Source organism: Cavia porcellus, unplaced genomic scaffold (assembly GCF_034190915.1).
Source record: "Cavia porcellus strain 051 isolate PalLab524CR breed Dunkin Hartley unplaced genomic scaffold, mCavPor4.1 scaffold_19, whole genome shotgun sequence".
Taxonomy (NCBI): domain Eukaryota; kingdom Metazoa; phylum Chordata; class Mammalia; order Rodentia; family Caviidae; genus Cavia; species Cavia porcellus.
This window is the reverse complement of record NW_026947502.1, coordinates 16,207,723-16,496,080: the sequence shown is the minus strand read 5'-3', so window position 1 is coordinate 16,496,080 and position 288,358 is coordinate 16,207,723. Positions and strand designations below refer to the sequence as shown.

General features: G+C 35.2%; 1 protein-coding gene across 4 annotated transcripts; it reads left to right on the top strand.

Annotated features, from left to right (window-relative positions):
• Window positions 1–58,231: 58,231 nt before the first annotated feature.
• Gabrb2 (gamma-aminobutyric acid type A receptor subunit beta2) lies at window positions 58,232–277,496 on the top strand. 4 transcript variants are annotated; one of them, XM_003473348.5, is made up of 11 exons: window positions 58,232–59,009; window positions 60,046–60,274; window positions 60,396–60,487; window positions 61,484–61,551; window positions 140,762–140,982; window positions 176,813–176,895; window positions 237,810–237,947; window positions 239,154–239,306; window positions 242,711–242,955; window positions 247,462–247,575; window positions 271,552–277,496. In XM_003473348.5, the coding sequence occupies exons 2-11, from the start codon at window positions 60,198–60,200 to the stop codon at window positions 271,897–271,899; spliced, it is 1,539 nt and encodes a 512-aa protein (XP_003473396.1). In that variant the 5' UTR covers window positions 58,232–59,009; window positions 60,046–60,197; the 3' UTR covers window positions 271,900–277,496. The 4 variants fall into 4 exon arrangements, with proteins under 4 accessions (XP_003473396.1, XP_003473395.1, XP_063086809.1 ...); XM_063230739.1 differs by lacking the exon at window positions 58,232–59,009 and adding an exon at window positions 59,267–59,441; XM_003473347.5 differs by lacking the exon at window positions 247,462–247,575 and having other exon boundaries at window positions 58,245–59,009.
• Window positions 277,497–288,358: the final 10,862 nt, after the last annotated feature.

The following is a 288,358-nucleotide window of genomic DNA, read 5'->3' as shown; positions in this document are numbered from 1 at the left end:
GATTGACATGTTTAATTTTAACTGGTTTTAAACAGTCTCACAGACACCACTACCTGGCAAGATGACAAGGTTGTATTCGAAGAAAGAAGTTTTAAAATTGACAGCCTGTTTAAATCTTTTTCCACTAAAACAATGAATAAGAAAAGAGGCTAGGCACTTTCCCCCTTCTGGGAGCACTTATTTTATGGCCAATGAAATAAAAATGTTATATTAAAACACCTCAGAAAAGCTCAACAGTGATTGCTTGTTTTTATTTGTTAATGACAGAAAAGACTCCTTCAGATCACTGAATTGGTAATGATTTTAGTCCGTGTTAGTAACATATGTGTTTGTGTATGAAGCCTACTTACATTTTAATTCCAGCTGCAACCTTTAAAGTGAGAATTGAAGTAAGCCTTACTTTGCAGTAGAATCTGTGACTCAATGGATACTGAGTGAACATATGACAGATAATCAAAGATAAAGTTTCTACTTTCAAGGAACTTAAAATCTAATCAGGCAAAATGACAAGTATAAATAATCACTACAAAGAAAGCGCAAAATGCTATGAAGTGGGAAGAATCATACTCAGTGGGAAATCATGGGAAATATCATAAATGTAGGTGGATTTGGGCTCTTCATTTAGTGTTTAAATTGCTATCATAGAGGGTTTATTCAGAGTTTTACATAATATAGAACAGGAGTCCTAACTTTTATTAAGTGTTTCTTCCACAAATTCTCTTGTGAGTTTTTCTTCTGTATTTTGAAAAGAGAACAGTATATTGATAGACAGGGGGGAATGTTTATATTGGGTCAGATCATGAATGAGTTTGTTGATTTTATAATCAGTGAAATAAAACAGGGTTTTTGAACAACATAAAAAACATAATTAGTGACATAATCAGGATAAATTTGGAAATATTGTTTTGAAAGAGAACTATAAGAAAGATAAATCAAAAGCAGAGAAATAAGTACAATACTTCAGGCAAAAGGCCTACAACTTAGGTAGCAGAAATATGGGCTGAACAGAGGAGCTGTCCAAGAAGTATTTCAAAGCAGAAATGACAAGAAAGACAATGAGGAGCAGAGGGAAAAAAAAAAAAAAAAAAGTAAGTCCTAGGTTTTAAGCTTCAGTGAAAGAAATTATCATTTTATATACCAAAACAAGTACAAGTGGATAAAAAGCCAAGTGTGGAGTCAAGGGGTATGTTAAAGTTTAGTGACTACATTTGACAGGCTGGTAAAAATTCCAGGTTTAATTCTAAAAAGAATGATTAAAAACTAATATTGCATGAGTAATCAAACTTAAGTCATGGATATTGAGCACTCCTGAGTGATATAATTGGTTCAGTACAAACCACTGGACTATCCACCTTGCACAGAGGGAAACATGTTTAAGCCCATCCATAGAGAAGTTTTATGGCAAAAGGTTTCAGAGAAGGCACTGGAGACATCTGCATAAGAGGCTATTAGAAATATAGCCAAGAAAGAATACAGAGAAAATGGTTGGAAGCAGATTTAAAACATAATTGCATAATTTGAGTGTTACCGTAATGTGGCATAGGTTATCATAGTGGAAAAAAAGTTCACCTTATATGTGAAGCTGTGAAGCATTATGTGCTCTTGCCAGCATCTCTGACCTAATCAGTTGAGGAGTCCAAGCCAAGCCTGTTGGCTCAGTGTTCAGTTCTCTTTGCTAAACACTTGACTGGTTTTCATTCTACTTCTGTTTTTCTGAGTACTTGGGTAATCACAATGTCCTGCATGCATCTTTAAATTTGACATCCTCATACACACTATTCTATATTTGCAGTTAACTTTGTTTGTATCCTTCCCTCTAAATATACCAAGTACAGATTACATTCTAGGAAAATATGTTTTGAGTTAATATTTTTCTTTATTGTATGTATTTTTTAATCATAGTGCACAGCAGGGGTGTTTAAACATTTTGTCCACTGGTGGATAATAACAGATAATAAATATCATCATCAAGACCAAAGAAACACTTCTTCCAGAGTACTGGAGTAATTGCTTCAGTTGGAGTATCCAAAAGGCCATTGAGAGCGAAAATTGTCCTCAAAAAACCTTTAATGAGTTTAAGCTGGAAGACAATCTTGAATGCCCAGCTCTTTACTCTGCTTAATGTGCTTGGCAAGTTTTTTCTAAAGACTATCAGAAGCATTTTGATTGATTTGCTATTAGAACCAGCACATCCCTTCCAGTTAAGGTAATGTAATGCCATACGAATCATACCTGGAAACGGATCTCACTATTAAGTCCAAGAAACTTGAAAGGAAAAAGTACACTGACACTGGACCGTTGTGCCTTTGCTATAAAATCAAAATCTCCAGTCTCCTAAGCCATTTAAGAGTTGTTTTTTGGCCAGCAATTATCTGACATGCTAGCAGAGCTTCAAAGTATACTCTCTAAAATTTTCACTCAAGCTTAGAGAATAAATATTTTAACATATTTTGCTTTCTTTGTATACCCACAGGCTTATTTGTAGGATTATAAAGCCACATACACAAATATTTACATCTAAATAGACATGTGCATGCTGTTCTTAATGTTTAATGTGCATATGTCCATAAAGCACATCACCATAAAATGGAGGTATAACACATTTGCTGAGTCAACATTTTCTATTCCCATTTGATGCCTGAATCTACTACAGAGAGCAAAATGTTTTTGATAAAACCACAGACTGGTCAACAAGAAGATCTATTTCTGAGGGCTCCTGTATGATTCACAGTAGTAGGATTTTTTTTTTTTAATTTGGGAGGCATAGAGGTCATTAATGTCATTTTACAAATGAAGAAACTGAATTCTTGAAAATAAATGTGGAGTTTGTGCCCAACACCCAAATTTCTGTAGGAGAAAAAAAAAGTGAGACTGCTTTGCATCCAATCCCATGAGAAATATTTGTCAGTGACAATTGATTTGAGAAATAGCATCATATGACTGAATCAGCCTTAAGGCCTGGAGGTCAGAATTCTGGACAACATGAGTCTATACTAAACCTTCTCAATATTATATCATTTTTATGATCATTCAAATAAATACGATTAAACATTTATTTTTGCGTCATATATCCCACTGAACATTTCAGGTAGGTTATCTCTCTCAATCTTTATCCTTTAATAATCATCTCTACCTTAAATATAGAAGAGAAGCCCAGAGAGTTTAATTTCTCAGGATCACACAGCTGGAGTTGGGGATCCAGTATTCAAATGGGCATTTATTTGTCTTTAAGTTATTCTCATTAACCACTAAATCAAACCCAAATAAACATGTGCATTTAAAATTGTAAGACTCCAGCAAACTTAAGGATTTACTCACAAAAATTGGTGTTAATACCAAAAAAAAAAATATTAAGGTAATATTAGCTATTACTTGTTAATGAAATAGCTTTTTTGTAAATATTAAAAGAGATAATTCCCTATCATGTGAGGTCTTCAGATTCACTCTTGACTACTTTCCTACCCACCACAATAAATTGTTTACTTTTTCATTACATTTAAAACCAATTATATCTTGTTTTAATAGTGTAAAGGCAACACACCAGCACATAGAAGCTTCATCTCTTGCATATAACTGGTAGAAATAGTTTGCCCCTTTGCTAGAACACTTCTCCCTCTCCCTGCCTCTTTCATCCTTATTTATCCATCCAGGCCTGTTCAAAACTCATTCTGTGAAGTCTTTTGAAACATTTCCTCCACCTATTCTAAGACCTGCCAGGCCCCAGATAGAAGAAATAATAACTTTTTGTTTTGTTTTGTTTTACATTTTTTCTTTTCATTTAGCACTCCACTTGGGTTTCTGTTTTACATAACACATAACATGCCAGTATTCATATAGGTAATGAAGTTGTGTCTCCAATAGATTATAATTCTATGTAGGTACAAAGATAACTTTGTATTCTATTTTTGGGTGTTTTTATTTTTATTTTTTTGTAGTTCTAGGGATCAAATGTTGGGCTTAGAGAATGGTAGGCAATTACTCCACTACTGATCTATAACCCTAGAGCCAGCTCTGCTTTATGTTTTATATTTTGAATACTCAGTACCTAGCACAGCATTTTGCATAGGGTATTTGTTCATTTTATTTCTTTTATATGAGTAATATAAGTTGAATTACTTTGTTTAATAGTCCAGAATTATGTCCTTATTATGAACATTCCTTGAATAACAAGACTATGTCCTCATAAACCTATTACCAAGTTGAAATCTCTGTACCTAATAAATACATTTAATACATATAATGCAGTAAACAAAATACCTTAACATGGCTTACCTTAAACATGCTCAGAACACATGATATTAGCTCATGGTTGGACAAAAATCATCTACCACAAAGTCAGATTTATAGTAAAATATTTAATACTTACTATAATTTATAGAATATTACACTGAAAATGTAAACCAACAGAGTTATCACTACAAGTTGAAAAACTTAAATCATACCACACAAATTGACATCTGTATTCTCTTGAGTTTCCTTGGTATATAATGGCTCTCCAACTTTAATTTGTGCTTCACTAAAATTTCCTGTTTGAAGCAAGATGGGCAGTGAATAAAAAGTCCTGTGATTAGTTCCCCACAGTCTTGCCAATAAGAACAGCCACTCACTCACCAGACCTTTTAACAAGATCTAAAGAAGTCAGGTAAGAGGCCAAGGTTCCTGCTTTTGCTACAACAAAATGAAAAAATGCATTAAAGAAAACAGTGTGTTACACCTTGTCCAACTCCATGCGGCACATTTGGAAGCGACATTTCTTACTGAGGTAAAAGAAAATTAAATGCAGGGCTTAAGCTTGAAACCAAATACCAGGCTCACATTGTGAAAGCCCAGGCTGGGCAAAGTCCTCAAGTCTACCACCAGGGCAATACAATATTCACAGTAAGGAATTCTGTTCTTCAAGGCTGCTCACTGCAACCACCACCCCTTACAAAATCTTGAGCAACAGAGCGGAGAGATAGATTCTTCTGTTGACTAATAAGGTCCACAAGCTAGCACAAGTCTTTATTAAAGTTGCCAAATAGTGCCATATAGATAAAACATCCAATAGAAATTTAGGATGTGTGCAGCCAGAGCTCATGAAATCCAGAAAATGTAGAAAACTCAGGACCATTGATGAGACAGATCTGAGTGTTGGTCTGCATCTTTTCTGCTATGAGGTAAGCCCAGTGCATACCCACTATCTCTGGAGACTATAAGACCCTGTGGCCATGACACTCAAGTACAACCCAGCTTAACATCCACCTTAGAGGACAAGGAACTAGCTTGACTATATGTCCTCCAGTCTCAGACAGCACAGCTAGCTCCAGGTTATTGCTCAGAGATGGGACGTAAAATCTGTCTTGGCACCAGGCAGATACATGTGGTGCAGTTGGATGGACTCACTCCTGCATCACTGTGAATCAGCCAGCTCCTTCTTGAGCTATAGTATACCTGTGATTTTTGCACAAGTTCTTGCACGCACAAGATTCAATATAAGTATAAGTAGCCAAGGAATGGCTTTGATCTGTACTACTACATCAACCTTATAGAGTATATGTGATAAAAAACCCATTTACAGAGTTAACCTCAGCTAGTAAGTATAGCACTTTTCCCCAGGACTTAGTGCTGGGCTGGTGAAACCTAACATACTAATCAGATCTGAAAAATCAAAACTATATGCTTGCCTCTGAAGGATGCCTCTGGAACAACACCAGGAAAACACACACAACTCTAATATATAGAACTTTAATCAAGTAAACATCACCTGTAGCTGATTTTGTTTGTCTTGAGCTACAAGTTGCCTCAGCAATAGGCAGCAGAGCATTGTATGTCATGTCCATTTCTCAGTGTTGTTTTGGTCTTGGAAGGCTGTGAGAAAAGGGTATGACACAGCCTGATGGCATTGATGCTCACAGATGTCACATAGGAATGTGAGACTGTTCCAGTGATGGTTTCTCTGCTCAGAGTTTGGCAGAATGCTATATTGCTTTACTACAGGGTACTAACTGGATGAGGAATCTGGTCTATCCTAATACTAGGAGGAGATTTGTGGGTACATACTTCCTGTTCTGGATACTCTCCTGAATCTTTCTGAAGAACACACCATCAGTGTATTTGGGGTGAACTTGAGCTTGGATTACCCTCTAGTACTAAAACAGTGACAAAAAAAGCCAACAGCAGCCTTCTAGCATATTTAGACTCAGAGTCCATTCAGTGACAAAATACTGGGCAAGACTGTAGGTTCAACAGAGAGAGACAAAGACAAAGATAGCAACAGAAACAGAGAGAGAGAAACAGAGAGAGAAGTTGTGGAAAGACCAAGACTGGCACAAAAACAGGATAAGGAAACCTGAATTAAAAACTTAAACCTTTAATGTCAAGGTGACATTTTATACCAATAAACACTAAGAGCTTTTAGGAAATTATTTCAGCTAGAAATATGCAAGAAACTGACATGAGAATAATTATTATGGGAATCTAAAACAGCTGTTTTAAGGAAACTTAATGAGCTTGAAAAAAACAAAAACAAAACTTTATTATTTCTATAAATATATAGGGATGGAAGGAATTGAAAAATCAAATTATTGAGCTAAAATATATTCAGTGAGATTAAAATGTAATGACATTTAACAAAAGGAATCAAATGGAAATATGAATTAGTAAAAAGAAAAGTTACTTAAACTCCCGAAGAAGAAAAAAGGAAAAAGTGAAGAAGAATTCACAATGCTTCCAGATACGTTGTGACCTATAATGCACCACATCCACAGAAAACTGTATGGTCATTTTAACAGACTTTTCTCTAAATCCTAGAATAAGACAAGAATGCTCACTTTTACTCAATATAGTTCTGACATGAGCCAGAGCAATCAAGCAAGAGAAAAAATTATGAGCATGCAAAATAGAAAGGGGTTAAAATATATCTCTCTCTATATATATATATCTATTGACATCTATATATTTATGTCTGTCATCCATCTATTTATATCTTCTACAATGCCCACAAAGTATGACATGAAAACTAATAAATTAATTTAGTAAACATACAGAATACAAAACCAACATACAAAATCATAGCAATTATATACAGAGAAAGTAAATTAAATAGAAATTAAGAAAGCAATCCCATTTATAATAACTACAAAGAAAGTAGGAATACATTTAACCACAGAGGTAAAAGATCACTACTATGAAACTTATTAAGGAAATTGGAGAAGTTCCACAAATGTGAAACAGCATCTCTGTCCGTTGCTTGACAGATTTGTTAAAATTTCCCTATTATTCAAAGGAATTTACACATTCATGAAATTTCTACCAAAATATCAATGCTATTCATCACAAAACCAAAAAAAAAAAAAAAACAACTCTAAAACTTTTATGAAACCACAAACAACTTCAACAGCCAAAGCATTCATGAGCAAGAAAGAATAAACAGGAGTCTATCTGATTTCAAAATGTACTACAGTACTGTAGTGATAAAAACAGCATGGCATTGACATAAAAACAGACAAGCAGGCCAATGGAACAGAGTAAAGCCTATAAGCATCACTCAACATCACAGCTAACTGATTTTCAATAAAAATGTTAAAAACTCAATGGACAAATGACAGCTGTTTCAATAAACGGTGCTAGCAAAATTGAATACTTACAACAAAAGGTGCTAGCAAAATTGGATACTTACAGAGAGAAGAATGAAACCAGATTCCTGTGATACAGTAACAAAAGCCAAATCAAAAGTAGTAGATTATAGCGGTAAATGTGAAGCCTGACACTGTGAAGCCTCTAAAAACAATGTTTGGCAGGAAAGCTTCAGGATATAGAAACGGCAAGATTATTTCCACAGCACAGGAAAATAAAAGGACATGTGAAACAAAAGCAAAAGTAGTAAAATAGGATTGAATCTATCTAAAATTTTCTTCACAGCAAAGAAAATAATCACTACAGTGTAGAGACAACCTGCAGAGTAGAAGTATTTATATTCATCAGAAAAGAGGATGATATCCAGCACATAAAACAAACTCAAAAATCCAACACATGACAATTGATTCAAAACTAGGCAATAAATCTAAAGAGACATTTCTTAAATGAATACATACAAATAGATACCAAGTACATAAAAAGAGGGCACTAAGCATCAGGGAAAAGAAAATCAAAACCACAACAAAGTATCATCTCGCCACAGTGAGACTGGCTGCTAACAAAAACACTAAAGGGCTAGCAAGGATACAGAGGAAAAGGAACGCTTGTAAACCGTTAGTGGTACAGCAAATTAATGCAATCATATGCAAAAAGTGTGGAGGTTTCTTTTATTTTTGTTCCAGGGATCAAACTCATGACCTCACACTTGCCAGGCAGGGGTTTATACAGCTGAGCTAAGTATCCGGCCCTGTGAAGGTTTCTTAAAACCCTATAATCTATATTCTACTTACTGGTTATTCAAAGAAAGTGAAATCAGCATGTGGAAGAGACATCTGCACTCTCATGTTCATTGCTGCATTATTCAAAATAGTTAAGAAATGGGAACAAACTGAGAGTGGACTGGTTAATGGACAAAGTCATTGTTGTACACATACACAATGAAATACCAGTCAAGCACAAGCACAAATGAGATCTGACCACTTGCAGCAATATGGATGGAATTGGAGGTCACTATGCTAAGTGAAATAAGCCAGAAACAGATAGAAAAGTACCACATGGCCTCATTTGTGTGTAACCTAAAAAAGGTGATTTCATAGATGTTCAGAGTAGAATAGTGTTTATTTAAAAAAGTGTTTACTAGAGAATAGAAAAAGAAGGGTGGGTGGAAGATGGGAAATATTGATCAATGGGCATTAAGTTACAGTGAGTTAGAAAAAAACAAGTTCTCATATGCACTGCAACTAACTATAGATAACAATAATATACTGTATATTTTGAATGGCTAGAAGAAAGTATTTGAAAAATTTTTACCACAAAGTAATAATAAATCAGATAAATTCCTAACCTTTTAAAACGTGTTTAATCATTATACTATAGATGATACACATATAGATATTACATGGTAGCCAATTAATATAAAAATTAAAGAAAATATTTTTTCTGAATTTTAATTTTTTATTTAAAAAAGTAAATAGAAGAAAATAGAAATGATACAGAATTTCAGAAAAGAAAAGAAAAAAGTAGGGAATTAACACTAGTTAATATATTACACATTGCTATCGCCGAACTGTTTGTTCAGGTTACAGAATCTGGACACAAAAGTGATCAATCAAACAATGACAGCACAGACTTTTCTTTTTGATGAACTAAGAGAGATTAGTAGTATAGTTATCTATCTAATGTACATTTACATACATAAATTTGTATGTGTACCAACATACATATAATATTTTCTTTCTTTCTTTTTTTTCATTTTCCCTGTATTATTCAGCTATAAAAAGGATGACCTTGAGGCTTTTATAGGTAAATGGAGGCAACTTGAGACTATACTTGTAAATGAAATAAATCAGAGTCACATTTGTAAATATTGTATTGGCTCCCTAGTGTAAAACATAATTAATAATAATAATAATGATAATCTTAAAGAGTAATAAGATCCAAAATGTACAATAGAAATTGTAACAAAGGGAAGGAAAGTGCTCAAAAGGAAAGAAAATATTTATTAAAATCTCAGACATTTATATACAATGTAGACCCCAGGCACTGAGTAATTTGTATAGCAATTGGTGCAAAATGGGTATGTGACCCAACATGGTTGAATCAGAATGAGGAGCTACCAAAATAAGGAAAGATTTTCTAATATACTTCTCAAATACTTTAAAAATTTCAAACAAGAGAGGGTAGAGTTGAGAGAAGAAACAATTTTATGTCATTGTCACTTAAGTTCCTATACTTAGTAATTTTCATCATAACCCTGGACTTTTGAAATAAAAATTCATTTTACCTTAAGTTAAAGTTGGCTTTCCAAGACAAAAATCAGACAACCTAAATTCCATATAATGTTATTAATTTATTGAAACTAGTTCAAGTTCATGTAGGTTTAAAAAATCAATTCTAAAAAGAAAGAGGGAAATAAAATAGTACAGTTTCTTCTTGTGGAGACAGTCCCAAATTTCCTACTACAAACACTAAGTCGCCAACAACCTTGCCAGTATTTCTGAGTTTCATTGCTTTCCAGGGAGTCCTCTGCAATCATGAATTTAAATTTGGAAGAATGTTGTTTTGGTAGAAGATTGCCAAGTATTAAAAGAGAAAGAATGAGAGAGAGAGAGAGACAGAGAGAGACAGAGAGAGAGAGAGAGAGAGAGAGAGAGAGAGAGAGAGAGAGAGAGGATGAGAATGAGTCTTAAAAGAGGAGACCACCCTCACAGATCTGCCCATGAGATATTTGCCATTTGTGAAGTGATCTATCACCTCAGTTGAGGACAAACTCAGCAAGAATAAGCCATTGTTTTTTTCTTTGTGTAACTTCTCCTATATACTGGTCTCTCTTTGTGTCCTTTTATTTCTGTTTATATTTGCTTACTAGTATTACTGTGTTAAAAAAGCTCCACAAACTAACTGTTTATAATCATAAAATTTTATTGACTTAAAGTTAAGTGGTAAGAAGTTCTCCTAGTTTCCTGGCTATCTTTGGTGTCTCCTTTTTGCCTTTTGTAGTCAGTGTGTGTGTGTGTGTGTGTGTGTGTGTGTGTGTGTGTGTGTGTGTATGCGACAGAGACAGGGAAAGAGAGACAAAGAGAAAGTTTGAGACTGCCTTTTTAATAAGGATATTATGCATATGATTTCACCTTACCTGATTATATCCGCAACTATCCATTTCCACATTCTGAGATACTGGATTGATAGGGGATGTGTAATTCATCCCATTAACACTGATACCCAATGTCCTCTTCATCAAGACATGTGTTTGTGGACCATTATAATGAATGCAGTACAGCTAAAGAATAAGAACTTTAGTGAAACTAGTCTAAGAAGGTGACTAGGGTTGAAACAACGTTCATTTTGGAAAAGAAAAATGTAAAAGAAGAAAGCCAAATTGGTCCAATGACAAGCGAAGTAGTTTGAAGGTTACAGCTGAGTCATCTTGATTACAATAAGATGTGCATGCTTGTGTATACATCCACACAATTTCAGGAACCTTAAAATTAGAATCTACCGCCTCAGCTAACACTGTTTGATTTTGTTTCACCTGTGGAAATTTTCTAGACCTGATTTGATTTTAATTTGCAATTTGGAAGTGCTGAATCTGAGGCATGAAAAAAAGCCTTATTTCTCTATTTCTAAATAAAACTGAAAATAGAGTGACCTTCAATCATGATTTGTGGGCATAGGAATAGGAACAAAGTTTAATGCACATAATGTAGGGGATTCTAGAAGGTCACACATTGAAGGTTTTACACTTAACAGATGATATATTTGGAGACAAAATATCAGTAAGTATATGACAACACACTAGATCCTATGCCTTAAATTACTATAAATTTGAGTGTAAGAACAAATTAATATTTGAAGTGAAGATATACAGCCTTGTGTTTTATATTTCTTTAAATTCATTTTTTGAAGGTTTGAAAACAAACAGGAAAATTGTGCTCTGACTCTAATACCTTTTATTATCTATTTTAATTAATGCCATATATATTTGCCATATAAGTATGCTATACATACTTATCTAAATATGGTATTGAGATACATATGCATATTTTGTAATTTTCAAATCAGAGTAAACATATCTATGTTGTCAAACATTTATAATTTCTTTATGATCAAAACATTACAAGTCCTTTTGAAAACATTTAAGTTTTTTAAAACATAAATGCAGTAAAATAAAAATTATATGAATACCTGGAGTATCATGTGATGTTTTGATATACATATATACTTAGTCTCATTTCAATCAGGATAAACATATATTTCTCCAAACATCTATGCCTTTGTTGTGGTACAAACAATCAAAATCCTTTCTTCTAGATTTTTGGAATCTGCAGTACATTATTATTCCTTACTGTGTAATAGAAGAGCAGAAGTCATTCCTTTGTCCTAACTATAAGTTAGAATACCTCCAGTTCGCTCAGTCTTTCCTCAGTCTTTTGTTATAACCACTTTATTCTAAATTCTTATATGGTCAGCTTATATTTCTTTCTTTCTTTCTTTCTTTCTTTCTTTCTTTCTTTTTCTTCCTTTCTTTCTTTTTCTTTTTCTCTCTTTTTCATTCTTTCCTTTGTCCTTTCTTTCTTTCATTCATCTTTTCTTTTGTCCTTTCTTCTATCTCTCTCTGTGTATCTCTTTTTCTGTCTCTGTCTCTCTCTCTGTCTCACCAGAGATTGATCCAAGGGTTCTCTCCCACTGAACAACATCTTCCACCCTTTTGTTTTCTTGTCTTAAGACATGTTCTTACTAAATTCTTCAGGATGGTCTTGAACTTCACATTCTTCTCCTTTAGACTCCCATGTATACCTGACATTACCAGCATAGACCATCATGCCCAGCTATGAGATCAGTATTATTTCAGTTCCACATAAGAGTGAGATTATATGATATTTGTTTTTTTCTACCTTGCTTATTTCACTAATCATAACAACTTCCAGTTTTATCGGTTTTACTCTTTCCCATGGCTGACAGAATTCCATTTTGTAAACTACATTGATTTTCTTCATCTATTCATCAGACAATGGCCTTTTAGGTTATTTACGTTTCTTAGCTATTGTGTATGGTGCAGCAGTGAACATGGAAATGCAGGTTTCACTTAGGCACGCTTGCATTGATCATCTTTCTGAAATGTAAGAAATAACCTGAGGTACTCAATTTATAAACATGAAAGTTTTGTATTGGCTCATAGTTTTACAGGTTCCTGCCCATGCTGAATGCTCTGCATCTCTTTGAAGGCTGTAAAGAGGCAGCTCTTCCCAACTGTCCAAAGCAGGAAGTGAAAAAGAGGAACGAGAAGGAGCCAGGATCCCATTATCATCTCCAAGGGCATATTGCCAGTCACCTAAAGACCCCTGGCTATGTTCTGTCTCTTAAGGGTTCCACCTACCAGTGCAGGCCATGTCTGTAACAGCTGGGCCTCCGAGGTACATTCCTGATCCAGCTACAACAGCAATTTTATTTCCTTTATTGAAGACAAGGCATGTCGTAGTAGCACTGTTGTATTATATAGTAACTTCTATTTTTTATATTTTAAGGAACCCCCACAGTGTTTTCCATAATGGCTTCAGTAATTTCCACACTCTTCAACAATATGCGGGTTCCCTCTTCACATCCTCACCATTACTTGCCAAATATCTTTCTAGATGAGGACCTAGAATGACTTATCATCTTTCCTGGACAACTTCCCAAAGAAGAGGACTTCAGTCAGAGGAATTCAAAATAAAACGCTGAATCAGGAGTTTTTTTTTTTTTTTTTTCTGCATTCTACAAGCTTCTGTTACGATGATTAGGCTTTCTGATAGATGTTTCTGTCTCCAACTCATTGACTTTTAGGATGTTGCTACAAGAAACAACAGAAATCACATTCCTTTACAAAACTACTTGGATTTATGTAGCTAATAAAAGTGGTGATTTGTGGAAGACTGGACTGAAATGGTTTTCCTTAATAGGTAGAAATTACAAAAAAGAAACCTTCAGAAATTTAACTGAAACAACATGCTTCCTTACCACAATTCTTGAGCAGGTAGAGAGTGTAAATATTGACTTCATCTTCTATAAGCTATGCATTTGTGAAAATATTTTGAAAATTAAAATATGTGCCTGAGTAAATATAGGAGAGTGGTGTTAATGAGTTCAACTTTAATTGCAATTTATAAAAATGTTTAAGAAAATATAAAGAAGAGTATCACAGAAACAGATCAATTTAAGTAACAATTGTCAAGGGAATTTATCTGAGACCATTTTGCCTGTAGGAATGCTGCATAGAAATGAGACAAACTTATTCCTTTCTGCCCTGGTATTAAAATGAGGGCTTCCTCCTGAAATATGCTAATCCCAAATGTAATCGCAATCCTAGCAAAACATGTGGTATTAATATATCAGCACATTGCTTAATCATTTTTCCTACTCAGTCCTATTCCTGTTGCCCTTGGAGGAAACCCCTTTTCTGATCATATTTCATTACTATTATTTCTGCTTTTGAATTTTACATAAATGAAATTACACAGTATATATACTTTCAGGAGGATTTCTCTTATTCGGCATGTTGTTTTATTGTTTTAGTTTATTAATACATATGTGAAGTACTGCTCTGCCATAAAGAAAAACAAACTTGAGTCATTCATTAGAAAATGGATGTACCTTGAGACCATAGTGCTAAGTGAAATAAATAAAACACATAAGGTTAAACATCAGATTGTTTCTCTTATATGGAGAAGCTGGAGTAAAAATAATCAGTATGTTTTATTTGAGCTTTATCTACATATTCATGTGTATCATTTGCCCGTCTTTTTACTGCCAAATAACATTTTATTACACATCTATGGCAGTTTGCCTCGTGTGTGTGTGTGTGTGTGTGTGTGTGTGTGTGTGTGTGTGTGTGTGTTTGAATCATTCTTCTGTTGAGTCATACCTAACTTGTTTCAGTTTTTGGTTATTGTGAATAAAAGTGTTACGTGAAATGACCAGATTGTTTCCCTAAAGGTGATTGTCACCTTTTTATCTCACACCAGAGTATACAACAGAGGATCAAAATATATGGTGAATAAAGTTTTAAAAACTGATTGCACCAAAAACGCACTGCTATTAATTTCTTTCTAGTCTCCCATGCGTTGAAAACACTTGTCCAATGTTCTTGCCACTTTCTGAAGGAGTTCTGTCAGTCTGCCTTCATGTCTTTACAAAGTGTGATCACAAATAAGAAAGCTGCTTCTAAGTGCCATCCAATGGAAAAGCAGGTCCCTAAATACTTTGTAGAGTGTCCGTATCCTCTTTCTTCAGCAATGTGGCACCGTGTGACTTCTGACTCTTCCTCAAATGCAAACTAATCATAAAAGGTGATCATTCATAACTGATTCATGACATTAAGGGAGTCACAAGACATGCATGAAAATGGACCTCCAGAACTGGCTCAAAAATTTCAGCAATGGTGGGAAATTTGTGTTCAAAGTGAGAAGGAGTACTTTGAGGGTGATTAATGGCAATGTGTTTTTCACTGTAATAAATTTTTCAATTCAAATATTTATCATATTTTCTGATCACCATTCCATTGTTCCGTGTTGTCACCATTTATAGAGTTTTCAGTGCTCTTTAATTTTGGTCATGTTAGTGGGTTTGTAGTACTACCTCTATCATGTTGTAGCTTAATTTACCATAAATGATAACTAATACTATTCAGCAGTTCTCCAGTGCTTATCAGCAGTTTTTATGTTCCCACATTTTAGCTTTAATTGAATTTATCTTTTTAGGAGTTCTTACACTCAGGATAAGTGTTTGACTAATTTTCTATTTGAATAACAATATTTTATGTTGCTGCATCTTCAGGTATATGGAGATTGCATCAATGTTTTTTTTTTAATTTTATTTAAAAGGAAAAAGAGAAAAAAACAAAACAAAACAAAGCAGTGTAAGGGTACAAGTAATACAGAACTACAAAAAAAAAAAAACCAGTAAGAAATCACAGGTTGTGCTCAGCATCAATGTTTTATTATCAGTGATTTCTATTTTAATTTCCCAGTGTTAGACATTACAGTCATTAGGACTCTCATTGTTTGCATTTGAAAAGAATGTATTTTCTATAACGCTAGGATGCAGTATCCTACACATATCAGCTAAGTCAGGATGGTTCATTATGTTGTTCAGATGCCTGTGCCTTTACAGATAATTGTTTGATGATCTTTTATTTATTAAATGAGATATAAAATAATCATTTGTTTTTGTGCCTTTTAATTTTGTTAAGTTTACTGTGTGCATTTTGGGACTCTGTCATGATGTGATGTGCACATATTGAATTATTACATCTTGCCATTGAATTGACATTTTGGTTATCTTAATGTATCTTGCTTCCACAGGAATAATACTTTTTTGTTATGTAGTCTGTATGATATTAATATAGTTTGGTTAAATTCCTTATAATTAGTTTTTGCATCAAATATCTTTTGCGTTTTTTACTTATAACTGTTTTATGTTTTCACACAATGTGAAATACTTGTAGAAAGCATAGTGTTTTCTTGTTTTTGTCTATTGAACTTTTGCCTTTAATAGAACTGTTTAGTCCATCTACATTTAGTGCAATTATCAGTATGTGTGGATTTAAGTCTGTTATATTGTTATTTCTTTCTGCTGATAGCATCGTTTACTTGTCTCTATATTCCACTTTACTTTTGGTTTGAATAATTTTTATATTTTCCCTTGGCTTTTTAGGTATTTTTATCTTTACCAATTTCAGTATTTTCTCTAGAGATCACAATATACATCTTTCAATTTCACTAAACTTAGTGTTGTACTAATGTATGCAAAATCTAAGTTCCATGCATATATAGTTTTATTTGACTCATATATGTTCTGTATGTTAGATAAACACATGCTACAAATCTTACAATGTAATACATTTAAATTTAAATAGTTATCTGCATTATAAATAGGAAAACATAATATTCCATGCATATTTGTCTTCCACAGTAATCTTATTGTTTTTTGGCAGATTTAAATTTTTCATAGAATCATTTCTCTTAAGCTATAACTCCCTTTAACATTTCTTCTTATTCATGACTGCAAGTAAGAAACACAGTTCATACTTATTTCTTCTTTATTCTGGAGTGGTATTTTTCATCATGTAAATTCCTCAGAAGTAAGTTTTTCTTTCCCTCTGTCTTTAAATATTTTGTTCCTCTTTTTCCTCCATCTTTCTGATGAGACTACTAATAATTTGTGTATCATTGTTCTGTTGGATAGTTGGAGTGATGATTGATGACTTGTTTTTAGGATGGAAAGGAACAGAAGTAATGCACATTTGATGGATACCATAGTTTGAAATTTGTATTTTGATTTTTTCCAGGCAAGAAGTATGCAGTAAAATGATCTCCTGCAATGCTGTGCAGGGGGCCACAGTCTCCAGTTAGCTGTGCAGTCATGAGGGGAAAAGAAAGATTACCTACCTAGTGCATAGTGTCTGTAAACTAGAAAGGATGTCAACAAATTATGTGTATCAAATGTACCTTCAACTTTTGTTAGGTTTATTTTTTTGTGACTCCTGTCAAAGGCAAAAAGTTTAATGTATCATTCTTTTTTTAACCACTTTAAAGATTTTTCTGTTTAATTTGTTTTCCATAATTTATGTTTTACCAAGATAAGTTATTTATTCTTTGTATTTATATTTCTTGTGGTTTTCTGAGTTGTTTGAAACATTTGCATTCTGGCTTTCATTAAATTTGGGAAGTGTTTTTGTTATTCCTGCCCACCCCATAGGGACTGAATGATATATAATTTAGACATTTTGGCACTCTACCACAAATCTCTGTCTCCTTTCTCATCATTTTTCAATCTTGAGGTCTGGGGATTTAGCTAACGGGCATAAGAGCTTGCCTGGCAGGCACAAGATCATGAGTTTGACCCTGGTACCAAAAAAAAAAAAAAAAAAAAAAAAGTCTAAACTAGGCTTCAATATTTTTCCACTTGTTTTTAGCCTGAGTAATGTCTATTGATCTATTTTCACTAGCTCTTTTTCTGTTACTTCTAATCTGCTTTATGTATATCCAGTGAAATTTGTACTTTAGACATTGTATTTTTAGTTCTCAAATTTCTATTTGATTCATTTTCTAGTTTTTAATTTTTGTGCTAAAATTTGCGATCTGTTTGTCTTATATTATTCTTATTTGCATCTACGGGAATAGCTACTTTAAAAATATTTACTATTTTTAGATTCTCCGTCATCTCAAGTCAATCTCCATTGATTACCTTTTGTCCTGAGGAGCATGTTATCTATTTTATATGTTGTAAATAGGATTATATACAAATATTGTTAATAATTTACTAGTAAATCTTTATGTTCATTCTTATCAAGACGGTTTAATTTTCTCAGATGACTGAATTTAAACTCCAAACACTATTACCTATGTCTGAAAACTATTTGGTGATTTCAGCCTGGTTAGTACATAAGTTGGTATGTTTGGATTCTTAACCACATATACATGGTTAGCTGGAAAGTTGGTTAAAGGTTATATGCAGATTAGGAGACATCCCTACGTAACTTTTCTTTCTGAGATTTTTTTTACTTTATTTTTTTAGCTGCCAAGCACAATCCAAATTAATGATCTTTAATCAAGACTTGAGTTTCTGACTTTCTGTTTATGCAACAGGTAACATGAGATGCCCTTGTGTTGGCTTCCTGCTTTAGCATAGGCTGTTTTAACATAGGCTGCAGACATATATCTCTTACCATTGAAGCATCAATCCACCACACTGCCTGGAGCGTTATACAGCCTACCAGAAGCTAAATAACCATTGTGCAATTAATAAAAAAATAGAAGTAAAACACAGATTAACTGTTGGAACCAGGTAGGCTTCAGTTTAAATTCCTCATCTGTATTTTGTTTGTTTGTTTGCTTTTTGCCAAGTTATTCAACCTTTCTGTCTTAACTTTTCTCCTTTCTAAAATGATATTAATAACTATTTCTCAATTTAGCTTAAAGCTTGAGTTGATTAGTGGCATTTGGAACGTCTAAAATGTGTGGGCTCTCATTATTACTTCAAGTTTGAAAAGTTACATGATAATTTCATTTTTAAAGAGATTCAGAGAAGCCAACAACAATTATCGTTAGGAGGGGAGATTTTGTGAAACAATTTAGTATTTGTGGTGAGTTTTGAAGAATGAAAGTTATTTCATATAAAACAGTTTTGTTTCCAGTGTTTTATATCTACTTATATCCTTAATTATCTCTGTAAGTACGTAGTTAAGTTATAGGTGTTTATGTCTATATTTTATAAGTCAACATCTAGGTATCTGTATTTATATATGTACAGCTTTATATAGCATAAATATGTAGAGTTTTTATGTATGTATATACATATATGTATATAGATCCATATTCCTAGATATAGATACTGGTGAAGTTATAAATTAGATATGTCTATAGATGTATTATAATAGATAAATATGTGTACATGTTAAAATATAAATGAAGACCCAAAATGTCATTTAAAAATGGGCCAAGAATAAGGTCAACATTTTCAAAAGCCTTTTCTGCATCTGTTGAGATGATCATGTGACTTTTGTCTTTGGCTCCGTTAATATGGTTATTACTTTTATTCATTAGCACCTATTGAACCAACCCTGAATTCCTTAGATGAATCCCATTTGATCATGATGTATAATATTCTTGATGATTTGCTGCATTCTGTATGCTTGAATCTTACTGAGGATTTTTGCATCTATGTTTGTTAGGGAGATTGGTTGATAGTTCTGTTTTTTGATTGAGTCTTTCTCTGGTTGTGGTATTAGGGTAATATTTGCCTACTGAATACTAAGATTTTTGCAAATTTAAAGATGCCAAGGAAAGCCATGTGAGATGCCAAGGAAACATATGAGCTCAACGTATCAGTAACTTACTGGAATTTAACACTTCCTCTGTGACAGATATGTTTACATCAGAACTAGCAATATATCTGACAAAATTCAGGTACAAATTTCTGCATTCACTAAAATTACTAAATATATGCCTCAAAGCTAGATTATGGCTTCAGATGAGATTTGAAATTCAACTTGGAGTTCTGGATGCCAGCCTTAGCTTAATACTAGCTAGGAAAACTTACTCTAGTGAGACAATATTCCCTGGTCATTTCTTCCTGGTTAAAACTAGGAATGTAGCTCAGTGGCTTCAGCACTTGCCTGGAAAATGCAGGGTCATGAGTTCAATTCCTAGTACAAAAAAAAAAAAAAATCAGAAATAATTGAACCCCTCAAATTAAAACATGCATTTCTTTGCATGTCACATTTGCATAAACAACTCTGTGAACATTCTACCCAAGTGTAAGAATGGTTATACAAAAATTAAACTATACTTATGACACTTTCTGAGATTTTGTTATACCTCTTATAATAATTGAATTTTAACAGCTTACTTATAGCCGTGTAAAATAAAAATAATAGTAAATTATGAAAAGAAACATTTAATGAGCCATATTTTTAGTTACTAATCTATAGCTTTCTATTGAAAAAAATTTTTAAGTTATGAATAGGGAGCAAATGCCCTTTTTAATACATCTAAATCGTTCAGAAAGGTGATTTCAGTGCTGAATTCCTGTTGTGTTTGCATTTAAACACTGAGTCACGAAGTTTTCTTTACAATTTTAAATTGTTTTTTTCTGGATCATCTGTCTCTCTTAAAAAGTTAATATGATAGTTAAAGAGATCATATATAAGCTTGATTGTAAAATATTTCCATTGGCATTATCTTGAACATACATCAACTAACTTAATTACTCTATCCCTGGATTCTCTTCACCTGTAATGATACAATAATAATACCTATCCTCCCCAATTCACAGCCTTATTGTGAGGTTAGAATCATTAGTTTTTGGTATAGGTTACTTTCCTAACCATCCTCACTTTGCAGTTAGTCTAAACTTGACTTGTTCTCCTTTTTTATGAGAATATTAATCAGTTTTATTTTTAGAACTGATTGCAATAGAGTGATGAACATGGTATCAGTGATCCTGATTGCAAAATAAAATTGCAAATTGTTTGCAGAGCTTATTTCAGCAGCAGACTTCTCTTTATTGTGCTAGGACTCATGCCCTCTGCAAACCTCCACCATTATTACTGACATGGGACAATGCAAAGTTCTTGTAATTGAGGTGTTAATTCCACCCTTCCTATTGCCTGGCAATGTAATCTTAAATATGTCAACTAATTATAATTTTATTGTGCCTAGATTTTCCTTACCTATAAACAATGAGATAATATTTCCTATTTAGCCTAAATCATAGGCTTTTTATGAAGGTATAGGGAATTACTGTTTGTTCAAGTGATTTGTAGATCATAAAGTGCTCTGGAAGATATCCTATTATCTTAGTTTACTTTTTAAGCTACTTTAAAGTGAGATGTTGTGGTCTAAACCCTGTCCTAGTATTTGAATAGCGAGGCAGAACTGTGAGTGTGAGCCTTCCCTGGGCTGCATACTGAGTGTGAGCCCAGCTTGGACTACATAGAAACCCTCCATCTCTAAACACAGACAAGGAAAAAGAAAGAAAAAGATTTCAAGGAGCGCTATTATCAAAAATAAATCTAAAGAATATCATATAAATATAAACTTATTCTAACCAATAAAGTCAGTAAAATAAATTCCGTGGTAAAAAGTTTGGCTCTGATGTCAGAAGGAATTTAGTTAAGATCACAGTTGTGTCTTTTATTGACTCTGGTCTTAAACAAATTAGAGAATTTATCAAAGTCTTCAACTTCTCATATGTAAAATTCAGATTACATCCATTAGGCTTTTTGGCACAATTGAGAGACAAAGGGAGGGACTGAGAGATAAACAGACCTTCATTGTGGCCACAGGAGGGTTGCAAATGAGTGCAAGATTTCCTCAGAAAAGGGGAAGCTGAGAAACAGCTTTCATGGAGTTGGGCTGGGAGTGGAGTCCTTGGGTTTGTGAAGTCTTGGGATTGAAGAGGGCTGGATGCAGAGCAAAAGGAAAGTGGGAGGTTTATTTCTGAAACTAGAAGAAAAGCCCACAAGTTACTTTTGAGGAGATACGCTGCAGTTTTACAGGCTGATAAAAATTGGGCAGATGTCATGTTAGAGATAACTCACTAAGCCCCAGACTGCCAGAACCCTCAATATCTACTTGATAATCTTATCAATTAGGGTAGGCTAGGATAGATTATGCTGCAGTAATAAATTACTCCAATATTCTAGGAGAGTGTACTAAAATGTTTTGTTTTCCCTCTCACTTATGGTTTGTTCTAGTCTTTCTGTCTCTGAGCGCAAGAGAAAGTGAGAATAATTAATTGTGCGCTGCTTTGGCTTTGACTATTTATAATCCAGAGACAAAGAATATGGCTTCACCAAATTCAGAGAGACAAAAAAATATAATCTTATCATATGCCTTGGAGAAGATTTAGAAATAATGTAAGCTATTCCTAGTAAGAGTCTTGTAAAAGTATCTCTCTCTCTCTTTCTCTCTCTCTCTTTCTCTCTCTCTCTTTCTCTCTCTCTCTCTCTCTCTCTCTCTCTCTCTCTCTATATATATATATATATATATATATATATAGACTGTTATGGTTTGTATTTGAATGCCCTCCCTGAGCCTTATGCAATCATGGATGTGGCTGAATCTAGCGTTTGTGATTGGTTTGTTGCATGGGGCGGGGAAGAGTGGTGTCAGTGCTGCACCCATCCAGGGACTGGTAGCCTGACATACAATGTGAAGGAGGGAAGGAGGCGTGCTTTCCCCTCATTTGCCCTTAGTGCTCTTCCTGTTTGTGGCCTCTATGAACAGTTGCTTCTTACCAACACCACCCTGCCTTGGAGCCAGCTGAATATGGACTGACACCTCCAAAAATTGTAAGCTAAATAAACCTTCCCTTCCCTAATTCTGGGCATCAGGTATTTTGTCTCAACAACAAGAGAAAAGTAACCAAAACATGAACTTACAGTATCTTGACTGATGAAACAAAAAGTTGGATGAGCTTACAGCAATTGAATATCTAGCTCAGTGTTCATGAACATTTTACAGATGAGTACCCAAACTGTAACCCAAAACCCAATTATTTATCACAAAGTGCCAACACCGCAATTGAACTGAATGCTGAGGTTTTACTTTAGAAAAAATACTTCATATATTGACATCTTTTGTCTTAAAAACAGTGCAAATGCCATAAGTTCACTACCACTGGTCTAAATTGTTCTGTGATAGTAAATAAAATTTTTCTTTCCATTAAACATTTGCCTTATCCCCTCAAATAATAATTTAAAAATAAATATTGAGGCTCTGTAAACATATATATCATATTACAAAGCATGCTGAGTTTCTGAGAAGTACATATATGCCCCATTTTGGACATATTTCTTGAGAATTACTCTGGATCTGTCATACATGATGCTTCAAAGCAGGAATAAAATTTGAAAATGCACATTGAAATGACTTTGCATTCCTTCTCTGGAAGTCTACTAACTGGTCTTCCATTCCTCAGGGAAAATGTGAATTGGAGTGAATCTGAGATTCCTGAAATATCAAAGTTTCTAGTCTAGATGACAATTACAGGTAAGCAAGTCAAAGGGAGGAAAACAAAGCCTCTTACAGAGTAACTAGCATGGTGTACTTTTTAGATGGTTTGAATATTCTGTATTCATTAGTCCTTCAGTATTCCATTTTTCTCTAACCTGATGTTAGGCATTCAGGCTTTCTTCAATCATGTAAGAGCAAACATCTGAGCTCTATATTTTACCTGTCCAATATAAATGTATGAGATATAAGTAAATTAATAAAAATAATAAACAACTATACTAAAATAGGAACAGATCGTATTTATTTGGTAGGTGTTCATTCCTTCATCCGACCCCCACAGCCCTAGCACAAGCTTAACGTGTTCCTTTAAAAAACAATTTTGATGTTAAATGTCAAACCTGTTAGGGGATTGGTTGTGTATTGAAAACCTAGGCAATCATTGAGATACTGTGGTCCCGAGTCGGGTATCAAAAGGTAGATATTCTCAACCGGCCGAGAATTGGGAGTTAGAAAAAAGGCAGTATTTTATCCAGCCTCCAAAAAGCAGCTTCATATTTCCTATCCTGCCAGCTCCATGACCAGATGTGTTTCACTAGGAGCCCATTTAGACACGTCCGCTGGTTCTGAGACATCAACACTCAGTTGCTTTGGAAAGCACTATTTCGGGGATGTGCACATAATTAGATATTCAGCTTTAGGCAGGTGTCATCTGTGACAGCCTTTTCTTTTCTTTTTTTTTTTTTTTTTAACTTCCCCCTTACTTACTTTCTCTTTTATGTGGTAAATGTATTTTTTGGAATAGAATTCTAGAATTCTGGCCCCAAAAGTCGCAGCATTTGTCAGTGGGAGAGGGTGTGGGAGGGAACAAATATATTTTTTGAGTCACTGCCTCTCTCAGCATTCAGAGCACAACTCCTACAGCTGGGATGGATACCTGTAAATATTTTTTTTCCTCAGGGGACGTTCCAGTACTTAATTTATGGATGTGTTCAGCCTGACTCTAGAAAATACTCAATGATGAAAGAAAGAATCAAGGAAAAAGATCAGCTTCTCCCTGTAGCTGCTTGCTAATTAATCCCTGTGATTAACCACCTGAGAGAATCATCTAAGAATAGCTGTGTTGGGCAGTGTTTCTTTCTGTCTCCACCTCCCTCTGTTTTTGGTTACACACAAACAAGAGAAAATAAAAGATATTAGAAATTGAATATTTTGACAGTTTGAAGACAATTATCACTGCTGGAATTACTTTAGTGAATTTTGCTTTGGGGATCTATACTTGGAAGAGAAGCAGGCAAGCCTTTTTTTTTTTTTATATTCAACATTGTTATTCTTTTCAAACTCTTCAGCTTGGAATATCTCCAGATGTATGCATATGGCCATATGAAATATTGAAAATTTTTCATGAAACCAAAAACTCTAGAGGCAACATGATCAATTTTAGATAACATAATCGTTCTGACTATAAAATACCAAGAGAAACTACAACAAATGTTTTCACCACACAGATAAAATCTGACCTAGTCCATTTTACACTGTCTGTAGTATATAATTCATTGTTCATATAATCTTAAAGATTTCACTGCAACTATGATTTTATATGCATAAATTACATATAAAGCATTGAAAATAAATTGACTATCTTTATATGCCAGGGTCTGTATTCGTAAACTAATGCAAACATCTCTATGCATGAGATTATATATTAATATATTTAACTTAGCTATTAATAAATGTGCTGCTGAAAATAGCAAGTCGACTTTATTGTAGTAATTATATGATGACCCATAATTCTACTACCTAGCAGTCTGATAGCATTTCATTTTAGATCACACTTGATATTTTTATCACATATCTATATATAGAAAACTTTCAAATATGGAATCAAAATAATTTGGAAATAGAGTATACTTTAAAATTATGAGGGTTTTTCAGTTTTATTATTATTTTGTAGAAGTTTACTTTTAGTGATCCATATATGTCCTTGTAAAGGGGCTATGTTTAATTTTCAAAAAATATCCACCCTTCTCCATTAATTCCTTATAGGTTCATTATGATATAACAGAAATTTCATATAAGCGTCTATAGTTTCCAACTAGACATGATTTACAGCACATATTGCCTATTCCTGGCGTTCATTATTGATATATCTTCAGTAAGAGAACTATGATAATGATTCTGGAATCTTCCAGGGAGGTCAGGTTTCCCATCCCCTACCCTTCCTCCATCCTCATGGCCTGTCAAATTACAGAAAAAGGGCATGAAGCAGCCTACCTTCATTCTATCATTCAACAAATTTACTTACAAGTAGCTTCTATGTTAAGCATTCGAGATGGGAAGTAAATAAGAAAAGATGCTAGTCCACTGACACATTTTATATTTTGAATATAAACAATATATTTCTTACTCAGTTTTCCTCTAGATTTGAATGTAACTCAGCCTGATTTTAGCAGTTCTAGAGAATCATGTGTAATGTCCCGGGTTTTGAGATCACAAAGGTTGGGTTTACAGTTCAGGCCTCACTCATAATAAGGAAGATGCACGTGCCTAGCGCTTTTGTGTGTATCACCCAGTTTCTAGTCCATGAGTATTGCAGTGGATGCTGATGAGATTGCATGCAAGGATAAACAAATCCTGAGTCTGATACACAATAACATAGATCCTTCCAGCAATAAGTCTGTCATATTTGGCCAGGCTCAGTCCACAAAAATATTTAGATATTATTGTTTGTTCAAAGTAAATTAGGACACGAGTCACTTTTTTCCAGCACCTGGAACATAACAAATATTTAGTCAGTATTGGTTAAAAAAATTAGTTCCTCAAATTCATCTCTTCTTAAAAGTTTAATATGCATCCAGGATACAAATTTGGAGGGAAAGGACTGGTTTTATCAACTTAAATATTACTTAATATATACTGATTGCATCATAGATATGCAGATGGTGGAGGTATATTAGAAAAGGGAAAAGCACTTTTTATGATTTTTGCCTTTTTATGGGTGATAATTGATGATCACATCACTGAGGTGATATGCTTTGAGTTGAGGACAGGATAGGCACATTATGGAATGAGGATGTTCAATGACATTTTTCTATAGATAAAATCAGTTTTATCGAACACCTTCTGTGTCATGGGCATGTTCGGTGTTGTGAAAATGCTTTTCAGTGTCTGCCCAGTCAATTTGCTGTGCACAATTAATTTAAGCAGATCTTAGTTCAGAGCAAGGACAAATCAAGGATAGTATCCTAAAGATATTTTCTAAAAAGATAAACAGTGTTTTCAAATTACCTCTGTGTTTGTAACTTTGTTTCAGAAAACAGTAGTATTCAAAGATTTTAAGAAAGGTGTCCAGGTACTCTAGCTGGGTAGTACCTAGTAAAGGTACTCTAGCTCACTGCTATGCTGATCCTTACTGTCTGTTTTTCCAAAATGGGTCATTAAAATATAAATGTAGGAGGGAGAGACACACTTCACCTACTTAGATTTAACTAATACATACTGATGCCCTGCCACATATGGTCACAAGGGAGGGAAATTTAAAAAAGAAAAACAGCAAGAAATACTGTACTTTTGCCTTCTAAAACTGATTCTTGTTGATTATACATATTTTATTTTTGGAAAGAGTGTAAGTTAGGTGAAATTTCTGCAGCATTTTTTTTCCTCAGCTGTGTGCAATCTCTTTCTCTAACTGTGTGTCAATTGCCCAGAAAACTTTACTAAAGTAACATTTGATTGACTGTCATCTTGGACTTACCGTTAAAGTTTTTTTTTTTTTTAATTTTATTTAAGGAGAAAAGAAAAAAAAAAGAAACAGTGAAAGGGTACAAGTTATACAGATTTACAGAAGAAAAAAATGAACAGTAGGAAATCACTAGTTAATGGATTACATATTGCCATCTTAGAAATAATTGTTCAAGTCACAAGATTAAAGCTTGTAAAGTGGACATTCCAACAATGATACTGCAAACAGTTCTGTTCAATGATCCAATAAAACTCTGTGATATCATTTTCTATCTTATACACTTAAATATACATGCAGTTATATAGTTTAGAGCACTTTCTTTTCCTCTCTTTTGTACAATGACTAGTGCACATTTTGGGTTTCATTGCTCCCACGGTTCTTATTGCTTTTTTGGAAGAGAGTAAAACCAAATGTGACATAACAGAACAGAATCAGTCAAGTCAAAAGGGTGGACATAATAGATAATATAAAAGCATAATACAAGGTGATCAACAATGGTTACCATAATGCCTCCCGCTATCTCTAATAGAATTGCCAATATCATTAGTTATAATACAATTGAACCGTTAAAGTTTTGAGCACAGTGCATGAGTGTCATCACCCTAGTAAATTGTTCTAAAGATAAAACAGTGCTCTCTGAGCTTATAGGCAAGCAGATGCAAATTGAATTGAGTTTAAGGTGCCACCATGTTACAGTAAGATCTGAAGGTGAAATTTTGAAGACCCTCCTACAGGGCATTATACAAAGAGATTTTATCAATACTCTTTTTTTTTTTTTTTTTTTTTTGGTGCTGGGGATCAAACTCACAACCTTGCACTTGCCAGGCAGGTGCCTAGGCTACTGAGCTAAATCCCTGGCCCTCAGTAGTGCATACTTTTTCTCTTGCCATACAGTCAAACTTTATTTTCTGTCCTTGCCTCACATTTATAATTTAAGGTCCATATTTGAGACCCTTAGTTACGATTTTTGCAGAGGATTAAAACTTTTTATGAAGATAGAATACTTTATTTGCTTGTGTTTAGTGGTTAAAGAGTCCATTATATAATTTTCAGAACACATTCTTTACATGCATATTTAATAATACATTTAGTGTACGTGATGCATGAAAATTAAGAACTGTTTCTGTATATAATATCTCATTCAGTTTTTTGGGTAATTTGTTAGCCAGATATGACAAATCTAATTATCTCACTTACAAGATAAAGTATTAAAAACCTAGCTAGATTAAGCTGTTTACATATGATAGCACAATTGTAAAGCAGCAAACCTGGAACTCACATCTGGTTCAGCTGATTAAATTCATGCTTTCCATAAGAAATTCTAATTTCTATACCTAAAAAAAAAAAAAACCAGCATACCTTGGTTGCTTCTAGCTACAAAATATGTCCAAGAAAGTATATTTCCTTCAGTCTCTGTTGTATCACTTATTTGAAGCCACCACCATTTATACTTTTAACTTCTGCAGTATCTAATATGTCTCTTGAATAGTCCTCTTGCTTTCTAAAATTTATTCTCCCTACAAAGCTAAGTATTTTTTAACATTTTTATTATAGACATTTTGCAAGTAAAATATAAAGCACAGATTACAAAATTATAATTCAATAAACTTTACTAAATATACACTTCAACTATTACCAGAACTAAGATACAGACCATTTTCCACACTCCAGAAAGTTTTCTTGAGCCTTTTTCCAATTCCCACCATTCAGAAACAACCTCTGTTTTTATTTCCTTCACTTGAATTTGTTTTGCTTCGTCCTGATTTTATATAAGTGAACCTATGCAGGATACATTCTTTGGACTCTGGCCTCTTGCCTCAAAAAAGAAAAAAAAAAGTTTTCTAAATTCATCCATATGGTTGCATACATAAGAAGTTCTTTTCTTTTAGTGTGATGCAGTATTCCACCATAAGCAAAGACCTAAATTTCACTTTTGATAGGTCTTTTATTTATTTCCTATTTTTTGATTGTGGTAGTACAGTTGCTGTTTTAGAGTTTTAGTTTTAAAAATGTGTTAGATTTGCAGAAATGTTGTGAGTATGGCAACAAGAATTAACAAGTGCCTCATGCAGTTTCCTCTATTATTAAATCTCATGCTAATATGTAGTGTTAGTATACTTGTCTTAGCTAATAAACCATTGTTCATAACTAATCATTATTATGACAATCATATGTGTCTTTAATTTTACAGTGTCATTTTTCTATTCTAGGATCTTATCTAGGATGCCTCATTATAAATGATATGTAGGCCTCAAATATTTCTCATTTTTGACACCTCTGGAAGTTTTGAGGAATTTTGGAAAGGACTTTTGTAGAATAAATCTGGATTCATACTTTTTATTTCTTCTTGTGATTGACTTGTAGTTACTGACTGTCAGGAAAAAGACTACAGGTGCAAGAGATCACTGTCATCACATCGCAGCAAAGATTCATTCTGCCAACGTGACAGCACTGAGGCATAAACCATGGTCAGCTGGCTGAGGCTGTGTTTGTCAGTGTACACCTTTTCCTCCTTTTCTTATGTGTATTTTGAAAGGAAGTCACTGTACGCAGCCAATACTTAAGGGGTCCAGCACATGAGCCCCTCTAGTCTTGGAAGGACCAGTATTTATGTAAGATTTGGAATTTATCTTCAGAGGAAATTTGCCTTTTCTTCTTATTATTACCACTTGTTTATGTAAGTGTGGATTCATTTACATTAATTTTTGTATTATAGTCTAATAATATGTTCTGCTCTTGCTCCTCAGGTCATTTCAGCTTTGGCCATTCAAAGTTCTTTAGGGTGGCTTTTGTGACCTGTGTCATGCTTTATAGCTGGGTGGGCATTTTCATTTCATTCTGTTATGTTTTGAGTACTTCTTTACTTTGTGGTACAATGTGCTTCGGGGTTGTCATGCCCCAGCCCTATATTGAGCATTTACTTAAAAAGTCTGTATTCTTTCATTAGAAAATAACATTAAAAGCTGAAAGTTTCTGTAAGCAGCTCTGAGTGATTTGCTGAGGGAAATCTTTTAATCTTAATGAAATCCAATTTGTTACCTTTTTTCCCCATCATAAATAGTGCATTTAGAGTTGTACATGAAATGTCATCACCTTGTCCAGAGTCACTTAGATTTTTCTCCTGTGTTTTCTTATAGCTTTATAGTTATTCATTTTATATTTATTTCTTTAGTTCACATCAAATTAATTATGTATAGTTTCAGAATCTATGATTAAGTCATAATTTCTGTAGGGGTGTCCATTTGTTCCAGGAAAATTTGTTAGAAAGATGTTCATTGAATTTCCTTCTTACTTTCAAAAACACACAGCAGCTAAATTTGTGTGAGTCTATTTCTGAGCTATGCATTCTGTTATATTGTTTAATATCTATTCTTTCACCGATTCTGAATTGGTATAATTGTTGTAGCTTTATTGTAAGTCTTAAAGAAAGTAGAGTTACATTAGTCCTCCAATTTTGCTTTGCTTCTTCTGTGTTCTGTACTGTGTTGTTCCTTCCATGTGGTTTACATTTGAATATAAGCTTTAGAATCACTTCGTATCTGTAGAATAGCTCAAGAATTTTAACTGAGATAATACTGAATGCATTGATCATCTTGGAAAACTGATATTTTAAATATATCGAGTCTTCTAATCTATGAACCCAGGATATCTCTCAATGTATTAAGATCCTTGATTCGTTGATCAGTATTTTTTTGTTTTCTGCATAAGTCTTTTGCATGTTTTCTTAGATGTATACATAACTACTTTTGTTGGTAACATAAATATTATTTTTGAATTTCATATCCCAAATTTGTAGCAGTGGTACACACAGTACATTTGAAAACATAACTAATGTCAAGTTTAATCACTACATTCAAAATTTAGACTCCTTACTCTGGCCTAAAAAATCCTGCCAGTCCCTCTAAACAAATCTTACATCAAGTTGACCACGCATTCTTTTCATTTTTTTATTAGCACATATTTGCATTACATAAAGATTCCATTCACTGTGGGGAATTGGTACATGTATATGACACATCTTTATTCTTTTTATGTCTGCTTTCACCACTCCATCTGTTAGTCCCTTTCCCATTTGGAAAAAGATGTATCTCTCCGTTTCCTATCATCTTTTATTTTGCTCTTTATCTTACTTTCACTTTGGTTTTCTCACGTAAGGGAAACTATGCAATAGTTAAGCGTGTGTGTCTGATTTATTTCACTTAACATGATGGTTTCTAGGTGCATTCATTTTTTCCTACAAATGACTCAAATTTTAGCTTTCTTTGTAGCAAAGTTTACTCAGTTTTGTATAAGTGTGCATATTCTTTGAAGTGCAAACTCCTGGTCTTTTTTACTTCGTCACGTATTTCAAAATTGTTTATGTCTCAGGGCCTTTGTAATTGTCTGCCATTTTGTCTGTTTCTCTTTTCGTAAGTCCTTTTGTCTCCGGTTTTTGCTTCTTTTATTTTTTTTTTTAATTTAAAAAAAGCAAAACATAAAAAAGATAGAAATGATGCAAAATAAAAAATAACATTAAGAAAAAATAACATTAAGAAATCATCACTAGTTTATATATCACATATTCCTATATCAGAAGTAATTATTCAAGTTACATCAAAGCCTAAAAATGAACAATCGAACAATGACAGCAAAAACTATTGTTTGATGAGCTAACAAAAACGTAATAGTATAGTTATCTATCTTGCCCAGAAACATATATTTAGTTATATATGTACACCTGCAGGTTGTTCTTTCTTTTCGAGTACTTTCTTTCCCTTTCATTGTTACAATATCTGGGCTACTTTTATTCTTTAAGTCTCAGTTCAGATTTCAAATGTCAGAGTGGCCTTCCCTCCAATCATTCTACCCAACATGGATTCAACTTTTCTTTTTTTTACTTTTCATTTACCCTTATTTTGTGGTCTTCATTGTAATTCTCACTGATTGGTATTACTGTATGTATTTATTATTCTCATTTATCATTAATCTTTACTCAAAATATAAATTAGATGACAGCAGAAATTCTTCCTTTTTCATTTGCTTTTATATTCTTAATACTTATCACCACATCTAGAAAAATAGATAATAGAATACAGTAAAAACTTATTTATCTCTAAATGAGTGAATCCGTCTGCTTTTGAGATAAAAAATGCTCAGAGGCTCATTATTCTAACTTCAGTGAAATGTTTCATTAGTCCCTAGATTTAAAATGATTTTTTCTTCTTTGAATATATCTCAAAGTTAATTCTTCCTTATGTGATTGATTACCCTGCATTTTGTTGGCATATGTCTTTTGTCCATTACTATACTATAGAATTACTGCGAACAGGTGTTATAATGTATTGATCTATTGCTGCTTATATTTTCTATTCCTCTTGGGAGAAAATCTTACATTTTACATATTTACTTTTTGAATTAAAAGATAGCTTGCTAATCAAAGACTATATCCCATTCAAATAAATTTCATCAATTAATTGCATACTTGTATTGTTCCAATCTGTGAAAGTATGGAATGGAAAACATGAATTCATAATTATTAAACTTTTTTGAAAGGATCTGTAGCAAATGCTGTGAGTGCTCCACCCGTAAGTCCTTGATCCTTTTATCAATGCCATGATCATGAGATTTCCAATAGCTGGAATCTGCCTCCACTCTTGAAGGACTCTCCCCAGACATCCTGAGAGAGATCTGTCTGCAAATGGAGAGAAAGGGAATTGTACCCTGGCCTCCTCTAGTGAAACTGTGAGCCCATGATGAATAGTCTAGGAGTGCAAATGTTCTAGCTTCTGAAGTCATTGATATTCATAGCTGTGAGTGAGGTTTATGCAACCATCAGACCAACCCTGAAAGACTTGGTTTGTTGTCTAGTTTGGACCCTTCTCTTCCCAATTTTATTGTATAATCAACAGTTTGTTTTTCGTGGAAACACTTCTTAAAACATCACATTAGTTTGATTCTCATCTCAGAACCACTTCTATGGAGCCTACCTCAATACTTGTGTTACAGACAGCTGAGCTAGTTAGAAATATTATAGGCAGTCAGAGAGGGCATAGCCCTCCAAGAAAGAAGCCAGCACAGAGGACCAGATGTCTAATGACCTTGGAGGAGACACACACCTCTTATTGTGAGCCAGATCTCTGGACAGAAGGCAAAATAAATGCAACCACACCCTTGAGTATAATCCTTAAGGATTAAGTATGGATCACCTTGAGAAACTAGGAGTTACCATCCCAAATCATTATATAAAGAGTCACTGCTGCATAAAGAATGCTTGCTTGCTACGACTCACTTCCCATTTGTCTCTGATTTGGTCAGTTTTACCTGAACAATTAAATTTACTGGTTGACCATAGCTCTGACCCACCTCATGCTTATCTGCCTTGTGAGTTCCCAGATTTACCCAACTTGAGACCAAACTCACTTCGTGATTTTACTCTATAAAAATTCCAAGTAAATGCAGAATCTTTGCAACCCACTCAGGATCCCTTCTGTCTCTCTCTCTCTCTCTCTCTCTCTCTCTCTCTCTCTCAAACAGAAGCTTTGTTTCTCTCAATAAATATTTCTGCTGGTAACCTCGGTTGTTCCTAAAATTCATTCTTTGATTTTAGAGAACACGAATTTGTTCTGGACATATAGTAGGTTGGAAGTTTCATTTCACTACATCACTTGGAACAGTGAGGGAGAGAATACTTTGAAAATCTGCTGAAAATCATAGCCTCTTTTCAAGAAAAAGAAAGTGTTATTTATATGAAGAACTTTGTGAAATCAATGGATTTTAATTTAAGAATCTCTAAGGAAACCTCTTATTCATATGTCCATTCTTTCATTTTCTCAAAAACAAATTCAATAAGTATGCACAATATGCCAGGACTCTCTCTAATTCCTGATGGCACTGGAGTGAATAAATCCAGCTCACCTTTTGTGCCTATGGAACTCACCTTCAGGAGAAAGGAGATAATAACAAAGTTAATCAAATACAGCATATAATGTTTGGTGTGATACAGATAATTAAAACAGAAGACTGGTAGTGATTACCTCAAGTATGGTGATGAAGTCAGGCTTCTTAGAGTATTCAACATTTAAACTGAGATTTCAATGACCAAAAGGAGTCAATCATGCAAAGATCAGGGGACTGAAACATAGTCATAAGGATCAACAGCATAGGCAGGAAGAAAAACAAGTGCAAAATCTCTGGTTAGGAACAGGCTTCATAGATATGAGAGCAAAATGTCCAAGCATCTACAATGCTTCCAAAGTAGAGAATTGTAGGAGCTGGGGATTTAGCTCAGTGGCATAACTCCTGCCTTGCAGGTGCGCAGTTCTGAGTTCAATTCCCAGTACTGATTTAAAAACAAACAAACAAACAAACAAAGTAGAGAATTGTATTAGATGATGTTGAAAAACAGAGAATTGTATTAGATGATGCTTGGATCAGATCCAAGCATCTGATCATGGGAAATAGTCCAAACATAGAGTTTGCATTTGATTGTAAGTTGTACATAGTGGTGATCACTACCAGTCTTCCTCTGGAACATTCTACTGTTAAATGTCATATCATGGAAGTAGACTAAATTTAGTTAAATTGGTGCCATTAATACTAATTATGCCTCCTCCTTTCATCACATCCTTTCATTAGTCCCTGGTTCCTCTTTTTAAAATACTCTCCTATAGGAGAAAAACATAAATAGCATGATAAGATATTGAATAAACTACAAGGTGATTTTGGAATCATCTTTATTCCATGATGAGAATTTCTATAAATATTTTCAGTGATAAAATGAAGCATGCTGATATTTAAGTGTGTTTCAGGCACCGTTTCTTTGTAAAGAATGGCACATGGAGCTGACGAACCTTATAGCATACAGAGTATATGTTACTGCTGTCTTCACTTATGTTTAATGTTGGGTGGGTGAGATTTGTATGGATGGCCATTGTTAGTATTGATTTCTCAGGGATTTCATTTCAAAGAAATAGCTAGAGAGCCTCATTTTTTGTAGTCACTTTAAAATTCAGCAGAATGTTTTCTTTTAAAAAAAAACCATAATTTATAATATCAGAATCTCAAATTTAAGGGAAAAAAGCCACATGGCTTCTGAATATTTTTTCAACTCTTTCATTGGCACCATCATGGTTATTCTACAACTCATGCCCCTAACAGGAAAAGAATCTTTCTGACAAAACATGCTTGATAAGACAGCTGGAGTTTCTTGGAGAATGTTGACCACAGTAATTACTATATTTCTGACAGCTGCTTTCCATTGCTAGGATGGATCTTAACTCCTTGCTAACTGAATTTTAGGAAATTGATTGCTTGTTATATTTTGGAAACACACATCAGGATTATTACTTGGGAAAAAAAAAACCTATGAGCTACTTCACTAAAGAAGGAGCATAATATTCTGTACCTTAATATCTAGGTTCAAAAGCATAGAGGAAATATTTATATAACAGATGAAGAAAAAGTAATTCTCATTGCTTCTCTTCTTGTCCCCACTCTGGTTTCCATAGTTGCATGTGTCTTAACATTCAGCCTACTTGATAAGCAACAAAACATAAGCTGCATTTGAATATGATTCAGCTTGAAGCTTGCTTGTTTCAGTTTGAGAGTAGTGAGGCATTTCATACAATATGGAGGTAATGCAGATTAAAATGCAGTACTCTCTTTAATCCCATGTTGCCAAGACTATATTGAAAATATTTTTGTCTCCTACCCATCTCCTAAATTATCAAAGTCATAGTTTTGCAACAGCCAGCTACCAAATATTTACTGAGAGTCTGCTATTTCTGGGATGCTAGACTAATGACTAAGTTACTGAGAAATACAAATTGTGATCTCCACCTTCAGAGTTTACGTTACTGATTTAACAGTGTGACACATGGAAAAATAAATATTAGCAGAAGGTAGTAAGTACACCGGTACCATGATGACCAAAAATACCTGGTTACTGCACAGGATTTTAAATAATATTCCAATTAATGATATAAAGAGCATTGCTGTAGGAATTCAGAGAATGTCAGACTGTGAAACACTATGTTTCCATTGAAATAAGGAGGAGGCAGCATCCCTCCTTTGGTGCCCAAGATGATCTAGTCTATGTGTCAAGCGTGGGACAGGCACTTGCCTCTCTGGTGGGTTGGCAGCCATCCTCTTAGAGTTCTCATGTCCTTGATAAAGCACGGAGACGTCTGCTAACTGGCATGGCCTCTTTAGACCTCTGACCCCATCCTATGTAGGGATTCTCCTCACTGAGGAGTACGTCTCAAAGTACCAGACTGGATTTCCTTGCCCCGGGAAACTCAGCACACCACAACTTTTATAGGAAAATGAAAAACAAGCAGGCATCACTCCTGTGATCTACTTTTCCTGTGAATTAAAAACACAAAGCTTCCTTGACACAAGGAAGAACACAAGATCATGCTATCTTTGTCAGGTAGGTAAGGAAAGAAGACATAGCACAAAGGGAAGAAATCACTGGGTCATACTAAAACAAGTAGGAATGAAATAAATAAACAGAAGATAGAGTATCCTAATACCTGAGAAATATCATTATTCTATGTGTACCCCTGTAATGTGAACACAAATATGTCATTTTCACAAGATTTCTATGTTTGGAATACATATGAAACGTTGAGAACCACTGTTACAAAGGATAAGGATACTGTGGTCAAGATATCATAAATAGATCATTTGATCAAAGCATAATTTTTCAAGAGAAAAATGTTGACATGTCTATACATGATTGCTGGTCCAGACAGGAGACTTGAAAGCTGTTTTCAAAGAGTTAGAAGTGTTCTTGTAGTTGTAGAGAGCCACTGAAGTTTTTGCACTGGAGAATGGCATAATCGAAGGACTGACTTAGGAAGATTTATCCAGTAACAGTGGGGAAAAGGGATTTATCAGCATACTTATTTGGTGTTAAATATTTATTTGAGACCATCCAAAATTTTCAAGATTTCACAAACATTTTCAGGCTGCTGTCATACATTTGGAAACTATACAAAATGAATGTATTATATTTTATGTTGCAGGTAATTCTGTTAATGATTTGAAAGAGGAATTTTAGCTCTTGGTGTCACAGGTTTCTGCAAAAAGTGAGTGGGAAAAGGAACCCTGGGATGAAATAGGTTGAATGTTCACAGTCATTAGAGGCTTTCACCAAATAGAAAATATAGAGCCAATGAGGTCCTTTGAGTACATTATGCATAGGACCATTTCAGACTCAAGACCACAGTGCGTTTGCCCTTTGGAGATTTTGTCAGTTCCTTGAATTCTTACCTAAGTTAGGTCAGGATGCAGAGTAGAATAGAAAATTGTCATCCTCCTCATATCACCTCTAGCTCAGTGATCTGCACAGCCATGGCACATTAAGATCACCTGCACAGTTATACAGCCATCCTTGTACCCATCAAGTATTATTTCTAGTACAGACATTCCTTATGCCTGGGTCAGTAAATGAGTTAGCCACTAAATGAGAAACTGCATACAGCATGTGTATTACATTATTCAGAATGCACACATATTAAAAAGAAATTCCAGCTTGATGACTTTGCTTTTACTTGCGTAATTCTTACATGCAGTACTGTAATGTATAACAGAACATAAAACCTCAGTACTGTACAATACAAGCAGCAAAATTTATGGGACTGTATAAGCAAGGTGTATTATACCAAAAAAGACATCAAGGATCTATAAATAAGATGTACAGAACTGCACAAAAAAAAAAAAAAAAAAAAGACATGGACCCAAGCAGTGGATCATAAACCCAAACAGGGTGTCTCCATTGTAAGTCCAAGCAGTTGTTAGGTAGGTCAGTTAATGAGGAATATTTGTAGTTCCATCTGTCAGATAAAAGCCAGGTGAATTGCCCCTAAACTGAAAAACCACATAAAAGAAGATATTCTTTTTTCTTCTTATATAGTAAAGTAGAACGGTTACTATTTTTAAAATCTGAATCATCTGCCAAACTCTGGGATCACTATTTCTCGTGGATTACCTATTAAACCACCCTTCTCTTCCCACCCCTGCAGGTAAACTGCGTATCAGGTAAAACTTTTGCCAATATATTCAGTTTACAAAATAATGATCTAAAGCTAAATAAAGTAACACATTTTTACACACTTCATGTCACAAGCAGTCTCTCCAGGAATCAAGTAGAAGTGAGACTTAGAGTCTGATTCTTGATCCAAATCACAAATTTTGTGAATAATTAAATTCTCATCATTCCTACCATACTGAAGGTGATTGAATATAAAGTATTTTTAATTATAGGAAAATAATGTGTTCTGAGATTAAATTTCTGTGTGCTCAAATGGTTTTGGCATGATCGATCATTTCTAGATGTTATCAGCTCATACTGTGTTGCCTTATGTATTATAAACATTAAATAATTGATTTTTAAATAATGAAAAGTGATTTCGTGAGGACTTTGTGAAAGAGTACAGAGCCAACTCTATTCGTCACCTCGCCATTGCTGGGATAAAGTATATGAGCAACATGATTTAAAGGAGCAAAGTCTTACTTTGGTTCATGGTTTTGCAGGTTTCTGTTCATGACTGGGTGGCTCCAACGCAGAAATGTCATAGCTGAAGGACATGATAGGTGAAGACTGTTTACTCAGGGAAGCCAAAAAGCAAAATAAGCAAAATGGTCAGAGGAAGGAAAGGAGTGGGGACAAGAACACATGCTCAGTCATGTCCCTAGTAACTTACCCTCTCCACTCAGGCCCAACGGCTGATAACACATTCAGCTAAGAACTCATGAGTGCACTCATTCATTCAGCTATGAATTCATGGATTAATCCTTGATGGGATTTGGAATCTATTATCCAATCACCTTCCCAAATCCCCATCTCTGAGCACAAAAGCCTTTTGATAGACATTTTTAACCTATACCAAAACTCTTCTTGATTAAGCCAAGCTTAGCACCAAAATACATTACAGTGTGTGTTTTCAAAAGCTACCATCACCAACTCTGTCTTAATTGGGTTGCTCACCAAATGTTAACAACTCCTTTTATTTTGGGTCTCATATGCTCACTTTATTCTAGTCATGTTGAAATTCCTCAGTCCAGTCGACTTTTTTCTCACCTCAGAATGGAAGGGAAATTTACTTGATGTTCTTCCCACTACATTTAACTTTCCAACTCTCTTCCTGTTCTACTTGAACACCATCGCCACTACTTTATGCCTTTGACTACTCAGCTTTCTGTCCCTTTGATAAAATACCTGAGAAAAATCCATTTGAAGGATGCAAGATTTATCTTGGCTCATGTTTTCAGTCTAGGATCACTTGGCCATGAGGGAGAAGAAAGACAAGATAGACAGAGGAAAAAGGAGGTGAAGGAAGGAAGGAAGGAAGGGAAGGAGGGAGGAAGGAAGGAAGGAACAAAGGAACGAAGGAAGGCAGGCAGAGTCCCAATATGCCTTTCAAGGGGATGACATCACTGACCTACTTTCTCCAATTAGACTTAACATCTTAAAATTTTCACTACTTCCCAGTAGTGCCATGAGCTGGCCACCAATCCTTCAACACATGTGCCTTTGGGAGACATTCCAGATTAAAACTACACCTGGGTCACAGCCTCAGATTTTAACTTAAATGTAATTATTGATGCAGCATATCCTGACCTCTCAGCATACTCCTGTATAATTTTCCCTCAGATTTTCCCCTCTTTTCTTAAAACCTTTTTCATAATTTGTTATTATATATTAACTTGCAACTTTATTTATTCAATAATTGATTCTCCACTAATTACACATTCTTTGAACAAAGGAAGTGTCTGTCTCGCCGAATGTATTTCTGGTGCATAAAGCTGCTTGCCACACAGTATAAACTTAGTAATGGCCTTGAATTTTAATTCTTTCTCAACACAAGATGGTTTGAGTCCCAAAAATAAGCTTGTTTTTTTCATAATTCCCGGTCTGCTTACTAAATAATCTAGCATAAATTACTGGGGTTTTTTCTCACTTTAGTGTTCTCAATGAATGCTTAAACAACCAACTCAGTATGTAGGGCTTCCAATCTAAAGCTACTCATTTTTCAGAAAGCTATTAACAGGAAGTCACAAAGAATCAATATGAATTTGAGAAAATTCCCCAGAAACAGAAAGTAACCTGAGGATAAGGGTTGATTTGAGATGAATTCAATGATATGACTTGTTGCTCTATGGGGAAAATGTTTTACTTAAAGTAGATTTTCTTGAGTAAATTTTGCATAGTCTGATTTATTCTTATAAGTAAGTCTACTGTTCTCCACTCGTATTCCCACTTAAGAAACCTTTAACAATGACTCCTAAACAATGTTTATTGTCATGGTAGACTCTAATCAAGTATCAGTATGTACTCTCAAGAGTTTACTTTTCTTAATTGTGCATTATTGCCATCTATCCATTTAATCAGTTCACTTTAACAAGCACTGCAAACACGTGTAGTGCTTCTTACAGGATTCTTCCTTGCTGTTGGAATGAAAGAATAGCAAAATATTAGAACTCCCAACTATAGCCAGATTTTAAAGATTAATAATGTGGGTAGTATGGTGTGGATAACAGGCAGAAAGACAAACAAGACAACACAGACAAGGACTTTACTAATACTCAGAGAGTGACTATTTGTATGGTTTCCTGATATGACAATTGTGTTTGAAATCATCTGACCTTTGCAAATTGTGTTCTGATATTTATTAGCATTCTATGAGCACCTCACTGAGTTGTCATAAGGAATAAAGTATATAATGTACTTAATGCGATGTGCCTAATAATCTCAAAAATGTGCAAAACTTATAGCTGATTAAAGGAAGCAAAATGCAATGTCAAGTCAAAGAATAAAGGTTTGTGGAGAGATTTGAAATTCAGTTACTCATATAAATTTTATTTTAGAATTTATTATGTGTTCTTTATTTTGGATTCTGCGCTAAAGAAAATAGAATGATTTCTTAAATTTTACCTCTTACTGGGTGAAGACAAACAATCAACTAGTTTTAAAAATACAGTTGACATAAGCAGACCCTGAATGACACTAATGAAAGTGAGTGAGGCTGCCTGGTATCAGGGGGCTGGCCACTGTGAGCAGGTGGTCTGTGGTTTGAAAAGTGTAGCAGGTGTGGAGTGAAAGAGAGAGTGAATGAGTGAACAGAGGCTATAGAAGTCATTCTGGACCTTGGCAAAGAGCTCTTGAAAAGCCAGGGAGCATACGTATTTGATTACATGCCTTCAGCACCTGCAAAAGTTGTGCAGGAAGATAGCATAAGTAAAAATACCATTGTGGAAGAAATAACCTGAATCTAAGACAAGAGATAAAGAAATGTGAATCTGATTGTAAATATACAAACACCATTTGTAGAAAGGTCTCCAAATAGTGCTTGAGATTTAGGCAAAGGAAATCCAATGAAATAGTCAGCAGTTTTTATTCAAATAAATCTACAGACTGTCAATAGAAGGTCGTCACCAAGTCTAATCCCTCTAGGTCTTGCTTCTTCATTTTTGACTGTTTTCTTATGATGAAATCCCAGTGATAAACTTTAGACAAATCAAGTTCTCATACTCTAAATATGATATTCTTCATGAAAAGTCCTCATAAAGTAAAATATTAAAGGGCGCAATTTATATTTTTAAACAGACTGTTTTTAATTACTTATTTTGCTTATGAATGGCTATTAGAAGTTTCTCTCTTATTTTCCTTCCTGTTTTTATGGTCTGAGGCAGATTTAGTGGTTTACATATCTGTAATTAAAGACATGTAGCACTGAAATGTGACTGAAGGATAATATATATTTCTTTCAAAGTGAGTAAATATTATGTAAGTCATAAATGGAAGTTTTTACCCAAAATTGTAGTATTCCCTTTCCCTGCTTTTTTTTGATCAATTTGTCATCAAAAGTGAAACTCAAACTTTGTAATTTACCCGAAGTACTTTTGGATTATGAGCTTATAGTAGCATCATCCTATAATGTATTGTTATTTGTGTTCACAGTGAAGTGTCATCAAACATCCTGATGACACTCATTTCCATATCCTTCTTGGATATCTGTGGATTTGTAGATAAAATAATTGTCCTCTTGAGTCTCTGTTCCTTCATTTGTGAAAAGTAATGAGATTATGAGTAACTACCATGCAGAGTGTGCAAGACAGAGTAGGTGCTTGGAAAGTGCTGGTGCCCTTTCACAGGTTCCACAAAACTCTGCTTCAGAATCATTTTCCCTTACATCTTTTTTTTATAATCTTCTTTTTTTTAAATTTTATTTAAGGAGAAAAAGAAAAAAAACAGAAAAAGGGTACAAGTTATACAGAATTTCAGAAAAAATAAACAGTAGGAAATAACTAGGTAATAGATTACATATTGTCATCTTAGAAATCATTCAAGTTACAAAATTAAAGCATATAAAGTGGACTTTCAAACAGTGAGACTGCAAACAGTTCTGTTCAATGATCCAATAAAACTCAGTAATATGGTTATCTATCTTATAAACTTAAGTATACATGCAGTTATACCCTTTAGAGCACTTTCTTTTCCTCCCTTTTGTACAATGACAATTACACATTTTCGGTTTTATTACTCCCACAGTTCTTATTACTTTTTTTTTGAAGAGAGTAAAACCAAATGTGACATAGCAGAATAGAGTCAGTCAAATCAAAAGGATGGACATGATACATAATGTAAAAACAAAATACAAGGTGATCAACAATGCTTACCATAATGCCTCTTGCTATCTTAAAAAGAATCAGTTATAGATCATCAGTTATAATAAAATTGAACAAAACAGTTAAGAACAAAACCAATAAAACCAGAACATTCAAGACATTACAGGACTTCATAAGAAGATAATAGTCAACCAGAATGGGCATCATAATGAATCTTATTCTCTTCACAGTTGTTGCCTATACTTTCGAACTTGGTACTATCAAAAAAAACAAAATAGAGAAAAATCAGTCAAAACAAGATGGTGAGAGCAATACAGGGTTTCAAATCAAGTTAATAGGAAATCAAAGTGGGTTACTATAATATATCCTGCTTTTTAATTTATTTTTCCCTTAATTAAAAAGATAAAAAAGTAAATAATAAAAAAGGAGATTGAGATAAAAGAGCCCCGAAGTTATAGATAAAATCTATAACTTCGTATACTGTAGCATCAAACCTATCAAGACAGTGTAAAACCATTCAAGAGAATGACAGTATTACAGGGTATTTAGAATCAACTAACAGAAAATGAACAATGGTTTCTGTATAATCTCCTTGTCTATAAAAGTTTTTGTTTGTATTATCACATATAATAAAATCCAATAAGATACAACATGTTAAGACCATTGGAGACAGAAGAGCAAAAGCTTGGTGGGACTTCAAAACAAGATGATATTAAAATCAGCACTAGCTATTATGATGTCTTGTTTTCTTCAAAATAGCTGTTCCTACCATCCAGCCTTCTCTGCTTCATTTCTGTTGAGCTCTTTTTCTGTCATTAGCTGTCAGTTTGTCTTCTTCATTTTGATTTCTGCTCCATTCATTTGTGGCCTCTCTGCCACTGTTTCTGGAATCTTGGTATTTTTCTTTTTTAGAATATCCTGCAGTATTCTCTGTAGAGTTGAATTGGTGGTTTCAAATTCTCCTAGTTCCTCTTTATCCTAGAAGCACCATGTTTTTCCATCAATTTCTAGGGATAGTTGTGCAAGATATATCAATCTTGGCTGGAGGTTATTACCTTTCAAAGCTTGAATTATTTCCCCCCACGCTCTTCGTGATTTGATAGTTTGTGCTTAGAAGTTTGCTGTAATTCTGATGAGTGTTCCCTTGTAAGTGATCTGTTTCTTGTCTCTGACAGCTTTTAATATTCTATTCTTATATTGGATTTCTGGAATTTTGATTATTATATGCTTGGGTGTAGCTCTGTTTGGGTTGTAGGTGGCTGGGTCCTGTATGCCTCATACATCTGAGTAACTTTACCTTTTGCTAAATTAGGGAAATTCTCCTGGATTATTTCTGTGATTAGCTTTTGTAGTTCATTTGTTTGTGTCCCTACTTCTTCTTTTATGTTCTTAATTCTTAAGTTATAGATCCTCTTATCATCTTCTAGCCTTTGTATTATTGCTGTTTGTTTTCTTGTTATTTTTAAGAAGTTTTTCATGCTTCCACATTACAAATCTGCCCTCCAGTTCAGATAATCTATCCTTAGTTTCTTTCAAGCTGTTATGCCAGCTTTCAATAGAGTTTTAGTTTCTTGATAATATCTTTGAACCTGCTTTACATATTCTATGTTTTCTCTATTTTCTCCATCAAACAATTCTCCCCCTTTTTTCTGTTCTTCCATTCCACCATCTGTTTTTTCTTGGGTGGTGCTTAGCTTTTCTCTAACTATTCTATTTATATCTTGCTTTATTTTGTTAAATACTTCACTTTTGAACTCGTCTATGAGACTCCAGAGATATCGCTTTATGTCTATTGGTGCCGTGTCTGATATTGCATGTTTTCTGTCCTCATTCTCCTTTGCATTTACCTTTCCTGCCTCAGTGTTCTTAGGATTGGGGACAGAGGACCCTTTCTTGTTGCTCCCTCTTCTCATACTTTTTGTTCCTTCCATGCAATCGTATATAGGAGGCCCATTTTTTTTTTTTTTTCTTTGTTGGTTACAGTTTGTTTGAATCTGCCAGCTAGGTGTTCCCGCCCACTGCAGTGTACTAGGGAGACACAAACTTGGGCAGCCTCTGCTGGGCCCGCCCTTCCAGGTCAGCCTAGTGAAGGCTTCATTGCTAAGATGCACCACCAGGCACTGGGACCTAGTTTGGGTTAGCTTACTGGGTCTTATCAGCAGCATCACCCAGGCCAAGCACACCATACCAATCCCACTTGAGAGGGGAATGTGTGACTAAGGTCACTGCAGTGTGCTATTCAGGCTAGTCTGCCCAGACCCAGAATGTCCTCTTTTGGAGCCTCCTAGTCTATGGAAGGGTCCCCGTTGCTCTCACTCACCACAGGTCGATGCAGGGCTCCCTGCCAGTCCTGCTCTCAACTCCGTTAGCTGATTCCCACTCTCAGAGCTTTCGCATCTCTCTGCCAGCTGTGCTGATTGGGAAGCAGCAGCGGCGGCAGGAAATTCAAATCACAATTTCTACAGGCACAGATTCCAGCTTCCGCACTGAGATTTTATCTGTTCTGGTTATAGCACTGGGATTGCATTTCCAGTTGGTTTCTCTCAGCTTAGTTCATTCCTGGGTTGGCAGGGTAAATCTCTCTTTGCTTAGGACTCCTCACACCACACCATTCCTGGATTCTAAGCTGGGTATCTCAGAGAGCCTCTGTTGCTGCTGTTATCTATCCGCCATGTTCTCCTTGAACTTTTCCCTTACATCTTAAGAGCTAATGAAAGTTGCTGGAGGAAACATGTCTTTTGTCCCTGCTTCCTAGACCAGGTGCTCTTTTGGGAGTCAGTTATCTTTCTTTATCCCCTAGGTTTTATAAAAATTCTTGCCAGGTTAATTATTTCTGTAACTGAATGAATGACTGATAACATCAGTCTGTATTTTAGCTCTATACTCATCATCACTGCTTGGTCTCCACATAGCAATAAATATGTTCTTGACTACTATTAACAGGTAAGGATTTCTGTATCTTTGCTGTTTGGATTTGTGTACAGTATTCCATGTTACCACCTGAAGTTCAACCAGCCTGACTTGGCCTCTTAAGTATATTCTTGCACTATTGTAATTTATTATTGTTGCTTTTGTGTAACCTTGGGCAAGATCTTTAATCTTAACTATAGTTTCCTCATCTGAAAAGTGTAGATGGCAAACCAGAGTATAAAGACTAATGTGGAGATTTAATTAAGGAAAACATATTAGGTACTTAACACAGTGGCTAACAATTAAAATGTCAGGCAATCAGGTGATAATGACAACATACTACAGGGAAAGTAAGGGAGGGAGGGAAGGAGGGAAAAGGGGAAAGAGACACAGAGAGAAAGAGGGAGGGAAAGAGAAACAGAGAGAGAAAAAGGAAGGGAGTAGTAGGAGAGAGACAGAGAGAGAGACAGAGAGAGAGACAGAGAGAGAGACAGAGAGAGAGAGAGAGAGAGAGAGAGTGCAACCTTATTATAACCTAAACATTGATAAGATGGTAATGTTAGGAAGTTCTCACCTGGGCAGAATAAGAAATTTATCAGCCACTTTACATGCATTAGGAAACATTAGCAAGGGAGTTAAATTACAGCTATAATGATCAAAACCAAGTTATTTGAGCCAAGTGCACATGGTGTATGATGGCTAAAATACTGTGAGTGACAAAATGTTTACCAGTAGAAAAAATTAAAGGAGGAAAGAAAGAAAAGGAAAAAAAAAATAATCCCAGGAATGTACATTCATTAAGGGAAGGTACACTGGAAAATCATTTTTAGTTATTCCTTTTTTGAGATGTTTCCTTCTTCTTCAATTTACATCCAAAGGGAGTCTTTACCTAAGAGAAAAGAACATGAATCTCTTATTTTGAAAGGATGAATGTCAGTGGATCTAAAACAGGAAAAACATTACAAAACAAAGTGTGCTAATGCAGTGTAACACTGTGAATTGTCAAAAAGGAAGTTGTCTCCCCTTAACATTGTCATTCATGACATTACTCAAGCAGAATGGCATTCGCAAAGGAAGTGGGAAGGCGATGAGAAGCCAGAAGTGACATAAAATGATTGCTTCTGCTCCAGAGTCACAGGATGCTGGCTGCTGAGGACCTAGTCATGCATCTTAGCTGTGAATTTGTTTGTGAATGTCTGTGATTTGCACCATAAGGTAAAATGAAGAGAACATGAGACCACATTTTAGGATTGCATGTGACAGTGCAAAAATAATCAGGGTGTAATTTGTTTTTGGTGTTATTTTCTTCCTTTGTGGAGCTTGCAGACTCTGCCTCTTCTTTCTCCATTGACATTTCCACATGAGCCGCTATTGATGTTAACTCCACTACTAAAAACAAACAGCACATTTAGCATGAGTCAGAGGTTTTAACATCCATTTTCGCCAAGATCTTCCCATATTAAGGCAGTTTAGCATTGTAGTTAGAACTCTAAAGGCAGACTTTTTAAATGTGAAGATGAACTTTTCCATTAATTTTCCTGTAGAGCTGGCCAGGTTGTATAACGTTACTTTGCTTTGAACTTCCTCACTTGTTTAAAAAATGTTTAGGATAACAGAAATAAATATATCATAAGGCTGTAGACTATAGGGCAGGCTGTTCAGTTCTGCAGAGATAACATGGAAACAGGCAGAGACAATACTGAAAGTAATAGTTAGGGCTATGTTCCAGCTCCAGTACAACTTTATAAAAGAACAAATAGTTTGTCAACTCCTGGTTCATGTCATAGAAACTCTTGTATGATTGCAACTTTAGACACAACTAGTTTGACACTCATTTTATATATGGTACAACTGGGAGTCCAGAATAGATTATGCCTTGTCTGTTCCCCAGCTCTGTTCAAAAAACATATAACTAGTGTTATAGGCAGCTGAGTTAGTTAGAAGCACTATAGACCATGAGACTGGTTAGATCCTTGAAGGAGCCAGTGCAGAAGCCTAGATACCTTGCAACTATGGGAGAAGACAGGCACCTCCTGCTGTAGGCCAAGCCTCAAGACAAAAGATCAAGCAAATACATCATATCCTAAGGACTGATATTCTAAATAGGTCCCTATCACCCTGAGGAAGCCAGAAATCACCATTCCAACCCCTTAAGGGGGAAGAGTCTAGTCATCCTCTCTAAGAATGCCTGCTTTCTAGTGACTCGCTTTCCATTTGTCCCTAAAGTAATCAATTTTACCTGAACTATTAATCTTATTGATTAACCATAGTTCTGTCCCACCTTAAACCCATCTGCCTTGAGTTCCTGGTTTTCCTCATCTTAAACCCATCTCACCCCATGAATTTACTGTATAAAATCCCTGGAAAAGAGGAGTCCTTGGCAATCCACTGGGGACTCTTTCTGTCTCTCTCTCAAACAAAAGCTTTCTTTGGCTCAAAAACTATATTCTGCTCTTAACCTCCATTGTTCCTAAAATTCACTCTTTGATTTTAGAGAACACAAACTTATACATAGTAAGTTAGTTATTTCATTCCCGTATATTGCTAGCATTACAACAACAAAAACAATGAAAACCAGACAGCTATGTTCTTACATATTCATGATAATGTTCTTATTTGTAGAGTCACAGGAATGATGTCTAATCTTCCAGAAATGAAAGTTTCTCCAATAACGCATCTGCCTTTCCACTGATGTTAGATTCAGTTCTTTGAAAGCATCCCCTGAGAGAAAGATTCTTCTGTAAATAAGAAGCAAAAGTGGGTGGGGAAAAAGGGAGAAACTAAACAAGGTTGAGATCAGAAGCAAAACCATGCAGAGGGTAGATCAGGGGCTGATCCCACAGTGAAGCTGGTGTCCAGGGAGTCTATGGTAACATCGTCTTCCACATGCTCTAATAACAGAGGAAAATATGTAAATTAACCTATTTGAAGGTAAAATCCAGAGCTTCCTGCTCCAATCTTGATATCTATATGTTTAATTTTCATAGATAAAAATTAGTATGGTTTATCTTATATCAATGGTCACTGGTAGTCTTTTCAAATCAATTTCTTTGATTTGCTATATGCAAGAGACATTTGAATTGATATCTGACATTTTAATCTTAAAAATAGAGATTTTTAAAAATCATCATTCTCCCAGGGATAAATAGAATCCCAGTTTTAGCTGAAATAACATTTTCTCTCATGTCCAATTTATACTTCCATCCCCATGTGGAAGAACGGAAGGGAGCAGCCAGGTTCTCACATATTACATCTGTGCAGGTCTTAAGAAAAAAAAAAAACTTAATAAACATCTATTTTATTTTTCTGGTTTCTTCAATAATTTCTTAAGCTTTTGCTGTCTAATTTTAAAAGAATCTGTGATCTCAGGTTCCTTCTTCCAGTCAATGCAACCAAGATCAGAATGTCCTGTCCATGCCAGAAGTTGAATATAGGCATGACAAAAAGACTTTTTGAAAATACTAGTGCTATTTAGATGATAGAAGAAGTGATTCGCATATTTGCTTGTTTGTGTTCTTTCCTAGTGTTTTATGTATTTTCTAATAATGTTATCTTTTTTTGTATCTATTGCGCCTTGAACCATGACTCGTATTTATTGCTTACATTTGTTTATAATTGCTTTTCTGATACTACTGTAGAGTGGAATCGGCTGACAAGCTTAAAATATTTATTATAATAAAATATAATGATCCTTGATCAAAATGATACAGCAACTGTAGCATGTCTGATGGTTGAGAGAAGGAGAGTTAGGTCCCAGGTACATCTGCTACATAATTTGAAATTCTCAAGACTTCTACAACTTGGCTTCTGTGTAGCTGTTTATTTTAAGCAGACATTACATTTATTCAATAACTTTTCCCAAAGTTTCCTGTCACCCACTAATAACAGTAATAATATCCAACCTTCATCGTCTATTTTCATGAGCTAATTTTTAGTATATGTTTTCCCATTTATTCCCAATCAGCTGATATTTTTCTTACAAACTGTATGAATATGCTCTTATTTTATGTTTTTATTATAACATCAGCATCCTGTTGCTTATAATTATCATAGCTCTTCCTCCTACTACCGTTGTGCTTCTTGAGGGGAGGAAAAATGTACAGTTCAACTTTTTCTTCCATGTGAGATAAAGACTCACTATAGTCATTGAATTGTTGAATTAAATTTTGATACTCTCTCTCACAAAGGTGATTTTATTACATGATATTCAAGCTCATCTCACATCTCAACATGTATCAACTATTTATACTCATGACTTTTGATAATCACAGGTATTTGAGAGAATCTCACTTCAGCAGAAATTACAAGAATTTCTCTTAGAACTTTGGCAAATAATTTCTACCTGAATTGGTTTATTCAAAGGTTCCCAAATGTTTGCATACCATGTACATTGTTTTTCCTCCCATTGAAGTACCACCTGCTGTTACTTTATATATTTCACTCAAAAATACTCACCTTTAACTTAAATATTATTTTAAAAATTTTATTAGTACATTTTTGAAGCTCATAATATTTACATCCCTTGTTTGTGTTTCAAGGTAAGCGGTATTATAAAGTTCAGAGAATCCCAGTATTACTGGCTCTAAATCAAATATAACCAATATGATACAAATATTTTGAAGACCTAATAACCTTCAGTGAAATAGGCATATAAGTCTTAAGAAATGTCGATGGTATTTTGATACTAAAATGAGACTTTCTTAGTATTTTTAATCAGAAAGGATAGGAAGTTAAGTTTCTAAGTTTGCAATCTTATTCAATTTAAATGAATGTCTATATAATATCTAAATTGTCTATTAAAACCATCAGTGGTCTACATTTGGCATAAAGCACATGATGAAAGATACTGAGTCCAGAGCTCCAAAAGTTAATCACTTAATCCTAAAGAATCATAAGAGAAATTATATTTTTAAATATATAATTTGGTAAAAATTGGTGGTTGAGTATTTGTAAGAGACAATTTGAGTGACTCCCCTTGAATGTGGAACAATTGCTGCAACACTGATTATATTGAGACTTTTTTCCATTACTGAAATGTACAGAGCTGACCATAGCATTTCCTTCTGCCTTTGATTGGCTCTAAGCATTGCAAATAAGAATAGCTTTGGTACTAGTATGTAATCTCTAAAGCCACCAACAGTCTCCTGTTTCCTTGCATAGTGCTCTCTATAAAAGATACGAACACAACTGGATGACAGAGCAGTCAGCTCCAGGAATGCCACCTGGGTATGAGCTTCAAAATAAAGAGGCTATGAGTTCCCAGGGCACAAAAGTTTATGTATCAGAAACTGAAGCAACAACCTCCAAAAACAATTCAATTGCTACCGTTGAATTATGAGGATTGATACTTTTACATGTCATTCTCCCTGCATTCTACAAAGATGCTTTTCTCCCTACCTGGTTAGCCAGCTCAAGTTACTCACGTAGTTCTCACCATCCTCAGTGTCACTTATCCTCGAGCCATGCCCTTCTTTACAAGATAATAAATTCTGCTTAGCAGCCTAGGATCAGGGCTGTTGTCCGTACATCCTCCAGGGATTAGATTTAGGACCCCTTGGCTGCTCTTAACTTTGAACATGTCATAGTGTCTTACTCCTGCCATGGGTTGCATTGGAGGTGATTGATTGGGTTTAAGTTGCTGAGATTCCAGTAACATATCAATTTGATTATAAATATAGCTTTTTGGATTGTGAGGAAGACAGTGAGATTATAATAGTTGGATTATCATACTCAATATTTGGTAATAAGATAGATTCTCTTGTCTGATAGGAACTTTATCATCTAGAAAAATGATTTTCCTCTATACCACTACACACTGGTAGAAATACTTTTGCTCATTGCTCTTAATAATTTATTTAACCCCAAACCAAATTGGTCTTCTCAGGAAATAGAAACAAAGCACCATCATATCCTATCTCTGATGAAAGGACTATGGTTAAAAGAATAGAAAAAAATAGTGTGTATTATCATCAAGGTTTCTAATCATTAGGTTTCTAATTAAAGAAAGTCTTTAGTCTGGCAAACTGACTGATTATTCCTCCTCTTTTCGAGAAGAATGATCCCTTAATTATAAAAGTGTTAATACTTTGACACTTTCAGGGTATTGTGAAGTGAAAATAACAATAGAATTTGCCTCATAGTATTTCATAAGAATTAAATGAATTATAGAGATGCTAAAATATAATTATCAGCAAAGATAATTTAATGTTAACAATGTCTTATATCCCATAGTTAAATGTTAAGTGTAAAGGAATACTTCTGTTATTAAAAAAGCTGTATGTTAAAAAAATTAAGCAACTATGCTCTAAATACAAATATTGAATAAAGTTTATATAAATGCCTATAGAGCAAAAGAGTTATTTATGGGTTTGTTTATTTCAAAGTCATCTCTTCTACAAATATTGACAATGCAGAACTAGAGTCAGTGTACTCATTCAACATTAACAAGATATTTTTCACTAATAGTTCTCAGTTTCTCAGATATCAGTTATTGTGACTTTCCATCTCTAGTTAGCCTCTTAAAAATTTTTGTATATATTCCTTCATGTATTTATTTATATTTATTCAACTGTATCAGGGCTATTTTCAAACAACTTTCAGGGTGACAATGACTGTGTGAATTGATAAAATGTAAGTAGCAATCACTCACATTTGATATGAGTATGACAATCTCTGATGTCCTACATTGGTGTATTCATTCACCCTTCCTTGCTAGACAGTTCTAAGGTAATTTGTGTAAGATGAATATGATAAGTTTGGATCCCTATGTCACAGTGGTTTTATCAGAAAGATGTTTTTAATGACACCTGTCCTATCCATAATAGACATTTGTGGCTTTTACTGGATCAGCATCCATTTCTCTTCTCTCTTGGAAGAGAATGATAATGATCTTTTTGGGGGTAATCATTCACCAGCCACTCAGAGTTCACATAGCTCACATGTGGTTTACCACAGCTTCCACCCCAGAGGTAAGCACAAGCCCACAAAAGAGAAAGTGAAGTGGATGATAAGACCATGCATGATCCAAGCCCCACAGGGTAGGTTAATTTCTAACTTTGGAATTACAAAGTTTTTAATCCTCTCAGGGTTGCCAAACAGAACCTCAGACAGATTCTGCCTAGGAATGAAGCCAAATTTCATAAAACAGAATTGGAAGCTGAAACAGTTTGATTCACCTGTATGCAAAGCTGAACATTTCCAAGCTTTTCAGTCACTTGATCAAAGTTTCCCTTGCCTTTGGTGGTTTGAGTTCAGTTTCTCTCACTTACAGCATCAGTTGCTTCGAATAACACACTGCACAGAAGCCTTGAGAATTAAATGTGTAATGAATTGTTGATGCCATCACAGACCAAGCATGCCAGTAAGCAAAGAATTAACTATGATTAATAAGTGCAATTAGAACCATTACTGTTTAATATAAATAAAGTGAATGCACTGAATAATAAAAGCAAGAATATAATAAAATGAGGAGTTTTGCTTGTATAATTAACAGTGGTGAGCTGGGCATGGTGGCACATACCTGTAGTCCTAGCACTCGGGAGGCTAAGGCAGCTGCTGCATGTTTGAGGCCAACCTGGACCTCAGACATGCAGCAACTAGTGAGTTCAAGGTCAGTCCAAACGATATAGTGAGACACTGTCTCAAAAAAACCAACTCCCTCCCACAAAAAATTGACATTTATGTTTTCAAATGAAATTTAAAGAAAACACAAATAAGAAAAAAACAACCTAGGATACTGCAGTTCTCTTTAGATATATGGAAGTAGGAAGAGATTAATTTTGTCTGAGACGAGGGACACCTGGGGCTTTAGCCCATCCTATCCCCCAACTCTAACTTTTGGAGGCCCCTTAACATATGCCATAAAGCATATTAAATGCATCCTTTCAAATTAAATTTCATTTTGCATGATAAGCATAGCCTTACATTATATTGTGATTTAATTAAACATTCAATTTCAGCATTACTTTTAAAATTTAGAGCCAATATTGTACATTTTTTAGAATTGTTGGTAGGCCCTCAAAAGGTTTATAAATCCTAGACTCATGAGCCATGGTAGCTAAGTGGATGAACAGTTTTACTGAAGGAAGTTCAGAAAAGAATCCGGAGAAGTATGACCTATATTCTAGAAAAGCCCACCTTACAATTTAGATTGTTTATCTTTAGACATGTTTTTGTGACTATCCTAAGAAGGCAAACTGAGCAGAAACTTAGGGAGTTATTCCATCCACCCTTTACTGTTGATACGTTAGCTTTAAAGCTGCACTTGCATGATACCAGGTCCATCTCTTCTCCAGTTAAGGCTTTGGGAAGTAGCTGACCTAACAAGATATTTTTTTCCCATTTTATGTTTTCATAGCACAAGGGATATGGTGTTTAATTATGGCCAATACTGTATGTGAATGTAATCACCAGTCCTGTAGTGTCAGAGATGAGCTAATTTCTTGATAGAACAATTTTACCTCTGCTTCAAGCATCACTAATCTCATTTTTTTTTTTTACTTCAAGTCCCATTTTTCTTTCTATAGTCTTGAAGATCCATTAATCTAGGTGGTGCTAAAAGGTACTTTCCCTGTCAGATAATTCAGGTCTCACAATCTCTTATTGATCATGTGATTGTTAAAGTACAGAGATTTGCTGCTGGGTTAAGATTTATTGCTGTTATGTTAACCCAAGGGGTGAGAAAAGTTAAGAAATTTTAGAATAGACTAATCTACAGGAGTTTCGTTTGTAAAGTCACATAGTTACTAGGAAAATCCTAAGTCCTTTCATATTTTCTCATAAACTATGTGACCTTACAGCCACTTAATATCTGTTTTTATTTCCTTATGTATAAAATTTGATGAAAAATAATTCATTTTTGTAGCCATGTTGTAAGGATTACATATATTACTTTATATAAAGCATTTAGAACAATAATCTAATCATTTAGTATTAGTTCTACTAATACTTTTACATAATAACTTTAAGTTATTCCTGTTGTGTAAGGCTTACTGTGGACCATAGTTATATAGGAACTCAGGGATAACTGTTAGTGTGTTACTGTAAGCTACTGAAGGGGACATAGGATGCAGTGGATATGGAATTCTCATGTCTAATTCAGTGGAGTAAAAATCTTCTTGAGCGATGTGCTCCCAATAAATAATTTATGGCAATTTAGGAAAGATTCCATTTCCAGTTTCTATGAAAGTAAGGTTTTCCAGAAAATTAAGATATTTTTGACTAGCATAAAATTATTTGTTAAGTTTTAAATGACTCTAAGCATATCCTGAAGCACATGAAAAAAAAAGTACATCCATGTATGAAATATGTGATAAGGTTGTTTAAAATGCATTCATGTATAAGATTTGTGATAAGGTTAACACAGTTCTTATTTTTACATTACAATAGACTTGGGGAGCATATATTTAGTAACACTTTATTAGGAGGTAGCAAGTTTATAGTATTGTACTTACTGCAAATAATAGGCAAATACTTATACTGTGTTTTTATCTGCATGTCATTTCTGAATTTTTCCATCCTAACAAAATTCTAATCAATGTTCAAAGCTAAGAGAACCATTATTCATTTTGGAAATAATAAAAAATTCAAATGTTCCAATGATTCAATGAAACACAGGTCCCCATTCCATGAGAACCAAATCTGTACAGGTCGGGAGGGACTCCTTGAAGCTGAGGAAAAGACACTTTCCATACTTGTTCAGCAATAGGTGACAGACTCTTAGAATATCTACCCACAAAATATTCCCTGAAATATGTAGATATCCACAGACAGAATCATGATAGCAGATACACAAGGTGGCTTATATTTTGGAATTTATATCATGAGTATGTGATAACTATTCAAAAATTTAAAAACTTTTTAAAGGATTTAATAAAGGTAACTGATTCATCTCTTCCCAACTATTATTTATCCTTGGCTTTGGTAACACGGCAATGGTTCTCTTAAATTTGGGTTCCATCCTAACTTGAGCCTCCTGATGACTTTGACTTCCTTTACCAGAAGTTTCTTGCAAAGAGCCTCTGGACTTTAGAATCATAAAATACATACTCACTTATTAAAAAACACAGGTCTTTATATCATTGTATTCTGGAATACAGCAATAAGTAAAGAAAGAGCACATTTTTAAAACTAAATTTCTGTGGGAGAATAAAATATGTAAAAATTTAAAGCAGACAAAGGAAATACTGTGTCAGGGTGGAATATCCACATTCTGTTGGCTCCAGCCCAGCTCTCAATTCTTAGCTTCAGGTACATACAGCAAAATGCCCAGGTACCTTGTATTCCTAGCACGCATTCAACATGACCAAACTCTATGTGTCATCTCTATCAATTTTCCTCTACCACCACCACTGAGCTACTGAAACTCGAAATATGTGAGTCATCCTTGAATCCTTTTCAAACCTCTTTCTCTGTATTCCATCTGTCACAAAGGTTAGCTAGTTCTCCCATATGACTGTAGTCACTTCACTGTCACTGTGATAATTTGGGACAACATCATCTCCCCCTTGGAGGCTTGCAGTTGCTTCCTTACAGATCCCCCACAGACATGACTATCTTCACTGACTGGTAGGACTGAAACTCATTTCTCATACTCCTGCTTCAACCCATCCATAGTCCCCAGCTGCTTCTGTCCAGCTCTTCCCCCTGCATTAATAGATTCCCTTACTCTGGTCTTCCAGTCTTATCACACTGTTCCTTAATTCTTTATACCCAGAACAGTTTCAGATTAGAAATACTTGGAACACTTCTTTACCAAGTGTTGTTATCAGAGTAGTTGATCTTTCGCATTCCATCTGAAGCATGATTTCTTCAGGTGAGTTTTACTTACATGGTCAGACTGAGTTACCTGCACCATTTATGGGTTCCAAAATGTTCAGTTTTTTAAATTTGTATCTACAGTTGGCTCTATAATAGCTTTCTTCCAAAGTACAATGTAGATTCTGAGAAGACAAGGATAATGTATGCCATTTCACTGTATCATCACTAGTGCTTGTCAAAAAGTGTTTGGCAGAGAGGAGGTGCTCATTACAGATACATATGAAATAATGAATGAGCATTATACAGGAGACTCATGGCAGATGGCTGATAGCTGTTTTTCTTTTGCTACATAATCAGCTATGACTTTGAAGTATGATCTCCTAAGAGTACTTACACTTTGCCTATTCACTGTACATTGGCTATCTTGGAGCATATTCTCTAACAACTGATACTTCTCCAGAATGCCACAAGATTGTTCCAACTTTTCAGTTTTCTAGGCTTATCAGCAAAATTTTCTTGAGAGATGTCCAGAGGTGATTTGGCTTATAATAAAGGCCCATTTTAGGCATAACTCCATTTCAGATGTTTTAACCAGAAAGAATACAAGTTAGAGTTACTAGTAAGAGATATCCTTAAGATGTTACTGCATAGAAAAATAATATTCTTTCATCTTTTCTCATTTTAATTTTAATTTTCTCTGTCTTTAGTAATTCTTTCAATTTTGCGTTGATTTTTTAAAAAAATGTGTGCTTCTTTATTCTCTGTCAACTCTAACGTAATTGTACCAAACTCACATCCATTTAGTCTGTTTAGATGAATACCACTAAACCTTTTCACTTTCCTACCCATTTGTGCTGTCTTGCTCACTTAAAAGACTGCTAATATTTATTAATCACATGCCAGCGATAAGCATACTTGTATCATTCAACAACATCTTGTGCAGAAGTACTATTTTTTTCTTATTTCCTCCCTCCAAAAGAAAACCGATATTCACAGCAGTTAAATGGCTCTTCCCAGTTAAAACTCATCAAGTATTTGGGGTGGACTTTGGATGCAACTGTTCACTTTCAGTTCCTTTATGCTCTTAATTTGCCCCATGCTATTTTACTTGCTGGGTTGCAAAGTATTTTTTACTTAATTATGCTTTCCTTGCCAATATTCTTCGCATAGTAGATATGCAATATACAGTTCAATATTTACTGGGTCTTTGCTATGATTCTAGATAAAGTGAAAGAAGTTTGTTCAATCAACCCAAACTAAAATGGGCCTAAGTAGAAGATGCTGATAGTGCAGAAGATAAAGCATGAGTAGCTAACAGATGGCAAGCCCTGATTTGAAATATTTTAGGGGTAAGGGGTAAGAGATATTTAGGGGTAAGGAAATTTCCTAAGTCTTCATTTGTGTACTAAAGACTCTGCTTTTGTAAATTCTCTAGCTACACTTTTGATAATTAACCCTCTCCACTTCATCATAGTCAACTTGCATAAGGGATTTCCCTTGTGTCTAAGAGTAAAGAAAAAGAGAAGAAAATAGCAATTTGCCTTGGCCACCGATCTGTAACTCAAGCCCTGTGCCTATGGCTAGTGTAGATAGACAGGGACACCCCTGTGCCCTGCGTGTTTATATTGGGGTAGGTTCCTACAAGTGCCAAGCCTGGAACAGCGCCACGCTGTAGAGGTGCACTGTGTTTCTGGGGCTGTTTACCTGTCTCTAGAAGCGGGAGATTCCCTTAGCCAAAGCAGGCAACTCTCCCTACTCATCTTCTGTCCTAGGAAGCTTTCAGATTCCAACCCTCCTGCTCTCACACTGCCCTTGGGATCATCTTCCTAAACTGCTCGCAAGTGCTCCCCCCCCCCATCAAGGCGTGGGAGGTGAGAGGTTATCGCGAGGTGCCTGGAGCCTGAGCAGCCCCAGGTGCTGCAGAGACCCCCAGGCCAACCACCAAGCCGACCCGACCCACGGCCCCTCCTCTTCACAGAGAACCGCGGGACCAAGCCCGTGCGGTCCGCGCGCTGCTCTGTTCCCAAGCCTAGGCGGGCGGTAGCGTGGAGCTGGCTGCTGTCAGTGACTCTCGGAGTCGCGGTGGTCCCGCTTCTGGTTAGGAACGCTGCCTGTCGAGTGAAGTCCTGGTTTCCCCTCTCTCCACCTGGTGACCTTCAGCAAGCTCCCCAGCTTTGATAGGGATACGCCAGTTTCTAGACCCTAAAAAATTGGGCCACTGAGCGGATTGTTAAAAGCAAGGGCTGTTGTAAGAATTAATGAACGTATCACCCGGGAAGATAGAGGAGCTCAGTTACTGTGGCAGCGATTAAGGACAGTAGCAGGAGGCCAGCATGGAAGACTGGCTCAGGCTTTTCCTGTGCTTCTCTGGGGCGGGGCGGGGCGGGGGTGTTGAGACGGGGACACTTGTCCCCTTTGCCCTTTGTTAAATCCCCTCGGTCAGGCTTGGTCAGCCCCAGTCCCGGTGGTCTCTGGCGCCTCCCGCCAGCCCCTCCCGAGACTTCTTTCAGCGGAGAGGGAAACGTTTCTTTTGTGATTTGAGTCTCAATTTTTCTTTTCCCTTTCCTCATCCCAAGCCTGTCGCCTTCCCACCCGTTTGCCCTAGTGAGCCGGGTCTCACAGGAGGGAAAGGGCCAGTCTCCCAACCCCGGGCTCTGGAAGGCAAGCCAGGACCAGGTGGCAGGAGACCCCGGGAGATCGGGGGCCTCGGGCAGTCGTGGGGCTCCATCTTCCTCGCGCCTCCTTCTAGGACCGCCTGGGGCTGGTCATCCATAGGCACAGCCCGAAGCGCAGGGCGCCCTGCTCTCCAGGACCCGGCACCCGGCACCCCAGCGCCTGGCGAGCTCGGCTGGAGTTGGTGGCCGGCGCGGGCCCGCGAGGTAAGAGGGCTGCGGCGGGGCCGGTCCTGCAGGTGTGCGCGCGGGGCGCGCGCGTCCGGGGGTCGCGGGGCGGGCTAGGGCGCGCCCCACCCCCGCCACCTGCGCTGACCGCAGGGGGCCGCTGCCCACGCCCTCGCGGAGCCCGCACCTGTGCTGGGGCGCCCGTCAGCTGCAGCCCTCACGCCTCCGCGTCCCATCGCCCCCTCAGCCCAACCCCACCCTGCCCACAGATAATTTCCAATGCAGAATCGGAGCAGGACCTGGAGAGGCAGCCTCGCCTTTCTGCTCCCCTCGCCCCCTCCCCCGCCTGCTATAAATAACCGGGACTAGCGGGTCAGGCACGTCACACAGCCAGAAACCAGGACCCTGAGGTGTGCTTCTCTGGGAATAGGGGGCAAAGGGCGAGGAGGAGGAGGAGAGAGGAAATCGCTCGTGAGTAAAGAAAAACTTGCTCCTCGACTCCTAGAAAAGACCTGGCATCATTTTATCTTTTTTCTATCCCTTTCTTCCTTTACTCTGCTTTTCTTTCTTATTCCCCGCGCCCTGTCCCGAATCCACCGGGCTGCTCAGCTCTGTACCCCTCGCCGTCCTCGTTTCCCCCTCTTCCGCCCGGCCCCCGCCCCTCGCACCCCCATCCTCCCTCCCCCGCGTCGCCCCAGGCAGGGGATGCTGTTGGCCAAGAAAATAAAGTTCACACTCCTCGCCCAGTCAGCCTGCCTGGACTATCGGCGGGCTTGCAGGCGCTCATGTTCTGCACCTTACACCTGCTCGCCCCAAAATTCTTAATCTGGTTTTGCATATTTAGGAGGACGCACACACACACACCCAAAAAACCACAACTCGTGAGGTGCAAAACTGCCTCCTGCAACTACCAAAACTTAGCAGATGCTGTAATTGTTTTTGTCTTAAGGAAAGGACAACACAGATTTTACTCTGAATGCTCTTGTGGGTGTATCTTTTTATATTCTTTAAAAATGCATATATTATACCTATCTGCTTTTCCCTTTTCCCCTTTAATTTTCTTTTTTTAAACAAGGAAATCTACTTGGTCCCCGGCAGCCGCCGCTGCCCCTTTGATGTTTTGGTACGCCGTGCGCATGCGCCTCACAGTAGAATTACTGCACTGGGAAGACTAAGTTGGATCTCGTTTCTTCAGCGAAACCCTCAACCCCAGGAAAAACTAAAGGGATGTGGAGAGTCCGGAAAAGGGGTTACTTTGGGATTTGGTCATTTCCCTTAATAATCGCCGCTGTCTGCGCACAAAGGTAAGTGTCTTTTCCCTTTTTCACTTGAGCTGTCTGCATACCTCTGTGAGCAGAGAGGCTGAAGATGCCCTGTGTGCTCGCTTCCTTATTGATGCCTGTTTATTGTCATTTCTTTCTTCAGTGTCAATGACCCTAGTAATATGTCGCTGGTTAAAGAGACGGTGGATAGACTACTGAAAGGCTATGACATTCGTCTGAGACCAGATTTTGGAGGTAATGGGATTGCCTTGCAAATAAGAAACAGCCCAGTTCTGGCTGATGCTCAGCTTTCTCTGGGGCTTTGTGTGCGCTCTCTTCCCTCTCCCTGGTTGTGGGTGCATGTGGTGTGCTGAATATCTCCCTGTTTTTCCACACTGAGAAACTGATCCAAACTTAAGCTGGCTTGTTACTGTTGGACTCTTTAAAGGTTGTTCAGAGACCATCAAATTAGGTTATTACTCTCGTTGGCTTTACTGTGGCAAATCCTTTGCTTCACTGTCTTTGTTGAGATGCGAACCCATTAAGTTTAGTGAGTGGTGTGCCTAGAGAATGTGTCTCATAGAAGACCGTGGTGAATATTTTGGAGGACAAAATGTGCAGGCAATTGGTTGAAAGGTGGCATTAACCCCCAGTACCCGCCTACTTTGGAATAGTTGCTCTGGCCATGGTTTAAAGTGGCTGATGTCTGGATACTGTCTTGTCCTTCAAGCCTCAGCATGGGGTGAAAAGACAGGAGGACTGGGGGGGGGATGGGCGGGAGATGGCTGAGGAAAATGCACATCTTTGCAGCTCTGCTAAACATGCAAATGTGCCTATTTAATTTTTCTTCAGACTCTTAGGGAACACAAAGAGTTAAAACTTTCCCATAGGAGGGGGTTGGGAAGGAATGAGGCTGAAGGCTTTTTTGAGAATACTTATAAAAATCCCTTGGGGTGGAAAAATTCTTGTGATACTGAGAGGTGTGTGTGTGTGTGTGTGTATGTATGTATGTATTCACACGCTGAGACTTCTCACACGTGTGGACGGAGCCTGACTCCCTTGCCACCACCACATGTGTGGGCATACTCAATAGAGCAGTTCCTAGAAGAGTGATCACCCAAAGGATCAGGGAAGGGAAGCATTTGAGGATTAGTAATGGAGAGAAGTTTGGGGAGTCCCATGCCTGGGGACAACTCTTGTTAGAGTGCCTAACTTCTGAGAAGTCACATGGCTGACCATCTTGGCTTGCAGGTCCTCCTGTGGCTGTGGGAATGAACATTGACATTGCCAGCATCGATATGGTTTCTGAAGTCAATATGGTGAGTTACAGAGGTCTCTGCTGTTTCTCAAAGACCTGAGTTTGGGGACTGAGCGGAGGAGGGACCCAACTAGCTGGGGTGGAGTATGCATAAATATATATATGAAGTGGGGGAAAGGGCAGGGAATTCTGCTTTGGAATTTCGTATTCCAGGTTGCAGAGTTGGCTTTTGTTCTTCAAAATTATCCAACTGGTTCTGTTGCTTGTGTCTTGGTGTAGAGTGAGTAAAATGTGTCACGTGATCACGTGTAAAATGGAGCCACATGGTGGAGACCCTCTGTAGAAGCACCTTGCCTTTAAGACTAGAAAATTCACTTCATCAAGTGATTTCTCTGGCTTGAGGTTAGGTCAGGGATATGAGACAATTTTATTTAAGAAAAAATTTGTTTAACAGAGATTATAACCTTTGAAATAAATGTTAAGGAGATTAAATAAATGACCCAGGAATACCTGTGTCCACTTGTTGCTTTTTGGAAATCACCACTTTGTAGTTAATGACAAACTTCCTCAGCCCCATTGATGTAAAACTCCTTTAACCCCTTTTGCTTACCAATATAATTAAACCTGCCCCCGAATTCCAGAAAGCAAGCTCAGTCTCATGTGTCATCTCTGTTTATTTTTGCAGTGATATTCATTATGTGTCCTAAGCCTGCATAGTTTATTGATGACTGCCCTCCTAATAGCTACCTCCTTAGACTCAGGGCAAATACTAGTAGAATAAACCTGTGTTCCTCATCTGGGAAGCACTTGTGGGGGGTTTGCTTCATGCAGGAGCGCCCCCTGCTGCCCATGTTGGATCACTGCAGACGTGTATCTCAATGACAAGTGTCCTGGATTCCCCACTTGGAGCGTTTCTCCAGTGACTTTAATATTCTTTTTGTTGTTAGTTTTCTATTTGGAAAAGTCCCTGAAATTAAATCACAGCTTAGTGTCAGTGTCAAGTGTTGTTTTCAATTCTGATAGCTTACATCACTTTTCAGAATAGTGTGTTATGATATTATTCTACCTAAAAAATGGGTGATAAATTAAAGAAGGCAGTGTATATGAGCTTCTCTGAAAATGCTTCCAAGTCATCCATTAAAACTTAAAACTTAGGACACGTATTAATTAACTTAAGAGGCCCATGGCACTAGATTTAGGGTGTGCTGTTACCATCACTTAAGTTTTCATGTTCCTACACTTCAAAAAAGAAGGAAACTCAAATAACCAGTGTACCCCTCAGATCAGTAGATAATCTGGAGGTATCTTAAGATTCTTAAGCATTTTCTGAAAATTCAAATATTTCATTAATGTTTAATGATATAACTCTTCTTGTATTCTTAGTATCTGGAAAAATTATGATTGTATAGGATGTAAATATAGACTATAGACCATGATTTAACCTGTGTATAGGATAATTCAGGACAACATGTTATGAGACTCCCCTATGTGGATAATGTTCCTTTTTAATAAGTTACTTTCCCAGATAAACAAGCATTTGCTCTTGTGGGGTTTGAGAGGTCTTTACCAGTTTATATTTGAATTCTACATAAATATAGAAAATGTCCTAATGTATGTGCCTCCAAAGCCCTAAGTACTTCTATTTAAAATGTGTTGGTAAAAGCAAAGTTATATTGAAACCATGTGTGGTTCTTCATTTCTCACATGTACTAGAATCAGAATTTATTCCCTTTCTGTTTTTCTTTATTTACATTCTTTCTTTTCTCTCAATTTCATTTCAAGTTTTACTACTTACAAGTATTCAGACTGTCACCACAGTGGTATTTTCTCGAAATAAATTAAGACAAAGTTGGAATTCAGAAAGGCAATCAAGAGGTGACTAGAGTTTACTGTAGTAGGTTATCCAAGAACTTAGATGTATTATATCAAACAATATTTCTGGGGCTAGAGTTTTTGTTGTTCTGAAGTCTGTTCATTTTTCCCAGCATGTGACATTTTTGAAGAGGTATTTGTGGTGGATACAAATGCCAAGAGCTGCTAGTCAAAATATAGATCAAGCTAAGGCAAGGTGTCATTATTTAAAGCTATTTACTGTGGCTGAAAAATCATGGGATGTTGAAAGTGCAAAAATAAATGTCAGTTTGTAAGTGGGACAGCATTACAGCATTAATTATTAGAACCAAGTGTTAAAAATTCCAAGCCAGTTTCCTTTCTTATCCTCATGCTAATTCATGGATTTGTCCAACCACAGTTTAACTTGTTGAAAAACTAACTTTTATTTAATCTAGAAATGGGAATGATCATGAGTTGTTGGCACAAAGCCAGTTTTCCTAGGTGTGTTAGCTTGTTTTTCAATATAGTATTTGTTTTGAAGCAACAGAAGAATAATTAGTACCTACATAAAAGAAGATATTCCTGTATATTATCCATTGTATTCATGTCTTAAAGTGTTAGGATCATTTGGTTAGATTTATTTTCTAAAAATGGTGGATTGGATATTTAAGGGAAATCTTGAAGTTGATTAATGTATACATTTCTCCCTCATTGTACTGGGTGGACTGAATAATTGTAACTTTTGCTTATTACAGCACATCTTCCTTTGGAGAATTGTAGGAAATAGACCATTTAAATTATCTTTGACTAATTTGTACTGAAAGAATAAATGTCCCTGTCAATGTGATGCTCCTTATAAATGGCAATGACAGAAAGATCCCAACAGAATCAAGAGTCTTGGATGCCAGTTTTACTTCTGATGCTTAGTCATGCTGTGATATTCACATGGAGAGTGGGCTCCATCTTCTCAGCTGCTGCTGAACAGTAGTCTAATTTACCTATGTTAGTGGTGACCAGTACTAGTAAAGTGATATATGTAAACATCTTGGTGCTCTGTGAACATTAATGGCCAGGCTAGCACTTCAGAAATCCACTGTCTGCTCCCACTGATGCCTTAGTGTGCTTGGGTTGGTAATGTACCGCTAAGTCTCAGTGTCCTCATGCTTGAAAAGCGAAGGGAGAGGTTGATTTAAAGTTACCTGGGTCTCCCTTGTGGCTTGTAATGTAGCTCTTTTAGTTATAAAGAACTTTCAGGAGAACATGAGCCTTAAGGAAAACAGGAGGAAAATGGCATAGAGTTGTGAGTCCTTAGGAAAGCAGTGATGATATCTAAGTGTTGGTGATGATATCCAGGTACTGTCACTCAGCGGAGACTCAGTGAAAATGCTCTTGAGCAGTAGTTTGTCTTTGGAATGAAATATATTTAGATGCCTTGATTAAATTGGCAGGAATCTTTTTGTTAAAATTCTTTGATGAGAAGTGCATTTTAAGATTCAAATTTGGCTCTGAGGATTAAGGACCAAAATAGCTTTCTCTTCATTTAAAGCAGATTCTTCTCTATCTTGAAACAACGTATTTGCCAACCAAAGAGTGAAGCAATATTTCACTTTTGAGGAAAGAATTCTAGTAAACACATACACAAATTACCTTTTTTACGAAATGGCAAATGGAGAAAAGTACTGCCATTTTTTTTTTTAAAAAAACAGATGTTTCTTGCATCACCAGCTGCACAGTTTAAAATTCCAGTCAACAGATACTTAGCAGGCTCTGTGAGCCAGGATGTGTAAGGTCTCCTAGATCGCAGTGAATGAGACCAGCCTTTCCCCAACCTCATGAAACATAAAATCTAGATGCCCTTACTATTCTGAATTCCACCCTACCTCTTATTATTCTTCTGTTTAGCTTAAGTCTCGTGGTTTCCCTAAAACCATTTCTGAGCAGCCCAGTAGGTGTGGAGTCTCTCACCTACCCATTCCTTTGTCACTTATTTGGTACTTGGTGTTTCAAGATGCTTTGTATGTTACAGCAATTGCATCTTTTAACCTGTTTGCTGATTACATCTAGACAAGTCAAAGCATCTCCTCCAGTGTGGGAATGCCACAGATATTTAATGAAAATCTCATTTCATAGCTGTAATCTGTCTCTTTTTGTCATACACTATGTATGTGGGGAAACGGAGCATGGAATCATTGTGCTTGATTTCAACACATTCAATATTTAAAACAACAATGTAACGTCAGAAGTGCTTTGAAGAGGACATACATATATGGAGGATAGCAGGATAAGCTATTAATGCATCACAAAGAAATTGAATTGGTGACGAAGAAGGTTATGGCTTTGTGGATAAATGTTCCAAGAAGAGAAAAGTGGTGTACAGGAAGATACAGCTCTGGAAAAAAATGACATTGGGAGTTTGTAAGTAGTTTCTTGAAGTGGGAGTGAGGAGCTGAAAGAATTAGAGTTCAAATCCTAGTGATCAAACTTTGAAGACCAATTGTATAACTTACTCAGGAGTTTTAACTTTTTCTACCAAAGACAGTAGGGACTTATGAAAGGATGTCAATGCACAGGTTCACACTTCTGGAAGATGTTTCAGTGGTGTAGTAGGTGTACTGAAATGAAGGGCAACCTAAGGTTGGGAGATAAGTCGAAATCTACAGAGAGATCAGGCAGACCAGACAAACTGCCTACAGTAGACCATACAAGGTCAGGGTATTTACGAAGTGGAAGTGACAGGACTGAGTGGATCCTGACTTTCTCATTTTGTCATTGATTAACACAGCATGGAGGGTAAAGCTATCATTTTAGATGCTTAGTTCAGTTTGGGAAATGTTGATTTTTCTATGCACATGGAACCACCCAGTGGAGATAACCAACCAGTTAATAATGGGAAAATCTAGGTCCACAGCCAAGGAGGAGATCATGAAGAGAGGGGTGGACCTGCGCATTGTCAGCATCTAAGTGGTGCTTAGAACTATATATAGAATTCTCAAGTTTTAAAGAGTCAAAAGATCAAATAGAAATGAAATGAATAAAAGAAAAAAAGGAAAAGACAGCTAAGGATGGAGACCTTGTGAGCAAGTGTAATCTAAGTGGAAAATTGAAAAGGAAGCCACAAAAGAGATTCTAAGTATCTTGGTAGCAGGCAGAGTTATCGTGAGGGCTTCCAGACAATCTTAGAGGTTGATGCACGTAGAGTTAGAAAGGGGAAGAAATGGCCAGCAGCCCAGATGCTATGGGAATCACTTCAAATAAGTAGTGAGAGCAAAATAAAAGATAGAAAAAAAAGGAACTAGGAAAGTATTTCTTTCACAACTGGGAAGGGAAACAAGTGAGGTGTAGAGCTGGGGAGGGGAAAGCAGGAGAGCGTACCAAAAGAATTAACATATGTTATACACATGTACCAATCTTGCACAAAAAACGTGAACATATATTACACGTGTACTAACGATACAACTTTTGAATGTAAGTTCAAGAGGAGGATTAGTACTGGGAGACTACATTTTTGAACAGTTTAGATCTGGAAATATATGGAGAAGGGGGAATTGTGGAAAGGAGGAATATGTAATTTTGGAGGAGAAACAGCCTTTACAGGGAACGAGTTAAACATTTCAGGTGAGCAGTAGCAGGGCAGGAAGCTATTTCTTGTTCGAAGACCAGCCTGCTTTCTATGACACAGGAGACATTTTCTGTTGAGTTAGAGGACATTACAACTGGCTGTTGTGGAGAATAGGTAAGTGAGGTCCCCGAGCAAGCCTGAAGAGGGTGAAGATCTGTGAACACGCAGAGACCACAGGCAGGCTTCTTTATAAACAAATGACACTTCTCAGCACTCCTTCGCACTGCTGCCAAGCTCTCTCTTCGTTTTCTTCTTCTGTTCCTCTACTCTATCTCCTGTTCCTCTTCCACTTGTAAATTGTTCAGTAATCTTCATCATGATGATCATCATCTTCATCATCATCAGTTACCTAAATAAAATACAATAATTTTAGCTGATTATTGAGTCCTCAGCTTTATACTATATTAATGCCATCCTCTCAGTTGAAATTCCTGTAATAATTGAAGTTGCTACAATCAACTTATTAAACATGAAACCTTGGGGCCCAGGAGGCTAAGTGACTTTTTCAAGGTCACACGAGTAGCGAGTAACTGCCTTCACATCCCTAGTTCTCAGCATTTGGTTATGCTGTACTTTTAAATATAGCACAGCTTCATTTTTTTTATCATTTTCATTCTATGAGGATTCTGTTTGATTGTAACTTTTGCTTTATCCTCAAGTTTTAAAGAGTGAAAAGGTCAAATAAAAGCAAACCTTCGTTTCTAGTGCCTCTTCTTCTCTATAAAACATCCTAATTTTATTCAAATGATTCTTTCAAGTAGGTGCCTTATTCAGTGCATATTAAATACAAGATGTGGTCTCCATCCTGAGGAACTTACATTTCATATGTATTGAGCACAGTTTGAACTAAGCAATAAAGGAAGATTTATGTAAGATTTTACAAAGCTGAGGCTATTGCTTTTGTCATAATTTCTTTCATTCATCGTAAATGGGTGCCATTTGTTAACTTGTCTAATAATTTTTCTACTGCTTTAGCAAAATCTGTCAGATAATCATCAAGATCCATAATTTATGGTAAATAACTGCCATAAAATGGTGCCTGCTGTGTTCTCAAGAACTTTAGCTTTGTGGTTTAAACAGGTACTTTGTGAAAAGATTGCTTTCATTCGTTTCTTCTAGTATTGAGACCTCTTTTTCATCTCAAGATTTTGGAGTGTTTTTGTTGTTGTTGTTGTTTTGTTTTGTTTTGTTTTTTGTTTTCTTTGGTTGAGAGTAAGTGTGCTTTCTGAGCTTTTTTGCTGCAAATAATTCTCTAAAGGTCCCTGCTTGCTCCTCTTTCCCAATACTTTCTGTATCTTGCTTATCTAATAAAAATGTAGTAAAGTTTACATCTCTAGCAAACTTATTTCATCTACTTTTAAACAATTAGGTCATTTCCCTGTGTGGAAAGCTGCCTTGTGTACTGTGAGGGTAACATTTTTGTTTCTACTCACTAGACGCTGTGGTGCCCCCAGAATTTTGAATATCAGAAATCTCTCTAGAAATTGTTAGGTATCAACCTTGAGAATCTTTGGAGTTAAGAGTACTGTTATGCTTTTGTTCCCAAAGAAGTAAACAGAAAGCGATGTTTTTACTGAGTAGTAGTTTTATGCTTAATCTTTGGTTTCATTTATATTTTGGTTGTAAGAAAAACAAAGAATATATGAATAACCACATTCTCATCATTTTATTAAAATTGTTTTAATTCTTCTACATTACATGCAGGCTCATGTGTATTTTCTTATTTAAATTTTGCAGTGTACTGTTATTATATCAATAAAATATTATACTATCCATTTTAATTCAACTGATGAGACATTTTTACAATTGTATTATTTAAAAATGCATAGCACTAGTACTGCCATTGTAGACTTCTATGTAGTTTTTATGTTTTTTTCTATGATCTCCTATAACTCTGAAAACATATAAATGTATTGGCAATTTCATTTTTATTCATTATTTATATTTTCAAAAAAGGAATCTATTAGTCATTTTTTACTTTATTAGTCATAATTCTAGCCACAGATTATTTGCAGATAAGAATCCCAATATTTACTATTACTTATGCACCTTAATAATATACAAAATACAAATGATACACAAAATAGTGCTGAAGTAGCATATAAGTACAAATTTGTGTTTTAGCCTTTATATGTTATTTGACTCATACCTACATAGCTACTTTTCACCCTGTTTCTATCCTGATTTTAATCAGTTTTTCCATAATAATTACATTTGTATGACATAAAAATGTATTGAAGTAAATCACTGAAAAGTAGCAGAATTAGATGGTTATGAGTTTTAAAAGATATAAACAAAAGATTTATGTGTTACATGTATTCATTCATTTTGTTTGGAAAATCGGTATTAAACAAAGAGAAATGAATTTATGTTAGCCTTGCTGTCCCAATTTATACGGGAAAATATGGAGGATGTGTTTGGCCCGCTGGCTTTTGCTGGTGTTCTTTTTGTTAACATTCTATCTGCATCTCCACTGCCAAGTCTCATTTCCTTACTCTATAATTTGGCACCTACTGCCCATTTTCCTGCCAAAAGGTCTTAACTTAGAAGTAATTCGTTGGGCAATGTAATAAATTCTCTTCTAACACAATTGCAACAATTAAATTAATGAAGATTTTAAGGTGAATCTTAGAAACTTACACATATCTTAGAAAAGTAATGTGTGTGTGAGTCATAGAGGAAGATCAGAGATTTTAATGACATCGTTTCCATGCATCCCTGGTGCTAAACACATGCGTGTATGCTCTACAAATGTGAACTGGATTTGCAGGAATAGGTGAGGCGCTGTCATAGGTCAGACTAGCAGGAACTATTATGTGTTAGCTACACTGGCACTGTGCCAATCCAGCCAATTTCAGGTGGTTTTGAAGTAATTCTTACAGGGAGAGGAAGTTTCTTTATGCGATCTGGAAGAAATGATCTTAATTGCCTATGGGAGGAAGGGAAGCTGGAGGCAAGGATTTTCTGGATAGTGGAACAGGAAAATGGTATGTTTCTTAGGTAAAGAACTTAAAATGTTAAGAGTTATATTTTTAGTGTTAATTCTCAAGCTTTTCTGTGGAGGAGAGACAGCTGAGTGTAGTTGGTATTCATATTCTTGAATCTATGCTTAGAATGTGACTTAGTATGTCAAGCACGGGCTTCAAATTTTTGTATTTTAAGAGCTCTGTGGATACTTCTGGTATAGGCGCTTTTGTGTAGGGGGATCACAATTTTAAGAACCCTAATTTACACTGAAATTAGAAGCAAGTATTATCACTAGTAATGAATGGACAACAAATGATCAACGTCTAGTTGTACTAAGTGCTTTTCCAGTGGTAAAGATCTAAGAATACTGACTGAGTGTGCTTTGTAGACAAGATTTCATGGAAGAGAAACAGCTTAAACTGACCAAGAAAGACCTGTCTGTACAGTATGAATAGGGGGAAATAGGGAGAATAGCTGTAGGAGCGTTCATAGATGATATGAAGAAAGCCATTGCATGCTAGCAATGATATATTATATGGATGACATAAAGAAAGCTATTGCAAACTAGCAACAATATATTGCAAAGACAAAAATTTATTACTAAGTCACCTGATGCTACAAATGTGCTATGACCAAGGAAACAGTATTCCCATTTGGGAATCTGGAAGTTGAAGATGAGAAAGGTCATATACTTTCACAGCTGATAAATGCATAAGAATGGTAGGCTGCATATATAGGTAAAACTCACAGAGAAGTGTGCAGAACACATTTGAGTGCTTTGATAGATGTTATGACATGAAAAGTGTGAGGCCTCCTCCTCACAATGAATAAAGATGAAATTAGAAGACATTAAAGGTGAGCATGTAGAAGACAAAACTCATTTTCAGTTCTGATTTTTATTAAGAATGCCACTTAGAATATTCACACTAAATCTATTGGTATATGATGAAAAGACTCATCATTCCATATTTAGGAATTTTGAATAAAGACTCTGTAATGGAGGAAAGGGGAGTTCCTAACATGTTTGTGCTATGAGTAAATAGGTAGTAACTACACCAGTTAGTTAATTTAAGATGTTTGAAAACTATACGGAAATATTGACATTTTAGTAGACGCTTTAGGATAATACCATTTGCCTGTGTTAAAGATGGTAACCTGGCTTCATATCCATCACAGTACTTTTTCATATTTTTAATGCCAGGAAATTGCTACAGGATTGCCTTCTTGTATAGTACTTGTGTCTGCCTTAAGATAGTGCTTGAAGCACATGCTTCAACAGAAGACCTGACTTGCTGAGCATCTGGGGCTTGCTTAGTTCAAGACTAGTAATTGAGGAATAGATGTAAAATCATTGCATAAAAAAGTTTAAATCTTTACCTATTGACTTTTACTTGACTCTTGTGAGTCATTTTTTTATTTCTGTGACAAAATATCTGAGATACTCAACTTATAAAGAAGGAAGACTTCTTTCGGCTTACAGATTCAGGCCCTGGTCACTTGGCCCTGTTGCTTTGGTGGCACAGAATGACATGCTGGAAGCCGGTGGAAGATGAGGCCTGTCTCCCTCATAGCAGAGGACAAGCAAAGGAGAGAGGAAGAATCAGGTGCCTGTATCCTGGAGGTCTCTTCAGGAGCACAGCCTAGTGATCTAACTTCCTCCTGCCCACCCTTCAGTAGTGCCAGAGGCTGGGGACCAAGCCTTTTTGCGTGGGCCTTTAAGAGACATTTTAGAGCCAAACTATACAAACTCTCTTATAATGAAATAACTAGTCTCTAAAAAGCCAGAAATGACTCTGCTATTTTATTTTGAATTTAGATAAAAATGATGTTTACTTCCCCTTCCCTGTGTCTTGCTCTGCCTTTTCTCCATGGCTTGCTCCCCTTCCATTTGCAAATAAAATGACTTTGTCTTATTTTACCCCTGGCTCACAGCACTAATACTTGGTATTCCAGTTAGATTTAAATTTGTTGTTTAATAGAGCTTCATTTCTTTGATTCAGTAGCTTTTGTCAGTTTGTCAAATGTTATATATAATCTTGCTTTCAGAATTTGAAGATTACAACAAAAATGTCTCTTACTTGCTTATATTTTCATTTTAAAATCTAGCTGCATTCCTTGAGCTGTGGTTTTCCATTTAGTTGGAGTAGTGCAGTCCACTGAAGGAAAGAGCAGACTCTGCTTACTGCTAATGTTCTTAGACTTTAATAAGAGACTCATATGAGAGCTGCGGAAGGAGATAGCAAGAGAGGCTGGGCACAGTGGACACATGTAGTGCTTACTTTGGAGGAATGTGTAACATGTTCAATATGCAAATGAGAAAATCATCTTTTGGTGGGAGGCAGGTTTTGAAAAACAGGCTGTCGCTATATAGGACTTGAATTCACTATGTACTCCTGGCTGAATTTGAATTTAGGGTGATCTTCCTGCCTCAGAATGAATGCAGCATCTCTAGACTTCATGGAAATTCATATGCATATACACAAAAAAGAATAGGATAGTGCTTTGAAACAAAATTTTTGCACTTAATATTTTGTGAACATCTTTTGATTCTATCTGTAGTTTTTCTAAGGGTTGTAAAGCTTTTTTTATTGTATGTATTCATTGTACTTTTAAAACTAATCATCCATTGATGGACATTATAATTACTTGGAGAACCTTGCTAGTATGAATTCAACTGTGTTTGCTAATATGAACTCAATAGGTTTTTTTTTTTTTTTTTTTGTCTTTTTCTTTTTTATCGGTACCAGGGATCGAACTCATGACCACATACTTGCAAGGCAGGTGCTTATGCCACTGTGCTAAATCCCCAGCCCCAAACTCAATAATTTTATGTACTCACATTTAATGCCCTTATAAAATTATTTTTCCTCATAAATCCTTAGGATTTGGATTTCTTGCTCCCAGATTATTTATATTTTAAATATAGATATGAACAAAGCTGTGATTCCTTAAAAATGTGCTAATATATATTTGCATCATCAGGCTTCCATATGCATTGACTTTTAGAGTAGCCCTGAATACCTCTCTCCATATACACATTCTTTCTACTTTTGATAATATGGTAGTTAAAATTGGTTATTTCTTTAATTAAATAATTATCGTCAATTAACTCCAATACTTCATTTCCTGTTTCTCAATTCTTTTTCATTCACTGATATTTTGGAAGAATTTTTTTTCCAAAATTTGTTAGAATTTATATATTAAGGTTCTTGATCTTTGCTGTAAATTGAAGATATATTATCTTGTGTAGTAACTTTGTGAATAATCTATTTATTGTCTATAAACTTTATATTTTATGTATTAAAATGTGTTGATTCATTTTTACTCAGTACTTTTTGATCACAGTTTTTAGATTTTAAAAAGATTTATCTGTACCAAGATATTCAATAAACATGCATTCAAATGTTCTTTCAATTTTTCACAGAACTTTCCACATAAAAAATTAATCCATTTGAAACATCTTTGGGTATAAATTCTCACTAATATTTCTCCAGATTTTATGGCATTATCATGTGCTTTGAACTGCTGTCAAGTTAGGTATATGATAAATCTCTCATGTTTATATTTGCTCATACCACAATTTTATCAACATGAAATACTTATGCATCTATAACATCCTTAAATTTTATTAAGTTAAAAATGATCATGAGTTCTTTTAAAAGCACTAAATTGTTTCAAAATGTGTTGAGGAACTTACAGTGGAAGGAAACTGGCTTCGGAGCAGTGTTGGTTCTTTCTAGTGAGGACTATAGCTCCCATTTACACATATCCTTCTGTGTTCTTCTGTAAAATTTTATAGTTTTCCTCATCTAGAACTGTCAAATTTCTCATTCATTTTATTCCCATAGACTTTTTATAATTCTTGTTAAACTTATTCTTTGGCACTTTGCAGGTTTTATGATTATTGTGAGTGGAATTTTTATATTCAGTGATTTTTTATTCTTAGCCAAATGAACAAATATCAACTATCTATCTGAGAACATTTATCTTTGTACCTTTACATTTCTATCATTTCCATTACAGAATAAATATGAGGTTGCATGACTGTAAGTATCATACATAAAGGTAACTGTAGAGACATTGTGCATTTCTTCTAAGTTTATTTTAGTCTTATTCATTTTAAACAAAATAAAAATAACTTTTAATTTCAGTCATCCTCAGCCTGATTCATTTGCTTCAAGGAACCAACATGAATTACTACTAACTATGTAACCTTAAAGCTCTCTTCTATTTCTTTAATTTTATCCAGTATAATTTAGATTTAAAAGCAATACTTATACCTAAGTTACCCCATTCTTATCCTGCAGATTACAAACCTTGTTAAAATAAGAATATTGTTTTGAGTATTTTGAAGGTAGTAAGCACAATCGTTAATTACTACATCTATATTTATGGTCCATTATTGGAAGTACTGCTAATTGCATTAGACTGTGAAGCAGAGATACTTCATGTTGAACAGAGTTACTGTCAGAGAATAAAACGGTGCAATTCACAAGTTGTGTATTGCCTCTCAGGGCTGTTTCAGAAAGATGGGGCAGCCGTATTCAATTGCCAATCAGAGCTGACTTACATTTAGAGACTTGATCACTTTCAAATTGAGCAGCATGAAAGCTCTCCCAATATACTATTCTGAGATGATAATTGGTTTAACCATGTTAGATATATTGATTAGCAATCTCCTTGATCAATTTTATTTAGCGTTTTGATCTATTCAGCTAAGAATGGCTCAATGGTACATGAAGATTCAGAGTTCTAGAAAAATGTGTACTAAGATTGAGAGAAAAATATATACATTTCAAGAGATGTAAGGTCTTCAGGTAAATTGTAACTTTTGTCGTAGTTAAGTCAACTGTATCTTTTAGAGAAAGGCAGAAGGCCCGAAATTACTGGATAAAAGCATGTGGGTAAATGAACCCAGAACAGTCACAGAGCACACACTGTTTGTCTTGCCCTCTCCCCTTCTCTCTGTCCCTCTCTCACCCCTCCCCCTGCTCCCTCCCTTCCATCCTTTTTCCTCCCCTCCCTGTTCCCTCTCCTTCCCTTTCTCTTTCTCCTTCCCCTCCCTCTCTTCTTTCTCTCCATCCCTCCTTGTTTCTCTCTCTTCCACACCCAATGCACACAGTTGAATATTAAATGGTTAATTGTATTTACAACTCTTAGCATTTCCATCACTATGGTGTTGCATATCTAATTACTGGCAAACTTAGGTTAGATCCAATGGCAGCATGTGATGTAACAGAAGTAACAGTGCCACACGTATGTACTATTGTGCATGAGTTTTCTGACTATTGTTTTTCCCTGAAAAATGCTCTGTCTATACTGAATGGATGCTTATAGTACAACTATGCTCTATTTTTATGATTTCAGACTTGTGATTTTGTATGTCAGGGACGGCTTAGCCATTTGACAGCCACGTCTGGATTCTGCATATTTTCTTTAAAAAACATAGATATAGTACACTTCTGTGTAGTATCCACACTACATCAAAATTGAGACAGTTTACTTTTAATGGCTTATATGTCTTATTTCTCCTTCTGAAAGACAAGTATGACATTTTATCTCCAAATTTGGGCATTATCATATTTTATTTTTTAAAACTAGATTTTAATGTAACATGACTATGCTTGTCTCTATTTGGCTAATGTTGGTCAAACATTAGTGAAGTTTTAGAGCAGAGCAGTCCGCTAAATATAGCAGAGTGTCTCTTCTGAGAAATAAAGTTTTACTGGAACACACTTAGGCCATTTGATTACATATTGTTTGTGTCTGCTTCTCCAGTACCAAGGCAGAATGGATAACTGGTTCCACTGAGAGATCTTGTGGCCTGAATAGTCCAAATTATTTATTGTCTGGTTACTACAGAAAAATGTTCCCTTATGCTTGTTTTAGAGCAATAACTATAACAGATAATACAAACTACATTACATAAACAAAGACAAAACCTGTACGTTAAATTGTTTATTGTCATTTGATTTTTGTTGTTATATTTTGCTTATATATTTGCTTTGACTTTTTGAATGAGAGATGGCCAAAATTAAGAAATTTAGTTGAGGATGTAATTTCATAGTGAAATATATTTTTTAGTGCATTAACATTATGAAAAATACAAAAAAATGTTTAGTATTAAAATCTGAAGATAGAAAATAGTATGTAAATACAGTTCAACCAGTGGGAAGACATTCAGTTTTAATAAAGATATTCAAAGATTTCGGTAAAAACTTGGCTTTTGACTCAATTCTTTAAAATTTTATCCCTCTGGATAAATCATCCAATAGCCTGTTAGATTACACTTCAGGAAGTCAGAACCATTTCTGCTTTTCGGTTATTCAAACCACAGGAATAGCTTGAAAAGAATCTGACTCATTGTGGTTACATAAGATATCAGTTTAATTAATGTTAGGATAACCTGTAATCCTTTTTATTAGAGTTTCTTACTCTTAAGATGTTATGGCACAACCAAATTATAGTTTTATACAGAAGTTTTCATTGCTTGCATTCAACCAGAAATTTTACTCGAGAATATTTCAGTTGATTTTTTGGAATTTGTCTTGGAAGCCTTTGTGTACTGCATGACCACAGTAGTCTTCCACAGTTATGTAAGAATCTGCATATTAATAGATGTGACAGAAATATATGTAGAACTGTTAAAGAATGCATTTTATTTGTTAACCAGCAGATCCAACTTGGCATTCATAGGCAGACAGTGTTTATTTCTGAGGTTTGCACACTGAAATTATGGCTAGGATTAAAAACTAAATCAAAGAGCAGAGGTCAGTACAGGTAGCAGATTGTAAATAAAATGTAGTATGATTGTTATGACTTAACAGTAAGTAAATATGCTGTAATATTTCAGATCTAAGACCTAAGAGAGTCAGCAGTGAACTAATGTAATCTTTTGCATAAATAAAATTTTACATGTAGTCCTTAAAAGTCTTTAAATATTTGAACACTTTGAAATTGATTGGGTTTTATTTAAGGAATAGAATGCAATACAGTCTGGTTTTAATTGTGAGGTCACAACTGTTTGTGATTGTTACTTCTCCAAATAAGAGAAATTTAATTTTGTTCTAACTGATAAAGCCAAATTTATGCCTTTTATGTTTGTAAAAATTTGTGAAGTGTACACTTTCCCTTTGATGTTTTTATAATCACTGGTAGCATTTCATAGCAGATAAAGATCTGGACCCAGGAATCTTGACTCTGCCACTGACTATGTAATGTGGTATAAATTAACTAGTTTATTAAGTAGTTACTTTTCTCACCAATATAATATGAATATAATCAACCTCAAAAATTATTGCTTAAATTAAATGTTTTAATATATGTGGAAGGCTTAATAAATTTTTCTGAATATTATAAATTTATTCATTATATCTACTGGTAATACCACACACACAAATTTAATTTTGCATCTAAGCCTGACACACTCGGGCTTCAGAATGGTCACCAAATCAAGATAGTTATATCCTGAAAAGCATAGGAAAATTTAACAGTTGAAGTAGGTGTTGAACACAGAGACATTAGAATAGGATTCAGGAAACCTAAATTCTAAATCTTTCTATGACTCACCATATCTCATATATTTCCTCTCTCTGTCTCTGTCTCTCTCTGTCTCTGTCTCACTTGCTCCCTCCCTCTGTTAGTTCTGGTTCTGTGGATAGAAAAAAAAAAATATTAGGTTAATACATCTTACGAGTTCAGACATGCCAAAAAATACATAAACATCTAAAGGCAAAGCACTAAATTCTTTTTTTTTTTTTTTGCTACATTTACAAATAGAAAGGAGCTAGAAAATTCCTTTCTGTAGTTGTGTTGTTTGTGTAATTCCTTTCCAATAGAATGTTTTGCATTACTCTGCAGAATAAGTACTTTGGTAATTCTGAGAGCTTTAGCGTTATAATCCTCCCAGTGCTTTCTGTCTGTAGGAGTCTGCAGTAGAACTGTTAGAAGCTAACCTATCTGTGTGGTGATGCCTGTTCCTATGCATGAGAGCAATTTCATTGAAAAGCTAAAACGCCAAACAAAAACGAGCCTACTCTATGCTCTTTCAATGGTAGTGTGTTTCAGAATCATATGTGTCTCATCTTAAATATGTGCTAATTCCTCAGGAACAATAAAGTGTACATCAGGCTAACAAGATCTTTATTTCTAATAAAATCCAAAGATCTGAAGTTCACGCAGAGAAATGACACTTTTTTTTTTCTTTTTTTACTGGAAATAGTATAGTAGTTCACCAGGGAATTGTCAATGGTCCAGTGCATAGTTATATAGCTTCTATTTGACTTCAGTGATAGAGGAATCATAAAAGAGCTGTTTGGGGAGCTTCCCAGTGCTAGAAATATAACTCAGTCTTCTCAGACTCACTGGGAAATAGTTGCCAAGGTCATTCTCAGATTGTGCAAAATAGTAAAAGGAAAAATACATATTTAGAAGGCATAGCCCATTCTATCTTCAGTGTTTGATTTGCGTGTTTTGCTAAGGCAACAATTTATGAGTTTGATATTACAAAATTGCTCAGATCTGAGTCTTACAATCTGGTTTAGATGTGTTCTTTCAGCATGCATTTAGACGTATCAGTCTTTGAATTTCATTATTATTATTAGGCTTTACTAATGTTATTTCCTGAAGAGTATATATAAATCCAGTGATGATAATGGCAATGTTAATATTTTCATCACATTTCATGATTTTGAATGTACCTTCATGTATATCTTATTGGATTCTCCCACTGTTTTGGGGAGGTGGATATAATACTTGTTTTTCAACTCTGTCTATCTGTTTCTCCCCTCTTCTTTCCTCCTTCCCTCCTCCTTATATTCCTTGCATCCTTTCTGCAGTTTTTTAAAGGGAAAAAGAAAAATCCCAATACAATAAAACAGAATCTCAAATTAGGATAATAGGAAAGTAACAATAATTAATACATTGTGCATTGTTGTGTTCATAGTAGTTACTTAGAGTACAATAGATAGGCATGAAATAATGTCCAGAGAGGATTACCGTAGGTTTTTTCTTTTCAATGAACAAGAGAAGCTAGCTGTTTAACTATTTTAACTATCTTGTCTGTGTGTGTGTGTGTGTATATATGTATATTTCCTTTTTCTCTTCCTTCTTTTCCCTTTCCTTCAGTTTCTCTTTTCTTTTGAACAGTTCTACATATCAATTTGACTCACTAGTGTAAGAAGCTGAACAGGTAAATAAGATCCAAAATGTATAAAAGATATTGTAAATTCGGAAGAATCTGCATCTTTTTTAAATATAAATTCTAGGGCCAGGGATATAGCTCAGTGGTACAGCGTCTGCCTGGCAAACGCAAGGTTCTGAGTTCGATTCCTCAGAATCGAAAAAAAAAAAAATCAGTCAACCAATAAATAAATTCTAAAGATCATAAATCTCTTATAAAAGTTACATTGTCATCAAGTACATAGTAGAATTTGAACTAGAATTCTGATCCTACAGATTCAGATCCAGTGTTCTACTTAATAATTCTTAAAGCAGGTCATTGGAAGTGACATAAATGAAAAAAAAATTTTTAAAAGGTATTCAGAATCATTGATGAGGGACTCAAAACAGGCATCACATACACTATCTTAGAGCCAGTAAACCCAATGGTTAATTCTGAAAGGGCAGCTAGAACTTGGTGAGAATTATTTCATTTTAATGCCTTTGAAGAGTTGTTGAAACCAGCAAAACCAGTGCTCCTCCAGCTTGTTTATCCACAGGATATTTGTCTAAGTTTGAACTGACACACTCAACCAAGCATCATAAATTATGGATGTTCTTAGTCACAGCCAACAAGGTGGACCTCCTGCAGACAAGCCTAAAAATCAGTAACTATGATTTGTTATACCTGTTCCCTGAGGCAACGCATTACAGCAGTTATTGATTGCTTGGCAAAGGTTATTGATCTTTGAGGTCTAATGCAGCAAGCTATGATGAGAAGCTTAGCCATGCTTCTTCTTCATTCACTTCATGAAGGCAAATTAGATTCTATCCATATTCCTGGAGCCCACACTAAACCCACAGGGCTTCTTCTCCAGGGTTAGAGCACAAATTGTATAGGGTATATGTGTTTTGCTAAACCAGATTACAACACATGCTCTGTACTCAGACAACACCATTTATATCAGAAGGACTCTTAAATTTACACAAGTTATGAGCCTCAGCTTCCTAAGCTAAGAAACAAGGTTCTTGGAGTTGACTGAGAATTAAAATTCTCAATTCCCTTGGAATCTTGGAATTGATTGACAATTAAAAATAATGTCTGTGTTTTAAACTATTTTCTCTATATAGAAAACATTCATTAAAATTGGCTTTGATATTTAGTATGTTGCTAATCCATCATTTCATATGTAACCTTATTCCTAAAGAAGTTCTGGAAAAAAGGGACGATCTACTGTGCAGCCAGTAACTAGACACTAAGAATGTGACAGACTAAAGAAGTGTTAGAATGCTTTTATTCTGTGACTATGTAGTTTCATGAAGATTAATGCATATAAATGAAAATTAACAAAGCCCTGGCTGTGGAATTCTTGCCTAGCACATGAGACCCTGGCTTGATCCCCAGCATCTCACACACACAAACACACACGCACACACACAAAAGCAAAATAGAAGACAGTGTCCTGCCTTGCCAAGTGCGAATCCCATTATTCATGATGAAGGAGCTGAGTCTCACATAGGGTAAATGCTGGATAATATCAGAGACCAAGGTATTTGACAACCACCAGCTCTTATAAGCCATCCTTTCAACTTACTGTTAGAGGCAGCTGCAGAAATCCTTTCTTATTACTCAGCTCATATAATCACACGACCAATTGGAAACCTTCCACATTAAAGATTTCCTTCTTTGTGGTACTGGAATGTGGGTCTACGGTCTTCATATTAAGGCACAGCCCAACCCTATTTTATTTGATTTTGAAATAGGGTCTTGCTAAGTTTCCCATATTGGGCTTAAACTTGAAATCCTTTGGCCTCAGCATTTATTTCGAGATTAAATTATTCCAAAAAAGGCTTATTTTCCTGTATTTTAATGTAAAATCTAGTATTAATATTGGATAAAAAGGCAAAAGAAGCACTGGAAGAGAAAACAGTAAAAATAGAACACATGATGTTAGATGTCATTTAACAAAAAAATCAAAATGTATTTTATCTCATTGTGACCATGCATTGTTTGTTGGAATATTAGATTATAATAATTTTTAAATCCTAAAACATGTGGCTTCAAAGACAAACTGCAGAGCTAGGGATGTAGTCAAGGCAGAACACTTGTCCAGCATGAGCAGACTCTTGAATCCATCCCCAGCACTATGCAAAGATCAAAATTCTACAAAATGACTTGCTAAGTTTTATCTTCCCTAACTTTTGCTCACCTTAAATCAATTTCTCTCCCTTTCCCTTAAATTGGGATGTTAGCAGTATTTTAGTTTCCCCTACAAAGGTCTGAATGTATTTTTATTTCTTTCATGTGCATTTCCTTTAGCAATTAAGAGCCATTTTAATAGTCTTTATGGTTTAGTCACTGCCCCAATCTTTAATGATATTTACATGCAACAAAATTATTTAAAAGCGATGAGTTTTTAACGTGTGAAATCAGTAAGTTACACTTGCTGATGGCTCGTGGCTTTAGTGTGAAGGGTCAGCCCTCTGCCCCTCATTGGAGACAGTGTGATCATCTTTCTTTCAGAAAGATTCTTAGAGGGTAGAGGAAAGCTCCACTGCCCTTTCTGTATAAACTCAGAAGTGTGTCTCTGGAAAACATGCCACTTTTCAAAGAAGACATGATGGCTTAGTGCAGGTGAATACAATCACTTTCTAACCACAGCAGCTTTGAATTGCAAGACAGCTGAAAGGAACCTAAGCCATCTGTGCTCAGTGTCCTCTTTGCATCTACCTGTGTACATGGATGGACTTCTTTCCTCCTTCCCCAGTGTTATCAGTTCAGCCATGTCTCAACGGTCTCCAGAAGGGAAGCTCTGGCCTGCCTGTCCATCTCTTTTCTAGTATGTGCTAAAGGGCACCGCGGCTTGCGGAGCAGTGACATCCACAGGTAACCTTTCTCTGCAGCCTCTGAAATGGCCACCAGCACATGTTCATTATCACCTCATAAATTCTGCCCTGAAGCAGCTTACTGCTCTTTGTTAACCTTACAAAACTCAGAGGCAGCAATTGTCATTCCGATGCTTCGGAAGGTCCTATCACTGCTTCCCATAACAGTGTGTTTTGAGTTAATAAATTCTACTTTGAACTGGAGTGGACTTTTTCTATTCAGTCAGTAGTTCCTGTTACAGTTACAATACAAAGTTCTGATTTGATTTATACATTGCTATTTGTAATATGTTTTTTTACCCTATTTTAAAAAGCAAAACATAAAAAAGGATAGAAATGATACAGAATTTCAAAGAAAGTAAGAAATTAACACTAATCAATATATTGCATATTGTTATCTTAGAACCAGTTGTTTAGGTTTTGCAAATAATCAAGCTTTAAAATGTCTTCTCAATATACCGGTTGATGCTGTCAGGGTCTCTTTTCTATCATCCTGCATGAATCAAAGCATTTCTTTTTTGTGAACACATTTAGAGTAGCTTTTAGAAGTCTCACACTTAAGCAAGATAAAATGTTCTTTTGCATATGCTCTTAATGTTCAAAAATAATTGATCAACTAGCCTCAGTTCTAAAAGACAGTTTTATGATGGAGCCATAGATAGTAATGGATACATTTCCTATTTTGACAATCAAATACATGTTACATTATAAATTACATATTGTAAAACTCAAGGAAATTAAGAATATTGTAGTTTACCATGTGAAGTAGGAAAACTCAATTCTAGCAACTGTTGTTCAGTTAAATGATGACCACAGTGGACGGTGATGTCCATAACTACAGAAGTTTCTAGGAAGACCTGAATTTAGAGTTGGATTAAAACTGAGTCTTAAAACACAGAAGCACAGGCTTGTGATCCTAGCATTCTGGGATGCTCAGCCAGGGGGATCACAGGTTTGAATCCATCCTGGGCAATTTAACAACTTAGCAAAGCCTTGTCTAAAAATAAAGCATTTTTTAAAAGGACTGGAAATATCAATCACTATAAAGGACCTGGGTTCAATCCCTGATTCCAGAATACAAAATGAAATGAAAACCAAGTCAATTTTTATTATAAATCATTGTTTTCAATCATAGATTTTGTTTCTCCTAGCTCAAGAATTATGAAAAATAAGGGATTTAGCTAAGCAGCATTAACACCTACTTGGCAAGTACGAGGTCATGAGTTTGATTCCTGGTACCAAAAAAGAAAAAAAAAAAAAAAAAAAAAAGGAATTCTGAAAAATGGATAATTGTGCATGTTCTCCAAGGGATTCTTTCTGTTCATACATTGTATTTTGTGCAAAATATAAAGAAAGTAATACTCTTTGTTCCACTAAAATTCTTTTCCAAATCAGAAATTTTTAGTTTCACTTCATCAGATGCGAGTCAGACTTTCTATTTTTTTTATGGAAGAATTTAGGTAGAATGTGTGTGTTAGACTTGGTTGTCTAGATTGATTTTTGTGGTTTGCACAGCACAGTTCCATGATTTACTGTGACACTGTTTTGGGCATCCTAAGTACCCAGAGTGGTGGAGGCAATTGCTGCAGTGCCCAGCTTTTTTACACTGGCTCCAGGAGAGGGAGTTACCAACGGGCCCCTTCATTTTTCTTCCAGACCACACTGAGAAGGGGGAACAACATTTAAAAAAATTGAATATGCAACTACATGTCCCTTCAGCTGTCAGCAAGAAATCGCCGGTAAAGCTGTAGCTATCCACCATACTCAAACCCACAGTGCATCTTTTTTTATCTTAGCTCACATTCTTTCTGAAATGACCTCATTCTCTTTCGGCTGCATGCATTTATTTCCAGAGAAACACTCAAATCTGAGTTAACCATAACTCTAAGAAGGTAGAATACTCTGTCAGATGAAGTCTTCTATGTTGGCACAAACGACCATATTCCTTCTCCAAGGGTGATGTGAGAACTTCTCACAGCACTGCCGATATAATCCCAGGAAGGATGCAAGAGGGAAGCGTTCATGTCTTCCAAAAATATTATAAATATAATCACATGTAACATGCCTAATTTCGCTTCCATCACTGCTGTCATTGTGAAAGGTTTGGGATCTAAACACCTCATAAGTATTCTCTGTAATGTCCTTCATCGTGTCACTTTTTATCCTGGTACTTCAGGTATTCACATCAGAGGAGCTGCCTGAAGCATCAAAATTTAGTCACAGAGCAAAGCAGGGCATAAAAGCCTAACTGACAAATTGGTGCTGCATTAGGCACATGAAAGAAGAGAGGCATTCATTAGTTCTCCTCAGGCAAGCAGCATTATGGTGAGAAACAAAAGCAGAGAAATCTGAAAGACTGGGGGCTAATTGACACAGGAACCAACATGCATATATATATGTGTATATATATATATATATATATATATATATATTATGTGTGTATATATATATATATATATATATATTTTTTTTTTTTTTTTTAACTTCCCTGAGTCTTTTTTTTCTTGCCATTTCTATCCTTGTCCTTGTCACCTGGGCTGCTGAAGCACTCCACTGTACCCTCCCCACTCTACCTTCTCATGTGATCATTTTTGAGTATGGGTGGAGCAGAGCGATTTTTGACAATATAAATTTTCATTTTCTCAGCATGGGCATTTGGCGAAATGGGCAGGACAGTGGCGTTTAGTAGAATAAGTATTTTACTTTGAAACTTTATAAAAGACAAGAAACATGTCTTTACTTTCTTGTAAGAACAGCAGCACAGTTATGTAGGAAAGTGTAGCTTTGCAGGAACAGCATTGTTCTTGAGTTTATAAAATGGTAGAGTTTGGCCCTTTCTTAAATATTGTATGTCTCTTTAGGGAAGTTTAATTTCTCAATTCTTTGGAGCTGACAGCTGAAGTGTTGGAAGTTAATCACAGGCTTTGCACAGGTTAGTCAAGCACCTACCACTTTATCTATATGCCTTCAAACATTTTGAAATATTATTCATGAGAGAGGTTGTGAATAAGTTTTGCAGGGTTGCCCCAAACCTTGGGGTTCTCCTACCTTATCCTCCCAAGTAGCAGCCATTCCTGCCTTCATTGCCTTTTTTATGTCTTCTTTCTTCCAAATGAGCAGAGGAATGATTGCATCTAGTTACTGTTGCAAACTTAAGTGTTCTTTACTCAAGCTATGTACCTCATGGACTGGACTTGAGCAGTATTTGGAATTCAAGTAATCACTTACTAAGTCTAAAAACTAGACTAATTCACATACTTTCTTATTCTAAAGAGCAGGAATGATATTAATGTATCAGTTCATGGGGTTATGGTGAGTATAAAAGGAAAGAATTCCTATAAAACCATGAGCACAGTTTCAGGTACATGCAAAATACATAATAAATATTACTGTAGCTAAAACTTTGCTCTTCTAGATCCATAACTAAAGGAATTCAGATGATCCTTCACAACAGTATTAAAAAATCTTTCCTGAAGTCCTACTATATGCAAATCTGTTAGTGGTATTGTTTTGTTTTTTCCTCAAAGAAAAATGGGGGCTAGCACTATAAAGTCAAATACTCATGCCCACTGGAAGCCATAGAGGTGGAATTCATAAATGTCAGAGTCAAGATGCAAAGGCTCGCGGCAACACTTCCACATCTGTAACATTTTCTACAGAGCTAGGGCTTGACAGACCTCCATAAAGGGGGACGGCGAAGAGCTGTCTTGGGATCCAGGTGACTTGAACTTGCAGGGTTGGTCACGCCTCATACTTTGTCACGTGTCTGTGTGGCTCTGCTGCTGCTTGTCGTTTTAGTCTGTATGTGTCCTCTTTGTCTGTTTATAGTATGTGTTGCTTAGTTTGTTGATGGAAATGGAACACAGTTTCTTACCTATTAAATAAATACGGGATTGTCTCCTGATGAAGATACCTGAGAAGCATGTTTTCACCTTTATTGGAAATAATCTTAAAGCCATAGAAGTAGAATTCATAACATTTGTTCTTATTTTAAGAGGGAGCCATTCTTTTTAAGTCCTTCTACATGTGCTTCTAACTTTACCTGTAAGAAGCTTAGTTAATCCATTTGCATAGTAATTAAAAATCAGTGACATTTAGAGGAACTTAAATCCACTTTGGAATTAATGAAATAAACATCTTTTCTTTCTTTTTAGCTAATTAAAATGCACAGGCAAAAATAAAAACAGAAAAATCTCTAGTAAAGTGGAATTTTTCACAGCTATTTTTGTATGAAAAAATATTCTCACTCATTTTCCAAATTAAAAATAATCTGTTTTTGCAAAATATCATATTTTCTTTTTCTCTTTCCTTTTTTTTTTTTTTTTTTTTTTTTTTTGTACTGTGAATCAAACTCAGCACTTTGCAGTTTCCTTGCAGGCACTGTGCCATTGAACTGTATCACAGGCTCTTCTTCTATCTTTAAACTGTAAATAGAATTTCAATTTTCTTTTGAATCATAGTCAGACTATTAGATAAAACTTCAGAGCAAACTGTTGAAGATTTTTTTGAAATAGTTCAAGGGAGATTTCAGAGAAAAAATCTTGTCACACACAAAAAAATCACGTTAGCAACTGTTTTTTTTTTTTTTTGCACAATATGATAATTTTCCCTACATATTAAAGAATTGTTTCAAGTGAACTCAATAGCAAATTGAATGAACTGACCTAAATTAGTAAGTCTTATTATGTATGGTTATCTCAATATATATGTTGATAAATGGTATTACAATTAGTCCTTAGTGTTGCACTCTAGTAAGGTCTTGGGTTCACACATATTTAAAAGTCTTAACAACTCCAAGAGTAAGTTACATTTAATGTGATGAAAGTGGAGATTATAAAGACTATAAAGTGGAGATTATGAAGAATAAATGGTCTCCTAAAGTCCAGTTGGTTTGATTCCGAATTCATGCCAGGATTTGAGACGACTGAGATTCAGAGAGTTTTGTGTGAATATTAACATTGGCTGAAGAATGTGAGGAATTTCAGAGCCCTGCAGAGTTGCCTAAAGGCCAAGTTTCTACTGTCACTGGATCCACTGTACCGTTTTTATAATTGGTGCATATCATTTTGATGTACAAGGAGGACATTTGGGGAAAGTATACTTAAAAGAATAACCTGATTAAAAATTAACATGCATATACACACACACATATCTATATGTGTGTGTGTATGTGTGTGTGTGTGTGTGTGTGTGTGTGTGTGTGTGTGTATGACTAGAGGAAAGGAAGTTTCATTCTTTCATTTATTTAATAGAAGTCTGTTTTCAACAGATACTCATTATGCATTGCTCTAGGGCAAACACTGTATGTATGAGATAAAAAGTTGAAAAAGTCAGACCAGATGTTGCTCTTATGATGCTTATTCTAGTGGAAAAGATAAACAATAATCAAGAGAACATTCAAATAAGAAAATTACACGGTGTTCTCTGCAGAATCTGAACAGGTGGATAAATGCTAGGCATAAGGGTAGAGGGACTATTTTAGAACGCAGGGTTGACATTTCAAAGAGGTTGCATTTCAGATGCGATGTGAAGGAGAGAGGCGCCTACCCTTGGGAGGAGGTGAGGGATGAATGTCTGCACTCTGCTCTGATAACCAGAAAACACATTTGTAATCATTTAAGCAAAAGTGTCAGGTGGTGCGCACATCACTGTGTTCCCTGGGGCTTCCATCGTGAAGTTCTGGAATGAAATCACATTTAGCTGATATTTTTGGCATGAGAAGAGTACAACCATATAGAAAACATCTGCTTTCAAGCCTCAAATGAAATGTAGCCAGAAATGCCCAACTTTGAAATCAATTTGCTTTTGAAAAGCAGCAAAATCGTGCAGAACCCCAAATTTGGTAATATTATAGATCACACCCAGCTTTCTGTCACTGGCATTTCCAGTGTGTGTGATTTCTGTTGGAAGTTTGATTGATTGCAAGTTTTAACTGAGCGTTATGGATACTTAGTTACAGAGATGCAAAGCTTTATCTAAACCTAAGTATGTTATTATAAAATGCTTTTTTAAGAATGGAATTAGATTGTCTTAGTGATACTCACCATTTTGATATTTACAGAATTGTTTTGCTCAGGGTATTTAGGTGCAAGTTTTCCTAGTAGTTTAAAATGTGATCTTATTTAGAAGTATTAGTTGTACTTTACATAGTACAGCTAATAAAATAAAAATGAGTTTAGAAGCTTAGGTCATAATACAGTCTGACCAATGTTCATACAAGAAGGAGAAATTTGGGCACATGATATGGGGAGACCTAAGAGAAGATAGCATAGAAAGAGTAGAAGAAAACAACCTCCCTTCAGCCTTGAGAAGGAACCAATGATGCCAGTGCTCTTTGATTTTGAACTTCCAGCCTCAGACATATGGATGATAAATTTCTGTTTCTTAAACACTCAGCTTGTGACATTTGGTTAAATTAGCATTATCAAGTTTTTACACCTGTCAATTTATCAAATAAGAATTACATAATTCATCTATGCAAAAATAGTATTTGGGTGTATTTCTTATTAAATACTATTTTGCATCTTTAACTTAATGATCAGGTGTTATTTTGTTTTTCTTTAATCAGTTTAATCAGAATAGTTTGTATGTGATACAGTTAGAGAAATATTTTATTATTATTTAAATTTCAAATTCTTTCACATTTCAACTGATTTCTCTAAAGACTATATTATTTTTTAGTTTTAAAGTAACATAAGTATAAATTTTGGATGTAAAAGTAAAATCAGCCTGTACAGTTCATAGAAAAAAAGAAAGAGTCATTGTTTTGATATTTATTTTTAACATTTTGATCTTTGAGATAGGACAGGACTGTTACTTTTGCTATCAAACTAAATGCATATATAAGAAATCATACCTATAATGATGTATTTTTTATTTATGTATTATTATTTTCCCAATTATTATAGGTACAGTTTACTATAAAATGATGGGGTGGTCAATTATCCATACGGATACAAATGCGAATTCTCACATCATGATGTTACCATAAAATGGTGATCATTGTATTGACTAGTATTTATAAATAGTGTAAATTGTGAATGTAATGTAAAAGGACAAAAGAGTTAAAAGATGCAAAAACGTAAGAATATTCAAACCATCTTGAAAAATGTACTTTCCTTTCCCTTTAACTTCTTTCCAGAAAAAATAATTTTTTAAAGTGATGTCTAAATGACAGATATAATACTAGGTTATTTGAGTACATTTCTAGATATGCTGATAAACAGGCTCATCCATTGTTGTCCAAGCTTACATATTAACATTCACCTATGTTATGTAGAAAACTAGAAATTTGAAAAGTTGTAGCGAGAAAATATTTTTCTTTTCATTTGTTAATGATGAATTTTCTCACAAGACAAAACTCAGTTTTAATATCAGTATAGCCATTGATTAACTTCACAGAAATATCATGTCACTTACAAGGTGAAGAGGAATCTGAAAGAGTTGAAAAAGGAGTAGAAGGCTCTTGGGAAATAATAAAAAAAGTAAAGAGGAGATGATACCCCCTCTCCCCAGCCAGCCAGCATGGAGGAAAAGTTTATGTTTTATCCAGGGAAGCTATATTAGGTCTATGAGGCCAGTGACTGTTCTGATTAGTTTGCATAGCATACTGCATATTAACTCTTAGAAGAAAGTGATGCTGAGAATTGAAAAATATTTAGGAAGCAAAATCAGAAGGATGTGCATGAAAGTAAATAAATGACATACTACCATGCTGTGAATGTACAGTCAGCATCAGTGTGTGTAAGGCAGAGCTGATTGCAAGAGGACAGCAATTAACTTTGAAGATGTCAGAGAAGATTTTCAGAGAACATGGTACCTACACTGATTCTCCTCATGTGAAAATTGGGGCAAGTCCTTTTCCAGGCAAAATAAACAGCATGTGCCTGTTGGCTGTTTAGTTGGCAAAGTATAAAATCTGCATGTGATATGCACGGGTCTGCACGTTGATTGATTTGCTAGACTATATTGTGTAAAATGTGAAAGGGTGGTAAAGATACTGCTTGAAAGCTACCTTGCATTGCAAGATAATGAAGTAGTTGTAAATTCATGGATATATACTTGTTGGCTGTATTTACACTTTTAATTTAAATTCTATAATTTTTATTTATTTGGTGGTGTGGATTGAAGCCAGATCTTACACAGGCTAAGTAGGTGTCTTCAGCTGAGCTGTACTCTCAATCTTCATATTTAATATATAACTTTGTATTTGATATTCTATTGGTTGTCCTGGTACTTTACTCACAAAGTAAATTTTAAATTGTGTGTGCTACATCTGTTAGTTTGAGGTTAATTCAAAGTGAATGAAATGAGAGAGACCTAGTACTCCATTTAGGTAGCATAGGCTCCTTTCTTTATATAGCTGTCCATAGTGGAACTAAGTATTGCTGGTTTTAAAAGTGGTGACAAAGCCTCTTCAAAGAGAATAACTTAAAGACAATTGGATTGTTCTGGCAAATTCTTTCTTACTTATCCAGTGATAGTTTGGGTTTTTCATCCCTTATATTTATAATATTAGCAGAATGCCTCATGTCTCTGAGATCATGAACAAAGATGACCAAATTATCAAAGAATTACAGTACAACATAAGAAACTAAGAACACAGAATAAAAATAGACACACTTTTTAGAATTGTTGTCAAAGAAAAATGAAATATATTCATCTTTTTGTCTAGCTAGCGGAATCCTTCAGATCTCTGTGTAATTGTCACTTCTTCATAGTGTCCGTAGACCCTTCCTTATATTCCATTTAGAAACTTCAGCAGTTTATTTTTCTTTTTATATATTTAATTAAGAATTAGTTATATAGTTTTGTAAAACATCCATCTACTTCTTAAAGCGACAGCTTGAGAGGAGAGGCACGATACTGAGAGACAGGCCAGAGATTTTCTGGGTGTGGTAGTGTGGTGTAGGATCAGAGAAATCTGATTCAACTCCATCTTCTACCTCTCAAGCCTCCTTTGTAAAACAAGGACACTTCAACCCCAGCTAATGTTATTTTAATTTATTACCTTTCTTCCCACCCGATATGCAATTTCATGAGAAAAGAACTTGCTATCTACACTGAGACATTCCCAGTCTGAAACATTACTTGCCACAACCTAAATTACTAGCAGACTTTTATGGAATAAGTTAATTAACACACAACATATGTATCTATGTGAAGTTTTAATAAGGGGTAAATAGGCCTAGAATCCCCTTAAGCATAATGCCCATAATAGAAAAGGTAATTTTTTGTGTTAAGTGAACATTTCATTTTACAATTTCACCAGTTCGTATCAAAATTTGGATCATTCTACATTTTTTGTTAAGGGTTGTTATGCTTTGTATAAATTTAGCCATTGCACTGGGGGTTAGTGATACTTCATTGTGAAATCTCTCTGATGACTCATGCCGTTATGTAATTTTTCAGCACTTATTGGCCAGTTTGCATATCTTCTTTTGTGAAATATTTTTGGCTTTTTTCTTTACCATTTTAATTGGGTTGTGTGTGAGTTTATTATTGAATTGATGGAATTATGAGACAAACACTATACACACATATGAAAGCATTTTCTTTGGATTTATAACTTGTCTACTCACTTTCATAACAACCTTTTTTTCCCCTTTTGTATTTTGATTCTAGAACAATTTTGCATTTACAGGAGCTGCAAAGATAGTAGGAAGAATTCCTAAAACCCTTCCACTGAGTTTCCTCTAATAGTAAACATCTTTTCTAACCATGGTGTATTTATTAGAATTTGGATATTAAAATGTTCAGCACAGTGAAATCAGACGAGTGATTTTAATTCCAATTTTCCCAGTTTTATCTTTTTCTATTCCAGGATCCAGTCCAGGTTGTATTGCATTTGGTATTCAAGTCTCTTTTTACTCCTTCAGTCTACACAGGTTCTCCGGTTTTTCCTGTCTTTCATGACCTTAATTATTTTGAAGAGTTCTGGACACAAGGTGCCTTGATTTGGGATTTGGAGACTTCTGTTGAGCTTAACTTTAAAACATGTTAATGAAGTTAAATTTATCAATGTTATCCTACTCAGTTAATGCTAATATCCTGTCAAAAAGTCATTTCCTATCCAAAAGTTATCGAAATAATCTCCTGTGTATCCTCCAAGAAGTTCTATAATTGTAGCTTCTAATTTTAGGTTTCTGATCCAGTTTGAATTAATCTTACTCTGTGAATTGAGGTGGGGAATTAAGGTTTGCCCTTTTCTACATGAAACTCTTTTTCCAACATCATTTGTTTATAATAATGACCTTTCGTCATTATATTTTCTTGGTGCTTTTCTTAAATTGAAAATACCTTTCAGGGCGGGTCTATTTCTGGAATTTTTATTCCATTTATGTCACTACTTCTGTCTTCATTACTGTAGTTTTAGAATAATGGGCAATGGACACTTACCAGAGTAATAAATAGTAAGCACTGTAGGTTTGCAGGCCATAAGCTCTTACTCATAATTACTCAACTCTGCCTTTATAGTATTAAACAGGGATACTATATAAGTAAGAGTGAATTTATGTTTATTTAAAATTTGCTTTACAAAAACAAGCAACTTGTGGACAATATTTTCTCAAGAAACACTTTAGATTAAGACTTGCCATTCAGTAATGTAATGCCTTCAACTTGGTTCAACATCTTCATTGTCTTTGATATTTTGGTCCACTTTATCTGTCAACTGCTGACAGGGTTGTTACAATTTATGCTACAGTTGTGAGATTTTGGTATGTTCTTTTGATCTTTCAGGTTTTGCTTATATATTTCAAAGCTCTATATTTTGATGAGTGTATATTTATGTCTTTTATATATTGATGCTTTTATTCTTGGGACATTCCATCTTTAGATTTAGTGATATTCATTCCCTCACAAGGTATTTTGACAGTTTTTAACATGACCAATCTAATTTCTCATATAACTAGGATTAAAGTGGTATTTTTTCTTTCATTTTCTTTGTCTTTATGGAAACTGAATTTCAAAATATCTCCCTTGGATATTTGGTCCTGCAATCAGGTGTTCACAACATATTCATTTTGACCTCTCTGTCCCAGAAGTGCAATGTCTTGTGCATTTGCATTTTACATGTAATATAATTATTAATGTGCTTAGGGTATTTCAAGCAGATATAGTATAATTTTTGTGTCATGTGTTGTATTTGGTTTTTGTTCCTTTTTCATTCTTTCCTTTTGCATTTACTAAAGTTTTTTTTTTTTTTAATTACTGTTTTACTTCTCTTTCTCAATTTTAGGAATTCTACTTGAGTTTTTAAAAAATAATTTTCTATTTCAGTGGAGACTTCCCATATTTTTCCTTATTTTATATGTCTTTTTTTGGATTCATTAATCTCAGATGAGATTTCCCATCTTTTTCCTTAATAATATACATATATGTATAATATATTATATGTATGATATATATATATATATACTGTATATATGTGTCAAAGATATATATCTTTTTTAGATATATTAAAATATTTACAAAAGCTGTTTTAAAGTCCTAGTGGAAACAACGCAAAACTCACTTCCTTTCCTATTTTCCAGTCACACGTTTTTCTGCTTCTAGTACAGGAGTTCCTTTGATACTATCCTCTGGCTCTTTGATGTATTGCTTATTATTCAGCCAAGTCTCAACACAAAATCCCACGGAGAGCCCTAGTGTTTATTTTCTGTGTACTGTTTTCCTCTACAACCCTGTCTAGTGCTTTGTTCCACAGATTCTAGCTACCTCATCGGCCTCAAGTCTTGCTCTCTATTTCTCCTGCTCATCTAGGCTTTGTCTCCTATGTAAGGTTTGTTTTGTTGTGAATAACTTTGAACTGAACCCACAGGTAGTGGGGTATGATGCTTGTGTGTTGCACTTCCTGGGCTTCCATTCCTCTGAGAATCAGTCCTGTGCCTTCCAATGCCCAATACTTGAACATAGTTGATTCATGTATTTATCCACTTTTGTCATTCTCTATCATTAGGCCAGCAGCTAGGCTACATTAGAAATATGTTTTTATCTCATGTTGTGTGTCCAGGGTAACTTCTGGTTTGTAGATTTGGTCCAAACATGTACATACACGTGTGCATGTTCCATGGGTATTCTAATAAGCAAGTAAACTATTTTATGATGACCATATTGAATGACAAAACAATGTTCATATTTGTAATTATTTATTATCACTTACATTGGAGTATACATAAACCTATAATGAGGTTCACTATACCAGAACAACTTTTATTTTTCCCTTGTCTTGAATTCATATTTGGATATTTACTCTATCAATATCAATATAAAGAAGTTGCATTGGGTTTCCATAAAGTAATGAAAATATATAATTATCTTTATGCATTGTATAATATTTAAACTATATGGTACAAAGTAATACACTTTGTATTAACATATAAATATTTATATAAGTATAAAATGCAAAATATAATTATAATACATAATTATTTAAGATGTATAAATTTGTTTATTTCATGATTTATATTAATTTATATATTGGTATATAAGTAATATTAACAAATATTTCTTGTACGATTTTATAATTTTTAATTAATGTATCATTTTAGCTTTCTTTTTCATGTAGGGAGAATTAAATGTGTACATTTAAAAAGTTATAGACACAGTACACCTAAAATAAAATCAAGTTTAATGTCAAGATTCAGCAATTATTCTTGAAAATTATGTTAGAATAGGTTGTGAAATTTTAAAAAATGTAGCAGTAAATTAAGATAAAAGACTTACACTAGTAGATCTCTAAAACTGAGTTAACTTTGAAAAATAAATGCATACCTAGGTCAGTATCTTAAACTGCCAAAAAAGAAAGTAACATAGTTAACAGTTTCAAAAATAGAGAGTTCAAAAGCCTCCTGCAATTTTCAGTGGGTAATGGAGAAATCACAACTGTCTGTTTAAAGAAGTGTGGTTGAAAGGCAATTAATTCCACCTTGCTAGAGGCAAATTATTTTCTCATCCTTTGAATACTACTCACAGCACTTTTTTTTTAAAACAAAGACTTGGCACACAATAGACTTTTTAAAAAGAAATATAGGCCTTTTCTTGAAAACAGATCTCATAAATGTGTGTGGGTCGTTATGTTTTCTTCTTGACTTCAAGGTAATTTTACCATTAATTTACCATGAATTTATAATATACATGTTTTATATAAGATCATTTATTCCAGTCCTTTTCAGGGATTTTACTAAGGCTCCAAACATTTTTGTTTCAAAACATTCTATTAACTAGATGATACATACCCTTTAACAAACATGAATAAAGATTTGATTAGATGTAATAATTTGAGCTTATAAGATTTGTGAGAACCTTGTTTGATATGATTGGACACATCTTTTCAAGGCATGAAACCTTGAAATGGAAATCCCATATGAACAATCTTCCTTTAATTAATGGGATTTTTACTTCACAATGAAATTAGTATGTGCCTGCATCTATAATCATTGAGACCCAAGGGAGACCCAGGCTAATGGGCTAGACATTACATGAAAAGGGTTATAAAGTCAGTAAGGGAAGGGAAAACAAAACAAAAAGAGCAAAAATAACAGCAAAAACCAAACAGATAAAAGTCTATTAAACAGTGTCCTAAAATAATGTGCACTTTCTACGCTTTTTACCAATTCATCTCTACGACAGTCACATAACACAAATGGAATTCCATTTACCAGATTCTAAAACTGAGATTCTTCCGGTTGTTCCATATCAACTTTAAAGTTATCCTCCCCAGCCCCTTTAATTTATATATATATATATATATATATATATATATATATATATATGTGTGTGTGTGTGTGTGTGTGTGTGTGTGTGTGTATGTATGTATGTATGAATTATATATATGCATTATATATGTATATATGTATATATAATGTGAGATATATATATATATATATATATCACAAGGAAAGCAAAGAAACAGTCAACCGATGAAACATCTAAAAATCAAACTGAGTCCCAGAAAGATAGCTATTTCCTTTACTGAATGAAGGGCACGCAGTTAGTAGTGACATTCAGTTCCAGACTTTACCAGCATTGTCCCATGTGGTTGACAGAGGGATGCAAGACATGGGGAATGAGCTCAGGGAGTTGCGGTTTTTAACTTTGGTTTTTTTTTGTTTTAACCTTTGTTTTTCTGCTTTTGAGCAACTTTTTTTTAGTCATTCTCCTAGCCAGTAGGCTTAGTATTTGAACCACAAAATCATTTTTCCTCATCACAGTATATAAAGGACTACAGAATATAATATTTTCTCTGAATAAGATGAGCAAGGCAATTAGCAAGCACTGATGCTCACTAAGGTTTATCCTTTTTCTCCCAAACCTCACAGAATGGATACAAAATGCATGGCCTTTCCATGGCTTGCTTTTGTCCTTTCCAGTATGCATGGTGACAGATAACGTATTTCTGTGGATGATTCTCACACTATTAGAATAATTACTTTTGTTAATTTTTTTTGGTTGATTGTTTTCAAAATACCTCATAGTCACTCCTTAATAGTCATGGTCTTAGTCCTATCTGGAGAAAGACCAATAATTCAATTATTTAGCAAGTCTATGTATTTTACTAATTTCATGTATCTTCTAGTATCTTAAAGTCTTCAGTGTTTAAGAGAAGACTCATGACTTTCATAGCTGATGAGAACCCACCAAAGATTTGTCTAGATTTTTTATAGAACAAATGAAACCCAATGAGCAGGAGTTCCTCAAGGTCATATTGATTCCCAGTTTGTTCTCTCCATATTTGTCATCTATTGTTCATATTTTTGGCCTTAGGAAGTACTATTTGCTTTCTCTCTAAGAAAGGAAACTGATTCTTGTTTCCTATTTTGTTTTATTTGATGGATTGTTTGATTGATTGTCTTTAGAGGCAGGGTGTCATTATGCAGTTCTGTCTAGCCTTGAATTTACTTTATAGTCCAGTCTGGGCTCGCATTTGCAGTAACTCTCCTTTCTCAGCCTCTGGAATTGGGATCACAGGCATGTGTCACCATGCCCAGTTTATTTTTGAAATATGTTGATTGATAAATTAGTTTTGGTGAAAAAGTTAAAGGCATAGTCTTTGAAAAAGGGTGCCAGTAAGAAGAATTAAGTGGATTACTGTGCTTGATTGGATGAGTGGAACTTTGTAGATTTTTAAAATTTAAAGTATGAGGTCATTTTAGCTCTATGGTGACAGAGCCAGTAATGATATAGAGAACAGTCCCTAATTACTTTTAGAAGGCAGCAGCATTGGCGATGTTCTAAGGGAAGCTTGAAGAAATAAAACTAAAGAAGATGAATTGATTTTTAATTCTGGATTATAGGCAAAGGGACAATTCTTCAGAATTACCCAAGAGGGTTAATACAGGTACATGATACATACTTTTTACTATTTTAAATGCTTCATAAATCAGTTTTGATGTGTTTAAAGGATTCATTGTAATCACCTGTCTTATTCTGTATTTGTGTCATTTAGGTCTGACACATGAAAAACATACTAAAAGACTCATGCAAATCTTTAGCAATTCCACCCAATAAAATATTTTCATTACCATACTACATGGTGATAGCTTTTCAGTGAAAATTATAGGTGAAGCTATGCTTCTATCCTTTAATTTCTAAAGTGAGTTATTTCCAAATGATTCTCTTAAGACGTATCCTAACACCTTCTTCTGAAAACAGTCAAGTAAATTTCAATGATACTGAACTTGACCAAGAAACTGAAGAAGATGCCTGATGTGCTGGCCCATGTTTATCATGTCATCACTCAGGCGTATCTTGCTGAGGCAGGAGGATTGCTGTGAGTTCGAGACCATCCTTGGCTACATAGTGTGTCCAAATCAGCTTGAACTATGTAACAAGACTCTGGAAAAAGAAAATAAATAAAAGAAATCCAAGAAAAGCACAGTTTTACCCAAAATGATGTTGGGAGAAGATGGCTACACTTAAAGAACGGGACCAGAATCAGGAGATCTTTTGAGCCAAATCAAGTTTGAGGACAGGAGATGAAATTGAATGCTAGTGGCTTTCTATGAGCTCTGTGTCCAACCAGGTAACTTGAAAGGGTGCAATAAAGCAGAGCTTAGCGTCTGTGAAGTGTCTAGAGAGTGTTGAGCTGTGCACGGGCACAGGAATTTTGTAAAGAGAACATCATGTAGGCTTTATTGCCTTGATTATGTCATTTCATATTTCAGGCTTCACAGATCGACATCAGCATCATAGACTGACTTTGTGTTCAGCCCTAGTTTTCTGGGAAATTCGAGTTGATTTTTGTTTTGTTTTGTGTTTTCTTTTCTTGTTTTGTTTTAAAAAGCATGGTATTTAAATCCAAATCTCTGTAAGAGTTCATGATTCTGTCCGGCTGAGTTCCGATTAGATTGCATCTATTAGACAGAACACTTCAGAAAACCTAATGCCTTGCGTCTTGGCAGCATTTTCTTTTTGTGTTATGTTAATGACCATCACTACATCTGGGACTGTGTCCTTCAGTACTGTAGCAAGTCTTAAAGATTAGGATTTGAGAATATTTATTAAACATTTCTAAGAGGCTCTGCTGCCTTGTGCATTTAAAGAAAGGATATAATCAGCTTGAAATTACCTCTAAGGATGAAGCAAGTTGGTTTTGATCTAAAAGATAAATCCATAGACTTACTGAGTCAGTAAAACTCATCTTGAAGGATGCCATGTCTTTGAAGTTAGTATCTAAGCAGTTCACATTTAAGATACAAAAGCTCTCACATGGGAGGTGTCTCTCCTTAATGTTGGATGTTTCTGAGCTATACATTGTTAACAGAAAAATGGCTGAGAGTAAGCTGAGGGACAGGGGTCTAATAGTAATTATTATGTAACAGGTTAATCAAAAATAATAGTATGATCAAACTATTAGCTAAAAAATTGTCAAATAGTCTCGTTCCCAAAGTCCTTGGAACTTTGTTGCTGTATCCACATTGCCTCCCTGAAGGCATTTGGGTGGCCTGTGGACAGTAGCCAACCAGCTTCTGCTTTTGTGTATGGGTTTTATCAGTGTTTCTGGCACTTCCTATGTTCAGGGAGGGATGGAATGTGAAGTCCTCTTTGATTACAGCAAATGCCGTGAGCGATTTTGTGATAGGCAGTGAATCAGAGGACGCATGCCCAACTACCTGCTTCAATTTATTTATTTTTTTTTCTGGCCATAGAATTGTGAAATCTCTTTGTTGTATGCTGCCAGCTCATAAGGAGACCTCTCACAGCTTCTTTCAGACTAGTGTATTTCCCTTTGAGGTTGACTTTGATTTTCATTTAGTTAATAGCATGATTGAAAGTTCACAAGTACTCTTAAAGAAAGTGTTCATTTATGATCACAATTTTGATCATTAAATTTGAATACCATTCAGTGTCTGTAGTGTAGAATTTTAAGATGTTGACATTTAATTTCACAATGTTTCCTTGCTAACAAGGAAATGCAGAATGATTCAGGGCAACTATCTTTAATTTTTACTAAAGATAATTTAAAAATCATTAACGTGAATGAAACAAAAATCCTTTTAAACAGCATTAAACCATTATTTTATTTTCAAATTATTTTACTTTCACAATCATTTTTGTCCTTTCTTCAAATTTTTTGTTGAAGATAATAATTAGTGTTTTCCTATATTTTTTATTTTTATACAATAATTGGAATAACTGTGACTATTGTGAGTAATACATGGTTCTCATGAGTAGATGAGGTAGGGTTTATTCAAGAAAAATTCACCTAAACTGACAGTGTTCAAGTAATCTACCATTGACACAGAAATACAACAGGACTTTTGAATTAAATTATACAACATTGGAAAAATGAAGATTATGGCTTTGGTAATTGCACATATTATTATTTGTGGTGAATTTCTCATTGCTGGACACAATGTCTACACTCACATTTTAAAAGGAATTTAATTTGGCTCATATTTTGGGGGGGTGCAGTTCCATGGTCAGCTGACTCCAAGTCATGCACATCATGGTCAAAGGCATGGTAGTGGAAAGTTGCTCACATCATGGTAACCAGGAAGCAGAAAGAGCATGAAAAACCAAAAAGCAAGATATGTACTCTCCAAAGCACATCTTCATTAATACACCTCTTGAAGCCAGGTCCCATTAAGCACATTTAGCTGTGAACTCATCAGTGAATCAATACACTGATGAATGTAGTACTTTAATTCAGTCACCTTGAAGAAAGCTCCGCCTCTGGACCCTGAGACCTCTAGGGACAAATCCATCTGAAACATAACAAATATATGACTTAGTACCATTTGATTTGTTTAAACTAAAACTAACATAAAAATAGCCTCTCTAAACAAGTTTCCTTACTGGTTTATACTTTCTTTAAAGTACAATTAAAAAAAAAACACATAAATGAAAATGTAAACTGTTGCCATAATTCTGAACATTATATGTTGTCTGGAAAGAATACCAAGTAGACTAGATAGAGAAAATTTGGGTTAACATAGAAAAGTATTCACATCTCATGGTTCTCCGTAGAGAAAAGTAAATTCACTCGCTACTTCTCAAGAAATGCTGGAAATACTTTCCTTTATCTTGTACACACACACAAATGCATACACACAGAGATATGAGTAAATATATCCTCATTACCTTTTAATTTAAACATAGGAAAATACCAAAATTTTACATTCCATATTAAAACTAGGATTATAGAGAAGAAATTAATTTTTACAATGTTTCCTCATCTGTAATATAATAGTATTCCTAAATATGTATCTTTGTGCCATCAAATATAGATAGTTTTACAGTCTCAATGGGGCATGGAATAATCTTATAATTCATATGATGTTTGTTTTGTTTCAATTCTGTCACCACTATAGTACCCAAAATGTTTAGGCTCTACCAGCATTTGAGTTTGACATCTCATTAAAGATCATTTCTTCTTAGAATTATAAATGTATATTTGGCAGAGTTTTTAAAGAAGGAGATACTATGTCAAGTAAAGTTGTATAAATCGAGTTCTTCAATATTAGCAAATATGTTACTGGAATTCACTGTTTTAATATATTAAAGATAAAAATATCCCTTTTTTTTCAGTGCTAAAAGACCACTACTAAATTGGTCAGATGCCATATTAGTATACAGAAGTGATAACTTTCCCCTATACCAGAAGAAATCCATTGAAATGTAGTGAAAATATTCTTTGACATTACATAGTTATTTGTGGAAAGAGACACATTTGCAAACACACATTTTTGGTTTTTTCTTGAAACAAATGTTTTAAAGTCTTCATTTCTTCCAAGTTGATCTGAAAGTACAATGTAACTATCAACAGAATGTCAATGAGATTTTTAAAGGGATAAGCTGGGAGTATTTTACTCAAGAATTAATTTACTAATAAAGTACATAATGAGTTAGTTCATGCAAAGTTGAAATTTAATATCAATAAAGAAAATATTAAAAACTAAAATGATTAGCAGATATATGGCAAATCTTATAATTAATAAATTAGAAGATTTTTTTTTCTTTTCCAGAATTTCTTTCCCAGAATCAGAAGGGGAAGTTTCTATTATTTATAATATGGAAGCATCTCATTTATATCAATAATGAAAAGATAGAAAAATGAAAAGCTATATTATGAAAATGTAATAAAAGTTTTACATGAAGAAAATGAATGATAAAAACATTTTCTTAAAGGATACTTATTACAAGTCATCATTCATTGATTTAAATCCCAGCGAAAGGTGTCTTAGCCTTTTAACTTTTTTCAGTTTTCATCTGTATTTATATACATGCATATGTTCCTTTTATTAATTGTATCAAAAATTTTTGCAAACTCATTGTATAACATCCATCATGTAAGGCTTTGAGACTGTCCTTATGTTACTCAGCTTGTTGATTTTTGATCCATGTATTTCCTTCTGTAAAACTGATATGTTTCATTTGTATAAAGTTTAGGAGTTCACCAGACAGATACAATTCTGGGTACCTCTTGAACACTTAGTATTGTGCTGAGAGTATTCTATATTCTTAAAAGACTTATCAGCAGAGTTGATCATATCTCTTTTAAAATTCATGATAGTGGTTTAGGAGGTCCCTAAGTGACTTACCAAGGTTCAAATTGCTGATAAATTTGTGAAATATGTCAGCCTCTAAAATACACTGTTTCTGTAGGTAAGTTCTTTGGACAATTTTTATTAATTGTGGAGATTTGTTTATTATTTTCCTCATGGTGGACATACAGTGTATATTTTAATAACTGCTTTTGGACATAGCATGTGAAATAGAAGATAAAATAGATAGGTCTGCAGAGGAGGAGCTGGGCAGATCTGGGGTGCCCTCACTGGCCTCTCTGCGTGCCTGGAGGACTCTGGATTTCTGCGCCCAGACTGCTGGAGTTCCCTCAGGCTTCCAGGTGCAGTGAAGGAGAGAGGTGGGTTTGAGGCTTCCACATCAGCCTCCCCATTCCCGGCTTCATTTGGAGACCTGTTGAGCTCCCGATAGGTGGGCTGGCCCACACTACCAGCCTAGCCCAGCCTGTTTAGCTGCCGCGCCTGGCCATAGGTCTGCAGAGGAGGAGCTGGGCAGATCTGGGGTGCCCTCACTGGCCTCTCTGCGTGTCTGGAGGACTCTGGATTTCTGCGCCCAGACTGCTGGAGTTCCCTCAGGCTTCCAGGTGCAGTGAAGGAGAGAGGTGGGTTTGAGGCTTCCACATCAGCCTCCCCATTCCCGGCTTCATTTGGAGACCTGCTGAGCTCCCGATAGGTGGGCTGGCCCACACTACCAGCCTAGCCCAGCCTGTTTAGCTGCCGCGCCTGGCCATAAGTCTGCAGAGGAGGAGCTGGGCAGATCTGGGGTGCCCTCACTGGCCTCTCTGCGTGCCTGGAGGACTCTGGATTTCTGCGCCCAGACTGCTGGAGTTCCCTCAGGCTTCCAGGTGCAGTGAAGGAGAGAGGTGGGTTTGAGGCTTCCACATCAGCCTCCCCATTCCCAGCCTCATTTGGAGACCTGCTGAGCTCCCGATAGGTGGGCTGGCCCACACTACCAGCCTAGCCCAGCCTGTTTAGCTGCCACGCCTGGCCATAGGTCTGCAGAGGAGGAGCTGGGCAGATCTGGGGTGCCCTCACTGGCCTCTCTGCGTGTCTGGAGGACTCTGGATATCTGCGCCCAGTCTGCTGGAGTTCCCTCAGGCTTCCAGGTGCAGTGAAGGGGAGAGGTGGGTTTGAGGCTTCCACATCAGCCTCCCCATTCCCGGCTTCATTTGGAGACCTGCTGAGCTCCCGATAGGTGGGCTGGCCCACACTACCAGCCTAGCCCAGCCTGTTTAGCTGCCGCGCCTGGCCATAGGTCTGCAGAGGAGGAGCTGGGCAGATCTGGGGTGCCCTCACCGGCCTCTCTGCGTGTCTGGAGGACTGTGGATATCTCTGCAACCAGGGAGGGTCCACAGGTTCCTGAAGCACTGCGGCCTGTGGTGAGTACCCTAACCCGGCTGCGATTGAAGAACTGTGGAGCTTCCAAGGGGCAGGTGGGCGCACAGTGTCCCTGAGGCCCAGCTTGTCTGGAACTGCGGAGTTCTGAGCAGGCAGAGGAGGGCCACTGGTTCTGTAGGCCTAATGGCTTGGAGTAGCGCGGCGCCAGAGTCCCAGTAGCTCCAAACATAGAAGGGGATTTTCAACAGATCCTGAGGAAGCTTTCAAATAACACTTGAAACACAGAAATATAGGAAAATGACAAAACGAAAGACCAAATTACAACCTCAAACCTCCAGCCCATCTCAAGAAACCCTAGGAGCGATGTATATAGAAGAAAATATATCCCATTCACCTCATATATCGGACACAATAGCCACTGAAATTGACAAGCAACTCCAGGAAGCTTTAAAGAAATTCAAACTCGAAATAATCTCCCAGATAAAAGAAGAAATGATAAAAGAAATGAAAGAGATTCTAAATATATCTAAAGAAAACACAGATAAAAAATTGGAGGAACTAAACAAAAAGATAGAATCCCTAGACGAGCAATATAAGAAACAAACAGAATACATAATGCAGATGCACAGAGATATACAGGAAATAAAAAACTCCACTGAAAGTTGTAAAAACCGCCTTAATGAAAGTGAAGATAGAATTTCAGACCTTGAAGACAGGATTGCAGCTAGTGAACAGGAAAGGAAAGATCTTTTGAAAATAACAAGGAACCAGGAAACAACAATTCAACAACTGCAAGACGATGCAAAGAAGAATAACATAAGAATGATAGGGATTAATGAAAGAGAGGGAGACAACATGAAGGATGTCAGGAGGATATTTAGAGAAGTAATAGCTGAAAATTTCCCAAGCATGAGATCAGAAACTGACATCAGGATCAGTGAAGCATATAGAACTCCAAACAGTCATAACCAAAATAAAACTACACCCAGACATATAATAGTCACCTACCCAGAAATGCAACACAAGAATAGATTATTAAAAGCTGTCAGAGAGAAAAGAAAAATCACTTATAAAGGAAAACCTATCAGAATCACAGCAGACTTCTCAGCACAAACGATAAAGTCAAGAAGAGCATGGAGTGAAGTATTCCAGATCCTAAAGCAAAATGATTTCCAACCAAGACTGATATATCCTGCAAAACTATCATTCAAAATAGATGGTGCAATACGATACTTCCATGACAAAGAACAGCTGAAGAATTTCATAAACACCAAACCAACCCTGCAAAAAATATTGAAAGACAGTTTAGATACACAAAGGAAAAAAGCACTAAGCAAAGCAAATAATTAAACAGAACAGAAAGATAAAGATGCAACAGCAGAGAGATAACATTCCTACAATTAACCAGCATTTAACAGTAATAACCATTAATGTAAATGGTCTCAATGCACCAATCAAAAGAAACAGACTAGCAGAATGGATCAAGAAACAAAATCCAACCATATGCTGTTTACAGGAAACCCATCTAACCCAGAAAGATACTCACAGACTGAAAGTCAAAGGATGGAAAACAATTCTTCATGCAGCAGGAATCCAAAAAAAGGCAGGAGTAGCCATTCTGTTTGCAGACAACGTGAACTTTAAACCAACAATGACCATAAAGGACAAAGAAGGTCACTACATACTCGTAAGGGGAAAACTCCAAGAGGAAGAGATAACTATCTTAAATATATACGCACCAAACTCCAGAGCACCCAGTTATATAAAACAATTATTAACAGAAATGAAAACTCAAATTATCAGTAACACCATTGTAACAGGAGACCTTAATACACCACTGACACCAAGGGACAGATCAACCAGACAGAAAATGAGCAAAGAAATAACAGAACTGAATCACACCTGTGAACAAATGGGTTTGATAGACATATACAGAATGTTCCACCCAGCAACATCAGAATACACATTCTTCTCAGCAGTACATGGATCATTTTCTAAAATAGACCATATATTAGCTCACAGAACATATTTAAGCAAATGCAAAAGAGTTGAAATCATCCCTTGCATATTATCGGATCATAGCGCTCTGAAATTAGAAATTAATGACAAAGGATACTGCAAAAATTCCGCAAACACATGGAAACTAAATAACACACTCTTGAGTAATCAGTGGGTCACAGAAGAAATTAAAGAAGAAATTAAACAATACCTAAAAGAAAATGAAAATGCAGATACAACTTACCGGAATCTGTGGGATGCAATGAAAGCCGTTCTGAGAGGAAAATTTATTGCACTGAGTTCCCACATCAGGAAAACAGAACGAATACAAATAAATAACTTGATGCTACACCTCAAACAGCTAGAAAAAGAAGAGCAAGTCAAGCCCAAAGCCAAAAGAAGAGAGGAAATTATAAGAATCAGAGCAGAAATCAATGCAATAGAGACTAAGAAAACAATCCAAAGAATCAACGAATCAAAGAGTTGGTTCTTTGAAAGAATAAATAAAATCGATAAGCCCCTAGCCAACCTTATTAAAAAAAGGAAAGAAAAAGCTCAAATTCATGCAATAAGAAATGAAAAAGGAGAAATCACTACAGACCCAATAGAAATACAGAGGATCATCAACACCTATTTCGAAAACCTCTACTCTCAAAAGTTTGATAACACAGAAGAAATAGACAGATTCTTAGAAGCATATGAAGTACCAAAGCTAGATCAAGAGGATATAAAACTGTTGAATAACCCAATCTCTGCTAATGAAATTGAGAATGTAATTGGGTCCTTGCCCACCAAGAAGAGCCCAGGCCCAGATGGATTCACTGCAGAATTCTACAAGAAATATAAAGAAGACGTAATGCCGACACTCCTCAAACTATTCAATGAAATTGAAAGGGAAGCAATCCTTCCTAAGTCATTCCTGGAAGCAAATATTACTCTAGTACCAAAACCTGAGAAAGACCCAACTATAAAAGAGAACTATAGACCGATCTCCCTAATGAACACAGATGCAAAAATCCTCAATAAAATATTGGCAAATAGGATCCAGCAAATCATCAAGAAGATTATACACCATGACCAGGTGGGATTCATCCCAGGAATGCAAGGATGGTTCAACATACGCAAATCAATAAATGTAATCCACCATATCAATAAAGCCAAAAATAAGAATCACATGATCATCTCTATAGATGCAGAAAAAGCCTTCGATAAGGTCCAACACTTATTCATGATAAGAACTCTACAGAAAATTGGAATAAATGGTCTTTACCTCAATATAATAAAGGCCATTTATGACAAACCAACAGCCAGCATCATACTAAATGGCCAAAAATTGAAAGCCTTTACTTTAAAATCGGGTACAAGACAAGGATGTCCTTTATCACCACTCCTATTTAATATAGTACTGGAAGTACTAGCCAGAGCAATTAGGCAAGAAAGAGAAATAAAAGGGGTAAAGATAGGAAAAGAAGAAGTTAAATTATCATTGTTTGCAGATGACATGATACTCTACATAGAAGACCCCCTAAATTCCATTGAAATACTCTTAGATACAATAAATAAATTCAGTAATGTGGCTGGATACAAAATCAATACTCAGAAATCAATAGCATTCCTATACACGAACAACAAAATTACAGAGAGGGAAATAAGAGAAACTGGACTATTCACATTAGCAAGCAAAAAAATGAAATATTTAGGAATTACTCTTACGAAAGAAGTGAAAGACTTATACAGTGAAAATTATAATACACTGAAAAAGGAAATTGAAGATGATCTCAGAAAATGGAAAGACATCCCTTGCTCATGGATAGGAAGAACAAACATTGTGAAAATGGCCATTCTCCCAAAACTGTTATACAGATTCAATGCAATCCCAATAGAAATACCATCAACATACCTTATAGATCTAGAGATATCACTCCTAAATTTCATCTGGAACCAGAAGAGACCTAGAATAGCAAAGGCAATTCTAAGCAGCAAAGACAAAGCAGGAGGCATCACAATCCCTGACTTGAAGTTATACTACAAAGCAACAGTAGTAAAATCAACATGGTATTGGAATCAAAACAGAGCTGAAGATCAGTGGAATAGATTAGAAGATACAACCACAACTACGAACACACTCAACCACCTTATTTTTGATAAAGGAGCCAAGCAGGTTCACTGGAAGAACGACAGTCTCTTTAATAAATGGTGCTGGAAAAACTGGCTCTCCATTTGCCGAAAACTAAAGCTAGACCCATGTCTATCACCATGTACTAAATTAAAATCTAAATGGGTCAAAGATCTGAATATTAAAACAGAAACACTAAATCTATTGGAAGACAAAATAGGTAGAAACCTTGGAGACATAGGAGTAGGTAAAGAATTCATGAACAGGACTCAAACCGCACGGGAAATACTTCCCAGAATCAATAACTGGGACCACTTCTTATTAAAAAGTTTCTGCATGTCAAAAGAAATCTCCAGCATAGTGAAAAGAAAACCCACAAACTGGGAAAAGATTTTAGTGAACTCTCTCTCAGACAAGGGCCTCTTGTCTAAAACATACAAAGAATTAAAGAAACTCAGACCTCCGAAATTCAAAGATCCAATCCAAAAATGGGCATCTGAGATGAATATGCAATTCTCAGATGAAGAAATGCAAATGGCAAATAAATACATGAAAAAATGCTCATCATCATTGGTCATTAGAGAAATGCAAATTAAAACCACACTGAGATACCATCTCACTCCTGAAAGAATGGCCAGGATCAAGAAAACCGACAACAAATGCTGGAGAGGCTGTGGGGAAAAAGGAACTCTCCTGCACTGCTGGTGGGAGTGTAGACTGGTACAGCCTTTGTGGAGATCTGTTTGGAGATTTCTCAAAAAGTTGGGACTGGAAATCCCATTTATTCCAGCTATTCCACTTCTAGGCATATTCCCAGAAGAACTGAAAGCATCATACCACAGTGATATATGTGCACCTATGTTTATAGCAGCACAATTTGTAATCGCCAGATCTTGGAAACAACCCAAGTGCCCATCAACTGAGGAATGGATAAAAAAGTTATGGTATTTCTATACAATGGAGTATTATTCAGCTATAAAGAAGGATCACATTGAGATATTTATCAATAAATGGGCGCAGCTTGAGACCATACTCATAAGTGAAATAAATCAATCTCGCATGTGTGAATACCGAATAGTTTCCCTAATGTAAGTAATGATTCAAATATATAAAAATATGTGGTAATCATGATTCCCCATTAGGTGGCCTTGAAGCCTTATAAAGTTTTCACTCATTAATTAGAAAGGCTTTATTCTGGGCTTCTTGATATGAAAATATTTGAAGCTAGAGTATATGAAGTTTTACCCAAATATTTCAAGGAAAAAGACACTATGGTAACTACTATTAAGTCAGGTTATAAGGTGGTGAAGTACTAGGTTATTGAAACAGTCATGCTGTGACCTCTATTGTTATATTGTTATGTCCTGTTTTATCTCAATCTCCCCCTTATTGTTTCAAAAAAAATTATTTAGTCATTTCTTATGTTTGTCTTAATTAAAGAAAAAATTCAAAAAAAAATAGGATATATAAATAGTAACTCTTTTCGATTTCCTATTAACTTGTTTTGAAGTCCTGTAGTACTCCCACGATCTTGTTTTGACTGATTAGACTCTGTTCCATTCTATATGATAGTATCAAGTTTGAAGACATAGGCAACTACTTTGAAGACAATAAGATTCACTAAGATACCCATTCTGGTTTGACTATTGTCTTCTTTGGAAGTCCTGTAATGTTTACAATGCCTAAGTTTTATTGGTCTTGTTCTCTACTGTTTTGTCCAACTTTATAATATCTAATAAGATAGACAATTCTTTTTAAGGAAACAAGGGACAACGTTGATAACCATTGTTGATAAACTTGTACTCTGTTCTACACCATGTGCTATGTCTATCCTTGGTATTGACTGACAGCTTTGTTTTGCCACATTTGACTGTATTCTTCCCCCCCCAAAGAAAGTAATAAGCACTAAGGAGTAATAAAATCCAAGATGTGTAAATTTTGTTGTAAAAAAGAGAGGGAAAAAAAAAAGAAAAAAAAAGAAAAGAAAAAGAGCTCTAACGGATATAACAGCAAGTGTGTTTGGGGGTGTTAAATAGCTGACTTTATCAATGTTTTTGGAACATTGAACACAGCTGTTTGCAGTCTCCCTGTTTGAATGTCCACCTTGTGTTCTTTGATACTGTGATTTGAGGAACTGTTTTCAAGAAAATAGTGTGTAATCTACTAGCAGGTAATTTCTTACTGTTATGGTTTTTTGTTTTGTTTTGTTTTATTTTGTTTTGTTTTGTAGTTCTGTATTGCGTGTACCCTTACGCCGCTTTGATTTGTTTTGTGTATTTCTCTTTTTCCTCTTAAATAAAAAAAAAAAAAAAAGAAGATAAAATAATTTGTTGTGAAATCGACAGATGACTCCTAGGTACAGTGAGCATAGGTAAATGTGTTAAATGATTATATAACTAAGCATATCTGTACCTGAGAGAATGTTCTATCCCTAAAAATTCAGAGAGCTTTGAATTGTTCAGCAAAGTGGATTTTTTGAGTTACCTCCAAACCATTTGATTAATCCCCTGAGAACCATGGTGTTTGACTTATTATGTGCTTTAAGAAAATGTTTAAGTTAATTTAGGACTTACATCTGTAAGAACAATACAATCTCACAACATAAAAAAGCTTGCATTCTTCTAGTCATCACATAGATTATAGGTACTAGGCTTCATAGTGACTTTTATAAAGGCTAAAGCTAAACACTTTGAAGTAGGTTTTCTTTATGAAGAAGAGATATTTGACTATATATATATATATAATCTTTAACTTGGTGTCTATATGCAACTCAACTACTGACCCAACATATGAGCTGATGCATTCTCTCAGTGAGACCGGTCATTTCACTAATATTCTGTGCCCATAAAGCTCCTTAATTACATCATCTGGGCGTGAGTTCATAGCCTCTTGTTTTCTACCTGTAGGATCATGACCAACTAGCATACTCTGCGCCTTGATTTTTTTTTACATATGCAGAAAGGAAGGTGATAATAACATACAATTCCTGAGTCTATTAATGAAGTTTGTCAAAAAACAAATACATAATAAATACTATTATTATATACTTCATTTGTATTGCCTGCCTCTTCCATGAGTTCCTGGAAAAAAAGAAACACTTTACACATAATTTTGAAGCTCATGCTATGTTTTCCTATACTCATATCACTACATGATAAATCGTTTAAGTCAAAGCTGGGCTGCTCATCTCTGCAGGACAGAAACTGTAATTAGAAAGTCTATTACTTACAGCTTTCTTGCTCACAGCCATCTATCCTAAGCACTAATCATCTATTTGTTTCAATAATAGTGGCTATTTTATTACAGTCTGTGTTTCTGACCATGATAATCAGGTTGAATTTAAAATGGCCTGTGTCTCTTTAGAAGGTATTTCTGCCTTCTAATATGTTTACCTCTTGACACAAAATTGAAGTACAGGCATTTAAAATAATAAAACAAAATAATTATCCTCATGCCACATCAGGAACATAATTTTGATTCAGGAGTTTGGTAAATACTTTCTCCCCAGCTGGAATAACATTACTTACTGTATAGCCATGATAGCAGTCTATAACTTTTGTAAACATTTTGTTCAGGAACTACACAAAACTAGTAACAAAGAAACAGATAAATATGTTTTGCTTTAGGCTTGAAGGAGCATTTTTGGTGCTTTGAAGTAGAGAAGAATTTAGAAGAAAATTAATTGTAGCATTTAGGTATAATAAGATAACTATAATGTGCAAAATTTAGCCAATTTTACTACTGGGAGGTTTCCTTACAGCATTCTGAAATCTGAAGTCAATAACCATAAAATAGTAAGAGGCAGTAAATTTTCCCCCACCTAAAAGCTTAATAAATATTTTTCCAGGAATAATAAAATGTTTGTAGTCATTTATCACCAAATTTATATAAATATAATGAAAGAATGAGCCATCCATAAAAAGAATAAAGACCACAGTGGGAAAAGCAGAGGGGTTGCCTAAAATCCACTCTGAGGCCAGAACCTAAGTGCTGTGTCAGTAGGTAGTTTACAGGGTCTTTTGAAGTTGTTAGAATTTTTAAGATCTAAAGGTCCTAAGAAGAAAATGAACAAAGACAATGAAAACGCAAAAGTCCAGGTCACCTGAGTCAGGCCATGGTTTTTGGTCTGCTCTCCAGGTTCTTGAAGCAATAGTTGTACTAAAAGGAAAAAGTCATGGAGGATTCTTTTTAACTACTTATAATTTCTGTAATTGCAGGTGCAGTTGTTGTTGCTACTAAAAAAGGTCTTTTTAAAAAACATATTTTATATAATGTTCATAGCTACTTTGTAAATCAGACATTGATATTACTATTTTACTCATGAGGAAATTGACAGAAACAACAAATTACCAGTCAGAATTCATAGAAATACAAAAGAACAGAAACTAGGCCTGAACCCTAATCCAAAAAACGTGTTTAATCTTCTGCTCCATTTGCTGCAGAGCTTCTTACAGTCAAGCAACAGGGAGCACTTATCTCACGTTTAAGACTGTTCCCAAAGCCTTTCTATTTGCTTTCGTATGCCAAAACTTTACTTTTATTTTTCCTTTTTAATCTTTTAAGTATAGCAGTTTTCAACCCAAATACTAATACGTATTTGCAATTTAGCGTGTAAGCCATTTTTTCATTACATATAATTAATAATGATATAATTAATGGGGAATAAGTGACTCCCCCTAGCTCTTTCTTATTACATGCTCCAGTCCAAATTGTACTTGTTTCCTACTATATATATATATATATATATATATATATATATATAATACATACTATATATGTAGTTTATATATGTATATGTATATTTATAGTATAGTTTATACATATGTGTATGTATGCAAATATACATGCACATGTTTTTATAGGGAGCTTAGAACACCACACCTTGAATTAATTTTCCACATTAATTTGTTACTTAGTTGAAGCTTAAGGGGTAAAGAAAGAATAAGTTTTACCAGAAATATTAGAGGTGAAATTTTCAGAATCTGTGACATCAGCAAGACAGGCAGGCTTCAAAAGAATGTCAGTTCCTTGACTTTGGGACAGTACGAAAGATAGCAAAGGGCTGATAATCTACTTGAATTTTCCTTAAGAACTATTGAGTCTTGTTGCTGAATTGAAAACCTAATTTCTGCTTTCTTCTTCAGAGATTTGGTAAAGATTCTTTCTCTACTGAGAATTTAAAGCATACAGAAAAGTTAGTGGTACCTGACAGTGTGAGATGTTTTCACTGGGACTCAAAATTATTTCTATGAAGTCGTTCATTACAATGACCTTTCAGGCAATTTGGAAGACAGCAGAGTGACAATGTTGAGCTCACAGCTCTCTGAAATGAGTATTTATTATCTCCAGTTGCAGAGAAGGAGACTTAGAAAAGTAGGACTGAATGGGAGGAAAAGTGTATCTGTGTATTATTCTTAAGGGTTGTATAATGATAACCACTAAGTTGATTATAAACTTATGTATTACTCAGCTGGCTTCACCTGTCACGAACTGATGCACATCAAGTCAGGTCGCCATCCTTCTGATAAGGGTATTGAGTTGTGCCTGTGTGAGCTGGGCTGAAACACAACATAGATGGGATCAGAACCTATTCCAGTGATGCGTGTAGGTCATTAAAATGCCATCCATCATTGCTGACAAAGTGCCTTCAGATGTGTGGTTTCCAGGAATTTAGTAAGTGGACAGTAATGCTTAACTCTGGAGACTGTGCAGTTGTGGTAGATGGGTGGCGCAGACCAAACTCTAAGAACTATGAAGACAGAAATGATGGCTTTCTTCTTTTATAATGCCTGCTTCCAAGCAAAATGTCTGGTATTGTTTCCTTTCTCTTCTTCTTCACTAGTCCTGTCTATTCTTGGGAGTTCATTGTGATTCTGTGTGAGCATAATGATCCTAATCACCGGTCTGTACCCCACATACAAGTCACAGTGTGTACTTCCATGGCCAATGACAGAAAAAGAAAACAAAGGGGTAATATATTGACTCACTAATTAAAATGACTAGGAATTATTTTGATCTGAAGAATAGTGGGGTCTAGGTGCCGAAACACTACTATCAGCAATCACACATTTCTCATCTCTTGGCTGTGTTCTCCTTTCTCTTGCCTTTATTCTCAAGCAGGTGCTTTCCAAATGGTATCTCATACTCTGGTCTCCTCCCTAAATAGTAAGTTTAAAAGCACAAAGGTAAATAGACTCTTTTCATATCCCTATCACAAATAGTAGAAATGAGTCTTTTTTTTTTTTTACTTGAGTTGCATGTATCTCTGAATGAGGAAAATGAAATCATTTAGAGAGATCTGTCTCATGTGAACCTTAGCCATGAAAAGCTAACACTGCCAGAATGACATGAGCACACTCATGTTGGGGTGGAACAGTGGTGGGACAGGGGTAATTTTCCAAGGGGGACACTGGTGTGCTATTATCAGAAGTGGGAGGTAGGTAAGTAGAATGAGCATGGCCACTAGCTCTCTCTCCAAACTCCAGTACAGGTTGACCATACCTAATCCAAAAATCTGAAATTTGAAGTGCTACCAAGTCTGAAAGTTTTTGATCTCGGTAATGATACTGCACAAGAAGAAATACCATGCCTGACCTTGTGATGGTCATAGGTGAAATACAGATGTACCAAAAATTTTTGTATAATTATCTTCAGGCTGTGTGTAATATATGAAACATAAATGAATTTCATGTTTAAATTTGTTTATCCTGTGTTTTGTGTTTATTATCCTGACTACACTCATAATGAAATATCTATTTAATTTGTCTTTATCTGATATTTATACTTTTTAGATCACTGAAATTTACAGTGATTTTAACATGAGTTGTTGTCCTGTGTCTATGTGCTCCCCTTGTCTTCCAAGCATTCTCTTTCCTCTAGAGCAGAGTTTCCATTTTAATAGCTTTTTTGTTTGTTTGTTTCTTTGTTTGTTAGAGAAAACATGTCTTCCATTGGGTGCAACTTCACTTCTTATGTAATTAATACTAGGCATGGTTGTAAATCCAGAATAATTAGTGACTTATTCCTTTTTCCCATATCTTTTAATATATGACCAAATGAATCTTTCTATATTATGGTTTGTGTTTAAGTATTCCCTCAAAGCCTCATGCAGTGATAGGGGGGTGAGGTGGGCTTTTTTTAGAGGTGACTGAATCTAGAGCATGTGATTGACTTGTAGCACAATGCTGGGATAAAGCCTGCTAGGAATAAGGGTGATGATTGCTGGATCAACCGACTGATTAAATTAGCACTGCCCCAACAGTGGTAGACTGGATACAATATAAGGAACAGAAAGAGGCTTGTCTCGCTCTCTCTTGTTTCTTTTGCTGTCTCATGCCATCCTGTCTTGCAGCCAGCCCACTAGAGGACTGAAACCTCTACAAACTGTGAGCTAAATAAACCTTTCCTCCTTTCACTTAGCTGTTGAACATTTTGTCTCAGCAATGAGAAAACTAAAACACCATGGATTTTATTTCTTTTCCTTCATGATAGCTTCAAATGTCTATTCCTGGTGTGTTTAACTATGTCACCTTTTTGTTGATGTGTGTAACATCCAGCACCCCCACTTATTCAAAATATTTGTAAAGGACTAATGTACGCCAGTTTTGATGGTGCTAAGATACAACAGTGACCACAGTAACAAAGACAGTGATATGTTCTCCACCCTTATAGATATGAAAATGTAGCAATAGAAAGATGTATACCACCCAGTGGAAAGATATATCAGACATATTCCAGTGAGTACTATAAAGTGACTCTAAGAGTGATTATGTTATATAAAAGAAGAATCTGTTTAACCACTAAAAGTTGCAGCAGACCTCAGAGAAGTGATATGTCATTGGAAATCTAAAGAAGTTCCATGTATGGAAGAGTTATATGTGAGCAAACAAAGGCAAGAGTGATAGTCTCTTTCTTTTATATCAGCGTGTTCCCGACCACTGTTATTACCTCCTCTGTACCATTGGTAACCACTGGGAATGCAGATTAAATATGGCAAACATAATCCCTACCTTAATGTGATTTAAAATTTGTTTCAAGTAACAAATGAGAAATTACAATACAATAAGATAAACACAGTTCTGTTATGAATACACAATGCTTAGGGCTCTCATAGCAAATTTAAAGGCATCCAGATGTGGATGCAGTGGTGGTGAAAGTGAAGCTCAGTCAGGACACAGCACTTCCTTCAGCAGTACCTATTACCAGAATTTAAGTTGCTTAAATGAAGAGGAGAAGAGTGATGCAGATTGAGGAGTTTGAGTGAAGGTTAGCTATCTGGGAACTTAGGAGATGAAGGAAATTAAAAGCAGTTCAGTGTTCAGAACATATACTATGAGCTTGTACAAGTCCTAAACTGCATTAAGAATCCTGAAAATCTTAGAAAAAGGGTAATGAAATGAGCAGAAGTGCATTCTGGAACGCTGGAAAATGATTGAGGGATAACAAGGCTGGATGAATAAGCTGTAATAACCCAAGTGAGACATATGGTGTCTTAAACTTGCTTCTGGCTAAGGACTAAGGACAGGGGAATACACAGACCTTACATATTCTCCTGGCCATGATATTTGGATGCTCTTTAATATATCTCTGTGATATGTAGCCTGGTATGTAGCCTAGAACTAAATATTAAAAATAATGAGCAATAGTTTTTAGTTTCCTGTGGAAGGAGAAATTTTTGCATAGACCAACACTGATTCCTTGGGAGGCTTTTATACCCCAAAACTCTCCTCTGTGATGCTCTAATATTTGTTTTTCTAGTGTATTTGAAAAGTTGGTCATTTTTCAGTGGAGAAGTGTCCATGTACTTATGCCCTTTTGATGGTATGTCTAGGGCAAGCCAGAGATGGGAATTTAGTAAGATAGATGTACCTAAAGAGGAGTAATGAACACAAGTTGATGATTTCTTTTTAGTTTAAGAGTGTATTATATGGATGTATATGGAAGATAAATGTATCATTTAAGAAAATTTCATACCAATGTTTTTGCTCTGAGTGGTTGCAAAGTATCTATGATAGTTCTTTCAAAGCTGTTTATAAAAAATAATGAAAGATTGAATCGATTGAGATAGGCATGCTTACAATCTAATGGTCATAGAATATATTCAAATTGAAATTATTTCTTCTTTTTTGTTCCTTTTATTTGTCTCTGTATCTTAATTCACAGTAGATTTCTCAAGGAATGTACAAAGTACCTTTTAAAAAAGGCAGCATCAGTGTTCATCATACCAATGGGTGGAAACCTCAAAGAACCATATTTCTTAAAATTGTAACCATGCAACAGTCCAAAGCTAGCTTTGCCAGGTAGAGAATTTTGTTACTCGAAGTATCCAAATAGAATTTGGGTTACCATCTGTCAGGGATTTGCAAAAGAGAATTCTTTCATTAAAGAGGCAGGTCAAAAAAGAAAACAAGTTCACAATAATCCCACTGCTTTTAACATTTCATCTAGATTACTTTCTACTCAAAACTATGAATGTATGAATTTTATGATGGCTTTAAACCAGCAATTGTTTCTGTTGCAATGTTTTCTTACAAAAAATGCCTTATTAACAATTTCCTGAAGTTTTTCTTAGTAAGGGGTTTCTCTGAATCAGAATTCTGAATCCAGTATTATTGAAAGTTTTTCTTTTAAGTTTGTTTTACTTGTTACATTTCTTTTTTTTTTTTTTTGACACAATTCAATAACTAACTTTGGGTGTCAGATATTTTGTCCCAGCAACAAGTGTCATTGGTTTCATACAAGAAAAATAATAGCTGTCTTAATAGAAATAATTGTGTTATTTGCAATAACCACCTATGTCGAACAAGTAGTTTATATGAAGAACAGAAACACTTACATGTGCTTTCTAATTCTTGCAATAATGTCACACTGCAACATCATAATTCCAGCGCTCTGGGAAGTTGAGGTGGGAGGGTCACAAGTTCTATCCCAACCTGTGAAATGATAAGACTTTGTCTCAAAAACTAAAAGAGGATGGGGATGTAGCTTACCAAGAAGGCCCTGGGTTATCACCAGTCCTGAAAAAAACAATGAAACACCTCATTCTGTCATGATCTGTGTATTTACTATGGTGAACATCTATTAAACTCATTCAGCTTCCAGGTATTAGGGAAATTCCCGCTTGTGTAATTGACGACAACAACATTTAAGTGATTTAACACAATCAGAAGTTTGTTTCTCAATCATAAAGAAACCCATGAAGTTGTTCCTTCTAGCAGGCATCTTTATTCTATGCTATGACTGACATGGACTCCTATTTGCTACTTGCAGGGTCGTGGTAAGTAAAAGAAAGGCTCACCATGTTCTGAAATTAACATACCGTAATGGCAGCCTTTGATAGAGAGGTGGGACTTGGTGTGGAGCAAGCCCAGGAAAAACAGACCCCAGCAAGGTCATCTCATAAATGCAAAAGTGTGTGTGTGTGTGTGTGTGTGTGTGTGTGTGTGTGTGTGTGTGTTCCTTTCACATTTTTAAAGATTTTAAATGGATAGTAATGAGAGCACTACAATAAAAAATGTTATCTAAAGGAAAAGTTAAATATGTCCATGGTTAATATGATATTTTCATATTTTTCAAAGTATTAATTTTTTTAGAATGATTTCACAGTAGTGAAAGCCTCAAACCCTTCTTTCGAATAGCTATCTGTAGTAATATCTTTAGCTCATACAGAAATACACTGGAATGAGGCAATTAGGGCACATAGTTTATAAAGGATTATATAAACACTGATCTGGAACTGGCAGAAAGTAAAGAATATGGTGGGGTGGCCGTGGTCACAAAGGAACAGGATGTTACTGCTTCCCCAGGGTCCTGGCCTGTAAGAGTGTTTAGAGTATATAAAGAATATTTGATGCAGGCAGATTGATAAAACTCTGGGCCCAATGTCACTTTGGTCTCATTTTAAACAAAAATTGGCTTTGCCTTCAAAAGCAGTTATAATGCTTTTATGTTTTATCTTGGCACATCATGTATTCTTTTAGAATCATTGACTAAGCATATTTCCTTTGCTCCAACCTGGGTCTTCAAATTGGCCTTCTTTTCAGCTTCTACAAGTTTGTCAAGGTATAAAAACAGTGATGTATTTTTATTTTAAAGTCTTTTGCTTTTAGTACTGTCACACCTCTTCAGAGGCAACTGCTTCAGAGAGAATGAGCCTAGCTCATGCTGCTGAGCAGAATGAAAATAAGCATTTAAAATACTGAAGAGTCTACATAGCACATCTTGTCTTCGCAGTCAGTTTCCTCAGAGTTTTTTTTTTTCACATTTCTTATAAAATCACTGCTTAGAATTAGAAGAAAAAGTAGTCAATCAGGTGGACTCTGACCAGTCATCCCAAATATGCATAAATCAGGTAAGGCATTTCTTTGAAATAGAAGTGCATAGTATCATACCGAGGCACTGCAGCCAACCATGGTGAATGCTCATGGAGATCTATGTGAGATATCCATTTGCCTCCCTCATATCTTCTGCAATGTTATTATTTTATAACCAGCAAATTAATGAACCAGTGTAGAAAGCTCCATGGGGAATCAAAAAAGTGAAAAAAAAAAACATGTTGCAAGTAATTTTCTTTTGATTTGCTTAATCATAATGTCCACAACTGGCCAGTGTACTGCAAGCAGAAAATGACTTCCTCAAGCTTGATGGCCCAGATTTAAAATATCACTTTCGAGACCCCTCTTAGATGTCCCACATCTGGTCAAAGAACCAGTTTATATCAGTGATCATTAAATGAGTGCTTTTGGTTTAAAAATAGAATGGTGATCTGTAAACAAACCCTGCTGTTCAAGGTGAGGTTTTGAAAGTAACTTAATGAGGTCATGTAATAGAGTCATAAAGGTCAATTTTCATGTACTCTCTCTTTGTAAAATATATGCATTCATAGTTAGTATTTTCTATCACCTTTATAAAGGAAATCTTTGTGCAAACAGATGCTTAGTAATATTAAGGTTTGTTCAATTTTTCTCAGTGCATTTGTGCAAGAGATGTAAAGTATATAGTAGTTCTTGCTTTTCTTGCATTTTTATGACTATATCCTGTAAAGACTTTACTAGGAATCCAAACACTTGTTAAAAAGTGGTTAATGATTTGCAAAATACTCTTTATTTACCATATACAGACACTTAGGTAGCCAGTGTCCCTAATAAGCATTTAAATTGAGTATTTCATTAGTGTTGATACATTCATATTGCTGTACCACTCACATTCAGAACTCTTCTCATCTTGCATCTTGATATTCTGTCCCTGTTAAACAACAAATCCCGTTTTCTTCTCTCCCTAGGTCCTCAAAACCACTCTTTTATTTTCTGTCTCTATCAATCTGATTATTGTCAATGCTTATATAAATGGAGTAGTACAGTATTTGACTTACTGTCATTGGCTTATTTCATACAAGATGTTCTCAAGATTCATCTGACAGCAAATGCATATATATTAAACATTTATATGTAAAATGTTTATCATAGCATGTAATATACAAGAAATGTTATATCATAAAAAATTCATTATACTATATATTTGGATATTTTAAAATATGCGTATAGAATATGAATACTTTGTATAAACATAAAAATATATTTGTTAATACAGTATTAATGTATATTTACACACTTAAGTTATGTATATAACATTTTTTATCCTTTTACCCAATAATGAACATTTAGCTTGGTCATATCTTTTGGCTGTGATTAATACTGAAGATTTTACTTTGAATTTAATTAAATAATTAATTAATTTATTTATTATTAAATAATCAATGAGGATTAAACCTCATTGGAGGATTAAACCCAGGCTGGTGCATGCTAGGCTAGTCGCATACCACTGAGCTAAATTCCTACTCCCTTTATTTTAATTATTTGGATGTATATTCAGAAGTGAGTTTTCAGGGTGATGTAATAATTCTATTTCTGTTCTTTTAAAGAAAAGCCACAGTGTATTCCATAGCAACCATATCATTTCACATTTTCATTAATGATAAAAACTTTCCAGTTTTCTCCATGTGCTTTTTTTTCCCTTTTTGGTAATTTGTTTGCTTATAGTAGCTATTAGTATTTGTGAAGTGATACTACCATTGTTATTATGACTTATTTCTGTAATGATTACTAATGTTTATCACCATTTTATTTGCTGACCACTTGTGTATTAACTTTGGAAAAGTGTTTTCAACTTTTTGGCAATGTTTAAAGTCAGGTTATTTGAGGTTTTGTTGCTGAATTGTAGTTCTTTATGTATTATGGATGTTAATACATTATCAGATTGTGATTCATAAATGTTTCTCCCATTTCATACTTTCCATTCTTGATTGTTTCCTTTGATCCACAGAACTTTTCACATTTCATGTCCCACATGTCTACTGTGGCATTTTTTGAGTGTGGTATTGTTCCTAAGAAATCATTGCTAAATCCAAAGCCATGAAACTTTTCCCCTATGTTTTCTTGTAGGAGTTTTATACTTGGAGGTCTTTACTTTGTTTAGTTGTTGTGTATTATGTAAGAAAAGAGCCTGACTTTATTCTTCTACATGCATGCAGATTATCTGCTTTTCTCAATAACGTTTTTGAGTGATGGCAGTACTTTTGGCACCCTTGATTAAAATAAATCTGCATGGATGCAAAGGCTGATTTCTGGGATCTACATGATATTCCATTAGCTGTATATGTATTTATTCACTGAACTCACTGTTTTGTAATAAATTTAAAATAAAGGACTTCATACATTGTTGCTTTTTTCCAATTTTATTTTGGCTATTTGGAGACTATTGAAATCTGTATTTTAAAATAGCTATTTCAATTTCTGCAAAAAAAGCCACTGAAATTTTGAGAATGATTATATTAAAACCTTAGATTGTTAAGTATTAATATTCTGACAATATTAAGCTTTGCAATTCATGAATATACAGTGTATTTCTACTTTTTAAAATCTTCTTTGTTTTTAGGACAGTAGAGTAAAAATCTTTTGCTACTGGTTAAATGTAATACTGGAGTAATTGTTTTTGAAGGTGTTATAAATGAAAATGTTTTCTTGATTTGTTTTTCATATTGTTCATTTTTAATAAATAGAAATGCATATGGTTTTTGAGTACTCACTTTGGTTTGCAACATTTCTGTATTGACTTACTAGTTTTAAGAGTGTTTTGTGGACTTTTAGAATTTTTTGCATGTATAATTATATCATCTGTAAACAGACTTGAATGCCTTTTCTTTATTCTTGTCTGATTAGCTGTGTAGAGCTTGCTGTACTATGTTGAAATACAGTATCAAGAACAAACAGCATTGTTTTGTTCCTATCAGGAATATAACTGAGTATGATGTTAGTTAGTTGTGAACCTTACTTTTATTATGATATAGTTTCTTTCTTTATTCAGTGTTTTTATCAGGAAAGGTTAAGTTTTGTTAAATGCATTTTCTGCATCACTGGAAATGACCATGTGTTTTAACCTTCATTATGTTAATGTGTATTGTATTGTTTTTCATGTCAACCCATCCTACATTTTCATGGCATATAATCCTTATAACACGCAGAGTTCTGTTTTATGCAGAGTTCTGTTTTCTAGGAATTTTTCATCATTATTCATCATGAATATTTGTTTTTAGTTATCCTTTTCTTGTAGTGTCTTTGTCTGACTTTGGGCCTCATAACATGAGTTCACAAGTGTGCCTTCTCTTTTGAAAGAAATTGAGAAAAATTAATGTTATTAGTAAGGTCATTTGTCTTGAATTTTTCCTTACTTATATCCTTCTATTTATGTGTTAAAGTTTTAATGTAATATACTTATGTAGTTTTTATTTTCAAGTAAAAAAGAAAAACATTACATTTTTGTCTTTACAAGCAAAATTAAAAATGCAATCATTATTTTTCTGTTGTTTTCTTTACTGATTTTAGACAGTTAATGAAAATACATCACAGATAAACTAATGCTTCAGTGATATCCATAGCCACCTTTCCTGTTTATTGAGTACCATTATCATCAACTTTTAGCTTTGCATTGCTTTATTTATATCTGCTATCGCTCAACGTAGTAGAAAGGAAAGAACAACACTCACTTAGAGTTTCTTAAGTTAATTAAGTTCTAAAATATCTCTCATCAAAATATCCCAACTGATGGGTGAAGTCCTGTAATGCTCCCACGATCTTGTTTTGACTGATTAGACTCTGTTCCATTCCGTGGGATAGTATCAGGTCCGAGGGTATAGGCAACTACTTTGAAGGCAGTAAGATTCACTAAGATGCCCATTCTGGTTTGACTATTGTCTCCTTTGGAAGTCCTGTAATGTTTACAATGTCTAAGTTTTATTGGTCTTGTTCTCTACTGTTTTGTCCAACTTTATAATATCTAATGAGATAGACAAATCTTTTTAAGGAAACAAGAGACAACGTTGATAACTATTGTTAATAACCGTATACTCTGTTCTACATCATGTGCTAAGTCTATCCTTGGTTTTCACTGACAGCTTTGTTCTGCCATATTTGACTTTATTCTCCCCCCCCCAAAAGTAATAAGAACTAAGGAGTAATAAAATCTAAAATGTGTAAATTTTGTTGTAAAAAGAGAGGAAGGGGAAAAAAGAGCTCTAACGGATATAACAGCAAGTGTGTATAGGGATGTTGAATAGCTGACTATATTAATGTTTTTGGATCATTGAACACAGCTGTTTGTAGTCTCTCTGTTTGAATGTCTACTTTGTATTCTTTGATACTGTGATTTGAGCAACTATTTCCAAGATGATAATATGTAATCTATTAACAGGTGATTTCTTACTGTTATGCTTTTTTTTGTAGTTCTGTATTATATGTAACCTTACACTGCTTTGTTTTGTTTTGTGTTTTTCTCTTTTTCCTCTTAAATAAAAAAAAAAATATCCCAACTGAAAGAATGATCATGGCTAAATTTCTTATATCCTCATGGTAGGAGGATGAGAGTGAAAACGTCCAATATTCTTCAGAAGTCTTGTCTGACAAATGATGTGTGTTCATATTTAGGTCTTTGCCAGTGTCAGATAAGGCAGAAAAGTTGTGGCATCACGGCTTTATAGGTGGCTTAGAGCTTGTGTGTTCTTCAGCCTATTGCTTGCTCAGTATTTGCTCGTTTTAGGGCTCTAAATCTGTTTCTTTAGATCTTTGCATGGCTGAGAATTTTTCTATTCATTCATCTCTGTTCAACTGTTACCTACTCAAAGACTGATTCCTTGTTTACTCTTTTTAATGAGACTGCTACCAATTATATTTTTTTATTCCACTAGATAAGAATGGTGAAAGCAGCCTGGTTCTATTTAACTATGCCCTTACAGCCCTTGACATAGTAACTGGTCCATAATGAATATACAGTAAATTTTAATTGATTCACATCCTAACATTGTCAGTGAATACTGACGTGTTACCTGGGTACTTCTCCATGCTGGCGTACGTTAGGATCTAACAGCGTTTGTATTATTTTTCTATCATTGATACAAACATATTAATAAAACTTGGAAAAGGACAGCAAGAGAAACGCAGATCATAATTTTTTATAAGTACTTGTCATATTAAGCAGCAAAATTAAGCTTCATTTTTAAGGTCAGGTTTTTCTTCAAATGTTTCTTTTCTTTGAATCAATATTGCTTCCAACTTCTTGCATATGAAATATTTAATCATTATTTCTATGATATCAGCAAGAAAACTTTTGTGTTTCTTATTTGTGAAAGTTAAACACTGTTTTCTGTACTTTGTCCAGAGCTTGAATTATGGCAGAGTGCCTGAGTTTTTGACATTGTAAGTTGGTTATACAAATAGCTATCAATATTAAAGTCGTGATTCTCTTAACGTTGGAGATGCATCTACAAAATGCATTCATAGGTGATTTCTTCATTGTTTGAACATTAGAGATTATATTTATAGAACGTGAGATGGCATGATCATGTTACAATAAGTTTCTTTTTAAGATAGTTGCATTCAAAGGAAATATAGCCCACCTAACATTAAATTTATTACTTTTGTCAAGACAAAACATGTTACAGAGAATATGACAATTCTTTTAAGTGTTAGAAGGTCATAAAGGTTTCTTTCTTATTCAGACTCAAATTATAAAGTCGCTTTAAATACTGCATTAATGAACTCATCGTTTTGCTTTTCCATATAATTCTGTGTGAATGTGTTACTAATTATTTAGATCTTAAAATTATTAATTACACTCAAAATTTAATATCTACTTTTCCTAGCCATTGTACATGAGCAATATCCTATGAAATTGATAAAATTAAAATATTTTCAACTGCAGATAAAAGTCAGTTCCTTGTGAGTAAACTTCAGAGTTAAGTCATGATTTTGCTGAAGAAACTCTTGAAGTGATATGAATCTAGGATGAGCATGCTTTAGTGGTTGAGGATATTTTTTCATTGAAGTATCTATGACTAAGTGGATTTTTACAGGCAGCATGCTGCATCACTCTGGTGATTGTAGGGCTGTGTGGTAAGGTATACACTCTGTCAGAGCATTCTACACCAAGTCAGCTGATATAATCACCTTTTATACAGATGGGGTCTCTACATTTGTTCAAAAGCACTTGCATGTGTATGCCACTTCAGGTTGCAAATCACAGAAAATGCACAGGAATCAATATTCTTCTTTTTTGGTCTCCAAGACATAACTTATATATGTTCAAAATTCTTTTTGTTTTTTTATTACTGTACACAAAAGAGAGAATTGTGAGTGTATTTAAGTTTGTGTGAATATACATTTTCCTAAATTTTGGAAGGAAAAGGAGGATAAAAGCAGTTATAGGAAGAGATAGAGTCAAAATAACATTGGTAGTGAAGAGAATGTTCAAGTACTAAAAACATGAGTTAAATGACCAGGAAATGCATAGCCAAGTCATAGTTTGGAAAAATTACCCATCGTGCTTACATATATCACATGGAAAACGGAAATAATGAGAACAAGATTAATAACAGTGGAAAATCTTGTGGAGCACTAATCACAGTCATACTTTACACTAATCTTTTTCCCTGAGTAAGTAAGAACTGGTAGTTCCCCTGTTTTATGCAACATGGTGTCTCAAGGAAGTTAACAGTATGCTGAAAGTCTCACAGTAGTTAGCTAGTAATAAATCCCAAAAATAACTTATAGTGCTTCTGGTGTGATTAATAAAATCATACATATGAAAGAATGAACCTAGGGCCCATGTTCAATATTAAAATTGGGTTCAGATTAATTAGAGAACAAAATAATCTGAAATGATTTGAGATAAATTTACAGAGTAATAAAAAATAAAATAAATTGATAGGGAATAGGTCATACATAAAAGTATATTTTTAATGCTGAGTATCTGAAGGGGAGTAAAGTCCACTGCAGGACATATTATATATTGAGGTGAAGGAGACAGTTGACCATTTAAACTGACTGGATTTTTTTAACCTTTAAATTAGTCCCAAGAATATAGAAAAGGTAAGTCTGTAATAAAATGTAAGATGAACTAAGCACAAACTCCTGGATAAGCTTGTTGGCTTGGCTATATGCTTTTAGTTTTACATACAAGAAAGCAATTAGTCACTTCTGAACTTGGATCTCCATGATGGGTGATCTTATTTGCAGGTCCTGTGTCCCAAAAGTGTGTCTAACAATTAGTCAGGGCTGCTACCATGTGCTTCTTCCCGAATACTGCAATTGAACATCTGCTGTAATGGCTTCCATTAGGGGGAAGCTGAGTTTTCCTCCATTCTGTTCTAGTTTAGGAGGTTGAGAATGTGGAATTATTCCCATGACCTGTAATTGGATCAGCAATTTGTGGACTTAGATGCAAAAGTTGGAACATTTTCAAGAGTCAGGATTCTGGAAACAGCTTTGTGGAATATTTGCCCTCAGAGTTGCCTTGCTTTAAATAGATGCACGTCCTTTGGATATGATTATCTCTGGTCCTAAGACCTTTGCAGACAGAATTAGAGCAGCTGTGAAGAACCCTCAGAACACCAGTAATTCTGAGGTTCAAAACATGTGGAAAAAGAAAAATATGAACACTAAATCAAAATTCATTGGGGATTTGAGTATAATTATTAACTAAGGAATTTAGGTAATCAAGGTTTGAAATTCATGCAGGAAGAAAGAAGTGAAAAAATCCTTAGTTTGTTTATGAACAAATATTCATGAAAAGTCAGCTGTGTTTAAGATAATGTTTCTGGATCATTTCATAAAGAAATGATGACATGATGGGCTGGGGATTCAGCTCAGTGGTGTGTATGAGCACCTGCTTGGCACATGCAAGGTCATGAGTTTGATTCTTAGTACAAAAAAACCAAAAAGAAGTGATAACATGTTTTCTGAGAATAATGGCAGATTAACAGTAAGAATTAATAATCAGTTGATATTTCACCACAGAGGACTATTGCTGTCAATATTTAGTTATGTAATTAGAGTTTTTAATCAATATAGTCTATATTTCTAAATTATATTGTGACTATTTTTTAATCTCTGTAAAAATAACAATAATTTAATAATTCATATTTAATAGTATATTAAAGACAACTATTCATATTAATAAATAACTTTTACATTCTTGTATACATTTTGTTATACATTTGTACTATATTAAATTTTATATTTTAGAAGATTTAATCTTTATTTTAATTTTATTGCTAATATAACAATAAGTATTTTGAGATTATATCTGTATGTTGTATTTTATTAACTTTGTTCTTTAAAAAATTTCTAGTTTGTGATAAGCTTTCATAGATTGAGGGTATAATGGTGAATAAATGAGAATACAATCATGAATAAAGTTCCTTATTTTTGTATAATTTTCCTTCCAATTGCAGATATAAAAATATGCACAAATAGTCCCATAAATGAACATAGTTTTTTTTGTTTGTTTGTTTGTTTTGTTTTTTAAGGAGTAGGTAATGTGAATGTAGTAAAAATGAGAGAAGGGGTAGAGACTGCCTGGCTTGGGAATAAAAAATAGCCCACTACTTAAGTTTGGTCTTTGAATTGAGTGCTGAATCTTAGGGAAGAACTAACCACACATGAGAATGTAACTTCATCAATTAAGTCAAAGTTTGCAAAGTCTGAAACACTGAAAAGGCCCATGTGGTTTGGCTTAGTGATTTGATGTGATAGAAAAGAAGGGAGAGCAGGGGTGAATTAAATAAATAGGCAGGGTGTGAGCTGGGGTAGGAGTTAGGGTTTTATTCTAAGTGCAATGAAAAGCTTCCGGGTTATAGAAATCAAGCAAGATGTGATCTGTCTGATTTATGTTACTACTACCTAGTAGAGGGCAAGGGTAAGTCACAAGAAAACAGTAATAATGGAATTACAATAATTCACATACAGTAGTTTCTTAAAATAGACTGTTAGTGCTGGAGACAGATGTGAGATATTTGTGACAATATTTGGAGGGAAAACTGTGAAATGTTATTTCTTAATTATTTGCTAAAACATCTCTGAGAAGATAATATTGGAACACACATTTTAAAGACCTGTGTACCTGTTCCTAAATGTACACAAAAATGTATACCATTTAACAGGTAATTATAATTCCATTTACCAGAAAAGTTATTAAATATTGGCTGTTATATATAAATAATATCAGTTTTTTCTCTGAAGGTCATGACCTATGATACTGAAAATATATTTACTATATAAACTTCAGTTTGATTATAGTGTTAATTGCTAATTTACATACCTGATCTAAGGCCTTTCTCCTACAAAGTGAGAAAAACGTAAGATTTTAACTGTGAAAATAGTTTGGCATTCCAGTTCTTGGGATTCTAGTACTTTTGGGTCACATTTTTCAAGTGGACATACCAAACAGAAAATATTAAGTCTTTTCCTAACTTTCCCCTAATTAACATGCTACATCCAGGATGACAGTAAAAGCTACAAACGTGCATGTAAATTTTATTACATGAAATTCATGTTTAATTTACTGAATATGTTTGGAGTTCATAAATCTCAGGGTTTTACTACCTTAAAAATATTAGTCTCTCTTACAAGAGCCAGAAGTTCAGATTCTCAGCTGAAAACCTCAATGTTGACAAACCACACACTAAGAGAAGGCAATAAATGATATATATTAGACACGATTCTTTTTTCAGCAAGGGGTAATTAAGAGGAAGTCAACATTTTTTTCAAAATTACAGAAACTTGATAGCAGAATGGGATTGCTTCTGAAAACATGTAATTTTGGACACAATGCTATTGTCTAGAACTCAATGCAAAGCTCAAGATTTTAGCACAGTAACAGTAATTTTTCAAAGTTTAGAAAACGTAGCCACAACAAACAGAGCTAATTACACATCCCACACCTTCTTACTGATTAAAACACACTTTAAAATATGAACGTTGCAAGGCAGTTGGGTGTCTTAATACTCAAATGAAAAACCAAGCAAAAGGTAATGATATTGATAACTTCCCCTATACATATGGCTGTGGTTTGAAAGAAGAAAAAAGAAAGATGAGACAATCTGAGGTCCACAGCAAACAAAGAAAAATCTCTTAGAAAATCACAGAAGTAAAAGAATGTTGAGAGAAAGTGGAAGCTTTATAGTTAAGTAGTGATTCAGGCCAGTTGAGAATATTGGGCACGCACATGTAGCCTGCCAACTTGAGACTGCAGGGACTTTGTTTAGCATGGACATCAATAGCTGCAAGTGCCCAGAAAAATGCTGCAAGTCTTGGAAATAATTAGATGTGATGGGAAGTGTCCCTTGAGGGGTGCTTCTTACTATTTAATGATAAAAGACCTTCAGTGGCATATGTTGGTATTTATATCTTTCTTTCTCTCTAATAGTTACACAGTCAGCTAAGTGAATAGACTGATTCAGATTCAGGTGAATGAAGGGAATGAGAAACTTGGGGAGATGCACAAAACCAAAAGCAGGTGATTTTAGGTAACAGCCTATCAATAGTATTGCTTTCTATAATCCTAAAAGACCTATACCAGGTACTGTATTCATTAATTACCAAGGAAAATAGTAAGTTGACATTGAGGAAGGCTGACAGTATTAGCTTAGCCATTTATTCAAGGTTAAGATCACCAGGAATAAGACATACTGACATTTTGTGGCCTCTTATGTAATGGGTACAACATTGCCTAGTTGACATTCTGGTCCAAACTGTATGATCTGATCACAAGTACACAGAATTAAATGGAAAGACATTCAGCAAAGTAGGAAGCTGGTGTTATTCAAACTCACTGACATCAGAAACAAGGAACAAATGAGAAGCTGTCACAGGGCAAGAGACTAAGAGAGTAAGAATTGCATGCAATGTGGGACCTTCAATGGGTCCCGGAAGAGAAAAAGGTCATTAGTGAATAAATAAGTGGGTATAATAAGGACTGTTGTAATTAAGTGCTGGTTTTGTACTAATAAAAAAATAAATAATATATGAATGTTAATTTTTAATTGTCTGCATAACTTTTGGAAGTTATGCAGAAGTACTTCACAGAAATTTTGTTTCATATTTTTCAAATTATATAAATAAGTAGAGAAATTTAAAAGACAGCAATAAAGTGGAGAACTACTACCAGATACATGTTTAAGTGTGTTTATCTATCAACCATCATTGATCCACCTACCGCCTTCTTTCCTATCTCCAAATACACAAACTTCTGGTAACAGGAGTATATATGTTAGATTAAAAAAAAGGAAAAACCATGCAAATCAAGTCACAAAATTAAAATTAAAAATGTACATATTATTTCACTATATTTTTCTACAAAACTGAGCCAAAGACATGTGAAAAGTTTGGCTTCTAATATAAGAAAAAATTACAAAGGCAGAAAAGCCAAGAATATTTTAGAATATGTAAGATTTTTACATTTTAACATGCATTTGAAGGTAAAGTCAGAAGAGCACTTCCTAGAATGGAATGATTGTATTCTTACAGCCATTGGCTTGGAAGCGACCAAATGCAAATTCCTCATTGTACAGCATGGGATTTGAGAGCCCGTAACAATTTCGGGTGGTCTCATTGGTCTGTCTCTCTTAGGGAGAATATTCTTATGTCCTCTATACACACAGACAAAATACAATTTGTGGCACAATTTTACTTCCTTCAGCCCTACATTAATTTCCATGATGATTATCTACAATTTGTTTAAATTAAAAATAAGCTTAGAAACTGAAAGAATTATCTCAGTGTCACTCCAAAGGGTTATTTAAACTACTGGAATTTGAAGCTGGGTATGTTTAAACCCTGAGACCATGTATTTTACAGGTAGTTTTAAATTTTATTTTTATTTGTGTAGAGAAAAATGTACTTATTTTGGTATAGAGTTCTGAGTTTTGACAAATGCAGTTATATAAGTACTGTTGCTAGTAAGATGTAAAATAGTGCTCTCACTAAACATCCTCTCCTCTACTAGATTTTTGGAGTTAGCCTCCCTGAATTTTGACCATCAGAGACCTATCTTCTATGCCCCTAAGTTTTATCTTTTCAGGAGTATTGTGTAAACAAAGCAAAGTAACCACATGTTCTTTCGCAGCTGGCTGTCCTTCAGTTAAATATCAGTTTTTGAAAACTATTGATGAGGTTACATTTATCCATAATTTTTTTTCTTTTTGATTGCTGAGTATTATTCTATTGTATTTAATTACCAGAGTGTATCTATTTATCTGCTGAAAATTATTTCACACAACTTCTAGACTGGACCAGAAAAATGGTTCAGTTATACACAGAAATCATATTGCTAGATCATAGGGAAAATGTGTGTCAGCATTATAAAGAACTATCAATACATTGCCAAGTAGCTGGTAGTTTAGAATTTCTCCTTGAAGTGTATGAACCGTTCAGATGGTGTTAATCTTCTCCAATGTTTAAAATTTTCAGGTGTTTTTCGGTGTTTTATCTAGTAACTGTGTAATAGAATCGACCCATAGTTTTTTTAAAAACTTTTTTTCCATGATTGCTAAAATATTGAACATAATTTCATTTGTTTATTTATCAATAGTGTATTTTTGGTTAAATGTCTGCTTACATGTTTTCCTTATTTTCTTAATTGCATATGTTTGCATTTATCTATTTCATCTATCTTTAATTTGCTCTTCAATTTATTTATATTTTGAGTTTCTCATATAAGAGACACCATTTAATATTTAAGCTTCTGTGTCAGATTTATGTCACTTAACCTTATGTTCTCAAGGTGCATCCATTGTCCTACAAATGACTCAATTCTATTATTTTTTATAACAGAGTAATATTTCACTATGTACAAATGCATTTGTTTGTCCATTGATCTGTTAATGTATATATAGACCACTTCCCCATAGTCCACTTCACATAGCCCTCGAGTGGCTGCCATTTTATTCTTTTGAGAATTTTGAGTTGTACTGGTAGAACTAATCTGTTGTGGACTTACTCCAATTTGTTTAACACTACAAATCAAGGGACTTAATTTTGATTATCTAAATCCTTGTGTGGTGATGGTATGAATCGTGATGCACCTAGAAGTGAATTATTTGCAGGTTTTCAGTGGAATAAACAAATTGATTGAGCTTCTTAAAGGTGGAAGATATGTAAAGGATATGTCAATATGAAGTTCAAAGCATTTATCTCAGATTCGTTGAGAGAGGGGACCAGAAAAACATTGCTCGCTCTTTCTTTTTATGTCCAATAACATTTACTTTGATTCGACAGTGTCTTCCTTTCTCGACAGTGTCATGGTATATAATTTAAAAATAAATGAAATGAAAATTGATGTGACAGTTTGCAGAGCATAACTGCAAGCATTTCTTAGCAAGCAGTGTCTTGCTGATAAATAACAAGCATTAGCATGTAATACAGAATCTTACAGCATTACCACTTATTTATTTAAAAAAGAATATAATTTCATGTGTCTAAACACATCTCAGATGAGTAATAGACTTCCAAACTGCCAAGTAGTAGTGTCTCTTCTAATCTCAAGGAGGCTTATTATAAAGAAGTATAAGCAACTCCATCTTCTATTATGGATAATAATCGAATTTTGCTTTTTATTTCCAAGAAATGGAAATCACTAAACATATCTTAATCACAGCAGACATGCAAAATATGAACAAAGACAAAAATATAGCTGGTAAATCTGCTGTTTTCTACTTAGATAATTCATGTCTTCAAGGTTATTGGTTTTTATTATAAATCAATATGCTTTCCTAAGGACTCCTGACTAATTCTTTACTAAAGCAGAATGCTACAGAAAAGTTCCAAGCATTAGTTAAAGTGAAACATTGTAGTGAATTTCACTTACAATTACTTGTTATGCCTTTAGCGTAGTAATATTTATTTTATTAGAAATTGGCTTGTAAACTTACAACCTCCTGTTTTCTGAATGAGATAAAGATGCGTAGGTTTGGAAAAGCAAGAAAAATACTGCAATTTTTTGCCAATGATTTTACTTTTCTTATGAAAGCTATTTAATGTTTATAGTATAAATCCTTAAAAGTCATTCTTTTAAAATGACATAAATAAATTAAACTATATAAATACCAGCAAAATTTGAGAAAATTCAAGACTTCATGGAGATTAAAAGTGCATATTTTATATCTAAAATTACCCAGCTATACACAGAAATACAGTAAATGTACCTATGGGACATCCATTCATTCATTATTTGTGCCCTGTGCACTATGCTAACCTCTAACACTGCATGGATGATTAATACATGATTCTATTATTTTAAAAACCTCAAGTAGCACATTGTGAGTTAACTTTAAAATAGAACTTTTGAGTGTTGGGAAGATGACAAAGTGAGAAGCAGCACAGAAATAGCCTCTCTGAGATTAGCTGTGTAGACCCTGGAAAATAGCAACATGACTAGAGGAAGTGGGGAAGTGGATCCCCGGGACCCAGGAAGGATTTGAAGCAAGAATCGAAGCCCATGGGGAGAGTGAAGAGAGAGACCTCACTGCAAGAGAAAGAGGTAGCGAGTGATGCTTTCTCCTTGAGCCCCGGCTCATTCTGTGGGAGGGTGACTGGAAGCTGCAAATGCATTGTGACTACTGGTGACCCCAGAAGCTTCCTAGAGAAATACACCAGTGACACAGAGCAGTGCTCTCAATGGGCTGCAGTGGCTAATGATGTATTCAGGTATAGACATCCTCCAGAAGAGGTCAATTGGACAGTAGCCCTTTTGGAGAGAGGCCAGTTTACCTCAGGACTCAGAGCAACTTCTGGCTCCCAATATCAGGGTGAGGCTGCTGAGTGTAAATCAGTAGATAGAGGAGCCACATGCAAACCGACAGGAGCCACATGGAGCATTACAAGCAGAACAGATCTGTTTCCTGCCCCACATCCAGATGCCAGCCTGAACTTCAATGAAACCAGAGGTGCAGGCTTGCTGAGATTACTCTCTACTGTGCTATAAAGCTACTGATGGCTTGCTGGTATAAATCAACATGGATGTGCACCCTGCCCACTTTGTCTACCAGAGACAGCAGAGACATGCCTTGAAGTAAACTTTGTGCTTTGTCCTACAATCTTGATTTTAATCTCTTCCTCTTCTTCTATTTTTGTGTTTTTCCTTATAACCCTTTTCAATTCTCTGTCCCAGGGTAAAAATCACCATGCTGAGGGATTATTTACTATATACAATTTTCTGATTTGTTTCAGATTTTATTATATAACCATAAATCTAGTTCATATAAAGTGTTAAATTAATCTGTACCATTGTTTGTCATTTTCTAAGCTTTGCTTTGATGCTATAATTGTTATTCATTTTACTACTTTAGCTAAGATAACATAATTGGTCTAATCAGTTGTACTTCCTGGTTAGTCAAGACTGAGATTGCCCAAGGGTCATCAACAATACTATAGGTCAGTTTTAAAGAACCCTGGTGGGACCAAATAAGCAGCAACTTCTCATCCTCAATGCATTGAAAAGATAGGATCTTGTAAAAGAATCAAAACCCAAAAGCCAGCTATACCTGGAATACATATTTGAGAAGTAGTCAGGGTCTAAATCCTAGCAATAAATCTACTCAACAATATGTAGTTTACAAGCATCAATGCAGGAATTAAAGAACAAAACAGAGAATGAGAAGACAGTTAAGCAAGATGCATCCCAAACTTTCAGCTTGTCAAAGGCAAATCCAGAGTGTAATGATATGGAACAAGTCAAAAACCACTCACCTGGAATCTCTGAAGCGCTCACAGTGAAAGTAACAAAGCAGGTGAATGAGGCTCTAGAAAATAATCAAACCAAAATCTTTTTCTTAGATAACTGCAGAAGTGGTGACCCTGATGAAATATGTCCTTAGAGAATCTAGAACAGATACAGATTTTTAAAAATAAGGATTTTAGGAAAATGATGGAAAATTGAATACCTAACATACAAAAGATATGTAATCCATAAAACAGATTCACAGATACCCAGTAATTTAAAAATTCTGTTGAAATTATGTGCAGCAGAATTAGCTAGTGTGATGATAGAATATTGAAAATAGAAAGCAAGATAATGTGGTTAGTGATCACAAAAAGAAGGATTACTTAAAAATAGCAAGGGAATCCCAACAGCTGCTACATGATGCAAAGAAGAATGACATAGTATGGACCGAGTCAATGAAGAAGCAGGAGATAATGCAAACATCATTAAAACTTGTGCAGAAAAGTAATGGTAGATAACTTCCCAAGCAGAAAAAAGGAATTTGACACACGGATAATTGAGGCATGTGGAATTCTTATTAACCATGATCAAAGAAAAGCTATACCAAGGCATATAGCAGTCAAGATTTCAGAAATGCAACCTAAGTACAGAATATTAAAAACTGTTAGAAAAATGAATTGTCTATACAGGGAAGCTCATTAAAATCACAACAAACTTCTCAGCACAAACCTTCAAATCAAGGAAAACTTGGAGTGCAGTATTTCAAGCCCTGAAAGAAAACAATCTCCAATCCAGAATGTTCTACCCTGCAAAAATATCAAAATCAATGTAGAAATAGATACTTCCATGACAAAAAATACATCAGGAAATTCATGACCACCAAACCAGCACTCCAAAATTTTCTGAAGGACATTCTAGAGAGAGATAATGAAGACTCCAATTCCATGAACCCCAATAGAATAAATCCACCAGGCAAGGGAAATAATTAAACAGAAAGGGAAAAAAAAGAACCATCAGCAACAAAATAACATCACAAGGATAAATGAATACATGAGTTATAATCATCAATGTTAATAGTCTCAGTCCACTAACCAAAAGAAACAGATTGGCAGAAAGAATCAAGATTCAAGATCCAACAACATGCTGCATATAGGAAACACATTTAATTAAAAAAGAAATTCATAGACTGAAAGTCAGAGGTTGGAAATCAATATTGCATGCAACAGAAATCCAGATAAAAGTAGGAGTAGGTATTATATTTGCAGAAAATTATATTTCAAGCCGACTAAGAGAGACACAGAAGGTTACTACATCCTTGCAAAGAAAACAATCCAGAAGAAAGAGATAACAATAAATATATATGCACCAAATACCTGTGTTCCTGACTATATAAAACAAATTTTAAAAGGCATGAAAAATCAAATAAGGACTAATAAAATTGTAATGGGGCATCTCCATTGTCACAAATAAATGTGTACTAAAAATCAATGATGAAATATCAGCACTGAACCAAACTTTAGAGCAAATTGATTTAGTAAGTGTCTATAAGAGTGTTCCATACTCCACTACAACAAAATACACATTCTTCTCAGAAGCCCATGGGACATTCTCCAAAATAGACCACATGCTGGCTCATAGAACGTACTTAAGGAAACACAAAGGAATTGAAATTATCTTGTGCATATTATCAGATCACAGTGCAATAAAATTGGAAATCAGTGGCAAAACAAACCACAAGAACTTCAAAAGCACAAGGAAATTAAATTATACTCTCCTCAACAATGACTGGGTCACAGATGAAGGTAAAGAAGAAATTAGACAGTTTCTATAATTAAACAGTAATTCCAGTACAACATACCAAAACTCATAGGACACAAAGAAAGTAGTCCTATGAGAGGTATTTTTAACAGTGAATTCCCATATCAGAAAAACAGAGTGAGTTCAAATAAGCACACTAATGTTGAACCTTAGTCTTCTATAAAAAGCAGAGTGAAGCAAGTTGAAAGCTCTTATGAGGTAGGAGGATTAAAGCAGAAATGAATGCAGTGGGAACAAAGAAAACAATCCAAAGCATTGATAAATCAGAGTTAATTATTTGAAAGTAAATAAAATTGACAAACCCTTAACCAACCTTATCCAAAAAAAGAAAAAAAAAAAGGAAAGAAAAGATTCAATTGTATACAATTAGGAATGAAAAAGGTAAAATCACAGCAGATCCTGCAGAAATCCAGAAGATTTTCAATGCTATTTTCAGAATCTGTAGTCTAATGAAATGAAAAAAATGCAGAAGAAATGGTCAGATTCCTAGATACATATAAAGTACCAAATCTGAATCAAGAAAATAAAAATTCTAAATAAACCAGTATCAGTCAATGAAATTGAAGTTACAGTTAAAAACCTACCACCTAAGAAAAGTCCAGGCTCTTCAATAAGCACAGTATACCATATTAACAGAGCCAAGAACAAAAGCAATATGATCATCTAAATAGATATAGAAAAAATATTTGAGAAAGTCCAACACACATCCATGATAAGAACCCTACCTAAAATTGGAATAGATCGTCTTTATCTCAACCTGGTAAGATCAATCTATGACAAACCAATAGCCAACACCATACTAAATGAACAGAAACTAAAAGCTTTCATTCTAAAATTAGGAACAAGGCAAGGATGGTCACTGTCACAGCTCGTCTTCAATATTGTTCTGGAAAAATTAACCAAAGCAATTAAACAAAAGAAAGAATAAAAGAATTAAGGATAGGAAAAGAAAAGTTAAATTATAATTATTTGCAGATGATATAATACTTTACATAGAAGACCTCAAATACTTTGCCAAAAAACTTCTAGATCTAATAACCAAATTCAGTAGTGTAGCTAGATAAAAAGTCAACACTCCAAAAATAATATCATTTTTGTATACAAATAATAAACTCAGGGAGAAATTAAGAAAATACCTTTCATAATAGTACCCCCCAAAGTGAAATACTTACGAATCAATCTAATGACGTGAAAGACCTTTACTATGAAAATGACAGTACTTTACAGAAGGAGATTGAAGAAAATATCAGAAAATGAAAATATATCTCTTGTCTTGAATAGTAAGAAGCCATACAGTGACACTAGCCATACTTCTAAAATTTCTATTCAGATTTAATGCAATCCCAAATGAAATACCAAGAGCATAACTTATAGAATTAGAAAAACAATTATAAAATTCATTTAGAATCAGAAGAAATATAGAATAGCAGAAGCAATTCTGAACAAGAAAGACAAGACCAGAGACATTACAATGCCTGACTTGAAAGTCCACTACATAGCTACTGTGATGTAAAGAGAATTATATGGGCAATAAAACAGACCTGAGAATCAATGGGGCAGATTAGAAGCAGCATAAACAATTCCAGATATACTCAACCACAATGTCTTTCAGAAAGGTGCCAAACACCTTCATCTGAAGAAAGATGGCCTCTTTAATGAATAGTACTGCAAAAACTGGCTTTCCACATGCCAAACATTAAAACTAGACCTATATCTTTCACAATTCACTAACCTAAAAAGAAAGTTGATCAAAGATCTAAGTATTAAAACAGAGATACTCTAAATCGGTTGGAAGACAGAATAGATAAAATTCTTGAAGACATTGGTGTATAAAGACTTGATGCTGATTGCATAGAAAATATTACAAAAAATCAACAACTGGGATCTCATCAAGCTAAAAAGCTTTGGCACAGCAAAAGAAGCCACCAGTAGAATGAAGAGATAACCCACAGAGTGAAAAAATTTTTCTAACTGTTCCTTACATCACTAATATCTAGAATATATAAAGAACTAAAAAAAAAAAATCCAGACCCTCCAAATTTAAAGAACCAATCCAAAAACTCACATTTAAAATTTATAGATACTTCTCACATGAAGAAATATAAATGGCAAATAAATATATGAAAAAACGTTCAATCTGATTAATCATTGGAGAGATGCAAATTAAAATAATGTTGAGATTCCATCTCACTCCATAAAGAATGCCTATCAACTAGAAAACAACCAATAAATAGGGGCAGGGCTGTGGGGGAAAAGGATCTCTTCTCCACCACTGCTGGGAGTATATTTGCTGCACTGTGGAAACCCATGTGGAGCTTCGTAAAAAATCTAGGACTAGATATCCCATAAACCCAGCTGTTCCCCTCCCTGGTATTGTCCCAAAAGAATTAAAAGCATCACACGACAATGTTTTATGAGTAGCCATGTTTATAAGGCACAGTTTGTTAAAGCTAAATCTTGGAAACAGCCTAAATGCCCATCAGCCAATGAATGGATAATGAAGATGTGATTGTTTTGGACAATGGATTACTATCCTGCTATAAAGAAGGATAAACTTAAGACATTTCTAGCCAAACAGAAATACCTTTAGGACATATTCTTAAATGAAATAAATTGGGCACACATGTAAAAGCTGTTGTTTCTCTGATGTGAGAAAGTGCAAATAAGGACCAAAATATATAATAGATACTGGGAAATAAGAACAAATTTTTCAGAAGAAAAGGGGAACAAGGGTGGGGAGATAAGAAAAGAAAGGATACAATAAAAAATGGAAACAAACTTTTTAAGTAACTAGAGGAAGAGAGGTTAAAGGTAGAGAATGAGAACAAAAGAAGTATGATTTGTTATGTACAAATTTCCTGTGATGAATGTTGTCATTATGTGTATGAAAACTGTACCAATAAAATAAAAGAATTCAAGCAAAATAAAAATGATACTATTTTAAAATAAATAGAAATTTGATTATCTTTTTCAAATAGATATTTGGTACTTAGTCATTTCAAATAAAGATAAGAACAATTACATTGTACCCATAGGTCTATAACAGATAAAATATTACAATGTCTATGTAATTTATTTATTCATAATATATTAAGCTTGTAGTTTACATGTTTCACTTGTGTTGTATGTTTATTTTCCATAATAATTGACCTGTTAAATCAGGCTTGTATTGAAAGCCCCATTTATATTTATTCAAACGGAAGCAGAAGAGTCTTGCAAACACATAGCCAGAGTAGAATAGAGCTCAGACTCCAAGACAATGGAGTAACTCACTGTTTCTAAAATCCAAGAGCACTGAGTGCTGATCAATGATGCTGGGATGAAAGTTCTCATGACATGTTGCCAGTGCTAATATTGTTTAGAGAACTAGGAATCTACACATGTCTCTGAAGTGACATCTTCCCTGGGAGACCCACTTTGATTAAACTGATTAAGATTCTCATTTGCAAGCTTTTGTGATTATTATGATAGTAAATTAACCACTTTGTAAGAAGTTATTTTAAATTGCATCCTCCACTGCAGTGTAAATTTCCTAAGGCCAATTTTCTTTCCTGCTCCAATAGCACTCTCCCTGTGCAAAGGCCCTGGGAGCAGTCTCTTTTGTGTTTTCCTTACATGCCAGGCCGAGGCTCAGCAGGGCCTTCGCAGACTCTCCTGAGTTTGGGATGCTCTCCCAGGCACCCGTGGTGTGAGGTCTTTATGTACTATGTACTTATGTACGATGTCAACTCTTTACAGTTAATTTTCTTTACATTTGCAGCTAAATAACTTTGTACACTGCTTTACTTCACTTGTGAAATATAGCATTATTTAACTCTATGCTGCTCCTGTGACTGTGATATATTAAATTTTCTCAGAGCATTTAATTTGTGTTTTTTACCATCTTTACGCCAACTCTGCAGCAATGCCCATCACATACTAGATATAAATTAAGCATTTGTTGAATGAATGTTGTGTAGAATTTTAGGCTTGCTGTGCTCTTTTAGTAAAAATAAAAATGATTATGTGACTATATTTAAATTGCATTTATAGCCCATCTAAAATAATCTTGAACATTCTGCTTTGAAAACACAAATTATTAATGGTTTAATTCTTTATACTCTTCTTCCTGGGAAATATATAATAAATTTCACATAGATGTATTTTCTTGATTCTGTTTTCATAGTGGATACCATGGCACATATATGTATATATGTATATTATAGGTGCTTATAATATTGGATTTAATAAATTAATGTCTGTCCACATAAATAGTATATACTAAGAGTGTGTACATTTTTTATTTATAGAAATATATATATATTTATACATTATTATATTACATATATACAATATATAATATAATATATAATATATAATACAATATGTTATATATATATATATATATATTTCTTATTAATACTAAGTGTTTGTCCTACAAGCCTGCTATTGCATCAAGTAACTATGTTTCTTCTCACATTCACAGGATTATACCTTGACAATGTACTTCCAACAAGCCTGGAGAGATAAGAGGCTATCCTATAATGTAATACCTTTAAACTTGACTTTGGACAACAGAGTGGCAGACCAGCTCTGGGTGCCCGATACCTACTTCCTGAATGATAAGAAGTCATTTGTGCATGGAGTGACTGTCAAAAACCGCATGATCCGCCTGCACCCAGATGGCACAGTGCTTTATGGCCTCAGGTCAGTAGTCCTCAATTTAAAATTTAACTTTTTCTGAACAAAACAGTTGTTGCTTCTTATTGGAAGGGAATATTTTGTTCTTCTCCTTATTCCTCCTGCAGTTTTGCTGATAAACAGTTAAGCCTCCTATGCTGCAGAAATCCTGGAGCTTAGGGTAGCCTGTTTACAGAGGGACTTAACCTCAGCTAAGATTCAGTTTTTTCCAAATTATCTTCCAGTATCAGCTGCTGACCCTGAAAGCTGCTTTCTTCAAGGAATACAGATAAACAACATGAAAATAGCTGAGAAACGTGGTTTCTTTAAAATGGAAAAAAATATTTACAAATGGCAGATGATTGTTTGAAAACGGCAGATGCTGTTTATAAATTGCTCCTCAGCGGCCTGAAGTGGGTCACAGTACTCTGATGACAGGAAAGCTTATCGTGCTCTCCCACCGTCCCAGGAGCAGTCTGACTTGCAGATAAAGTAGTCACCTCATATTTATTAACACAGAATTTAAATCTTAAATGTATATCCACATCAATAAAATCTGTGATGCACTGATATTTCTGATGATGGTAATTTTTAAAATACGGTCATTTTTTCCTAATTTTTACCAAAAGCAATAGATAGTATCTAGGAAAAACAGATACATATTTTATTCTGAAAATAGTTCAGCATAGAGAACATCTGCATACAGAAGAAGCAGTTTTGACAATTTCAGTTGTCTCTGATATATTCTATTTTACAAAAATACAGGTTTGCCTTACGATAATAATGACAATGACAATAGCATTATTCATTGATGAACACTTGCTAGGCGTTAGACACTGAGATAAATTCTTTGAATGTGTTAGTATGCAACCTGCCCAACACCCAACACCCACCCCCTGACCTTACTATCTACACTTTGATTTTCAGCTACCCAGGTTAACTCTGGTCTAAGTGTTACATGGAAAATTCTAGAAATAAACAATGGTTTTTCAGTTGTGCCCTATTCTGAGTTGCATGATCAAATTTTAGCTGCTCTCTTATTTTGTTTCACCTGTGTGATCCTGTGTGATCCTGTTCAGTGGATCATCCTGTTCAGTGTATCCATGTAGTTTACACTACTCAGATATTCGTCACTCAGTTAACCCCCTAGGGCTTTTGGGTAGGCCAATACTGTACACTGAGTTGAAACTTTGTACTCGATCTAAAGCAGTGCAGAATATTAAAAGAAAGGAGGCAACTAGATAAGAAAGAATTTAAGAAAGAATTTAATGTGGGCATGGAGGGAGTCACCACAAAGAAGGCTGTGGTGGCTCTCTGCAGACAAAGGATGGCTCCTGCCTTATATAGGCTCTGATGGGGGAAGGGCTTTGGGACTGATGTAAGGTAATTTATTTTGTGAGAGTGCCAGGGTTTGGGTAAACCTTTATACTTGTGAACTTTGGCAAAGACTTTTGGGAGGAAGGAGCCTTAGGGGCTTCTGGGAAGAAGGAGCTAAGAACCATGATGCAGTATTATGCTGCTGCCATGATGAGTGGGCAAATCTCGGGCAGCACCCTATCATTCCCACTTCTTCGGTGTTAAAGGGTGCCGTTGTCTCCCTGGCTACTTTCTGCTGAGCGGGGGTGACGTGGGACCTAGAGAAAGGGGGTGTGGGTCTGAGGGCCCATTTTATCCGAGTTTGTGAGGTAGTAATGTCACTCAGGAGAATTTCTTTTGTGATGAATGCCTGTATCCTGGCTTAGGTGAACTCTGAGAGTCTGAAGGCACAGGGAGCAAGAAGCAAAAGAATTATTACATTACACACTGCTTGCATTGATGTAATCTAATTGTTATTATGTTAATAATGGCCCAGGAATACAAAGTAGTAATGCTGGCAATTCAGATATGCCAGAGAAACTGCAGTGGGTTTACTTCAAGTGAAAAGGTAAATGTTTTTCATTTAGTAAAGGAAGAAAAAGCATTGTATGTTAAGGTTGCTAAGATCTATAGTAAGAATGAAACTTTTAACCATGAAATTATGAAGGACAGAGAAATCTATGCTAGTTTTACTGTCACATCTCAAACTGCAAAATTTGCATCGATAGTATGTAAAAAATGTTTTATTAACATAGAAAAGGCATTAAATTGGAGGTAGATTTGGTTCCTTCTTGAATTAAAGTCATCATAGGAGAGTTATATATAATACCCATGTTTATAGCACCCCAGTTCATTATAATTATAAGCCAGTTGGAAGTGGCTTATGGATCCATCCACAGATGAATAGGTAAAGGAGTAAAGAAAGTGTGGTAGTTGTACACAATCGTGTACTACTATACTATAAAAAGAATAAATTTGAGTCGTGTAGAAAATTGGATGCAGTTTGAAACCATAATGTTAAATAAAATAAGTCAAACATACAAACTTAAATATTATATAGTTTGTCTTGTTAGAGTGAACTCAAATATAAACAAGTAAAAGAGCAGCATATAAGGTTAATAAAGAAAGAGGTAATAGATGTTTTGCTAAAGAGGAGACCGAGAGGTAGAGGGGAAACAGAACAACATTTCAGTGACAAAGTCAGGTGTCATGTCCAGAATGAAGAATGCACTTGTTCTCAATAAAAAAGCTGTGTTCTAGAGGCATAATCAGAAAGCATGGGTAACAGTAATCTTGGTTATAGAATGGTTGCATTAATATTTCAATTCAGAATTGAAAAATATGTATGTATATATTTGGAAGAGTAAGGGTTGAAATGTAAAGATCTATAATAAAAAGAAGTATCTGGATATTCTGAATCTACTTAATATAAAAATCAGAATGTCCAGTTTGTATTTTGACCTCAAAATAAAATCTCATTGCTTCAGCCCTTTGGGTAGATCCTTACTCCATATTTCAAGGCCATACAAGGTCATGTGATATTTAATTGCATTTGATCAGCATCAGACCTTCAGCGGGACATAATGTGGTAATGGAAATAATTCACTATTCCTGATAAAATAACATTAATCAAAGACCCAGTTAATGAATTAACATAAGAAACTATACAGGCCTTTTGAAATAATTTAGGAAATGAAATCATAAATTATTTCAAAGGCCTCTGAAGGACTGATGGAGAAGTTAGGAAAATCATTCACAAGGCAAGGCAAATTAGTTGAGGAATCGTTTTCAACATGCTGGGTGAAGACATGGAATGACATTTTTTAGACTATAAAGAAATGTTAACGAATGAAGAATTAGAAAAACTTCAGTCATCTGCAGAGGAAAGGAAAGACAGAGACATCAACTTCTGTTATGATGTTTTTCTAAGAGTTTTTGACAAATAAAAACCTTTGAATGTCAAGGATCACAAAGCACTATCTCTGCCTGACTTCCATTCATTGCCATCGTGATGCCCTGATGATTGATCTAGAAAAATCTCAGCAGAGGGTCAATAATTGTGTAATGTGATGTCACAATGCCTATGCCACTCACCTCATTTCATCCCTTATGTAAACTTTCTGTCATCTGATATCATCATCAGAAAGATGAATGCAACATATCTTAAAAACGACTATGTTACCTTAATTGCAGCACCTTGTTGTAATTTTTTATTATCGTTGTCATTAATTTCTTAGTATGCCCTAATTTATTAATAAAGCTTTACCATAGATATGTTTTATATAAGAAAAATACAATCTCCTTAATATTTGGCATTATCCATGTACAGGAATGCAAGATGTTTCTTTTCACTGCCCCACATTGTTCTTCACACAGTGGAAAGTTGGTTATAGAAAATAGTAGGATATACCCAAGAGACCCTAGAAAGAAAGAAGGCTAAGTGGAAACAGATCTTATTGGATTCACAGATACAGACTTCATTCTTCAGTGATAAAATAAGACAGACGAGACTTCCACGGAAGATGCAGCCTTAAGTCCTGCAGTTCACATCACTTCCAGTTTACTGGCAGATGACTTTTCTTGTGCAGGTTCCTTGCACACAGGTTGAGTCATTGGAAATAACTCAGTAGTGACAAAGTTCACCAGTCTGAGTGATGAAAATTGAGAAGCAGTGATCCAGAGATAGTTGTGGAAGGCTAGGACAAGAAAAACTTTAAATATCAAGTCAGTGACCAAGAAACTTGGGTAGGGTGAGACCTTTGAAATCCATGTCTTGTGAATTCAAAGTAGACGCTAAGGCTCTCACCTCCTATCCCATTGTCCCACAGAGTCCTACGAAGTTTGAAGGGAAAGGAGGAGGTAGACACAGTCATTCACAGGATCTGAGTACACTTCTTTCAACAAGTCTTGTCAATGAAATTTTCAAGTATTAAGACACAATAAAGATAGAAAAAACCATGATGGTGAAATATTAATGCTTGGTGAATTTGATGATGAGTATGGGGTGGATCATTGTGCTGTTCTTTCAAATTGTCTGAATGTTTGAAAATGTTGTTATAAAATTTAGAAAAGAAAAAATGTTGTTTCATAAGCCTACAAACTTCTGGCTCTATTACCTAGGAAATATAACTCAAGATTTTAGATGTCAGTAGCCAGTGAATGATGCTGGAATGTCTCATATGTGGGGGGTTCTCTTTACATTACATCTCCTTTGAATGGGTGTGTCTGAGCAAGGAGAGATTGCATTGCAGGGGGTACGTTGCATACTGGGTGCTATCCATGACCAAAGCTACCAGGCTATGCCATAACCCAGAGAAGCATAGTCAACACCCTTTAGCTAATACCTTCCTAACTTCTTTGCAAAATTTTCCTTCTCCCAGAGCATAAGCATTGCTTATCATTGTACACAACCATGCTAGGTCTGCTTATGATGATATACTGCTTTTGGCTAGAGGAATTTTAAATGAAAAACACACTAATAGATCAGCATAAAATTTACATTAAAGGACAGTGACTTTGAAGAGTTCAGAGGAGCTCAGAGATTGAGATTTAAATACATAAAATATTTTAGGCCCTACCACTTACTGTCTAACAGTTTTCATCCTGATTAGATCTGTTTCTTATCTCCAAAAACTCAGGTTTGAACTTTCTCTTTTTCTTTTGTTCAACTTGATACACATTTTAAATGCGCAGGTTACAGACTTCTAATGCTGTACAGATAAGAAAATGAATATGCTTTGCCAATGCAGCCAATTTCATTAAAGAATAAAAGCACTGGAATTTGGTTTTCAGTTTGGAACTTCTTTTTGAACCTTCATCATATTCTACAGGGGTGAATTAGATGATTTGTGTTTTGTTATAACACAGTTATCTCCGCATCAGTGATTTCTGAAAGTAAAATGACACACAATCAAACACCAGACTAGGGAGTGAAATATGTATTTGAAGTGACATATTAATTAGTGGCAGTAGTGATCGATGTTACTTAACACCGAAAAGTGCATGCCTGGATGGGTGTAGTATATTTAAGTGTTATTTGTTCCTTATTCCATGAAATAAAACCTCGTCTAGAACAAGAAGCATGATTAAAGAGAATAAGAAAAGTCTAGGGATGTAAGGCTGGAATGAAATGGAAACCACTAAAGAAAGCTCAAAGGAGTCTCCGTGTTGAGGATGCAGGTGTAGAGAGGAGCCAGCTGTCTGCAGCCATTATAGCTGGCAACTGCAGCTCAAACAGGAGACAGGGATGCCTGGCTTCAGGCCCAGGTGGCCATGAGTGCCTTTAAAAGCTGCCTTATGGCCCCATGTTGGCTGGCTTCTCATAAACTGAGTCTTTTTTTTTTCTTTTCATCATATCTTTTCACTCTTGTACTTTCTCAACTTCATTTGATGAGTCATTAAAAAATAAGTAAACTCCCTGCAGGCCTGTAATCCCAGCACTAGGGAGGCCGAGGCAGGAGGATCCCTGTGAGTTTGGGGCCAGCCTGGGCTACAAAGTGAGTTCAAGGCCAGTTTGAAATGCAAAACCCTGTTTCAAAAAAAAGACAAAAAATGGTAAGGGATGAATAATGATTTTTCATTGTTAATATTATAATGTATAGCTGAAGACTAAGGAAAGCCTCAAATACAGAGCCTCAGTGTCTCACTCTGCTGAGGCTTCTGTAACAAAAGTCTATGTCATAGTAGGTGGTGATAAACTGCAGAAATGCATTTCTCACAGTTCTAGAGGCTTTGAAGGCTAAGAGGAAGGCATCAGTGTATTGTGTCTGATGAAGGACAATTCATGATTCATAAAGACAGCTTCCTGCTTTGTCTTCTCCAAGTAAGGATAAAAGGCAATGGCCTGGAGATTCTTTGACAAGATCACTGAACCCATTCAGACCTCTTCATGGTCTAATCACCTTCCCCAAATCTCCTAAGTTATTTACTTAAAACAGCTTGTTTGTTTACTTTTTTTGAGAGAGAGGGTCTCACTATGTAGCTCAGGCTGTCCTTGAACTCATCATGGAGCCCAGGGCTCAAACTCCTAGCAAACCTCCTGCTTCAGCCTTCCTAGTGCTGGCAGTACAGGTGTGCATTATCATGTTTGTTATTAAATTTTAGAAACTAATAAGTATTTATCTCTTTGAAAGAAAATATTCTGTTTCATTAGGATAGCAAAAACAATATCATTACACTCAGGTATTTAAAAAAAGCAATCAACCTAAATTATCAATTAATTGCCTCTTTTTATAGTCCTAACACTTTACATTTTTATAAAAGTTTAGAATCAAAATCAAAATTAGACATTATTTATGCCAAGTCATTAATATTTGACAGTATAATTTCTCATGTTAAATGCCGTGCAATAAACACAATGAAACTCTCATCCAGTTACGCGTGATACATATTTTTCTTAAAAACTTAGAAAACATAATTGCTATGAAAATTTTATTATGGATATAAAATCATCCTTAATCCCACCAGCCAGAAGTGACCATTCCCTGAATTTTGTTTTATATTCTTTTATATGTATATTTCTTATATTAATAAAAGTATTGGATATATTATTTTTGAAATCATGTTCTTTTGACAGATATATGATAAACCTAGTAGCCATGTCAGTACAACACTTCTCAAATTCATTCTTTATTGTAGCACATATTTAGGATATATATTTTATTCAATATGCCTATATTTTACTATATAAAACTTGGCTTATAATTTTAATAGAAGATGAAAATTATGGTTATAGCTATAAATGCAGAATTATTGCTTAAAAGCGAAAAAATTCATGAGAAATAGGCAAAGCTATTTGGTAGAATTTATTAATGTTAGCATTTTTTTGTAATATGTAGTGTCATTGTTTAAAGAAATAGCTCAGAAGTTGTTCCGATGCTGGTTTTGCTGGGACGATTCTGGAAGGAACAGTTCTCTTGCTGTTGTTGTAGCTGCCCCGTGTCAAAATACCTATTTGTCTTCTTGTGCTAGAAGCAAGGCTTGGACTTCGTATGTCTGAATACCTCCCCTATGTAACGTTAGGTCAGAAACTTGTTACTTCTCATTAAAGGCATACATTTGTAAGGCAAGATTCGGCAGGAAGCAGAAAGCAGTCAGCCACCTCCTGATATGTATGTTCTATCTTTGAAAAAATGGCAAATGTTAGCTTATAATTAATTTAGACAAGAAGTTTTATGAAAGGTATGTTTTTCTGTACTCTGAAAGTTTTACCACAGGATAACTGAATAGCCAACTCCACACTGCTTTGTAGTCTATTAAACATTAATGTATCAATTTTTAATTTGGTTTTCCTAATTTCTGTAATTCATTTTCATAGTAATATTGAGTGAATGTATTTTGTCAAGCAGAACAAAAAAGATTTTATTAGCGGTCTACCTGGCTAGAATGCAAAAGCCTATTCTCTTGATTTTCCCAGTGTTCAGAGCAAGGGAAAAAGAGCACGGGAAAAAGAGCACCTTCTGTGTCTTACCGCCACCTGTGTGGGAAAGTGGCATACAATGCAGTGTTATAAAATGCATTCTTTTCCAGAGCAGCAATTAATTTTTAAAGGATGTTTCTTTCCTGTCATTATTTAGTGCAAGATAAAATTATTTAGATGAAAATAAATGTATTTAAAGTCAATTTCTGACATCTTCAAGTAATTTTTGTGTGTGTGTGTGTGTGTTTCCTTTTTATCAGTACCAGGGATTGAACTCACGACTGCCTGCTTGCAAAGCAGGCGCTTATGCCGCTGAGCTAAATCCCCAGCCCAATTTCTGACATCTTAATGTCATCATTTTTTTAAAGGGAGATTCAGAGCAGAGAGCAATTGTACCTAACATCTGATAGACAATACGTATAGAAACCAAAATTCTAACTTCCAATCCAGAGATTGTGCTTGATTTTACTGATGTGTTACTTCTCAGTGTTATTTGGAGTTAATATTACCTGGCCAACATTATTCAAATCTCAATCAACAGCAGTAGGATCAGAAATACACCATCCCTCATACCTTAGAATGCGTAAGCTGTATGCATTTAGCAATCCCAGAAAATAACCCATGCTCTTTTTATTGTAACATTTTGCTGGCTTTTTCAATGAAAAAAGTAAAGAGGAAAAGAAGTCTGAGAACCTTATGTTTTTCAAGCTCTTGTTGATTCATCATCTTACAATAGTCATTGACTCCTTTACTGCAACCTAGATGCATCGCTAGTTGTCTTCATATTCTCTGATTTCAGTAGAAGACAAGTTGGCTGTGACCATTTTCAGAGTTTTAAAAAAATACTGATAAATGGAAAAAGCTAGATTGATCATACTCTACATATTTTCAAGCTGAGGAGAAAATACATGCTCTCCTAAGAAAGCTGGGGAACTTGTATTGCAAACCTGAAGAATATCATTGATGTAGCAGAGAAGAGAAGGATTGAAATTCATTGGCAATATATATATTTACATGTGATACACATAAAAATCAACATTAAATATACATATCAACAACATATTCCTTTTTCTTACATGAAATATAAATAACCATAAAATTATCTATCAAATCTTGAAACAATACAGAAAATTCTCAGCATTGAAGAATTAGTATTCTCTAATCACATTTGGAGAAATGTTTGTATCACACTCCAGTGTTATAAGGTTAGTGAATTATTTTGGCAGGTCTTGTTAGCATCTTGCTTGGAAAATAGGCAAAATACAGAGTTAGTCTTGTAATGAGTTCAATTATAACAGACTTTTAATTAGGGAATTACCTATTCAGACCAAGTGAAAGTGTGTGCTCCTTTAAGTGGGATAATTGCAGTACTGGTATTAGCCGCAGCAGCAGCATAGTAACATTATGGAGTTCTTTGTATACTTTGAACATTGAATTTTCTTATTTACATTAAACACTTCTGTGGGGCTGGCAATTATGATCTCTCCGCTTTACAGTCAAGTAAATTGAATTTTTAGGGGAATAAATACCTTGTTAATGAGCTTTCCTGCTCAGAATTCCACTCAAAGCCCACAATCTCAGCCCAACAATATGAAACGATATGGTATCTTTCTACATAAATAATCAAGACTCTTGAAAAATCACGTATGGAAATTGTAGATGCAGGAAAATATGGAGAGCCATTCTCATGGCTCCTGAAAGGAAATTTGAATAGTCATTCATCTCCTGCCTCAAGAGAGGTCATATTCATCACTGAGAAGGGGATGACGCTGCCTCTTCCAGTTTTAAACAAGACTCTACTATAGGGACCTATGTATGAGCTGTTCTAGGCTGATCCACACCTATTTTCATAAATAAATAAATGCAGTGTATTTGTCATGTGTAGCCAGTGTGGCCACTCCTTTCATCTTTTTTACTTGAGGAATTTCTCTTATTCAACTACTTCAATAGGACAGGTCATTATGGCTTCATACTGAACACCCAAGTTTGAGATAAAGCTACATCCACTATTATTTGGGGTATTAGAATTTTGGAACTGTTTTATTTCAAAATTATATGACCATATTTTGTTGTGCTGAGACAGGTACAACCTAGGGAAAGTGACCACTGTAGCACTGGATTATCTCTTTTAACCAAAGATACAGGGCTCCTCATCTAGAAGAGTCCATGGGGAGTAGGCTGTTCTGTAACTTTTCAGAAAGACTACTAAAGCCCCTGAAAATACTGACTGTCATCACATAGCTACCTTGATCATAAGGTAATTTTTTCTGGACTGAATAATCTAATTTTTATTTTGTGAACTAGGAAAAAATTTACCCAAATAATTTGTAGATTTGTATTTGTGATGATCAAATATGGTCCCTTTGAGATTCTGGACCTTAACACTAGCATCAGTACTCTTCTTTAAGGGGAAAGCAGGGGAGCACTGAGCAGTTGGAAAGTACTTTTGTCTACCAAAGGATTGGGCAAGATCCCGAAGTGCAAAGAAAATATTCTGTACTTTTTTTTTTTTTTCTTTTGGACAAAATCTTGCTGTGTAACCCAGATTGACTTTGAACAGTGATCCTCATGCCTCAGCCTCCCGAGTGCTGGGATTACAGGCTTGCACCACCATGCCCAGATAAAAATCTGTATTCTGTGGAAGTGGTTGTCATATTTATTTTAGCCTTATCCCTCATGAGGAAGAAAAAGTAGAGGATAAAAATTTTCCTCAGATTCTATTTTAATTAGGTCCAAAGGCTTTGATAAAAATCTTTGGTGAATATTTAGTTATTTTCTTTGCTACATGAGCAGTAGGGGAAGGTTTCCAGCCTGCCTCTACCTCTTTACAAATACAGCAAGCTTTCCCTTTGGAAAGTGAACCACTGTGATAGGTTAATGGCTCAAATCACATTCACCATGATGTGTAATGCTCAAGTCATTTTACTTCTCAGAAGCAGCCCATTATCTGCACTCTTATGGACAGAATAAAAAGCAACAAAATGCTAAATGACTGTAAATCCTTAGAGTAAGATACTAATTCTGTGTTGGATTGTTCTCACTAGCCATAATGGGGAAAATAATTAGGACTTCACGTTTTAGCACCTGTAATAGACTGACAACTAAGAAAAGCTTTGAAAGACCAGGATAAAGAATAAAGATTCTTCTGGCTGCAGAACACCAGCAGCATCTGTGGATTTTACATCACTGTATAAGGAGGCAGGCTAAAGAACACAAGCCCAGTGGTGTAGCAGTGCTTCAGAGAATCAGGAGCATGGCCTTGCGATTTGATCACCATGTTTTAAGGCCTCTGTTGCAAACTAGCAGCTTCCCAACTTTCTGAGCTCCAGCTGTCCTATCAGTAAAATAATGCTTCACAATACTTACTTTGTGGGATTATTGGGGAAATTAAGTGAAAAAATGCTTATGAAGCATTCGGTAAAGACTTGGTACATGTTAAATTATTGGTGAAGAATTGCGCATAAAGGCTTGTTGCTATTATTAGCACCATTAAATGTACCAAACCTGCTTTGCTGTCACTCATTATGATAAATGAGGAATGATTTGTGGTGAGAGGGAGTGAGCCTAGGAATCTTATTATGTACCAGAACCGTGTCAGGTGTTGAAGACACCAAGCATCAGGCATCCAATCTTCTGGGGCTTGATTGCTCGGATAGACACAAAATTAGCATAGATCTGCATTGGCAATAATGCTATTGATCATATAGAAATTTGTTCAAAAGCAGACAAGTAACACTTGTATTGACTTGCTAGTGGAAGGACAGAGAACTATGGAATTTTTAGAGACTCACTGCTGAATGTAACTGTTCCTTTTGACTACCTACTAGGAATACCACCTAGTATTCTAAAATGAAGGTGGAGAATCTATTAGTAACACTGTGTTTAATGAAACAGACTTCTTGTAGTTAAGTGAATCACTGAACTTTAATTAGCGTGTGCATCAATGCATCCCATCAGCCCCCAAGTCAGCTGCTCTTATTACTATAAAAGGGGGCTGGGAAGTGTAGAAAAGAAGAAGACAAACACAGTGCCTGCCTCTAGATGCTGGTAGTACTGATGAAAATGTGTAAACCAGCAGCAAAAAAATAAGACTTTTAAATTGTGCTGAATCAAATGAAGAAAATTAAATGGGTTGATTCAACAGAATGACTGGGAAAGAGATGTGGAGTCTGACTTTGGGAGGTAACATGCGATCAGAGATGCTAAAGTTGAAGACCAGACAGCAGAAGCTCTGACAATGAGTGCTCCTCACAGAAACAACATACACACAGCAGTGCTCGTGGCAGAACAAATTAATGTGCTCACTGGAAGATAAAGTGATGTTACTTTTGCAGGACTTCCCAATCTCTCACTTTCACATCATTGTGCCTTAAGTTCCTTAAACGCATTATCTATTTATGCTTTTCCTTGAGCTCTCATCATTATAGTATCAGCTCCTTGAGAGCAGGGACTTTGGTTTCCTTTCCCATTGATTGTATCCCAGCATCTTGAAGAGTCTTAGTCACATAGGAGTCGTTTAAAATATGTTTGTTGAATGAATGTAAGAATTAATAGTTCCCTTTTTGCCGCAACACTTTCTATGTTGTCTTTCTAACTACCTGACTCAGTCTAAGGGAATCTGTGGTCTCCACAGAGTTGGTGTTTTTCAAATTAAGGCAATTCATGTAAAATAGTGCCTCATAATGGATTCACATAAGAGGTAAATTATGCAGAGTACAAAAGGAAGCATAAAATCAAATTGGCATCATTTAGAATCCACTTATTAAAGATTATTGTGTTTAATAAGATTAAAAAAAATGTAACCAGCCTATCTAGCAGGTGGTGTATGGTATTTCTCTTTATTTTTGAGGGAAAAAAAACTACATGAGACATGAGATTATATTTTAAGTAATATCAACTTTGACAGAGGACATTTTAAAATAAAGAACAAATTATATATTGTTATGAATTCGCTTCCCCATATTGTGACTTAAAGCAAATATGAGTTGACTACATGGACATTTCCATTTGCATAATAATGTCTATGTTGTCTTGATATTTGCCATCGGTGAGTATTTTTAATGATGTGCAGATATGTCAAGGTATAGAGCTGTACTTGGGTGAGACTTAGGTGACCCTCATTGGCCTCAGACTACAGAATGAGTAGTGAGAAAATATTTTCTATTGGAAACTACACCTTTTATAATGGCTAAGTTTAAAGGGATGCTCTCTTATAGTCACGTTAGTCAGATATTATGTGACTAGGCTTGCAGAGCTATTGTATTCTTCATCTAGCATAGGCATATTTGTATTTTTTTTAGATTATCCTGAGTATACGCTGGAGCCTGTGTGTGTGTGTGTGTGTGTGTGTGTGTGTGTGTGCAAATATCTGTTCTTGTCTGAGTGATAGGAGGCAAAACAAGCAATGGGAACAGTAAAGAGAGACTACCATGTGGGGAAAAGAAACACATTTTGCAAAATCATTGTTTTTTTCTAAATCTAAAGTATTTGAAGTCAAGTAGCTGGGCTCATAGCTTGATTTTTTTTTTTCTCTTGGCACATTAGCCATAAGGAAGTAAGCTATAAGAAAGATCCTTATGCCATAGTGTTATAATGAGAAGTACTGGGCCCCTTCCAAAGTGTCTCTTCCTTAGCTTATTTAGCGTGTGAGGGAATCATATTTTTCACTAGCACTCCAATATGGTTCATTAAACGTTAGTTCATGGAATCTTAAATTCCTGGAAGTTGATTCAGTGAGTTATCACCCCTGAGGATGGGTTGGGTCAAGTCGTGCGCTTGGTCTTCCTGCGATGATGAGTACAGTTATCCTGGAGGAAGAAAACCGTGTCTCCTGCATGGAGGGCCACAGATGAGTGGAGATGCACATGGGAAGAACGGATGGGAAGTTGATACAGATGTGAGATGAACTTACCCTGCACTCCAGCCAGAAGGGAGACCAAGTTCCAAATAATATGAAGCTACAGGCATTCTGCTTTAGAGAACTTCAAGTTCTAGAAGGGCCAAAGTGTCTGAATTAAAATCTTGGTCCGTGATTAAGTTCAGTGTTAGTGTTTATTTTATCAAGACAATCTCAGAAATGATAGATAAGACAGAAGCTGCAGCTCTGGGCTGCTTTTCCATTCTTGTAATTGTGATGTTTTAGTTAGATGCTTGGACTTCAGTTATTTTTTTTTCTTGTTTACTTGCTTATTGGTTTTGTTTTCAATGTCATAAATAGGATGCTTATCTCAATTTAACCCTTTTTAGTATTTTAAAATTCTGAATAATCAACGTTCAGTGACAATCTTCTTTATTTACAAAGAGCTATTTATGCTCCCTAAAGTTTCACTTTTTGAAAATGAAGTGAAGAGCAGTGTAAACATACCTAACCAAGTTCACAGGTGTTTACAGTAGCTGCTGACTGCAGAGATCGAATGTGCGAAGTAGGGTGTGATTCTGTATTTAAGGTGCTGTCAGTTCAGGAGAACATCAGGGTAAACAGTGACCCGTGTAGACAGCATTTACTTGCACCATGTACTGAATCCGGGTCCACTTTTTATATGAGCCGTGGCCTCTCTGTGCTTCAAAATGTGGTTTTTACTTCCGTGTTTATTTTTCCCACTGTTCTGTGGTAAAAAGAACCAAGTGAATCAAGAGGGATTTGGGGACACTAGACTTCTTGACTTCTCTGGATAGCACCATCTGCGTGAACAGATGGGAAACATGTCACAGGACTATAGGGAGACTCCGAGATCAGAAACGAGGGGAGAAATGAAAAGAGAATGCAGCAGAAGGGAAGAAGAAGGAGTGTGGTGGTGGGGAATTCTTCACCCTCTGACTCAGGTGACAGAGACTGACTGGCTGCCATCCGTGGAATTCCGGGGTCCCTAGGACGGTGATCCCCTGCATGCGATGCCGGCAGATTGCTCAGCACTGGGAGTGGGCACAGCGGGGTTCCTTGGTGCTGTTAGTTATCCTCCCTATGGAGGACAGTGTGGTTTAGTTTCCATAAAGCTTTCCATGTGGCCATTGGCCAGCAAGAGAGTGGACAGTGTGGTACAGAAGAGTGAGGCTTTCGTTATAAATTCATTCCCAAAGCATGCATGGTTGCTCATGATATTTTATTTACTTTTATGTTCATTTTTCCATTCACTTATTGAGTAGTTATTTTGTGTCAGGCACTATCATGTTTTACATGCTTCATTTCAAGAAATCTGTACTTTTACACTAAAGGAAAATGAATCCCAGAAGGGTTAAGTGGGGTGCCTAAGGTAATAATAGAACCAAATATTGAATCTGAGACTGTTTGACTCCCAAAATTACAACAATTACAATGAAGTGTCCCTGGTATTCTAGGAAAACATACCATTATAAAATGTTACACTTTGTATTTGAAGATACATAATGTGTGACTGGTTTTCTTTGTTAACTATAGCTCCTATGTTGTCAGAAAAAAATTCATTAAATTTAAATTCAGGAGGATAATTTGTAGGAAGAAACTTTGTCCATATATTTATTTAGTTTGTCACTGCTGCATGTCTATCATGTCCCTAGGCTAATTGCACTGGTGATATTTGTAGCAGTTGGCATTGTAAAATACTTGTTTGTAAAATTATGAGCTATTAAGTGCCTGGAAAAAATATTTGGAATCTGAACTCTCAATCCTCCTCCAAGAATTTATTCGGGGAATTTTCTCCCCATTTTTCTCCCATATATCTTTTCCCACCTTTTTCTTTTTTTTTTCTTTTTTTTTTTTTTTTTTTTTTTTTTATTTTCTGGTTCTCTGAGTATTACACGATCATCATGGAAAATCTGGAGAGAAAAGGATTTAAAATATTAAATTTTACACTGGGCATGATGGTGCATACCTGTAATCCCAGCACATGGGAGGCCGAGGCAGGGGGATTGCTGTGAGTTTGAGGCCAGCCTGGCTACAAAATGGATTGAAGGCCAACCTGAACTGCGAGGTGAGGCCTGTCTCAAAAAAAGAGGAAAAAAGAAAGAAAGAAAAAGAGAAAGAGTTTTACATAAAAATAACCTAATAATTATACCTTCAGAAGTACTCACAATTTATATAACAATTTATATAACATTTCTTTCCATATTATTTGATATTTTCTAAAAGTATTTATATTTAGAATCAATTGTTAAAATTTCTTTGTTCATTCTGTGACAAGAATATTCCTTAACTTTTTTGTGATATTTTTAAGGCCACGTGATCTATCTTATTTTTGTGTGATACTCTATTTTGCCAAGTCTCTACCATTGAATATTTAAGTGCATTTCAACTTTTTAGTATTTCTTTGCTTTCATTGCTGAATTTTATGTTGATTTCCCACTTAAAGTTATAATATTTGTGAAGTTTGCAAAAGGAAAATAAAGTGCTTTTATTCCATATTCTTTCATTTTTTCTTTTTTCCATTTTTGTTTTGCTTTTGATGGTGGAGAATAAATTGAGAAGTTCATACCTTCTAGCACACATTCTGCTACTGAGATACATCCTCATCACTCCTATTTATAAAGAGAAAATTAGAAAAGTTTAACTATGCCAGCTATAATTAGATTAGCCTGTATAAACACTGTAGGGCTCCTGATTTGGAACCATTAAAAAAAAAAACAAAACACTGCTTATAATAGTGATAATAAACTGACTTCTCGTCTAGTGAGTAAATGAACATGCTTGTTGAACAACACAGAGAACTAAGATGGAGAGAACTCTGCACTGCTCTGCATTTAATGAGCTCAAATTTGATTTCTAATTTCCACTTACAGTTATCTGATTTCATCAGATTACTGTTGTCTCATTTGTAAAACACTTATAATACCATATCTTATTGGCTTCCAGGATACACGATTACCTGGAACATCTAGTACCTGCCAAATGAAGGATTAAAAGCATGTTTTTCAAGTAGTCTTCCTGGTATGTGTGTTTTTCTGAGGGGGAGCAGTTGGAGAGGAGAAGTAAACTTGCTAATGGAAGATGTAGATCTATGCAGATTAAATAGAGTGTGAAGGATAGAGCCAAAGGGCTTCAGATGGGAAGAAGACAGATAAGTACAATCTTAGAATGGCTGGAACATTCTATAGGAAACTGTGAGAAAGGAGCTAAGTTAGTGAGGGTGGAAGAACATTGGGTCGGTAATATTTAGAATTTCAGACTTAATCTTTAGTCCAAGAGAAGACACTGAGAATTTTAATCAGAAGAATACATGATGAGGTTTGCATTTCCCTACCTTTGTGTTACTCAGGAAATATTTGGTGTAAGTACAGGTAGCATTTATTATCATGCTGAAAATTTCTGAAATGTAAGGTACAGAGTGCATTGGTAAGTTAATAAATATTAAGCAAAATTTTATGATCTGATATTAATTTTCTTCAGTTCATCAGCTGAGTTTATTCCTACAACTTATATCAGAGGAAAATGGTGCTCTTTTACCTAAATCCAAATGCAGTTTCCTACTAATAGGAAATTCTTTTGCAGAGCACTTTCTTTTAACCCACCATCCTAAAATTTAAATATGCTAGAAAATATAACCAATATGATGCACTATTATTTAAATTATAATAAACAAATATCAAACATTTGAACAGACTCACCAGGAATACTTAAAATCATATTAACTAGTGTTGATTTCTTACTGTTTCTTTTTTTAAATTCTATATCATTTCTATCTTTTTTCTGTTTTGCTTTTTAAAATTAAAAACATAAAGTAGGCCAAGTCAGGGGGGAAAAAACCATATACCCTTTTATAGATTTGGTGACATAAGCTCCAGATCAGCCTTAAAGTGTATCCATACAGCTCTCAGAACATCAGATGCATGTGTGCTATCTCCTTGAAATCTCTGGAAAGCACTGCCACTTACCTTAGGTTGGTTGTTCAATGCCTCCATAATGCATAGATTTCTCCACTTGAATTGCACATTAGTTATTTTATTGTAAATATAATAAGCTAGAATTGTAAATTGCGTTAGTCTAATTCCAATATACTATTATATTTCTATGAAAAGGAATAATGATCAAGTCAATATATTAAATCTTGTTTTCATTCTTCTCTTGGACTCCTAATGTCTTCCTTTGAGTAAATCAACTGTCCATAAGCTGTTCAATGTTAGAACACTGAGGGAAGATACTCTGGAATGGTATAGTGAAAAATAGCTTAGACAAAGAAACTGGATAACCTATATTCCGGGTAATCTACGTTATTCTGAAAAGGATTTGGACTTATAATTTTGACGTATGCTGAGAACTGATAATTTTTTTTGTTAAATTTAGCCGGTTTTTCAAAAGTCTGGGCCTTATAGTGTATATACATACATACAGATCTATTATAAATACATACATATCTGTTATAGATATGCATATATTATACCTATATGTATATGTTTGTGTATATATTACAACTTGTTGTGAAGCATATGGTATTTTTCTTCAAACAGATAAATAAAAGATAAAGCAGCAATTTTGTTTCGAGTGCTAGTGATCAAATCCAATGCTTTGTGCGTATTGAGGAAGTGCTTTACCACTGAACTACACCTCTAGCTTGAAGATAAAGCAATATTGTTTTTGAAAGTTTTATAATTAATAAGTACTAATCATATAGATCATGCCAGTTCAATATCAGGTTAAATATATGCTTATTATGCACTTTAAATATAAAATCATGTTTTATAGGATCAAAAATAATTGAATTCCTTAGAAACATGCTAATTTCAGATGAATTACTTTTCAGTTTGTATTGTCTCTCTTCTTAAAAATTAATAGAATTAAATATATAAAACCTGTTCAGGGGATGGATACCTAGTAATTACTTTGTATTATTAAGTAATTTACCTACATGATTTTGCCAGTTATGTAAAAGGAAGAAATGAATTTGCTATTGTAGACTATAAAGTGTAAACTTTAATATAAAAGATTGCCTTGTTTTAGGTGTGAATAGTTTTTACCACTAGATTCTACTGTTCCATTCTTTCTTTTATTTAATTTTAAAACTTCTACCATTGTCCCTTCATTTCAGTCAAAATTTGAAAACAATGTGAAATGATGTGAAGATTATTTGCCATATATTGAACCCTCAGAAATTGCAAGTGATTATTTTAAATGCTTCATGAGATCTTTAATTTTCATATGCACTGATATAAATTAAGTGCTTTCCTCACTTTACAGAAAAGGAATCAGATTAAGTGAAATGTATAATATCCACAGTATCACAGATCTGGAAATGCTAGGTCCAGGTTTAAATCCAATACGGACTCCCAGCTCCATCACACCCCTTTTCTATAATGCTAATTCTTCTTTGGAAGCACAACTGTCATAGGAGAACACCTCCTCCCCCAGTTGCATTACAAATTTGCTTCTTTGCCCAAGTCATCACTCTTCTAGAACATTTATAATAACTTGACTCCTTTCCTTTAACTGTGAAAATTGATGTTAACTCTAACTCCTCTATTCTGTAGTGTATTAGAAAAGCAATTCATCTTAATAATTCCAGATATAACCTGTCTTTGCTCATTTATGGTTTAACATGGTCTACATTTTTCACAGTCCTATTTTATGTGAATGAAAAAGTGTCTATTAGTAATTTGATTTGCCATGATCATCACTGGGCTTCACATTACAATTCCCAAAGAACTTAACCTTAAATGTTCGTATCAAAAACACACTTACAATTCTTACATCAATTTTCCTCTCTTGACTTTCTTATGTCAGTGACTTTAAACCAAATTTTATTACTGTAGCCCAAAATGGTAGAGATAGCATGCCATCCAGCTGCCCAGTTCCACATCATTTTCACAGTGAGAATGTATGTGAGGTTTTATGATTTGCATGTTAAAGATAAATGACCTCCGGAAGTCATGCAGCTGAGGAATGAGGAACACTGATGTTTGTACTCAAGTCTAAGTGACTGGCTGATTCCCAGGACTTGTTCGTTCTTCTGCAATGAGCTAATTTCAAAAAAGAAGGCTAAATCACTTGCTTTGTAAAAATAATAATTTTAAAAATATATTTCATTTGATGTACTGTTTACTTTGAAGCTACAATAAAAAACAATGTAAAATTTGCAGACATGTATTAGGAAGATGAAGATTACACTGAAAGCTCACAGATGTCCCAGCTGCAGGAATGTGCTTACACCATTCTATACTGATTGGAAAAAGCTAGTGAATTTTAATTTGGTCTTGGATAGAGATATCTTTGGTCACCTCTAACTGACTCCCTGGTTTTGTTCAGTCATAAATTGCAAATAATTTCAAGTCCTACTGAACATCAGACCTCAGAATAGACCCAAGTCATATTTCATTTAATCAGCATACAAGTTTTTGAAGTTGAAATATTTCATTTTCAAAATCACTAAAAGTTTTAAAGATCAGGACATTGACTTTTGGCTGATTTTCTTCATGGCAACAATAAGCTAATAATCCTTGTCGTATCACTCTATTTTCTATTGCCAATTACACAACACCATAGAATGGGCAGCTATAATGGGAAGATGTTTAGTTTGGCTCAGAATTCTGGTGCAAGGATGAACACCGTGCCTGGTGATAGGTTTTTATATTTTGCCTTGTTATGGTTTTGGCAGGGTTGTGAAGTGCAGGATATTGAATGACAAGACGCTGTGTGTGTAGTGTGTGTGGGGGGGGTCTGTTTTTCCTGCCTTAGAAAGCCACTAGTATTCAACCTCAATGAGCCCACTCTGATATTGTTTTTTTAATTCTAATCACCTCCAAAGCCACACCTCTGAGCACTGGCATTGGATTAAGTTCCCACCTACCTGACCTCACAGTGGGAATCAAACTTGAAAACATGAACCCCTTGGGGATGCACTCCACACAGTGCTTGTGGAGAAAAGTATGTTTTATCTCACTCATACAGCCTCTTTGTTTCCTCTTGTCCTATGCTAAGGCTATTTCTCATACTACAAAGAATATGCACCTGATCCTCTAGGCATCTGAGTTTGTGACTTTTGTATTAAATCATCTTACAATTATAGCATTCTTTGCTGTGTATTATGTCATAACAAGACTCTAAAAGTTTTAATGGAGAACATATAAACCAGCTTGCCTAAAATTTAAAGTCAACCATTGTTTACCCTCAGCTATCTTTTAGGAGGTTTAAATCTTGACAAACTTACTTTCCTCTCAAGATGTTCTATCTGGTTCACCAGTCCCTGCTCCTGACAGTGTTCACTATGCATTCTGCTGTCTGGAGAAACCTCTCAGCTCCGCAGTTCCATATTTCCCCCAAAATAAGACGAAGGTGAAAACCAATCAGCTTTGAAAACTAGAAATCAAAAACGCCAGCCTCAGGCAACCTATCTTTGCCTTAAAAATAGCTGCCAAGCAAGAGAACAGTGATGGCAGGTGAGGCAAGGATATGCCAATTGGAGGGGCTGTATCTGGCTTGGTCTTATTTTTGGGGAAAGAGGATATGTAGGAAAGTCTTACTCACCCATCATCACCTTCTGTCTGCAATGACTGCTTCATCATCCACCTTCCTTACTGGAGATCTTGTGCAAACTGTGTATGCTTAACATGCTATCTGGTAGTAAATATAAGGAAAAATAACTAACGTTTACAAAAAAGAATGCCTATTCCAGGCTAATAGTATGCCATTCAATTACACTGTTTCCTGTCCAATTGTATATGCCCTCCTTTTCTCACGCTGTTAGAGACACAGAGAGGTTAATGTATCTAATGATACAAAGCCAGTGTGTCAGTCTTCCACCACTGTGATAAAATATTTGAGATAAACAGCCTCTAAAGAGGAAAAGTTTATTTTGACTCATGGTTTCAATCCTGGGCTGCTTGGCCATGTGGCTCTGGGTCTGTGGTGGCATGTACATCATGGTGGGAGCAGAGGAGGTTCATTCATCTTGTAGCAGGCAAACAGTAAATAAAGGAGGGACTGGGGTTCCAGTATCCTTTCAAGACCTCCAGTGGCCTAACTTTTCTACTAGGCCCCGACCCCTAAACATTTCACCACCTCCCAGCAGCTTCACAGGGTGGTGACGAAGCCTTTAACACGTGGGCCTTTGTGAAGCATACAAGATTCTAACAGTAGCAGCTGTTATCTCCCTATTTTGGGTTATCATATCTGCTCTTTGATATTAAAGTACTTAAAATCAATGTACACATCTTAATGATTTCACAAAATACTTTGCGCAGGGCTTTGTAAGCACCACGCGCACAAAGGCTGTCTATGACTAGGTTAATATATGGTCACTCAGCTATAATGTAGTACTGGAGATCAATATGACTAGATTAATAAATGGGCATTCAGCTATAGTACAGTACTGGAGCTTAACATTTTTCTGCAATCCATTCAACAAATTATGACAAACTTTCAAAACCCAAGTTTTAAATGTGTACATTATCCAGTTTATGCTCAGTTTAGCTGCCTAACACTAAAGAACAAAACAGTGGGAAAGGAGGGAAAGGAACTACAAAGTAGAAGAAAGGATGAACAAGACGAGACTTTTAGTATTACAATATGATAACTATGGCAAACAAAATTTTGATTAGGCATTTTTGCAAACTAAGTAGATTTAGTCATTTTTCACACATACACAAAGAGTAACTGTGCAAGATTATAGGCTTATTAATTTCCTTCACCATAGTAACCATTTTACTGTCTATGTGCATTCCATATCATCATTTTGTAAATCTCAAATATTCACAAAAATTAACAAATAAAAACACAGAAAGACTTAGCAGCCATTCTCTCTATTGCCTTCTTTCACACCGGGATGTTAAGCATTTGATAATTGCTATTATTTTATTTTATTTTATTTTATTTGGTATTAGGGATTGAACTCACAACCTCATGCTTCCCAGGCAGGCGCTTATGCCATTGAGCTAAATCCCCAGCCTGATAATTGTATTCTTATTTCATCTCTGGTAAACGCGATCTGATATGCTTAGGAGTGGAGTATCAGAACGACAGGGAGGCTATTGAGAGAACAAATATAAAATCAGCTATGGCACAGTGGTACAATGCATCTTAATCACTTAAAAATAATTACCCTAGAAATAAATACTCATTAGCAACATTTTGGTGTTGTACCATCATAAATTCCTTAACTAATGCGACACTTCAGCATGAAAATTACAACCAACTTGTAATGTTGCATCCAGGGTTTGGAGAATACAGACTTCTAAACCATTTAGTTAATAATGACATGATAGAAATAAATCCTTACCTAGCCCTTGTTGGCATTAATCATGTGTTGAAAAACTTTAATGTTTGTAGGCTGTATTAAAGCGCTTTAGACGTGTAATTACATTTAGCAACCTCTAAAGTTATTGTTTGTTTTATTAAGCTAAAATCCATTACAAGTCAAATTAGCAAAGGTAGAGCAAGGTTGCAGAGTGTTTAAAGCATTTGCTTTGCTTCTGGAAATTAAAGATAGAAGCTGTTGTAGTGAACCAGAAAGTGCGGTCCGCCTCTGAGACAATCCTTGTGCCATGAGTGGGCCCCGCCACATCAGCATGACAGATGAGCCTGTTCTTTACACATCATCTCTGGGAAGGGAAATCTGCCATCTGCCCTGGAGAGCCATTGCACTATTTTACAGCTTTCAATATCAGCCGAGTCATCTTTCTATTTAACCTAAATCCCCATGTCCTTCAAGTTAGAATTTATGACCAGAACTTCCTGCTTGGTCCACGGCAGCAAATGTGAACAGCCGATCATCACTCCCCTGAGCCCTTCACATAAATGGAGGCTATTATTACACCTATCAGTCTTCCTTAGCTTCTCCAGTTAGATCAGCAGAGCTCATTCTGCTCTGTGTGAAACAATGAATCCTCAGGTTTTAATGCCTCATAACATTTCACAGAGTTACAAAACCATTTTGTCATTTTTATCTTTTATTTTAAAAGAAAAAGAGACATAGAAAACAGAGACAAGGATGAGGAGTTGGTACTCATTATATTTCCTTTAAAATTTAGATTATTACAAGTGATCTAAGTGGACCACATTTGAAAAACACTTTATATTCAAATTTCTCTTTGTAAAATTATGACCAGGTTATGTTACTATGAACAATGAAAGTGCAGCTCCCTTAACCTGGTAGCCCATGCTCTCATCCTTCTGGCCCGGTTCCTGTGTCCCGTGCTGCATGGAATGAGGTTGCTCACGTGGAAACAGTGTCACATATACCTTCTCTTCTGAGGACATTTGTTATCTATTTTCCTTTGGCTTCTAGCCATCAGGGGAGAATTTTTCCTCCCTGTCTTTTTGCTAATGTTTTATAATATTTTTGTGACCCGTGTTGTAAATTACATTCATTTGCAACGTATTTTTCTTTTTATGAGCTCTTTCTGTTTCTTTGAAGTCCCTCTTTTCATTGAGGACCAGTTTCTTTTTATGATGATTCATTTTGTTCCACCTTAATTCATCACTTAGTCAGATATGCTTCTTACTAATTCAGGACAAGGCAATTTTGTTTTCTATGTGTGTTTTCAATCTTATAGACTTGTGTTTGAATTAAAATTCAGCCAATCACATTTTTTTTCTGACTTAACATTCACTTGAATGTTTTGTTTTAGCCTGTCTTCAGTAGGTTCTGCTGATAATTTTAGATTCTCAGTCTCCCAGCCCTCTTGCCTACCTACTTCAAAAGTCTCCCCACATAAGTGATTAAAACTGAAGAAATGATTTCCATAAATCAAAAGAAAGTTATTTTCATTGCTTTATGGTAAAAGTCTTATGACCATCCACAGAATTCTGAATAAATTGTTATCCAGGATTTCCAAGGACTTCTTCCAATATTAGCAACTTTCTTTTATGTATGTTAGCTCAACATCACAAGGCAAGAGCCAAAATCAAAATGCAAACCAGAGCTGCTCAATTCTAAGGCTTCTCTCTGTTCTTGACCTCTGTCTGTGAGATGAGTTTATGCTAGATCACCAAAACTGCTCACCATTTCTCGCTGTCATGAGTCATGCAGTGATGAGCAGCCTTCCATTTGCTCCGATGATGTCCTATTCTCTTAGTATTTCCCTTTTAATTGGATTCCCTTTAAAGATTACTAAAAGTGAACCAACTGAACCAACATTTGAAAAATACTTTGTATTCAAATTTATCTTTATAAAATTATGACCAGCTTATATTCTTATGAGCAATTATGAGAATCCAAATTTATCCATGTCCTTACCAGTTACTATATTAGGAGAAAAATATCTGACAGTTTGTTAAGAGAAAATTGATACCACATTGATTCCATGAAAAATACAGGCAACATCTGTACTCAGCACTTATAATATGTCAATATCAATTCCAGAAGTCATGGAACAAAAACATAAAAAATGTTTATCCAATCTCAGCACAGAGTAGAGTATATTCTCCAATATAAAAGAAGGATGAAAAGCAGTGTAAACAGTTGACACTTTAATGAGAACAAAATATCCAAGACACTAATTAATATTAAATAAAAAGCGAAACACAGTCTAGACAAAAAAATCCCATGAATACATCATCTATAGTTAAATAAATTGAAATTTCTATTAAGTATGGGGGCAATCTTCTGGTAATGATACCTTTCCAAAGATGGTGTTGGTTTCTCCCAAAAAGAGTGAGTTCCAAAACACTGAATAGAGTCTTTAAAGCAAAAATTACAGGAATCTATCAGAAAGATATTTGTATAGGTAAGATTTAATAACCCTTTTACTTTAATGATATTTCTACTAACATTTTAATGACAAGTACAATTTAATGAGTTGCTTGTGTTTCCATATATACTCATCAGTAATATTTCCAACCCACATGTGGTCTGACACAAAGAACAAACACTCCTGCAATGGAATACATTAGTATCAAGGAGATGCACTGATGGAAGCAAGTAGACAGAAAATAATGTTTCCATAACATTTCTCAGGGAATAAAATAGTGTACGTTGATCTTAGAAGCAATGAAACTACAGAAAATCTAAGAAAATAAATATCAATCCTATTTCCACATTTTTTTCTTTAGTCAATTAACCCTACACATAGTGTACCTTTTTGATATTTGTGAACTTCTATTGTGCAAATGGTGCTCTGATAGATTTTTATTCTCTTAAATACATTTTAATTAAACTTCTCTTAATTTTTAATTTTGTATATATATTTAATTTCAGATATATATATATATATATATATATATATATATATCCTCAGTTGTAAATAAAGTTGGGCTAGCATCCTTGTTATAATTGAATCTGTGATGTCTCTCAACGGCTCATGGGCTACAGTCTTGTGACCAGCCTCTTTCACTGCTGGCGGTAGTGAAATCTCTAGAAGGTGTAGTATAGTAAAAGCTAGGTCATGGATGGCATACACTTGAAAGGACTGTTGGAACCCTAACCATTTCTTCTTACTTTCTATGTGTTTCCTTGGTACTATGAGATAAACAAACTTTCTCTACCACTTGCTTACAGGACTGCAAGAGCCCCAAAGCAACAGGAGCAAGTGACCATGGTCAGCTCCTCTGAAATCATGAACCAAATTAAATCACTTCCTCCTTTTAAGTTGTTTGTCTCAGATATCTCAGGTGGAAAGCAGGCAAACACAATTCTCATATAATTTTTGTGTTTTTTCACATTAATTTCATAAAGTTGACTTTCAAGAACGAAGGTCTGTACATTTAGTGGATTTGCTTAATGTTTTAAAATTACCAGAAAGTTTGTACCAATTTATAGGACTACTAGCAGCATGTGAAAAAAAGTTTGTACCAATTTATAGGACTACTAGTAGCATGTGAAAATTTCCCTGTAGCATTTATAATACTGCATAATGCCTTTTATTTATTACTAACTAGATATGCAATAATTGTCATGATTTAATTTGTATTTTTAAAACATACTTGTGGTTTTTAATGATGTAAACATTTCCCCTTATATTTACTATCTATTTTATAGAAATATTTCTCTCTTAAGTAATAAAAACATATCATTTAGATGGAAGTACTTTTCCATTTGATATGAGAGTGGCAAAAAAGCCTGAGACGATGCCATCTAAGTAGTTTGTTTCAGTCAGAAATATTCCATGAATTGCTAGTATGTGATGGGTGACATCCCTGAGTAATTTGTTTCTTGTGTTTAAAAATGAACAGCATTAATAACATCTATAAACCTGTTTTACTTCAGTAATTAGGGTTATCACTGGAGAAAATTATGTAGAAGAGCATGATAGAGATTGGACTAACCTGAAAATATGTAGCTTACTGCATTCAGCAAACATTCTACACACACAAACACACAGAGACAGACACAGAGAGAGAAAGAATGAATTAGTTGATTGTATATTTTGCACTATCACTAGGTGCAGCCTTCCAGGTAATGTATGAGTAGATGCTGATGGGAAACAGGTGGTTTAATGATCTTGTCTAGCAGTCACTCTGAAGCAGGACTCCTGGAAGAATTTCTATGCTGAAATGGGTGAGGACCCCTCAGCCTGCATCTCTTGTGGAATGCCATTCAAGGCTTTCTCTTGTTCAATATTCATCTCTTTTGTTCTCTCAGGTGATGCTCCTTAACAAATATCCTTTAGGGTCTTCTTCTGGAGACCACCTTTAGATACAGTGTTTACTAAGAGAGACATAAAATAACAATAAGAAATACATATCCAAGGTAATTTCAAATAGTCATAGATATTCTAAAGAAAGAACAATGGAGATGGGATAGTGACCAGTTGTAGAGGCTCCATTAGCTAGGGCTGCAGGAGAAGGTGTTTTAGGGGACTGTGATGATTGAGAATGAGAATAATAGAAAGGAGATGTTTCATATAAGGCAGAGTGAATATTCATTCCATTATCTCCAAATTCCCAGGATTGATGACCCTGGAATGCTATGTTCTAGTTGTTTTGACAACTAACTGGAAGAAGGTGCACTTTTAAATACATTTTTATAATGCATTTGATAAGTCAGGGACTCGAAATAAAGCAAACACTAAACTGACAATGGATAATCTAAGGAGGGTTCTCACAGAAATAGGACCAGTAAGTTCCCATTGGTTCTCCAGAAACCCAGTCCTAAAGGGGAAGAAGAGGGAATAGATGAGGAAAACTCGGTCCAAATTCAACAAGAAGGTATCTTGGGAGCTACCCCTAAACTGTACTTTCCTCCTGTCCCCAAGTCCTGCTGTAGTCCCCACTGGTGAAATCCACCTAAAGCCAGAATACCTGGGAGCTGGGCATAGAATTCCAAAAAATTTAGTCTTGAGAGCCAGAAGGCTGCTTGGTTAGGGGTAGAAACTGGAGCTAGAGGAATAAAGGAAGGTAACTGTTCCTATGTAATTTCTATTTTAAAATAATATTTAGAAGGGATTTGGAATAAATGAAAAACCCCATCTGATGTTATAACTTTATCACTGGCTAGCTGCAAATTGATGTCTGTCTGTCACTTCATTTTGGATTAAGAAAAAAATGAAAAGACTTCAACAAAAACCAGTGAACTTGTTCTAATCTGGTATTCTCCAATGAGACATACTGTATATCAAAATAAAATACAATAGATGTTTCAATGAATGTTGTTATAAGTTGAAACACTTGTTGCTCTTGTTCATGTCTTTCTGGTCTGGTTTGATTACATATTTTGTCGTGGCATGAAATCAGATTTTACTTGTTGGGATATGAATTAAAAATATAGTGTTTACTTTTTCTGAGGGGCTTATAATTCCTTTAAATCATAATTTAGAGAGAAGAGAGATTATTCTTAACACTTGAGATAAGCATATGATTTGTAAATCATGCCGTTAGAAAAGCAATATGGGAAAGATGAATAAACTAGACACTGACTACAAAGGAAAATAGAGAGACATGGACTGGTGTGTCTATACACATTAATATTAAGTCAGATTTCTATATTCACAAAATGAGACTTTGTTAGCTACTGCTCTTTGAATTCCACAGGCATGCTATTTGAGGAAATGTTTTCACAATATTGCCTGCATTTGTGGCAGAAGCCTGTGTATGTAGCCCTTTAATGGTCACGGTATTTTGGTAGAGAATAAGATTCCAGAAAATCAAAGAGTCACAGAAGGCCAGACAGCTGCGAAAGAGTACAAATAGCTCTAATCTGAAATGCATCATTTATCAAATGGGAACATGATTGCTAGCAATCTTACTTTTTTTGGTGATTACAAAGTTGAGCGTAGTAGTGCATGTGACTCTATAGGAGGACTTTTAAAGAGCCTTTAAAAACAATTACGTATGAGTCTTAGATATTTTAATTTAGGCAAAAAGCCCCCATAGGGGTAAATCAAGAGGATAGAATGGAAAATAAATGCTGAGGGAGACCTTTAATCAGGGAGAATATTAAGTGAAGTTCCTTGGGGAGAGGCTTGTATTTGCTTGTCTGGGGTGGGCTAATCTACATAATTGCTAAAACAGAATGAACAGCTGTGAAATACAGCATTTGGATGTGTGGGTAAAACAAAATTACCAATGTACAAGGTCACAGAACATATAATGTATTTTCGCAGTATTATAGAATTTCTGAACTCATTTGGCATACATGAAATTGACCAGTTTTCCAGAAATGGTAACTTTCATTCCCAAGTCATCTAGCAAGTTAGTCATAGAATACTAGTTAAATATGTAGACTCTGGAGTGAAATGTCGTACACTCAAATCCCAGCTCTAGCGCTCACACTGTGAATAAAATAAAATGAGAATGACAATTGTGCTTAAATGGGATGACACTTTCAGCAACACTAGTTAGTGTCTGAAACGTATTAGCAAGCGATCGGTTAATCTTAGGCATATTTGTGACAGGTGAGCGTGCCAAAGCCAATTACTAACCTCTTACAGTAGTGCTCTACCTATTCTACAGAAAAATGAGAACTTATTGTGTAAGAGGTTTATAAGTGAGAAAATAATTTTATGACAAAAATGGCTTCAAGACACAGAATAATGGAAAGGCCTTTGTTTTGTTTTGTTTTGACTTTTATTTCTTTGAGACAAAGTCTTGCTATAAATTGCTAGCTATACATGAACTCTCATGGTTCTCCTCCCTCAGCCTCCTGAGTACTGTGATTATAGGCATACGCCATCATACAGGGCTCACGGGAAATTTTCATATAGAATAGTAAAGCAAAAATGTATTTAATTTTGTTTTATTATTAGTTCCCATTAGCTTTTCAAAATATTGATTTGACTATGTATATTTTCTTCCCATGTGTGTACATTTTCTTTCCTTATACCTCGTCTTCCCTTCCTCTTTTCTAAAAATAGGTTTCCTTATACTTTCATGTCATACTTTTTACATGACATGTATCAGGGAGAACATGCAGTATTTGTCTATCTGAGTCTTATTTATGTTCTTAGCATGATGATGTCCAGATTTTTCCATTTTCCTGCGACAAATTTCACTTATTTTTAAAGCTGAATATTACTTTACTATGTATATATACCTCATTTTCTTTATCCCTTCATCTCTTGATGGGCACATAGAAAATTCCATATCTTGACTGTTATGAATTTTACCACGATACAGAGGGGCATCCTGGTGTTCTTACAGTGGGCCAACAACTTCCTTAACAACTGATGCTGGGAAAACAAGATATTTATTTGTTGAAGATTGAAAATAGATGCTTATCTCTCACTCTGTACAAAACCCAATTCACAGTGGATTTAAAAACCTAGGAATTAGACATGAAACTTTGAAACTGCTAAAAGGAACATGTGAAGGCATAGGCACAGCCCAAGACTTCCTGAATAGGATCCTGTGAATCCTGGAAATAACAGCAAGAATCAACAGATTAGACTACATCAGATTAAAGTTTCTGCACAGCAATGGTAACAACTAACAGTAATAGCTCACATAATGGGAGAAAAGTCTTTCTAGCTACTCTTCAACATACGTAGATTTATAAAGAACTCAATCTTGCACTGAATATCATTTTAATGAAATACCCCAATCCACAAATGGGCAAGTGAACTGAAGACATTCCTTAAAAAACTATAAATGGCCAAAAAGTATATTAAGGAAATGTTCTATGTCTTTAGATATCTATATTGAATCCATTTTGATAGTCCAGTCCATCTCACATGAGTTAGAATGGGCATCATCGAGAATACAATAAATAAATAATGGTACAGTTGTGATAAAAAAAAGAACCCTTGCATATGACTGATAGAATGTAAATTTGTAGAGCCGCTGTGGAAATCAGTATACAGGTTCCTCAAAAACTAAAATGAGAACTACCGTTGGAAATAAAAATTGCTTCAAGCACATATGAGGGAAGAGACTCACTGAGATTTTCACAACTTTTTGAAATTTCTATTCATACTCTATTGTTTAAATTAGTATTTGGGTAATTTTTTCCTCTTATCTGTAATTCAGAACATTGTTTGAAAGCTTTCAAAAACATGTATTCGTGTGTTTTTGATAATTTACCTTCTGAAATACTTCTCCCTATAGAAGCCGATTAATATTTGACAATGTTATTATCATTTTTAATTAGAATATTATATGATTTTAAATGTATATTTTGAGCAAAGTAAAAACATGTGCATTAGAACAATATATTTTGAATATAACTGAGAGTAACATATCTGATTTTCCTAAACATGCAAAAATACTGATTTTTTTTCTTGTGGAATAATTGTGCAGTTGTCAAGTTAGAAAAATCAATGTAAAACTTCAGAACGCTTTATCACATTCCTGGTGGTTCTTGATTGAAGTCTTATAAAGTCCTCATATGCTAACCACGTTATTTTACCTTGTAGTCCAACACTCGATGTCTCGCATAAGGAGACTGCTGAAAGCTTAAGATATTACCTTGACTGAGTTTTCCCATAGTTATGCAATGTTAGAGCTATCTCTTATAACTTAATTGCTATCTTTTGTCATCAGCAAGCTTGAATCCTAATGTCATCTAAAAGTTGCATCAATACAGTTAACAACATCAAGCTTCAGGCCATGACACTAAAATATCTTATTATGGCTTTGGCATAAATCTTAAATATTGGGTTTCTTGATTTTATAGATGTCTTTAGTGAGCTTTAGGCTCTGTGGTATATTCAATTTTCTTATTCTATTAGTACACAAGTCTTACTCTATTTTAGAAAACAAATTATTTGGGGAAGACAGTGGCCAATGGCTAAATAACAAATTTTATCCAAACATCTCTTAGGTCAAGCAGAATATCTTCAAAGGATAGCCTTCATCGTGTAATGTAATTCATTCCTGAAAAAATGTGTCTCACTTTTAACCAAAGACGATTTCCCAAAGATAAATATGTCACATTCTGGAGATGTCATTGAGAGATAGAAGACAGAGTTGACTTCGTGTATTTTGTAGTCGTTTTAAAATTTAACTTGTACAATGGGTTACTGACCTCAGTTTAAAGACTCTGAGCAGTGGTGTTAAGCTATTTACAGGTCATTAAGTGTGTTTATTAGGAACCAGAAAGGCATGTTTCTAAAAAACATTGTTAATTGTGTTAATTGTATTAACTCATTTCTGTAGGATCACAGCCTTGTTGTGAATAAAAAATATTCCACAGAACAGATTCAGATGCTTCTCATTTGGATTTTTCGGAATAAGATTTGTTTCAGGTTAAAAATAGAATTACTGCTTTGAAAAGTCATTTTCTATATAATATAATTTTGACTTTCTAATTTATTTTGAGTTTTTTTTATATGACTTAAAATAGACACTTAAGAGAACTGCCCTAATATCATGAGTTTGAGAATTCTTATAGTTTTTCCCCTTTATTTTATTTAGTAAAATTTTATTGTTTTACTATTGAGTTGTTGACATGTACCAAGAGTATGTGCTTGAAATACAAAAATCAAAGAGCAAATATGATTTCTGATCTCACAAAGCACTTTGAAAAGATGCCAATTTGTTATACATCTGCACTTTATCTTACAGTGTTCCCTATTCACATAAAGAGCAATTGTTTTGCACAGTTATGTTGGGAAAATGTTTACATTCATATTTTTATCTCTGCTTGTATTATAAAAGTATAATCATTTTACTTTTTTTAAATTATACAAACTGTTACACTATCAACCCCTGGTGAAATATCTTATGATAGTGAGAACTGTAACAAAAGTTGCAGGACATTTTATGAATTATAAATCCCTTCCAACTTTTGTAATCCTGTGACAAATGAGCAAGACAAATATTTATTTGCGAAATAGAGCAACCAAGCATTAGAGAATACAAGTGATTTGTATAAGGTCGCTCATCTTTATAGGATCGGGGTTCCAAATGAAAGATTTATTGCCAGAGTTTCTGGTCTAATGCAACAGCAGATATTTATAAATATTTTGTAAATATTGACTAGAATACATTTATAACATCTGCTAGTTTTATGAAGTACATTAGACTACACAAAACAACAAGACACTGGTGTAAATATGAATATTGTGAGAAAAGCACTTTCTTCCAGTTCAGTTCAAAAACATAAATAGAACTCATTGCTCTTGTGGTAGCATTAATTAATTCATTTCACAGTGCTGGTTCACAGATGTTAAGTGTTATGACTGTGTATCAGCAGTCTAAACACAAATTGCAAAATATCTTGTTTATAATTGAGCATTGTTTCTTTGTGTTTCTCCTTTTCTGTCTCTATCTGTGTCCCTGTCTCTCTCTGTATCTCCTGTGTGAGGAGGTACTGAGGATTTAGCTTGGGGCCCTCTAGGCAAATCCTCTACCATGGAGACATACCCAATAGACCTTTTACTATTTCTGGAATGTGTCCTTGTAACAATCTTGTTTTTCTTGTATTCAGTTTAAACTTGTTTATCAGGTAAACTTGTTTTCCTCTAGTTTCTGGTAGAAATTAATTCTACCATTTTATATAAATAACACTGATGTTTGGTATGCCCACTACATACCTAGTTTCGTTTCCTTTAAACACTTCTACTCTGTATTGTATGAGTCTTTGTATCTTAGCAAAAATTCAGGTTATAGCTAGCTGTAAGCACACATACATAAAAAAAATCAGAGAGTCAATATGAAACCCATCCAGGTATCACATAGCCAAAATGAACTACTATTTTAAAGCTGCAAATGAGGAATGAAATATGAATGTTAATTTCAGTAGAAGTTATAAACTTAAGAATTGTGTAAATCCCATAGGAAACAGCAATAGGATAACACTGCACTGCTTATGTAATGTTACTTGGATAGATTAAAAGTTATCTATTGTTAAAAAATAAGAATTTCTGTAAATTTAGACATTCTATAATTAGAAGTTAAAAACAAGTGAAGTAATCCTCAAAGAACAGGCAGGTACATAGCTCAGTGGTACAAGTACCTGCCTGTCAAGCACAAGGTCCTGAGTTTGATTCCATGTGCCAAAAATAATAATAGCAATAATAATCTTCAAAGTGCAAATACTAACAATGAGCCAAATTAACTGCTTGTATCATTATAAACTATTGTGTTTTATTCACTCAAAAGATATTCATTGAGTGTCTTAGTGCTGAATAGAATGGAATTTGTGTTCTTAACTAGCTTTAATTTATTGGAAGAAATACACAGTACATAGATAAACAAATGAGCAAAATACTTTCAGATTATGGGAAAACCTTAAAGGAAATGAACAGAAAGCTAAGGTGGCAACCACTTTGGGAGTGCTGGTTGGGAAGGATTTTTCAGAAGAAGTGGTATTGTTTCAAAAATTCAGTAGAGAGTGCTTTGTGAAAAGCAAGAAGACACGTTCTAGGCAGGGAGAACAAAAGCCAAGGCTGAAAGATAATGAGTGAGAATATGGGATGAGATGATACTGGGAAGGAAGAACAGGATAGACTGTTCCGTGCAGAGCAGGCCATACAGACAGGCCCTTAGACTTCCTTGCATAAGCCAATAAAATTTTAATCAGAGCATGAGTAGCATCTAGTTATTTACATGGGAGGCAGTTGGATAGGCTGAGAGATGAAACTACTATGCCAACTTCGATAAGAAGCCATAGGGACCCACTTCTGAGGGAAGAAGTGGAGATGGAAGGATTTGAGATAGAGGAACCAACAAGACTTGCTGAAATTAAAGAAAGAATCAGGATAAACATTAGCCGTAGGATACTTACTTCTTATTAAAAAATAATAGCAAAGTATAAGTTTAATGCAGAAGAAATCAACCCAAAAAAGCAGGAATTACTTACATCAAATTGTTCACATACCTCCAGTCTACACATGAACAGTGAGACTCCCACACTTAACTAAATAATGGACTCAGTTCACTTGGATTTCTGGTTTATATAAATTAGATTTCAGCAGATACAAAATTTCCTATGTGCCAAGCACTGTGATAGGTTCTTTACATGAAGTTTAAATTGGTGATTGAAATTTGTACCTATGTCTCGTTTTTGAGGACTCTACATTCTTTTATACCCTTACATTGCCTTATTGGTCAGAAAATACATCCTGGTAAATCATTTAAAACTGTATATGTTTGACTCCTAATAGAAATGTTAGTGAAAAATGATGACAGAGAATGTAGTGACAAAATGAAGGGACACATTTGTTTATTTCTGATTAAATAATAGAAGTAGTAGGTATTCTGAATAAATACCTCTTCCAGCCCATAGGAGGAAACTTTGTAAGGTGTCAGGATAAAATTGGATTACTCAGGATGGGTCAAATCAGCTGACAGATAAACGGTTGATGGTGTGTTGCATTAATTTTCTTGGTAATAGTACACTTGATAGAGAAAGATGAAAATGAGCGATTAAATATAAAGTTGGATTAGATTTCAGAATCTTAAGAAAGAAGAAAACATGTGAAAGAAGAGAACTGTTCTTTGTCACTACCTCATTTATCTGTGATGCCCATGATCATCTGTGATTGCCAGGCTCCTGGGACGCCCCAGGTGAAGACATTCTGAAAGCAGGTAACTGCCTGCCCAGCACTTTCAGGTGATTTTGACATAGAAGAGTCAGTGAACCATGCTTTGAAACCTTCTGAGTTAGTCCAACCTTTTTAATTTACAAATTGGCATGAGACTTGTAAAGAAAACTGATTATTAAAAGTTATATCACTGCTTTTCCTTAGAGCTTAGTCTATATTGCAGTCACTAACAGGGCCAGTACGGTCCGCATCAATACTAGGATGTGTTTGTCCAGCTCCAGCCGTGGGCCTGCTAACAAGACATGTTCCCGCTTTCTCTTCTAGAATCACAACCACAGCTGCCTGCATGATGGACCTACGAAGGTACCCGCTGGATGAACAAAACTGCACGTTAGAAATCGAAAGCTGTAAGTCTTGCTGAGAAACCAGTTAGGCAGAACTCTGCTTTCATGCTATCCTTAGGCAGAGGCTTCCTTCTCTGATTCATGTCCAAAGGTCTTGCAAATCTTCTCTTAGTTTGCAAAGTTTATGGAGCGGGCGCTGACAGCATCTTCCATCAATAATGCTGTTGCCTTTTTACTCTTGTCCCTAGGTACTTAGGGCAGAAGTTTACAGATGAAATAGTCTGGCAATGAAAGAGCTATTCCAGGCATTTGAAGTGTGCAATTGGTGCCAATGCTTGCAGTAGGCTTGAGAAAAATCAGTGGAGGTAGAAGTATATCACAAAATACCCTAATTGTTTCTGCCTCTCCCAAATTTTTTAATTGTAAACTAAATATGGCCTCATAAATTAAGGCATTCAAACAGTATGGATTACTGGACTATTTTGTTATTGTGGTTTTTATTTGAGACACTGTTTTCAGTATCTAAAGTTTATACTCTTGATCAAGAGTGGAGTGGGTGCCATTGTGCGTGCGCACGGATGCGTGTCTGCACACGTGGGTATGTTCTGCTTCTTGTTCTGACTTGTTTCGCACTGTAGTTTAATTTTCTAGGTTATAATTTTATTTTCTGTGTGGATTTCATTTGTCGCCCTGTTGGATAGACTCAATTGCTGATTTCATAACCTGTCAGAAGCAATAGAAGGCAGTGGTTTGGAGTCAGCAGGGGGTGCAGTTTAAATCTCTTCTTCTCCATCAGTTCTTTGGGATGTGTTTAGACCTTATCTCACCAAATAGTTGGAAGCTGACAATTTGTATCCAGTACTCTAGATAATAAGTAGCTGGACTGCTAGAAGAATACTCACAGGCTTTGTGAGGATTTTAGCTGTGGCAAGCATTGTGACTTTGAATCTCTGCTCTGAGCAAATATTGGATATTTGGATATTTTTGCCCATTTGAAAAGATAGCTTCCAGGGATAATTAAATTGATATGTATTTTAAAGAAACCAATTGTATGCTTATATTCCAGATCAGCATTATTTTCAAATTAATCTTAGCTTTACAAAGCTAATGAAACTTGTTAAAGACATCTGTCTATAAGATTTAAATGATTAAATGTATGTAACATTCTTTAGAACAACATTGTATGCTGCATTGTCTTGATTTATGATACACTTTATAGAACAGTGTTCTTCAAAGTCCAAATGCTTTGGCAGGTTCAAATTGCTGGTGTAAGGGTATTTTGAAAATATGTGTTTTGTACCACTCGTGGATTTTTGTCACAAGAATAGCATGGAAGGTACCGTTTTACTGAAATTCCAAATAGCTGGACATGGAAGAAGTCATTGCATTTTATTGGAGGTCTTCATCTATCTCAAAGGGAAGTAAACCAGGACTTTTTATTTTAAGGACCTGAAGCCTAAGGAAATGGGCAACACCAAAATATTTCACAATGTTATTACATTGTAACTTTGACAAAATTATTTAAAAATAAACATGATAGCCCATTCTACTTTACATATCTCATTTCAGTCTATGGTTACTTGTGAAATGCATACACATTAATTTATTCTTCTCTTTATGAGTAGGGAAGCAGATGCAAAAGGTAATGTGACTTGTCCAGTATCATGCAGCCTTTGTTCAAGAGTAGGTCTGTGCTGATGTGGTAATTGACAGTTAAATTATTTTAAGAAAGATGCTGATATTAGAGACCAGATTGACAAACGCATATTCCTAAGGAACCTATTCTGAATATTAAGAATGTAGCCTGTCTTGAAGGGAAATTTGGAATTACATTTAGCCAGAAATCAAATCATTGTTATAGAGAATGAAACATGGTGTTGCATTAATAATAAATATGATTGCCAGACTTGGTTATATAATGTAAAGTTTACTAAGTGTATTAAAATAAGCATGATTGCCTGTCTCTTCACTAGTTCCCAGGTGATGCCTGACATTCTAGCAGTTCGTTTACTCTTTTCCTTTAAGCAAACATAAGCATTCATTCTCTATTTCTCCCTCCCCTCCTGCTCTTTTTTCTTTGTCTTCTCTGCTCTGCTTTCTCTTATTTTCTCCTTTCTTCCTTCTCTCTCTCAATTGGAATTGACCCTAATAATAGCTTTGCTAAATCTTTAGCACCTTGTAAAAAATATTAGCAGTATTGGTTCACTTTCAGAGACAATAACATAACCTGATTCTAAGAGGATTGAAGAGAACAGTAGAAATGAGTTAATTGCTTTTATTGATTCATTTAGTTAAGAATTTACTCATTAAATATTTTAGTGCTATTTACGTATTGTAATATGATTTAGAGATATGGTGAGAAGAATGATAGACAATATTCTTGCTGTTTTTTATGTCAAAGCAGATATAATTTAAATAAATACACATCTGAATATAAAATTGCACTGGTGATGAATTTGCCAAAATAAATATTTTATCTTAAAGAAAGGTTATTTAGAGTGTGCCTGGATATAAAGGTACGGACAATTCTAAGTGATCAGCATAGATTATATTTATCTTATTACTTTTTTAAACAAGGCTACAGAAGTTCTATACAATTAGTGGGATTTGCAGAATTACATGGGTCCAATGAGGTTTATCTCTATGCATTCTATGAAAAATGAATTGCTAAAATATGAAAGGGAATCTATCCTAAGATTTCCCAATCCTGTTTCTTAATGCTGCCTTTAATCTATAGGTTCCATTTTATTTTATATTCAGAGTCAACTCATCATATTTTGTGCACATAACACAATAGATATATATCATGTCATAGAAAGATGGATAGATAGGCTTTTCTATATATTACTCTAAACCTTTCAATATAGATTGGGAAAAAGATTAGAATACTTTCACATCTTTCTAGGGTAATGTAATGTCATCGAAATAGCACCAAATACCAACTAGCCTATAAAACAAAGTTCTTTTGAATGTTCTTATTTTAATGAATGAATTCTGGAATTGTTCCAGGCTTGCCAATGCTTCACAACTCCAGGGATGTCAAATATAATTTATGACTGTTAGTACATATCAAAGATTTCCGTTTAAACAGAGTGTTGATTGCACTGTCATAAGGACACAGCATGATATTGTACTGTGAGTATGTTCCACTCAAGAAACATAAAACAGTGAAAACCAGACAGATTACATATCTTTGAAATGCATACAGGCCTGGGGTTATACTGTCATGTTCTATACCAACTCAACTTTCCAATACCAGTGTCAGCTACATGACCATAGCACACCCTGCTGCCTGTCTCAGGAGAATATGGCTGCCTTATGCAGTCTCTAATCGTGGAGAACATGTAGACTGCTGGGCTGGAAGGAAATACAGAATTCCTTTAACTGGACCTCCTCATAGACTGCTCAAATTCCTAAAAACTCAACATTTTTTTATTCTTTTTATGTGCCTTTATCTCATGCTTTATCTGGCCGGATGTTAGGCTGGCCAGATTCATGTCTTAGAGAATGCAGTTTAGTACACTAAATTGAATTTGGTATACTCGCGCTCATTATTGCTGGGTTTTTCCATCAGTTCCAGCCTTTGTGAGATCTATGATGAGTTCCCAATGTGTAGAAATTTCTCAGCAACTCTTTTGAAGGCAACTTCACTGAGCTATGTCAAAGTTAACTCAGACTGTCCTCTTTTAAGATCTTAAAAAATATCCCACAACTTGCCTTTTGTGACAATATCAGACACCAGTTTTTGCTGGCTTTCAAATTCACTGTTTATGTAATTGACATTGAGAAAGTCATCCTATTTAGCTTCAATTTCCTCCTGGGTAAAATGGAGACACTGATATCTACCACATAAGATTATTATAAGAGTCAAATGAAATAATATTTTACAAATCTGTATTGCTTAGAATGTGGCAGACATCTGATAAGTATAAAGTTCAGTGATTAATATTATTACAGTAAGAATACTGGTTGTCATTAGTTTAGCACGGCGTTGCCTTTCTCTACCTCTGTGGAATTTATTCTGCCCTTTCAGCGACACTGCAAGTAGGTCTCATTGTCTGTAGTTCTCTCTGCCTCCGCAAAGAATCTCCCACCAACTGTGTCTCAGTAGAGAATGCAGATTAACTTCTGCTGCAGAAAGCAGAATTAAATATTAGCTTTAAACCCAAATGTAGATACATAAATATACTGTGGTATCTATGCTTGAACAAAGTGAAAGAATAGTCCATTTGTGAGTATAATCTTATGAGATTTCATTTAGATTTAAACAGTCTATGAAAGCAGTCTTGATCTGCTGGCCATCAAACTGCAAGAGTATGAGAGATCCTTCATACACAAACCCCTTCTTCACAGAGATGTTCATCATGCTTTTGAAAGCAGAAAATAAATTATGCCTTTTGTTGTATTGAGTTCCAATTTTGACATCATAAAACAACTTGCTGCCAAGTTGTTGATGGAACAAAAGCTCTATTTTCTTTATTCAAGAATTTCATTCCATAGCATTCTGTTAAAGAAGTCGGTATAGATTTATATATTTAAGCATTTGAGGCATTGAATATGAATTTACTATAGTGAAAGGTTAATATATGTACGAACCAGGTTACCTGTCTAATAGCTATTATAGCTATAATAATTTTAAGGAATTTATAGAAAGAAGAGTGCATTGTGTTCTTCTGCCTCAAAGTGAAAATCAGCGGCATTTTGGAGTCAGACCTCTCACAAAAGAAGCAGTGAACAGATGGAACTCTGTGTTAATGTGGGGTTATGGTATTTTTGTGAACATTGATAGACCTAGTAAGAATGGGGTTCCTCGGGATAACAAAACATGTCATTGGCTTCAAGATAATGCAGTATTGTGATCCTTGTAAGTGATGAGATACACCAGGTATAGGTTTTCCTGCAATACTCAGTACTGGCATTCCATAAGTAGCAGCTCTCATTCTTCTAGCATCATCCATATTGCTCCTGGAATATTACACTCAAACAGCATGGCATTTTAAGAGGAATATTTAGCAATCAGAACAACCAAAATGTAAATGATTTATAAACCTGGAATTTGAAGAACCAGGGAAAGAAACTGGAATTAGTGATTGGTAAGTGCATTTACCAGAAGTAGGGGAATTTGGACAACTGGGTGCTGCAGTGTTTGCACAGGATATTTTCAGATAGCTACAGAATATCCTCCTAAGGAAGCAAATTCTGTCTGCCTTAAGGACAAAACTAGATGACTGGCAATAGATGTCAAACGGGAAATTCGGGGATAAAATTTAAGAAAAAAAAAAAACAGCTCATAGCTATTATACATGGTGAAAAATCAAATATATTCTGCAAGACCATTTCTTATGAGTGAAGGGCAACTGTTGAGTTTAGACACGCTTTAAATAGCTGTGGATTGAGTTACTTGGCACCAGCAAAAACTGGACTTACTTTAATAAAGGACAATTAGGCAAAAACTGGTTTATGTTAGACTGCAGATCCCACTTACGTTATATCTCCGGGAGCAGTGCTACCAGGAAAAGATGAAAAGCACATTGCTGCTAAGGTAGATTTCAAGTAGAACTGTTTTCTCTCTATCTCTTTTTGTGCTCCTCTCTGTGTCTCTGTCTTTAGGTCTCTGTCTCTCTGTCTCTCTCTGTCTCTCTCTCTGTCTCTCTCTGTCTCTCTCTCTGTCTCTCTCTCTGTATGTCTCTGTCTCTCTTTGTCTCTCTCTCTCTCTCGCTCGCTCGCTCGCTCGCTCGCTGATTGTTATTGCTATGTAACCTAACAATCTTTTCTCAGTTTTTCCTCACAGGAATATATCTCACAGTTATAATTGTATAGAATAAGTCTGAGAACCTACACTTTTTCAGCCTTCTAAATAATTTAAACCCATTGTATGTTCGCTCTTCTCAAGGTTCAACAGAAGAGAAGGTGCCTGCGCTTGCATGTGTCCTGGCATGCACTGCATGGAGGGCAAGGATGAAGTGTTAAATAACAAAAGCTATTCATAGTTTTAGGTGATCCTTGAGTTATTTTAAATTAAACAGGACCGAGTATGTATTTAGAATTTCTGGCATCTCATCACACATTATGTCTGACCTCGATGTATGACTGGACTTAAAGATTTTTGTCCTTTAAATTCTTCTGCTATTTGAAAGTGCTAACTCAGATAAAAAGGATGTGTCTTCCTATTGAGTGTTGGTCCTTTGTATGGTTGATAGATTGTGTCATCTTGAGAAGTCTAGGAGCTCAACGAAGCAACTCAGCAGCTCTTCATCCTAGGGTGCAGAGGACATGCTTCTACCCTGTAGGATGCGGTTCATCATGACAGTTTGAGCAGTTTAGAAATTTTATTGAGTGCCTCTGTTGAGGGCCAGGGTTGTCACTATGTAAGCATCCTGAGCTTGTGCAAGAGGAGTGCCCCGAGATGGTGTGGGTAACCCACCTGAGGGCAGATAACCTGCGTACCACAGAAGGGGAGAAGAGGGCATGTGCTCCCCCACTTTGCTCTTCTTGCTCTTGCTGCTTTCTGCCACCTTGAAGCCGTTGCCATGTGCCACGCTGCCCTGCCTCAAAGCCAGCCAGTTAGGGACTGAAGTCTCCACAGACTGCGAGCTACAGAAACTTTTTCTTTCTTAACATTGGAGTTGGGTATTTTGAGAGAAAAGTAACCAAGGGATCTTTCAATCTCAAGTGAGGTTTTTACCCAGTAATGTGAAATCTTGCATTTTAGTCATGTTTTTCATTTCTTCTTTTTTATATTTTCTTTCTGAAGCTTCCATGAGATAGATTCCTGGGTCTTCTACCTCTGTTTTCCAGGGATTTGAATTAAAGTTTACAGACTTATCTTCCATATTACTAATAGTTATTTTAAAGAAATCATGAAATTATTAGTGCGTGTGTATATATATATATATATATATATATATATATATATATATATACATACCTTAAGCAGTCATGGTGTCAGTTTCTAAGATCTCTTCCTTATTATCCTGTTGCTTAATTTCCACAGTCACTTGTTCCACAGAATGTCCTTTTTAAGAATATCTGTTTAAGTTATTTTACAAATTCTCTCATGTTCTCTCTGTTTTCTTTTTGGTGATGCTGTATAAAATTTTGCTCTTTTTGTGTGCTGATGGCTTTCCTTACACGTCTGCTGATTGTGGTAGTCATTTCATGTTTGCAAGTAAAGTCCTAAGTGGATCAGAACAAGAAACCAATGTGGGTTTTCTAAATGGACTTGGATTTCCTCAGTGCTTTTCTATGGTTGTTGTCACAGCAAGCCTCCAACTGAGCATGAACCAGCTTGTCTCTTTAGGAGACAGGGCTAGGCCTTTTCACAGATAATCAAGTCTATCATCTGAGGCTTCACGTTATTTCACTCTTACATTGTTCAATAGATCTGATGCAGTTGAATTTCATTTTTCTACATTTTAGGGGTGTCCAAGGCTATGTGGCTACTCTGTTCTGAGGTTGATTTATTTCACTATAATCTTTAAATTAAAAAACTAAACAGCCCTGATTTTTAATTAGAAATCCACTCAGTCCTATTTTTTATATTCATTCATTCACTCATTCATTCATTCATTCATTCATTCATTCATTCATTTGTTTTCTGAGACAGACTCTTACTAAGTTGCCCAGCCAGGACTTGAACTTGCCATCCTCCTGTCTCAGCCTCCCAGAGTGCTAAGATGGTACACATTTTGTTTAAGATGCTTTCTTACAGCATATTACTGGGAACAGCCACCAAAACCAGTTACATGATGGGAATTCATCTTTGATGGTTCTGCTCAATACCTACTGACTAAGTATGCATGAGGCAGAGGATCTCAGGCCTGTTACTTGAGAGAGAATATTTGTCTGTTTATTTTTTAGTTTTTGATAGAAATTATCAGATCATACCACAGGCCTACTGAATTAGTAATTTTGGTGATTACAATGAACAGCAATGGGTATGAATGCTTAGGGGTAGGGTCCTCATGGCCCAGTGAACAGGTCAGTCTCTTGTACAGCTTGTTAAAACACTGATTGTTGGGTTTGCAACCCTAAGGTGTCTAACACAGGAGTCTCCAGAAGGCTTCCAGAAATTGCATTTCTACCAAATTCTGGGTCGTGTTACTGCTGCTGGTTTGGGAACCACATTGGGAAAAAGAGTGCCGTAGAACACTGGGGAGATTGGTCCTGTCCTTTGCACTGCCCATCCAAACCCAGTTTTAAGGAGAGAGCTTGTATTTAGTTTTTTTTTTTTTTTTTTTAAATAATGTAACCTTATTTACATTCCAACTTCAGACATCTTTTGGCGCTGTATCTTAGTCACTTCCTTTGCTGCTGGCACAAAATATTTGACAATCACATTTGTGGAGGTTTTAGCTGATAGCTGGCTGGCTCCAAGGCAGGGTGGCAGGGCAGATCATGGTAGAGGAAAGCTGTTTATGGCACTGCAGGAGGGAAAGGAGAGAGAGAGAAAAAGCAAAGGGACTGGAGGAAGAGGAACAGATCCTGCCTTCCTTCCAGGGAGCAAGGTCCTCCAGCCACACTCCATCTCACATATTTAGCTAAATTATGCCTCAATGATTCAGTTACTCACAAAAGACCCATCTAGGAGTACAGGAGCCTCTGGAGAGACATCTAGACATAAACTGTAAACCCAACAATACCATTCTTTGGTGTTTTATAGTGCTGGTATGCACTTACTGACGGTACATTTTACAGCTGTTTCTGTGAGATTGAAGAGACAGGAGAGATAAATAATGTCATAATACACTGAAACTTTTATTTATTCATAAATGTATTGATATTTAATTATATGGATAATATTTAAGCTTACTCCCACAATTTAAGAGCAAAGCACACATAGTTCATTTTCTAATTTTTTTTTTTTTTTTTTTTTTTTTTTTTTTTTATAATTTGTACTGCCTGCAAGATGTTCTGTATTTGGACAAACCATAATTTATTTTAGCAATTATCTGTTGTGCAATATAAATTATTCCAATGGAGTTGTTAAATAGCCTGCTATTCTTATAGGGTCAAGCCTGTAAATTAAATAAAATCATGATCTTAAGTGTATATGTGTGTGAGTATAAATATGTATATATACAGATACATAACTATTCCATCCAACACATACAAAGTCAAATTTAAATTAATTAAAATTAAAGCTATAAATGTACTTCCTCTGTAATGATAGTCACTTTTTATATATCCAGGAACTACCTGTAGTTAGTGACTGTCATATACGACAGTACATATATGCAGAATTTTGTGTCATTTCAGAAAAGTGTAAACTGAGTAACACTAATGTGTAAGATGAATAAAGAGAAGTTGAAGTACTACATCATAGAAAACATGTATAATGAAAAGTATTTTAGTATTATTTTACGAAAAAAGGCCTACTTAAACACCCAGGACTAGACTTTTCAGTGGTCTCATTGCTTCATACTTGATTAACATTTATAATGACTATGATGAAACTTGTAAGATACATGGACAATATTTTCCTAATATAAAATGAACAGATAAAAGCAGAAATAATTTAATCTCAAAGGGGCTTTAGAATTATGCATACTGTCATCATTGAACAGATGTTAGAGTAGCACAAGACACTTGTTTAGAAAAGTGTCAATCTCTATCAAATAGTTCCATTATTAAATAACATCATTTACAAAGTTTGCCATTATATTAGAAATATAGCTCTACACTGACTATATTTATCTCTTGTATTGCTATATTCTAATTTCAAAATTAATCAAATGGAGAAGAAACCAAAAATACACTATAATTAAAGCACAGTTATTTTTATATGTGCAAAAGAAATAATTATTTTATTAATTGTAAGTGGATGAACCAAAAATAAACACAGTTAATAGTACTATCAAAGAAGTATCTGTCATGCTTACAAGTGAAAATTCAGTTGCCTTGTTCATGTCTCCCAGACTATTTTTTAGGTGATGTGCAAACGTGTGTCATGGTCCTAGGTGGCTCAAAGGGTATGTTATCTTGGCAGTAGTCATGACTTGCATATGAATCAAGAAGCACATTTTGAATTTTAGAGATTACAATGAAGTTTTCTAGCTATAAATATAATCTCTTATCATATTCTTACCCCGTAACATGGAAAGAACATCAATATAAATATTGTAAAACCTAGTAGGTAGCAGCCACTACCTTCTGTCCCTCCATGTGTTAAGTCCTCTTGGTAATGGAATGAGCCCATAGCCAAAAGCAACTCACCCCTCTGATCATGACTAACACAGCTATGAAGTTTTGGAATGAATACGTTAGGAAAATTCTCAGCTCTCAACTTAAAGCATAGCAAAGAGCAATTACAAAGATATTGGCTCGCACCATGGGTCCTTGAAAGTAAAGTATTTTCTTAAGGACTAAATGTGCTCCTAGGTCTCTCAGGACACATGGTGTTTGATGAAGCTCTGCTCCAAAGCCCATATTATACGTATATTTACCTTCTGAAGGTAATAGCCACGTTCTTTTAAATTCACAGCAAAATGTTCTCCCTCTTTGAAATTACCCATTAGATCAAAAATGCAGCTTAAGTCCTCACTGAACATTACAAATCTCTCCATAGAAATTTCATGGGGAGCTGGGAGTGGGAGTGTACAAACTTGTTCGTTTTGTTTTCTTTGGGCTCAGGAAAGGTGCCAGCAATGCTGTCCTCCTGCAAAGACTGTCTCTCTGGCTGGACTTCATTTTGTACTTGATCCTAATTGGGGTAAAAATGCCACATTTGTGGATTTCTTAGCATTTTTACCTAAGGCTGGAGAGCAATCTGTGAGGCCTGATGTGAACTTCATAAGCCACAGGCATAAATACACCCACAAAGCTTCCCTGGAGAACTGCAGGAACCTCCTGCTCGCGCTAGATAGTTGCAACTCACTGAACTGCAGCTCAGTTTGACTTCTCTCAGATTCTGAACTTGGCTCCCTGCATTACAGCTCAGAGATATCTTCTCTCCCATGGGCCTTCAATAACACTGACTAGTTTTTATAAATCAAATACCTCTTTCTTCACCACAGCCTGCAGAGTCTTTTATCTACCCCTGGGCCAACCTCCATTAAAGTCAACCTCAAAACTATTATTAGCATCATAATAATCCTTCTCATCTTCAGTAGGAACTACTGTTTCTAAAGGTGCCTGTGCAGGCGTTGTCTGTATACAGACTTGTTCTCACTTAATCCTTTCAGGTGTCAGCTACTATTAATATTTTCTCTTTATAATGAAAATCTGGGATCTTAGAAAATTTGGGTAATGTACCAAAGGCCATGCAAGTCAGCAGGGAAATGTACGGATTTAGGTTAAGTTGAAGAAAATAGAATACAGTGTGACTAGTTTAAACAGAAGGACACTTATTTGTCTTACACAGTTCTTGAGCAGAATTGTGTAGTTGACTCCAGACTGAGCTTTTAGATACAACTTCCAGAATCACAGCACACATTTCTACTGCCAAGGCAGTGGCAGATCCTGCTGGGATGTCGTGGCCACCTGCTGAATACAGTAGCCACTACTTTGGTACTGGCCACCTCTGAGGCAGTCTGTACTAATAGCATAGATGCAGTGCACTGTTCATCTTTCCTGAATCTTTACAGTTATGAATTCAGATGCGTCTGACTGGCAGATCCTTGACCACAGTGACAACTATAGATAAAATAGTGAGCTTGTAGGATGTAGAGTTTAGTGAATCTTAAATCGCTATCAGTCACTTTGTTTCTCTAATTGTCTCTGATAAACAGGATATAAAAAGATTTATTTCTGACTAAAGTCAAGCTACTGTCATTGTTAGATTAATTGAGTTCAAAGGACCCCTTTTATTATCTTGAGGGATAAATATTTATTATCATTATAAATTCTGAGGCATTTTGTTCGTACTTAAAATTCTGACATAAAGTACTACTTGAGTATACATTTAATCAAATTTACTGCCAAATGATAAAGATTAGTGGACCGAAATGGAAAAAATACATTAAGAATGAACTGGCCTTGAGTTGAATAACTGGCTGCTTTGAATTATAATTGAATCAGCATCACTTAATATATAAGAAGAAGACAAAGAGTACTATTAATTGATTAAATATGCAGCAAAGTTATTAAACTATGTCTTTTCAATTTTGCTCTTCTTTCTTTAGTACTTTAAGTAAATATCATGCTAAGCAGGTACAATATTTTTGACTTGGAAGATATATGAATAATTCCTTAAAGTTTACCAGAAAACTCAAACGAAGTTTTGCAGACATATTTGATGCAGTACTAACGGGAGCTACCTTTTGGAATGTCACTTTGTGCATTCATTTTAACTAAACTCTTTACACTGATGTTTTCATTTCATTCATACAGCAGCATTTTAGGAAGGTAGAATGATATTCCTTGTTTATAGATGGGGGATCTGAGGATTAAACAATTTAAAAAACATCAAGGAGTATTGACATTGGAATTAATATATTCTTAAAAGTCCAGTTACAAAGTCCAGTGGCTTTAAAAACTTTCTTCTTAGCTTTGTCTACAATTGGCAAATACAGATTGAAGATAGATTCTGTGTACAATATGATATTTTGGCTACACTGTAAAATGACTGTCCAAATCCAGAGCCTCATAACCATGCTACTCATTTTCATTAATTTAGTTAATGAAAACAATACAGGTTTAGAACTGGCTGATACTCAATTTAGTACATACTTAGCAATAGCAGACTTGAGAAATAATGGGAAAAATGAGAAGAAATGCATGTAGAAATAAACCTAACAATAACAAAATACCATTTCAAGAGCCAAGGAAGACATTTATTTTATTTTAAGCAAACTGGGCTTTTTTATGTCCATTTTAACCATCTCTATAGGAGAGTTAAGACAATGAGAATTCTTTCAGAAAAAGTTGATCTTCACCATTCTCCCTTGGCAAGTAGGAGGTGAGTAATAGTCCTAGAGCAGTGAAGGAGCATCAGTTGTAATCATTCTTCCATGGCATTTTGATGTCCCAGGTCCATGACCCAACTTCTACCTGGGAGAACCATTTGAAATGTCCTTGGACTAGGTATGAGTTCTTACAAGGATTTTGACTTGGCTGTGTATTTCAGGAAGATATAACAAAAGAAATATACCTTCCTCTTGACATAGTTTCATTGCCAGTAAAGTTACACTGTGTTCTAAATGACAGATATCCCAGTGAAAGCATGGTAATGCTCACCATATATATACTTGCCAGCCACACTGAGCCTCAGAACTGGCACTTGAATCTAAGCAGAGGAAGTATGTGACTGCTCCTCACTCTAACCCAGTCTTCCTTTAGCTAAGATCAAGAGAGGGAAGCATTGCCCTAGGGAAGCGTTTAATTTATTTACGATTCTCTTTGCCTACAGTATATTTCCTTTCATTCTTTCCTTAACCACCTCCTGCTCACTATCAGATCTGTAGTCAGAATTCATTCCTTAGCAAAGCCATACTTAATGTCTTTCTCAAGGTACCCACACATGTTCTTCATAATTTTCCTACTTGTAATAGTTTCTTGTGTTGTTTTGTGATCAGTACCTTTTTTTATTGACAGTAAGGTGAGTACCACACACATTATAGCCAACGTAATGAATTTACAGCACTGTACAGCCCAGAAGTACGTATTTGCTTAGTAATGTAGGGATGGATAAGAAACTATCAATCCAAACTATATTATTTGCTACATTCAGAGAGCTCTGTTCTGTTTTACTCCGTGAACTTGAGTCATCACTTCTTCCTCCAAAAGAAGTGAGGAAAAGAAAGTGGGACTGATTTTTTTTATAAAGCTAGAAACTCTATAAAGTATATCTTTTCAGATGGAAATTGCTTACAAACTATTAGCTGCCTTCCAAAGATGAAAATGAAATTGCGCATTGGATAACCAAGCATCTTTTCTTCATTATGTTAACATGGAAAATAATATAATCTGAATTTTAAAAATACGCAAACCACATATTTCTAGGGTAAATCTTACTTAGTTATAATTTCTGTGATTTTTATGTGTTATTGGACGGCATAATGTGTTAGTAAAGAATTTTTGCACCATGTTTGATACTAGACTAAATTTTTTATTAAAAAAAAAACACTTTTCAGGACTTGGTTTTGGAGTTATGCTAGCCTCAAAAGTATATTGATACAGTGGCACTCCTCTGTTTTCTGCAAATGTTTGTATAAACTTTGTGCTTCTTTCTTTCTTCAACAAAATCCACAAATAAAGTCAGCTATATCAAGCATTTTCTTTTGAGGTAGTTTTTGATAAATTCAATCTTTAGTAGAGGTGAGCCTTTCACAGATTAAGTACTCTGTTTCTTGTCTCATTTTTGTTGAACATTTCCCTTTAGGAAATTTTGATGTTTCTTCTAAAATGTTGAAATTTGCATAAAGTTATTCCCTTATTATTGTTCTCATGTCTGTGGCACCTGTGATGATAATCTCTTTCATTCTTGATATTGGTGATTTATGTTTTTGGTTTTTTTTGTTGTTGTTGTTGTTGTTTTTTTTTTTTTTTTTTTTTTGCTGAAGTTTTGCTAGATGTTTGGCAATTTTTTAGTATTTTGAAAGAATCATCTTTGGTTTTATTAGTTTTCACTATTTTCTAGCTTTTATTTTCTTGAATATTTTCTTTCTATAAATCTTTTATATCTATTTTATCTGTTCCTAGACTTTTTGAATGAAATCTTGAGTCACAGATTTGAAATCTCTGTCTTCTTTTCTAACATATTACCTTGAAAAAAAAAATATATATATAAGTTTTTCTCTAAGTTGTGGATTCTTTCCTTTCCCAAAAACGTTAATATATTTTGATGGTTATTCTTTTCAAAATATTTTCCTGTTTGTCTTATGTTTTCATTTTTATCTTATGATTTATTTGGTCTTATCTTGTTTACTCCAGTTGGTTGGCTGTTTCCTGCATTAATTAAGTGCTAATTCAGTTATTTTTCATCAGATAAAATGTTTTATAGTTTATGTACAAGAATTTATGGAGACTTAAGCATTTTGTGTTATATATTGTGTACACTTGATATGTATTCTGTAGCTAAAGCATATACCTTTACCAAACATGGCAGTTAGGCCAAGATGGTTAGTGTTGTTCATGTCTTCTATGTTTTTATTATTATTTGATCACTCTCAAGTTCTGAAGGAGGGGTGTAAAAATTTCTACTACTTCATTGTTATTTTTCTCTTTAATTCTGTAGATATTCCTGAGTTTATTATGTCTACCATACATCTGGACAATCATTATGTCTTCGTGATGAATTTTTTCCTTCTATGTTTGTGAAATACCCTGTTTTATCTTTAGAACTAGTCATGTCTTAAAATGTATTTTTGCCTCATTAAAAGCACTGCTTTGGCATTATCATGCACACCTTTTCCATAATAATTATTTTTCTGCCCACATATTTTCAGTGTGTCTGTGTCATACTACAGCAGGTTTTAGTAGCTTCACATCATAGTCTTTGTACAAGGTTTTACAGCCTTGCTTTTTAATTGGACAAGAGTGCTTAAACCTGAGGTTGTTGAGCTGTATCCTGCAAGCCAACTCTAGCCATATCCTTTTTTTTATGGCCCACATTCTAAAAATATTTTTTACATTTTTAAGTCTTGTAACTGGCAATATACTGGAAAACTATCAACCTGAACTTTTAGTGTTAGTACTGCCATAAAATGACACTTCCGTTTGCTTGGTTTTTACCTGTTCCTTCACTGGATACTCCATTGAAGCACCTTAAGTTAAAACATTGTTTTTAGGTCAACATCACTGCCTACCAGTTTGCTTCATAGATGTGGGACCAGAGAAGGCAGATGAGATTTCATATTTGTATAATGACCTGCTGGAACTATCCTAAAATTCTTAAATACTCATGAGTAAGGAATCCCACCTTTTAATTTACTGTCCATAAATTATGACCCCAGTGCTGCATCCTGTCCTCCTAGCATAGTCTTCAGTTGCTGTGCAGGTAGTAGAAGGTTTCTTATAGGAACGAGGACTAGACGATGCTCCAAATATAGACACACACTTCGATCTGTCCCCTTCTTGGAGACAACTATGAACCAATGGTGTGGCTTGATTTGATAGTTTATTCTCTTTATATCTTGCCTTTTACATTCTAGAAAATAAGACTTTTCCTTTACATCTTGTTGATATCTGAACCCAAACTCCGTGGGTCGTTACCTGTTATTCTTCCAGTTGAAGGAAGAAACACTTCCTGAGATCTTGTACATAGAAAAAGAAAGAGAATCCAATTCACAATGTTATATTTAGTTGAAATGGTTGTTAGGCTCCTCTAGCATGTGAGTTTCTCCATCTTTCATTTTTTGTTATAACCTTGACACTGTAGAAGAGTACTGATGGAGAGCTTGTTGGTACTTTTTAGAATATTCCTCAGTTTTGATATTTATTAATGCATTGTCCTCATTTGCTCTCTGGCATGATTCCTAATGATAACATCATATATTCTTTGTTGGCAGTGATACTATGTTTGCTAAGCCATATGAGAATTCCTAGTTTTATTTCAAGTAGAACAAAGTCTGATTTCACTTTGTGAAACTTCCATATTCAACTTAATCTCATTCCTACCCCTTCACTCTAGAAGAGTATCTCAGTGATTAAAGAAATTTAATTTGTTGTTTTGCAAACAGTATAGCCTACTAATTCTTCTTTGATATTAGGGGTGTTTAAAAATACCTTCAGTTCAGTTGACCCACCATTTTCACAGAAAGAGAGGGATAGGCGGTCATTTTAAAACATATGTTTCTGCTTGACAAAGTTAGTTCAAGCGAACATGTCAAATGCCAAAACATGGAGTATTAAAATTTCAACAAAATGTCAGGAGAAATAGCAAAACCAATGAATTTAAGAAAATCTGTCATAAGATTACATTTCATGTTTCATTCTGCCTAAGTTTGGGTGACATATGGAAGTTTAAAAATATAAGCTAATGATGTATCTTTTTAGTAAGAAGTTTGTATAAGCTAATTGCCATAAAGTTGTCATTGCTGGTGAATTTATTAGGCTAGTAAAAGATGTATCCTTAGTACTTTAACAGGCATGAGTTTGTCCACAACACCAACAGCCCTTGAATCATAAATATTTTATTTATGCCTGTAATTTGAATCTAACAAAGATGCACATGGTTAAATATAGGCATTGTATTTTAAACCATTGTGCTCAGCATTATAGTGTGGATGCGAGAACTTAAGTAAGTTTGAGACAGTGCAGGAAGCATCCTCTCAAGGAAGGAGCACATAGAAAGCCTGATTATTTGTAGCAACTCTCAGATTCCAATTCTTTTGCTTTTTTTTTTTTTTTTTTTTGGTTTTAAAATAACTTTAGGTCTGCAAAACAATGCAAATGAAGTCCAGAGTTCCCTCATGCTCTTTGCTCAATATATCACGTAGCCATGCTAAATGTGTCAAAACTAAGGAATTAACATTGGTAAAATCCTATTAATTGAATTATTCTTAATTCAGATTTCACCAAGTTTTCCACTAATGGCCTCTTTCTATTTGAGAATCCAATTAATAATATCATATTTAGTTGAAATGATTGTTAGGCTCCTTGAGCATGTGAGTTTCTCAGTCTGTCATTTTGTTTTATAAACTTGACGCTATAGAACAGTATTGATTGAGTACTGGTTGGTACTTTTTAGAATACGTCTCAGTTTTGATTTGGCCTAACATTGTTTCATGATTAGGCTGGTCCTAATCAAGGTTTATTTCTGTGAGAAAGTACAAGAAATCCAGCAGAGATGACTCAAGAGCAGCTGAAAACCAGGGCTATCCTGAGATACATTTGATTATGGGAGGGCCAATGTAATTAAACGTTATAATTAAAACATTATAATTTTTATTAGTTTAGTTTTTAATGTTTTAAAAATTTTTACTAACACATGCTTGCAACACATAATGATTACATTAATTGTAAGGAATTGGTACATAACACATTTCAGTTTTTTCCTCTCCTCCTCCATTCCCTTTTTCTTTGAACGTCTGTAAATTTGTCATATGCAAACTTATTTCACAATTTCTTAAATGGAAAATAAATGCCAGTGACATGTGCCAGGTTCCAGACTTTATGTAAATTTCTTAATTTTATTGTCAAACTGCTCTGTGAAATGGTTATTATCATTATTATCTAATCTTGGACATGAAATTTAAACTCAGGAAATTTTAGTGAAGTTAAAATATCCTTTAGCCTAATTCTGACTCCAAGTCCCAAACTATTTATGCATTAACAATACTAATTTAGCTCTTTTGTAATTTATTCATCCTTATTTGATAGGAGTCCATGAAAAGTATCATAAAAGGTATATTCTAGAAGTTGTTGAGTTATCCTACATATTCATATTAAATTGGTAAAAACTTCTTTGAATGAATATTCTGCTATTCAAAACTGATAAAAATGTACTACAAAAACGTCTTTAATATTCTTTGTCTTCATTCTGTATGTTTCTTTGCCCTTTCTCCAACTCTCTCCACATAATACAGAAGATGCAAACTATGAAGGATCATGTTTATAAAAAAAAGTCAATAATTGTTTAAATTTCTTATGCTTCAGTACCAAGTCCAATTTTTTCACACATTTAACATGACTCAGCAGAAACAAAGAATTTTGGGATATATATATATATATATTGGTGGTACCGGGGATCAAACTCACAACCTTGCATTTGTCAGGCAGATGCTTAAGCCGCTGAGCTACATAGAGATATAAATTTTGAGCTTTAATTATTTATACTTTTGATATGGCAAGCAAGTTGATATAAAATCTGATTCACCAGCTAAACTGGACCATCTGGATGTTTACAAACCATTAAAACTCTTAACTTCTAATGATTTAAACCTAACTTGAATGCAAAAAATTCTGGAACTACTCTATTGTCTGTTGTTGAGAGAAAGTGTGCCAAATTAAAAGTTACATGTTCTCTAGTTTAGTTATCCAGTTTTACAGATAAGTAATCAATATTTTCCATATCATTGATTTGATTAATAACAGATTCAGGGTGAGAACCTTTATGTTATAAATAATTTTCTGTTTGATATCTTATGATTCTAAAAAAAGTAAGATATTAGTTAAAAGAAAGAATTAAGTTGTATTTATTTTCCTCATAGGTGTTATATATAAGTATTGTATCTGATATTTTCATTTCAACCAAAGATAAAGTCAAATTGTCATATTTTTGGATATAGCAATTAATCAAAATGCTGCCATTACTAAAGTATGAGGATAGTGAAGATATGGAGATACAGTAATCTGCATGCTATTTTATTGGCAGTAAAAATCTTATAAAAATCTAAAATGTTAATCTAATTCTATGGAAGATGTTGCATGGCAACAGAATTTTAAATGCATAATATCCAATACATCTTATGTTATCCATCTTCAAATGTTTAAATTAATCAAGAATGTTATGTATTGCCATAAAATAACTTTTGGGCCCACAAAATGTGGTTTTTATATTTTAAGTAAAAGCCATCATCTCAAGCAAATTGAGTGTCTCAGCTTGAAAAATTTGGGTTGGTTATAAATAATAAATTTGTGAAATATTAAACCTTTAAATTGTTATTTTTAACACATCAGCACTACTTTTATCATTCTGTTGACAGTTTGGATGAGCCGTTTTGAACATATTTTCTGATGAATCAGAAGTATTTTCACAATTAAGAATCAAAAAAGATCATTCATGTAATACCCATACATAATTTATGTATTTAATAAAATTCCTTTAGAGGAAGATTTATGAAAACAATTTTTACTATCTGAAATCTTTGTACAGATTTTTTAAGAATTTTATATAAAGAGAAAAAAAGCAAAACAGAAAAAAAGGGTAGAAGTAATACAGAATTTCAAATAGTAAGAAGTCACTAGTTGATAGATTACATATTGTCATCTTATAAGTCCCTGTTTCAGTTACAAAATTAAAGCATACAAAGTGGACATTAAAACAGTGAGACTGCAAACAGTTCTGTTCAACGATCCAACAAAAACTTAGTAATATGTTTATCTATCTTACACACTTAAATATACATGCAGTTATATCCTTTAGAGCACTTTCTTTTCCTCTCTTTTTTTATAATAACAATTACACATTTTAGGTTTTATTACTCCTACAGTTCTTATTACTTTGTTTGAAGAGAGTAAAACCAAATGTGACAAAATAAAATGGAATCAGTTAAAGCAAGAATAGACATAGTATATGATGTAAAAACAAAATACATAGGCACAAGTTTACTTCAGGTAGACAAAGGAAAGCATGATTTCTACTGAGTCCTTAAGCTCAAATCATAGTTTTACTTTCTGCATTCTAACCAGCTTGTAACTGTTTTTTAAGACTTACATTTGGCTTTGTGTAAGAATTTTATAAGGTTTAGTTAAAATTTGATTTCTACATTGTGATTTATACATTAAGGTTGCATAACGTTTATAGATTTCTCTAGGTGTGTCTGTTGGTAGTTCAACTGCTAAACTAGTACTTTATTGTGTTATCTTGCATGTGATTTTACAACTTCTTGTTTTCAAAATAAAGGTTTAATTATATAGTTCCTTCCTTAAGAAAATAGATTAACACAACAGACAGTCTTAGATCACTACATTAGGTGTATGCCTCGAGGCATACACAAGATCTAGGCGTACACCTAGGAATATGTGCACATGCAACATTCCATTCCACTTGTACAGACATGCAAATACATGCACATTTACACACTCACACATATATACACCGTGACTTTTCACAGTCAAACAGGAAGTTTCTTATATTAGGTAGTAGATAGACTCCATGCAATTTAGAAAATACATATTCTTTGTACTTGCCTTGATAATTTTAGTGTACACTCACACTGATGCTGTGAAATCCAGAGGACTGACTTTCAGAAAAAATTAAAATTTAAATATACACCTCAGAAAAGCTTGCTATTATTTTGTTGCCTGAAAGAATACTTTTTTTTTTTTTTTTTTTAAAACCGGGGATCCAACTCACGACTTCGTGTTTGCCAAGCAGGCACCTACATCACTGACCTAAACCCCCAGCAAAATAATACATTCTTAATGGAACAAATTTTCCTTGCAAGTCAAATTCCTCAACTGAATCTTCCCTTGAACAATTTTTCTCTTCTTATATGTTATCAGCCCTCATGGGTCAAATTCAAACTTTAAATTTTTAATGTATTTATTTCTGAGAAAATGTCTATATCACCTTTCCTAACACATAAACATTTATTTCAAGATATACTGTGGTGTGTTATTATTAATGCAAATCAATTATATAATTTGACCCCAGAGACAAATTCTTCAGTTAAATTGTCAGTCAATTCAGCTGAGAATGAGAAGTGCTTCAGTAATACAGTGTTTAGGTCCCCAAGGAACATTTGGTTGGTATTAGTAGTTGGCTGAGAGCCTGCCCAGACTCATGAAATCCAGTGCAAGGATGAACAAGCCTTTTACACCAACAGCTTCAACCTATTAAAGCTGCATCGTGAGGGTGATCAGTCTGCAAGCTTAAACACTGGGAAATTCACAAGGCCACAAAGAACACGGTTAGCAGACCCTGTTAGTGCTTGCCACAGGATTAGAAAACAGACTATTTATTCTCATGAAAAAATATTATATTTGAATTGGAGTACTATTAATGAATTTTAAAAATAAGATGTTATATTCCTCTGTTGTTCCTACTTCCCATTACTGAGTATAACCGTAAGGCATAGCTGGCATGCCCTTTAGATCTGTATTCTCCATATGCTCTCCACACCTCTTCTTCATGTGGTGAGCTTCCATTGCAGTTAGTAGTAATACGTAGCACCTGCTGTTTTCAGCATTGACCTAGTGTTGCATCATGTGGATATATGCATGCATTGTTTCATCGTTATTCTGTTAAGGAACTTTTAGGTTGCCTTTAAGTTTTTATAGTCATAGATATTGTAATAATGAAGTGCACTATAAACCTGTGTTTGCACTTGTGTTTTGTAAGATATTTGATTTAAAGAATTTGAAATGATGATACAGTATGAAATGGTGATTCAGTAGGGTGTTTCTATTAAAAACTTGTAGATACTACCAACTTGCTAACAAATTCCATAAATTGAAAATTGAGTGTGTTTTATCAATACTTAGACAGAGTAATAGAAATGCTTTTCTCTATTTAACTTTCAGTTTCCACTAATCAGGTGAATATGAGCATCTTTTGATATACTTATCAGATAAAATTTGCCTTGATCAAATTTGATCACAGTTATATTAAACTTTCTTCTTTTTAAATTTCTCATTCTCATGTAATCTTACATTTCTCCTAAAATATTAGTATATCTCAGTATTTCCATTAACAAGTTGAGCTCTTTAAGGACTTGGACAGGGTTCTAGTGCACTAGTCAGTTTCCTAGGAATAAGGCTTGTGTTTTCTTAATCAGAGGCATATAAATTCACAGTCTAAATTTAGTAAAACTATAGACCTACCAAGGTAATTTCACACGATGGCTTCTAAACTGACTTTACTATAGAGGATAATGAACAGCATTGAAAAGCATGTAAGTGGTTCCTGTAGCACTAAATCACAATAGTGTCTTTTAGACTGGGTAACTTTGGGAGAAATTATGCTACTTGTTAAAATGCTGGAAGAGATGACAATCTGACATTGATTTATGAGGGTCACTTAGGTCAAGTGAAAACCTTAGAGGGGTGAGTGATGATTGAGTCTGTGGTGTCGGACCACGAATTTGTGAAGGTTTTCTAATGGTCATTTGAGTTGGAAGTGCTTTACAAATATGTAGTGAAAAATCTGGGAATATATGCACATGCTACATTCCACTCCACTTGTATGCACATACAAATACATGCACATTTGCTCACTCACACATGTATACACAGTTGTTAAAGGCTAGTGTGTGACAGGCACTGACTCACTTCACTGTAGTAATGGGTTCATAAAATATGAAATGTGTTTTTCTCGCTCCTGGTCTTCTCCCTCTCCCTTCTCTGCACTGAACATTAAATCCAGGGCTTTTGCACTGAGCTACATCTTTACACTTTCGTACTTGTCTTCTGGAGACAAGATCTTGCTAAATATCTCAAGTGCTTCTGCTAGATTCAGACTTACACTCCTCCTACCTCAGTCTAAGAAGCTGCTACTGTGCCCAGCTTCTTTTTTTTTTTTTTTTTTTTTTTTTTTTTTTTTTTTTTTTTTTTTTTTTTTTTTTTTTTGGTGAAAAAACCGAGGCATATACAAAATAAATAACTTACCAAAGCTGGCATAGGATGAAGTGAGGGAGGCAATTTGCTCAGTCATACTTTTGAGAGTCGAAGTGCATAACAAAAGCACCAACCACAAGCATCTGCTAACAACCGCCACTGGGTAAAAAAAAATGTCATAAGGAAACTTTGTTAAATACCTGAGAGTTTTCAAGATAGTTTTTCCATCTTCACTGTGTTTAGTTATTTCAGACATCTGCTAATTTTCCAAGGATAACTTTTACAACCTGGTTTTATAAACAGGGAAATTGAAACACAAATAGCAAATATAAGATTAGATTGACTATTTCTAGAGCATTTCACTAAAGGTGAGATAATATCGAAATAGTGCTAAAATATTACTACATTCAATCTGTACACTGGACTCATGAAATATATATTATACTCATTTTATAGGTGTGAAAATTAATGTGAAAAAGTTGTGCAGCTAAAAAATAACAGAGTCTGGGTTTTAACTGATTTTTCATACTCCAGAGAATATGTTCTTAATCATTTTAGTATAATTTATTATTTCATCTTCCTCTTGGAGACTTATACAGCATAGTTCCCTATCTGAATTCTGTCCTACTTTCAAGTGGCAGAGGACACTTTTACTTTTATAAAGAGTACCCTAAATATCCACTAATTTACTTCAGAAAAAAAAAACCATAATTCCATAGGTGTGTGGCTTCATTCTAAGGCTTCAGGGGCTATCTTCTGAATACTTCTTTACAGATAACAAATAAATTATTCATATAAATAGGTATAAAAGGTGTTCCTGTCTTCTAATCCTCTTTTGCTTTATCTGCAGGGGAAGCACAAGTTAACTTCGTATCCCAGATGATAATGGCTGTTTGGCAATGGGGCTACTGGAGGGGTTTGATTATATTTATTGAACATTTCATAATTCCAAGGAGCTGTACTCTATGCTTTGCATACTTTTTTAAAATCCCCAAAAGTAGATACTATGATCTCCACATCCCAAATAAAGAAACCAGTGCTCACAGGAAAATTTAAATGACTTTCCCAAAGTCATTCAGCCTGGTGATACAAATGTTTGGATTTGAACTCTGAACTATATGGTTCTAAAACTCATGCTTCCTCTACTGCAATCATTCCATCAGGAAATGAGTATATGTACAGGGATGACTTAGGGTCCTTCTAAATCTGCCATTCAGATATAGACATATAAACATCTTTCTTTCTGCATCTTTTCTTGTACTTAACCTTTATTATATACCCTAATCAGGTATCTGTTATTTAGAGCTGATGACATTTTCCTCTCATTCCCTTGATCCCTGTGCTACTTATCTCCACGATCAGTGAAGCCCCTTGTGAAATTTTCAGAACAACTGACCTCCTACCCAAATTGCTTCATCCAAAATACAGGCACGTCATTTCCACTTCACTGTACGATCATTCACTCTAGCTCCAGATGATGTTTGGTATCACCCTACAAATATTTGCATTATCTGTGTTACCAAAAATGTCTGACATTCATTCTCATTCCTTCTCCTCTTTCTCTTCTCTTCCCCTCCTTTTCCCTCTGTTTCCCAAGTTTTGTACATGCTGGGCATGAGATCTACAACTGAGTTACACCCCTAGCCTACTCTTTACTTTGGAAGTTTGAAAAAGTCATATCTATTTTTTTTTTTTTTACAAAAATATTGCATGTCATGAATCGAAAGTTAAAATGACTCAGCATGGTCCCTGAAACTTCATAGAGGAAGTTAATTCCCCTTGACAGTTACAATGCAGATCAAGTCTCAGCTCCTAAAATCAGTCCTTGTTACTGCTTGCAAATGCAATTGAGTACAAAGTTGATGCAGTTGGTTTTTAAATAGAGATTTAAGAATCCCATTATGAAAAAGAAATAGAAAGAGATTTGTAAAGGCCAGAATTTTGCTAAGCCATAATGAAGGTGACCTGATTTTCATAAAGTATTAAAGTTGCTTTCCACTGTCTAGGTACCAGTTCATGCCTTCAATGGTAAATTACATTGCCAAAGAGGTAAAAATTTTGTGGAAGGAATATTATTATCGCAGAATTGTGTAATAAGGAACACTTGATTCTAATAATAATAGATTCTATTTCATTACCTATTTTATGTATGTTTATTGATGTGTGATCCTTGGTTCACTTGCAAAAAATGCCCTGGGATATCTCTTTAAAAGGTAGACTTTTGGACTCTATTTCAAGTTTAATGAAACAAATTTTTATAGAACTAGGACCCCAGGCATATTCAAGGACAGAAAGATAAGTCACTTGTAAGACAGTTTTAAGAGATAAACTTTATAAAGCTAGCAAGTTTTAGGCACTCAGTCTCACCCCACTCCAACACACACACACACACACACACACACACACACACACACACACACTATAGCCTCTGTCATTTTGTGATTCACGTTAGTGACGTGTGTGTTTAAAGTTCACTATAATCTCCATAAGCAAGAAATGAGTATCAACTCTCATGTGTCTGCCATTTTCATTTCACTTTTATTTTTATTTAGAGTTTATAATGTATTACATTGTTTAAACAACTATGATGGACTTTTTTTTTTAAATAACTCCACCCTCAGCACTGGCTCCTGAAAATATTGTCTTTCTATGTTAGTCACTGTCTGGGTCCCCAGCACCCAACCTAATGTGGATGTGTGGAGAAAGCCAAATACACGATTCATGAAGGATTAAAGTCTGTTTTATGTTTTGTTTAAAATGATGACCATCATTTCTTAAGCACTTTCAACCAGTAAGAGAAGGTGGGTAGGTGAAGACTGTGAGAATGAAGACATCAGAGTTGTCTAGTTGAGTTACTTCAGATGCCACCTGGATTGCCTTAAAGTGAACGGCTCTGACCTGCTGTCCCAAACTCATGCAGACATGCACCTTGCATCTGTATATTCAAAAATCCAGGAAGCCAGACAGCTTGCTTTAAACTAAACTGCTTCCCTTGTGATAATTCTCACTTTTTCTTGAAAACTTTAAGATATGCCTTTCAAATATGCTATTCATTATCACTGAGACATTTTTGGCATGCAAAGGAATACTATTAATAGATATTCCTTTAAGACAGAGTAATTGTAATCTACTTATATCAGTATTATTTTTAGCAAATTAGGATTAATTTAGGGAAAGGACTTTTATTTTGTCTCAGAAGTTTTTCTCTTTATTTTCAGCTTTTCACTTGTGTATCATGATAAACCCATAACTAGGTTTGCTATTACTATCACCATATTTTGAAACCAGAAATTATCAATTATGGAATACATGTGTACACTCCCAGAACTTTACCAAATCTGACTACCCTGCCATTAGATCATTTTATAACTAGAATAGGTTCATTGAGAGTGTCTAACTGTGGTAGGAAATTAATATTGATACAGAAATAATGGTTTCTTCCCTCTGGCAGGTCACATTTCTGCATACTTAACTGAAAAATTTTACTTTCATGATTAGTACTAACGTTATATACTAAACATGTACTAAGTCTTACCCAGTTAATTAACCCACACAGCAATCTCCCATAAAGAGTCATAGCCCATTAGGATATGAGTATCCTAATTTACAAATACTGAAACACAATTTCAAAAAGTTTAAATAAATTGACAAAAATTGGTAAGTCTGCTGTATTTAGTTTTCAGTTTCATATTGCCTAGAGTTCTCAACCCTGAACACATAGGAAATACTAAAATTTAAAACTAAAAATTCTGAATGGACTTCCAATTAAATAACATCAGACATTTTAATTGAGTAATCATAATTTTAATGCTCTATGCAGATAAGCTATAAATAAAAAAGCACTTTATGGGTGAATCTGCAAACATGATATGTACTTTGCATTGCAAAGTAAATTTCACTTTCCAAACAATCGGTTTATGAATTTAATAAAGGGTTTTTTTAAAGACGAAAAATTAGTATAGAATTTTCTGGACTCTCACACTAAAGACAATTTAGCTAAACCAAATGATTCAATAACAATTTTAGCACTTATCCAGAACATTTTTAAAATTCCTTTCCAGTTTAAAGTGGCCCCAGCCATCAAAGATCGTTCAGTCTAGGATAATTCTTTCATTTCTCTTCAGGATGAATCAGCAGCTCTATTTTGTTTTCTCTTTTTGTTTGGTTTTGTTTTTATAAAGAGTTTAATAGCTAAATAGCAGAAAATTTTTCAGATGTGTCAGGTATAATGATTTCAATTATGTTTACTGCTGAGAAGACTCTTTGCTCAGTGATACGGGTTTAATCACTCAGCAGTGGCATCATGCATTGTAGTTTTCCCTCTGTAAACATTCTGTGTATATGAAAAGTTTACTCCAGAGAGTTAAGAACAATTTGTGAAAGTGATCAGTGATTATTACGTTATAGGTAGCAAATCCAGTACTTTTATTGGAGTTTTAGAGGTTGCTGCTAGGCTGACAAGGGTTATTCCATAGAATTGCTCACCCACAAACACAATAACCCTTTCCACATTAACCTTTTACATTGACAGGTGTATTTAAATGACCTGTCTTTACTGCTGTAGGTTCAGTACCTAATTTTTATTCCTCTTTCTGTTTTATATTTCTCTCCCATGCTCCTCATGCTAATATATAAAGTTGTGCTAATATATAAAGTTGTACATATCAAGGCTATTTTTCAAAGCATTTTGGGATACCCAATTTTATTTACTCAAGTATCTCCCTTTTCTATCATATGATCCATTTATTTTTCACCTCCAATGGAACTGACCATGATTACAGCAGTAATTAAAATGTATTACAGGAGTTGCAGCATTTTATACATTTTTGTGACTGTCAGGATATTGATAATATTCTTGACATTATCTAGTGTTAGGATGGAGAATATTATCTTTTTCTGCATATATTTATATTTATTTACAAACATGTGCAGTTAACTCATGGACTAATGCTCTATAAAATCCAAAACTACTATAAATTTACTTAAATAAACAACACATAACACTGCAAACATAAGAATAACTACCACTTTTTTTCTCAAAACACTTTTTGCCTGTTTTCTTTTATTCTGGTTCTAAATTATACTGGACTTGTGAAAGAAGCTTTCTTTCCCGTTCATTATGTGTCTTGATGTCCCCCCAGTCTTCATGCAGTTATAGGGGGACAGGCTTTTCAGTGGTGGCTGAATCTCGAGTGCATGATTAGTTCACCAAATGGTTTGACACTGCTTTCATCCCAGCAGCCTGCATGGAATATAAAAGAGATAAAAAGCTGCTATTAAAATTGATTCAGTTGCTGATTTTGCTGTCTTCTGCCGACCATGATCTGTTCTCTGTGAATTGATCCTGCCCTGAAATCAGTGAATTATGGATTGAAACCTCTACAAAGTGTGAGCTATAAACCTTTCCTTCCTGAATGTTGGATCTTGGGAATAGCATGCTTCTTTAGCATGCAGGAGGTCTTGGATTCACCCCTCGTCCTGCAAAAGAAAGAAAGCAAAGAAAACCAAAGCAAATATAAGTGCAGATCGTCTTAATTTTTTAGTATATAAACTTTAGCCTGTCCAAATGACTAAATGCATCGATTTAATGAAAGAAAGTGAGGAAAAGTTTTCAATCAACGTACACAGTTTTATCCAAGATGTTTTTTTTTTTTTTTTTTTTTTTTTTTTTTTTTTTTTTTTTTTTTTTTTTTCCCAACAGTGGACTAAATAGAAGCAGCAACAGAAGAGTAATGTCACTCCTTATTTTGGTCATGTTAAGGCAAAATTAGAATTGTTTTTTTTTTTAAACTTAAGAAAAGAATTATATCAATATCATCTTTTTCATTATGATTATCGACCCATTACCTATGTAGTTTTTTTTTTTTTAAATTCCAGGCTGTTTAAATGCATTATTGCATTTAAATCTACTTGTGTTACTCTTTTTTCATAGCAGAAAAATTAAATCAGAGAAATCATTAAAAGTTGTTCTAGCTTCATAGTTATTGAAATGGCTAATACGGAAAAACAAACCTGTTTGGCTCAAACCCTCCCCCTTATCCTCACGCAATATATTGTTGTTTCTTTTCAGAAGCCATTTTAAGTATGGAGTGATGGGGATTGTCATTTGTGCAAATACAAGTCAAAGAGGTAAAATCCCTTTAAGAATCAGGTGACACCATCTGTAAGAGTAACAGGAAGGGTAGAAATGGCGTCACAGGCTGTTTCAGCTCTACTTGGTGCCTTCCCCTTTACTAAATTTCTAACCTTTCAGGAAAAACTAGATACCTGAATTTTTGAATGAAATTATACTTAAGCAACATTTTTCTAATGTCATATTTAGCGCCTTAGCCAGAGCTTTGTAAATTCTATCGTAAGCCCTCAACTTCCCACTTTGTATTTTGAGGTGATTCCTTTGATAAATAGCATTGCATACTTTCTTTAGGATGTGACTTATGCAAGTGCCCAAAAACTGGGGACAGCCTGGGACCCAGTTCATGAACTCAAGTATCTTCCTGCATAGGTGCAGGATGGGGAAAACAGAATCAATGTTTAAGTCTCCTTCTGTGCCTCACTCTAAGCTAGACACTTAAAGAAAGCATAAATGATAAGATCTACAACTTTGTGCCCACCAGGAGTATTTATCCTTGTGTTTATGCAACAGATAGATATTTACTGAAGTCCTCCTACATCCCAGCTGCTGTCTCCAATGCTGGATATGAGCAATTAAATAAATTCTGTATTGCATTTGAGAAAGCACACATTAAAAAGCCCCAGTACATATGTTATAGGCTAAGATCTGTATACGATACTATGACGATCAGTAAAGAAACATAGGGAATAAACACTAATGAGGGAGAGATTGTTAATCTATATAGTAATCATGGAAGATGAATACAATGAGATTCAAACACAGATCTTTAAGGATGTAGGAGTTATATGACTATTGGGGGGAAAATCATTTCCAGGAAGGAACTAAGATAAGTGCAGTTGATGACTCACACAGAGTAGAGTTGGTAAGAAGTGATTAGATCTTAGGTATATTCAGAAGGAAATTCCAGGAATGAATGCTTATCGGGAGTGTAAAAGAAATGAGGAATCAAGGATAAAGGGTTGAAAGAATGAAAGTATTATTTGTGGAGATAGAGACCCTTAAGTGAAGAACCAGCTTGTCATAGAAATCAAGATTTCCATGCCTAGCTTGTTCAGTTTGACGAGCCCTATCTAGACATTCAAGTGTAGATAGAATGTAAGGAAAGCACTCAGGTGCAAAAAGGACAGAGCTCAGAAGAAAGGACTGAAGCAAAGATGACAATGGGAAAGAGAGAATAAAAGAGTTTAAGTATGTGGCACAGAACTTTAAATGCCATGGTTGGCAGAATGAAGGTATTGTCATGATCTGAAAGAGATAGGGAGTACCTAGTGATGAAATGGTCATAGAGGAGAAGCTAGACCAAAATCAATTTGATACAGCAAAGCCCTGGCTCAGAGGATAAAGATTTAAAAAAAAAAAAAAAAAGAAAAATAAACTTGAAATTCCCATCTTGTTTCTCCAGTATAATCCCAAATACTTCTGACACGCAAGAATTTATATTCCAAAAAGTGTTCTGTGGAGACAAGGAGAGAGACCTTGCAGAATGAAAGGAGAGTTAATTTATTTTTACAGTGCCTGATAAAACATGTTGCATCAATGGAACAGTGGGGGAAACATATATTTTCTAAAGGAGGTTTTGGATGTGCCAGAGCTCAGTGCCAGAAGTAATATAAGTACCATTTTTCCTAATTTTTAAAAACTTTTCTTATTTTTATAAGTACAGTGAGGTTGATTCCATGGAAATACATTATCTATTTGAAATGCTTCTGTAAGTCACAGGATCAGTGGAAGCCTGTGGGGACACTAAGCTCAGAAAGGTTGATTTCTATGCCTGTGACTGATGCTGTCTTGTGTACGAATTGTGGAAGGGTGTCTCTTAGTTTAGTACTTTTCAGTGATTACTTTCCCATTGTTACTAAACTTGGATGCCAAAAGGATATCTTTGTACAACACAGATTCACATATAGCTAGGAATTTCCAAGAAGGAAAATTGTGTGTGTGTGTGTGTGTGTGTGTGTGTGTGTGTGTGTGTGTGTGAGTGTTTGTACCTGTGTGAGAGGCGAGAAAGCAGCAAAGATGTTGGTTTGTCATATTTGGTTCCCCAGCAGTTCCTCCATAAACAAGTGTCCTGTCTTGGTGTTTTCTGTGTGACCAGCTAGGAGCCTCTCATTCTCTCAGTGGAAAAATCAGGGACTTCCGTGCAATGGAGCTTAATGCCAGTTGCACAGCAGAGTGGCGGGTAGGCACTGAGGCCACACTGGCCAGGTACACAAATTGACTCTGCCATTGCTTTCATATGAGACCCTTCATTTGCTTCTTTTAAAAAAAAGAGGTTAAAAATTCAATTTTAATTGACATAAATTTACAGTGAATTAAAGTGTATAATATGTTTACAAAAAGTAAACAGAATAAACCTCCAATAAATACTTGTGGCTTTATTATTATTTAATATTAACTAAAGAGTGCTAATGTAAGGAGCATGAGTGTTTTTTTTTTTTTTCTTTTACAATGCAGAAGTGTCTAAGAGCCATGAAGATCAGTATGCTTGAACGGATGTGTGGGTCTTAGGGAAAGTAAGTAAGTGTTACGTCAGGTAAAAGGATACATTTTGGAAATCGCCCCAAATAAAGATCACAGTCTCATGTGCATGTGGACATTAGAGAGATAAGGAAAAGAAGCAAAGCTGACCAAATACAACAAAACAGGGACCTGGGGACTACAAGGAATTAGGAATGTCCCATCCCTTCCTTAAAGAAGATCAGCAGCATCAGCCTCAGGCCGCCATGTTCATGCAGGAGCACTTTATACAGGGATATGGTCTAGTGGTGCCAAGACCCCTTAAATCTTCAGAATAAACATCTAAATTTAAATATATCAAACAAAGCCACAAACATTGTACAAGAATTGTAGATGTAAAGTTTATGTCACAGTCCTGGATCAAAATAACACTTTTTTTTGCCAGCTCTGAATAAAAGTGGCAATACCAAAAATTGAATGTAAAAGAATGAATTTGATCAAAAACTAATGATTGAATTCATCACATTAAAAAGCTGTGTGAGCCATAGATTTTGCTCTCCTGAAGATCCAACAGTAGCACTGTGGGAACTCCTTCTCCTTAGACTTATAGCCTTACGTTCCGTCTTGTAGAGCCTGAATGTAGTTCCAGGTCAGATCATCCCAACAGTGTTTTCTTTTCATAGAAATTAAAATTAATAAGATTTTCTATGTCTGATTCACAGAATGCATTAAGGACTATTAAAAGGGGCTGTACTGTGTGTGTCCTGGCTTCTCTTTACATAAATATTTTAGAAATAACCCCAAACAGATGACGAGAGATGGACAATAGGTAGTGTTTCAGTGTTATAGAGGGTACTGGAGGTAAGACTGTGTCTTAAGGTTCCCTTGGTGCCCATTCTGATGAACTATCAGAGCTAAAAGGAAGAAGAGGTGGAAAAAGTATAGGAACAGTAGCCTCAGAACTTTTAAATGCAGCATGGTGCTACATGACATTTCTGGCAGGAGGCTAGGAGCATTACTTCCCAAATTTCCAAATTTGGAAATTTGAAATGAAGTGAGTTCTGAGTTTTCCTAGACTGATGCACAGGGTTTCTTGTGTATATCATTGCCTCTTCCACCAACCTAGTCATCACATTGTTAATGACCACTTGGCTCCTCTTCCAGTTAGATTTTCCAGTGAAGTATAGAAGTAGCTATTGCCTATTTACTTCAGTCTTTTTGCCAGAGCCATGGCAGAAGGATTTTGGAAGTGTGTAGACCACTAAATTATTTTATTTGCAAGTGGTAGAAGATTTAATTCCTTGGTCATCAGATACCAAGTACCCACGCTTGCCAAACGCCTAATTGAATGCTTTAAAAATACAGAGAAAGCAGATATTTTGGACAATCCATAGCCAGTGGAAAATTATAAGGCAGAATTTCATCTTGGTGGAATGACAGATTTACAGAGCTTGGTCACAAAGCCTCTGGCACACACTGACAAACAGAATGGATAAATCTGCTCACATTCCTCTTTCTAGTAGTCATGTACCTCTCCTAAAGTTACTTTCACTCTACTCCATACAAGCTAAAGTCCCTCAATATTGGAACCACATTTAGATTTATCAGCACTCGGTTGAGGTAAACATACTTCCTGTATAGAAATAAAAAGCACTGGAGATTGAATGACACTTGCTGTAATCACAGTATTTCTATTTGTAGTAAGTCATTCTATTGTTTTCCTATTGCAATCTTTGTTTTTCTCTACTTTACTTTTAAAGAATAAAAAGGAAATATATGATCAAAAAGACAATGTCTGAATGCCATATGACACTGAACTAATATCTTACTTTTGTTTTTCCGTACAAATTGGTCTTAATAGTTTTAGATTTTAGACCTTTTAGTCTTTTTCAAAGTTCATTATACTGAACTGTAGCCATCCTTGAGCTGATAGATAAAATTACAGGAATGTTCTAGTCAAAGCTGGTCATCAGCAGATTGGAAGGAAGAGACTGGCTATTCAAACTAGCTAAATTAATTAAGAAAATAAATATCTGAAGAAGATAGAGAAGTTTTCTTGACATCATCACTGATTACCTTCTTAAGTTACATGCACAATAAGAAAGTCACAGTATTAAACTTCAACAAAAGACAAATATATTGAAGAATATTTTTATGGTTTTAAATCAGTTTAATATGGTTAAATTCTAGTCATTGGCAAATAAAGCCAACAGCCTGTAATGAAAATTCTATATATAGTATGACAAATGCATCTGCAAGAACAAAAAGAAACTTCCCTCATCAATTATTTGTTTTTTTTACTAGTATCTTGATGAGTTTATTACTGTATCCCAAAGATTGTAGTTCCACTGCCCACCACCCCAAACCCCCCATACATTTAGTCATTTAAGTAGTATGCAAATAAACCTAATTTCTGATGACAGAAACTTAGATCTCTTTCTCAGACCCTCTCTGTCTTCCTCTCCCTCTTCCTCTTCCTCTTCCTCTTCCTCTTCCTCTTCCTTTTCTTTTCTTCTTCTTCTTCTTCTTCTTCTTCTTCTTCTTCTTCTTCTTCTTCTTCTTCTTCTTCTTCTTCTTCTTCTTCTTCCTCCTCTTCCTCTTCTTCTCCTCCTCCTCCTCCTTCTTTTTCTTCTTCTTCTTTCTTCTTGCTGCCTCCATCCCTCCCTTTCTCTTTAAGGAATCATTTTTTAAGTTGGTAAAAAATTTCAAGCTCATCTCATATAAATTTTATCATTAAAAATTAAAAGATGGTGTTCACTCATGTATGTGACAAATCTGTTTTATATATACATATTAAATGCATATTCTTATCCACGGAGTAAAGTAGAGCTGCCTGCCATTTAAAATATGATTTTAAGGGAAAAAGTTTGTCTTCAAACTCCTTAATTGAGAACAATTCAGAGGTCTCACAGCAAGAACTATAGGCTTCCCTATTTCAAACTATAGATTTGGGCATACTAATCTTTTACAGCCATATGAAAGTGATCAACAACTTTGTCAGAGTGTTTAAATCAAATTGTTCTAAATAATGAAGCCTACATAAAGAAATCTAAATATAGAAAGCCTCATGTTTAGAGGTAAACCGATGTAGACCCATTGTAGACTCAACACAACCCATAGGCTTTTCTTAGTTTTCAACATGTATAATTGAATCAGTACATAGCTTCTCTTTAAAAATGCAGGATCTGAGACCCATGAATCTGTCATAAAAATAAATTTTGTGCAGGAGTCAACATTCTACTATCACATTCCTTTTCAATTGACCTCAAGTAGAGACTCAACAGCCTGCAGTCTGTCATTCCAGAAACAGAGAAGAAAGTTAAATAAAATTATACCTTATTCTTTCTAACAAATTCTAAGAAGTTCTATAAGTCCTCATTTAGAATACCTTTTAGCTTCTTTTTTCATCTAACTCAATGAAAATTCGTTTACTCTAAGAATTTATTAGTTCTCATTTAGGCTTCTTAAATTGGCAGTGAAATATGAATACCAGTAAACACTAAACAGACTGGATGTGCAATGTGGTATCTATAGCAAGCAGCAACTACTCAACCTCAGATTATTGCTCTCATATCTAGACTTGGTCCCAATAGAAAATGAACTCCTCCAATTGTTTTGTGTTGGTTGTGAGCCATATCTGCAGGCTAAATGGACCTAGAGGCCCATACTTGGCAGTTACTTACTACAGCTCCCGACTTTTAGATTTCTTACCTCGCAGTCTCTAAATCTTCCTAAAACCTTGCTTTCTATTATACTTTACTGCTTAAAAACCTAAGATCATTTTCATGGCTTATAGACAACATCAAACCAGATAAGCTGTTCCAGTACTCAAGATATGTGTCCAGTTTTGATTTTCAAATAACTTACTACGTATCCAGTAAGTGATGGAAAACTCCTGAAAGATGCAGGTCACATGGTCATTTTTGCTTTTCAGTAGCTGACCTGTAAACTGAGAGGATAGCATTTAGATACTAGCTAGGTCATAGGATTGAGCATTGGCTTTATAGGTACAACCAGTGCATTTTCTGGTTTGTTTAAGGAACAACTGAATGGAAAATCAGTATAATTCAGGATGGATAGAATACCTAGTATATTTAGAAAAGTAGTACTGAACTTTGGGAACTAAAATCACTACGGTGTATAATACATTATAGTCCTAACCACTTTCTTTGAAACCTGCCAATTTCTTTAAAAGACAAGTAATTTTATTTTGCATAAAAACATTGTGGTATTAATGCTTTCCTATTTCATGTGCATTTTCTCATTGAATGATGGCAGTAACTTATAAATTAGAATATTATTATAACTCCTATTTTCTTTATGAGCAAGGTATATCTAAGACAAGACTATGACTCGCCTCAAAACACAGTGTTAATCAGTGCTTGAATCTGAACCGATACACTTGTTTCCTAAATCCTAGTCTGGTAGGAATTTTACTTCTCCAATTCCATGAAGATTGACAGCATAGGCATCATAGACATATGGTGGGTTTCTCATCCTCTCTCTTAACCTGTAGTATTTAAAAGAGTGACAGAAAAGTCTCTTATTAAATCGTGGTCCTATGTTTGGCAGTTCATTGTCACATTCATTGATCCGATTTTTCAATAGTTAATTCCAAAAGAGTTGATACATTGTAGATAGCATTGTCGTCCATTACAAATACTCTTAATTTTTTCACTTCTCCTGGTATTGTTTTTACCTCTTTTGTTTTTCAAATATTTCTGGAAAATGAAGAGAGAGAAAAAAAAAGAGTGAGGGAGAGGGGGAAGAAAGAGAGAGGGAGAGAGACAATTGGGTCATAAACAATATATTTGTGTGAAACGAAGTCACAAAGTTTAGTCATAATTTTGGAGGAAACTTCGATTTACCTGTGCATATTAAACAGTGGATTTGGGATTTGTGAGTTCAGAGCTGTGCTATGTTGCCTGACTGCAGATGGATATTTGAAATTTCATTCCAGAAGAATCATTAAAATCTCCCAGTGAATACCTCCTTATCTTTGGGGGAGATACTTCATGCTGTTAAATGCTGTTGTCTGTTTCCAGGTGTTAGTATTTTGAAACTAAACTTGGTCCCTGTATGTATGTGATTCTTACTGAACAATAAAACGTGATATTTTCTGACACTTAAAGTGACATTTCTTGAGTATTTAAGATAGAGAAAAATGAGAATTTAATACAATTAAAGAGGATGCAATTTGTAACAAATTGTACTATTAGTAGGAAATGAGGAAAGATATTGAATTAAATATGAAAACCAAACCAGGAATAATAAAACAATATTGATCAAGACTGTGGTGCACTAAGCCTCATCTATTTTTCCATGGATTATCTTCACTATAATTCCATGTGCTTGAAACAAGTTGTAGCATATTAACAGGCCTTTTTAAAAAATCACAGAAAAATTGCATTCGTATATATCACTTAGTTTTATGTAATTGTAAAATTATGATTTTAAAAACTGAAAATAGAACTTGAAATTTGGTATGAACTACATATATCAAGAGATCCTAAAAAAGATTTTTGGTAATTGTTTATTGTCTCTCGCAGAGTTTTTCCTTATCAAAGACATGTATCTTAGAACAGATTCTGAATTTCTCAAAGGAAAAATTTCTTTTAAACACTATTTTGATAATTTTCGTTCAACAGATCGAATAAGGACAGTCTGCATTAACCATTAAAGAAATGACACCTTGGCTTTTGTACTGAAAATAGAGAGCAATTCATGGATTCTTTCAGTGAAGAGTTAAATGGAGCACTCACCACGTGCTCACTGGGACAGCAGTGATGTACTTCCTGCTGTCAAGGTACCCAGATGACTAGCACTCAGATAAAAGGAAAGAAAATTTCTTAACTTAGAACTCTGCTCATTTTGTTCAGATAATGTCAAATGATTGGTTCTAAATTTATAATCCTTTGTACACATTTACTTGAGTGAGATTCAAGTATCCAAATGTGGAGGATAATCACTTGCCTATTTGATAGCGAAGAGCAGTGGAAACAGGGAAGCCAATAGACGATGGAGAGATAATAGGTATTCTTTGGTCACTGCTTCATCAGCAGCATTCTACCTTGAAGCTAGCTGTGCCAGTCATGCTTTTCATTTCAGATGCAGTTTTGAAAGAGATACCCTTTCTATGACTGTCATTTCCTTTCGAAATGGTTTGTTATATTCTTTGGAATCTAGGTTACCTTTTATAACATTGAATCTAGGAAATTGAGCAGAATAAAATGCTCCCTAACACAAAAGTGCCAACTTTGCTGACTTCACTGAATCTTACCAGATGAGCTGAGAACTTTTAATGCAACCTTCTTGTGCACTTGAAGAACATACCCTCTTCCCCAAAAATAAATGCTTACCAAAAATTAATCAGTCTTGAAAACTAGAGATCAAATCACCAGCCCCATCAGCCTGTCCTATCCCTATTCCCTTGCTGGGTGTCTATCTGGTAAGACAGGTAAAGCATGCACAGGCTGACTGGGGCTGGTATTTTGATCTGTAGTTTTTAAAGCTGATTATTCTCCAGCTAGGTCTTATTTTCACAGAAACACCTATATCTGCCAGGTGCAAGTAAGTGGTTAACCTTAACCCTGTCCTAGAGAAGTATCTCAGATAGTGTACTATAGATAGATTTCAGAGATGGGAAGAAAAGCTTTACAACATGAATTAAAATAAAATGACATCAGTAGCTACCAGCCTGTTCATCATAGCATGTGGGAAGCCTTGTGCCTCTCACTTGAACAAACCAGTTAACAGGGAAGCAGCAAAGCACAGAGAATAAGAAACACTATGGGGCTAATCAGGCAGTGGAGAGGATCATGGTTCTGCTACTCACTAGCTGATTTGAGCAACTCTTCAAGTTTCTAATTCTTTACCTGAAAAGTGGTGAGATAACATTTTTCTACGGAGGTCACCCAATGATTATGTTATTAAAATTGTGCTGGTGGTGATGATAGCAGTAGAGAACTATAGCCAGTGTGATCGTATTATAAATATCTTGAGTGATTAGACATATAATATTGATGTGTTAAAATATATTTAGGATATAAGGCAAATAATCATGAAAGACACTGTCAAACAAATTCAAATATTTTAGAAATACATCAAGTTTTATTTTACTTAACATAGGCTGATTTGAATATGGGCTGGAGATATCAAATCCTCCTAAAAAAACCCATTTAATCTGGGCCTCGGAAGTTTCATGTGTAAGAAAAGACCTTTATTGATGCTGACATCTTTTCTTTTTTTGTACAAGTGGAGTTTATCTCAAAGTCAGATAATGCCAATGTCTAAGCCTGGGTCATGTAATCAGAAGGCTGGATTTAAGAGCATTCATTAACTTGCTCTCCTTAACAGCTTTCTACTCACTATGACTTGAGGCTCCCTTGGTATCAGTAATTTTCTTCCCATGTCCCAAGTCTTCATCTAAAAAAGCCTGTGTTTGGAATAATAACCAGAGGTGTTCCTTGGGAGTGTCATTCGGTTATGAAAGTATTTTCTAATAAAATGTAGAAAATCTTTCCTGATGAATGCTTTTTAAAAAGCACTTACCAAATGGTTCTTTTTGGCAGGTTATTTTATCATACAACTGAAGGCTCCTTTAAATAATTAAGAGTTAGTCTATAATTTAAATTCTATAATTTAAAAATACTATTTACATATCTTCAAAGGTAGAAATCAAATTAGGAAAAAAAACTAAAAAGTAAGCTGTTACTTACTTTTAGATTAAATAGATAAATACCCTATCATCAGTCAGCTTATAGGATTTAATATATGTATTTGAGATAAGATTGTATAATAAATTTTATTTATCATGTAAAGAATACATAGGTACAATAAATTATGAAATGGGTAAATGAGTGTTTACCCATAGTTGTATTTTAAGGTCCCCTAAATCCAAATTTTTATACTTAAGTGATTGTGATACCTGTGAATTTCTGGAATGCCATCATTTTGAAATTAAACATAGAAATTCCACATAGATCTCATTCCTATCTTGAGATTTATCAATAACTAGTATGTGTTATACACTAATCCTGGCAATGGATATAATACTTTGTGCAAAACAGAGGGAAAAAATGAAATTTATGCCATAAAGTCTTCCCATTTAGTTATCACAGTATCCAAATGAGTTTAACATATAAACCTTAAGGAAAACTCTACAGAATATAAAAGGGTAAAATCATTACCAAATGGTACAATTATTTTTCCTGAAATACATTTACATACATTATCCTACGTAAATATGTTAATATAATGAATCATACTTTGTATATTTCCCACTCAGTATACACAGATGAAAACTGAAATAGTGTAGAATATAGAATAAAAATACCACTAGAAAAATGTTATTCCAGGAGGACACATTTACAAAGTGAATATTTAATGGATTATTTTTTAAATGCCATGCATGTCTTATCGCTTAAGAACTGTGAGTAAATGAAAAGCAGAGAAAAAGTTTTACAAAAACATAAATTGAGGGTAAGACTGTAGCTCAAGGGTGGAAGACTTTGTTTGCACATACTCTAGCACACAGAAAAAGTAAGTTTTCTTTTCTTATTTTTTTTAGAGTACACGTTTGCAATACTTAATGAGTATATTCATTGTGGGAAGTTGGTACATGTACATGGCACATCTTAATTCTTTGTATATCTTCATTTCCCTTCCCCCAAGGTCTCTTGGGCCCTTCCTCTTTGGAAAAGACCTACCTCAGTATTTTACTATTGTCCATCATTTATTTTGCTCTTTATTGATTCTTTCCCTTTAACCTGTTAAAATTACAACCACATATGAAATATTTAAACCCACTTTTATAATCTTCTTGGATTATAATTATATCACATCTGGAGCAGTACTGGATTTTCTAATTGTTCAGATTTACCAGCTGCTTGTATTGCAAAACCTACTTTCGCTAACAATCTATTGTCCTTATTGTCAATATAATCTGTGCATCCCAATAAAAATAAAGGAAGGTTATTTTATAACTCAAATGATCCTTATTCCAACAAAAGAGGGAGTAGAGGAAAAGAAGTTATGTCTAATGAAAATTAAGAAGGCTACATGGCACAGGTCTGCAGTTCAGCATTCTGGGAGGCTGAGGCATGGGAGTCAGAAATTCGAGCCCATCCTGGTCAAGTTAGTAAAACCCTGTCTCCAAATAAAAGATAAAAAAGGTGCTGGAGATGTAGCTCTGTTTGAAGGCCTTGAGTTCAACCCCAGAACCAAAAGCAAACAAACAAATGCAAGAAAGCAAGTGATAAAAAAAGCCGTAAACCTGAGACTAAATCTATTTGTGTTTTCTTGCCATGTTGTTGTTTGGTGGAAAACACAAACTGTCCTTTTCTTTTTTCATTTCTCATTTTTTTATACTAGAAAATTTCAAATGTTACAAAGAAAACAGAAAGAAATTAAAGATACAAATTTGTAATAAACTTTCATGGATCCCATAGCTGACTTTAATAGTTATGCTAAATTGTTTCTCTTAATATGCCCCACTGTGGATTTTATCTCTGACACCAGGTCTTTGTTTTAATAAGCAGGCCTGTTGAAAGATCAAAAAAGGAAGTACTGGCTTTAAAGTATGTAAAAGCCAATTAAGCTTAAAATTTTGGATTAAACCCTTCAAAATGTGAATGTTCATATATATTTAGTCATCTCACATTTTGACAATTTGGTTGTTCAATTAACATCCAAATGAAATCTATGTAGTTTTAGTTCTCTTAATTTCTAATATATAATTTGTCTTCTTATCTTGCTTTTTTCTGATAATCTTTTCAGTTGAAAAGTATCATATTTTCATCTAGAGTTTCCCATATATGAAAGAATTCTGATTGTATTATTGTAGTGTAATATTTCTCAGGAATTTTATCTTTTTTAAGGTGGTTCCTTCCTTATCAATTCCTCTTGCTTTATTTCAGGGCTTTTTTTTTTTTTTTTTTTTTTTTTTGTCCTCATACTTGGTGTTTGACCTAAAAGCTTAATAAGATTCCAGTTATAGTTTTTGGCAAAAGTACTTCATAGTGAGAATATTTTTGTGTCAGGATGTTCATAACATTGAGTTGTCTCTTTTTTTACAGTATTAGCTGCCTAGATATATTATTTCATTATAGCTTGTGTAATACACTATTCTTTCTTAATTAGTAAGCTACAATATTCCTGCAGAAAAACAATTCTCTCATATCACCAATTTCATAATCTTACAAGTAGGTAAGACTCTCCCTTCTGCTCTCTTTGCAAATTTTCAAAATAAATTGGTTTCCTAATATCTTCCAGCTTGATCATCTGAAAATGTGTGTGTGTGTGTGTGTGTGCATGTGTGTGTGTGTGTGTGTGAGACAGAGAGAAAGAGACAGAGACATACAAAGATTTACTTGTATTATTTTGATGTATTGCATATTCTATTTTATTATTTATCCAAATATATTCTTATTTTTCCAATGGGAAATTCTTTAAGTTAATACATGCACATTTTTATAAACCCTAGTATTCTCTGGTTTCTTCTTGTTTTCTCATATGGTAAGATATTCCAGGCTTATCTTGTGCTTTTCTTGTTTCAGACTAGGTATCAGCCCTTTCTCTAAATATCTGTAGTGGGAAGTAATAGATAAAGCTTAAGGGTAGCCAATAAGTTTTCCACAGCCATAGGTTCAATCTCTGAGGCTTCTCAATCGATCACTCAAAAAAATAATATTTTTCATTTCTTAAAGTTGAAATATAGGTTCAGGTTTTTTTCTAACAGATTGGCTTACCCTTTGATCCTTCATTGGTTTCCTATCATAATGTAAATCCCAGTTCTTAACATTTTTGACGTTCTGTAAGTCAAAGAAAGAATAATTCATTCATAGAGTTGTTCAATCAGGGGGTCATTTAAGGCATTGTCTACACTGCACAGAAATAGTTGTAAAATGACGTAAGCAAAGCAAAATAGCAAATATTTCAAAACCATGTTTCTAAGTTTGAATACATTTTCACAGTACATCATATACATGAATATGTAATTGTTTAGATTAAGTATGCTTAGATGCATGAAGAAGAATTAGGGTTTTCCCCCTTTCCAGTGCAAATAAAACTCAGATACATAATGCTGTCCTAAATCATCACTATCAGGTCAAAACATAAAGTTGCCACCCACAGATTTCCCAGGAAGTAGAGCTATTTCCATGGGTTTCTATATTCTGCTCAAGGTACTCTGGATACAATAAAAAAAAAAAAAAAGTCTGCTTAAATTAGCTCAAGTGATGACACTGTGTGGTGCTACTTTCAAGCCATGACCATAACCTCAAATAAGCCTTGATGCCATTGGACTATAGAATACACCTTCCTGGTCCAGTTAGTTTCTTTGTTTCCTAAAGAGCTATTCCATACCTTCTCTCCTCTCCCTACCTTCACAGCTTCTCTTCCTCTTTTCTCAGTCTCAGCTAATGAATGTGTTTTCCACCTCATTATAAAAAAAAAAAAAAAAAAAAAAAGTGAATCACCGTAAGAGGACAGAATACTCCCACATGACACCTGCAGACTGCCGAGTACCCACACTCACGCCCCTTGGTTCCCCGTCCTCATGCTTCTCTGCTTGTATGATCCCTTCCACCTGCCCACTCAAGGGAAACACTCCAGGCGTTCAGCTTCCTTCCTACATCATCTAGTTTTCTTCTGTTGCATTTCACCTTGTTTTTAGACAGGGTATTGGTGTGTAGTTCATGCTGGCCTTGAACTCACTATGTGACCCAGGCTGCCCTTGAACTCACATTGATCCAGCTACTTCTGTTTCCCAAGTGCTGGGGTTACAGGCATGCGCCCCCCCCATAACCTGTTCATCATCAAGTTTTACTTCTCTGCTGACAATATTACAAGAAGGTTGTTATTTCTTCTAACTTAAATTAAAAAACTTATTTTTTTAATCCAACAAGTTAGTTCTTCTAAAGAAAAACTTAATTTTTTGACCCAACACACACTACTACTAGCTGTGCCACTTCTTTATTCGTTTTTGTAATGAAATTTCTTTGGTCACCTATTCCTGTATTATCATAAAGCTGTTCCAGGGTGCCTTTCACTTCTGCCATGACTGCTAACTGTGTTCCTAATGGTTGCTAAATGGCTACCACTTTGCCAACTCAAGTGGACACCCTTCAGATCTCAGCTTGTGTAACCTGTTTGACAATGTTGCTGGCTCTCTTGTTACATTTTCCTCACTTGATTTCATTGAGGAGCACTTTATCTGGGCTTCTTTCTTATATTATAATATCTCTCAGTCTTCTTGTGGTTAGCTTTCCCTCATGCTAAAGTCTTAATACAAGAGTCCATCAAGGTTGAGCAATTAGACTTCAAATCTGCATTCAAATTATATGGCTTTAAATATCAATAATCATTGATCTAAATCCAGACTTTTCTCAAAACTGTTTTTTTTTTTTCCTGTCTTTTAGAAATAGGGTCTTGCTATGCAGTTCATGCTGGCCTTGAGCTTACTTTGTAGCCCAGGCTGGTCTCGAACTTGTAAGGATACTCCTGTCTCAGTCTCCCAAGTGCTAGGATTACAGGCATGTGCCACTATGCCTGCCTTTTCCTAAAAGTTTAGATGTCTAAAACTGAATTCCTTACCTTCCTCTAAAGCCTCTATTACATGTTCTGCTTTTGTACTTCATGCTAGCTTCTGCTCCCATTTTCTCTGGACAGTAATGTTGGAGTTATATTTGCCCACTCATTTCTTTCACATCCTACATTCACCCTGATTTGCCAGAATTTTTAAGCATTTCTAGTTCCATTACCCATCATTATATCTTATGTTCCCAAGTGCTTTAAGGCTCTAAGCCTTGAAGGTGCTTTCAGTTACCTCTCACTTGGATTACTGCAAGAGTCTTCTGCCTGGTCCCCCCTCTGCTAACCTCCAGGTAGAAAACTATCAACATAATACAGTAATAAAAGTGAATAATCCTCTCAACACACATTTGCTCAAGGCTGTCACTCAGAGTAGAAGTCAAATTTCAAACAGCAGCGTGTAAGATTCTGTATGTCCTCTTTCCCCAGAACCTGTAACATCCATCTCCTTCCAGTTCTGTTCCACCGTGCTGGATTTCTCATGTCCTTGCAGTGCACCACACATGGATTGGCTTCTGTCCTTTTCTCCTAGCTTCAAACCCTTGCTCCAGTCATTCTCTTTATCTGGAGACTCTACAGATAGACTTACACCTGTCATCAGTTGTCTTGGTTCATATTTCAGCTTTCTAATGAGTCCTTACCAAATAGGCTACCAAATTTAAAAGTTCAACTTCACTGCCTGTCTTCACCTTGCTCTGGTTCTCCATTTTTTCATTTTTCCATTTTCGTTTCATTTACCTATTTGGTTCCTTTTATTTTAAAGAGAGAAAAACAAAACAAAAATACAAGAAAAACAAGAAACAAGAGACAAAGAACAATAAAAAATAATTTACATATTTGTTATGCCTATTGTAGTCTGCAGGCCCCTGGTAAATGTATGCTCAGTGAGGAATTTACCCTTGTGTCATAAGTGCCAAAACAGGGCCTAGTTTTTAGTAGTCACTCAAGAAATATTTGCTGAAAAGGAACACAGCAACCGGCTCTCTCTGGAAATAGCCCAGAAAAGCATGTCCAGGGTTCTTTGGGGATGTCTGATTTGCTAGAATAACTGGGAATCTTTGGGTGCTGGGCCCTGAACCAGGATTCAGGAATCAGGCTTCTTTGCTGCCTGTGTCTCTCTTGGCCTCCTGATTTTCTCAAAATCACACACACACATGTGATTTTCTGTGCCATCTTTACATCACTGTTTCTTCTTTACTGACCTCCACTATTCCATGGCCAGTTTGGTGGTCTCTGTCCCTATACTCTTTCCAAAGCACACCTTTTCATATTTCACTGGTAAATGAACTAACTCCCCCTCTCAGTATTTTGGGTCCAGATCATTAGCCAGGGACTATGATTGATGCAAGCTATGTCAGGCATCCACCCAAATATAACCAGCCATGGCAGGGCTGAGAGAGTGGTCATTCAGTCATGATAGCCATGCTCTTTAATATGCCATACCGTTAGCATAAATTGAAAAACAGAAGCCAGATGCAGACCCTAAAGGACCCTGTGGAACTTATGGCTATTTTCAAAAGATGCAAATTATTTTAATGGTTCTTTTATTACAACTAGGCTTCAAATGTTACCTGATTAGCATTTTGAAATAGTTATTTGCTTAAATTTGAGTAAATTTGCAAATATAAACCAATGTAGTAAACCATAAATCCACCTTTACCTTCACTTGATTTCATTTGTATAAATGTGGCTGAATCTAAAGCCTGGTTTGAAATTTAATTTACTTGATCTCTTTTTGTATGTTAAAGACTTGCTATTGTAATGTTGGAGACAGTTGAGGTTTACAATAGAATAAGGACAGGAGAATAGAACTAAAAGTGGTGTGTAAGAAAAATTATTAATGTTGACTTCCGAGTAGGTGTTTTTGTGACATATATAAGGCATTATGTAAAAGTATCATCTCTCTGTTGTATAATAAGTGGAGAGAATCTATTCCTTTGTGCTATAAATGCTGAACAATACTGACACACTGTACATATTATAAAATGATAAATCATTCATTTAAATAAAGAACAATCAAGATATCTTTCTATCTATGTGTATAAACATATTTGGTGTGACTTTTGCCAATATTTTAAAATAGTTTAGTAATTCATCTGAGAGGCTTTGAACTGCATGTATACTGAAGATGATTTGGGCTTATTTTGAACATGTGGCATGTTAAAAGTTTTACCTAATCCACAAAGTTCTGTATCAGCCTATGTTTTACCTAATCCACAAAGTTATGCACAGCCTATGTTCATTCAGAAACATTTATGGAGGGCACTCTGTGTACCAAGCAGAGTCACAGATCTGGAAAGAACCCATGACTGCCCTATAGGAACATATATCCTCGGGCAGGGAAACTATAGTATAAACAAGTCTGTTCCTAAATAGTTAACTATAAATAAAATTAAACAAGGTGGTATTATGAAAAGAATAATTAGATAGAAGTCAGGCTGCAGGGGGCAGTTTTAGAAGGAAATCTGGATGAGCAGTAAGCATTCAACTGAAGAATGCTATCAAGTAAAGATCGAGAGACAGTAATGGACTCTTTGCACCTAAAGAGCAAAGAGAAGTCCAAATTAGTGTGGACTACTGCTAAAATAGTAGGAGGAGATGATTTTAAAGAGGCAGCCAGGAGAAAAGTCAGATTATGAAAAAAAGTTTGTTTTATTTATTTGATAAATAAGAAGCTATTGGGAAGTTTCAGGCAGAACAACACGATCATTGTTATTCTCTTAAAACTCACTGCTTACCACAGATTGTGGAGGAATAAAAGTGGAAACAGGGAAACCAGTGCAGCATCTGCGGCATTCTGTCAGGCACGAGGTGATGTGGTCGAGTGCGTGATTCTAGTAGTGGGAGATGGACAGAATTAGGGGGACACATTTTGAGATGGGATCCAAACATATATATATTCTCTTAGATCTCAAGATTACAGAATCTTATAGTCTCAGGATTGCCACATATTTAAGAAAATGAATATGTTTGAGTTTTCTTGAGTTTTTAAAAAATTATTCCAAACTCTAGAACAGAGTTTTTTCTTTTTCTTTTTCTTTTTCTTTTTTGCATAAAATGTTGTCCAGTATGTATTATCAAACTCAGACCTCCACAGTTAGAGTCTTTAAAGGTAGAACCCAAAATAAGACAAAGCAAATCCTGGTAGGCAAATCCTGAAGGTGATTTCTTGGGCCAATAAATGTTGAGGGCAAAACAAAGTTGATTCATTCTTCAAATCCTGTGGCTACTGTTTTAAATATGTTTAATGTGTTAGCAGACCTTTTCCCCCTTTCCTCATCTAACATTTGTATGTAAAACTAAGTTACTTAAAGATAACATGTTTTGGAGAAAGCCACACTTGATTTTAAGTTTGTCAGGAAAACAAATTACCCACAAGGAGATCCTACTGCAGACCTGTTGGAAAAGCTTCAATACAAACATCAAAACACAATTTTTAGTTTTTTGCACATGATCATTTTTTGTTCTACATTGAGTTTTAAGATTTTTTTCATATTTCAATTAAATGTATGTCAGAAATTTGATGTACATTGCATTGACTCTGTAAATTGCTTTGAGCAGTATTGGTTTTCTAACAATATTATTTCTGTTCACAAGCGTAGATATTTATTCTTTATATTTATCATCTTCATTTTTTTCAACAGTTCTTTCAATTTTCAACATGCAGATCACTTCATAGGCTAAGTTTGAATCATTTTTGTAGCTAATATAAATAGGATTATTTCTTTGATTTCTTTTTCAGATTGTTCATTGTTAATGTATAGAATGGTACTTATTTTTATGTTGATTTTGTGTGCCAATCATTTATTAAATCTGCTTGTTCTAGTAGTTGTTTTTTGGTGATATGTTTAGCATTTTTTCTCTATATAAGTTTCTTGTCTGTAAGTAGGAATAATTTAAATTCTTTTTTCAATTCTATTCCTTTTATTTCTTTCTCTTTCCTAATTTCTCTGATGAGGATTTAAGTGCCAGGCTGAATAGAAGTGGTGAGAGTAGACATAATTTCTTGTTCCTGTTCAGAAAGGAAAGACTTGCCACTTTCCACCATTAAAGATGACATTAACTGTAGCTTATCACTCATTGTGTGAGATGTATTCCTTCTCCGCCTATATCATGAAATGAGTAACTGGCTATTTATTTCTGCTAACAAATTATATTTAAGCCACATATTTAAACAGCAGGGACTTATTATTTCATAGTTTCTGAGATTGCAGAATAAGAAGTACCTTCGCTAGCCGACTTTGGTCCTAAGTCTCTCAGGAGGGTGTGCTCGAGCTGTTGGATGGGGCTGCAATCTCACTAGATGGCTCAAATACCCAAGAATCCACTTTCTAGCCACTCACAGGATTGTGACAAACCTCAGACCTTTGCCACTGTTGGGCTAAGGATTTTGGCTCCTTTGGCTGTTGGCTTTAGGTCCCCCTCACTTCCCATTGTATGGATCTCCCATGAGGCAGTTCAGTATTGGGGAGCAAGGACTCCAAAAACTGAGACATGTAAGCATATCCAAATAGAGCTTCAGTCTTTTTATAATGTCATCTCAGAACTGGCATCCCATCATTTCAGCTGTATTGTTGGAAGTATGTCACTTATCCCAACCTGATCTCCAGGAGAAGGAGAACAAGCTCCACCATTTGTATGTGTATCTTTAAAATCACCAATGTATGCTGGGACTTCTCTGTTCAACCTGAATTAAAAAACAATGAAGACATAAGGTTGATGCACTTAACTTGGTTGAATTTGAGTCTTATCTTGATAATTATCTTATGTTTTTATATATTTCTATATTCTGTGTTTCATCTTTGCCATTAAATTTTTTAAACCTAAAGAATGTTTCCATTCAAGGCAGGAACATAATCAATAGTTCAGGGAAGAAAAAAACTTATTTGTGGCAATATTGATCAAGTCTTTATGCACCATTTAAGCTGTTTTCTATGTTACTTTTAAAATGAAGTGGTGTATTTCATGTTAGAGCTCAGCATTAACTCATTGCCTGCATTAATGAAGTCATAAAGTGAGGCCTTGTTTATGTGAATTGATACACATAGCTACTAAGGGCAGTACCAAGGGAGCTGGTGTTCACTTATGTTTACTTCCCCTAGAATGAGAGCCAGATATGTGTCAATAGTTTTGATTACACATAAACACATTAATTTCCTTTTTCAAATATACAAGTTCCACTTCTTGAAGAACCACCAAGTGATTTACATTAAAATTTAAATATTTCAAATACATATTATTTTACCTTAACTTTAGACACACCCATGATCTTTAAATCTTCAGCTCTTTAAAAGTAAATTATTTTTATATCTACTAAATAAGGAAAACAAGATTGCAGTTTGAGACAATTTTAATAATATAAAATTTAATGAATTACTTATAATTGTACTTAAAGTCACACAATTTCAGATTACAGGTGTCCTGGAACAGTGATTTTCAAATATGATCTAGAGACCCCTGAGGATCCCTGAGTCTTTTCATTATCCTCTCAATGTCCGAACTGTTCACAAGAATACTAAGACTTTACTTGTCCTACTTGCTGTAATTCTTTAACAGTGTACAGTCAGATTTCTAGAGGCTACATCAAATGAGTATTACTACAAATGGATGCAGAAACAAATATGAAAATACAGCTATTTGCTAAAAAGTCCTTAACATGAAATACATTGACAGAATTTAAAACAATGTTTATACTCCTATGTGTATAAAAAGGGGAGATGATTTAGAAAATATGACTGTATGTATTTGTTTTGGAAAATATTGTTATCTTTAATAAGAATGGCATTTATATTAGCAGATAATGGCATCACTTTTGGCTTTGATTGTAATTATTTTACAGTGATAAATATTTTAATATTTTAATATTTAATTTTTATATTTATATTTAATTCTATTTTTAATTTTAATATTTCAAATATTTTAAAAATTTTAATATTTTATTTCTAGCATGGTAAATATCAAAAATTATAATCTATATAAACAATAACTTTTTGGAATATCTAGTAATTTTCAATACAAAAGAGTACTGATACAAAAATTTGAGGAGTCCTATTTTAGAACAATGTTGTTATTTCTCAGATATAGAAACTGAGCCCTGAGTGTATAATTTACTCAAAATTCTCCAGCTCATTTATAGAAAGACAGGAACAGGAATCTAGGTAGATCTTTCTTTTGTGCCTATGGTTCAACTTTTTTCAATGTTATATTGAAAATTTTTCAATATATTTTTTCAATGTTATATTGGAAGTCAAAGTGTATACACTGTATTACTCAGTGAGGGAAAGAGAGGTTTGTTTTCTGTTTTAAACAAGACCTAGTGTTCTTCGTTAGCTGTTTCTACTTAACAATCTAACCCCAAACTAGTAAATTAAAACAAAGACCCTCTATCATGGTTCAGAAAGCTTCAGGGCAGCTGTGAGGTCCTTTGAGTCTAATCCAGCTCAGCTGATATTAGCTGGGTGCATACCTGCAGCTCTTTTCCTCACACAGGTGGCGTGGGTACTTGCTGTCTGACTGCCACAAGAAAAATAACGTGTCCCACATCACCCAGACTCTGCAGAGCTGTGTTTGCAGCAGCAATCCCCTGAGAGCCAGGGAAAATCCTGCAGCCTGAGCTCAGGTCGAGCTCAGCATGACTACTTTTGATTGAAATAAGCAGCAAGAACAGTTTGGTTTCAAGGCATCGAGAAATTTTCGGCTTGGTCATAGGAGTTGCAAACTTACATTGCAAAGAGATGTGGATGCATTTGGGAATAACTACCAAAATATTTCTATAGTGTCATGGAATAATTAAAAACATGGCTGTGAACAATAGTGTATGTTGATCAACATAATGATAAAAGGATTAGACTCTAGTGTTAAAGAGGATTAAGTTTAATTCTCATTTCTTTCCTTACTGCAAGTGACTTAACCTCTTTAAGTTGTTGATTCTTCCTCTGTAAAATGAGGAAAATAGTTTTGACACAAGAGCTGTAGGGAGGACTAGATGAAATTATACTTATGAGTCACTTGACTTCACACAGGAAATGCTTTAAAAACCCCAGCTAGTGACCATTGGATTGAGCTTTTGCTGTACTTCAGCTCAGTGAATTCTTCCTGACTCGTCCAGAGGAAACAGCAGCACCACCTTTAAAAATGCCTGTCTGTGTGTGTGTCAGCCACCAGCCTCCCTCCTGCTGCTCACAGGAGCCCTCTCACCATGCATAGTTTCAGTCCCTCTCAGCAAGAACCTACTGAATATCTGATATTTGCCACCTTTCCGCATTGTCATGGTTACGAATTTAAACATGTGTGTTCTCTGTTTAAATAAGAACCCACTGTTGAGTAAATGAAACCAATTCCTTACCAGATAATTCAAATTAAGTGCATTGAGGAAATTATGAAAGAGCCAATAGGGGCTTATATTTTGGAGTCAGAGGTAGGATGAAAAATCTTATTAGTCAGGGTATATACTGGCAATCTCTAGAACAAGCCAACTCTTTTAGACCAAAACTTCCTCTGCAAAATAATCTTGCATGCCTTGCTTAAATAAACAAGACCTTAGCTGACCCTACATCCCAGTGAAGAGGTGCAAAAGAATACAGAGTCCCAGTCAGTCTCTGTGTCAATCACCTAGGCCTTTACTTCCTCTGCCATCCCTTATTAGGAAACAGATGGGCTGATGTCACAGTTGATGGCATTTTATTACACAGCTGTGTGTATCTCCTTGGTCATTCAATTGGCCTTGTTAATTTAAGCATCTTCAATTATCACTCCAGTTAACAAATGTTTCTGTGTAACTATATCTACTTTTCACTAGGGAACATTATTACATCTGAGCAGTAGATATTGGCTCCCTTTGGAGACTATTGTGGCAGATTGGTTCCAAAATACATATGCCCAGAGAAGGTCATTACCAGAAGTGTGGCCATTCATAGGGTTCTTTTGTTCACCTCAGGAATGACAATATGTATTCAAAATCAGCAGTCTCAGGAAGTTTGCTTCAATACAGAAGCCCTTGCTACCACTTGATAGCTCCCTTTTAGAGACTGGTTCCAGCAGAACTGTCTTTCTTTGAATGACTTTGAGGCTGGGGCATAGGACTTCCATCTCCCAAGCCTCTAGTGATGCACAGGCTTCCTGTCTACCATACTGCAATTCCGCAAATGATGTCTGCTCATGACTGCACTCTCAGAGGGGCGTCTAATTAACTGCATGTAAAGGGATCGCATGTTAACAGTTCAATTTAGCAAACTAGTATAAGTGCCGCCCTGAATTAAAGCCTGCACAAAGGGAGAAAGAAGCCAGAAGAAGAGGCAGAAAGTTTCTTGATAGTCTAGTAGCCAAAGACAGCACAACCGCACGTTCTCTAAAGGAAAACTGACTGTGAGAGGTATAATAGAGGTCAACCAGAATGCTGTGGAAGCATCAGGGAGGAACAAGAGGACCTAGCTGGAGGAAATTGAAGCAGTGTCTCAGGGAAGATGAAGCTGATAGTCCCTCAAAGGGTGTGGCCCTGTGAGAGGGAACCCTGTTTCACATTTCCAGGACCTGAAACAAATGGAACTAGGGCCTGAAATTCAAGGTGTTATTGAGGATTACTGAAAAGCGTGAGCACAAAATGAGACCTTTGAAAAAGAAGAGGAATACAGAAAATCAGGCTGCAGCCATATGATAGAATTGTGAATACCTGAGTTAAAAATGTTTATTTGATTCAAGGCCAATGAGGAAGGCCATGAAGCAGTTTCTGTATTTTTGCTTTTCATCTTGCTTTAGTTCTTTGAAAGCATAGAAGTACCATCATCAAACTGTTCTAGAACAGTAATAATAGTTTGTATAGGAAGAGTCAGTATGAGTTAGAGGGTGACCACTTAAAAAGCTGCCATCTGGTATATAGAAGTGTGTTAGTAAAAGATGTGGAAGTCTAATGCTGGAGTGCAGAACTCTAAGTCTTAACGAGGCTGAATATTTAAATACACTAGCGTGAATATTCATGCAAAAACTTTGGACTTCGTTTTATTCCCTGCTTATGTGTGACTGTACATCACTGGCTGTAAAGGAAACCAGGCCCCTGGATAGACACAGAAGCTTTTCCTCTTGTTCCTATAAGAAAGAAATAGAAAGATATCTTGAATTTTTAACTAACAAAATTTTTCTTCTGAAGAAACTTTGATCTCTGAATCAGGCTAGATTTCTTAGCAAGATTCTTTGCCTGACTCCAATGGCATGGTAAATAACTGTTACTCTGTAAAATTTTTTAATTCCTTGCTATATTTAGAATGGCTCATGAACAAATAGCACAACTCACCTGGGTTTGGTTATAACTGAGGAATGCAATCTTCACCAACTAAATTAGAATCTGCATTTTAACAAGATCTGTGCACATTATGTTTGAGAAGCATTGAGTTATTTTTAAGCCTACTGTTTTCAAGCTTTTCTGTATTATTTTAGGATTTACAACACATGCTATGGACTAACCCAAGTTAGTCCAAGTATGAAGGGGAAGAATCCTGATATTCATAATCCATCCCAGTTCCTTGTAGACAGAGGAACATTCCAAAAGCTTACGGCAATGCCCAGGGCCTTGGACTCTACAGTTAATAATTTGTATATTGTTTGTTGTGATCATTCTTCTTTATTACTTTTTATTTTTTAACCTAGGCCATTACAGTTACTGCTTAATCTCTCCAAACACAACAAAAACATTTTAAGAAGCAGATGACAGAGCTAAACTTGCAGAAATGATCACCAAGCAGTCTTTCTCCTATACAGAGACAATAAATTCAGAGTTTTCCATTAGAACCTGCGGGAAGAAACTGTCTTTAAATCTCACAATTTGACATTTTACTTGGGATAGTTTTTTTATTCTCTTACATCTTAAGATTTGAACTTTAAAAATGATAATTGAGCACAAAAAAAATAGGTTATTCTTGTCATAGGATGAATCCTCAGATGATGCGGTGGTGGCCTTCCGAAGACAGCACTAAGCAATCAAGCCTGATATATCCTGAGCCAATTATTTTGAACTTCTTGAAGTCTAGAAATGATTTGACAGCAGAACATTCGTATCTGTCGGTCCATCTGAAGAGCAGAGTGAAGAATAAGATGCAATTAAGCAGTCAGAGCAGTCACTCGTGGTGTCTTTGGAACACTTTCCGTGCTGAATTTAAAGAGTTAAGGGGACTAAAAACCTAGGTGACTTTGGCACTGACTGTACACAGTCCTGTACTTTGTACAACATATGGGCCTGTGGTGGACTGGAGTCCATGCTAACTGTGAACTAAGAGACTTCTAATGATAGTCACTTCATTTAGGCATGAGAATATTTGCCTTTTTGCTGTATATTTAACTGTGCTCTTATGATACAAGGGAGTGAAACTTCCAACCTACTGTATGTCTGGTACAAGTTCATGTTCTCTAAAATTGAAGAATGAATTTTAGAAACAATGGAGTTTAAGAACACGATATATTTATTGAGAGAAAGAAAGCTTCTATCTGAGAAAGAGACAGAAGGGATCTCAGTGGGTTGCCAAAGACTCTGTCTTTCTGAGGGAATAATATAGAACAAAACCAGAAAGTGAGGGTTAAGGTGGGGAAAACAGGGGAACTCCAAAGGTAGGCATGAGGTGGGACAGAACTATGGCCAACCAGTAAGATCAATTGCTCAGGCAAAACTGATTAAGTCAGGGACAAATGAGGAAGCAAGTCATGTAACAAGAGGGCATGCTCAGAGCAGTGACTTCCTGTAGGGAGTTGAGATGATGACTCCTGGCTTCCTCAGTGTGACAGAGACCAATTTAAGTATCAATTTCCAGTGCTTAGCCTTAGGATGTATGTGGATGCATTTGACTGACCTTTTGTCTTGAGATCTGGCCTACAGTGGAGGTATCTGTTTCCCCAACAGTTGCAAGGTGTCTTACCGTCTGCACTGTTTGCTTCAAAGCTCAGCCCTGTCTAACTGTCTGTAATATTTCTATCTAACTCAGTTGTCTGTAACACTCTATCCTGAAATGTTTATCTGCATTGCTGTGTTAAAAGGCAATTCCGTCTCTATGTTACTGAAAATGTTTAGTTTTGACCTGGGAATTTTTTTGGAAAAAACCAGTGTTTAATCTACTAATGGAGCATGATTTGGTTCTAAGGAACTTTGGACCTTCTTGAATTCTTACCTGGCTTTTGGGAGTTGGGGGTTAAAACTAAAAAGCACTCTGAATGGTTTCCATAAAATATGCAAATTATTACAGAAGAATACTTAATGAAATGATTACAGCTGGTACATCATTTTTATATATTAAAATTTTTTCTGATCAAATAGGTTTGCTTATGACAGGATGCAGTAAAATTAGATGGATATTTTATTGCAGAATTTTCCATTATTTACTATGTTAGTGTTAAATGTTTTGTGACTTTATAAGAAAGGGGCCCAGATGTGATTTTACTCTCAGAGATATTAATTATACAATTATTTTCCATGAAGTAAATTACAGGATTAATATCGTTTTGAACATGAATCAGGATTTATTAATAGTTTCTTATTGACTAATAACAGTGACCTATAAAATTTTAAATGCTAATAGGTGTCTGCATACAGTTCTTAAAGCAATCATTTGCTGTATTCAACACATTTTTAAAGTGCCATGATACAAACATAGAAAGTAGAAAATGTAAGAGCCATCCTTAGTTCTTAAAAAATTGAAATCACACATGTCTATTGTGAAACTACTCAATAGTACTGATTCATTATTTTCATTCACTGCCAAACAGCTGTGATAATTGAGAATTAACAGGTTAAATGAACTGCTAAGTGACTATTATGTTGGCGACAGTGGGAGGTACAAAATACATAATTATCTTAGAACATTTACTAATTCAATTGAGGAACAAGGTTTAAATAAGTAAGAGAATAGTAACTGTCTTTCATTTCCCATTAGAAAATTAAATGATGGCATTGGTGATTCACTTTCTCCTGAAAATGTTTGTATTGGTCCTCATGATTTAATGTCTTGATATAGTTTCATATTTTTGGCACAATGAGATTATTCTAAAATGGAATGTTCACTTAATAAAAGACAAAATATACATGTTGGCTGACAATAAAAAGGAAAAACCTATAAAAAATACCATCTTATCTAATAAACTAATGTCACACTTGCAATAATATGTAGTCATTATGTGAATGTGTTTAAAGTGGTATTTCTGTTCCTTAGATCTTGTATAGTACATATTTTTATAATATTTGAAAGAGAATATCATTTTTATTTTACAAATTTATAAATGCACATATTTTTCCTTCCTGATCACAAATTTTAACATTTATATAGCTTTTATTCCTACAAGTGTATGACAATGAATTTATATTTTGGTTTATTGATAGGCCATCTGAATTTATTTTGTGGATTATATTTTTAATAATATCAATACAAAGTCATTTAATGACTCAGTTTCTGGAATTCATGAATAAAATATAAAAGTTTAATTTGTAATACATTAATGAAGAACTTCAGAGCATCCCCCTTTGATATCTTATAAAAGGAATCTAATTATTTTCCCTCGTTATTTCTATGACAGCAATGAAAGCCAGGTCGTGGCTTGCATATGCTTGCATATGCTTTCTTTCAGTTATTAAACTCTGTGTGTAGCACAATTGAGAGATTGCTATATATTCTCCAGAGAAGACTCAAGGCTTGAAGAACCTAGGTCTGCTCATTTTCCGCAGTACACTGAGTGGGTGTTTGAGCCTGACTCCTATGGCTGGTCATGGAGTGTTAGTATTGCATCTTCAGAAGCCTGATGATGTGAAGCACACACACATTTAGTTCCTGCCTGCAAGTTCCTGTATATGGTTAGCTAAAATGATGTCAGAAAGATTTACCTTTTTGAGGCTACAGTAGCCAAGAAATATATGCTGTACTCTGCTCCACTGTTTCCAAAATGTGGCACACTGAAATAAACCTTAAATGTTCTATTATCAGTTTCCAAAAACTTCAAAAAGGTCTATAAGTATGGTCAAACAGCTGTTTTCATTGTGTAGATACTTGTATGAGTTCATAAAATAGCAAGAAAAATGGTATGTAACTGTTTATATGTTTTAGTAATTCCCATTTTTAGGAACACTAATAGCTAAATTTTGTGACCATTATATCCAAATTATATTCTGAGCGTTATAACATTTTTCTTTCTATAATACAACTCCGTGAAGTACACACCATTTTTGTTATTCCAATAGATAGTTAAGAAAATAAAGACTCAAGAAATGTGATGTAATTTAGGAAGAGCTACTGTGTAGGCGGAAACACTTACTGAAAAACATCTGAATTGTTCCTAAAGCTTTTCAATAGCTTTTTTTCCTGTTTATTATGACAATGTCTATTCGGTGCAAACCGTATGCCAAGCACCATCCTAAGATCAAGAGACATAGCTATGAGAAGATTATATATCTTCATAATGGATAAATACCTGATAAAGCACCGCATACATTGCCCAAGTTACCTGACTAAATCCACATATGTATTAAATAATTACTTTATTTATTCAATAGTACTTGTTGAGTATCCGTTCCTTGAAAGTTATTGCCTAGTTAACACTATCAACTATCTAGCACTTTGACAAAAGTTTGTATTTTAACTCATGTTTCTGACAGCTAACGAACTATTGGCTTGCATCTTTTATACTATGTGGTTGAGCTGCCATAGGTATTCTCATTCCTTTGCTTACAGACAGCTGCTGTTTTAAGATTTATGGTGATGGATAAATGAAGGAAATACTAAGAAAGGTAAAGAAGATAGGAAGCTAAAGGAGCAAATATAGTCTGCATTGGTTGAGATTTAGTCTTTTTGGATTGTACTGAGACATGGTCTTTTTCTCCTTCTCATTTGTATAAAATGAACATTGAACTTTTTGAACATAGTATATGTTTTCTAGGAAGAGGAATGTAGTGGATACCTTATCCCCTTGGGTCAATCACATGCGTAGTGTGAATCAGTGACCCAGGTGGGTGATTTTTTAAAATGTTGTTTAATGTCTACATTTTTTCAACCATGAAATTAAGATTAAAAATAATCAACTTATAGTCTGGGGACTCAGTATTTAAAATAATAATGTAATTACTACCCACCTGTAAAACAACTGTGAAGATTAAATGAGATAATCAAAGTAAGGCACTTAATAAAGTTCCTAGTAAAGGAAAATGGTAATACTCAGTTTATTTACTCATTTTAATCACTATTACCATCATCTTCATCCACTAGACAAGTGGTTCTTAATTTTTCATGTGCTGCTTCACCATAGAATTATCTGTGATGCTTATTTTAAAAACTCAAAACTTTAAGCTAGTCCCTGAGTGGTTATTGAGTGTCCATAATGAATTATTAAATATATGAAATAATAACATCAAATATCCTGAGTTTTGAGTTGTTAATTCTCCGTAAAAGAAATGGTATATGGTTAGCAAGGCCTATTGACTGAACCAATAAGTGGCAGTTGCTGTTGATAATAAGTTACATAAAATTATTGTGGAAACCAAGAGAACCTCGTGGTTAGGTCTGTTTTAATGTGAAATAACTACCTTATTTCATAAATAACCTTTTATGTGTGTATATATATATATATATATATATATATATAATTCAATATTCACATGCATTTGTAACTACCTAGTTTGATTCTAGGATTCATTGCCCTTTTTATGATATACTTTCATCAAAAGTAGGATTGGCAATATATACTATTGTTAATTTCCTGTTATCTTAATGTGAAATTCTGTATCATTTTCATTACTCTCTTTAAAATGAACAAAAGGTAGAATTGTCCTGGGCACTAAACTATTAAATAACCATGCAATCTATTTAATCAATGAAAAATTGGACTGCATTTATCATATCGGCATAAAATGACACTTTTGTTACCATATCAGGAAAAGTGAAATCTTAAAAAAAAAATCCAACTGTCCTTAGAGACACATACCTCATAGTTTAGCACTGGATCATAATTTTAATAAAGCGAGTTCTTTGCTGAAAATCTGCTTATTATGTCATTAATTTATTACTTGGCAGACACAATCATGAGCTGAAATTTACTTGTATATCAAAATTATATGAAAGAGTCTCTATTAAAGCAAAGTATTCTAGATTAGATCACACTGCTAAAAACATTGATGGTGTATAAGTAATTAACATTTCATAATTCTGACTCATACGTATAGTTCATGCCCTTGCAAGTAAGCTGTGTTTCAAAAAATTCATTAACTATTATCCAAAATCCTATAGTTGTGTTACTAGGGCCTCACATGCTTAGGAACTATTACCAAAAAAACCCTTTCTGTGTCAAATAAAAATGATTATCCTTGTAAATAAATAGATGCTACCAATTTATGGAAAAAACAATCATTGCCTGAACTATACTGGAGGTGATACAGTTTCTCAAAGTGAAGGCTATCATGGTCCTGTGAAAAAATAATTTGCTTCCATTTATCTCTGAAGGAGATTTAACTCTCTTTTATGGAGGAATTAGAAGCAATATATTGAATATAATCTAGAATTAAGTCCAGGTGTTGACTTTCTGGTCATCCATGTTACACTAACTGCCCACATGTCAAAGGGCAAAGATTTATCCAACATACGTCATTTGTTTTGTTTTAGTTTTTTAAATTGAGAGAGTAGCATTGACTCCTGCCTACTTCTTAAACTGTTTTAACTATCCAGACTTGAGAGTTCTTTGACAAAACCAATACTGTATCTTTTCACGTGCATTGTAATGTATACATTCTGCTAGGGAGTGTGTGAGTTCTAAAATATTTCTAATATACATTGGATTCTATTCCAGACTTCATTTTTTAGCATGAGTTAGAGTCAAATATGTGATGCCTATCATAGCTCGATATTACTTACTAAGATGATATCTGTGTCCATTTGTTAAAATTCTACTCCAGCCCAAGGACGGAAAGTAGAATTGAAACACAGATCATCTCTTCATTAATAGAATCCTTTCCCCAGAGACTATAGTAGGTGTCTATCAGAGAACTGTTGAATGAATGTTTAACTATTAACTGTACCCTCATATAAAATCAACACTATGTATTTATACTTATTCCTGTAGAAATTAACATTATATCAAGTTTCTTAAGAGCACATATTTTATAAAATTAACTTTGCAGATCACATTTATGAATATTGCAAAAATACTATTTTTTGTAATCACTTCTGATGTAAAAGGCATATATACTGTAATTCAAATATTTTATATTAGGAAGGATTTGATAACATTCAGTACTAAACTGACAATTTCAATGATTTTTCTTTTATGGTACATTTTAGAAAAGTGTGATGATGAAATATGGTTGTCTGATCACATTTTATAGAATAAGCATTATAACCAAATAAACCTTTGTGCAAGCCTCAACCACACCCCTCTCTCTGCAGGAGGATGTTTGCTGTTAATTTCTCTAAACCTGTTACTCCATGTGAGTCTAATTATACTTGCCTCATGAAACACTGAATGAGATTTAAAAGTGGTAGTAGACTTCAGATGCTCAGTGTAGCACTGACCGTAATAGCCATTTGTAGCTTTTATTATGCTTGCAGTTCATCTTCTTAACAGGTGCTCTGCTTTGTGCCTGTTTCTTCTGTGTGAACTGGTGTGTATGTTTTGTTTCGTTTCACAGATGGATATACAACTGATGACATTGAGTTTTACTGGCGTGGGGATGACAATGCGGTGACAGGAGTAACAAAGATCGAGCTTCCACAGTTCTCCATTGTGGATTACAAACTTATCACCAAGAAGGTTGTTTTTTCTACAGGTTAGTATGTAGAAAATGATTCAAAAGAGAGAATCTTCATCATCTTTTGCAATAAGAGCTCACTTCCCTTAGGGTTGTGTCCTGGAAAGGCCAACAACTCTAGAAGATAGTTCTGGTGAAAATCCTGTTTCCTGCCCAGCTTAGTGATCCATTTTTCTCTAGAAGACATCACCAGCAAAACTGAGAAAGTCATATCTATGTTGCTTATTTGCAGAAAATGCACTAGTTTTTAGGGACAAAATATATAAGGTAAAATATAGACCTGGGTCACAATTGCCCCTCAACTTTATGCAACTTTATTCACTCCCATAGAGTGAATTATAATTCTTTGAAATACACTGAGAATTGCCAAGCAGGAATTCAACCTAGACTGATCACAGTGAAATTCTCTAAAGACCGCCAAGTAGGAGGATTTCACATTTTCTTCAATCTTATATTTCCTCCCAATTTTACCCAGATTTGAGCTATCACTCTTTCCAGATGTTGACATTTTCATCTCTTCTATATATTATTATGAAATTTATATTGTAAGATTATGATCTCTTATGTATCTGCTCTAAAGAATAATTTCCCAGATCATATAATCAAAGAATTCAAATTTAATAAATTGATTAATTAGTCATATTTCTCAGAAATACTGCTGAAACCAGTCATTTTCCACCTTTGGGTTGGGAAAGGGATCCCTTTAGCACTCTGATGCAGGCAGTTAAATTATTAATAAAAATATACATACATAATGAAAATCTTTACAATTCGCACTCCTTAAATATTTTCCACTGATCACAGAACTACACACTTCATAAGAGACTGCTTTTTCTCCCCATCATCACAGCACACTGCATTTTTTCTTGTATAAGGGAAAACTTGTATGATGGACTTACTGAAGAACAATTAAGCAAGTGAACAAAGGGAATGTACCATTTATCATGACAGTGGCAAAGAATGAGTGTGCTTAATGTGGCATACAAGGCTGAACAGGGACAGCAGGAGTTATTTTAACTCCTTGTGAGTACAGAATGTATTCTCTACTGAGTAACTCCTGAGAATTAAAAAGACCTGCACTCACAGACTACTTTTGCTGAGAAAAGTTCCTTTTACCCAGAGCTAAAATTGGATTTGGGGAAGATGTACAAATGGAGTCTGGACCTTTAATGGGAAGTATCCAATGCATATTAATAATAGTGATGTTTAAAATTGTCTTTTCAGGTTCTTATCCCAGATTGTCCCTCAGCTTTAAGCTTAAGAGAAACATTGGCTACTTCATCTTGCAAACATATATGCCCTCCATCTTGATTACTATCCTCTCCTGGGTCTCCTTCTGGATTAATTATGATGCTTCAGCTGCAAGAGTGGCATTAGGTAGGAAATTTTTCAACTGCATATGGACCTTGGCTCTGTGTTTGTGTGCACATGTGCTTTAATTACTCAGGCATTTGTGATGCATGACCAGAGTGGACCTTGTGCTTTGCAAGTGTTTAGCTATTAGACTTCGGGCACTCTGATTCAGCATTAAATCAATTAAACACGAATTAAAGCACTTCCATGTCAAAATTAGTTAACCGTATAGTTGTTGGTAATGAAATTAGTTTCATCAGTTTGATATTTTTATTGCAACATATTTCATGTAATATTGCTTGCATAATTGTTCAATTTGTATCTGGGCTTGTTTACTTGAGAAGGGCTCCCTTCTATCTTTTCATTATTTCTGAGTGTCAGACAAGGAAATTAGTGTGCAGCAAAGGAATAAGCAAAAGATTCTGAAGTTTCTTTGTTTTCTAGCAGCATGCAGTGTGCAGGAGACAATAGAGTAAGAACATCAGGAAATCACCCGAGGCATCACTTGTTATATGCTTGATTTTTAAACTTTAACAGAAGAAGAGGAGCATAAATTATATTTCTTTAATGTTTTTGTTATCTTCAGATAAAGAGAATTCATGCCTATTTATATGATCTTCAGTTTTGACTGTTCCCTTTAAGATACTGCATTGTTAACTTCTTCACTGTGAGATCCCAATTCAGTCATTACTTCCTTAGGAAAGTTATTCATTTATTCATTCAAAAAATATTTGTTAAAACTAGGCATGGTGGTGTAGGTCTACATTCCAGTACTCTGAAGCTGAGGCAAGAGGATCTAAGTTCAAGAGGAGCTTGGGCAACTTGATGACTTAGGGAGATAAGTGTCTCAAAATAAAATTTAAGATAAGGTCGGGGAGGTAATTCAGTGTAAAGACTCTGCCTTCAGACCTAGTACCATATACGTAAAGAATTCTGAGCCCTTAAAATGCACATACAGCAGTCCTCTTCTGAAAGTTGCATTTTAGTAGCAAAAGATAGACAATATATTAAATAATCATAAATATTTTATCACAGAATGAGTCTACAGAGGGAAATGAACAAGGTAAAAAAGCTTTAGTATACCAGGGAGTGTTTCCCTCTTAGAATAATCACGCAAGTCTTTACTCAGAAGTTACTGCTAGAATATAGACTTTCAGAAGATGAAAAGCCATGAAGATATCTGCATGACAGTCTTCCAGGCTATTCACAGACTTTTAGTAGGAACAAGCCAAATAACTGAGCAGGAGACAAGTGAAGCCAATGAAGAGTGAGTTCAGGGCTATAGGAAAAAGAATGTTTAAGAGAAAAGACTAAAAGATGACAAAGAGCTTCGTTGGCTATACTAAAAGCTTTGCTTTTATTCCAAGTGACATAGAAAGCCACTGAGTAAAGAAGTGATGTAATTTAATTTTAGATTTAATGGTGCCATTTGGCTGTTGTTAAGATTAGATTGTGATGGCTCAAGAATAGAGAGTAAGTCTTCCCTGGACCAAATCAAGATTCTGTGAGTCATACCCTTAGAAAGCCATAGAACTGCCTGTGTAGATGACCTTGATTATAATTTATGTTTATTTAGTGTCTTCCATAGGAGAATGTGCTCAGTAAATAATTGTTAAATGAAAAAATGAGTAAAAGCTAAGAATACTCTATTTTTAAAAAGTTAAAATCAATTGCCCATTTTGCTTGTATTATAGAAAGCAATGGATAATTTACTCACATTTTAGAAACTATCTTTTGACGTGAGCAGTTTGCTTCTAGGTTCAAAAATACCTTGAAATGAGATTTAGATAAATGGCAAAACCAACCTTGTCTGTTTGAATACATTCATGTAATACAGGATAAACTGAGGTTGAAAAATAAAGAGCAAAGTGAAATTGGAAAATGTTTTAAAGTTACTAATGTAGAGAAGATCTAAGAACTACAAGACTCTTTTTTTTTTTTTTTTTTTTTTTTGTCTTTTTCATTTTTATCGGTACCAGGGATCGAACTCACGACTGCCTGCTCGCAAGGCCGGTGCTTATGCCGCTGAGCTAAATCCCCAGCCCCTTATAAGACTCTTTAAAGCAAATGAAAGCTCAACTTTATATTTTCTGTAGCATTTAATAAGAATAATAAAAACAAAATAAATACTATGATGTTATTATTAGATAAAACTAAATAAGGAAACTATGCTCTCCCAAACATCAGAGTATTGAAATTTAGCTTTGGAGATATTCTATTAAATAGTGTTTAAAGTAGGTTTCCAGAGTTAGAAAGATCCTGGTTCAAATGATGACTTTACTGCTTCCTGTCTGTGATTTTGAACTCTAAGCTTTCTCTGTTTTCACATCACTATTTTGCTACCCACCTGGACATTTCTCAGGAACCTGGACTCCCCATGCTTTTGTCTTCCAGTTACAGTTTGGAGCCAAACTACTTTCCACAGTTAGAACTATCCGTTTAACTAGCCCAGCAATTACAGCCTGACTCACTGTGGCATTTCCCATAAAGAATCTACAGTGTATTATTTATCTGGGCCTTGTGTGCCTAACGGTCTAATCCAAAATCAGCAGAGCAATGAATCCTGCTTCCTTTTGCCCTCCACTTCTAGTTTCTGAATGTTGACAATCATCTCCATCATCTGTGTAACGTGGTCATTGATACCAGAAGTGTTGCTAGTATTTTCATTTTTTTGCTCTCCTTTATTCACACATTAGTCTGACAGCCTTGTAGCTGGTATTCTTTGTTCTCTTGCATGCTTCTCTCCCATTTTTGACACTGCTATTAATTGTCCTAAATTTAGTTTGTCCATGTGCCTCCCAGCTTGGAGCTGGCTAGTGCTGCACATTGCCTTTAAGTTTAAATTCTTCCTGGGGTTCCCCATTGTGCACTCCTTTCTTAACCTCCGTCCTTCCCACCATTCTTCCCATCCTGCCCCGTAGTGTACCCAGGATGATTTTCTCAAAATCCTTTGATGGGCTGTGAACATCCCTCAAACCCAACCTTTATATAATGTCCTCTTTACTGCGAATGCCCTAAATCCGTCTTTTGATTTCTGGTTCTTGGTCTCCTCAGTAACATTAACTTATTTTTCAGTTAACCAACTCTAAAGTGTTGATTTCCTAATCTCTTCCCTATGTGATTCATGGTCTTCTCAATTCTAATTCTTATCTTACGTATATGTCTAATGAAACATTTAATTCACATTCACAACCTTAATCCTCACTACCTACATAAATACAGGTTAAAAACACGACTAAAGGAAACCTTCCCAAATGATTCATGTTCACATTAAATTAACTGACACGTAACTCCAAGGCCTACCTACCACGGGCTGATATTCAACTGTTGTTTAAACATATTTTGGCATAGATTAACATTTTCAAATAGTTTGAGAACAAAGAGGAAGTAGAAATGTCATTTCTCTTAAGTCTGTTGTTTCTTTGCAGGAATTACAACCGTCCTTACCATGACCACAATCAACACCCACCTTAGAGAAACTCTCCCTAAAATCCCCTATGTGAAGGCCATTGACATGTACCTCATGGGGTGTTTTGTCTTCGTTTTCATGGCCCTTCTGGAATATGCATTGGTCAACTACATCTTCTTCGGGAGGGGACCCCAGCGCCAGAAGAAGGCAGCTGAGAAGGCTGCCAGTGCCAACAATGAGAAGATGCGTCTGGATGTCAACAAGGTACATTCAGAGGGCAAGCACTCCTTGCTCCTTTAACTCATAGAGCAATGCTAGCCTTGGAGATTGATGACCTTGCTCAACACAGGTAAAAACCAAGGCCCAGGGCAGAGAATGAGTAATTTATTTCCAATTTATAGTGAGGAAGACATGGTTAGTGTTTTGACTGAATGCCCAAATTTGGTTCCCCTGTCAGTTAATGTCACAGTCGCCCAAACTTTCATCATGTCAGAACCACCTATATGATTTTCCCACATTTGAAAATGTCTTTATTTATATTTTTTCTTCAAAGTTTCTCACCTTGTCTAAATTGAAAGGGGAAGTTTGTGTCATTCTAATTGGTTAAACTTGCTAAAGATAACTTTAGATAAATAACACAAAATATGTTAAACTCTGCTACACAAAGACTCTGGACTTCATCTCTTCATTCCTTTTTGTTTAAAAAGGAAATAAGGAAGGACAGAGATGTGTTGAAGACTCAAAAATAACAAGCTGAGATTTTGTCCTGGAAGTAATCATGATGGAAGGGTAACTTCTCCCTAAGTGACACAGTATTACTTAGTGCCTGGCACATACACCGCTAGATAGAAGAAAGCCCATGCAGTGTGAGGCCACAGTCTTGCTGCAGTCTGGTCTGCTCAAAGACTTGCTACACAATTTTTAACCCTTTTAATCTTTTAGGTCAGTAGTTCTCAACTCTAGTTTCCCATGTGAAATGTCTTGGAGGGAATAAAACATAATACTGAAGCCTGGATCCCTTGCCCCAAGGTTTTTATTTGATTGTCTTGAGTACATGTAGGCAACATAGTTCTTAAATGGTCACCAGGTTATTCTAGTTTGCAACCAAGAGTCTCCACTTAGTTGTGACAGCATTCTTCATGGAGTTAGTCCTGTTTTATCCCAAAATATAACCCCATCTGGCTTGCTATTAGGCAATTTTCTACACTAAATGGAATAATTGTGTATATGTTTACCTTTAGTCAAAATTTATACCCTATAAAATAAAATACACAAGCTCTTAATATTTACTATTTTAAAAACACATGATTTAATATTTCTCTAAGTAGTTTTTATAAAGTAGTGTATAGCATTGGATTCAATAAATAACTCATAGTGATAGGACTGGAGAAGAAGCAATACTTTTAAGCCATATGAAATTATTTACTATAACAATAGTTTTTTCATTGACATTTTAATACTTCCAATTGTACCTTAACTTCAAGGATAGCACAAATAAATGATCTCTACCAGTGAGATTTATTTGGAGAAAATGTGGAAATGTATGTTTTGCTTAGCTTTCCCACATACTTATCTATAGGTCTAATATGTGATTTTGGACTGTTTTTTAATCCAGAACATGATATTTACATTGATGCAGATTTTCAGTGTAGTCCCTTAAAAGCCCATAAACTATAGGGCATAAGAAATCATTAGTTTCCAAAGCCTAGTGTCTCACTCGTTGAAATCCGTAGGTGGGTTGGTAACAACAGCCAGTCTCAAATTATGGCTAGCTGAGCCTATCAAATGAGAGAATGCTTTCTAAGCCAATTTTATTACTTTTCTGATATTGTAGTCTTAGTAAAGAAAAGAAAATGAATAAATAAACCTATCTCCTAGGACTGCAGTTTGAAATGAGTCTAAATCTATCCCCTAATACAAGGCTGACTTAATAAGATAACATCTGATCTCTTTTTCCTTTCATCTATCCTATTTTCATACTAATTTGCATTTAAATGATAAATTTAAGATCTGGGCAGTGGAGATTTTATATAAACTGAACTTGAAAAGCTTTAGATAGCTGTAAATTCAATTGTACTGAGACAGAAGTGGAGAAAGATTCCCTGGGCAGCTACCTCATAATGGAGAAATGTCCTCCTGGCTGAGTATGGACCCGTGATTTGAGTAATAGGATATAAGAGAATAAGAAAGATACTTAGAAATCTTTCAGTGCAGTGGTTCTCAAAGCAGGGACAAATTCATCTCCTAGGGCACGCTTGTCACTGCCTGGAGATATTTTCTGTTATCAAAATCAGGAGATGGTAGTTGCTGCTGACATCTAGTGTGTGGAAGCCAGGGGTAGACCCTGCGAAACATCCTGCAGTGTCCAAGTCAGATTCCCCTAACAGCATTGTCCAGCAAAGCACTGAACTCTTCAGCCTCAAGCATGCATACTCTTTGTGTGTTAGCATTATGTAAAACCACCATTTTCTTTAGTCAACACAATACAGCAAGATACTAGGAGCTGTGATTTAACCCAAAATGACTTAATACATATTTTGAAGACATCGTTGACATTGCCTTTCCATTCGTGACTATGGGACAACAGATAAAATCAGCTTACCTGATACCTCAAGTTTCTCATCTGTCAAATGGGGTTAATTGTTCTCACATTATAGTATTTATAAAGATTATTTGGATAATGTGTAAAGAAGACAACATACTTGTTAGTACACAGTGAGCATTCAGTAATTAATAAATATTAATAAAATATTAGTACTAGTAAATATTAGTATTAGTAACAGTATTAGTATTGTTAGTTTTAAAATAGAACATATCATCTTAAGACATATGGATGACCCTAGCTTACATATCTTATGTGGTCTAGAATGTAGAAGTCAGATCCCTAAAAAGGAATATTATCTTAAAAAGAATGTTGCATGACAGAAATTTTAATATTAAAGCAACACTATCATTTCTTTCAATAGTTATTGTCTGAAGAATGCACAGCAAAACCACTTATGTCAAACTTTATCAGTTATTTCTTAGGACAGAATACCTGTGATTAGATTAAACAAAAGGATGCCCATCTAACATTCCACATTCCCATGGTTCCCATGCAAAGCAGCACAATAAGTTAGAAAGGTACCTACATTGGATCCTGACTGTACAGTGGTTTCTTTTGTGCTGATTTTAGGAATAACACCATCACTGCTCATCTGAATTGTTCCTTCATTTCACCTGTAGTTTAACCCAAAATGACTTAATCCATTCTTTTGAACTGTAGTTCTAAGCTTATTTTTCCTTCAAAATTGGGCACATATAATCATCCAAGTATTGCTGTCTGTTCAAACCAAATCAGCCTCTAGGAGAAGAAATGAAGTTTTTATCTTTGATAATTTCCTAGAGAAGAAGTGATGTACCTGATCACCTAAACCAGTGACTGTGAACCTCTTAGAGCTTTCAGTGATAACATACAGCTCGCTGCCTCACACGTGCCATAGGTTCGCCATCACTGACTTTTTAAAACTCCTTTGTCCTGAGGTCAGGGAAAGATGAAAATGGGGAGCTGATGCATGTGGCAACTCATTGCTACTTCAACAAATACTTCCACATTTTTTCTGTATCTTTCTGTGTAATTTCTTTTAACTCTTACGTGAAGAAGAAAATGTTCAGCTCTTAAAGCAATTCCTGTCTTTTTGTATTACTAACGCAAAAACTTTCTTTAAGAAAGTTCAGTAGGCAAGGTTGCATAGCACAGTTAGTGAATGTTCTGAGTCCTGGGGTTTTTCCTATTTATATTTAGTAACAATCCCACTGTGTTAACAAAACAAAAATGAAGTGAAATAATAAAGCTCCTCCCACATTAGGACATGTTTAGCTCTGTTGACTTCACCTCAAATAAGATCTCACCTACCTGCACATGAGGTCCATAAATAAATCTCCTCCATAGCTGTCCTCCTGTGAAATTGGAAAATATTAATATTTTGAAAATAAGCTTTATGCCAATATGAGATCTATGAATATTTTCCCAAGTGTCTTCTTCAGCACTTCAAAGAATATAATCCCTGCCTAAAGCATAAAAATAACAAAATGAAGCAATATAAAATTCCTATCCAGGGGTTAGGATAATCCTTCCTGTTGTACCTCAAATGTGTGTGTGTGTGTGTGTGTGTGTGTGTGTATGTGTGTGTGTGTGCATCTGCATTCCAATAGCATTTACTTTTGATTGATTTCCCTCACTGTTTTTGCTCATACAGACAAATTTTCAACTCTCCTTTTTAAAAGTAAAGTTTTGTGTTGTTTCCTAGTTTGTTTTGTGCCAATCAGTAAGTGTAGGCGTGTTTGAGATTGTAGTTATTCTTGCCTTTTCAACACCTTTATAATTGCACGTTTGAACTTCCTGCAATGTCCTTTTGTATTGAGAATCCCATAACCAGCAATTCTATAAATAAAGCTACACTGGGAAGATCTCCATTTTAGGACGTTCTTTATTCCACATTCATGGGTGTTATGACTCTGTATTGTCTTTATCTATTGTGCATCATCCTTTGTAATGCAAAATTGCTAATATCTTTGATCTAGTTCTATTACTTGGAATTAAATTTAAAAATAATAATACATTTTTAAAAACATTACTAATCAGCATTTCCCATTGTCTGTTAGCACTGGTCTTTCTTTATGCTTTGCAAAGACCAGTAGCATTTATCTATATCCAACTTACTTTAAGCACAGTCCCAATCTACTGGCATCAGTCTACTTAATTAGTACATTCTCTACTTTGTCTTCCAGATTTTTTATAAAGATATTAAACAAAATGGGACCCAATATCGATCCTTGTGGGACCCTACTGGAAGCCTCTCCCCAACTAGACGGACTACCAATTACGATTTCTCTCTGTATACGGTTAGATAGCCAGTTTTTAATCCATTTATTTGTATTTCTGTTGGGACCAATTTGTTTAGCTGTTCCCTTTAAAATAATGTTTGGGATCTTTATAGGTAATTTATGCTCATGTGTCCATAGAGATTTGGGGATAAGTTAAATGTTCTCATAAAACCCTAGTAGAATTTACCTGGGTTTATTTTTCACTGTAACTATGGTGGACCTAAATTTCAGTATTCCACTGAAAAAGTATTGTTGTCCTAAAGAAAGAAATGGAAACTATTTTGAAATTTCTTTTCATTTGTATTGATAGGTTAAACTGCTATTACATATGATGGTGTTTCTTGTTTTGTGGGTTGTTGTTGTTGTTGTTGTTGTTAGTTGGACAAGTGATTAAGAACTCTTACAATTGATTGGCTCAGAACAGGAATAGATATTTTCTGTTCTAGATCATTTATTTGTTTCTAAGAATGTTTCACTTGCATCAAGTCTTTGTTGCTGTAGTGTTTTTTATTTTAAAATAAGTATTACCTTGGCAGGACTGGCACTTTCATAATAATTAAGCAACAGTAATCAAAATTATTCTCAGTCAAAACTTGTGATTCAAATGAACTTTAAAGACAGTTTTTAAATTTTTTTGTAAGTACCTTGAGTTTGATTTCTGAATCCTTGTGTGTTTTCCATCTTCATTGGCAAATAGTGATTTGTTGGACAAACTGGAAGAAGAGGATTTTGATGGGAAATTTTTCCTCAGTTTATCTTTCCAGTCATTACCTGTGCAATACGAGTTTCCTTTCATCTTAATTTCTATCTCTTGGCAAGGCAATGATTAATATTGAATATTTATAAATGGTTATATAAGGACTTGATGTCAGCTCAGTTTGCATTATTGTGCCTTCTGTATCTTATGCTCTTCCTTAATTTTATTTCTTTGACTTCAAAATCTTTTATACTCTCCTTGTAGTACCTTTGGGTTGGCCAAGAGTTATGGTTAATCTAGTAAATTGCTGCTTTGTTTTGATAATCTGTCATTTTTTAATTTTATTACCTTTTATGAGATTATTTGGATTATTTGGAAAATAGTAATTTATTCCAGAAAAAGAGATGTTTAAAGAATTGTTAATCAGCTCCGACTTACCACATCTGAGCTGTTTCATTTATGTTCTTGCTGATGTTACTATTTTTTCTTTAGTAACTTTTGTTAAAATTCAGGTAGATTGATTTAATTGGATACTATTCTTGTAGAATATTTATAATATGGAAGAAAATATGAATGAAAGTTGGAATTTGGATTTATGATAAAAATGATCAAAAAATGGTTTATTTTTCAAAATGCAAAACACATCCCACTATATGATTGTCTAATGCTTTGGTAAAGCCACATGAAAATTCAGAATATCTTCATGTCATAAATATCTTGAAGAATATTTATTCCTTTTGTGTATTAAATTGTTTAGTTGGTGACTTCAGAGAGTTAATACTCTATAGTAATTTAACAGCCTTTTTTATTTAAAGAAAAAAAGCAAAACAGTAAAAGAGTACAAGTAATACAGAATTTCAAAAAAAAAAACCCAGTCAGAAATCACTAGTTAATAGATTACATATTGTCATCTTAGAATTAATTGATCAAGTTACAAAATTAAGCATACAAAGTGGACATTCAAACAGTGAGACTGCAAACAGTTCTGTTCAATGATCCAACAAAAAGGAATATGGTTACCTAGCTTATACATTTAAATATACATGCAGTTATATCCTTTAGAGCACTTTCTTTTCCTCTCTTTTGTACAATGACAATTACACATTTTGGGTTTTATTACTCCTACAGTTCTTATTGCTTAACAGCCTTTCTTCTATTTGGTAAAATACTATGTTGAAAAGGTACTCAGTGATTTACGTGGAAGTCTGAACTTTAATATCTGATGTGTTATCCTTTTATTCTTTGGATGTTTTTATGTCCCTTGAGTCTTCTTTTAAACTCATATTCAGAGTGTAAAATAAGGATTAACAGTTCACATGTGGGCTTTTCCCTAACAGTTCAAATGTGAGGTTACTTTAAAATTATACCTGTAATGTGGAGAAGCATCAAGACGTATGTGACAGTCCTGAGAGGTACCAGAAGATTGTGGGATTTTAGAGTCAGACTGAACTCGGTTCACATTCAGGCATGTCTTTTATAAGCCAGGTGACTTTTGATGTTTTTAACTTTTCAAGTTTCCCAACTGCAAATTGAAAACACTGATTTTAGCTTTATGATGCTGCTGAGAGAATGACCTGAGATAATTGTGTTAAGGATTTTATACATTACTAGATAAAGAGCACTCAATTGATAGTTGCTGCTGTTCTGGAGATGGTAGCTGGGACTGTGTGTCTTTCTTGTTTTTTTTTTATTTCATTTCTGTTTTTCTGATTTTACAACTAATTCATAATTGTTCTTAAACATATTTATAAAAGGCAGTGACAGCTAATTGTAGCAATGCTCACACAGGTGTGATCATTGTGAACCCTGCCTATTATTCACAGTTAGTGGCATTCTTTTATGTAAATAATCATATTCTATGATTTTATAAATAATCATGATTATTATTTTATACTTGCCTTTTAGTATATTTAACATACATAAGCATCATTTCCAATAGTGTGATTTACTGAATGTGCACAATTCATTTAACATTGATTAAATGAGCACCTAATATTAGATGTTTGCACCATTTCCAAGTGATTTTCTATTATAAACAGCTCTAAAATAAGCATCAGTTACTGGCTCTAAAATAATATTTTTAAAATGAAATGCTGATATATATTTTTGAGTTATTCCCTAAAACGATTTTATAAAATTTACATGGTTACTGACATCATAGAGGAACACAGTAATACATGTGTATGTACACAAACACCTATACACACATGAATACAATCACTCTCTCCTAAAATGAGAAGAAACTCAGAAAACATGCTTCACTGGGCCAAATGTGAAAAATATTAAAGTGGGTATATACAAGAATAAAACCCAAGTATAGTTTCTCATCTCTCCATCTGAAAGCACCAAAGAATAAAATAGCAATGGGGGAAAAAATGAAATAAAAGCTAGCAACACTCAAGTCAAATGGAAAGTCTGCTAAGAGATGCACAGGCAGGGCCAGGATTAGTACAAACCAGATATGGAGAAATCCACGCAAGCTACAGTTCAGCAAGTGAGAAAACCCAGGAGCAACATCTTTATCACAGTGAAGAATCTGGACAAAGAAGCAGCATGACAGCTGTGAGAGGAATCTACCAAATGGGGCAGGGAAGGTGCTCTGCATGCAAAGCCAGGTGACAGCTCTTTATTGAAAACAAAAAGGTGTATGGCACGATACACCAAAATACTGCATAGGAAATATGTCTTACCTAAAACCAGGTGAGAATAGGAAAAAAAAGTCAAGAATGAAACCGTGAATGTTAGGAAACTAAATGAGAAAAGCTGAAAAAAAAATCAGTTGTTTTGAAAATTAGTAAATCCACATACTTAAGAATATTATATAGTAGTTGCACCATCTAAAGCTAAAAAAAAAAAAAAAAAAAATACTCCAAAAGAGTACATAGCCCAAAGGACTCAAAGTTAGGTCATTTCAGTGGTGTCAAACTCCTTGTAGATCATAGCAAGTACAAGAAAACTTTCAAATAAACTGCATTAAGTATGGTAACATATTTTAAAACAGAAATTTGGCAGGGACGTATGGGTACTACACTAATGAATTGTAGTGGGGAGAAAAACCCTAAATGAATTTCTCAATTTAAATCCAGAGAATACTAATAGCACACTAAATCCTAGCCACATATTATTTAAAATTACATAGATAATATAATTACTTATATATGTAAGTTGAAAGAATAAAAGCAATTCCCCCTTCAAACAGATATCAAAAGTACTACTAATAAAAAGTGAATTGATTCTTGGCTGTATGTTTAAAGCCCTTAAGAAATTAAATGTTAGTATTTTCTTACAGTGAGTATCTTTATTTGCCTTAATTTACCTGTCTAGCCAAAAACTTTGTCTCTTGCCTTTTACCTTAGGATAGGAAAATGAAAGATACAACAAAAATGCGTGTTCTTCATCACCACAATTGTTTATTTTTTATTATTCTCATGTGAAATCACATGAGAAATACAAGGAATGCAGAAAGAAGAAATGAATAAATCAAGCAATAACTCAAATTAAAAATAAAAGCAAACAATTTATTATTTTACTCAAGTAAAGTCCAAGAGAACTGACTGTGGAAAACTTTCAGAACTCATATGACAAGTTAGACTAGTTCCCTTGATTTTCTTGCTTTGTTTTTTTAATACAAAATAAAATGATTTACTGAAATAGCAAGAATTAAAATACTTTGGACCCAATTCCTGTCCTGAAAATGACTCATCTAAAGAGATACGCTACTTATACTGGATGAATTAGTCTGTAATTTAAGTGGTTGAAAGCTATAAAATAGTAAACAATGGAGAATTGGTTGATAATAATTATTGGGTGCTGGGACAGTATTTATACTTTTTCAAGGTGATTTCTGTGGTACTTCATTTAGTTATCCGAATTTCAACAGATACATGGGGGGCCAATCATAATCCATGTTTTATAGATGAGAAAAAGAAAATAGACTCCTAAGAGGACACTGGTAACACGGAGCCAAAGGTCCTTGACCTTCCTTGCATGTCCTCTTCCATGACATGGTCAGTTTCTTTCCAAGTCTGTCTGATCAAGGAAACTACCTTGTCAGCTGTTCCTCGAGATGAAGCAAAAACCATGGGCTATTTACTTTCAGTTACTTTTCTCTCCTAAAGGGAGAAACAACCAAAGAGTTAACTTTTGTAAACACCTTTATTCTGTGAGGATCGAGTTGCCACTAAACAAAATTAAATTAACCACAGTAAAGTTCATAGGTAACACGGTGGCTTTGTAGAATACAAGCTAAATTCCTTTCTAAAATTTCAAACACAGCACTCTTGACATACCTCTCGTTTCTAGATTACCATGAGAAGTCAATCCAGCTGCAATGGTTATTATCATGGTCTTAGTAAATACATGCAATTGTTTTTAATTTTAAGACAAAAATTTAACTTTCTCATCTTCTTGAAGTTAGTAGAGGATACGTGTGTTAGGATGAGTTAAATTTTCTCTCCTTTCTTCTATGTTTACCTGTATTTTACAGTATTTATTTTCCACTTGATAAAATCTCAGATTCTAGGAAATGTGGTAGCAGTTCTATCCATAATTCTGGCTGAGAAAAATCTAGAAAGATTTAAAAACTCTTTATTAAAAAAGAAAACTGTGCTCCATGGGCAGCTCTGGGAATCAAAAGCTAGCATCAAAATTTTATTAACCATCTTTCTATTAATATTAAATTATTTTATAAAAAATGCAGTACCTTCAGGAAGTACCTTCCCGTGTTTCTAAAGAAATTACGAATTTTTTATGGGCTCTGCTGCAAAGAGGTTTGCAGGGTTGCTTGTTGCTTATTTAATTTCAACATAGAGACAACCTAGAGAGACATAATAGAAATGGACACTGACAGAATTTTGAAATCTCCCTCCATAATAAACAAGTTGTCTCTTTTTTTTTATTTAAAGAGAAAAAAGAAAGGACATAAAAAACAAAGCAGTAAAAGGATACAAGTAATACAGAATTTCAAGAAAAAAATATACAGTAAGAAATCACTAGTTAATAGGTTACAGATTGTCTTCCTAGAAACAGTTGTCCAAATTATAAAATTAAAGCATATAAAGTGGACATTCATACAGTGATATTAGAGACAGCTCCGTTCAATGATCCAACAAAAGCTCAGTAATATGGTTTTCCATCCTACACACTCAAACATACCTGCAGTTATATCCCTTAGTTCACCTTCCTTTCTGCTCTGTTTTACAGTAACAATTACACTTTTTGGGTTTTATTACTCCCACTGTTCTTATTACTTTTATTGAAGAGAATAAAACCAAATGTGACTAAGCAAAACAGAGTCAGAACAGAAGGGTGGGCATAGTTCATGATGCAAAAATAGAATGCCAGGTGATCAAAAGTGGTTACCATTGTGCCTCTTGCTATTTTTAAATTGAGTTGCCTATATCATCAGGTATTAATAGAATTGATCAAAACAGTACAGAACAAGACCAATAAAACCTACACTGAGGACCTTACAGGACTTCAAAAAAAGATAATAGTCAAACCATAATGGGCATCATAGTATATCTAATTGCCTTCAAAGAGGTTGCCTATACCCTCAAACTTGATACTATCAAACAAAATAGAACATAGAGTAATCAGACAGAACAAGATGGGGAGAGCAATACTGGGGTTCAAATCAGGTTAATAGGAAAACAAAAAAATTACTATAATATGTCCTGCTATTTTTTAATTTAGTTTTCCCTTAATTAAAAAAATGAGAGAAAATAGATTAATTTTTAAAAAGGGGGAGGGAGATTGAGATAAAAGAGGACATTGTAACAGAACAACATAATAAACAAGCTGTCTCTGTCTCTTTAACAGTTCTTTCTACTAGGTTCTCCTGCAGCTTATTTCTGGAGGCTGGCCCGGCTTCAAGGGCACTATAGCAAGCTTCCTCCTCTGAATCAGAGGATACCTGTCCTGGCTCCCTAGCAGAGAATTAAGGTTCTCCACCTCTGAGTCCCAGGAGAGCCAGCCAGCCTACTCCAGCTGCCCTGAGAGTACACAATAACAACGCGGGCTTACGAGGGCATACTGCTTCAGGGAGCATTTCAAGTTTCCTAGATCCTGAATCATGGACTTTCTATAGTCATCCCTGTCTGATAATATTCTTTTAATTGTAGTGCTAATCACAATATACAGTTGATGCATGCTACTGAATTTCAGAGGAAGGAGATACTACCTTTCCATATTTGCTCAGGAGAAGCTTCACAGATTAAAAGGGATATCCCATCCTCAAACAAAGTGGGAGGGAAAGTACAGAGTTGCTCGGTCCAACCGGGATATATGTGCCTCCCATAATAGAACAGCATTCTAATCGTTGAAAGAAATCTAAAAGATCTCCTTTTGTAAATACCGTGATACTCTGCGCAGGAGAGTGATTAGACTGTAGTCACACAGCAGTTAAATAACAAAGACTAGACTACACCCATTTCTGCAGTATGACCTGCCCATTGTGCAGTACAGCTATTATTCATTTGATGATACATAGTAATTTTACTTGCACTGGTCCGCAGTCTGTTCCAAGCAGGCACCTCTGAAAAATGAGTAGCTAGAAAAACAACATTCTGGAACAGTCTAAAAGGTTCTAACCCTGCTCATGCCCCCTGTGTAACATTGAGCAAGTCACTTCCATATCTAAACTACTACTGTCTATGAAAAGCTGGTATTTACCCACAGTTTAAATGAAGTTAGAATAAATAGCTCAGTGCTCTACTTGAATTGCCTCTCATCATCTTCTGCCCCAAACAGCACAGCAGAGGCCATCTTCAGACCACATAAGAATAAACAATACTATCAGAAGTAGAGTCTTTAGCCTCACTCTTAATTACTTACTCAGAATTCCTGATTGTCCAGAAGTATAAACATTAGCAACATCTCCAAAGCATTCTAGAAGTTTAAAACTTACAGATTTACAAAATATTCCTACAATCCTCTAAAACTGTACTAGTGACCAAACGTGAGGACGGGAGGGGAGTAACAAATTCACATTGAACAACTTAGAAGTGGGAAACCTGGGGTTGAGCTCATTTGTTTTTGTTTTACTTTGAGTTTTTAATATTTGACCCAGAGTCTAATTGACACTTTATTCTTCAACAAATAGACTGTCAACTGAATGTGATGTTCATTCTCTCCACCTTCCAAAGCCCTTTGTATTTTTTCCATCTCAAATTGTAGTCCGTGTTTCATAAAGCTTTTTATCATCATTGTTTTATCTCAGATCCAAGGGTAATATAGTGTTAGAATGGAACCAAACAATGCTTGCCAGGACTAAGTCAGATAAACAGTGGTTCTCCTAACCCAGAGAGTTAGGGAGCAAGGGTGGACAAATCTTCACTGGGATAATTTATTGGTCAAAGACCCAGATGCCTTCAGACTGCAGCTATGCAAGGGATCCCTGACTGAGGTGGATTTCATAGTTGCCATGTAGAGCTCATTCTCCCCTGAAAAATTAGTTGGAACTTTGTGACTAGTTCAACATCCTTAAAGGAGATCATAGAAACAGTCACCAATTAACTCCTCTGTTCTTCTCTCTATATAAAGAGGATGGAGGCTGAAAACTCCAAGTAGACTACTTGAACAGCCATCCAAGGTTCCCGAAGCAAAAAGAAAAAGTTAAATCCCATAATCATTGACTTCTGTAAGATAAAGGGACCTAAAGATTCATTTATCCCAGTGCCTTTCAACCTTTAATATATTTAATAGTGAACAGGGAACTTGTTAAACTGCAGATTCTTATTTGGTACATCTAGGACAAAGATCACAAGTCCACATTTCTCAAAAACTTTACAGTCATCCCAAAGCAGCTGATCTGTGAACTACAGTAAATAGCAAGAACCTTTTCCAGGGATGCAGATGAGTTATTGTTTAGTCCCAATTCCCACTGACTCACGGTACCACACTGAGCACTGAATATTCTGTAGCTGACTGTGGGACCAGCTGGTTGATCAGTGCCTGTCGTAGACATAGGAACACAGAATGTCATCGCAAAAATTTCATGTCAATATGCAGAAACTGAAATCCACCGATTTCTGTGACTGACTCAGGATCATACAAACTAGTAAGTGACAGAACTAGGACTAGATAGAGCTACAAGATAAAGCTGGAAGGTAAACCTAGATTTTTTCCCTTTGAATTACATATTTTAATCACAGATTACTTTAGACACTGTGTCAAAATCTCTGTTCTCAGCTCTATAATTGGAAAAATCAGTTAAAATATAAGTTGGGTTCAATCTAGGAGTTTCACCTAATTTCGCCTCTGGAAAGCTTGGCAACTTTTGTAGAGAAATTTCTTGGAGTCTAAGTTTTCTCCTGTATGAGATGAGGGAGTTCATATTTGATCTTTTTAAGCTCATTAGATCTTGTGGAAAGCAGTGAGTTAAAAGATATGAAAACACTTTGGCAAACACAAGTGATTTAAATGGAGGGAAATCTTATTAAAGTTTTGTTGGACAGTATGGAAGTTTCTTGGCAAAGTTACTAATTTTAAAAATGAACCCACACACAGTCTTACCCTGACTCGAGGTTAAATTTTACGTAAAGTCTGTCTTGATTACTTTTCTCTCGTTGCTGAGACAAAATGTCTGACAAACAAAGTTAAGAAAAAAAAAGATTTATTTAGCTCACAGTTTGTGGAAGTTTCAGTCCATAATCAACTGACTCCAAGGCAGGGTAGCATGGCAGAAGGACAACAGTTCAAGGTGGCAGAACACAGCAAAAGCAACAAGAGTACAAAAGAGCCAAAGCAAGCCGCTTTGGCTCACAGTTTTGAAGATTTAAGTTCATTACCAATTGATCTCAATTTTTTGGACCTGTGGTAGCACACCATGGGAAGCCATCCACTCTAGGGCAGGTGTGGCATTGATACCAGCTCAGTCCCCTCATCTTTCACAAGCTCAACATATTTACAAAGTGAGGATTCTTGTCCCCTGTTGAGTCTCTTACTTTAACTTCTATATTCAAGTTCATACAGTCAATCAACCATTACAACACCCTAGGACGTAAACAGCTACCCTAGAGCAGGTCATCTACACTCTAGGATGTAGAACTGCCGAGTTACTTAGTTAAGCTTCCAAACTGCTCAAGTTGACACAATGAATCCACAATGACAGAAGTTGCCTGGCAAGACTACTGATTTTCAGAATGAACCCACACGTACAATCTTGCCATGCCTCTAGGTTGAATTTTATGTGATGTGAATGTAAATTACTATCTTCAATTTTTATTCATGAAGTTTTCTGATTCTCTACCCACTTTTAATGTCTCTAGCCTGTGTAAAACATGCTTGGTCAGGAGTGGGGAGGGGTCTGGGGCGGGGAGATGAGCCATTCAGTCAAAATGTTGGTAACATTCTCTTATTCTGAGCACAACTTCCCTTAGCAACAAGCCCCTGCTTGCTCATTCCTATCCAGAAGGAGTGTTGGAGATTTCTGTTTTATTCCAAACTTCCAACAACCATTTTCTTTCTTGTGATAGACAAAGTTCACTTAGTCCTTCACATGGGATTAGTTTTACCTGTTAATATACATCAATAAGGACTTTTATCTCAGGGTCACAGCAGTTTAAAGTTTCAAGGCTCACAACCATGGTTACCTTTTGTTAAGCATTTAATGATATACCAGATGTGAAGTTAGGTTTGGGTCGGTTTTCTGTTACTATAACAAATACATAAAATATATCAATTATAAATTGAAAAGATGCAACTTGGCTCACAGTTTTGAAGATTTAAGTTCATTACCAATTGATCTCAATGTTTTGGACATGTAGTAGCACAGCATGGAAGAATACATGGCTGAGCACAGTCATTCACATGATGTCTAGAGAACAGGGTAAAGAAAAGGTGGAAAAGGGGCTGGCTCCCAGTGTTCTCTTCAAGGCTGTGCCTCCAAGGGCTAAAACATCTCCCACTAAGCACTGCATCTTAAATTTTACTTCCCAGGTAGAACCACAGGATAGGGATTAATAGATGACTTTGGGTACATTTAAGATCCAGACTATAGCATTCCTTAAATAACTTAGCTCCATCTCAAAACAGCCCTCGAAACAGTGAACCTTTATTTTAAGGATAAGTTGTTGCAACTTAATTTTAAAGATGAAGATGCTGAGTCTCGACTAAGCCAGGAATATTACCCAGGGTCACATAGCATGTAACTAGAGGAGCTGAAATTCAAGGCTGAAGCTAGAGTTCATGTCTTCAATAGTCAATTAACCATATAAGTGTTCTTATTTGTATTAGAATTTAAAATATAGCATTGTACAAAAACAATCTATAAAATGTAGTTTCATATTATCTTTATCATCATAATGAAACTCTCTCCATAGAGGCATTAAACTGGAAAGCAGAGATTTATTTCCTATAAATAAACGAAGCTGAAAATAATTGTAAAACTTAGTTTGGCTGATGAATGCAAGCTTTCCTTTCCCAACTTTGATCCTGCTGGCAGATAACAAAATAAAATATTTTTAGTTACTTTTTGCCTCTGCAATTATGAGGATAAAAACTCAAACAAGTACGTATCAGGAAAAAAAGCAATATTCAGTCTCTTTTCTTCTTACAAATAATGAGGTCTCAACTTTAGACACTTTCCTGGCAGAGTCTGAGTAAAAGATTCACACAGCCTACACCCTAGTGGAGGTTCCCTGCCAAAGAGCTATAAAGATGATAGCTAAGAGACTCCTATCCAGAGTTACACATTTATTTGCTTTTGTAAGGTGAATGAACAACAGCTATGCATCTCCTTCCCTCCAAGTCTGCAGATACTTGAGTTGGAAATTGGTTTGTTATACCAAACCTTTCCTGATTAAGACATAACTAAGTTCAGTTCCTCTGTACCCTTACTCGCATAAAAATAAAAATTATATTCCTTGTGTTTATCGTATGTGGTACTATTCTATGTGTTTTACATGAGTTATCTCATTTAATCTTTATTTTATAATTGAGAAAACTGAATTTCAGGAATGCTAGATAGTTTACCTTATACACAATTTTGTGCTAGTGTCTTTAACCCAGTCTTCTCAAGGATTTTAGAAAGTATTAAATGCATATATAAACTTCCACTCCCAGAATTCATTAGTAAATCAGTATAAGCCCATACACCCTACTTTCCCCTATCTCTGTCAAAGAGATCCACTTTTTGGCACTACCCCCAGATCCCTACCCCTCAAGAACCAACCAAACTCAGAATCTGTGGACACAACTCCAGTGGTTGTATCTCTGCATGTCTGTGGACCTGAATCCCCTCCTGCTGGGTCTGCTCTTTCTTCTGTCCACAAGAGTCCTGCCCATATGCTCTGCCTGAGGTCAGTTTTCTGGCTTCTGGGACACATTAAATAGAAAACCACAAGATAGGGAGGTTAATGTTACGTGGATAGAGTGGGTGTCTCTCATGGCTGTGAGCGAGCTGGTTATATCTAGATGGGATATTTTGAAGTCAGTGGGCTGAGAGATTCTCTTTTTGAGTGAAGATCTAGGAATAAGGAACTGTCTAAATTTCACATGGATTAAAACATCAGTGACCTGCTTAAGACAGACAAAAAAGAACCTTTGATATTTTTGCTTCTAGTTGAGAGCTTCAAATGAATTATAATTTTCCTCTGAAAGAGAAATGAGTCAACAAGTAATTTTGTGTATCCAAGCCCATCAAGATTCATTTTTAGGACAAGGTTGGAACCAGTTTCAAAACCTGTAAATGAAAGAAAATCATAAGTTCCTTATTACCTGGAAAGAATTAAATGACAACCTTTAAGTAAATCATGACTTTGTACATCTTGAAATTTAGTCTGATCAACTTCCACATTTATCTCTTACCATTGTAGCTTTGGAAGGTGATGAGGCTAGGGGAGCATGGGGGACAGTGGCCATAGTCACCCTTTTTCCCTAGCAGTGAGGGAGGCAGTCACCATCTCTAACATGGATGTGAGGCCCAGGAGAATGTAGCTCCTCTTCCACTAAAGGTTTTTAATTCATAAATGTCTTTTATGGTATTATTTTTAAAATAGATTGGGAAATTGTAAATTATTAGTTAGAAGATCTGTATAAACAGCTTTAACAAGTCATCACCCATGATGCTTTTAGGTTCCTGAACCTGGTATTGAAAAGATTAGATCAATCATCTTTCCGTTTGAGTCAGTAAGACAGATGAAAATGGAAGCAGAGCAAGCCATTGCCTCCTAGGAGGGAAGCTCTCGAGTATTAAAATTTCTGTGAACACGCAAGATTGGGTGGAGATTCACATATCTACTTCCTGGAAACTTGGCAGAAAGCTTAAAATTTAAGTTTTAAAGTAAATGTTGTGTTCCTATAGTCCTAGTTACTTGGAAGTTGAGGCACAAGAATCTCTTGAACCAGAAATTTAGGGCCAACCAGGGAAACAGATTGAGACCTTGTCTCTTAAAACAAACAAGTGAGTTTTTAGCTTAGGTAAATTCATTGTAAAGCCTGGCTCCATCCCATACCTCCTGAGGATTTCCAATAATTTGAAGCTACTTTTGACTGAAAAAAATGTTTATAAGTACAGTTTGCTTCATGTTTTTTGTCTTCGGATTTTTCAGTGTGATTCCTATCTTTTTCCCATACAATGCAGATGAAACTTTAATTAAAATAAATAGCTCTTATTTTATTAAGAAGTTGCACCCAGAAAGAAGTCTACCAACCTTCTAAAAGAAATTATTCCACTCATCATGCATTTTATTCATATTTTAAAATTATTAAATATAACTATTTGAGTATACTTTCCTCTCCCCACCTTATTATTCACTCTTCTATATCCATCTAAACATTCACTTAAAAAATTCAGTGGCCTGCAGTTTCTATATTACTCTTAATATATTTCATACAAATTAACATATAAAAAAGAAATCAATTTCATGAGGAAATTAATTTGTTTCTGTAAGTGAAAGTAATGGAAGACATTATACCACTCAAAAGCACTTAAAACTTTTCACTGAAGAGGGTCCTGCAGAATTCTCACAGCAAGGATTTACATCTGGGGAAAAGAAATGTTGACATCATACTGTACTTTGTGTTGGACCTTCTCTAAAACCACAGGATATTTTTTGCAAGAGGGATTTTCTCTATCTGTACTACTTAATGTGATATCCCACACATAAGAAAAACAGGTGATTGATAATTGCAGATTAAAGGGAACCAGAAGGATTATTTTTTTGAAAGTCAGTATCACACCCAATGGACCCTTGGCTATGATTTTGACCACCAAAATGATACCTAGAATTTTGGGCTTAAATGCCCTTCAAGTAAGCAGGTTTATATTTTCCAATCTAGTTTACCACGGAACCAATTTCTTCCATTCTCTTTTACAATGCCTTCACTGTGTGTGTGTGTGTGTGTGTGTGTGTGTGTGTGTGTGTACTTGGGATTGAACTCAAGGCCTCCGTATTGAACTACATCCTCAACATTGTTTTATTTTTTATTCTAACACACTCTCACTAAGTCACTAAGCCTCCCTAAGCTAATTTTTTTTTAATTGTTTTTTATTAATTTTTATTTAAGGAGAAAAGAAAAGAAAGAAAAAAAAAACAGTGAAGGGGTACAAGTTATACAGATTTACAGAATAAAAAAATGCGCAGTAGGAAATCACTAGTTAATGGATTACATATTGCCATCTTAGAAATAATTAAGTCACAAAATTAAAGCATTGTAGAGTGGACATTCCAACAATGATACTGCAAACAGTTCTGTTCAATGATCCAATAAAACTCTGTGCTATCATTTTCTATCTTATACATTTAAATATACATGCAGTTATATAGTTTAGAGCACTTTCTTTTCCTCTCTTTTGTACAGTGACTATTTACAAGAACCGTGGGAGCAATGAAACCCTAAGCTAATTTGAATGTGTTATCTCAGACTTAGGCAAATCCTCTCAAAAATTCAATTTAACAAGTTTTGTTTTGAATACTTACTTTACATCCATGTACTAGAGATACGCAAGCAGCCAGACGGCTCCTGTCCATCTTGTTTGCATTTCCAGGGAAACGTGTGTAGTGAGTTCATGGCAAGAGGCTGGAACCTGGAGGAGGGAATTAGCAGAGCTTCCCTTACTCTACCTGCATTTGTCTGATTTTAAAATAGAATGAGGCAAGGAGTGGTGGTGACATTGATCAGTGGTAAAGCAAGTTCTTAGCATTGGTTCATTCCCCTGCACCAACCAATCAGTTAATCACCCACTCAACCAATCAACCAACCCACTAACCAACAACAAATCAAAATTGAGGCCCTGAAGAGTGAGTGATCAGGGGTGGAAGCTGTTCTCATCTCTGAGGCAGTTGTTCTATTCTCTCTGCTCATGGGATGTGAAAGAGGCAGGAAACTGTATGGGGAGGATCAAAGGGTACCAGTTATCTGTTCATTGGAGAGCTCATACTTGTCATGGGACTCTCTTATTACTGGTTATGTATTCATTACAACTTTATCAAAGCCTTATCTCATAGTGTCCTTCAGAGAGAAAAATCTTACCCTTCTTTTTCATCTCCTGATTCCTCCTCCTTACTTTTCCTCAGAAAACTTCATTATCACTCAGAAAAATAGCCTAAAGCCTCCCCAAGCTCATTTAACTTACCTCCTTGACTAGATGGATTTTGTCAAAAGTAGAATTTTTCACCTTGTGATGACATTAGAGTAAGAATATCATGCAAGTTGTACATCAATAGAGAATGAATTTACTGATATGATTCTTTAACAAAGTATTTGGTAAGGAAACCTTGAGATATGTGCAACCATGAAAATTTAAAAGGTGAAAATCACAACAAGAGTAACTAAATGATAACATGTTTTAGAGTTACTGGTATTTATTTCACAGTATTTCTTTTTTATTTTTAAGTTAATTTTATTGGCACATCTTAGATTTACATACTGAACATATTCATCTTAGGGAATTTATATCTGTACCTAATATAACTTTTTTCTTTTGCCCCCAATCCCCTTTCCTCTCTTCAGTAACTCTTAAGAAAGTAACTATTCTCATGCGGCTATTTCAGTATTCCAGCAATATGTTCTTTTACTTAATTCCAGTTCTAAATTCCTAGTTTTGGTTGTAGTTTGTTGACTCATTTTGGTTAACGGATTTGAAGAGTCAAAGACATTAACCTTCTCTTGCTCTCTTAGAATATCCATTTCATATTCTAATCAGTGACTTTCTTTTACCTCTTCTAATAACAAGTGCATGCATGCTAGGTCTGGTTGTTTTTTGTTTTGTTTTGTTTTTCTGCTTTGTTTTTGCTTTTAGCGCAGTCCCTTTAAATGCACTTTGGATGTCCCCAGGTGGTTAGCTGTTCACTGCCTTAGCATTTTCAGTCTCACAGGTGAAAGTGTTATTTCATGAAAGATAAATTCACATCTCCTACTCACATCTAGTCACAGTCATTGGAAGTTGCACAGTTAAGATTTCTCAGACTTTTTTGCAATTTGTAACTCCTCTTGTAGTTGTTATTGTTATGAGTAGTGAACTAAAATGCATGTATGTATTATACATATGTATATATGTATTGGTGCCAAGAATTGATCTCATGACCTTGTGCTTGCCAGGCAGGTGCTGTGCTGCTAAACTATAAGCCCCACATGAACTAGGAATTAAATAGTTCTGTTCTCCCTCTAAGCCTGTGAGGTTGTTTGGTTACTAAGGGATATGATTCAGTTTTCAATCCATGACTATAAACTAGAATATGGGCATTCTCCAGAGCATAAACCTATCATAGACAAAGGTAGAAGAAAGAAGGCAACAATATTAAACCAAAATCTGAAATTAACTGAAGATTTTATAAAAGTAAAGCTTACTGTTTAATGCAATTTGTAAAGCCAAATTGTTTTTCAAATTTCAAAATGGAGTTGCATTTTTCTTCCCTAATTGTGAAAAATATCTGAGGAAAAACAAGAAGAAGGAACATACAAACCTCCCAACACACATGATTAACCCTAACATGAATTTGATCCTGTTAGAACCCTCTGTGGCACAGGTTAGTCACAGCAACACGTTAGAGAAGCTGCTCCCTCTCTACCTAGTAACACAACCAATCCAGTCAGGATGCAAACTGCCTTCATTCTCAGTGGCTAAGGGAGACTCTGGAATCCTGATGAAAATAAATCTGGAGTTGTTTGTTTGTTTGTTGCAAAGTTTAGTGCTTGATTCTTGATTGACAGTCATAGTAACTTCAGGTAAAGTGTTCTTTCAAGAACAGATTTTTGAAGAGAAACAGGAGACTTCCTTCTTTACTGGCATTGTTCTGCTTAACAGAACCTCTTCCAAAAAATCTCATGGTCAGATGGATCCAGAAAGCAAGGAGAATAGAGCTTTGTACTTAGACAAGGCTTATAGGGTAGGTTCTTGCAAAGGGCAATTTATCTACACAGTGTGACAGTTTCAGCGTGGTGGCATGGACTGTTGTCAGAGCCTTCATCTTTTTTATTACTTATCTGCTTCTTTTTCTTCATTTACAGCCATGCCCCTCTGCCCTATCCAGTAGACTTGTGGTTTTTCAAATACAAACTATAGACCAGCAGCCCAGTGTCAGCTAGGAATTGATTGAAAATGCAGCTTATTGAGATTCACTGGGCTATTTCCCCTTCATTTCCTTTCATTAGCATTCGCTTCCCTCCCTGTTGTTTTGAGCACCGTCAATAAAATTCTTACAGCTCTTTGAGCAGATGAAAATACCAAAAGAGGAAAATTTGATAAATATTTTGGCATGGTTTCAGGACAATAGAGATTGCCACACAGTCCTTCTGATAAAGGGAATTGTCTCTCATTAATGTTGCAACAAAGAAGGGACAGATTAATGATTCCTCCTGTATTTTCACTGCTCAAGTGAAGAAAAATCATGAAAGGTTTACATAGCAACTGAATTTTAATTTCGCTAAAATTCACATGATAATTGCTGTGTCTGTTTTCTAAAACTTGTCACCTTAGTATATGCTACTATAGAGAAGACCTTCCAAGATAATACCCACAGTGGAGTGAGGTTTGAGCTATGTTATTATATAATGTGATGATTAGGAGCAGGACTCTTGGAACAAACAGATGGAGCACCAGCTCCACTATTTCCTAACTATGTAAATCTGGGCAAATCACCAAATATCCCTAATCCTCCTTTCAATGTCTTTAAAATGGAAATATTAATAATACCTCTTTCATAGGTAATTATCAAAATCAAGAAGTAATGATAATTGCATAAAATTTTCAATGCCTGGCTCTAATAAATACTTCATAAATGGAAGCTTTGGATGTTCTCCATGCAGACTGTGTTTCAAGGGGGCTATGGACTGTGGTCAGCACATTCATCTTTTTCCCTATTTCTGTGGCCTCCACTCCTTATTTATTTATAGTTGTGTACACCATGGACCAATAGCTCAGTGTACCCTGGGCCCTTGTTAGAAATGCAGATTATTGATATTTGTTCTAGAATATCTGACTTGGGAATTTTGAGTAAGGACCAGAGATCTGTTTTAATAAGTTCTGTAGGGTACACTGATATACACTCAAGTTTAGAAACCACTAAAGTAGATTTTACCCACGAAGCCACTACTTGAGTCAGGTATCCCTGGTTAATTTTCAAGACAGGCTGGAGGGCGTGTTGGATATTATTGCATTAGGATCATCACCAACAGCCCGTATTGTTAGACTTTGCTAGTACTTATTAACTGAAAATTTTAAGTAATTCACTACCTTTTTTCCTGAGCTTCAGTTTCCTGCCCTATCAAATAGAAATACAGCCTGTCCTGTGTTGTAGTCAGTATGCTCAAAAATTTTTAAAAAGTCACCTAAAAAAATCACTTTATAAAATGAGGTGCTTTGAAGAAAAACAAAGGAAGAATAATGGTTATTGAGTTAATATTCAAATTTTAAAAACAATTTTCCATTAATATAAACAATAAAGAAGATTAAAAATAAACTTACAGGTAGTTTACTTCAAGTTTTTCCACTTGTAAACCACATGTAAAAGAGCCTGTTGATTTCCTCTGTTATTTTAGCAATTGAGCCTGTAAGTTGGTTCTCAGCATAATTTGTATCCTTTGAAGAGAAAAATAAACAAGATGGAGAAAAACCTCGAGGTACAGCCAGCTACTCAAGTCTAGCAGCTACATCCCAGAAAAAAATATTGAAACCTAACAATGGTTTGTATACTGAAGATTTATCACTGTAATGGATTTCCTACATTCCAATTTGGTTTATACAAAGTTCTTATTATAAGTAAATTCCTGCGATTCCTTTTCCACTTATATTTTCTTATATTATTTTCTGCTTATATTATGGAGTTATTGATACCCTTAAATGAGATAAATTACATCGTGAGATCTTTTAGGTCTCAAGTCTCATAAAATCCAACTCATTCTGGCTTAAGAAAGAGAGATAGAGAAAAGAAAGCAGGAGAAGGAAAGGCAGGAAAAATAGGAAGAGGATGGAAAGAAAAGAAAAGAGGGGAAAATGGGAGAAAGAAAGGGTATTTTTGCTTCATATCGGTAAGTTAGGTAGTCTCAGGTCATGGATTGTCTTTGTCTGTTGGCCTTTTCAAATAAAGACCGTTATGGTTAGAAGATCTTAACAGATTCCGTAGATCTAAGGCAATATCTAAGACAATATCTCTTGGTGCAAATCCAGTGATGGTGTTTGAGAACCATTATTCTTTTGTAGACATTTGAAGGCTCATGAAATAGCACTGACTCATAAAAGGTCATCTGCCTGTCACTGAGCCAGTCATGATATCAGGAGCCAATCATGATGTCACTGACTTACTTCCAGAACAAGGGTGAGAAACAGAAATTGGGGAAGTGGTGGTTTTCCAAACAGAAAGTGCAATGAGTGAAGCTGATGAGCTGTCAAAGAACAGATGTCTTCTCTACTTACTGCCACAGCAAAAGGACCTTACACCTGCTTGCACTTTTAGTGACATATTTAACTCCAGACATTCTTATGCATCCCTAAGGAAACTTCAGCAAGCCTCTCTATGATTAGCCCCACCATGAAGTCATCTGGAGCCATGCAGATGCATGGCGCCACAACAGTGAATGAACCAGACCTTGTAAGGGCCAGCCTGGAGAAGAGGGATCTGACAGGGATGACAGACATGAAACACATGATTGCAGTTTCCTGTGCTGTGTATGACAGCACAAACTCAGAGTGTCATGAGAAAAGACAAGCCAGCCTTGCCCCTGCTCCTCCACACCAACACTGGAGATATCTCTGGCCCTGGGCTCTGGCTCCACTCTTGTTCATAGTCGGGAGGATGCTGGTGAGCTCTGTGAGCATGGAACGCCCAGTAAGGCCTGTCTGCCTGCTGCTCTCTCTCCACCTGAGACATGAAACATGACTCTACCTCAACATTTAGGAATAACTCAGTCCAGATTTATTATGTGTAATAAACTTAATTATGCATGATTAAAAACCCAAGGTATAAAATAGTGCTTTAGTTATCCAAAAGCAAAGAAAATATAATATTTTCAAAGTTCTGGTTTACCTGCCAATGACATTTTAAAAAAAACTATAGTAGACTATCAAATGTCTGCATTCAGAAACTATATATTGGATTTTTATAATAAGATGAGTTTTGAAGTTCTTGCTATGTCCAGAGTGGGAATAAGTACTCTGTATATTCAGTTTATTTAATTATTTTTTAACAACTCCAGGAGATTCGTATGGGTATTTTCCCGCTATAAGAAAATTGAGCTCAGAAACATTAAATAATTTTCCCAAGGCCTCAAAGCTAGTGAGTAGTTCAGCTCAGAATCAAAACTCAGCTTGTCTGAGTCTACAGTCAAACTTAAAGCACTGTCCTAGTCCCTCCTTTCTGGCAAAAAAATAAAAAAGATGCACTTCCAGGTGCTAATTAAGGCATCCTACTAGACCTTCAAAGCACTCCCAATATTGGCAATCCCAAGAGTAAGCAAATTGTTCAGAGAAGGGATTCAGCTGTTTTTAAGGATAGAATTAAGGATGGGAAGCTTTGTAGAAAGGATGAGAAGGTAGCGAAGGAAACTGGTCCTTAAAAGGACAAGATAAGAAAATCAGTATCAGGGCCTCACTGTTTTGTGGCCCCTGCTCCATTACAACCTATTGGGAGACTCCTTCATATGTCCGTTAATTGAAAGCTAAATAACAAAGATAGGTACATTTTATCTTTTTCCACCACTTCATGATTATGGGTATCTGGGAAAAATGTTATTTTTCTTGTCCAATTTAACCTATTCCTTGAGCCTCGATCCACGGTCATAATTTAAAGTTGGATAGTATTAATGATATAGTAGCACCAAAGATTAGCATGGGCTGATGTCAGTGTTCCTCAGATACCACACCTTTCTCCTGAGGTTGGCGATATCACTGAGGGATGATATGATTAGCTTTGCCTACAAAAAAGTCAGAACCCGTATCTATTCCAGAAGATCACATCTATTCATTCAGTGAATAGCTATTACATTTTTACCACAACATCAGTTATGATTTTTCTAAGTGTTTGCTTTATACAAAGTGAGACAGCACAGCTAGGAAACCTACTCAGTTTTTTAGCCATATTCATTTGTTGTTTTTTGCCTAGTCACTGGATCCTGTGTCTATCCGCCTCATTTACAGCATGTCTTAACAACTAATTCTACATGCTGCTTTAGATTTTCAGATTCTTCTCACATGTTTTAGTTGAGTTAGTCTCCAAAAATTCTATTGTTATATCCCAGCATAGTTTAACCAACCTAGACTCAGAGACCTTGTATAACAGGCAAGGCTCAAAAATAATAAATAGAAGAGCTAAAAACTACTATTTTTGATATCAAATTCAGTTTTCTTTCTGGATCCAGCAGCAATACTGTCTTCTTTAGGAAAGTATCTGTGATACTTGGCATAGCATTGGGTCTAGAGTGGGTTTTCATTCAGTATCTTTTAAATTATGAATGAATGAATAATAAATAAATAGTAAGGCTTCAGGATTTATCTAATTCAATTCTTCAATTCCATACATAATACGATGAAAACCTATATTCAATAAATTATCCACGTATAGTTCATCTTAAACTTAGAGCAAGCCTCACTGAATAGGAGCCCACTGGAGTCAGTCACTTGCATTATGTTGTTGCTATTGCTTTATACGTTTAACTCAGCAGGTCTGCTGCCCACTCATAACTGTTCTTACTATAATTGGTCAATAGGAAAATAAACATTATGATGTTTGAGGAGGGGAGAGTCATAAATGCTTTCCCAGACAATGGACAGAAAATTTTTGCAAAAATCGGATTTTCCAGGTAGTTAAAGGAAGAGTCGATAATTTAGAGAAAGACAGAAAGAAACACACCATTAAAGTAACACAGAACAATGTTTCCCAATTCCCTCAACCTCACTTGCCTTGAATGTTGCAAAGCTACAGCCTCCCACTTCCAGGCTTTCCATTCTCAAAGCATGAAGATTTGAATTCCAGCTCCATTTAGTAATATGTGACTCTGAGAAACGTCATGACTGACTTCTTCTATAAGTGCAAAAATGCTCTTTAAAGGGAGGGGGAAGAATTAAGAAATGTCATGTACATATACCAATTCTCCAGAGTGAATGTAATCATTATATACTACATCCATATACCAATAAAAAATAAATAAAAGGGTGATTAAGATCATTCAAAATGTTGCTGCAAAGAACTAGAACATACCACCCACATTCGATCTTCCTTTCCCACTTAAAGAGTGGGAACTCATCATTACAGCTGTGACCTGGACACATCTTGACAAACTCTTTCAACATTTATTTGGTCCCCAAACTTTACCTCCATTTGAAATCAATATTTATGCTTAATAAAATATATTTGTTTAATCACTCCACAAAGCAAAATATTACCATAAATCAAACATGTAGAATATTTTATTAGAGGACAAAGATGAACTGGTCAACTCTTGTGTCCAAGAATGTTTCATATTTTATAGCTTCTATTATCAAAAGATTTTATATTTGAATTTATAATATGAAGTGATTAAACCATATTTTAAAGCTAATCTAGGGCTGGGGATATAGCTCAGTAGCACAGCGCCTGCCTGGGAAGCACAAGGTCATGAGTTCAATCTCTGATACCAAAAATAAATAAATAAAATAAAAAATAAAGCTAATCAAAAAATATAATCTTAGCGTTTTTTACCCTCTACCTAACTCATGAAGCTCAGAGCATTATATCATCTGATTGTCTGGTTATATCTTTTGTGTCAGTATTTATTTAGAATCTATTGCTGGCCATATTGTCCTTATTTTATAATTTCAAAAGTTTTAAAGGCATTTGATATATCCTGATTGGCCATTAAAGCATATATATATACTCTAATACTAATAATAAGTGTGGCTAGGTTTTATTATCTGTAGCAATGGAGGCCTGTTAAAAATTAAGACATGTGATTCTTAATGTAGCACAATATAATAATTTAATATTTTGAAATCATTATGTCAATATTCAGCATTTATGTTTAGCTTTGCAATAAGAAGACATTAACAGACATGGCTGGATAACCAACTGAAACCCACTCCACAGTCAAGTATTCAGCTGAGTTGAGTCTACGCTTCCCCCATCCTATCCTTTCTCTTTCCTTTCAAGTCAGTCCCATTTTCAACCATGTCTCCACCACCAGGAATCTTTCCTGTCATCCTATCCTTATTTTTTAATTCCTTATTTTCAATTCCATTATATTTTGGTGAGTTACATGCAACTTGCTTTATATTACTCAAACTATTCCTTTACCTTATTTATATTGACATTGCAAATACAAGGGAACATCTCATCACTGTGGGTGTTAGGCAGTATCTGATAAAGAGAACTACACAAAAACATGCCTGTCACATATAGCAAGCACCTGATAATTACACAGTACTTTTAGTTCTAGTTTTTTTTTTATTAATTCATCTATACTTAGGCTACTCTTATGAGCATAATTCAGTAACCAATTCCCTGACTCTTTCTCATATCTAGTACAGTTTAATGTTTTATATTCATAGCAAGGCTACACATTCTTTTAAAGAATACTGTGTCTTCTATTTCTCTGCATGCTTTAAATAGAAATAATAAAAGCTATTTGAGCAACAGTCTAATACATGATGATATTATAGGAATCCTCGAGGATTGGATCATTATAGCATTTAATAGATGCTAAACCTGAAACAGAAAGTAGCTTATAGCAGCAGAGCCACAGTTCAAACTCAAACAGCTTAGTACCGTATCTTGTTTCTTTGGTCCTAGCATAAATACAACTTCAAGAGCCTTAATTTCTTGCATTATAAGCACCAATACAATCTTACTGTTTTCAGTGTCTTCTCTGACTCTTCTCTCTTGTAGATGGACCCACATGAGAACATTCTACTGAGCACTCTTGAGATCAAAAACGAAATGACCACATCAGAGGCTGTGATGGGACTTGGAGACCCTAGGAGCACAATGCTGGCTTATGATGCCTCCAGCATCCAGTATCGGAAAGCTGGGTTGCCCAGGCATAGTTTTGGCCGAAATGCTCTGGAACGACATGTGGCACAAAAGAAAAGTCGCCTGAGGAGACGTGCCTCCCAGCTGAAAATCACCATCCCTGACTTGACTGATGTGAACGCCATCGATCGGTGGTCCCGTATATTTTTCCCAGTGGTTTTCTCCTTCTTCAACATCGTCTACTGGCTTTACTATGTGAACTAAAATACAGCCTTCCACGAGAAGCAAGGACTAGATTCCTCCTCAAAACAGTTGTACAGCCTGACATAGGACTTGGAGAACACATCCATCCAGGACAAAGTGATGCTAAAATACCTTAGTTGCTGGCCTATCCTGTGGTCCATTTCATACCATTTGGGTTGCTTCTGCTCAGTAATGAATACTCTAAGGTCCTTGTGGTTTTCTGGTTGAAATGCAAGTAATTTTTACACATGCTGGAAAAACTGAAGTCAAGCATTCTACTTTATTTGCTTAATGTGTAGCCTACCCAGAGGGGAAATATCCAGATGATATTCTGAGAAGGCTCAATAGTATTACCATATGATCAGATTCAGATACCGTTCATCTCATTCCTGAGGTTGACATGCTGCTGAGTCAGCACTGTGCGTATGAAACATTATCTGCAATATCATTTGAGCTTCGTAGCTCCAAGACGGTCTCTGCTGGTCTTCTCAAGGTGATGCAGTGTCATAGGAAGATAATTCTCACTGGACTAGCAGTTTCTCTCTCATGTAAGTAGAGCAGGATCAGGGTACAGAGACAGAGCGAGGAACAAGGCAGAGATCCAGGAAACCAATTAGGCCTCTTTGTTGGCTTGGGCACAGGAAATCAAGAACAATGATGTCTTTCATTTTGGTACTTAGACATAGAGAGACTTGTGAACATCATCATACATGGCAGCCAATATTTTTTTTTGCAAGAATGCTGCCTAGTAGGTAGTTAAAATAAGAGTTAACAACATAAAGCAGGGTCAAAAACAGAGATGACTGCCAACAAAATTGAAGCAAACAAGCAAGTGTGGCCTTTGTCAGATCAACTCAGCATCTGGTCTACACACACCATGTCCAGTAGAAAGTGCACAGTAAAAGACATTTGTTTTCCAAACTCAGAAGCTTGTAACAGCATACTTAGAGATGTTTTTATAGTTTAACCCAAAGATGGCCATTAAATAGAAAAGTTAGAAGAATTAGAAGTATCATAAACGTTCACATGTGATCAGGAGTCATTCAAATATACAGATATAGAGCCAGACAAAGCTAACAGTTTGTTTTTCCTCAAACAGGATCAGCTGTTTTCCATGTAAATTTCCATGTAACATTTCCATGTAAATTTCCTGTTGAGTTTAATAGGGTATTTCAAAAGGAGGGTATATTCATTGCTTTGCAGCTTTTCTTGCTTCCAAAACTTCTACTATATTCCTACATGATGGCCACAGTAAAACTTTGGAGAGATTGAATGAACTTTATTTTCACAATGAATTTCACTATATTTAGAATGAAATTTATCTTTCTGTTTTTCAAAGCAAGCAGAACTTTCCTGAGTATGTGCACAAAGGCCATTGCTTTGTAGGTTTGTTGGTTCTGGTTTTTTAAGGGTGCTTATTTTGTGTATATTGCATTCTGCCAATCAACAAACATATGGTGAACAATAAGATAACAACAAAGCTCCATTAATAACATGAGTGTCACGAGCCTCGGTTAATATTACAGAAAAAATATTTAACTGATAGGCTGGTAAGATGTATTTAATTCTATTTTTAAATTACATCATTGTGTTAGTTTTTATAATAATTGGATATATACATTCATATATTTGACAGAAAAGAAAAGAAGCAAATGTACTTTATTTCTATCAATGTGAGGCTCAAATTTTGGTTTACTTATAGTAAGCAGATTGATTTGACTATTGATTTGACTATTGATTTGACTGTACTTTTCTCAGAGGAGTACTGTGCTATTTCTCTTTCCTTTTAAAAAAATAATGCCTCTTTTTAGAGTAATGTCCCTAATTGTGCATGGGAGCAAAGGCTAGTACCTTACTATGACAAAGTGATGCTTTCTTCCTTTCATGATTTACTATTTTGGAATATTCTGAAGTCTCATTGCTCTTCCATTGCAACTATCAAAGAACAACAATGAAAATTTTAAAAAGACATCATTCAACATTCTGAATTTACCCCCAAAGTGGGATAGTATTTTCTTTCCACCAGTGTAAGGAAATCTTGATCTTGTTGTTTGATTACATACTTGAATATCTCTGAGTATAATCTTTGGGCAGACTCTAAGTTTCCTCCATCTATGCTCAGAATAGAGATTCTTCAAGTTTCTACAGGGACACACTTTTTTCCGAGGCAACCATCTTTGGACATCACACTAATAAAAGTGCCTACCCCTTCTCACCTGGGGGTAAAGTCTGAGTAGAAAACAGCAGGAAGGAGCATATCAATAACTCAGGGGCACAACTCTAAAATGCCGTTTTGGAATGGTTTTTCTAGAGACAACTCAGAGCCTAAGTCTAAAAGTGGGCTCTTATTTGCAATTTCTGTAAAAGCCATAAAAATTCTTGATATTGTCATTTCCACTTCCACCGTCATTTCAGATATCTAGGGAAGTCAACAGAGGGATCTGGATCAAAATGGATAGAGGCATCTTCATAGCATGAGTCTCAAATGCATACGATCAGGAATCCATTTCTGCTCTCTGTATGATGCAAAGAAACCAGACAAAGGAGAAGAGATGAGGCCTTGGAACAAATGCCCTAGAGAGAAAAGTACAGCATTCAAGAACTATGTAAATAGAAAAATCTGGCTCATCTTGTTCAGAAATAACAGTAGGTATAGGATTTATTCTTAAAGCATGTTTTGTTGAATTGACATGCAGTCGTCAAATGCTAGGAAGGGTGCTAGGCCTGACAAATCTAGGAAGACCAGCCAACTTGATATTTAGTGACTAAACTAAAGGACCACAATGGTGCATTTTGGCAATTCTGAAATGGTTTTATTATTAGTTTATACATATGTATAGTTTTTCTTTTGATTATAAAACAGCCAAATAGCCAGCAATTAAGGTGTTTTTTCATCTTCATGAAACACATAGGCAAATTCCGACTCTAAAATGCACAATCTAAATGAAATCTTTGATCTCAATCTGTATATATTGTACATGACTGCTAGTAGGTATGAAATGCATTTCAGAATTGAAAACTCATGCAACATAATCATGTGTTTGCATAGGAATGTTACAGTTCCTTCTATTGCAATTTAACAATGGGAAAAGACTCAAGCAGTGCCATCCAGAACTTTTCTCATTTCTTCAAAAACAGTGCTAAGTAAAATAATAATGATGGTTTGTAAACCAAAAGACTTTATATTTTAGCATTAGGAACACAGAACAAATATGTCAGCTTTCAAAAGCACAACATGTAAAGGAAGTACAGTGGAATGTATGAAGAAATGAGTTACATATTTTAAGCAAGACCTGCATTAAATTGGCAAAGAAGACAATTTCCATTCTCTATAGGTCACTGTGCTCCAGTTCTATGATTAACTTCAAGAACAGAAGCAGGAAAACACCACCAATAAAAACAGGTCTTACAACATATTTATATGTATATATGTGTATATATAGATCCATGTAAACATACATACATATATATGCATTCATATGTTGGAAAACAAAAGGAATAAGCTAATATGTTTGTTTCTTTCATTACACCAGTATATGAGTATTTTTAATTTGGCAACCAACAATCAACACATTGAAATAAGTAATACAGGGTACTGAGCATTTCTTTATCAGCAAATCAATGCCTACAGGTCTTATGAACCATTGCAGTTTAAAAGTATAATAGTACTGTACCTCAGAACATAGAAATTAACTAGTTCTCATTTGCTTGTCTAATTGCTCTCTTTGTCAAGGACATAAATAATATTGTCCATTGGTAATTTAAAAAAAAAATCTTAAGAGAATGAAAAATGAAAATTCCTCCCAGAAGGAGGAGAAAAAGAGAAAACAAAACTAAACCCCACCATGTTGGTTAGGGAAAAATACAATTGTAGGAATCATGCCATTTTGCTAATTGTACAGAATATATGTTATGTGAGCCACCATAACTTTCACTGAGCGTGTGTAAATATTAAAACAGATTTCTTAAATATTTTTACCTTCTAATTTGTATTTTATGGTAAGACAACATGCTAATTCTGTTTATGGCTTAAGTTGATGTGTTATTATGTAAATAATTAAACATGTTGTAAATGAATAGTCCATAGATACAAATAATTGTGTAGATTTTTTCCTTAATTTTTATTTGTTTTTCCAAAGTACAGTAACTGGAGTGCCCCAGCAGAGTAATTTAAACACCCTTTTACATAAATGGTTTGGGAATCTTAGAAGTATTTTAGTTTGCCCTCTGAATCTAGATTTCTCTCTCTCTCTTTCTCTCTCTCATTCTCTCTCTCTTTCTCTCTCTCTTTCTCTAAGACAGAGTCCTTTTCACTTCTTTGCTTTCTTACTCTCATTCTTTCCCTCTTTAGAAGAGGGTTTTTGTCATCAGAGTTAGAACCAAGAGACAGCCTTTAGAAATGGAAAATGGGAAAAAATGATTATTGATTACATAGACTTTTTTTATATGTCAGAGTACAAGAAACCAAAGTTTGCACTTTGTCTCAATTTTCAAAAAGTAAAAGTTTGTATTGATGGAACTACAGAAAATAAAAATAGTTATTCATAACAACTCCAGAAATTTGTTGCACAAAATGGGTAGAGAAGACTTTTGTTAATAGTAGCATTTTGTCCTTAGATAGTATTGTTCCTTTCAACCAAAGACTCCAGAATTATTTTTAAAATGAAAGAAAAAAGGGAGGAAATGGGGGGGAAAAAGACACTGCTTCACACCAAAGGTTTAAAAAATATTTTCCAAATGCACTAGGAAGATCATTAAAACTAGGAAGGGGTCAGCAGAATGCTAAAGAAAACACTGTCCTAAAGAAATCACTTTTTAAATGTGGAGGAGGGAGAAAGCAGCACTCTTAAACAGCTTAGAAATTTTGAAAATTGAAGACCAATTTCTGTTGCTATTTGCAGAATTCTGACATGAAATTTTAAGTTGCTTTTCAGGGTATTTTTGTGATCTATATGATTGAAAATCATGAACACAGAAAACTTCACTCTTTGAATTCCAAAGCCAAATATCACCCCGTCACACGTCCTCTAATCTGATGCCCACGTCTCTGTCCTTGCACCACTGGAAGCAAGCTGACGGTTTTATCAGCTTGTATCGATTTTGTTGTTACTCAATATCGAGTTCATCTGTGTTGATTTTAAACATAATTAATTCAAAGCTGGTTACCTATAATTTAAATTCCATAATACTTTAAATTTTATTTGCATGGGTGTTTAAATGGTTCTGTTATAAATACTGTCCTTACATAGTTCTGAACTGTCCTTTTATAAAAGGTGATATTCTAGTTTCTTCACAATGTAGTGATTATCAGCCTTACTAATTACCTTGTAGCCTTTCTTACATGCACATAATGCACATTTTCCAATGGCTAGAAAATGCAAAACATAAGTGGATATCACTGCATCTATTTTCATGTCTTTCTAAAAACAGGACTATCCAAATCTCTGGGATACATGAGATAGTAAAAAAAAAAAATGAAGATTATAAAAGAATAGCACATAAGAATTATTTTCTTGAATTTAAACTTATTGCAGCCAGTTTCAGCATGTAAATATATAATAATGTTGGCTAGTGTGTAATTCTTGAACTAAGAAATATAAATAAAAATTAAAAATTTGTGTGTGTTGTTTCATTGTGTCCAGAATATGTTTGTTAACTTTTAAAGTGAATTTCATTGTAGAATTATGGTCTTTGTGAAAAGAAGTGAAAAGCTTGGGAGAGTGGCACCTGCCATTAGGAAAACTTGAATCAGAGCTCTGGTTTTCCACGTATTAGGCATATGACCCTTTTGCCACCTAACTTGTCCCAGCCCATGGGTGAGTTAACGTAGACGCTAGAGGGGCAGTGGGGATGAGAAGAGACAAGAGACATGAAGAATGGAGACAAGACAGTGCTCTGATCAAGTCTTGTTTATTCAAAGAAAGAGTAAGGAATATATAGTGTATTGGGGGAGGAGGGAGTTGGGTTCTGAGACATCAGTAGGTAATTTAGCAACAGTGGCAAGACCGAGGGTTATAGGGTAATTCAAATCTCCTGCGTGGGCTCATAAGGCAGGCTGATTAGCATAATCCCGGAATGGGCCAAACCACAGGGACCTGTGACCTAAGGAGAAACAGGCCAGGCAAGGAGCTGCTGCCTGTAGATACAAGGCGGCAGCCAATTACAGGGCTTCCCCCACTAACTCATTCAACTCATGGTTTTATTGGTGACAAAATGAATACATAATTCCACTTCCCTTGCAGTGTAGTTGTAAAGATAAAATGAACATAACTTAAGAAGAACCCTTGGTAAAGTATTAGGTATGTGGGAAATGGTCACTAGGTAGGTGCTCTTGGTGCTGCCAATTACCATGCTTGTAGAACATACAGCATGTATCTCACCAATGCTATCACAATAGCCAAAATGGAAAAGAAGTGACTATTCTCTTAGTTTAGATATTATGTTAAAGATAACTAAGAGCTTACTTCCTTAATGGAACATGATAAACACAGCTGTTCATTTATTTAGCATCCAATATATATCTACTAAAGAAACAATAATTACTTTATAAGCTTGATCTTTGCTGAATTCTCACCCTAGTCCCTGAAGGAGGAAACACTCAAGCCCAGAAACATTATATACCATGCTCATTAGAGTAGAAATGCATTTCTACACACCTCTAAGTCTTTACAAGGGATATTCACCTCATCATTAAAACTAGAGGACCAATATTGTCAAATTTTCATTCTGTTAGACATTTCACAAGAAATGATAGTTGAAAACCTGCCATCTGCCACAACTGGTGCTAATACCTGAAAAACAGAGACAAACATAAAAATCTTCTTTCTTCCTCTCAAAATCAGGGCACTCTCCTGGCTCCAGTAAATTATTTTGTGACAAACCCCTTCTGCTTCACTGTATAATTTCCAAACAAAGCTCAGTAGACTCTTAATCTGAGGGAAGTGGCCTGTCGGGACATAACTGTCTAACAAAATCATAGTGTAGAACTTAAGAGTCATGAAAGAGTAAATATTGAAAAGACCATGTATAGGATGAGCATTTCTTCTCTATTTATACTATAAACTGTAACATCTAGGAGCGATTCAAAATATTTATATTTGTGCCTGGAATCCCTTATGTAAGTTTCAGCCTTTCTGTCCTCCAAAAGAAAGCACATGTATGCTTAGGTATGTGACTATGCTCACATGATTGTGGCACATGCATCAGCAGTGTAAGTGGGGGCAAAGGTGAGGAACCAATAATAAATGCTACCAGAGATAAAGCATTTGATCTGCCTTCGTCAGGAAGGGAAAATCTCTAGAGATCCACTGATGTTTGAAAATCTCCCCCAGTCTTATTTCACTTATTGCTATGTCGTAAAGTAGATTCTGTAAGTACCTTGTCTTCCTTTTGAAACTTAATTTAAATCTGAGCCATATGGGATTTTTCATGTAGAATATTTCTCTGATATATGAACTCCATCTCTGAAAATAATACCAATTTAGTTCAGAAAGTTCTTAGAGATAAAAATTTGCACATAGTTCTTGATTAGCTGAAACAGCAGAAAAATGTAAAAACATTTGTGTCCCCAAAATATCTTTGTATATAGCATTCTCATAATGTGAAAGCCCTTTCCTGTCCTCTGTACCACAGGGTCACCTCACATACACACAAACTACAATTAAGGAATGAACTGAGGATGTTGACTCTCAGAACAATAACGTTCTTATCAATTTATTGATTTGTACATATTCTGGTTTTTTACTCTCTTTTGTTTCAAGTAAGGCCATGCTTGCATACGTGTTTTTGTCAGGAGATTTTAACTGGAAGGATGGAGAAGTTGCTAAGGCATACCTAGAAATGCTGCCTACTTTCCACAACTACTGAAAAAATGAAAGTATCTCTCAGGTCAGTAAAAGGAAAAACAATCACTCATTTCTTAGAAAGAAAAAGACATGGGCACAGTTTCCATGGAAGCAGACATGAACTTTATCCGGGGGTGGAGGCCTAGGAAATGGTGGATCCCAGAGCACAAATGGCACAGTGAAGGTGGGCTCAGGTGTCACCACAGGCACAAATCACAGTCCTGTGACCACAGGAAAGGGAAAATTGGATGAGGTATCTCAGAAAAAAATGTGACATTTGCTTTATAACTTCACTTTAGATATTAGATTCATCCCTATATTTTCATCCTGAACATAGTGGGGTCCTTGGTCACTCTCTACCTCAGGAAGTATTATGAGACGCAAGAGAGTGAATTTGATATAATAATTCAGCATGCTATTCCTGGCAATAAACATCCAAAGAAGTACCTATAGTTGGCCCTAGGTTTGAAAGTTAGAAGGCTAATGAGATGCCAAATTTGAGCAGAGAATTAATATATTCCATCATCCTACGTCCTACAAACGTGAAGAATATCAGAGGCCCTAGTGGGAATTACAAACAAGTAACATGGGCTGGTTTTCGGAGAGCGTTGAAGCTGAATACCTGTGCAGGGCTGTGGCGTGGCCTGGGCATGATTGAGCTGAGAATGAGGAGGCATCTCAGGGGCAAGATAGGCCATAGCTGAGGCCAACTAGAGACTTTCTGGATAGTTTTCCTTAATTAGCATTGCCTGTTACTCTGAGGGGTCCTAAACCCCTCCCACGCTCCCGTTCAGGTTTCTTCTACTGTCCACTCAAATCTTTGCTTGTTCTGATTATATACGGGTTACCTAGCATCAGTCAGTTGGCCAGCTAGCTGAGTTACAAGCTCTGCAAAAGATTTCACTCCTCCTGCAGCCCTAAAGACCATGCCACGTGTCCCATTCCTTGGGGCCTTCACTGTGCACCGGTTTGGGGTTTAGGAGTGTAGCTACACACTCCAACAGCCTGGCACCTGAACTGGGCCTCTACAGTGAAAACATCTGCTGTGGAGGGAGACTTAGCTTCACTGGCTGGAACACAGCCGCAACACGTGTCTATTTCACCTTACCTCATTTTCTTCAGAAAATCCCTTCATCAAGTAGGTCATGAGGAGTTCTCTGTCCGAAGCACAGCAGAACCACAACGCAAAAGTGCTTTTCCTTCTTAGGAAGGTGGGCCTTGTTACTGCAGAGGATAGTGTGGTGCAACTCTTGTTGGAAACTCATGATCAGTGTCATTGGTATACTGATGGGGGCGTGCTCATTGTGGAAGATTGGGACAAGATAAGCAAACTGCTGCATGAGGAGCCTTGAGCTCCTATCTCTGTCTTGCGCAGCTGGTATCTTTGCTAGGATGCTGTGACAACATTTGGCAGTCGGCAGATGGAACACCACATGGTTGGCTTCCCAGTCTTCCTGGGTGTGCTGCTTCTGCTGCTTAGTCCTGTAAAACCTCTGGGTGACTTTCCACCAGTTTTAACTCCCATGCAAAAGCTAACCCAAGAAGCTAAACAACATGGGGAATTAATTGCTTGTCCTGTTTTGCATCAACGAGGACAGGAGCCCCGCTTTGAAAGTTTGGAATATTCTGTGTTTAAAGAGTTAAAAAAAAAAAAAAAAAAAAAAGACTGTCAAGGAATATAGACTTAAAAGTACTTTTGTTATTGGCATTCTTGAGGGTATAGGTCACAGTACGAAATGACCCCTTTCGATTGGAAAGCCTTAATGCATACTATTGTTACTCCAATCCAGTATCAGGTATGGCTCCAACAATATAATGCTGCTGCAGACACACAAGCTACAGATAATTTAGGTCACAATATTCCTGTAGGAGCTACTGCACTAGGGGTGAGAGAGCTTTTTTGGATATTCATCAACAAATTCACTGCCACCCCCAAGCTTATCCTCAAATGGCTCAAATTGCTTTAAAATCTTGGAAGAGAATCCCTGAAGCAGCAGATGCTCAAGGTTCCTTTAGTACTCTTAAACAGGAGGCCACTGAACCTTTCCTTACCTTTATAGAGAAATTAAATAAAGCTATTGAATGTCAGGTGGACAACAGAGCAGTAGCCTCTAACCTGCTAAAGCAATTAGCATACAAAAATGCAAACCAAGACAGCAAAAATACTTTAAAAGATATTTATGCTACTTCCTTGGCTCAAAGATTTCAGCTTGCCCAAATATAGAAACTCAAATGTATAAAATGCAATTGTTGGCTGCTGCCTTACAATCCCCTGCTGCTTGTTTTAATTGTGGAGAACCCGGACTTGTGAGTAAAGGTTGTAGGGCAAAGCCCGAAGATAACAGACTGGATACCCTGTGTCCCACTTGCAAAAAAGGATATCACTGGACCAGCCAATGTAGTGTATTTTACAGTAGCTGAACCTATCAATTTGGAAATGCCAGGTACTGTTTATAAAGTTCCTAGTACTTTTCACAGTCTTTTACCTCCTGAGACAATTGGCCTAGTTGTTCCCTGCTCACATGCATAAGGAAGAGGAATTTTTATGATTCCAAGTGTCATTGATGCTGATGATACTGGAATATTGTTGCTTCAATTGTGGTCTCTCTTACCCATTCAACTAAATGTTTCTGGATCTGTAGCTCAAGTAATTGTCTTACCTCATGTCTTCTATATTAAATTAAAGTTGTAAAATATATTATTGTTCACATTTGTTGTTATCCAAAAGAAATAATACAATAAGTTTTTGATTTGAAAACGCCTGTGCAAAGATTTCATATGGCTATGAGAGGTGATTGTTCTCAACTTTGTGATACATTGGATATATTCATGGTTCTGGATTCATAAGTCTCCCAGGTTGTAAAACAGGGATTACTTGCTATAATAGACTTCTGTTTCATGTCTCATTGTATCAAAGACTTATTAATATTCACATTCAAATAAAAGTCAATCAGTTGGATAGGAACTTTATATGTATTACATAAGGGTGATTGACTAAAAGGGATATTTTATGTCAAAACAAATTCGGATTACTATAAGAATGTTATGATTGTCATGATACAATAATATATACATTTTTAATTCCTGATTTATTATGTACGAGATGTAACTGTCAACACTATAGATATTCAAATGCTAAAATATCCATGGATAGTAGAAAATAGATTTCATTTAATGTTCTAAGTTGCTTCATGTTTAGAATACCTATCGAAAGAGGCAGCCACTCCTGCACCCTCTCCAATTGTGGACTTGAGGAACTGGAGCCCAGTGTTGACAGGTTAATCTTACATCAGAAACCCCGAATGTGCTGAACTTTTCCCATTCCAGGCAGGTACGGTATGGTCAGAGAGACACTGACCATTTCATTTTCTCCTGTGCGCAAATCCCCATGCCAGTAGTCTGGCTGTCACCCTTAAGCTGAGGAGGAGGAGGCCACATGTGACCAACTTCATGCATTAGTCAGCTTGGGAATCATGATAACATTAGCAAGATCAGTCTTTTTCAATTTCACAGAGGCTTACACCTTGCAATGCAAGCAAGGAAAATGAAGCTTTCTTGTGTTTGTTCAAGACATAAAAACAATTTTGTTTTTGCAATCAGAGACTTTCACAGTGTAAATTGTCTGATGGGCTTGAAGGTAGCTCACAGCCTCATAATGAAGACCTTTGTCTTTCTGCTTTGTCTTCTTATCCTGAAGTCCCTTGCCCTTCCCAGTTCCTGGACAGAGAAGCAAAGGCCTTTGGTGGAGATGTCACTGGGGAGCAAATGGGTTATAATGGAGCCAATGGTTGTTGGGGGAGCATCGGAGAAGCAAAAGGGAAGACAGGAGGACAGGGCTCAAGAGGAGACTCTGTCATTTACGTAGATGGCTGTTCCGGTGACAGCACCTAGGTCACAAGATAATTGATCAATACAGGCAATTCACAAAGTTTTCAGACCCAAATATCCAATGTGGATTGAACCTGAAATGAACAACTAATCAAACATGATGCAGGAATGTGTGAAATAAAGCAGCAGTGAGCCAGAGGGAAGCTGAGAATGACAAAGAGAAATGTACTCCTGCATTTATATCTAGTCCTTTATATATCTAGTCATTTATATATGATAAAATAAAAGTATAGTTGGCAAAGAAGTTCAAAAGTCACTAATTCACTGTGGTGGACTTAAGAATGGTCTCACTCTTAGTATTATTGGAGAAGACCAAGGAGGAAAAGCAAGAATAAACAGGAGAGCAAAACTAAATGAAGAGAAAAAGATATGAAATTTAGAAATGTTTTCAGCACCTGACATCCCCAAATCCCAGTGGGGTACGTGAATTTAATTTGCACAACAAAATGAGATGTGAGGTGTGATCTAGATTTGCCATACCTGTGCTGGAGGGCCCCAAAATGGCCACAGTTGACATTGCTTAGTCCAGCTGGTGGACCCCAAGTCTCGTGCATGTAACCTTTTTTGTTTTGGTGTTACCCAGGGTGTTATATAGCTTTGTTTTGGCATTTGAACACAGAATATCTTGAAAAGTCAAGTCAGACACAAGGGCAGTTGTTCAAGGAAGAAGACAGAAGTTTTTAGCCCTACATTTCTAATTTATATTTATAATTTTAGATGTTCAAGTTTTATTAGGAGAAGCTGAGAACTACTAAATACAAGATATTTTGGGTCCCTGAATGTATTTGGGTAAAAGGTGAGAGCCATTTATATAAACCTAATATAATACAAACATTGTCTAAGGAATTTTGAAAGCTCTCTTACTTGTTTCTGCTCTCTTTAAAATGGTTATCTTTTCTTTACCTTCCTATATAATAAATTCAGATATAAATGTAATTTGTCTTAATATAAAAATATGATGACTTTTTTTTTCTACTTGAAACTAGAGTTCTAATTTCTACTGCAGCTAAGACAACATGCAGAGAGAAAGATGCCTCTCTGACGTTCTGGTCAACCAGACACAACAAACCGGATGCCTCCTACCAGACCAAGTGGGCTTCCGGATATACAGGTTAATAAAGTCTGTGTGAGAACCTTGACAGGAATGTGAGGGTTCTGGGAATAAGAGCGATCCATAGCAAAGCTCCCATTTCCTGTTCCTTCATTGTCTGAGTGGACCATGAGTAAATGAAAAAAAAAAAAAAAAGTAATCGAAAGTTCTTGTTTTCACTTAGTTTTCTCTGCAGATGAACCCCTGAAGGGATCAAAGCTCCACTCAAGGCTGGCAACCTTTCAGAAGAGGTTTGCCAAATCTTTATTTATTCATTTTAATTTCTCATCCCACTTGCCAGAAATTCATTTGAACACTTAGAGAATCTTTTACAATATATAAAATGAAGCTAGTCATGCATACAAAGTACAAAATGATTAATAAATAAAAACTTTTAAATGTTTAAGATGCTTCAGCTAAAATTAAATTAGAAGGGGGACATTGCCAGTGTGAAGGAAGCTTTTCCAGCTTTGGTAGATACAGGGCTCTGGTACCTCGCAGTGGCCCAGGTACCAAGAACACTCAGGGGGACCTGGGATGGCCTTGGTGGGATCCATGGCTTCAGGCGGGCAGGTAAAAGAAAATGCTGGAGAGTTCCCAAGCCTGCACTGCACCTGTCAGTCGTGACAAGTCCTTTGCTTTCCAGTCTTCATTTCCCAGTGAACAGTGGTGTCCACAAAAAAACAGAACCAATAAGACACATCAATAATGTGACCAAGTGGTGTGGTGAATGTTTACATTTTTAAAATTTATTACAGTAAAAGATACTCTTAATCCCTCTCAGCATACCTCCACATACATCTCACACTCATACTGCAGAATTCTTGCCACTTTCTGAGGCCATTCTGGAAGTCCTCATTGTCTTTATGCAGTGGGACTAAAAACATATGGTGAATATTCCTGCTTACTGCCATGAAATGTAAAAGGCATGATTATAGAAACATTACAGTGTGTCTCTATCCACTCTATCCACCAGATCTGGCACTGTGGAACTTTGGTTTATCCCCAACATCCAAATGAACATGAAGCGTAAATGTTTTGCATAAATCCAGGCACCCATGACAGTGCAAGTGAAGACACTAATGAAAGAAGGCTTCAAGAGCTCCTTCTGAAGTTGGCAAGAACAATGGGATAAGTGTGTTCAAAGGAAGGGAGATTATTTTGAGGGGAATTAATGCTGATCTATTTTTACTGTAATAATTTTGAAATATAGACCTTCACTATGTATTTCTATCACACCCATATGCCAATATGGAGAGATACAATACCACAAATTTACTCACATGATTATGGAGGATGACAACTCCAAAATCTGTAAGTTGGACTAATAGGCTGGAAAAATAAGGAAGAGCCAATGTTGTGGCTAAAGTTGAAAGACCAGGTGCTATCAGGATTCTTTCTTGCATAGGAGAAGTCAGCCCTTTGTTCTTTTCATGTCTTCAACTGATGGGCTATCATCATCCCACATATTGGAGGGTGTCTGCTTTTTCTGAAAAACAACTGAATAGAATGCTAAGCGCTCCCCTTGTGACACATCTAGAATAATGTTTGACTCTGTATCAATGTGGTCCAGCTAAATTGACACATTAAATTAACCATCACATCAGACTTTGTCCTATAATATAGCCAAAATAGTGATTTTTGAATAGTAATCATGCCATTCCCTCCCTAAAATCCTCGCAATATTTTACTTTGATCTTAGGAAACACAAACTTTTTGTGGCATCCAAGCCCCTCTATGATAAGTTTGTTGCTTTTTTAGGTCTTATTTCTGCCATTCTTGAACCCCTTGGTTCCGTCCAGGTGGAATCATTTTCAATTTTATAAAGACACTATTGGCTCTGACCTACAGTCCTTTGTATTTACTATTTCTTCTTCCTGAAACATTTCCTTACCCCCAAATCTCTCTCTTTATTCGTTTCTGTTCATCTATATCCTGCTTCAAAAAAGTTATTTATCACGTCATTTGGGAGAGAATTCTTGAGTCAAAAGTTAATCCATTCCTAGCATCTAGCATCCCCTTCAACACAGAGCATAGTGTGTCAGTAATGACTCTCTACAGTAACAGATGCAATATAAACTACATGTGTGATTATACAAGGGGTTTATTAGATAGGCTCACAAGCTCAGAAGTGGACACATCCCAGTGACTGTCTACCAGATCAGTGACAGAAGCTGTAAAGTAGCCACCAGTGCTTGGAAAAGAAGGGGATCCAGGAGCAGTCAAAAACCAAAGGCCTGGAAACTCACTGCAGAGTCACCGGTACACAATTCTCTAAAAAGGCTGAAAAGTCTGCAGTTCTATATCCACAATTTTATTTAATATTGCTTCTTTCCCTTTCCTCTCAAACACCACAATTCCCAGTCTCCTGGTCATATTTATTTTCTCTATGAATGCTATTGTATAGTAAATATAGTTTTTTTATTTTGGTTGTAGTAATTTGTCCTTGCTAGAATATACATTCTTAGGGTGTGGGTTCTATCTGCCTTTTTTTTTTTTTTTTGACATTTCCTAATATAGAAAAATACACGTTATTTTTCAAATATGATGTTTACAAATATTAAATGAATGAATGAATGATTTTAGCAACTACTTATCCAATGCAAAAAAGCCATTTGTGGTTCCTTATAAAAAGAATATAGCTTTGGTAAGAGCCCACCTTTCCAGTGTAGTAAGTTTTGGTGGAGATTTGTATTTTTATAAGCATTCTAGGTAATATCATGACCACCAAATTCAAAGTTTGAAAACATTGTTAAAAAATCTAAAATATCTTCATTTATCATAGCCTTGTCAGTATTGCTTAAAAATTTATTTTTTCTGCAGCACTAGATATTAAACACAGGACCTGCTGAATGTGTTATACCCCCACTTCTTTCTAATTTTCTAAACAAGCTCTCCCTAAAGTTGATAAGTTGCTTAGCCTGGGCCCAAACTTGAGATCTTCCTGCCTCACTTTCCCATGTACTACAATGCTTGGTTTCTTAGAACTTTCTGAGTTCCACATTAGTAATTAGGTTCTTAGTAGAAATTTTATCTTATAGGTAAGTCATCAGTTAATGCAAAAAGTGTCTCGCATAGAGCGAAAAATTTGTTGACCAGTGCTCCTCTTAGATAAAATAGAATTGATGCTTATGAATATGCAGAGCTCAATGGGAAGGATTAATTCACAACTATTACAATAAAGAACTTATTACTATTCCCCTGAAAATGGAAACTTCTATTATGGGAACTTTTATACCAATGTTTATTGACCCCATGCCTCACTTTTCCATGTGTTATTTTTAACTCATGATTTCTCTTCTCTTAACCTTAACACTCACAAGAAGAAAAGAATTGGCAATGTAAATGAGATTGTGATATTTGATTTAGATTGAGACTAGAAAGCCCGAGGGTTAAGAGAAACCAGCTACGGGCTTTAATAGACTGTGACCTCAAGAACTTTACTTCAGCTCTCTGTGTTCTCATCTATAATACAGAAGACATGATTTTTGGGATCTATGTGAAAGCATTCTATAAAGTGTAAGGGACAGTTTGCACTGAGATATTATTAAAGAGTCACCTTCAATTTCTGGATCTATACTTACAGTGGATGTTTCTTATATTTTCTTGCCTGTTTTCTTGAGGACTGTAGCTTCTCAAAACTGGAGAGGCTATACAT

Coding starts and splice junctions, on each gene's coding strand:
- Gabrb2 (XM_003473348.5), top strand. CDS start 60,198: ATGTGGAGAGTCCGGAAAAGGGGTTACTTTGGGATTTGGTCATTTCCC. Junction 239,307..242,710: donor AGCTGCAAGAGTGGCATTAG/GTAGGAAATTTT, acceptor GTTTCTTTGCAG/GAATTACAACCGTCCTTACC. Junction 242,956..247,461: donor TGCGTCTGGATGTCAACAAG/GTACATTCAGAG, acceptor TTTGTCTTCCAG/ATTTTTTATAAAGATATTAA.